The sequence below is a fragment of the Ursus arctos genome, unplaced genomic scaffold (genome assembly GCF_023065955.2).
Source record: "Ursus arctos isolate Adak ecotype North America unplaced genomic scaffold, UrsArc2.0 scaffold_3, whole genome shotgun sequence".
NCBI classification, from domain to species: domain Eukaryota; kingdom Metazoa; phylum Chordata; class Mammalia; order Carnivora; family Ursidae; genus Ursus; species Ursus arctos.
Genome location: NW_026622985.1, coordinates 61,415,768 through 61,704,125, shown reverse-complemented (window position 1 = coordinate 61,704,125; position 288,358 = coordinate 61,415,768). Strand labels below are relative to the sequence as shown.

The following is a 288,358-nucleotide window of genomic DNA, read 5'->3' as shown; positions in this document are numbered from 1 at the left end:
CTAGTCATGTGACCTTGGGCATTTCCAAAGCTTTCTGTGCCCTCCTGGAAAATGGGCACCTGCCCCCGTGGCTTTCTATGAGGATTAAATGAGCTGCTTAGTGCCTGGCACATTGTATGTGCTCATGATGTGATGTTAAACTATAATTTAAATTATGATTATTGTTGTAGTGGCACCATGAAGAATGTCTATTCACTTGCCAATCTATTGGTCAACACCCAACTATTAGGCCACCACATCATCAGAGCCCTGTTTTCCCTGCCCGGCATTCCCTGACTTAGAGTCAGGTCACCTCACATTGATATTCATGGAACTTACTCAGAAATGCAATTTTTGGTGAAGAGATAAGGATGCACCCAAGGTTTTTCCTATGTTGATTATATCCACAGGACTTTTTTCTCCAGCCTGCGCTCTTTAATGTTGGGTGAGGTAAGACTTCCAGCTGCAGGCTCTCCCGTACCTGTTTTTACCAAGTCCTCGCTCCACAGGAGGCGTTTTAGACATTTTACCTCATTTAAGACCCACTTGTACTCGTCTTACGGTAGGTTTCATTTCCATTTCTCAGATGGGGAAAGTGCATTTACTTTGTTTTCCGTATTCCGTCATGCCTACGGCACTGACTCCAGCCTTCCGGTTATCTAAAATGGCACAGACCACTAAAACATGGGTTTTACTACCTTTGACAAGACTTGTTTCGGTAACTAAAGGCCGACCCCCCCCCCCCCCCGTCTGTCACTGTACATCCCAGTGGCACTCAGGTTTCAGATTCAATGAACCTTCATCGAACACTTATAGTGTGCCTGGCTCTGGGTTGACAGGCTTTTCCATATTGTCTCATTTAAGTCACCATTAATTCTATGAAGAAAGGCCTATGACTCCTATTTAGCAGATAGAAAGGTGGTTTCAAAACACTTAGGGTTTTCAAGGATCACACAATTACTAAGCGGAGTATCGGAGAAGGAGTCCGGGCAGCCTCCCGCTGTATCACTTCCGGCCCTTTGAGTCGTCCTTACTGAGGCCCGGGCGTTACGGAGCAGAGATGAGCCCTCACCTCTGTGCCTTGCACAAATTCCTGACCCAGGGACTCATGAGCTATAATAACAATAAAGTGCCATTTTCAACCACTAAGGGTAGTTACGCAGTGAGAAGTCCCCAGAACAGTGTCTCTCAGAGGATTCTTGTGAGAAGTATGAGTTGACACACGGGTAAAATGCTCAGGGTGGTGCCTGGTACAGTTGGCATTTAACAAAAGTGAGTTATTACTCATTGCACAAACATTTATTAAACACCAAGTTGTTCTGCAGTCTGCTCTAGCTGGGAGGGACGCAGAGTGACTGTGACCCAAGCAGTCAGGACCTCGTGGAAATTAGGACCCACTAGAACCTGGTCACACACTTGTGGAATGTATGAGGAATATATTTCCCTCCACTCTGGTCCCACATGTCATTTCTGTCCCTGGGAGAAGTACAAGTCTCCATCCTCTCACTGCAGAGGGATGCCTGCCCCGTCTCTGGGCGGGCCCGGAGGGGTTAAGGCCGTGAATGTTGTCCCGTCGCTGTGGACGAAAATCCAGCCGCTATTGATTCCTGGTAAGCACTGATGCCCTTCCCAGGTCAGAAGAGAAACTCAAAGCATTGTTGAGTAAATATAGTATTCTGTTCACTACATCAATTAGGCTGACCCTAGGGGCTCTGGGAGCCCCCACTTCCCCCATTTGCAATGACAGCTGCCATGCTAATGAATCCACATTGACATGATAATTAAACAATTACACAAAGTGGGGCTTTCCTAGTGCAGCAGCTTTAGCGAGGGAGCCAGGGTGGCCACGGACTGGACAAGGCCTGGGGGTTGTTCCAGGGCCATGAGGTGACATGCAGTGCCTGGGTCATTCCCAGACTTGCCCCCAGGGGCAGCCGGCTGGGGCACTGCAGCTGCTGCCTGGTGCTGATGGCAGGGATGGGGCAGGTGGGGCCACGGGAAAGCGGCTGCCCAAGTGTGGTCCCGGGCCCTTGCTCTGTCTCTCTCTCCTTGGGAAGTCCTCAAATGGGCGAAGCCTGAAAGGAATCCCCGCTCCCTTTATGGAGGGGATGGGGTACCTTGTCAACTCCAGACTGGCCTAGCCCTTCCTCTCTGGAAGACTTACAGACATCCAAGGCGGTGTTGGGCAAATGAGGACAGCAAAGCCCAGGGAGCTGTGCCTTCCTGGCCTCAGAGGAAAGAGCAGAGAGACCACCTCCTCACTAGCCCTGGGGAAAATACTCTTTCTGTGAGCAGATCATCACAAATGCAGAAAGCCCTGGCCTCTTAGTGCAACCGCACAGTTTATCATGACTTGAGTCAACCGTAACCAGCCACAGCCCCCTTTACGAAAGTATAGACTTGTGGGTCAGGTGGGCTGGGCTCGTGCTCTACTCTGCAACTTAACTGTGTAATCTTTGTAAGCCTGGGCAAGTCAAAAGGCCTTTCTGAGCCTTCATTTTCTCCACTATAGAATGGGCTCATAATCACTGCCTTGCCCAACTGTACTTGAGATTAAATAAGATGGTCTATGTAAAAGGACTAAGAGCACTTCACATAAATAATAAATGAGAGAACCTTACTGATGATAGTAAGATTCCTCATCAAGATGGGTTCCATCCACAAAAATGATCAAGTTGATTGAATGGCGTCCAGAAGACAGATGAAGACCCACCTGGAAGTGTCTTGAGATGAAGAGAGTGTTACTCTTGGGGACTTCTTCAAGTGAGGCTGTGTGTAGAGTGTGCTCAGTAGAAACAAAGGAAGGAAGAAGAACAGCAATTGACCTATTCGGGGCATAGAAAGAGGCAGAAGAGGAGTATCCTGGCTCAGGACTATCAGGCATCACCCCATGAGAGGTAACTAATAAAATATTTATCCACTCATCCACCCATCCATCCATCCATCCATCCATCCATCCATCCTTCATACAAAGATAAACACATATATTAGGGGGTTATGATACAGAGGTGAACACAGGCCAAACCAGGGCCTGGTCTTATAAATACCTGGTCAATAAATGAATGAATGAATGAGACACAATCCCTGTCCTCATGACACTCTGCACAGTGGAGTGTGCTGCCTCGCTTATCTTATACCTAACTCAGTTCAGGCTGAGTCGTGGTTTATAGGAGGCAAAGGGACATCAAGTGTGCAGTTTTACAAGCGAACTACAAAGCAGGGGTAAGCTGGTAAGTATGTGCTCAGATGGACATATTCAGAAGCATAAGAGTTCACCAGTGGGCAGTGAAGAAACTTCAGTGTTGGATTCAAACCTTAGGATTCCAAAGTCACACCTAGATTTAGCAGGGAAAGTGCCATGATTGATTAGTTATGTCTGCCCTAGGCACAGGAATAGAGAGAGAGAACTCACGGTTCATGCTAGCTATTTGTCATCTCAGGTTTAGGCAAGGTCTAAGATATCTCCTAGTCATAGAATTTTGTGATTTTTAAAATAGGGGAATCTAGGGGCGCCTGGGTGGCACAGCGGTTAAGCGTCTGCCTTCAGCTCAGGGCGTGATCCCGGCATCATGGGATCGAGCCCCACATCAGGCTCCTCCGCTAGGAGCCTGCTTCTTCCTCTCCCACTCCCCCTGCTTGTGTTCCCTCTCTCGCTGGCTGTCTCTATCTCTGTCTAATAAATAAATAATATCTTAAAAAAAAAATAAAAAATAAAATAGGGGAATCTAGTCCTATTCACTGCATGCTGTGAGCAACTAGGGTTACAGTTTGTCCTGGGAACCATGGTTTTGGTTCCATTCCTTTCCCTGCCAGTTACCTTAAGTAAAAACCACTCAAGCTCACAAAACCTGAGCTGTCATGCAAAAGAAATGTGACTGCCTCAAGAAAATCCAATTTGATTAGCCCAAGTAGTTAAAAAAAGTCAAACTTTGTTAATTAACTCAACAAGCATTTACCAAGCACCTACTAAGTTAAAAGCCTTGGGAATAAAGAACCCAGCTTCCTCAGGTGGTCAATGTCTAGAGTGTGAGTATTTTGGGGGTGCAGGAGGGTAGAAAGAGGCAGAAATACCTATAGACACACTCTTAAATCACTGATTTAGAAGAGACCAGTAGTCAGTGAAGTTAAATTCCATAGGACTTGAGCATTCTTTGAAGGAATCCCGAAGTGTTTTTATGGCTGCCCTCATCTAGGCTATGGGCGCTGACATGGTTCTGGGCTCATGCTAGAAGTTTGAAATTGAGCTCTTGGTATTTCTAATCCCCCTTTGGCCTCTACTCTCTGAAGGACACTGCCCTGTGCCTGGGAGCGTCCGGGCAGAGGCTGTAAGATGACAGGCAGGAAGGAGGGATCAGAGCATCCCTTTGGACACAGTACCGGAATTGTGGTTCCCGGGCCAGCAGCAGCGGCACCTGGCAGTTTGTTGGAAGTACAGCATCTTAGATCCAGCTGCAGACCTACCAAAGCAGAATCTGACTTTTGACAAGATCCCTGGATAACTCCCACGCACACGACAGTCTGAGAACACTGGTTTATGTGATAGGAATGCCACTCATGGCCTCTGCCTCCTGGCTGGGCAGAGTAGGCTCTCCACAGTGATACCTCTTGCTCTCTCTCTTTAAACACTCTTCAGTGTTCCTTCTAATCAGGCTCTACCCTTTGTCTCTAGGCTGGCATCCCTAGGTATGCCCTCTTTCTGCTATTCTGTTTCTTTGGCGTCAGGGAAGGCCCTCCGTTGCCACGGTTGAGTTGGCAATGGGTCAGCAAGAAGAGGACACTGCATTTACCTGGCTGTTATCCACGCCTAGTGGATGTCATCCCCTTCAAGTCTCTCTGTAAGTTTTCTACGAGAAAAGAGACAAATGCGTTCTATCATGGGAGAGCGAGAGATGGGAGAGAGGGGGAGGAAAGGGCTGGGAAGGGCATGGTGGGAGGGGTGGGACAAGGTGAGGAAGCCAGGAAAGCTAGGAGAGATGTTGTTGGTCAACTCTTAAAGAATAAGTCGCAGTTACAGTCAAACAATGGGATTCTCGGGTCACCTGGCTGGCTTAGCTGGGAGAGCATGTGATTCTCGATCTTTGGGTTGTAAATGTGAGCCCCACACTGGTAGTAGAGATTACTTAAAAATGAAATCTTAAAAAACAAACAAACAATGGGATTCTAGTTTTTTCCCTCCCGTTGTTTTGCTATTTTTTATCCTTCATTCTTTGACTCACTCATTCAGCAGATATTCACAGAGGTGCCAGATTTGTGGCAGGCTCTGTTCCCCATGCTGAGAACACAGAGGCAGGTGAACCACACCTGAGCGTAAGGTGAGTGGAGAAGCCCTTCCCTGATCAGCAGGCTGCAGAGGCCGTGCGCTGGTGTGGTAGGCTTGCCATGTGCCATGACCGGCCTGGGGCCTCCCCCCTCCACCCCCGCCACGGCTGTGGTATCGGAATGCTAAGGCGACCTGTTGTATGAAAACACTCTCTATAAAGTAGATAAAGTGACTGAAGGGTCTTCTGCTTTACCAGATATTTTCCTTGGGATTAGTTTAATGAGGGGCACGCATTCCTGGATGCTCTGCACACCATCTCATTTAAGCACCACAGTCCTGTGAAATTGGTAGCAGGATGAGAAGAAAACTGGGGCTCGGAGGGCTGACACAGCATGCAAACTGCTGAGTCAGCCTCTGAACCCAGATTTTCGCTGGCCAAGGCTGCATTCCTGACCACTTAGTGAGCGGAAGACCAAAGGGCAGCTGGCAGCTAGAGGCACCACAATGGGACATTTCTGTTTTGAGTGAAAATTTTGGAACTGGATTGAATCCATGCGATGTGGAAATATTTTGCTGTCTTCTAAAGAGGAAGACCACCTAGACCCCTTCCCTCCTAGGAGTCACTCAACAAACATTGGCTGAAATGAATGGTGAGCCTGGAGACAGCCAGGATGGTGAAGGGCTTGTCTAGGCCTGGGGGGCCCAGGAACAGCAAAGTCTACACTTGAGGCTATCAGGAACACTGTGCTGGGGCCTCCACTTTATTGGTTCCTCCCCATCTGTGCAATCCTGGGGACTGTCAAATAAATGACAAGACTAATTTTACAAGTAGACCAGAAGTCTGCAGTGGCGAGTCCAAGCTGATTGCCTATCTTATCTTGAGTCATCAGTCTCTCGTTCAGGCTTCCACAAACAACTCTGTCCTGCACTTTGGGAGCAACGGCTGATGGAGTGGGCATTTCCCAGGGCCCTGGTCTATCGTGAGTCACTGCTGAGGGGAACTTGGCCAAGCTGAGACTGTAGCCAAAGTGACAGGAAGGCTCGAGAGTCGAGATTCTGGGGGTGGCCTCTTGGTTCTGAGAAATGATGGTGTATGACCACAGTGACAATGGTGATGATAGGTGAGACACAATTTGGGCTTATCATACGCTAAGTTCTGTGTCATGCACTATTTCTGTATTATGTCATTTAACCTTGACTACCTTTTGGGGGGCATAAAGAAACTGAGGTCCAGAGAGGCTAAGTAACTTTCCTGAGCTCATACATTACTGTGTGGAAGAGATGAGACTTGAACCTCAGTGTGTTGGATTCTAGGGTTTCTTACCCTCTCATTTGGGACAGGAAATCACCTTTTTTACAAAACCAAAATCACAAAGGCTTCAACAATTAACTCCAGAAGCATTCCCTGCATGGGGAGAGGGGAACCTGGACCCACCCTTTGCCTCTGTCTCATCTTCCCCCTTGAGATCCTCTCACCTGTTTCTTCCTGCCACCCCCATGCTGCTTAGCAACAAAGACACTGGCTGGAACTTAAATAGAGGAGAGCAGAACAGTATATAAGAAACAACGAATCAGCTAAGTGTGTATAGAACAGATTTTCCATCTTAGCAGAACTAGTTCCTCACTCCTAGGAAGCAAAGGGATGTTAAGAGACAGGGTTCCAGGACCCTACTCCACTTAAATGAGATAGATTTTACAGTGCAGCAAAGATCCTAGGTTCTGGGGCCAGGAATTCCTGGGCTACAAACCCAGACTCCATGACTTTCTGGCTCTCAGATCATGAACAGAGAACCTCAACCTTCCATGGTATTTTGCACATGAGCATAATTGGGGTAGTCCTTGCTTTGTGAAGGGGAGGATTAAGTGAGACAATGTGCATGAAATGTTTTGTGGGGTGTCTGGCATAAACCTGTGCCTGATAAATCGATTCCATGATCTGTTTGCACAGCAAATACTAGCATCTATTTTATTTATTGGGCCTCAGCCTGAGATTTCATTTTAACCATCTTTTCTTTTTAAAAGATTTATTTATTTATTTGAGAGAGAGAGAGAAAGAGAGCCGGGGGCAGGGGAAGGAATGCAGAGGGAGAGGGAGAGAGAATCCCAAGCAGACTCCATGCTGAGCAAGGAGTTCAACAGGGCTTGAACTCATGACCCTGAGATCACAACCTGAGCCAAAATGAAGACTTGACTCTTAACTGACTGTGCCACCCAAGTACCCCTTAACCATCTTCTTTTAAGCTCCTGAGTAGGTGTTCTGGTGTTCTTAGAAATCTTACACATTTCTTAGGAAGTTTATTACTAACTTCTGAAGTTTTGAGTTATTTTAAATTGGATCTTTCTCATTATAACTCCTTTAAAGCTTTCTCAATTTTGAAAAATTTCAAATATACTGAAAACACTTTCATAAAAACAAGCATCTTAACTCAAAATGAATTGGGTAACTCCGGCCTTCTCTCCATGCAGGCACATCTGCTAGGCAAAAGGACCCCTCTATCACACCAAGGAAGTCCTTCTCCCTCTGTGATTGATTGAGGGTCAGCCCACCCACTTCCTTGTCTGGAAGACATGGCTGCTCCCTACACAGTCCTGAGCAAAATTGTTGGGTTTGTCACCCTGAAGTTCCTCATCCTCAGTGAAGACCTGGTCCTATACACACACAAACACAGGCACCTACCTTAGGCATACAAGTTGGTAATATACTAATTTCTGCCTTATATGCTTCTTTTTTAAAAATAGGGAAAAAATGCATTGGTAGCAATAAACATCAATACTGAATAGTTTTCCATTCTAGGATGCACCAATATTTACTGAGATTAAAGTACACTAACACTTTTAAATTGTTTCTGATTTGTTTGCCTTAAAAACTAATCTTTGAAGGTTGTATATATGCAACTATAATTTCCCATTCCCATTTCTCTATATAAACATAATATCTTTTGTTATATTTATGGTGTATTTCTCTATACAAAAATATTTTAATTTAATGCAGTGACATTTATCAAACTTTAAAAAATGGTTTCTGCTTTATTTTTATTTAAGAAATTCTTTTCTATAACCATGTCAAAAATTTTTTCTTTGTTTTTTTCTAGATGGTTTACTTTTGGGGTGCATGGTTGGCTCAGTTGTTTAAGTGTCCAACTATAGGTTTCAGCTCAGATCATGATCTCAGGATCCCGAGATCAAGCCCTGTGTCAGGTTCCCCACTCAGCAGCGAGTCTACTTCCCCTCTCTCTCTCCCTCTGCCCCTCTCCATGCTTGTGCTCTCTCTCTCCCTCAAATAAATAAACACATCTTTAAATGGTTTACTTTTTGCATTTGGTTCTTTAATTCACCTAGAATTTATTTTTGTGTATTATTTAAGGTAAGGATCCAATTTCTTTTTGTATGAATAACCAACTGGCCCAGCAATATTCATTGAATAGAATATCTTTACTCCAGTGATTTATAACTACATATTTAATAGGCAATGTTTCTAGGAATTTGTGGTGGTCTGTTTATGGCTTTCTAGTATAATCCATACAAATTCCACATTGTCCTAATTGTGATGGCTTTATTATAAACCTTGATATCTCTTTACGGAAAATTCCCACACTTTCTTCTATTTCAAAAATGCCTGGATATTCTAGGCCTGTGTCTTTATCACTTTTAGGCTCAGCTGGCATGTTATGGGGGAAAAATATATGTATTGCGTGTGTACATATATATACATGTACATATACACACACACCCTGGTGTTTTACTTGGAATTTCATTGCATTCATTTGCTAACCTGAGAGAGAATTTACATTTCTATGATATTGATTCTTCTTGTCTGTAAAAATGACATACCTCTCCTTTTATTGGAGTTATCTTTCATGCCATCCAATAATATTTTATTATTATTAATTATTAATAATTAATCTATATTTCTTTATAGAAGATTTTCATAACTTTTATTACATTTAATTCTAGCCAACTTATAGGGGTTTTTTTGGTACAATACATTTTTCTAGTATATTTTCTAATTTGTTTCAGGCACATAGGGCTATCGTTGATTATTGTATATTGATCCTGCATCAAGTAATTTTGTTAAAAGTTTAGTTCTAATAGTTAATCTGTAATCCTCTTCTGTTTTCTGTTTAATCTACAAATAATGGTAATTTGTCTCTTTTAATTCCTAGATCTTTAATTTTTTTCCCTGTCCTATTGCATTGGCTGGAACATTCAGTACCATGGGGACTATGAAAGGTAATAACAGGCCTCCTTGTTTGTGCCCAGATTTACAATGACAATGTCTAATGTTTCACCATCAAATATAATATTTGTTCTTGGTTTTTGACAGGTTAAGGAAGTTCTCTTTAATTCATGGTTTGCTAAGGGCTTCATACCATGGCTGTTGGATTTTATCATATGATTTTCCTGTCTTAATGGAATAAATTATATGGTTTGCTGCCACTGATTAGAAGAGTATCAGTTTATATAAAATAAGAGTTATTTGTTCCTTGTAAGTTTTGTAAAACTTTCTAATAACACCATCTGATGCCCTTTTGGCCAAGGAGATTTTTGTCTATTATTGTCTATTTCGTTTCTTTAAGAGTTCAGGGTATATTCAGATTTGCTATTTCTTTGTCAATTTTCTTAATTTGTATTTTCTAGAAAGTAGAGGACTTCATTTAACTTTCTTTTAAGACTTTTAAAGATTTTGAAAGTCTCCACTCTTTCTGTAGTTATGGCCCCCTTTTCCCTCCTATATCTGTTTAGTTGTCCATTTATTGTTTAAGCTTGTTTGAGTTGGGTTTTATACGGCTTGAAACTAAAGGTATCTAACTGACAGAAGGAAAGAAATAGGAAAATATCATGTACATCGGTACTGCAGCAGTTGACTCAGAACTTTTTCCATGCCACCATGACTTCTTTCATGCTCCCCTTTGCTCTTTATCTATTGTCCTTCAAGATGGGACTAAGCAGTAAATCCTCCAGGAAGCCTTCCTTGATGGTTGCCACCCCTGGTGAGCCTGGATGTTTTCCTTATGCTTTCCTCTGTGAAAGTATTCATCAATCTGAATAGAAATGATCACTTCTCCCATTAAATTGAATGCTCATCCCCGGCAAGGAAATCCTATTTATCACCATATCCTCAGAGGAAGGCAAGTGTGTGACACATAATTAGCACTCAACAAATACTTTCTGATCAAAGTTATAAACAGAGCAGTGTGACATACATCAGGAAGAGTAAACTGAGACCAGAGGTGCTCCAGAGAGAGCACTTTGCATCTCTAAGAGACATGTCTCTTAGAGATGAAAGTGTGTGCTTTGCATGTGCTCTCAGAGAGAGAACACATCATTCTCAAGCTATAAATATACAGCAGCCCCTCACCGACTTGGCGAGGCAGCTTTCCCTTTGCCAGTCTCTTACCTCCTCCTCTGTGACTCTCTGGCTGATGCTGGGAAGTGGCAGACTGCCTCATGGCAACAAGTCCTTGGCTGGCACAGCCTGGATGGCCTCTTCTTACTCCAGTTTTTAACCCCAACACACTCCCCTCCCCTTTCTCTTTCCTACCCCCATCTCTGCCAAGAAGCAGAGAAATAAGGGAAACAGTGGAAAGGGCTGGGCTTTGGAGCCAAATAGCCTTCGGTTTATGTCTTCTTTTATCCCTTTTAGACCATGCAATCCGGGGCAATTTGCTTCTCCTCTCGCACCTTGGTCTCTTCCTTTGTAATATTAATAGTCAGCTCCCAGATTTGTGAAATTCCTGCCTCATAGTAAATGCTCCACAACTTAACTACGCAACATTTCAAGACCCTCTGATGTTCTAAACTAAAAGTATTTCCCCCTCTGTCCCCCATCTCCAGTACCAAGATTTGGACATCTGAGTGCCTAGGAAGCTACGTGCACCCACTCCTGAGCCCCCTAGAGTTGGCAACTGTATTCGGCAGTGGGATACTGATCTCTGTCGTTCAGGGCCATTGTTCATTCTGTTCTTTGAGCCTCCCTGCACAATCTTATCTGCTGTTTCTCTCCCTCTGTGTGTGTGTCTCTTTCATTTTCTTTCTCCCTTTCTCCCTGTCTCTTTTTCTTTCTACTAGGTGGAGGAGGTCCCTGGTAGGAATGTCCCACAGCAATTTCATGGTACACTTAATCCTTTCGCTGTTTTCTAGCCCTTAAAGGGCAGAAAGCCAGGTGCTCCCCTTGCTCTTCATGGGTAACTTGATTATAAGAATTAAAAGGCTTTGATTACATTATTAATTTTGAAGCTGTGTGCCTCTCACCCAGTAAGGATCCAGGAGAGCCTCAGATGCAGATGGTCTGTGGACACTCTACCTCTGGGACAGTCACACATCAGATAATCCTTAGAACTCCTCGCCTATTTGCCTGGCACATTTTCGGGACCCTCATAGGACTCTCATGTGATTTTCACAACAATCCTGTGAAGCGAGAGGGGCAGGTTCCTTTTACGTTTTGGGTGCTTTCCCAGGGCGCTGGGATCTCAGGGGCTCAGTTACGTAAGTGACTTGCCCGAGGCCACAGCCAGGCAGTTGAGTGGTTACAGCAGAAACTAGAACATAGCGTGCAGACGTTTAGGCTGGGTTCTGTTTACTACACTATACAGCATGAAGAGCAGCCGATGTAAGGTGATTCTTTGTACACACCAGTGTTTTTAATTCTGCCATGAGCACAGACAGGTTGGTGCTACACTCCATGGGCATGCTTTCCCAAGATGGCTGCAACAATATTCTATCCCATATGCTCTTTTCTAATGTGACCTTGCTACTCCCCCACATCAAGCAGTTGATGACCCTCCCTTTGAGTCTGGGCTGCCCTTAGTGGCTTGCTTAGAGTCAATAGAAGATAGCAAAGTAACACTGCATGACTCTCAAAACTAGTCAGAAAAGGCCATGCAACTTCCTTTAGGTTCTCTTCATTCAATTGTTTTCCACACGCTCCCTCTTGGAATGTTCCTCTTCGTATCCAGCTGCCATGATGTGAGAATCCCAACCCACAGGAAGTGTGGTACCAGTTGACAATCCCATGTGTTGACAGCTTTCAAGTCTGCCTAACCACCAGGCATGCAAATGAAGAAGCCTCCAGATAATTCCAGCCCCCAGCCATGTGAGTCTTCTCAGCTAAGGCTCAATACATTTTGGAACAGAAAAAAGCCACTGCCATATTGGGAGACTGTGGGTCTCTTGCATTTCTGCATGTCTTGTGAGCAGAAGCACAGACTGTCTTTGGTCCAGATTGTCTTTTATAAGATGCTTATATAACAACAACAACAACAAATGAGATTGTACCACCCTCAGAAGTAAAGGGCAGGTTTGCTTACGGCCTTGAAAAACAGAAAGTGTCCCATATACTAAAGGTAATGTCTTATGACAGGCATGCTTACTTCCCATTATGGAAGATTCAGGTTCCCTACACCTGGGATTCCTCTCCTCTAATGTAACCTATTGTGTGTGCCCGTGTCACCTGCCTCTTCCTATCACGCTGTGGGAATTGGGCCTCAGGGAACTGACACCAAAAAATAATGACAAACTACTGCTATAGCTGTGAATAATAAAGTTCTTCGTCTCTGACCCAGGAGTCTCATATTTTCTACCTGCATCCATGAAACTTTGCCAAGCTGGCTTGTTAGCTTACAAGGGGGTAAAAACTCTCAGAGCCTTCAGAGTTATTGATGCCCTACTGTGCCTTATATGAACTCATGATTTCCAGAACCCATGAGCATAATAAAATGATTTCTGGTTTACACCACCTAAGCTTGAGGCAGCTTGTCATGCACCAGTAGATAGACAGATGCAAATGCAACCAAGACTTATGTCTTTTTTGAGGGGGAGGCTATAGTCTATGAGGAAGGAGTAGACAGATTATACATAGAAATTATACACAGGGCCATCACACACAAGACACTCAGACATTCCCCCCAAGTATCCGTTCCTGTCCACTAACCCTTCATAGCAGCTGAAGAGACTTTAGAGAAAAAGATCATTGTGGTTCGACACATATAAACATGTCTGATGAGTGGGGATGGCCCCAAAGGAGGCTGAAGACGTGCGGATTTGGAACATGGCGTGAACAATGTGGCCCAGCCAGCTTTACATCTGGAGGAAGGAGCTGTGTGTGTGTATCCAAAATCTTCATCTCTAAATGCTGGGATCCTCTGGTGCCCAAGAACCTTTGCTGATGGGCCACACTCAACAGAAGCTAATGCAGAGACAGGGAGCATTGGTCTTACTGATCGAGGTGGAAGGTCAGGAATCAGCACTGACAGACAGTGGCACCAGGGGCTCAGGATTCCAGGGCTCAGTAAGAACGTGAACTGCAGAGTTGCCAGGACTGTGGCTGTAAATGATACCAGAGACATCTGTGGATTTCCAGCTGCACTGGTGGTGAAGAGGCAGTGACGCTGACCAACACAGGGGACTCTCAGCTCGGAGAAAGAGCTTGCCAGACAATCAGTCCCTGGATGTTAGCCTTGGTGGCCAGTGTAAGAGCTTTGACTCTGAATCATTTGCAATAGGCTGGTTGTGTTTTGATCTCTAGGGACCACAAAGGCGTCGTGGCTTGAAACAACACAAATGCTCTTGTGGGTCAGTAGCTAGATGGGATGTTGGGGAAGGCTTTGCTGTATACAGTGGTCACTCAGGGACCCAGGCAGATGGCGGCTCTATCATCCTACTACATGCTGTCTCCACACAAGGGCGCAGGGTTCGCCGTAGCAGGGGAAGAGAGAGCATGCCCCCGCTCTTAAATGCTTCCACTCGGACATGGCACACAGCATTTCCTCTCACATTTCACTGGGCAAAGCAAGTCAATAGCCTGGCTTACGTCCAAGGGTGAAGGGTGGAGTATAATCATCCTATGAGTCAGAAAGGAGAGGTTGGCTGGAAATATGGTCAGAAACTGCTATCACAGTATTACTTGCATGTTCTGGAGCTTGTCTAACTTTGCTGGGGGAATCCCTCCTGAGTGGATAAAGATGGTGCCCTCACCATCTCCCTTTGCAAGATTAACATATAGATCACCTGAGCAGGGGTCCGCCCCTCTGCTCTGGGACTCTCTGAGCTTCTGAGGCCCAGCGTTCCACCCTGCCCTTTCATTTCCGTTTTGTGGTGTAGGAGAAAGAGCTGAGAAGTAGGCAACACGCGTTTCCCGATGCGCAATCGTGAGTAAGGCATTTCCTGTTCTGTTCTCTTTCGATACATCTGATTTTAAGCAGGAGGAAAACTATGGACCGAGGCTAATAGGTCTCTCACATCTCTGTAACATGTGTTAACCTCTCTTTTTAACAAGGAGGAAACAGATCTGTGCCTCAGACTCACATAATACTGTTTTTTTCTTCACGATATTTATTTTTATCATTACCTTGTATTTAAGATAACAAATATTGGTTTTCACCTACCTTTTGGTGTGTTTCCTTTTTAGATACGCTTAATTAAATTTTCAAAAAGAGAGGTGGTTTCCAAAAAGTTCTAAGAAAATAATAGTGTTGGTTGTATGAGAACTGGCCCAAAATTTCAAAAGTATTAAGAAAATGACTGAGGTTTGGCAAAAAGAGATCTCATTTTCCCAGGGAGAAGACCATGGCCGGACAGGCTTGAATTCAGGCAGTCTGCGTCCAGCATTGGTCTGCTAGGTGTTTAACCCTTGCTAGCTGTGCAACCTTAAGTACAAATCATGCGAAGATTCTGGGCCTTGGTTTTCTCATTTGTAAAATGGGTATCATAATGGTGCTTCTCTCCATCGGGCTTATGTGAAGATAAAATGCATTAAAACCTACACTGGAGCTTGATCAGTAACACAGCTCCCGTGACTGGCAATCGGTTATGATTGTTACCACTTGCTGTTCGGTTCGCCCCCTGTGTGCCTGGTCTGGTTCTCCCCAGCTGTCTTCCTTTTGCAGATCGGGCTGCTACCCAAGTTCACTGAAAGGAGGCATTTAAGTCTCGTGTTTTATTCTGTTTTTTACTTATCGGAGACAAATGTTTTCCTTGAGAATTAACTAATTGAGTTAATGATCACCAAACTAGGCCAAACTGGGTCTGGCCTTCGTGCAATCAATTATTCCAATAGCAGTTGCTGCTTATAAACAGACAGCTTGGCTGGTGGGCCCCCTTCCCTGCCCCCCAATTCTTTCTATTCATTTCTTTGTTCAGTAATCGATTTTACTTGGTTCAGGTGGGAGTGGCTGGCTGCAACAGCTCCTCTCTGTTAATGTGGGAGGCGAGGAGGGTAAGGCACGAGATCTAAATTGCTGGGTCAAAAGTGCGAGGTCCCAGACCCAGAGCAGTCATCCTAGGAGCAGAGACAGACACAGGAAGCTGGTGCGGAACATGTCAATCACAAGGGGATTGACAACCTGGAACAACAGGTCCCAGACGCTCCTGGCCCCTGTACCCTCTCCTCAGGACTGCAGGCTGAGATCAGACAGTCCCCCAGAGGCCCAGGCCTCCCACTGGGTTTTCTGTGCAAACCCATGTACAAGTTAAAGTTCTGAGTCATCAACTGTGGTTTTGCGTTCCTGCTTATTCGCTGAGCAGGATGATCTGAGCCTCGGTTTCTTCGTCTGTAAAATGGGAATGCTAATACCTATCTCACAGGTGTGTTGTAGACATTAAATGAGATCACCTACAGAATACAGAATAGGCCCTGGTCCCATTTCATGACGCTTCACGTCGGATGAAAGACTATAAGGTAGAAAATCACAGTTATTTAATGAGACAGCTTTCTCTGCTTCCCTCCGTTTTCCTCTTGGTCAAACATACCTGCCCACATCAAACTGACCCCGTCTCCTTCACAGATTGCTGCTCTCCTTTCCCTGGGCGCTTTCTGTTTTCTATTTTCCAGTATTAATGCCCTGACAATAGCAGTGCTCTCTTTCACCTGAGAATGTTGATAAATAATTGTTCACCAGATCGATCTGTGTGCGTCTCTTTAAGCTTTTTAATACACACAAGTGTTTCTGGCTTTATCTAGCCTTACTCCGTGGCAGCATGTCTCAAACTGTTCTCAACAGTAAATCCATGGGATATTAAGAATTCTCACTCATACAAAGAATATAAAAATTTGGAAAACACTGTTAAGCAGTTAAGTAGATTTTCTTTACTTTAGGACTTTCCCAAGCCTTTCATATGTTAATGAATGAAAAAAGCAGGATAGGATTCAGTGTTTCCCAAATATATTTGCCTGTAGAACCTTTTTGCCATAGTGGAGCATTTGAAAGGACTAGGGGCTTAGAGAACAGTGCTTCTCAAACTTCAGTGAGCCCATGAACCCACTGGGGGGCTTGTGAAAGGGGGCCTGGAGTGGGGTCTGCACTTGCGACAAGTTCCTAGTGGTTGCTGATGTTACTGACTTTATTTTTTTTTTTTAAGATTTTATTTATTTATTTATTTGACAGAGATAGAGACAGCCAGCGAGAGAGGGAACACAAGCAGGGGGAGTGGGAGAGGAAGAAGCAGGCTCATAGCGGAAGAGCCTGATGTGGGGCTCGATCCCAGAACGCTGGGATCACGCCCTGAGCCGAAGGCAGACGCTTAACCGCTGTGCCACCCAGGCGCCCTGATGTTACTGACTTTAGACCAGACTTGGAGAATCCGGACTCTCAGGGGCTATCACCTGACATTCATCTTGGAGAATATTCTGTTTACAGGGAACTCAGCAGAAGAATATGGTCTCAAATCAAACTACTTTGGAGCAACAGAAAACACACTGACCAACAGTCAGTGTATCCAGTTCTAGGTGAAACAGGAGAGCTGGTCCCAGCTGGTTGAACTTGGAGGTGGCATTTCACTTCTTCAGGTCTCAGATCTCTTACCCCTGTCACTAGCCCCACGGAGTTGCTGGGAGAACAAAATTCACTGTGCAAGAGCACTGTGTAAAATCGGCCTCACAGACCAGCAGCGTCAGAAGGTTAAGGCACCTTCACAGCTAAGCTAGGCCTTTATTAGAGTCACACTTCTGGTCACCATGACCGCGTTAGTTCCCCACAAATGTATGGATCAGCTACACTGGGCCTGGACTCCCCTGCCTCCCCCTGCCAGCCATTGCCTAGATCAGGACGACCAGCACGGTTCATCGCATGTACTAACAGATCAGCAGAGGCTGCCTGGAGCCCTCCGCTGGGAAGGGCTCTCTCTGGGCTCTGCAGAAAATAGCTCCTTGATCAATGAGCAATTTCTGCTATGCGTGTGGGAAGGACAGTGCAGGTAACCCACTCTTGCCCCCCCCCCAGGACTAGTTCTCCACTTTGCTTATAATCCCACAGCCTTTATAAATTGAAGGCTCCTTCCCTTCTCATGCCCAGCCATGGCTAGCAGCTCCTTTTTCTCCAAAGCACAAAGCCAGCAGGTAGCCTTGTGAGAAGCCAGAGTAGCCATAGACCCTGCCTTGCCCTCTCCACATCTGAGTCTGGTCTGGGGGCTCAGGCCCTGTGTTCTGGGACCAAAGGGTCACTTTATTCTAGGAGCGCCCTAGAAGGTCCCCTAAGTCTCAGGTTTTTCTTAATCTCACAGGTGCCTGATTGCCCACAAACTGGCCTTGTCTCTCTTCAGTTCACTTTAAACATGGGTAAAGCCTTAGATGCCATGGGCACCGCTATCAATCAGCTGTTTCTCCTCCAGCCCATATCACTCTATATTCAAAATGTACACATCTCAGTCAGTTGTAGGAGCCCTACCCTCCCATCTAAGGAAATGCTGCTACATGCTCTCAGACACTCAGACCAGGAGCCTCACTGTCCACCACCTTTCTCCCTTGCTAACTCACCCCTGGCCAGGCCACATTCAGTGGCACCAAGATTTGAGAGGATGGATACCTGTTAGGCTAATGCACCTCACAACCTCCCTTTCCAGAACCACAGAAGGGAACCTGGGGCACACGGACCTTCAACCCTTCTCTCCTCCTCCATAACCGATTGGCTCAGCTGGCCAAACAGAGTCCCTTCCATGGGGCTTTAGAAGGAGAAAAAGAGAGAGGGCCATGTAAACACAGAAGCCTTTAGTGGTCTTGTTTTCCTCCCTGGGAACTGGGAATGCAGAGAAAGCCAGTCTGTAGATATAAAAGGGGGATGAAGAAGATGAGGGAAGAAGGGAAGAGGAGAGACAAAGAGTACTGGCTCTAATCTCTACTGAGTTCCAGCTTCCCTGCCCTGGGTTCTGTCAGACACCACTGTACCCTGATAATAAAGCCCCCATTTTGCTTAAATCAATACCTCTCATATAATTAAAAGAATTCTAAGAATTAAAAGCATTCTAACCACAGGGTCCTACCAATTCCAACCAAGTAACATGCCTCAAATCTGAGGGTTATTTCCATCTTAATCAACTATTCGGACTATCACCTCTCCACGCTTAGATGTTTGCAATAGTCGCTGAGCTGGGATTCATCTAGATCGTTGCTTTTATAAGATTATTGTTTTTATAAAATAAAGACAGCAAACAGAAGACATTAATGTCATTCTCCTACTTAAAGAGAGTCCTAATTCCTCATCGTTAATCTCTGAACTCCTTTGTCCAATATTCAAGGCTCTCTAAGGTTTCTAAAACATGATCAACATTCACTACTTGATACATAAGTTTCAAGTAACAGGAAACCCAACATAAACTGGCTTAAACGTAACATTATAGCAGAGGCTCACTCCATCCTTCTAATACTCTTCTTGGATCTTCCGATATCAAAGAGGCTGGAAAGTCAAAGACTGCATTTCCCAGTCCTCCAAGTGCTGGGAAGGAACACCCAGCCCTTCTGGAAGCACCTCATGCCTCAGTCCTTCCGTCCGGACCTCACGACTCACATCGTTGGCCCAGCCTCCCCCCTCACACATATCTACCTTGGGCATCATTTCTAAGGCCGCATGGCCAAGGCCATAAATCTGTGCCCTTGTTTAGTGTGGCATGTCCTCTCCCTCTAATCCAATCTCCCCTCCGTGTGTTCTCGGTGCTCGCTCATTCGGCTTGACAGCTATTTAATAAACCTATTTGCTTTCCTTTGACATGAGGCAGAAGTGGTGGGTGTTGAAGAGCCGTGAGGCCCTCGTGGACAATGAAACCCTTTCCCACTCAACACTCTTCCAGCTCAGCACAGATAAATTGTGGAGAACTTGAAATTAACCCAAGCTATCTTCTTTTCTTAAGGAAAAAAAAAATCACCGGAGACCCAAGAAGCAGAGCAAGTGCAGTGAGTGAGAGGGATGGCGGGAGAAATCACATTTCCTGGCTCCAGGGGCAGGGGTGAGCCCGGATCAGGGGCCTGTGAGCCTTCCCTCAGTCTAGCTTTTATCACTTCAAAGTAGAAGGTCTTAAAGGAATGCCCTTTATGACTGATTCTGTCTTCAAAAGCATGAAAGAAAAAGCATATTTTCTTAAGCCCACTCACTGGAAGCCAAGCGATTTATCCAAGGTGCTTGAAGCACAAACTTCTGCAACCAGGATACAATTTGGTGTGATGGCCACAGTGCTGATACCACAATCAGCTGACCAGACTGGGATTCTCACTGCCCTGTCTAGAAATTTTGGGACTTTGGGCCATTTTTCTCAGCTCTCTGAGCCTCAGTTTCCTTCTCTATAAAATGGGCATGCCGTTCACCTCACAGGGTCATCATAAGATCAAATAAGAGAGCAAATGTGAATATTCTTGGTACATGGTAGTTGCTAAATGAATTGTAGCCAGTATTACTTATTGCTGGTTGTAATATTAAGCAAATCTGCTCTCCATCCCATCTCCAAATACCTGTGTATCCCTGCTTTTTATTGGTGTATTATCTAGAATGTGTTTATTTGGTTTTTCCCTTGCATTGGTGGGGCCTAGGAACTGTTTCCTCTATGTTGTCAGCCTTGATCTCAGGGTGCCGTATTGTTTCTTACATCCCAATATCTCTTTAAGCAAAGCTAGAAGATGTCCAGGCCAGGTCTGGATTGTCTTTGCATAGGAAGGTTGGACTATTGAGCTGAAAAGTGTACAATCTCTCCTCGGGCAGGTGAGTCCAGCTGGGTGGGCCAGAGTCAGGGGTTGGGTCTCAGGTCCACAGCAGTTACTCAAAACAACTAAGACTTGGAAGAGCCTATGGGTTTGAGCCCAAGCTGGTCTTCATGGAGCAACAAAGATCTAAGCTTGGAAGTTGAAGTTTGGATGCCAATCCCCAGGAACAGGGTTATGCCAATTACCAACAATGATAACTCCAACTATACAATCAGAGACTAGAGAAATAATACTGGGTGGCACCATGGGCCAGTGAGCCCACTCTTAGCTGGACTAGGATCAGGGCTCCAGTTATCATCTGGACCCGATATGCTCCAATTCTAACAGGCAGGTTATAGTGGCTTTTGGGTTCTTGACCCTCAATGTCAACAATTTCTGAAAAGTTTATGCATATTCCCCTTTGCTCAATGCATGGTTATCTAAATAAATAGCCATAGGGAAGGACTGGGGAAATTACTACTGAGTATACACGCTGTAGACTTGCAAATTGTTCCTCCTGGGGACTTGACCTATTCTTCAATCACTGGGCTCCAGGTCTGAGAACAGCTGGGAATCTTGAATTCTTCTGGAGCTGCTGTCCACAGGCTCTGATCATTCATCCTGGATTTCTTTTGATTGTACATATTAACAAAGTTTTTATTGGTTGCCCAGCTGTCTCTGCCTGAGAAACAATATATTCTATCAACCATCTCCGTCTCTCTGTTGGTGCATCCTGCTTGGTCAAGTCTCTGATCTGACCTTGCTGTTTGTTGTAATAATTGTGCCACCTGGCTTCTATTATTTTGGGATCCAATTATCCCCATTGCTTTCAAAAGCCCAGTTCTGTAGTAGCATCTTTTGCTGGAAGCCCTAGTCTATGAAAACAGCCACCACCGGGCTACTTAACAATTCTAGTGCACACTTACCAACAAACACATTTTCTAGGCCCTCCTGTAAAACCTGTCAGCTGATGGATTTTCTGGCCTTATGAGATATCTCCTCTCGCATGCCCATTGCTCAGAGTCTTTGGATGCTTTCCTCCCTATCATTGCAATTCTGCCATTTCTACTTCACTTAGTGGTGGCCCTCATTTTTCTCAAGCATCCAATAGCTATTCTAGGAACATATTAGCTCCATCTTCCAGGATCCTCGCCACGGTGTTAATTCGGGATCACTGGAGAGTTCCTCATATTAATACACTCTCCTTTATCTAACTATTTCTTCCTCTCTCTTGATCCTGCATGCCCAGGGCCCAGATGTTCCAGGATCTTCTAGAATTTATTAGCTAGATCCTGCAGCTCCTTAATGTAGTAGATATTTGGCAACTGGCTCCTCTCAGACTTCAGCAGGCCTAGCGCCTCTGCGGTCAGACTATTCCGGGCTTTGACCCTTGTTATTGGTCTTGTTGAGAGTAAGGGGGATGGTAAGGGAGAGGCAAAAGATCCTGGGTGGGACAAACATTGTCTTGTAAGGTATTTATTTCACTTGTCATTTCTGTATAAGCTTCAAGTACGTTGAGAGAGTGCTATTATCTAATAAGCAGGATTGGGCCCCTTACTGCCCAGCAGGTTGAGGGTTATTTAGGAGTTCAAGATTCTCAGTAGTGTCTATTCAGGTCTCCCAGGCCCAATTCTCCGGGTTCCCCTCCTTCTAAGTCAGATTTCTGGACTCTGTGAAGTCAGCCTTCTTTGAATTTCCACTATTCTTACGATTAAGCTCCGTACCTGATCCTTCACACTGCTCTCTCTCCTTTGACTACAGGTTAGAGTTTCCTTCAGTGCTGCCCACGAGGTCCTCAGACCTACATATGTGCCTTGAACTGGTGGTTAATCACCATTAGCCAGTCATTACCTTTCTCTAATGAATCCATGCGTATGGCAACAGCCTCTCAATCACGCAATCTCTGTGGTGACTACTTCCCTCATTCCACTCAAGTTTACCACCTAACACGTCCTCTTCCACTGATATCGCAGCCATGCCCAGCACCAGTACAGCTTCTAACGGCCACCCCACACAGCATGCTCTTTACGCTCCACCTACCACTAGTGGGTTCTCCTTGCAGTCAATCTCCACCCCCTCACCTTGCTCCCACCTCCACCAAGAGAAAAGCATTGCTCTGTCTCTTTCACCACAGATTATTTTTGTGAGTTTTCCACATAAATGGAATCGCAACAAAGACAGTCTGCAGTGTGTGGTGTCCATAAGGGCTTTGAGATTCAATCCCATTTTTGTATACCTCAGACTTTTTGTTATTGTTCGTAGTATTCCATTATACGACTGCAAAGGTACTGGGAACTTCCTGGGGGTGATGGAAATGTTTCCTGTCTTAAGTGGGGTGTTAGTTACATGGCGTAGTAGACACTACGGTGCTTCTGCCCAGATGCCCTCTGTAGGGCTGACCTGCCCCAACCGCTGGCCACATCGGCCAGCATCACCCGCATCTGCATTTCTTACTGGGCCCTCCCCTCAGGGAACTGGCTTGCCCGCTCATCTCCCTTGCAGGAGGTTGCCCTAACTCATGTGTATACATTAACCTCTTGATAGACATTTTTTTCTCCAGTTTCTCGCTACTAAGAATAAAACTGTTATGAACATTCTTGAACAAGTCTGTATGTGGACATATGCTTTCATTTCTTTCAGATAAATACATAGAAAGGAAATGATGGGTCATGGGGTAGGTGTATTAACTGTTAAAGAGCAAGTGTCGAACAACTGCCCGAAGCGGCTGTGCCACTGGGCTCTTCTACGAGCAGTCTAGGAGAGCCCCGGTGTTTCTTCTCCAGCGAATGTACCTTGGGCACTGTCGGTCTTTTTAACGAGAGCTGTTCAAGCAAGTGGCTGTGAAGTGGTACCTTTTAGCTTCTAATTTGCATTTTCCTAACGAGTAGTGATATTGAGCACTCTGCGTATGTTTGCAGACCATTTTTTATATTTGGAAAGTGCCTGTTCAAGGCTTTAGCCTGTTTCTTATTGGGTTATCTTTTCATTACCGATTCGTAGGTGTGTTTATCTCTTCCAGATGTAAGGTGGACATACACATTGTGAATATTTCTCTCAGTCCTTGGCTTTTTATTTTCTTGATGGTGTCTTTTGGAGAGCAGCAATTTTTAATTTTGATGAAGTCCAATTTATTTATGCTTTTATGGTTAGTGCTTTCTGTATCTTGCCAAAGAAATCTTTTACCTATCCCCAGCTGTGAAAGTATGAAGATATTCTTTATTTTCTTCCAGGGGCTTTCTTGCATTATTTTAAAAGTAAAGTCATTTTAGATGCCACCTTGTGCTGTTAAAGCATAAGAAATCATTAGTGAATGTGAATAGCACAGAAAATGGGAAGGAGGTGGCGACGGAGTGGGAGCAGAGGCCAACAGAAGCAAAGTGGCTGGCCAAGCCAGACAAAGTCTCCAGAGTGCTGGGGGCACCCGCCTCTCTAGGTGTAAGCTGGGAGCCGCTCCCCTCCATTAGAGCTGGGGAGGCCAGCTCTGCCTTTTAAAAAGGGGACCTGCAAATGGAATTCACACAGTGCCGTGACCCTGGGTGTGCAGTGTGGCGGGCTGTGGCCTGATTCGCATCCAAGGGCACACAACACATTCACAGCTGAGAGCTTGCTTCTCCTGTCCCATCACACCCACCCCTGCCCCACAATCCGCAGCCTGCTCTCCCCAACAGTGTTTTGCTATGTCAGGGCTGCCTCTATGAGGGCATGAGCTAACTTTTGGTTCCAGACCACACTTTTTTGTTGTGTTCAAGGAGATCAGTTTCAATTCTCTGTGACTTTGGCTTCACCCCTTTTTACCTTTGAGGATTGAAAACAGGAGGGGGCGGAACTTACTGTACAGCTGTGACCACCCTGCCCAGCCCCTGGAACCTTCACCCTGGCATTTTATCAAAAGCCCTTGCAAAGTAAGATGAAGGAAGCGTATGTCCTGGAAACTGGGTCATTACAAAGCCCTGCCCAATCCTGCAGATCTGCCCAACCCCTAGCCCTTTGCTGCCTGGGCCATGGTTTGTGTCCCTAATACCTGAGCCACAGCTAATTGGATCAAGTCAAGTCATATGACCCAGGGTCACATGATCCAGGAGCACCGTGGCTGGCCAGCAATCTTCCAGTGAGTGACCCCACGAAAAGATAAGATCCTCCTATGATCAGATTCTTTCTCTTGGGAATTTGAACTGGAACACATGGCAAGAATTTGCAAATCTGCAGTCAGAGGTGAAGCACCACAGAGCAAGGAAAAGGTCAAGGAGTTTGAAGAGAGCCATGTGTAAGCCTGAGTCACAGAGGAGCTGAAACCCTGAGCCGAGGAAGCTGCTGGGAGAGAACAGAGCACGAAGTAGTTGTTCAGACAGAACCAGAGGCACCAGGAAAGGACACCAGCCCTCGACGCAGCTCTGTTCCGGATTCCACAGACAGATGTCTGCTCGGGAACATCAGCCTACTCTCCACCCCACAGCTATGAGGGATCTTGGGAGGGTCTCTATTTTCACCACGAAACAAGTGAGAGGAAGAAGGGAGAGGTGAGTGGGTGAGTTAACAAAATGAATCCAAGCAAAGTAAGGAAGGGGGTCATGGTTCACCCTCCAGTATGAATATTTCCCACATAACATCGTTGGGGCACATGTGAACGTGACCTCACTCCATTTCTGGTGACACCCTCCCTTTCCACTTGCCTGTGACATGCAGTGAGGGGATACGGGCTAGACCTGGGAGGAAGGTAAATGCATTTTTGACGAGCTGGAGAATCGGCACCATTGAACAGCAGCTCCCGCATTATCAGTGCCGTGCGTGTGTTTTAAGCCAAATCTTTCAAGTGCTTCCTTGTGGAAGTGTGCTGGGGCAGTGGGAACTCAGAGCGGCGGAAACGTGAGGCTTGAAAATGGCCGTCCCGCTGGGCTTGTGACAGCCCTATAGCATCTCTGCAAAACTCTTCAGGGTCAGTCCTGGCCGCGAAGTGCTGTTTGTAAATAGCACTTATTAAGGGAGTAGCATTCCGATAAAGGCAGTGGTTATTTTTGCTCTCAGAGCAACAACGGCCGAGGACGGGTGTTTTCCAGATTGTGCCGAGGGAACGCATGCGCGCTCTGGAGAGTCAGACTTCACACTCAGTTTTGTATATAAGATGAGCACAGGGATTTGGTCAGGAAGGTTTACACACACACACACACCCCTGAAAATGGAGGAGATATCAGAGAGGCTCACTAACAATTGGTTCATGGGAATTAGATCTTCAGAAGAAAGCTCACAACTCATGAGGGAAAGGGCAAGTACCTCAACCGATCAGCGGAAAAACCACAAAAGCAACAAGCAAAGGAGTATTTTATCACTTTCCTTTATGTTGCAGAGAATCAGACCATTTTTCTGCCCTTGGTTTAGGGCAAAATGAGGAGAAAGGCCTCAAGCTGAAGGCAAAAGTAGATACTAAGACTCCAGAGAGTCTTCTGTCTGTGTGTGAAGAAAGCATCCCAGACTCAAAGTTCAAGCTGGAGGAAAGGTGAGCAACACTAGCCTCAGTCCCTGGTTTAACAGGTGAGGAAGATACAGCACAGAGATCTTTATGCAAAGCAGATGATTGGGTCTAAGTTTATGGGGCAGAGATCATGGATAATGGCCTTCTATCTACAGCATCAAACAGATTAGGTCAAACACTGTGATAAAATAACAAATGTAGGTCAAGACCTTGAGGAGACCCACATAAAGACCGAACACAATTAACACGTTTATTTATTATGCTTCTGTTGGAAAGTCTCTATCCCAAACTTGCGTTTGTGGGTTCAAAGTGTGGCACACCGCCAGCAGCATCTGTACCACAGGAAGGGTCTAGAAATGCAGAATCTTGGACCCCAGCCTGACAACCCTCTCACAGACTGACCTGCAACAGGGCCCCTGGATGTACAGGATAGGGCAAGAACACAGCTCCTCCATGTTGCCAGCACGGTTCCTTTTCAGGAAAAGGGAGCATGGGTTCCACCAGCTACAGTTCAGCGGCTAAAGAGACCGCCATGCTGGTTTCAAATGTTGGCATGTATTAGTTTCGTAGGGCTACTGTAACAAATGACCGTAAATTTAATGGCTTAACCCAACAGGAATTTCTCCTTTCATAATTCTGGAGACCAAAAGCCTGGAATCAAGAGGCCAGAAGGCCTGCTTTCCCTGTAAAGACTCTAGAGAGAGCATCCTTCCTCGCCTCTCCCAGATACTGTTGGCTCCGAAGTTTCTTGTGTCTGTGTCCCTTCAATCTCTGTCTCTGCCTTCACAAGGCCTACTCCTCGGTGTCCCAACTCTCCCTCTGCCTTTCTCTAATGTGGACACTTGTCATTGGATTTAGGACCCACCTGGATATCCAGGATGATCTTATCTCAAGATCCTTAATTACATCTGCAAAGACCTTCTTTCCAAATAAAGTGGTATTCACAGGTTCTGGGTGGGCAAACATTGTGGAGGGCTACCATTCAACACACTACTGCATCTTGGGGAGTCAGTGAGGGCGGTGATCTCTAGGACTTGAGGGTCTATTACAGGGTGAGAGGGAGGGCTGGGTGCCACATTGTTGGAGATGACCTTCTGCTGTTAGGGTCCCAGTTTGGGTTAAATCATTCAGCAACAGTCCTCATGGGCTTTGATTATGAGAGAGAAGCAGAAAGAGAGGAGAGAGAGAGAGACAGTCTTTCATAGCTTCCCTGGGTCCTCACTGGAGGAAGAGCACAGAGGACACTAAATTAATTCAGGTTATCCTGACAGCACTGTACTCTAGGAATGAGATTTAAACATTACTTGCATTAGAAGCCAGTCTAAAATATATCTCTTTTCTGTCAGCAAAACATTCCCCTCTTGCCCTCTCTATCTAGGGCCTCCCTCTTCCTTCCAGGGCCTGCCTCCAACTGCTGGGTGCCCAGCCACTCCCCTGGACCCGCAGATAGCCCTCCTCTGCCCCCCTTCCCCATCTGGGCCTGTCAGGCTGTAGGAGTCGGGACTCTGTGCTAATTAGGAGCATTATCACGTTGCCAAGAAAGAACACGGATCCAGGAAAAGGCCTCAGTTAAATGTCCTGGACATCAGGGATCCTGCCTGCAGGCTCATAGCTAGGGAGCTGCCCCCAGTGCAGTGGAGGGAGAGCTCGTCTCTGTCTCCTCTCTGTTCAGAATCCCCCGAACCACAGTCAAGGGATGGCACACACCCATAGGACAAAGTTGGGGTTTTTTCCCTAACTGCTTTTAATTTTTAAAAATGTTTTAAAATTTTAAAATGTTGAGCATATGCATGATGTAAAAGATACCATTGTGACCATTTTCTGAAGCGTCCATTTCCACAGCAGGAGCACCTTCACGCTGCTATGCAGCCGTGACCACCGTCCACGTCTTGTGAACTAAAGCTCTGTGTCCACTAACAACGCCCCGCCTCCCTCCCTCCAGCCTGGACCGCCACCTGCTTTCTGTCTTTATGGATCTGGCCACTCTAGGGACCTCGGGTTAAGTGAAATCATGCAGTACTTGTCTTTTTCTGTCCAGCTTATTTCACTGAGTATAATAGCCTCAAGGTCCATTCACGTTGTAGCATGTGTCAGAATCTCCTTCTTTAAAAGCCCAATATTATTCCGTTGGGTGTAAATACCATATTTTATTTTTCCATTCATCTATTGATGGACATTTGGGTTGCTCAGGACACAGATTTTTTTTTAAGTAAGTATTTACTTTAAATTCTGAAATAACTTCAGCAAGAAGAAGGAAAAACCTGAATGACCTAAAACTGAGTAGTGAACAAAATTAAGGCCATCTTGGACACCCACTGAAAGCAACTCCACAAATTTGGTACATGAAAAAAGTAATCGCCTTTTTTTTTTTAATACGTGCAAAAAGCCCCCAACTTTTCCAGAATGAGAAAAAGTAGGAGAGCTCCAGGAACCTACTAGTAATGCTAACAGTTGGCTGAGTTATGCCATTTGCACCAAAGAGCTAATAAATTCTCAGTCTAAGGGCAATAAAACTACAGTTGCATTTGAATGCAAGTGAATGATTTGGAAGGAACTTTGAGAATTAGGAATCATGCCTCAAGGTTTTGGTAACAGGTCTGGGGATGTGAGAGGGGCAGGTTTTTTTCAGAATTTCGGAGTTTCTGAGATTTCAGGGAAGTGCTGTCCTTCCTGCACGGGCCTCTGATAATTGATCGTCGCTGGGCACGTACTTTTTTTTTCTGTTGTCCTACTCTTTTTTTTTAAATTATTTTTATTATTTTTTTATTATGTCAGTCACCATACAGTACATCATTAGTTTTTTATGTAGTTTCAGGCACATACTTTTTTTTTTTAAGATTTTATTTATTTATTTGACAGAGATAGAGACAGCCAGTGAGAGAGGGAACACAAGCAGGGGGAGTGGGAGAGGAAGAAGCAGGCTCATAGCGGAAGAGCCTGATGTGGGGCTCGATCCCATAACGCCGGGATCACGCCCTGAGCCGAAGGCAGATGCTTAACCGCTGTGCCACCCAGGCGCCCCTCAGGCACATACTTTTAACACTGATTTGGGTATTAAGTGGAAGGCAGGCTGGTCCTACTATTGCATTCTCTGAAAATTGCTTTAAAAACTATCCTAACGGAGGCGTGTTTACTTTATTATTTGTCTTCCTTTTATTAAGACAACCAATATTTTGTGAAATTCTTGGGTTACTGAATTTCTGGTCGATTACATGATGGGTAAAAAGATGAACAAAAGAGATGTCTTTCATTTCAAGAAAAATAAAATTCTATGTTGTATTTATTTTTCCTGGATAATTTCTGTTTTTCAATTTTACCAGTAAAAAATATGTGAAAAGGAAGTCTCATAAATGCTGGGACATGTAGTAACCCAATAATGAGGATTCCCCAGGGGGCAATTTGCTACATTCCATCTTGGTGAGGAAAGACCTCTGGGGTAATGTTGCGCCATAAGCGAGGGAGGTGCGACATCCACGTGGCCCGTGTTAGTGGTCAAGAGAGGGTATTGAGTCACAGACTGTTGGGCCCTGGGAATACTAAAACCAGCTCCTTAGTGTCCCCGTGAGGCAGACTACCCAGACTAGTGCGCAAAGCTGGGAAATAGGGCCCCTCTTGCTCGTCAATCATGCCGCGTTAAATGCACAAGCAGACAAACCCAGGCAATGTGCCCTCAGGATCCAGCATCTTCTGAGATTTAGATTCCCAGAGCTCAGTGTAAGCGCCTTTCTTCTACTTCCTCACCTGTAAAATAGCCTACCACCCACCCTGTCCCGGCCTCGTTATTATCCTAAATAAAGCCAGGCTTGCCAAGGTCTTGGCACTGACCACAAACACCAAAGTTCCTAATAATAATTCTCCCTGCGCTGTATTGAAAAGAAAAGTCATTTATGTTAGGAAATGATTCTTCAGGCACCTTTAGAGGCAGGGTCTGTCCCCAAAGTTCAAAGAGGAGAGAGCCACACGGCGTCTCTAAGCAACATTGTAACCATTGGGCTGGACCCAAACGGTCCCTTTAGAAGACAGCTGCCAGGGACCAGGCAGTATCCAGTGGCCAACAGCGCTAATACCATAAGCCATGGTTGTTGTTACCCACTTTGCTCCTTCGAGGTAAACCCCCAAACCTAAGTTCCCATGTGGACTTTTACCTAGAGGGTGAGTAGTTGGTGGTCTTTACTGGTGGTTGCCTTGAGTTATCAAGTTCCAAAATAAAGGAAGCCAGGCAGGAAGGTCAATGTTAGGCTTGGGAGTCTCCCCTACAGACCATTAATTGAATCCTTCTTCCAAGAGGGACTAGAAAGGCATTTCCATCTATGTCCGTCTCCCCAAGGCTCAAGTTTCTTAGGACAAATAGAAGCCAGAAAGAAGAGTATGGAAGGTTTAGCCATAGAGGAATGGGACAGCTGCCCTGCCACCATAATAATTACAAAGTGGTCCCACAGGCTATGGGCACCTTCTCTCTCTGACTGGATGGGAGCCTGAAATGAAGTCCTATCATTTGTGCTTTGCTTATGCATTTCTCTTTGTAGTTGAGGACCCAGTCTGTTCTTACACCATTGCTGTCACTGGACACAATGACAGTTCTGGCTACCACTTATTGTCCATTTTTACGTGTCCATTAATGTACTGTGGACAGTACAGGCATCATCTCACCCAAGAACATGAGGCTAGACCCAAACCGCCTGCTTTGCATCATGGTATCTGAGACACGATGGCGAGATCATGATGTGAGTCAACAGTGGGACAAAAACATAACAGTGTGTTTAAAAGCGTTGCTAATAGTCTGGGTGTTATCACATGGAAAACTTGAATCAAGAAAGGGAGCAATCTTTTGGATGGCATACCGTAAAACAGCTCTACTCCGGATCAGCCAACCTTACGTTACTGGTACCCTCCGCTAGGCCGCCCCGCACCTGCAAACACACACACTATCGTATTCTTACCAAACCTCACGCTTTGCTCCTAAACGGACCCTACAAGTCTACGTTCTGTCTGGGTCTGCTCTTTGGGGGAATAACCGAAACAAAACTAACAGTTAAAAAAACGAAAGCCGCATGAAATGGAGGAAAGAGATAACCCACCGAAGCCGCACTCTGCCCCTACGGGCTGCGTGACACTGGGCACTGGCTTCACTGCCTGCCTCCCAGCTCTGCATTGGAAAGGGTGGTAAGAACAATTATACAAGACGATGCAATGGACAGGCACTCGACAAATAACTCAAAACACTGCCTTTTAAAAAGGGATTGTACTTCAGTTCTCTGTAAGGTCTACGACACTTATTTACTTGTCCAGAAGGGACACCAAGGCAATGCATTTTCTAAACACCATCTGAAACCCTCATTGAACTTTTTATGAATGCCGTAAATCATTCGTACACTCTCTCTATCACTCATCTCTTGCTCTTAAAAAGTGTCCAAAGAGAAGATAGGTTTTCTGGGTCCCGGGAACACGAACCTGTCTTTTGCTTCCCAGCCAAGCATCGGCCAGTCTCTTTCTGCTTTCTTCTGGCCTTGTCCGAACACTTGGCAAGGAGACTCTGTTCAGGGGTTGGTCTGTGGGAGATTCTAGAAACATATTTCCTGTAACCTGACTAGTCTGAGACATTGGGCTTCACACTGGGCTTTTCTGGGGCCGCCCCGCCGCCCCTATCACCGCAGCCTTCCTGCCTGGCAGCTGCAGGCAGAACATTGCCCATAGTTAAGGCCCAGTAAAACTCAACTCTTTCACCAGGAGGCTCTGGGCCTACCCTGTTTGATTGCTTTGGAGCCGGCCACAAAGGGTTTGCTTGGCTGGCTGGAGAGGGATTTTTACAATTGAAAAGAAAAAAAAACTCAGTTGTCAAAGACAAAGCCTGTAGAGTCCTGAGGGATTCCCAAGGGTAGTTAATTGGAAAAACCATTTGCCCCCTTTAACGTCCCTCCACCCACTGCCGCCCCCAGCCTTATCCGAGAGCAGTCACCCTATCTGTAAATGGCGACCATGGAAAATGTACCCTGGCGACTTGGTGTGAAAGATAGGCAAGGCTCCTAAAAAATCTTCTCGGAGGCTTATCACCTTCTTCTGGCTCCACAGCGGGCTCGGGCTCTGGGGCTGGAGGAAACTGCCTGTCTGTGAGCCTAGACAGGGTCTCATCAACAACTGATAAGGACCTCTGTGAACAAGCAGGCGCTGTGGGGCTTACTCGCCTCTCAAATGCCAGAGACGTTTGTGGGAGAAAATACAGGGTCCAATGACCTCCGCGAAGGAGGCAGGCAGGCCCACAGGGTCAGCCATGAAGCAGGGTGGCCCTCCCCCAACCTGGGAAAGGAAAAAACCTTGGGGTCACTTCACAGGTGTAGGGACATCCGTGCACTGGCAAGCTGCTATTGCTAGATGAATGAGTCCCAAATGCCTCCAGGCTATTCAGATTCTAAACAACCAAAAAGCTGCTGTAATCCCAAATTCTGTAACCCCTTATCAAGGCAACGGATATTAAAATGAGGGCCCCCTCATATTATAAGATCTTGAGGTTCCCTCCAAACTGAATCATTTAGTTCAACAAAAGGCACAACATGAGGAAGGAAGAAATCAGATTTTATATCCCAACTCTGCCATCTGTCCATGTAACATTAGATAAATCAGTTTCCCCAGGAAGATGCAAATTTAGCTAAGACGAGCTCTCATCATGTGAAAGAGATTTATAAAGAAATGGTAGGATGCTACATGAATACAGTATTATTATTTAAAAATGCAATACTTGAACTATCTCCAGCGGTGAGTGTACTTACACCCTCTAATCACTTGCAAATTGCGAATTCCTATTTAGCGTGCTGAAGGCAGGAGAGCACATGCACACTGAGTTTCTTGCCTTGAGGACGGTAACAAAGACAAGACACAGCTCATTTAAAGAACTGTAATGGCAGGCACGTGCCTTAGTAAAGGAGCAAACTGCGGTGAGGGGGAATCTGGCAGAAAGATCGTGAAGAAGTCTTGTAGAGAAAGTATCATTGGAGCCTGGAGATTTGGATGATGGAATGGCTTTGACCAGGCAGACAGTGAAGGAGAAAGCAACAGTGTGAGCAAAACCACAGAAGGACGGGCCAGGGGAGGAAGTTGTCTGGAGGGACTGCACTGAAGGAGTGATGAAGATCATGGGGAGCATGGGGACCAGATGAAGGGACCTTTTTTTTTTTTTCTTTTAAGATTTTTATTTATTTATTTAACACAGAGAGACAGCCAGCGAGAGAGGGAACACAGGCAGGGGGAGTGGGAGAGGAAGAAGCAGACTTCCCAGCAGAGCAGTGAGCCCGATGAGGGGCTCGATCGCAGGACCCCGGAATCATGCCCTGAGCCACCCAGGCGCCCCCAGATGAAGGGACCTTGAACGCCAGGCTGAGGCTCAGATTGCATTATGCAGGCGTGGAGAGTGGCTGAAGGTGTGTGAGGAGGAGAGCCGTGCTGAGGCAGCCACCTGTAGCAAATGGCACAAAAGAGACTGGAGGCTGGAAGAACCACACAGGGAGCTGGATGTGGAGAAAGGCAGTGCGGGTGGAAAGGAAGTGGCTGCTCAAAGGAGGAGTTTGCTGTGTGTCCAGTCTCTGATAATTGAAACATGCGCCATTCTCCTTCCTTTCTGATAAATGGCGGAGGGGGTGTGGTTTGTCACTCTACTCAGCAGACATTTTTTGCCTGTGTACTTCCTGAGCCACAGGTCACTAGCTGGGTCACTCAGCTGTTCCAGGTGCAACTGATTTCCTACCGTCTGATTCTCCACCAAAGCTTCACACTGGACAGAGTGGGGGCAGCGGAAGAGGTCAAAGACCATAAAAGGAAAAGAAGAATAAAACAAGAGTATGATAAACATCTTGTTATCAAACAAAAGGAAACAATTTACTCACTTTGCAAAATCTAGAAAACAAAACTAAGCCAAGAAGAAAAATGAAAATCACAGGTGTCGACCAAAGTAGATATCCTTCCAGTATTTTCTCTGCGTGTGTATATGCACGTGTATGTTGTTTAATATATGTTTCTATGTGTATATTATTTCTATGTGTATATTAAAGTAGGACAGGCACTGTTAAAGGACTATTTATGTCCTATTTAATTCCCTTACTAATACTAATATGATTATACTGTCTAGCGCATGGCCCATACTGAGACTTAATAAATATTTATTAAAGTAATAAATGACCATAAATGTCTGATGACATTGTTTCATAAACTGAGTTCTCATTAATTACATTGTATATTGTGGACAACTTCCCATGTATTAAACAGTCTTGTAATGATTACATGATATTATCACCATATGTATCATGCTTCTCCAAACCTCACGTGATTGGCCCTTATTTTAAACAGAGCTGTGATGAACATTCTCGTAGTTAAAGAGGTACATTCATGATGATACCCTTAGAAAAGAAATACCAGAAGATGTGCAGGATCAGAGGGTGTGCACATTTTTAAGACTTTAGATACCTACCACTGGCTTTGATTATCCCTTCCTGACGTACCCTCCCAACACCTGACAGTTCGTGCCCTGTCTGCAGTAGACGCTGACTCATTTTCCCAATAGGATAGTCTGATGGTGGATGTTATCTTTCCCTTTATCTTTGCCCATTTGATGGGGGAAAAGTTAAACCATTATAATTTTCATTACCTTGATTACTTAATGACTATGAATTCATCTTTTTTTTTTTTTTTGCCTTTAGTTATACTTCGTGGGGAGGGGATTTCTTGACATATCATTTAATTGATTTTCTTTATTCTTATTTGTTAAAAATGATATATATTAGGAATATTAACCATTTGTCAAAAATATTACAAATGCAAGTTGTAGTTTGTCACTTTGTGGGTTTTTGTTTTTGGTTTTTTTTTTTTTTGCTTATGTGGTTTAAAATTTTTATACAATGAATCCATTGAGCTTTCCTTTATGATTTCTGCCTATGGCATCATGCTTTAAAAGGCCTTCACTACCCCAAGATTAAATATACTTGTGTGCACGGTATATACCTATATTTTTCTGGTGTTTTACATCTCAAAGTCATCCGAAAACTCTTTGGTTAGAGTTTTTTTTTGAGCTCCAGTTTAATTTTTTCCAACTGGTTAGCTATTTGCCCCGATGTCATTTACTGAATATTCTTTATCTAGTGATTTGAAATGCCATCTTTATCAAATCTCAGTAATTCACTCTGGTGATCGGCATGTCTGTCTCTAGAGGTGCCAGTGTTATGCTGTTGTGCTTATTGTAACTTTACAACGTATCTTAACATGTGGTGAGGCAAGTCCTCTTTCATTATTCTTCCTTTCTAAATTTTCTTTGTTATTTTCCCCTGTTTTTGTTCCTCCAAATGAATTTTAAATAATTTTACATGTTTCAAAAAATAACGCTATTGGAATTTTTATTGGAATTATATCACATTTATTAATTAAATAATCAATAGCTCTGTAATGCTGAGTTTCCATGCAAGAACATGGCTTATATTTCCATTTATCCAAATTTGCTTTTATGTTCCTGGGTAATATCATGAAGTTTATTACACATAAGTACCACGCAGTTCTCATTCATGTTATTTCCAAATGTTTTAGATTTCGGGGTTGCCAAATGGGACTTTTTCCTACTATATTTTCTCATTATCGCTGTTATATCAGAAAGCTATTATCTTGTTTCCCTGTTACCTACTAAATTATGTTATTAATTCAAATAACTTTGCAATGGATTCCTCCAGGTTTCCTGAGTGTGGTAGTTTATACTGTGTCAAGTTGATGAAGTGGGAACTATGTTTTCCAGAATCCTCTTCCCTGTATTGTTCTCAGCGAGAGTTAACCAAAAGAGGCATGCAGACAGTATTTGGAATCAGACACGGAGTAGCAGCCATTATTCTCCGAAGGTTTTCATGGTGAGGTGCGGTGCCAGGCAGACGCAGGGTCACCACGAGCCCCCAAATCCCACAGACACTTAGCAGGAGATGCTGAGAAGCGGTAGCTAACATGGAGACACAGATTGCCACAAACCTCCCTGTGTTCAGGGGGCTGGAAATGCTCAGCCTGTGAGACTGGCAGGCTGGTTGGTGACTCTCTCCTTGATCCTTCATTGTCCCTCCTGAATTTTCCTTTCCCCCAATTCTTTCCACAATTGTGTAAGGTCTAACGACTGTAATAAACCCCCTCTATAACTCGGTGGATCAGCTTTCCCGATTGAGCCCTGACTGATTCACTGCAAAAATCATCTTGGAACGTTAGTGCTAACGGGGATCCACCGTAGGGCTGCCGGCCCCACCGCAGGACCGCCAGCGACCTGTGACTCTCAGAAAGAAGCCTGTTTCTGCCTCGCTCGGCGCTCGAGCCATGCTCTGGGCTCTTCATACCACAAAACGGCCCATCAACGCATTTCACAAAACAAAGACAGATTTTCCCCTGACAAATTCTTCTCCCAATTCTGAAATTCACCTTTCTTTCCAATCACACACATGCCCCCTGTACGTTTTCGGATACTTATTCGATGAGGCAGCTGATGGTATTGTAAGCACAACAGCACCTTGAGTGTGGCTTGGAAATAAACCTTCAAGGAACTCATGTGGCCAACTTTGTACTTTCGCCAGGGAACAGAGTAAGGGCAGTGCTGGAAGTAAGAACTAGAGAGTCCTAATTTTCACATCAACACCTATTCTTCAAGGAGGCAGACAGAGGTGACTTGGACGAGCCTCAACTCCACTTCTGCTCTGGGCGAGCCAGGGGAGGAGGTGAGTGGATAATTTTTTTTTGTTTTTCTGAACTGGTCTTGTCACCTAAGAAAAAGCTGACAGTCCCCTATGAGGGCCCCTTTATGTCATCACCAAATCACTCCTACCTCCGTAAGAAAAACTCAAGCAGGACTCCAATCTGCTATACAGACATGACCTCACACGGGCTCCGATATGGGGCCTCATTTCATGTTAAATGATTTTTTTTCCTTTTTTGTCTTGCCACACGAGAAATCTGCTTTTAGAATGCATGGAGAGGCCTGCCTGCTACTTCTTAGTACTGTAACTTCAGAGAGACCTGAGAAAACATGATTACAGCCGTTGTTCAAACAAAGACAAACATCGGATCTAAAAACAGTAAATGCGATGGTTGAGACCACGTTCGCTGCTTTAAAAAATGTCGAAAGAGGGTAAAGAGAATTGATCGGGAAGGTGACTGCTAAAATGTTTTAGATGAAAAATGAATCAATACATACAGCCTGTGGTTTCCTTGTTTTCTAATTCAGCATTTCCTTGCCTTTGGTTCTGTAGCCAATGGAGTTTCCCCAGCTATGTTTTGTCAGTTCTGAAGGGAAGGAGTTTGGGAGTGGTGGTCAGTGTGTAAAACAGGATTATTGCAGATGGTAAATCAGAAGTCGATGCATTTTTTTCTGACATTTTGCAGTAATCTTTCTTGGGAGGGAAATAGGCATTTTTCTACAACTTGTTTATCGGTTTTTATTTTGAAAATACATTCTTTGACACTAAAGAATTGCAAAAAATTCCTGTGGGAAGAGCCACAGGCTGGAAATAGCTTGTGCTGGCCTTGGAACTAAGTAACGCACTGTGAAAGATAGTGTAATAGGATACACAAGGGTTTGCTAATTGGACTGGAAATTCATGAGGGAGAGGAGCTGATAACTCTGAAGTGATTTGGGAGAGAGGAACATGTCAGCATTAGAAAAAAATGAAAATATGAGTCAGCGTAAAATGATTTTGGAGATCATCCGTCGGGAATATACTTGGATAGGACGCTACTTTTGGCAACAGAGCTATTATTTTACTTTAATAAATATTTATAAATTGTTTTAAAAATCTTTTGTCAACTGTCAGGAGTGAGAGAACACTGGGTATTTAGTTTGGGCATATTTATGTATAAGAATGTGTAGGAGGAGGTGTATATGATAAGAAAAAACAGCAATGTGTCTTCATGCAAACTAAATGCCTAGATTTTGGCTGCGTTTTAATATAAATTCTAATACCTTAAAATATACTAGAAATGGAGTTCTAGCTCAAAAGGGTGTTTGCTAGTAGCTCTGTGTTTGATATCATCTAACTTCTCAATAAATTAAACAGGAATTTCATTTAAATTAAAATTCAAATCAAAATTTAAATTAAATTTGTATTTAAATGGTTTTAATTTAAATTTAAAAAGATATAGAACGAGACTGCATTTTATACAATTACCGATTCAGAGACTCTATCTGTACCACCCAGAAAATGGACATCAGTCTTTCCTTCAATGAACAGAGCTGGACTACTGTTTCCATCTAGAAACCTCTCTGCTCTGTTTGATATCTTCCTACAGTCAAAGAACAAATGCCAGATGACAGTTGGATAGTAAGTATAGGTAAGAAACTTTCATTTCACTGTCCATGAGATAGGTAACCACCGCAGGAAATCATTATAGATACGCACAGACATAGGAAGAAAGTTGATAGCCATGGGAATTATGCTGGTTCACGCCTTTCATCAGTTGAGTACCAGACAGGTGGACATCAGACACAGGGAGAGATATCAACTTAACCGAAGAGAGACACGTTAGTTGAAAGCCTGGGAATCAGATTGGAAACTATACATCAATTAGCCTACAACTGTAGATCTGAAATTAGACCATTTCATAAGCAGGGTAAAAGCAGGGCCAAGGGCAATTCACACACCCCATGTCTAGAAGGATTTCACTATGCTTATGATTTGTTCATGAAACAAATGTCCATTGAACCTCTATTGTATGCAAGGCCCTGTTTTAGGCAATGACTGAGTAAAGGGAAGAAAACCAACATTTTTTTTTTAAGTACTGCAATGCAAAGTAAAAAGAACCATATAATGAAGACTCAGAAGAAAAGCATACACCTATGAAATACATATACTATAAGACTCAAGATAAAATTTCAGAAAACCAATTGGTATATTCAGAGGAGTACAAGGAGAAATAACCACAATAAATAGGAGCAAAAAAAAAAAAAAAAAAAAAAACCCTAGAATCAGGGGAATAAGATGAGATAAAAAAAAAGTAACAAAATAAGAAGGTATTATAGACTGCAGGAGAAAAAGGAAAAAACAATGAAAACCACTGAAAGTCAATAGATATATAGACTAGGGAATGGCAAATCACCATTTGGATAATAGTATTTATAAGAAAGATGCTTGAACTATTAGATAACTGGAAATATTACATAAAGCAATAATTAAATATATTAGCTAATACAACTTTTATGAGCTGAAGAAAGACGTGAATATTAAAAGCACCTGCTAAGTTCTAGGGGGAAATTATTGAAAATTTGCCTACACTTCTTGGTAAAAGCTTTGAATCACAAAAATAAATTATAAGATTTCTATTAGCAGGCAGGAAAATCAGTTTCCTATGATAGAGCACAAACCAGGGTAGCTTCAAACATCTCTCCATATAAATTCTAGATAACAATGAAGCCACATCTATAGATTTTTGAAGGAAAAGATGTTATAACCTAAGAATTTTATACCTACCTTAGCTGGCTTTCACATATGACCAACAGAGAGAAATTTTCGGGAGGCAAAAGTTCAAAAAATTATATGACATATGTATTATTTTTCTTGAAAATAATTGGTTGAAGACATATTACACCATTTAAGAATTGCAACAAAATTAACCGATTAAGTTTTGAGATATGATAGCGTAACAATTAAAATAGAAATGCCAACTAGAGGAAAGGAAACAATAAAGACAAAAGGAGAAATAAACAAAATTGAAAAGAGAAAAATAAAAGAAAACATCAATAAAACCCAAAGCTGATCCTCTGAAACACTAATTATATTGGCAAACCTACAGACAGATTGGCAAGGAAAAAAATAGAGAAGACACAAATTACCAACATTAGAAATAAAAGAAGGGATATCAATATAGACACCACAGACATCGAAAAGACAATATGGTAATAGTATAACAAGCCTACGAACAAAAATTCAACAACTTAGATGAAATGGACCAACTCCTTGAAAGCCACAAACTACCAAAACTCACCCACAAGGGAATAGATAATCTAACGAGTCCTATATCTCTTAGAGAAATTAAAAATTTAGTTTCAGCCCTCCCCGAGAAGGAAGCTCCGAGCCCACATCATTTCATTTCTAAAATCTAACCAACAGTTAAAGAAGTAAAAGAAATTTTACAATATATCTTCCAGAAGATAGAAAGGGTGAAAACACTTCTTAAGTCCCTTCCTAAAGATTAACCTGGTACCAAACCAGATAAAGATAGTACAAGAGGAAAAAAAAAAAAAAAAGAACAGGCAAGAACATCCCTTATGAATACGGCCATAAAAATTCTTAAGAAAACATTATCGAATCAATTCCAGCCATCTATAAAAGGACTTACACATCACAAGAAGTGGGTTCTTTTTTTTTTTTTTTAATTTTTTTAAATATTTTATTTATTTATTCGACAGAGATAGAGACAGCCAGCGAGAGAGGGAACACAAGCAGGGGGAGTGGGAGAGGAAAAAGCAGGCTCATAGCAGAAGAGCCCGATGTGGGGCTCGATCCCATAACTCCGGGATCACGCCCTGAGCTGAAGGCAGACGCTTAACGACTGCGCCACCCAGGCGCCCCAAGAAGTGGGTTCTATAGCAGAAACACAAGGTTAGTTCAACACTCAAAAATCAATGTAATCTAGCACATTAACTGACTAAAGAATAAAAACTACATGATTATATATTAACTGCTATGAAAAAACATGAGACAAAATTCAACAGAACAAAGATCCTAGGACGAATACATGAGCTTAGCAATATCACAGGATACAAGGTCAACATACAAAAATCAATTGTGTTTCTATATATTAGCAATCAACAACTGGAAACTGAAAAATTTTTTTAAATACCATGTAAATAGCTAAAAAGAGAGAGAGAGAGAAATACTTAGGTATAAAACTAACAAAACGTGTACAATCCACACCTTGAGAACGAAATCCTGATGAAATATCCAGGAAGACCATAATGAATGAAGATACCTACTGTGTTCATGAACTGGAATGCTCAACGGAGTTAAGGTATAAGTCCTCCCCAAATTGGTCTACAGGTTTATCTCAACTGGACTCAAAATCTTAGCAGGATTTTTGTAAATTTAGCAAGTTCTGGCTGACTCTAAAATTTACATGGAAAGGTAAATGAACTAGAATAGCCAAAACAATTTTGAAAAGAAAGAATAAAGTTAGAGGACTCGAACAAAAAGATCCACATATATACAGTCAGCTTATTTTTCATAACTAATAGTCTTTCCAACAAATGTTGTTGGAACAATCGGACATCTATGTGCAAAAAATGAACCTCAAATTTTACCTCACACGTTACACACACATTAACTTAATCAATCATAGATCTAATTGCAAAATATAAAACCATAAAACTGTTAGAAGAAAACACAGGAAAAAGATCTTTGTGACCTGAGTTAATCAAAGAGTCCTTGGATATAACACCAACATGTTATAGACATTTTTAAAAATGATTAATTGGACTTCATTAAACTTAAAATCTTCTCCTCTGAATAAAACACTGTTAATAGTACTAAAATATTTCCAAATTATATTTCTGACAAGCGAACATATCCAGAATACATAAAGAACTCTCAAAACTACACAAGAAAACAATTCAATTTTTTTTAAATGATCAAAGATTTGAAGACATTTCACCAAAGAAGGCACACCGATGTCAAATAAACACATGTTAAAATGCTTAATTAACATCATTGTCCTTTAGTAAAATGAAAATTAAAGCCACAATGAGATACTTATACACACTTATCAGAATGGCTAAATTAAAAAAGACAAAACCAGACAATAACAAATGCTGACGGGGGGTGAAGTAACTGAAACTCAGTCATTGCTGGTGGGAATGAAAAATGGTACAGCCCACTTGGAAGACACATTAGCAGCTTTTTAAGTAGAGTTAAACATACAGTAAGTATATGGGTCAGCAATTGCATTCTTAATTATTTACCCAAGAGAAACGAACACTCTGTTCACACAAAAACCCAATTATAAACATTGATAACAGCTTTATTCATAATAGATAAAAACTGGAAACAATCCAAATGTCTTCAAGGAATAAATGAATAAACAAACTGGTACATGCATAAATTTGAACCCTACTCTGCAATGAAAAAAGAATGAGATACGGATGCATGCAACAACTTGGAAAAATCTCAAAGAAATCACGCTGAGTTAAATAAACCAATCTCAAAGAAACCAGTCTCCAAAGGTTATATTGAATGATTCCATTTATATGACAGCTGGAAAAGGCAAAACTATAGGAATGGAGAAAAGTCAGTGGTTGCCAGGGATTAGAGGTAGGGATAGGGTTGGACTACAAAGGGGAACGTGAGAAATTTTTTTTAGATGATACAAATATCCTGTATCCTGATAGTGATGATGGTTACACAAATCTATACGTATGCTAGAATTCAGAGGGCTGTACTCCAAAAATAGAATTAATTTTATAGTACCATTGTTTTGTAAATGTTAAACATTAAAAGACCAGCAAATATTATGCAATAAACAAATAAAATTTACCCGTTATTACCCAAGTTTAGTCTAGAATGCAAGAATGTTCAGTGTTAAAACATCTCTAAATGTAGTCCATTATATTAATACAAATAGGTGGAAAATGCCCAAAATATATGATAAAATTTAAAACTTATTCCTAATAAAATTCATAATAAATATAATTCTTAAAACGCATACTAGACTTCCTTAAAGCGATACCAAACATTTTATATAATAAACAAGAGACATTTCTCTCTGAGCTAGAAATCAGACAGTAGTGCTCATTATTGCCAATATTACTAAGGTTGTACGCAACGTTACAAGCCGTCAAAGGCTGAGTCCTCTGGAAGCCGATGCTCAGGCAGCACAGGTACTGACACAGGTATCGACAGGCGGCAGTACCCACGGACGGAGAAGGAGGAAGTGGAAATGTGCGGAGGAAGTAGTACAAGGCCATGCAGCCCAACAGAGTCAGACTGGCCTGGAGGTAGCTCCTGAGCAAACAGTGCCCACAGAGTGTCCCCGGGGGCTGAAATGGATCTTTATACCCCATCTCGCTGGGTTACCTATTATGAGCTGCCCCAGAAGGGTTTTTCTCCTTGTAAGCCACTTCCCTGAAGCCAAGACTGGCCTTGGAGGAGCTGCCAGCTGGAAGCTCTTTGCTGCCCACTCTGTGTGGCTGGGCAGGTTGTCCTGCCTTCCACTGGGGTCTGAAAGGTGCATTCCAGAATCTATAGCAGGGGTCATCAAACTTTTTCAATAGAGGGCCAAAAAGTAAATATTTTAGGCTTTGCTGGCCGGAAAGAACATGGAGGGTATTATGTAGGTATTTATATAAAAACCATTTTGAAATGTAAAAATCATTCCTAACCTGTGGGTCATCGGTGGTAGCCAGACTAGGACTGTGAACCCTAGTTTGCCAACCCCTATGCTACAACATAGCCAGTGTAATAAGAGAAAACAAAAAGAATGAATAATCACTAAAATTGAAAGGAGGAAGAAAATGTATAATTCTAATGTTATGATTGTCTTTCAGAAAAACCGAAGAAGCAAACTTTTAGAATTCAGAAATATGAGTAATGATAAATTAAAAAAACCCCACAAATTATAGAATACTACAAAACGTGGACCCAAATCCATTGAAAGCCCTGTGGTTCTCATATTTTAACATACCTCTTCAGGGAGGATTTTTAAATGCAGATTCCAGGGCTCCCAGCCCAGTTTTTCTAATTCCAGGGTTCTGGGTTGTGATCCAAGGATCTGTATCAAAAACAAGCCCCCAGTTAATCCTAATATAAGTGGTCTGCAGACCGTAATTTAAGAAATTCTGTTTTAATCTTTCATATTAATCTCCTCTAGCTTGATGTTTCTTTATCTTTGGGGGCGTTTTAAATACCTGTGAGAATTACGTGAAATTATGAGCACTCCCCCACCCAATTCACCTGCATACTAAGGGAGTAGAAGAAAAGCCTCTCACTGCAGTGGAATCTTTAAAAAATAGGCTTAGTAGGGCTTCGCTAGAATAGGAGACGAGCTCAAATACGGGGTTACATTCACTCAAACTTTGAAAGACAATTAGGAGAAATTTTGAAGGGCACGTGAAGTGTAAACAGAGAACTAGCCCACGGTGGTAGAGGTGAAGTCTTTTGTGTAGACCCATTTGGGTCCTCAGGAAGCAGCTTTTTCCACATTTTCCCCCAACAGCCCTTTCCCCTCCCCCACCATTCACAATGGCAACAGTATCTCTGTCCCATCTCGAACCTTGCAATTCTCTTTCCAAGCTTTCTTTCCCAGAGGCACATTTAGCTTGTGAGCAGAAAGCCCAGGAGTAGGAGGAAGTAACAAATACAAAGGAAATCTTAGCTGGGGGACAGAAAGTCAGGGGAGAAACTTTGAACTCGATCCTAATAATAATGGGCAACATTTAAATGCTGGGGGAGATTGGGGAGAGTAAAATGACAAAAGGAGTTTTCATGTCAATATAATGTCTTTTTAAATGAGTGAAGGGACATTTGCATGTTTTTATGATTATTACTTGGGACTTCCTTCACATAATCTCACAGTTGACTGAACACTCCCCTCTGACCTCTCCCTCCTTGGGGACCAACTCAGGTTTAATTTAAGCTTTTGTTTCTATCTCTGCCTTTGACAGCTGAGAGATTAGCAGGGACTTGGCTAATTAGTATTTAACTGTTCGCTAATGTTCCAGTGGGTTTGTCGATCACAATCTAGTTTAAAATGGATTCAAAGTTTTCAAAATCATGAAAAAGGATGCTGTGTCAGAACTGATTCAATTTAAGGATTAAAGGATTAAAGCAAGAATCAGATCTACCTTTATCATCTTTTCAGTCACATTCCCTCACAAACTGATATTTTGAGTTGGAACTATGCCCCAGTCCTCCTTAGACGCAGGGGCTATGGAATGGGAGTAAGGAGTGAAGGGGTCTCCGTGGAGACATGCCTCTAACGGGTCTCTGTTTAAAGTAACGCTCCTGTGACAGGCTCCCATAGGCTTTGCAAGTGGCTTCAGAGACACACCAGGAGACAAGCCACATTATGTGATGTGTAGTCCCCGAAGTTTACTAGGAGATACCATTCAGCTTGATTGCCTTTTATTCATTCAGGCAGTCAGTCATTCAATGAATGCTTCCTTCTCTTGTGCCAGGCAGTGAACTAGTGCTGAGAATACAGAGATGGAAGGATCTGGCCCCTAAACAAGCTGACATTCTAGAGGGGAGTCAGTCACCTAACCAATTACCATGCAAAACACCCTACATAAAGATAAACTCAAAATGGATTAAAGACTTAAATGTGAGACCTGAAACAATAAAAATCCTAGAAGAGAGCACAGGTGGCAATTTCTCTGACATTGGCCATAGCAACATTTTTCTAGATGTGTCTCCTTAGGCAAGGGATACAAAAGCAAAACTAAACTATTGGGACTATATCAAAATGAAAAGCTTGTTTGCACTGCAAGGGAAATCATCAACAAAACAAGACGACCTATTGAATAGGAGAAGATATATGCAAATGATGCAAATGATATATCTGACAAGGGATTAAGATGCAAAATAAAGAACTGATACAACTCAATACCAAAAAAAAAAAAATCCAATTAAAGAATGGGTGGAGAACCCAAACAGACATTTTCCCACAGGAAACATACAGACAGACGACATGCGTGCCAAGATGCTCAACATCGCTGATCTTCAGGGAAATGCAAGTCAAACGCACAATGAGGTACCAGCTCACACCTGTCAGAAGGGCTCAAATCAAAAAGACGAAAAATAACAAGTGTTGGTGAGGTTTAGAGAAAGGATCCTCATGCATGTTGGTGTGAATATAAATGGGTGCAGCCACTAAGGAAAACAGTATGGAGGTTCCTCAAAAAATTAAAAATAGAACTACCCTATGATCCAGTGATTCCAACTCTGGGTATTTACCCAAAGGAAACAAAACACTAACTCAAAAAAATATACGCACCCTTATGTTTATTGCAGCATTAGTTATAATAACCAAGATATGGAAGCAACCTAAGTGCACATTGATAGACAAATGAATAAGGAAAGATGTGCTGCACACACACACACACACACACACACACACACACACACGGAGGAATATTACGCAGTCATTAAAAAGGATGAGATAGTGCCATTTGTGACAACATGGATAAACCTAGAGCATATTATGCCAAGTGAAATAAGTCAGACTGAGAAAGACAAACACCATGGAATCTAAAAAACAAAAACAAAAACAAATGAACAAACAAATAAAAAGCAGAATCAAGCCTATAAATACAAGTAACAAGCTGAGGGTTGCCAGAGAGGAGTGGCGGTTGGAATGAGGGGTGGGGCAAAACAGACTTCCAGCCATGGGACTAAAAGTCACAGCAAAGGGAATATAGTCAACCGTATTGTAATAGTGTTGTATGGCTGCACTTGTGGCAAGCAGAGCATAAGCACAGAGAAGTTAAAACACTACGTTGTACACCTGAAACTCATGTGACATTGTGTGTCAACTATACTCAAAAAAGTTCTTTTAAAACAATTACCATGCTACATGTGACACAGTGTCTTAGGCGCAGCCTAGAGAGGTAGGGACAGGGAAGGAAGACCTATTTCATGAGACTGCTGTTTAAGAAAACTTCAGAGGAGAAAGGACATCCGCTGGGTCTTAAAGGGTAAGTAGGAATTTCCCAGAGGACAAGTAGGGGCAGAGAATTCCAGGCAGAGGGCATAAATGGTTTCAAAACCTTAAAACAAAATATAAGACTCAAGAGATAAGCAATAGATAGATGGTGGGTGTTTCGCATGCCATGCTAAGGAATTTAGACTTTTATTCTGATAGAGCAATATGCTTTGAAGTCAAGACGTGCCACGTAAGTAGCTCTGTGACCTGAATTACCTAAGCTTTCTGAAACTGAAGACCTCATCTGAAACAGGAGCAACCACATATTCAGGTGCCGGCATCATGTCTCACAGGTGGGAGATGCTTGAATCCTATTACCTATAAAAGTAGCTCAAACAAAATAGATGTTTCTATCTCTTCTGCATCCAAGTCCAGAGGCAGGCATTCCCGAACGGCGACTGCAGCCTTCAGGGACCCAGACTCCACTACCCTAGCATATGGATTCTGCCTTCAGGACCTCCTCACGTCCAAGGTGGTTATCAGAGCTCGCTCAAGTCTGAGCAGCAAGAAGAAGGAAGAGCAAAAGGAAGACTCACTCAGCAACTTTAAGCAGTCTTTCTAGAAGCCCCATAGAACCCTTTTCACATGCCATACTTTGCTTCAGGAAGTCTGCAGTATGGAGACTTTGTGGGGGGAACACATTGTCATACCAAATAAAACTAGGGTTTGCTACTTAGAAAGAAAGGGAGAATGGGTGTTGGGGAGCCCCTAAAGGTCACTCCCATGATGCTCAACATGTCTTGGTTTGCTTCCATCTTTGGCAAAAGTTTGGCACAGTTTAAAAGGAAAAAGTAAGTTTTGAAGTCAAACACACCTGGGTTCATACCCTAGATCTGACACTCATTCACTATCTAAACTTGGGAAGTCGCTTTCAACACTCTGGGCTTCAGCTTATCACCTACAAAATGAGGGCAGTAGTGCTGACCTCTCACGTTATAGAATACTGGTCACATGCAGGGTACTCGGCGGATCAAGATTCTCCCCCTCCATTCCTCTCTTACAAACCTGGCACAAGTGTGGGGATCGCACCGAAGTATAGCATGTCAGTCCGCTGTGCGCTTTCGTCCGTGGGAGAGGGACACTGGAGCCAGGATCTTAGGAGTGAGCCAAAACCAAAGTCAGATGAGTCCATGTTCAGGATCTGAAGGGGAAGGCAGAGAAGGAGGCTCAAGGTGAAAGTCAAGAGAATGCAAGCCGGAGACACAAGAGCATAGTGAAAATGTGTGGCAGACAGAATCTAGAGACATTCCTGCCAATGGAGAAGCAGGATGTGATATCCCACAGGTGAGGAAACTCCAATTTTGAAATATTAAGGGGCACCATTAAGTAATAGATTATATTACCGAAAGCCTGGACCCCTGTGTGAAATGGACCTGATATCAAATGTAATTCTTAGGTTCAGGATCTGTCCCTAGTAAGCTTCCGGGAGAGGGCTGAGTGGCCCAAACACAAAAGCATGTAATCGTGGTATCTAGAGCCCCATGACCTTGAAGAGGTCTCTCAACAGCATGGAAAATAAGCAATTTACTTCATTAATCTCGTAATCCCTGTTATTTGGTTGCAAGAAACAGAAGCCCACATAAAGTAATTCCAATACAAGGCAAGTTTATGGAAAGAACACAACTGGCAATTTCATGGCCATCTAAAATCACAATGGACTGGATGGTCTCTTTGGGAACCTACAAGGCCTGGGCCTTATCAGCCTGGAAGGAGGCTGCTGCTCTGTCTCTCATTTCCTGCCTCTCTCAGCACATTGCTCTTTTCTGCTTACTTACAACCTGTGAACTCTTTCTTAACCTTAACTGTATGCAGCATTTCATTGCTATGGTGATGACTCAGGCTCTGACTCCACAAGTCTTTTCAGTTCAACTGTCCGCATCTCACAGCTACAATTTTCAAGTGTTGAATTCTAGAGGTCGCAAGTCTTCTTAGTTCAATGGAGCCTATAGATTGTTCCCCTGAGGCTGATGTCCGCTTTGAGTCTAATCAACTGTGGCTACAGGGTAGGGCAGGGTTGCCTGGCTCTGTGGACAACGAAGCCTTCTCCTGTCTCCTAAGTTCATGATATGTCTGAACAAGAGTAAGCTCAAGACTTACAGTTGGAGTTGCATAGGTAATATGTGCCTCCCACTAGCACACCCTACCTACCATAACCTCCAGTATTGCCATCCCGTCATTGCTGTTACTCCCACCACCATAACTCCCTCCAAGATTACAACCATCCATCATGATCAGCACCATAGCTGCTGATACCATCACCAATGCCACCATCATCAGCACCACCCTTGCCACCACAGTCTCCACCACAAGTGTTTGCCACAATTACCATCAGAACCACCACTACAACCCCCTACTATCATTTCCTCCATCATTAAAACCATCTGTAGCTTCACCACCCTCATCACACAACTGCTACCACCACCCGCTCCCTCCATAATTACCACCACCACTATTCCATTACCACCATGCACCACGACTACTGTCACTAATACCGTCTCTATCACTACCACCAATATCACCACCACAACCCCCTCCACTATTTCACCCCACTCCTACCACACTTATCATTATTATCACCATTACTACCACTACCGCCACCTTCAACGTTACCATCACCACCACCACCATCATTACGATTCCTGTCACTACCTCCACCACTACCACCATCACCACCACTATCTCTGTCATAATTGCTACACTGCCACCATGCTGCCACAATCTGTAAAAACCTAGGCTGGGAAACAAGGATTCTACCGTGAGTAACCTACTCTTGGAGGAGAGAGGAGGTGAAAGTGTGATAGGTGCCTACCAACTTTCCAATTACATCAATGCCAATACTTCTCCATAATTAGCTAGTCCTGAAAACTTACTGATCTTCTGTATCAAACGATCCCAAACTTATCTGATCCTCCATATTCAATCAGTCACTAAATACTATAGGCTCTTATTCCTAATCTGCCTGTGTCTCCCTATTTTTCCATTCCTGCTGCCATCATCCCTCATTTCACAAATGGATGATTACTGCTATTTCTTAACTGGCCCTCTGCCTCCAATATATCTCCCCTCCAGAGCATATTTCATGTCCTGCCAAATGAGTCTTTCTAAAATATTGATTTCATTGCTTTTCTACTCTTTTCAAAGGAGCCAGACTTTTCCATAGAGAACTAAAAGCTCTCAATCCAGATTACTTTTCACATCTTCTATCCTGTGACTCTCCCTCTGAAACTCTGGGATCATTAGGCTGAGTTATTCATTATTCTTTAACCTAACATAGTCATACCCATCTCCACTCTGCCACTCAAGAGTATCCTCTACATGGTCTGCTACAATCCTCTGTTCCTATACAAATCCTACTTACTTTTCAAAACTGGGCTTAAATCAAATATCTTCTGTGGAATTTAAGAGAATCCTCTAACATTAAGGGATTCGGCTTCAAGATGACAGACTAAATCCCCATGTTACACTCTCCATCTTCTGAGCCCTCAGAAAAATGACAGTAAAGAAACAAAAAGGCATAAACCTATGAACAGTAAGTGACTAGAAGGTTACTCATCAACAGACAGGAGATCTTAACAACTTTCAAGATGATAGAAAGTAGATGCAGAAACATCAGTGACTTGAAGCAAAACAGGGGAAACAGCAGCCTTGAAGCTGTGGGATACAAAAGCAGCAGAGCCATAGAACCTCTGTACTCAGAGTGAACACATATTGGAGTGGAAATAAGATGCAGGGCTGCATGGGGTGCCTGGATGGCTCAGTTGGGTAAGCCTCTGCCTTTACCTCAGGTCACGATCTCTGGGTCCCGGGGTGGAGCCTCGTGTTGGGCTGCCTGATCAGCAGGGAGTCTCCTTCTCTCTCTGTCTCCCTCTGCCCCACCCCCTGCTCATTCTCTCTCTCTCTCAAATAAATAAATAAATAAAATCTTAAAAAAAAAAAAAAAGCAGGGCTGAAAACCAGGGAATAAGTGAAAAGACTATGAACAAAATAGTAGATATCTCTATCCTTATACAAAGCTCAAGTAGGCAGGTATTTATCCCCAGCCAAAAACCAAGGACATTTTTCTAAAAGAGAAAGAAAGAAAGAGAGAAAAAGAGAAAGACAGAGGGTGGGGGTGAGGCAGGAGGAAGGGAGGGAGGGAGTGGAGAAAAAGAAAAGAAAGAAATTACAATATACCTGAAATGAAGTAAGGCACCTACTGAAGGTGTTAGCACCTAAAAGTAAAGCAGTCTTCATCCTGGCTTTTGGAAGGCCTTCAAAACAATAGCTCTCCACCTGCTCATGTTAGAGACATGCCTGCCAATAACAAGCCCACACCCATGTACAGAGAATTCCTGATTCGTCTTCCTAGTCCACACTTTTAAAAATCAACAAACACTTGAAGGTTTCAGATATTTTAGGAAAAACAGCACTTTGGAAGAGACAGTCCAAGGGAAATTGAACATGAACATAATTCAAGTTCAGTGATTTTTTTAAAATTCTAATCAATAGGCTCAATGAGATTTGAGGAACAGTTTAATTCACAAATCAGAAACAGGAAACTATGCAAGTGAATGGTCAGGGTACAATTAAGTAGTTTGGGAAATTAAAAATATGATTGGTAAAATAAAAATTCAATAGAAGCATTTGGGGAGAAGTCTAGAAAACCTGTCAGAGAATAGAAGTAGAGAGGCAAAGGGATAAAAAATATGAGCAATAAAGATAAGAGACATAGAGGATCAAACCAGGAGGTCCAATATCTAACTAAGAGAAGTGCAAAATAAAAGACAACAAGTAAATCCAGAGGAAATACTTTTCAATGAAAAAAAAAATGAAACTTTCTGGAGTTAAAGATAAATGAGAATATCAAATTGAAAAGGTCTACAAAATATAAAATGGAATGAATGAAAACAAAACCACCCCAACATATCATTGTCAAAAATAATTATTTTTATTTATAAAGCCAGATAGGACTACGCAACTTTTGAAATATATATAATATACGTTATATACATATACATTATAATATACATTAAAAATTTAGTATTTATAGTCATATATATCTTTAACTAAAATATAAAATATATGCTATACATGCTTTTAATAAAAATAAAAACAAAGTTGATGAGAGAAGCGGAGGTTTAATATAATACTAATACTAATTATGCCTACAAATAACTGCATATTGGTTATTTTGATATCTATAAAGTCCTCCAGTTTTGTTCTTCAAGACAGTTTTGACTAACTTTAGTTCTTTGCATTTCTTTGTAAACCTTAGAATTAGTTTACAATTTCTACAGAGAGAAAATTAAAACCCTGGGATTTTGCTTGGGATTTCACTGAATTTATAGATCAGTTGGGTGGAGAAAGAACTTATATCTCCTAATAATGGTTTTCCAATCCATGAACATAGTACAGCTTCACTTATTTAGGTCTTCTTTAATTCCTTTCCATAGTATTTTACAGTTTTCTGGATAATAGTCCTGCATATCTTATGTTAGACATTATTCTAGGTATCTGATGTTATTTTTATTCTATTGTTAATGATATATTTTTAAAATCTACACAACTGATTTTTGTAATATTGTGTAATACTGACATTGTAAGCTATATATCAACTTATTGATTAATCCAAATCTCTAGATTCTTTGGCATTTTCTACACACTGTAGTACAACATCTGCTAATAATGGCAGGGTTTTTTTCTTCTTCAAAATTTTTAGTTAAATTCTAGTTAGTTAACATATAGTGTAATATTGATTTCAGGAGTAGAATTTAGGGTTTCATCACTTACATATAACACACAGTGCTCATCATAACAAGTGCCCTCCTTAATACCCATCACCCATTTAGCCCATCTCCCACTCACATTCCTCCATCAACCCTGATTGTTCTCTATCATTAAGAGACTCTTATGGTTTGCTGCCCTCTTTTTTTTTCTTCCCTTCCCATATGTTTATCTGTTTTGTTTCCTAAATTCCACATATGAGTGAAATCATATGGTATTTGTCTTTCTCTGATTGACTTATTTTGCTTAATATAATACCCTCTAGCTCCATCCACATCATTGCAAATGGCAAGATTTCATTCTTTTTGATGGCTGAATAATATTTCATTATATATATATATACCACATCTTTTTATCCATTCATCAGTCGATGGACAGTTGGGCTCTTTCCAGTTTGCCTATTGTTAATAATGCTGCTATAAATATCAGGGTGCATGTACCCTGTATTTTTGTATCCTTTGGGTAAATACCTAGTAGTGCAATTGCTGGGTCATAGGGTAATTCTATTTTTAACTTTTTGAGAAACCTCCATACTCTTTTCCAGAGTGGCTGAATCAGCTTGCATTCCCACCAACAGTATAAGAGGGTTCCCCTTTCTCTGCATCCTCACCAACATCTGTTGTTTCCTGTGTTGTTAATTTTCACCATTCAAGTGTGAGGTGGTATCTCATCATGGTTTTTTTATAAGATTTATTTTTTTATTTGGGGGGGAGGGGCAGAGGGACAGAATCCTCAAACAGACTTCCCACTGAGTGTGGAGCCCAATGCAGGGCTCAATCTCACCCATGAGATCACAACGTGAGCTGAAAGCAAGAGTTGAATGCTTAACTGACAGTGCCGCACAGGTGCCCCCCTTGTCATGTTTTTTTTTTAAATTTTTTTTAATTTAAATTCAATTAAGTTAACATATAATGTATTACTAGCTTTAGGGGTAGAATTTAGTGATTTATCGGTTGCATATAACACCCAGTGCTCATTACATTAAGTGCCTTCCTAATGCCCATTACCCAACTACCCCATCCCCCACCCATCTCCCCACCAGCAACCCTGAGTTTGTTTGATTTGTATTTCCCTGATGATAGGTGATGTTGAGCATCTTTTCATGTGTCTGTTAGCCATCTGGATGTCTTCTTTGGAAAAATGTCTGTTCATGTCTTCTGTCCATTTCTTAATTGGATTATTTGGTTTTTTGGTGTTGAGTTTTATAAGTTCTTTATAGATTTTGGATACTAACCCTTTATCAGATATGTCATTTACAAATATCGTCTTCCATTCTGTAGGCTGCCTTTTAGTTTTGTTGATTGTTTCATTTTGTTGTGCAGAAGCTTTTTATCTTGATGAAGTCCCAAGACTTCATTTTTGCTTTTGTTTCCCTTGCCCCTGGCAACAGGTCTAGTAAGAAGTTGCAGTGGCCAAGGTCAAAGAGGTTGCTGACTGTGTTCTCCTCCAGGATTTTGATGGATTCCTGTGTCACATTTAGGTCTTTCATCCGTTTTGAATTTGTTGTGTATGGTGGAAGAAAGAGGCCTGGTTTCATTCTTCTGCATGTTGCTGTCCAGTTTTCCCAACACCATTTGTTGAAGAGACTGTCTTTTTTCCACTGGATATTCTTTCCTGCTTCATCAAAGACTAGTTGACCATATATTTGTGGGTCCATTTCTGGGTTTTCTATTCTGTTCCATTGATCTATGTGTCTGTTTTTGTGCCACTACCATACATATTTTCATAATATTCTCTTACAATTGTTTGTATTTCTGTGGTGTTGATTGTGATCTCTCCTCTTCCATTCATGATTTTATTTATTTGGTTCCTTTCTCTTTTTGATAAGTCTGGCTAGGGGTTTATCAATTTTGTTAATTCTTTCAAAGAACTAGCTCTTAGTTTCGTTGATCTGTCCTACTGTTTTGTTTGTTTGTTTCTATATTGTTTATTTCTCCTCTAATCTTTACTATTTCCCTTCTTCTGCTGCTGGATTTAGGCTTTATTTGCTGATCCTTTTTGAGATCTCTAAGGTATAAGGTTAGGTTGGGTATTGAAGTTTTCTTGCTTCTTGAGGTAGGCCTGTATTGTAATAGACTTCCCACTTAGGACTGCCTTTGCTGCATCCCAAAGGTTTTGGACTGTCATGTTTTCATTTTCATTTGTTTCTTTATATTTCTTTTATTTCTTCTTTAATTTCCTGGTTAACCCATTCATTCTTTAGTAGGATGTTCCTTAACCTCCATGTATTTATGGTCTTTCTAAATTTTTTCTTGTGGTTGACTTCAAGATTCATAGTGTTGTGCTCTGAAAATATGCATGGTAGGATCTCAGTCTTTTTGTACTTGTTGAGGGCTCATTCGTGACCCAGTGTGTGATCTATTCTGGAGAATGTTTCATGTGCACTTGAAAAGAATGTGTATTCTGCTGCTTTAGGATGAAATGTTCTGAATATATGTGTTAAGTCCACCCAGTCCGCTGTGTCATTCAAAGCCATTGTTCCCTTGTTGATTCTCTGATTAGATGATCTGTCCATTGCTGTAAGTCCTCTGCTATTATCATATTATTATCAATAAGTTTCTTTATGTCTGTTATTAATTGATTTATATATTTGGGTACTGCCAATTTGGGGACATAAATATTTACAATGTTAGATCTTCTTTATGGATAGACCTCTTAATTATGATATAGTGCCCTTTTTTATCTCTTGTGACAGACTTTGGTTTAAAATCTAGTTTGTCTGATGTAAGTGTGGCTACTCCGGCCTTCTTTTGGTGTCCATTAGCACAATAGATGGTTCTCCACGCTCTCACTTTCAATCTGCAGGTGTCTTTAGGTCTAAAATGAGTCTCTTGTAAGCAACATATAGATGGGTCTTATTTTTTCATCCATTCTGATACGCTGTGTCTTCCCAAGGGAGATTTTAGTCCATTTACATTCAGAGTGATTATCGATAGATATGAATTTAGTGCCATTATGTTACCTGTGAAGTTGGTGTTTCTGGTGATGTTCTCTGTTCTTTTCTAGTCTTTGTTGTTTTGGTCTTTTTTCCCCCCTCTCAAAGAGTCCCCTTTAATATTTCTTACAGGGCTGGTTTAGTGGCCATGAACTCCTTTAGTTTTTCTTTGTCTGGGAAACTCTTTATCTGTCCTTCTATTCTGAATGACAGCCTTACTGGATAAAGTATTCTTGGCTGCATATTTTCCTCATTCAGCATGTTGACTGTATCATGCCACTTTCTTCTGGCCTGTCAAGTTTCTACGGAGAGATCTACTGCAAACCTGCTCTATCTTTCCTTGTAGGTTAAGGACCTTTTTTCCCTTACTGCTTTCAGGATTCTTTCCTTGTCTGTGCATTTTGTGAATTTAACTATGATAAGTCTTGGTGATGGCCAGCTTTTGTTGAATTTGAGAGTTCTCTGTGCTTTTTGGATTTCAGTGTCTGTTTCCTTCTCCAGATTAGGGAAGTTTTCAGCTATGATCTCCTCAAATGAACCTTCTGCTTCTTTTTCTTTCTCTTCTTGTTCTGGGACTCCTATCATATGAATGTTATTACACTTTAAGGAGTCGTTGAGTTCCCTAAGTCTACATTCATGATCCAATATCTTTCTTTCCTTCTTTTTTTTCAGTTTCATTATTTTCCATAATTTTATCTTCTATATCACTGATTCATTCCTCTTCTTCATCCACCCTCACCGTCACTGCATCCATTCAGTTTTGTATCTCAGTTACAGCATTTTTTTATTTTGGCCTGACTAGTTTCTAGTTCTTTTATCTCTGCAGTAAGGGATTCTCTAGTGTCTTCTATGCTATTCTCAAGCCCAGTTAGTATCCTTATGATTATTGTTTTACATTCTGGTTCAGACATCTTACTTATATCTGGATTGATTAAATCCCTGGCCATGTCTTCTTCCTGTTCCTTCTTTTGGGGTGAATTTTTCCATCTTGTTATTTTGTCTCAGTCACTGATTTTTGTATGTGTGATTGTTAGGAAAGCCTGTTGTATTCCCTCTCCTAAGAGTAATGGCTATATTAAGAAGAGGTTCCCCCAACCACCACCAAAAAAAAAAAAAAAAAAAAGGAATCTAGATCCTAGGTGTGTTTTGGTCTGCTTCTTAAAAGAAGCTAGATCAAACCACAATAACAACACCTAGATCCTATTTCCCCTAGAGGTGAAGCTTTACTACACTCTGGGATCAGTAGTCTTGGTGGGCAAGGAGTTTGTGCTGGTCTTCTGAGGGTTGGGCCTGCTGCACTGCTTCTCTGGAGGACTTGCCCTGCAGGATGCAGGGAAGTGGGGCTTGGCATAAGCAGCTCTGGCCTCCACTGGGTGGTGCTGTTTTGTTCAGTGATGTCAGTCAGTGCTGATTAGTGGGGGGAAATGGCGGCGCCCAGCTCTCTGGATCCAAGAGAAGGGAGTTTGTGCCCACCACTCTACAAGAAACCCTGACAGAAGAGCAAAAAATCACCTCTCTTGTGTCCTCAGCTGCTGCCAGATCCCTGCCTTTACCCCGCCTGTGTCTGAGCTGTCCACCTGCCAGGTGGCACATTACTCCTGTGTTTTATCTCAGGCATGGGGCTAGGTTTCAAAACTCCACATTTTAGAGATCCCCATGGCGTGGACCTGCACTAGTCCCCTGGGGGAAGGTCTCTGTGCTGTGGGCAGTACTGGTTTGTCCCAGAATTTGGCTGTGTGACCATGCAGTGGTTCAGAGTTTATGGTAAGGTGCAGCAGAAAGCTGGTACCAAGGTTTGCTGCACTCAGCTGGTGTCTCTGTTCCTGTGCCAGTGAATAGGGCAGCATGTTGGTGCTACCAGTTCTTTTGTCCCCAGAGAGGTCATGCCACCATTGCCTAAGGCTCAAGCAGAGGAACTGCTTCTCCCTGTGAGACCCAGGGGATCCTCAGACTGTGCTGCCTGATTCCAGGTCTCTGCCCTCCTTCCCCACCAGAGCACCACCAAGCCTGCCAGCCTCAATGCTGACAATGGCACAGATCTCCAAAACTTCAGACCTTGCTCCGCTGCTTATAAAAACTTATGCTAGTCTATCTCCTTTTCCCAGTCAATGGTTTTAGGGAAGAGTTTTTCTTGTGCAATCCACTGTGAGTGCTTTCACTCTTTCTCTCTCTTTTCTTTCTCACTCCTCTCCCCATAATCAGGGCTCCCTCCCCTTCCCAGCACCTGCAGCTCTTCTCTCCCCCACATCAACTCTCCACACTTCTACTTTCCATGAGGTGATCATTTTTTTTACCTCTAGATATGCAGTTTTGTTATCTCAGTCCTCTAATAGATTTCTTGGGTGTTCAAAATGATTCGATATTTATCTAGATGTGTTTGAGGGACGAAGCAAGCTTAGGTCCCCCTACTCCTCCACCATCTTATCTCCTCCTCAATAATGGCAGTTTTAAATAATTTCACCTCTTATTTCCCTTTCTTGCTATTACCATTGGCTTGAACCTCTAGACTAATGCTGACTAGAGGTGAGAATAGCAGCATTTTTATCTCCTTTCCAATCTCAAAGGAGAAAATTTCAGCACCTCCCATTAAGTATGATTTTGCTGTAATCAGATTAAGGAAGATTCCCTCTATTCTAAGGTTGCTAAGAGGATTTACATGTGTATTTTGTTGTTGTTTATCATGAAAGGGTAGTGAACTTGTAAAATGCTTTTTTCCTTGTACTTGTTGAAATAATCAAAAGGCTTTCCTCTTTTATTCTATTAATTGATTTTGGAATGATAAAACTAATTTTGGCCTTCCTGGAACAAATTAAATTTCATTGGAATGTATTACCTTTTATTTATTTCTGGGTTCAGTTTGCTAATATTTAGTTAGCATCTATTTTTAAATTTTGCATCTATTTTCTAGAGCAACATTGACCTATAATTTTTCTTTTTTGTACTTTTTGCCCGATTTTGGTATTGAGATAATGACTCATAAAATGACTTGGAAAATGTTGCCTCTTTTTCTCTTCACTGGAGAAGTCTGGGTTGATTGGTCTTATTTTAAATGTGTGATAAAATTCTTCAATTTTGTTTTTGTAATATTTTAAATTACGGCTTAAATTTCTTTAATAGTTATCAGACCTCTCAGGTCTATTTCAATTATCTTCAAAATTTTTAGTCTTGCCTCTGACTTCCTTGAACATACTAGCTTATGTGTCTTACATATAAATTCTATATCTGATCATTTTATTATCTGGATATCTGGGGCTTTGTTTCTATTATTATTTTTCTTAGTTTTCATTTGTATTGTCCATATATACCTGGTTGTTTCTTATTGTATGATGGACATTGTAAATGAAAAACTGTAAAGGCAATTTAGTCTAAAATGATGCTATCTTCCTCCAGAAAGGATATTTTGTTTGCCTCTGATATTTGGCTATGCTGGGGAAATCTATCAATTGCAGTTGTTTGAACCTGGTCTGCTCTCTGTCCTGCCTATGTGTACTCCCTCCAGCTCTCATCTTAAAGCCATTTTGATAAGTGCTAAACTCCAATTTTGTCCCTCAAACCCTATGACTTTGTCAAAAGTTCTACTAAGTTTGACAATTTTAAGCTACCTCTTTGAATCTGCAAAATACTTCTAGGGACCAGTCACCTCTCTGAGTTTCCGTCCTCCAGCGTCTGGTTCTGTCATTCTCCACTGAATCCTTCAAACTATTTTTTTAAAATATTTTGCCCAGTTTTTTCTAGTTGTTCTCAGTGATAGGGTCATTCTAAATCAAGACTGGTATTATTGCAAGCACAGCACCTCCATGTTATTCAATTTCTAAACTGTATGCTTCCATTATGTTGATGTAAATCAACAACAAACAAAATGAGGAATAGATTTAGAGAATCAGAATCTTTGTGGACAAAAGCCTAGAAATTTACCTTTTTAAAACAAACATCCTAAGTGACCTTTGTATATAATAAAATTTGAGAAGCACTTTCTAAAACCATCATTATCCACCAGTAAATAAACACTGTGTTTGTTTCTCAGATAAATGAGTTGGAAGTAGAACTCCAAAAGTGGTTTGGGTCACAAGAGACAGTTTGGGGGTGTGGTCAGGGACCCGGACTCTTGTCAGGACAAATGGGGATGGGGTGGGGGTGAAGGGTCATGTTGAAAAGCGCTAGTCAGGAGGAAAGACCTGAGTGTCTAGCAAGTATATTGATGTGTGTACTTTTATGGAGAGATAGGAAGGGCTATGCTTAGGGGGAAATGTCCCTAAAGACCCAAGTCATGGAATGAAGTTCTGTCCCTAGGGAAATGAAATCTGCTCCCTGCTGCACTTAATACAGAAATCTGTAAGGTGGTAGTTGGCACAGCAATCTACACTGAAAGAACAGATTAGTTCTCTCCAGTCAGCCATAATTCCTTATGTGTATATTTATTCAGTGGCTCCAATACAATGACAAGTTAACACAAACTAGGCCCCAGTTAATGACAGTAACTCATACTTCACAGATGAGACACTATAACAATGAGGCTTGGCAGGGAGTGGGAACTACCCCAACACAAGACAAAAATAAGCCTACACCCCCAATAAGTGTTGGATGCCATAGCGAACAGAATGGAGGGCATTTTTGCTGACAGCCCCCAGAACAAAGCTCAGAGCTACTGAGATAGAAATGGATACTCATTCACTGCTTCCTGGGCCATGTGCCATATTTGGAGCTAGCCCATCAGACCTGTCCTTTTCTTAAAGAAATCAACACCACAAGCAAAGAGTCCTGCTCCCTCCTGCATGTTTGTTTTTGCTATGACTCTCTTGGAAACTGGCTGAGAAAGGCAGGACATTGTGGGACTATCACTCAGAAGCACACCATTGCTCTAACTTGGCTCCTTCCTACCACTTGGGATTGGGGAGAAGAGGGACAAACCGGTTTTGATGTTGCATATAGCAGGAATTAGGTGCAATCACACTTGGCTTTGTTTTGTCTTTCCTTTTCCTTTTTTCGCCAGGATTACATATAGGGAAGAGGTATGGAGATAGAATAAATATCTATCATAAAAATTCTATTGAATATTTTAACTTGTATTTTTCATCCATAGGCAAATACATTCTCATGCCCAGAGACTGGGAGAGAAGGAACTTGCTTTGCATGCCACACAGCAACTGGCCTTCTCCAGCAGCTTACTTGCAGACTTACGGAGGCCTCATGGGATATAGAAGGTAATGGACACAAGACCCTACCTGATTTCGCTAATGCTCTATGGTGCAAAATTCTGGGCTAAGGGTTGGAACATCTGAACTGCTGTGTCCCTTTATGTCCTGTCTTTAAATGGCTAATATACCTATTTTGCATATGTACAGAGAATTGTGGAGATAAACGGGATTACTATACAAAAACAGTGTCTTAACCGCTATCAAAAGGCTGACTGAGAGAAACAGTATTTATGGACTACTGCATAAAGAATATTCACTGTATTTTTTCTTCTGGATATTCTTTAAGTTATCTTGGAATTAGGTCATCTCACTAAAGAAAGCATTTGAGCATTTGAGCATTACTATATAGTTCCCTTGCCCCCACCTACCCCTATAGAACCACTCTTGCTGAAGCATCCTTTGTTGTGCAGTGTCATCGGCTCAGCCTATAATGAGGGGAGAGTATCCAAAATGGCACCAAGTGTGGTGTGGTCTCTCCTTCAAGGATGATGTTCATTAAGCAACACTGCATTCTATTTCAGAAGAAGTTTTTCTTTTTTTTTCTGGAATAGCTTATACTGAATTGTTTTATTGTCCTGTTGCTAACATTGAATTAACTGATCTGGTTTCCATTTTCATGTTGGTTACCAGAAAGCTTAGGTCTAAATTTGAGGTCCCACAGCACAGAGAATAAAAGCAGAGACTTCTGGAACTAGACTGCTGAATGAGAATTGGAGCTCCACCACTCACTGGCTGTGTGATTTGGGGTGAGCTACCTAAACTCTCTGTGCTCCTCCATCAACCATAAATGGGAATGATTATAGAGCAAATCTTATAGGGTTATTACAGAGAACAGTTACTGGTATATACTACAGTTTGCTAACAAAATAAATTCTTCAATATGCATCTTTATATTAACCTCACTTATAGCACCATTATATGTACTTATCTTTTTTTTTTTAAACAGATTCTTTTTTTAAGAATTTTATTTATTTACTTGAGAGAGAGCACAAGCAGGGGGAAGGGCAGAAGCAGAGGGAGAAGCAGGCTCCCCTCTGAGCAGGGAGCCCAATGTGGGACTCGATCCCACGACCCTGAGATCATGACCTGAGCTGAAGGCAGATGTTTAACTGACTGAGCCACCCAGGGGACCCCAGTCCTTATCTTTGTTTTATCATTTTTCTTTGTTACCGAATTTCACTATTTCAATAGCTAATATGCCATTATGAAAACATAGTGATTTTTAAAAATAATTTCTCTATTGTTGGATCTTGAAGTTGTTAATAATACTTCTCTGTATTTCATTGTGATTGTCATCTTTGTGCATAACACCTTTATATTTCCGGTAATTTCCTTGGAATAGAATGCTCAGAATTGGGATCACTGTGTCAAAGCATATGAATGCATTTAAAGCTTTTGATTCACATTGCCAAAGTGATTTCCAAAAAAGTTGTATCATTTATTCTTCTTCTATCAACAACAAATAAAAGTGCTGATTTCATCATATTCTCATCAACATTGAAAATTATCTTTAAAAAATAAGATAAAATCAGAGGCTATTTTAAAATGTGATTTTCTTCCAGTGTGGCCACTGTTAGTCCTTAACTTTGGAAATTCCAAGGATCCAAAGGATTCAGAACTTTCTTTTCCTCACCAAAAAAGATACATATAATGCAAGAACACTTTCAAGGGGCTAGAAACTCAAAGGTGATGTTATGATTGTTATTTATGTTATAGTTTATGTAACTTTCATGTACTGGCTATTTTCTAATAACAGATTAGCATTTTCCCAGGTTACTAAAAGGACTCTGAAAAAAAAACCCATTGGTATTAATGATATAATATTTCAGCAGGTGAATATACTATATTTCCCTTCATCATTGCTACGTTGCTAGACATTAAAGCTTATCCAATGTTTTGCTGTCATACATAATGCTGCACAGATGTCCTTGTGCACAAAGCTCTTCCATGATCTAGATACTCTTCCTCAGAGCAGACTGCCAGAAGTAGATTTACGGGGATAAAACATGAATGCCTTCGGGCTCTTGATTCATTGTCAAGTTGTGCAAAGACTGCTTGAAAAACATTCTTAGAAACATAAAATAATGTGGTTTGGGGAAAGGGAAAGATGTGTTTTTATGTTTTTAAGAGAAATGATTCCTACAGAGGTAGCTTGACAGTGAAGATAATGAAGTGTGTTCTGCAGAGCTCCGCACGTGCGCAGGCTCCCTCCCAGGCCTTGGACTATCACCAGTAATGTGCTCATAGGGTCATATGTTGCTTGATTGTTTTGTAAGCTGCTGAAGTAAGATATTTTAAACCCAACAAGCCTGTTGCCTCTCTCCACTCCATCTTCTACTTTATCACACCTTCCATTGGGTTGGTGGTTTTGAAATGTCATGGTCATTTTGGGGATGTGCCTGAGGGGAAGTTGAATACCTAATTTTGTTTTTATAATATTATATAATTTTTCTTAAAGAGAGCCCTTAAAACTTGTACCAGCTTTCAAGCCTCACAAAACCTGCATTAGACCCTGGATTTCTACTTAAGATAGGCAAGTTGAAAAATGACAGTATCCATATACTAAACCTTATGGAGTTCATATCAAGCAGAGTTGGTTTTGAGAAAAGCCAAGAACTGTGCTCTGGGCCAACTCTTGGATGTGAGAGCAGGATAAAAGCTCTGAAAACTGTATTTGTTGAAAGCCGGCTTTCCTAGACAGATGGAAAAGAAGTCTGCCAGTGGCTGGGCCTTTGAGAGAAGAAAAGGCTCCATCACGATCTTTGCTCTGGATTCCAGGAACAGGATCTGAATTCCTTTCATCTGGGTGGTTGTGCTCACAGTCCTCGGCACCATTCCAAAGATCAGCCTGAAGGCAGGGCTCACCGTGGCACCATGCCGGGGCTAGGGCTCAGTGGCACCAAGAGTGCCAAACAGAGATCAGGAACTGCCCTAGAAGTGGCTGGGATGGTTAAGACCCAAGATATGGTCTACTGGCACCTACCAACTCCATCTTTTAGACCTTGATTAGGGAAAGGGAGTGAAGAAAACTTATATTCGCACACATAACTCTATCCCCAATGCAAAGTCATCTGTTTTCCCTTTGCTTTTATAGGACAGTAGGTATAGGGATAAAGATAGACTGAGGAAGAGAAATGATGATGGGAGGGACATCTAAGGTCTCTTAGAAGTGGAAGGCAGGGAAGAGGTACCTAAAACTAACCAAAGGGTAAGCATATGCCCTTGATTTGGGGGAAACAGTCTCAATTCTTAGTGTACCCTCCCATTGTCTTGATTTGGGGTTCTGAACTGATGGAACAGGTCTCTCTGCTTCTCAGAGCCCCATCTTTGCTACTGAACGAGGGGTCATAAAAGAGAGAAGATAGGATCCGAGTCTGAGAGGAGAGGGCAGTAAGGGGACTAAGGAGGCTGAGGGCCTGGGAAAGAGATCACAGTCTTCACAGAGTGCAGTGACAAAGCCACACATTCTGCTTCTTGAATTTTGATTCATACATTAAAGCAAAAAGAGTCTTCTAGTCTTTTAAGTCAGAATGTTGCATATATAATAATAATAATCAATAAAAAGTTAAAGCTTTCCAGGGACTGATTTCAAAACTCCATTGGGGAGCAGTCTCCCTTGTCTCCTGCAGCCTGCTCCACCCATGACTATATCACTCCACCACCACATGTGGGGAAAACCTAACCTAACCCAGACTCGACAGATGCTAAATCTCTCCTAGTCCATGGAATGTAATTATCATTAAGGTTGAAAAACGAGGGCGATGAACAGTAGTGGCAGGTTTTTTCAAGTTTGCATAAACACTGGCTGCAGGGAGATGGCTGGAACATTGGAATCAAAGCATCCTTGTCACATCAGTGCTTTAAATCTCTAAGCAACTCCTTGAAGATCATCCGGCCTCTGTGAACATAGCAGCTGATAAAAGGCTGCTCTAAGCTCACTTCTTATCTGCTCCCACAAGCACAGACTGCCCTAAAGTAGCATCCTGGGGAACCCCGTCACCCAATGGTGTGTGGGAAGTGCCTTCAAGCCATAAGACTGGGACAGCCTTCTGGGGCAGTTCCTGTAGGTGTACTGGGCTCAGGAAGGCTTCTGGACTATGAAGTTGTCCTGCAATAAATCATGCTTCAATCCCCTTCTAGGTCGCATTTATTACATTTGGTCAAATGAATTCCTAGGCTACCAACAAGAAGCAAGAGGGCTATGGCCTGCTTGAGGAGAGTGAGGAGAAAGAGGAGGAATGCATCTGTGTCCTTTGTCTTAAAAACCAGGAAATCTGTGACTTGAACAAAAGCAAAAACTGGGGCCAATAGGTCTTCCCCAGGTCTTGTCCACCAGGGAATTCTCTGAACTCCTTCCATTTTTGAACAGTAAATATTGATGTGAGCCCACATCCTCTGTGGGCCTTGTTTGGTGGCTAAGCTCTTTGACACTACTCCTGAATATGGTGTTAAATCATGAAGATAAACATGAAAGGGGAGGAGGTGTTTCTTACCCTCAAATCAGCAAGCAACCAATGACCAGTAGCCATGTAGATGGTTCAACTGAGTGATTTCAGCCAGCTAATCCAATTTTCCCTCAATTAAAGGCCATTTCGGGAAAAAAAAAAAAAAACCCAACCACTATAAATTGCCTAGTATAGTGCCAAGCATGTCATAGTCCATCAATAAATGGTGGTTCCCACTTAACACCTGCCCTGCATTTCCTCACTGTGGATGGTTCATGAATCATCTATTCTCAAAGGAAGGTCTGGCATATAGAAAAGCTGTGCCAAGATGCAAGGTTTTACCCCAGCTATTAAGATCGGAATTATTAGATCAGTTACTAAAATTAACCTTGGGAAAATTTCTAACAATGAGAAGAAGTAAAAACTAGAAGTAATTTCTTCACTATGGTATGGTGCCTGTTGTTCCTCATAGAAGAATGTGAAAAATTTCTGATGATACTAGCAAGGCAGAATATAGACGGCACTAGATTTGTCCATGAATCTGAGATTACAACTTGACAGATTCTGTTTTTGCACTGTGATATCCATCCTCGACTTTGGGATATTAAATCTGGGATCAGGCAAGGAGCCTCACTTGGGCCATCTTCTTACCTTCTTTAAGAACCACACCAAAGCCATACCAATTGTGTAGATTGCAAACACTCTTAAGCAAAGCAACCATTCTAATTTAGCCTACTAAGCTAATAAAATAGCAATGATCATAAAAACAATTCTAAACTGATTTGTCTAGTCAAAGCAGGCAAACATTGATTCATTTGTTCATCTACTGCTTTATTGATTTAATATGTTCTAGGAACTGTTTTAGCTCTTGGACACAGAGATAAATAAGACACAGTCTCTAACCTACTGTCTCCCACCGCCACATACGAACACACACACATACTTCTAGGGGATTCTATAGTCAAAAGGGGAGACAATTCCTACAAAGCATGAATCACAATACCAATCTGTTAAATAGCTTAGCAGAGATCTGCCCAAAGTGCTCTAAGGTCACAGGAGAAAAGACTGTCAACCCATCCAATCAAGGAAGAATTTACCAAAGAAGCGAGCTTTCTGCTGGTCCTTAAAGCAATCAGTCTGTTTTGCATGTCTAAATACCTACTCAACTTGCCAGCCAAACTGACCAAGACCTGATGTCCAGATGGAAGCTCACGTCTTAGTGTCATGCGAATATGATGACAAAAAGAGAGAAAAGGAGAGGAAGGAAAATCAGAGAAAACGTACTGTCATTTTAAAAGTACTTTCTAAGGTGCAGTGCTGATGTACCTTCTTTGGAGATACACCAAGAAGAAAAGAAAAATTTATTGATGAATGGAGGAATGGATAGATATGAGATAAAGCAAATAGAGTTAAATGGAATTGTCAAAACTAAGTGAGTATATGGGTGTTTGCTCTACAATTCTTTCAACATTTCTCTGTGTTAAAATTTTTCATATTATAATGCCATGGAAAAGTCACCTTGTGTAAAGTATCCTGAATGATCTGTGCAGTTTTGGATTTTGTTTATCTTTCATTATTTGTCCACTGTTATGTTAAGTAGTTTATGAAAAAAAATTTTTTAAGGGCTTTATTCTAGTTCTTTCTCCTGAAATCCCCTAGAGAGTGGATTAGAGATTTCATTTAGAAACTAAAAGATAATTTAAACTAGAATCTACATACTGGTGGCAGCTTCCATTTGATTAGCCTGTAGAAACCTTAACTGTGAATCAAAACTAGGTGAAGGCTTTTATTTTAATATGGCAAGCTAAGCACACATGCGTGTCTCCTTTCTCTGCCAAAATCTATTTTAAATGACACAAAGTATATAATATAAAAATAAATTTATAACAACCTGGAAAACAGGAAAAGACACCACCAGTAGACCATATATTTCGGAAAATTTCTAGAAGTTAAAAAACTAGTAAGATAAGAATGATAGAGAAACCAGAGGAGAATAAACTGCAACACAAAACAGAGGGGGGAAAGTCTGCTGCAGAGAAGAAGGCAGTTCTTCCCCAAAATAGCTCTTCAATCTTCAAATTCAGGCAATATAAATACAGAACTAGAAGAGACCCTGGCCATGGGGCAATTCTCAGGACAATTAAGCAAGGGATTGCCTGCTGAGCCCCTGGGTCTGTAGTCCCCATCCGCCCCTCCATATGAACTGGGAGGCTGGTCATAGTGTTGGCCTCCAGGACAGAGCCTTGAGAACACTTTTCCTGGCTGCAAATCTTCCTTTGGGGGCTGGAAGGACAGGGTGTCCTAACATTTTTGAGTTTGAAAAGAGAGAAAGTAGAACAGAGCTCTAAGAAATTCTAGTCCTACATAACAGCCATGCAGGGTAAAGCAGATTGGGAAGAAAGACAACTCTTCCAGAAATGAAAACAATAAAGTATTCTAGTAGCAGGGTAAAGTCTTCCTCACCTTGGCAAGCTTATGGGACCTCACTGTGCCTCTGTCCTCCACTCTAAAAGGAAACATGCCCATCAGCAGGCTCAGTCTACAGTTATCCCCTTTAGCTGGGGAGAAACCTATTATGGAAACGGATATGCAAAAAAAGGAAATCTATGCCAACTTCAAACACTCATCACCTAATATTTCATTTATAAATAAAAATGAGCAATTAAAGATTACCAAACATTTGGAGAAACCAAGAGTGACAAAGAGCAAAGACAAAAAGGCAGAATGATCAATTTTGTTGAAAACTGAATATGTGAAAAATCGAAGAGAAGTTTTAAAATTTGAACTAGCATCCTTAAGACTTTCAGGGGGATTCATGAAACAAGAACTAGAACTAAGGGTTATTTCTAAAGTATAAGTCAAAAAATAAGAAGCAATTGCTCAAAAGAAATGCTAAAAATTGAAGCAATTAAAATTTGGCCATCCAAAGGCCAAATTAGACATCTGGAAAATAAAGCAAAGAAATGTCCCATAAAACAGAACGATTAACAAAGAAACGAAAAATATGACACAAAAGATTTAGGGTATATATTTAGAAGATCCAGCATCCACTTAGTAGAAAAGAAAGAAAAACAGACTGGAGAAGTGAGAAACAATAAAAGAAATAATTGAGAATAATCTTATTGAGATGAACTAAGATTTGGGACTTCACTATTGACCACTGAGAAAAAATAATTAATAAAGATGTTTATCTAGACATCCTAGAAAATCTGTTAACTCATTCTAAAATGAAAGGAAGGAATTGTTTACAAAGAAACAGGCATTTGAGCAATGTCCAACTTTATTTTTACAATACAGAATGCTAGAAGACAATGACATTATAACTAATGTGTAAGGCAAAACAAAACAAATGTATCTTCAATTTTCAAAAATTTATGCAAGAAAATTCTTCAGCAAGACAAAAGGTGAAATGAACAAAATGGAAGGCTTGAAATAAAAAGCTTGGTGATAATTAAAAATAATTTAAAATACAAGGCTAAAGGATTTTATTAGGGTTATGATCTTGATGCAATTGTTACAAAATATTGAGGCAAAATATGAAACAAAATTGAGCAGTCTTGAACTAAAATTAGATATAATTTTATATAAAATTAGATATAAACAGAAATTTGTGGTGACATATAGGGAAGGTGAAATAATCATATTTGTATAGAAAACCATGTGTATTCATTTATTCATCAATACACCTAAAAGTGTAATATTTGTTAATAACTTTCCCAGGGGTATGAATGGACTTTCACTTTTACTGTTTACACTTCCATGCTAATGGAATTTTTATAGCAATTTTGTGTTGCTTTTATAATTTAAGAAAGTAATAAATACATTTCTAAAGATGTTCAGTAAAAGTTTAAGGACAGTCACTGGAGCAATAAAATAACGCTCACCAAAGAAGATATATAGATGACAAAGAAGCAAATGAAAAGATGTTCCTTATCATATACCATTTGGGAAACGCAAAACAATAATGAGATACCACCACACAGCCATGTAAATGGCCAAAATCCAAAACACTGATGTAACCAAATGCTGGCGAGGATGTGGAACATCAGGAACTCTCAGTCACTGCTGATGGGAATGCAAAATAGTACAGCCGCTTTGGGAAACAGTTTGACAGTCTCTTAGAAAACTAAATATACTCCTACTCTATGATCCAGCAGTCAGGCTCCCTGGCATATACCCACATGAGATGAAAGCCGTGTTCATACAAAAAGCCACTCATGGATGTTTATAGCAGCTTTATTCATAATTGCTAAAACTTAGACGCAACCAATATGTCTTTCAGTAGGTGAATGGATAACTAAACTGTGGTACATCCAGACAATGGAATATTATTCAGTGCTGAAAAGAAATGAGCTACTACATCATGAAAAGACATTGAGGAGGCTTAAGCATATATTACTAAATAAAAGAAATCCATCTGAAAAGGCTACATGCTGTATGATTCCACTACATAACATTCTGGAATAGGTAAAATTATGAAGACAGAACAAAAGATCAGTGTTTGCCAGGAAAGAAGAAGGAAGAAGAAAACAAAATTGAAATTATAAACTAGAAATAAGTGGTAATGAAAACACTACAGTTTGATATCTTTAAAATGTGACCAAAGAGTACTCAGAGAAAAATTAACAGCTTGAAAATAAATAAACCAACCATTCAGTGAATGAAGCTAAAAAAACTAAATAAGGAAGAGATTAATTAAAAATAAGAACATAAATTAACAAAATATAAAACAAACTACCAGAGAGCAGATAATGATAAAATCAAAGGTTGTTATTTTAAAGGTCAATTAGAAAGTTAAATTTCTCAGAGAAAGACAAATACTAAATTATTTCACTTATATATAGAATCTAAGAAAACCCAAACTAAAGATACTGAGACATTTTAAAAAGTTAAAATTCTGATATATCTAATCAGTGAGAAAAAATACGTAAAATTTAGGAATGAATAGGAAGGTGGTTAAATTTATTAGTAAATACCATATGTGAATTAATAAAAATATAAATTACTAAAATTTTTGCGGGGTTTGAAACTAGGTAATGCACAGATACAAGAACAACTAAAAAATGTATTGATTTGGGTCAGGGGAAAGACCAAAGTGTTTTTTTAAGCAGAAGTTACAATTGCTTGCCTAGAATATACAAGAAACCAACTAAAAAATTATTAGAATTAAAACAAATTTAAGTAGGTGAGTAGATATAAGAACACGTTGGAAAAATTAATAGCTTTTCTATATACCAACTCAAAAATATAATATTAAAAACTGTTATTTCAATACTAGAATCAAAGACATTATAACCAACATCTCCCATGAACATGATGAAAAATTTTTCAAGAAAACATTAACAAATCAAATCTAGTAATATACAAACAGGATATACAACATGACCAAGTGAGGTTCTTCCCAGGAATAGCAAGTCTGGGAAAACCAACTTTGGAACCATTCAGTGTGATTCATTATATTAACGGATTAAGTAAGAAAAACCATACGATCTTATCAATAGAGGACACACACACACAAAAAAAGCACTGGACAAAATTCAACGTTCATTTATAATAAAAACTCTGAGCAAACTAGAAACAGCAGATTCCAGATAAACAAAACTTGAGAGAATCCCCTGCTGTCACCAGCCCTACAAGAAATATTAGGGGGATGAAAAGAAGGGGCACATACACCCCAGTGTTCATAGCAACAAGGTTCACAATAGCCAAACTGTGGAAGGAGCCGAGATGCCCTTCAACAGATGAATAGATAAAGAAGATGTGGTTCATGTATACAAAGGAATATTACTAGCCATCAGAAAGCATGAATACCTACCATTTACATCAACATGGATGGAACTGGAGGAGATTATGCTAAGTGAAATAAGTCAAGCAGAGAAAGACAATTATCGTATGGCTTCACTCATATGTGGAACATAAAGAATAGTGTGGAGGACCACAGGGGAAGGGAGGGAAAACTGAATGGGAAGAAATCAGAGAGGGAGACAAATCATGAGAGACTCTGGACTCCAGGAAACAAACTGAGGGTTACAAAAGGGAGGTGGGGGGGGATGGGGAAACCGGGTGATGGGCATTAAGGAGGGCACGTGATGTGATGAGCAGTGGGTGCTATATGCAACTAGTGAATCGTTGAACACTACATCAAAAACTAATGATGTACTATATGTTGGCTAACTGAACATAATAAAAAAATAAACAAAAGACATTAGCAATTAAAAAAAAAGAAATATTAGGGGGAGTCTTTCAAGCTGAAAGGAAAAGACAACAAAGTAACTCAATTCTCCATGGAGAAATAGTTACAGAAGTAAATATACAAGCAAGTATAAATGTATAAGTGCATAAAATGTATATGGAATAAACGTATAAAAAAAAACTAGAAACAGAAAAGAGTTTCCTCAACTTGATAGTCTACGAAAATCATACAACTAACAGTACAATGATGAAAACCTGAATGCTTTTTCCAAAAATATGAAACAAAGCAGAATATCAGCTTTCACTATTCTTATTTAACATAATACTGGAAGGCTTAGCCAGCTTAATAAATCAAGAAAAGGAAATAAAAGGCATACAGTTTGGAAAGGAAGAAATAAAATTTTCCCTATCTCATAACATGATTGCTTATGTAGAAAATCCCAAGGATTACCTGAAAAAAAAAATACTAGGACTAATTGATTTTTAGCAGGTTACAGAATACAAGATCAAAAAACAAAAACCAATCATATTTCCAAAGCAGGTGAACATATGAAAACTGAAATTAAAAGCACAATGTCATATACAATCACTCCAAAAATGAAATACTTACATATAAATCTTAAAAAAAAAAACACGTATAGGTTTTGTATGCTGGAAATTACAAAAAATTGATGAAAGAAATAAAAAATCTAAATAAATAGATATACCATTTTCATGTATTGGAAGACTTACTACAGTAAAGATGTCATTTCTCCTCAAATTGATTCATAGGTTTAATGCAATTCCTATCAAAAATCCCAGCAAGATTTCTGTAGCTTATTCTAAAATTCTAAATTCTAAAACTTATATGAAAATACAAAGGAACTAACCCAACTAAAACTATCTTGAAAAAGAAGAAAAAAGTAGGACAAATTCCACTTATAGACTTACTACATAGCCACAGTAACCAATAATATCTCCCTATTAAGGTTATTTTGAGGATTATAAACGATAATATATGTTAAGAATTTATGTATCTTGCACATAGTAAGTACTTAACATATGTGAGCTATTACTCAAACATTTTACATCTCAGGAAGGGACGTTTAAGTAAAATAAAATGCCCACAGTCACACAGATAAGTGTTGGAGCAAGAATTTGAGCCAAGTCCCACTGACTCCAAGTCCCAGGTGACTTGCCACCATACTATAAACATCACCAAAAAGAAATTACCTTATCACAGGCCACTCAAAACTTCCCACTCAAATCTTATTTGTCTATAGATGATAACACTCTGAGATCTCTTCAGAATATCCCAATTTACAAATATTAGAATCATTTGTGGTCACAACTGGTCTGCCTATTCAAGTCATTTTTTTATATTCATGTTTTTCCTTGCTGAGAACTCAATCCCATGGTTATCCTTGACTCCTTCAGTAATGGGACTCTGATAGATATTTAAGGACCCAAAAGTCCCATTCTGTAAAACATAAAATGTCTTGTCCCCTTCCTATAAATGATTCATCAGAAGTATTATCCCAACAAGCCCATGATCGATAGGAACATCTTCATTTGTGTGTAAATGACACCCGTCTTCTTGGCCAGTGCTTTCTCTCACTCCTACACCTGCAGAGACTAAAAGAGATTAAGTGGGTCTTCTCAATACATCCCATGAAATATTGATTAAAGGTCTAGTTAAATAAGTGTATTAATGTAGACTTAAAGCACTCAAGTGAGTAAGAACACCCCAGGGGGAAACATTTCTACAGAGCAAGTGAGACAAAAATTGGATACTTTGGAAATGGTGAGAATGTTCCTGGGTACACAGATCCTTTTTGCAATGTCACACAACAAAGTAGGACTTTTATCAAATGATCCCAGTGATAAAAGCCTGGCCCTTAGAGAAGAGCTAAGATGGGAGAGGGGAGGGGAAGTTAAAAATGAAACAAACAGGCAAGCAATGACATTATAAATTATTTCTCAGCAAATTCACTTAAAATCATGAAACTTTTTACTCTCTCTTTTTATTTAATCTCCTTCCCATTCCCCTCCAATAGAAATGAGCCATAATGCCTTCAATTCACTGCCTAGGTTTCATTTCTTTGGGGAAAATCTCTCAGACTTAGCTTTTTCCTGTGATTTGGGGTACACTTAGTCTCTTTTTTAGAATCCATGGAAACCATTCATATTTCTTTTACTTAGAAATTGTAGATTCGGTGGAAATAAGAGCTGAAAGAGGTCTTGTAGAACTTCTAATCCTTTACATTTTCAAACGAGGAAACTAAGATCTGTATAAGTAAAAAAGACTTTAATCTAGAGACTGACAGTTTGGTAGCACTGGAATCATGCCATCAGCTTTTCCAATCTGGGATAGAAGGGGAAAAATGTTGTCATCCTTCAGAAGGAAAATCTCTTTAGATAAATACCAAAAGTAGAAATATTCCTCTCCCACATCACAGCTCCAACTGTGCACAGAAGGTTGAGAATCTGCACATGGCCACTTTGCTCCCGGGCACCAGGGACCAGAAAAGGAACGGAACACCCCTCAGGGCATCCTGGATGTCGGGGCAATCAGCCCTGGCATTTGTTGTGTGTAAGGAGCCAAGCTGGATGGGGCTGAGCTGCCTGGCCTGGCACGTTGCCCCTGCCTCCCATCCCACGTGCTCCCTCAGGTAACAGAACTCTGAGAAACAAAAAGGAATGCCTCAGAGGACCGTTTCTTACGACTTGTTTGGGTACCATCTGAAGACACAGAGAGGAGTTTCCCAGCCAATGGCTACAAACAAGCCTTACTGTCTACAATCCCAAAGCCAAGCTGCTAAATTGGGTCTAATTTTTTTTCTTTTTACAAATTTAGCCATATTACTCTATTATAATACCTCTCACTACGTAATGGATGAAGTACTCCAATTAATAGTCAAATATTTGGGTTTAAGAAGGAAAAAAACCAGACTGAATTTAAGAAAAACAACACCACCACCACCTAAGAGACAAAAAAGGTAGAAAATAAAAAATAATTATATATATAACATAAATAATATTTTTATATAGTCTATGGAAACAACAACCACACGAAAGCTGGTGTGGCCATATTAATATTAAACTAGGCAGACTTCAGGTCAAAAAATCACTACATATTAAAAATACACTGTATAATGATAAGCAAAAGGAGAAATAGACAAATCTACAAGAATCTTCTGTATCCTTAGTGTCAGACAAAGATCAGGAAGAATGTGTAAGAGAAGACATGAGCAATATGATTATGTACTCTAACCAACTGACATACACAGAACATGGCCAAATGCGCATCTTTAAAGCACGAGTGAAATGTAAAAAGAAGAGGGGGGAGGCAACATATACTAGGTCAAAAAGAAAGTCCCATCAAATTTCAAGTGATTGAAATCATGTGGAGAATGATCTCTGATCACAGTGAAATAAGCCTAAAAATTAGAAAATACCCATATGTTTGGAAATTAGAACATACACTCCTCAATAATCTGTGGGTCAAAGAAGGAATCATACTGGAATGAGACATTCAGTTTGAATATAAAGCTAACAAAAAAAAATCTACATTTAAAATGTAGGCTGCAGCCAAAAGAGTTTTTAAGGAGGAAATTATAGCCTTAAAATGACTATATCAGAAAATAAGAGAGATCGCTCTTGTTTTTCTGGATCAGTTCTGCCAATTGATTTCTTTATTTCTTTAAGTAATGTCTACACCCAACACAGGGCTTGAAGTCACGAACCTGAGATCAAGAGTCGCATGCTCTACCGACTGAGCCAACCAGGTGCCCTTGATTTCTTGATCAATTTTAATAGTCTTGTCCAAAAAACCAGACTTGGTTTTATTGATCTGCTCTATTGAATCTGTTTTCTATTTTATTAATTTCTGTTCTCAACTTTATTTCTTTTCTTCTACTTTATTTGAGTTTATTTTGCTGTTCTTTTTCTAACTTCTTCAAATGGATGTTTAGGTCAAATTGTTTCCCAATTCCCCCTCACCCGCCCCTGAAAATTATACTGTAATCTCCACAGGTAGCCAATCTGAGAACTAGACAACATGTCAATTGGTCAACTCTAGTTAAAAGTGTTCATCAAGAATGTTATTCTTTCCAAAATTTTCTATTTTTCTAAGAAACTAAAAAATCAGTGATATGAAAAGACTAAAAGTAAAGAAGCTTCATCATAGTCTGAAAAAATTTTAAGTCCATCAGAAAGAAATAACAGGGACCAAAAAAAACCCCACAAGAAATATCACTAAAAGGTTGACTTTTCCAGGGGCGCCTGGGTGGTTCAGTAGGTTAAGTGTCTGACTCTTGGTTTCAGCTCAGGTCATGATCTCAGGGTCATGGGATCCAGCTCCGTGTCTCGCCCCATGCTCCACAGGGAGTCTGCTTCAGATTTTCTCTCTCCCTCTCCCTCTGTCCCTCCCCCCCACACCGCTCATGCGTGTGTGTGTGTGTGTGTGTGTGTGCGCGTTCTCTCTCTTTTAAAGTAAATGAATCTTTAAAAAAGAAAAAGAAAATCAAATATTCCAAAATAGGAAATAGGAAACAGAATTTACCCTTTCTGGCACAATGGGGTATATCCATGAGTCTACCACAGTGGCTAGAAGTAGCTACCATATTCACTCCACCTCCCAATAAGCATGAAAGTAAGATGATTCTGGGGCTCATTTGTGAATTTATGGAGACAGGCCATCCACAGCTTAATATGGCTTCAACTTTCAATCAACAGACCAGAGAATCAAGTGGAAAATTCCCCTCCTATGGCCTTCTTAGTCATTTTCTAAGCTAATGATAAGAATAAGAGGAATCACTAAAAACAGATGAGACCATTTTCCCCAAGCAGATTGAGTCATATCCCGTGACTCCTGAGAAGTTTCCAGAGGTGCCTAACATCACTAAGTTCCTCCACATCTTCTAAGCAACCAAAAACACAGCTCATTGCACTGTGGACAATTGCTCAATCATCCATCAGGTGTATCTAAAAGAATAAAAATATACGTGACTGTGAGAGAAACTGAGACCTCTTAAGTGGGACCACATCCACACCTGTCAGTTCAGCTTTGCAAAAGTTTAACTTTTCTTCTCTTATTCAATAAGAAAAGCATTCCTTGTGGACTGGAGATAATTTCTGCCTAAAGGAGGATATGTAACTGGGAGTGCAGACAGGGTATTAGAAATCCTATTTTCAGCTTTGTCACCACCACATTACACCAGCAGTGTATTAGTCAGGAAAACTTCACTAGCTTCTGTTAACAAACAACTCCCAAGATATAATGCTATATTTTCACCCATGTCATGGTTCAATCAGGTGTCCAGCCTTCAGTGTAATAGTTTAGGGATGCCAGTTCTTTTCATCTTGTTGTGCTTCCATTTTCTAGGATTTCCTGGGTCCCCCCACATGATCCCTTGCATTCATCTAGTGAACGAGAGAACAGGACTGTGCCCGGCTCAGAATAGCACACATCACTTGTGCCCACATCTCATGGGTAGTAACATAACTGTAACCACAGGTTTAGTAAATGCAGTGGAAGTAATGAGACCGATGAGGACCTAGGTAGTCTGCCCTAGCGAGGAAGCACATCATTCAAATACTCTGGCACTCATTTTCGAATGACATATAAAACGAGGTAGTGGAACAATAGAATCTCCAAGTTCACACCCAGTTCTCGCACTCTGTGATTCTCAAATAGGAGAATATCCCTAGTGTGGGTTCACAGACATGGTCTGCACATAAGAGAAGGTGTTTTACCATCTATTGTTATCTGAGACTTTCCTTCCACTTGTTGATATATTTGTCTTTAGCACTTTTAGTAATGTCCGAAAAAGTAAGGGAGTGCATGGGATAAAGCTGACTGAGCTATCAACAGCAAATCAGGGGCCCTTCTAGCCCTAATATTCCTTAATCCATTGTGTCATGCTCCTTATTTAGCAAAAAAAGTTGTCCAAGAATCCCTGGGACCGGAACAACCCTATGGCTTCAGTAGCAGTTGTTTTGCACAGGCTGAGCTCTGTGGTTATTGCTATGGTCATAAGAGAGATTAAGAGGCTAATGATGTTGGTGGACTTCATATATGTGTGTTTTTCTGAAGATCTCTAAAGTCCGATTTTCTCTGTGGTTGGGAAACACTGCTGACATGAGCATAAATGAATAATCTGTCATTGATATGTATCTGACTATTGCTGTCAAGATTTGAATAAGCATTTAAATCAATATTAAATTTGAAACAACCTGGTTAACTACCAAATAAATCAGCCCGATAACATTTTCTTTGTTTTGTTTTACATTATCAAGATGAGATAGGGAATATCAGGACTGATGATGTTTTCCACTTTATCATATTAATTAGTCCAGCTTTGTTGTTTAAATATTCTAAAAGTCAATTTGAGGAAAGGTTTAGATAAAATACCACATTTTTCAGCTAGGATCTTGTGACAAGAAACAGGTAAGTGTATTTGTTAATAGAGATCAGATGTGGTGTTTTCACAGCTAGAACTGTAACTGCGTATCAGAAAAAGAATTTTATATATCAATATTTTATTAAGTGGGGTTATTAAAGGACAACTTGCAAAAATAATTGCCAGTTATCTTTTTAAAAATACTATTTTCATTGTCTTATTTTATAATTTGATCTTAAACAACTCTTTCTACAATACTTGTTTTTACTACAACTAATATATATAAAGTGAGATTTACATAATAGAATTTTCTTTAGAAGACCCTCTCTGCAGATTGGCCGTGTTTCATCAAAATCTTTGAATGCATTACTGAATATTCTAATACATTAACAGTTGCCTGCTATCACCTTGAGCCAGAGTTGGGCAATTTGATTATGTAAGGGAACTAAAGCACCCTGATATAATTTGGTGAAATTTTCAATAGCACAAATCTATTTTGTTTGAAGTGTTTTTGTAATATATGCATCTAATTATAGTCGGCCAAAAGTCAATAATTATATTCAGCTGAAATTCTCAAACCAATCAATGCATCATACTATTTCATGACCAAGTTACCATTATCCTAAGAATGTAGGGGTAATTTTACCAATGAATAGCATTTATTAATAATTCAAAGACTAAAAGATCATATGGTTATCTTCATAGAAGTCAAAAAGGATCTTAAGAGTCAATAGCACTTTCTATTAAATAATCTTTAAAAACTATAAATAAAAAAGAAGATATTTCCTTAACACAGTAAAGGACAGCTTGCTCAGATCAATAGCCAACATCAAATTAATGGTGAAACACTACAATGTTTGCATTAAAGTCAAAAGCAAGCCAAGGATTCTCACTATCACTACTATTATTCAACACTGTACAGTGACTTTTTGCTAAAGAGATAGGACAAGAAAAAAAAAGAACTAAGTTTAAATATTAGAAATGAAGAGAAAAATACCAAGCAGGAGAACATCAACCCAGTTAATGCCATCTCCTTTCCATTTATTCCCTGGTGTTCCCTGGATCAGTGGTTTGTTTAAGTCATAGGTCTAACCCCTTGTCTCTGAAGATTTTATACTTGGGATTTTGACATTTTGGTTTTTTAAGTCACTAAGTATTGGAGTTGGGAAATAAAGAGATGAAGTACTTGGGCCTGAGTTATCCAATGTGGATCCTTTGGAGTCCTAGCATTAATGAGTGTGATATGGAAATGGAATTTTGTGGCTAAAAAAGGTAGGCAAATTCTACATAAAACAGGACTTTTTCCCTTACAGGACTCCTCAGAACTACCATGTGCAGCTCTGTTATGAATATCCAGGAAGGCATATAGGATACAGTGTCCCCCAAAGTACCTGACCATCGAGATGTCAGGTACTTTGCCCCTCTGCCAATCACCTGCCTCTCTGAGATGCTCCTGTAACTGCTTTCTCTCCCCACCCTGCCTGGTATGGTTAAGTGCTATGGTAGTTTGCTAGGGCTTCTATAACAAAATACCACAGGCTGGGTGGCTTAAACAACAGAGATTTGTTTTCTCACAGTTCTGAGGCTAGAAGTCTGAGATCAAGGTGTCAGCAGGTTTGGTCTCTTCTGAGGCCTCTCTCCTTCTTTCAGTTCACACACCTAAGCCACCTGACATGTGTGCACATGTCTGTGGGCAATCTTCTTTTCTTATAAGACACCAGTCATGTTGGATTAGGACCCAACTCAATGACCTTCTTTTACCTTAATTACCTCTTTAAAGGCCCTATCTCCAAAAGCAGTCACATCTGAGTACTAAGTTAGGACTTCAACATATGACCTTGGGGAAGACACAATTCAGCCATCACAGGTGCCATTTCTCAAGGTCTGTAGTGCCCTGTGCTTCTCAGTCATAGCTGCATCTCAAGGAGTATAGACAAATACGGTCTGTGTCTCCCCTACTCATCTGTGTACAATTCGAGACAGGAACTGTGTTTGTATTACTGTCAAATGGTACAGCTCCTACAATACTCTAGATGCTTAGTGAATGTTTGTTGTTGAGTACATGAATTACAGAGTCAGAGCACCTGACTCTAAGCTTGTGCTCTACCACTTACCAGCAGTACAACTGCTGAGACAAATGGTGATAATAAGAGCCTCCCGTGATTTTGGTGAGAATTCAATAAAATATGTCCCTGGCAAAGTGCCCAGCATATGGAAGGAGCCCCATAAATGTTAATTGAATCTGAGGTTGTATCTTCTTCCCAGATCTCTATAAAAAACTAATTAATAACAGTGATTGCTAATGCTTGGTAATTAAATTGCTTTATAAAAACAGTAATAATGAGGCGTGCCAATGTGGGCCACATAGACACATAAAGGATTTGCCATTGACAACAATATTCCATAAATTTTGTCTCACAGGTCGAAACCAATCAAATCTAGGTAATTAAAGTCTTTTAGCCAAGGGCTCTGTCTCCTCCTGGCAAGACAGACACCATGTGACACCTTCTTGGGCAAAGTAATGAACAAAAAAATGCCCTCTGGGGGTGGAATATCGGGTCTGTTGCAGGACATTCTAGGTCTAGGTGCTACAGTTGGCCAAGAACATTTTAAAACTTTGATGTTGTTCAAGGAAAAGATTCTGCTCTCGTTTGAGTCAAAAAGACATTTTTAGGGTAAAGACAGGTCAAGCTCAGCCAATTTAACAAAAATCTCCAGAGGCATGGAAACCTGTTTGCCCCATGTATGAGTAAGCTATTGCCCCAGTTCCGCTGCACAAGAAAATGCCCGATGCTGCTCAGACCTCCTGCTGTGAGGAAGTAGAACCGAGTAACAGACCCAGCTACAGCCCTTCTCGATCCACTCTGAAGGCAGTGAGGCCACACTGCCAATGAGAAGCACAGTAGGGGCACTAATGCAGACATACTCCTTTCATTGTGGACTCCAGGGCTCCCCATCAGGCTGGCCAGAACTTCCTTAGCCCTGTGCTGCAGCCTGGGACTCTCCCTACTCACTCCTTCCTTCCCTCTTTCTTATACAGAAGCCAGACCTGTGTCTCCATCTGAAGGATCTCCCCACCTTCTCCCTCTCTCTCCTCTTTATCCTTTAACAGCATTTCATCCAATAAATCTCCCGGACATCTATTTCCATCTTGGCATCTGTTTCTCAGAGGAGAACATACACCAAAATTTAATCACTTAAAACAATAAGCATTTCTTTTTGCTCATAAGTTCACAGGTTGGTTGGGTGGCATTTCTGGCTCAAGTTATACTATGTTGACCTTGGCTGGGCTTGCTCGTGCATTATAGTCAGGTGGTGAGTCAGCTGGGCATGGAGTGATCCGGGATGGCCTCAATTGGGATGCTTTAGCCTTGTTTCACGTGATCTCTCATCCTTGCACGTGTGCACATGGCATTCTCTCAAGAGAAGAGCGTAAGTGCTCAGGCCTCTTAAGATCCGGGGCTGGAACTAACATCAACTTATTTCCACTGCATTCAGTTGGTCAACACAAGTCAAAAGGTCAGCTCAGATTGAAGGGTGAAGCAACAGAACCCACCTCTTGATAGAAGGAACATTCTAAAGGGCATGGCCATAGGGAAGGGTAAAGAATTGTAGCCATTCTTGCAATCAATCTCTCACACACCATTTACCAGCATTATCCCCAAACACACTGCCATGTCTATGCCAATAACTGCCGTGGCCTTTGGAAAATTATCTGAGCAGACCAGGCCAATAAGTACCCCTGGTCTCCTGACTTGGGCTTAGCTGCCTATCACAGAGGCTGGCACTGTCCTGGGCAGAATTCCCAGCTAGAGGGAGCCATGCGAATTGATAAACACAGCTTCTGGAAGCTGCTCCCAGTGGTCCAGTCTTCCTAGTGGGGAACTTGAAAAGGTTTACTCTGAGTACAACAAGGAGTCTTTCCCGTCTGTCCCCTGTCACCCCGCATCAGTTTCAGGTCAGGAATGCTAAAAGAAAACAGGGCACATAAGCATTTGAACTCAACCTTACTTTCCTGAGGAGCAAACCGACAATTAGGACCAGGACCTGCATCAAAAAAGAGCAACCCAGCATGAAGTCCGTCTAATTAGTCATATGAACGGAGAGCTTCCCCTCCGCTTCCTCTAGAACATACGCTTGTCAGATCTTATCAGGGAGGCTTTGCTCCCTGACATGCTATTGAAAGGGGACTGGGTACAGGTAGCTTCACAAAACCACGAGTGTCCCTCTCCAGGCCACAAAATGTTCTTCTGAAAATTACCTTTAGATTTCTTTTTGGCCTCATAAGCTGCAAATTAATTTGCGAAGTGAGGCTTTTAACTATGCCTCGAAGATAGACCTATAACGAAAACCAAGCACATGGTCTCTGGTTCAAAACCCCGACCTTTTTAATACCTTGTCTCGTGTTAATGGGAAACTGAGCAAGATGAAGAATTCAAGGTGAAGGCTGGACATGGTCCGCTAATCCTGGGAACTGGATTGTTTAGACTTCTGTACTTTATACTTTTTTCTCCCTTAAAAAGTTTGTGTGCCACTGAGGGTCACCAGGCCTGTCATCAGAAAAGATTAGAGAAGACATCCACATTGCACCTCGATCCAGGCATTGCAGAAACAGCTTTTCTACTTTTGAGGGTTCGGCTAGACCCAGACCTCGAGGAAGACAAGGCTGCCAGGGTATGAGATCTTGTTGCTGCCTGCATTCGCGCAGCGGGCTGGCCTGGCTTTCTGCCGTGTGTCTGCATTTTATTCAAGTGTTAGTTTGGGGGCAGGTCACATCTTTTCTCTGCATGCAGCTCCTGGCCCAAGCACATTGTGACCACATGACTATTAATGTGATTTGAGTTGTTTATTTTCTGTTTGGAGTTCATGCCCATATATATAAAAGTATTCTCTCTACTAGAGCCATGTGCCTACAAGCACGAAACCGTTGAACAGAGATGCATGTATGGAGAATGAGAAGTGGACCATCAGCTCTGCTGCCTCTGACCGCCCTTCCCATTCCCAGCTCTCTTTCCCATCTGAGAAAAAAATACTCTTTTTTATCAATTCGATTTATCATGGGGCTTTGTTACTTAGCTAGGTTGTAAACTCCCAGCTGCCCTTCAAGATCTTCTCTAGGAAGCTGTTCCCAGGCAAGGCTCCCACAGCACTTGCCCCCTGCCTCTGGTACCGAGGACCTCGCCAGGACCGTTCCCCTTCATGCCTGACTCACCCGTGTCCTAGAAGACAGAGCCTCCGTTGAGCCACTGTTCAGCCCAGACACCTGCAGGCTCACTACACATTTGCCCGAGGAAGGGAGGGAAACCACTACACATAAATGAGACTTAGTTCTCGCTCCAGCAGAACAGAAGTCATACGCCTTGAGGTTTTTCCACGGCACTGCCCAATATTTGGTAAAAGGTGAGCCGCGTGGAGCTGCCCAAAGAAGGTGAGTTACCCATGTCTGAAAGGCTCTCCTAAGATAGTAACCTGGCTGCTGAGACCCCTCAGGAGTGCATTAAAATGGGGTCCCGGGCACTGGCATGGCTTTCTGCATTCTAATCGTGGTGCTTCAACTGTCCCAGAAGAATGATCCATCTTGGGAAGGAAACTTCTCAAAGAGGCAGTTCGCACCTGTTGCTGCCATTTCTTGGCCACCCAGCCTCACACTCACCCCTGGGACCTGGCCTCGGCCTCAGCTACTGGCACAGACGATTCTCCCAAAGGTCACCGATCACCAGCCTGATCACCAAATCCAGTCACCCTTGTCTTTGATGCGTTTGCTGCTACCGGACCCTCGTTACAGTGGTGAAATGCTCTCACCTCGAGAGTGTGTCCTTCTGATAGCTCCCTCCCTCAGAGGGGGCTGCTCTGTGGTTTCAGCTTTTATGTCTTCGGGACTGCCTCCTGTGCAGCCACTTTCTTTAAAGTACTTCTGTGTATGATGTACGTGTGTGTGAGTTAAGCTTAGTCTACACCCTAGGCACTGGTTAGCTAGCAGATGAAAAACCCTAATCAGGAATCCACATCTCTCTGTGCGCCCGTGTGACAAGCATTTTTAATGGTGTTATTTAAATCTGCATTAGTGGGACTGTTATTTTGTACATGGGCTGTTAACAATCATTTTGTATCAGTGAGAAGGTGGCATACGTGATACCTAGTTGGCTAGAGAGATTTTATGAGCTCAGCCCTTACAGAAAGAGGCACGGTAAACTCTCTGGTGGACCCTCAGTTTACCACTGGGCTCACCCGGTGCCCATTCCCCCACCACACACACACTTAACGGGTGACTCTGTTGCCTGATATGATCAAAAGATTGTTTGCTCCTGGCATCAGAATATCCTTGCATCCATCACATGAACAATCTTTCAGGCAGGGTGCTTGTCAGAAGGCCTGAGGACAGACAGAGCAGGGCTTCTCTGAGCTTGCAGGAACAGGTTGCCTAGCTATTTGATATAAATGTTCATGAGTCTGTCTGAGGTTTCACTTGCACGTAGAAGGTTGTGGGGAGGGGAGAAGGGAGACCTTTACCTACCGCTAATCCTAGAGGTTACTTCAACACGCTGACAACTGTTATCACTACTCCTGTCTACATTGCTTTGCTCCATTCCAACTCTGGCTATGGGTCATCTGCACACAGATGTTCTGATAACCACACACTCACAGACTCTGGAGCCAAACTCACCAACCAGTCTCTGACTTTCATGTCTCTCTACATAGCAAAGTTGTTCTTCCATCCAAGGAGATATAAACACTGAGAATTTTCTGGGGCTTCCACCTTTCCACCTTCCCTCTTCCTTCCAAACCTCACCCACTCTCCACAAAAACATCTTTGTAACCAATAGTTATCAAGGTCTGTTGGCCCTTGTTTAGAAACTTCTATCTCATCTGTCCCTTGTGTGGACCCTTGACCTTGTGTCTAGACCACCAGCTGCTACTATGCATCCCATCCCCTGCATCTGCTCTGTCTCTCCTTCCTTTTACCACCACTGGGTTGTCATAAAGCCTGCAAGGTTCCCAACTCTCCTTTCCTACAGAATAAATCTCTGTATGAAAGACCCTCCCTCCTCAATTTGTCCTCAACCTCACTTTTTAGCCTTGTAGTGCTCATGTGAGTCTTCTCCTCTGGAATTTCTTTTCACCCAAATAAATCCTATTCATCCATCACTTCCAACTGGATCCCACTTAGGACCTCCCAGCCTCCTCTTCTGAACTCCGGCAATTTAATCACATTCTAATCTGATACTGCTGGGTGTTCAATCATATATCCACCAAGGTCAAGAGCCAAGTCCTACCCTTCTTTGCATCCTCAGGTTCCAGCACATCCATAATTTATCGATTATTTACCCAGAAAACATGCTGGTACTTGAGATTCAGTTTTATATAATTCATATAATTGCAGATTCATGTAATTCATATTCATATTAATATAATTCTTCAAAAACTGGCACTGCACAATTCTGAATTATCTGGAGGGCATGTCTTCAAGAGCGACAATTTCCATACACTAAGGCTGCTATCATTTTCCTCTCTAATTAATAAGTCACTGCTATTCATCTGACAGAAAGAGATGGGATGGAGCCACCTCCTTGTGATAGGTGTCTATGGCCAACCTGTCACCACGAACTCAAGAGACAAGCATTTGCAAGAGAACTTCCTTAGCACTAAGTAGCAGCATTTGCGGCATTGAACTGACTGTTCGAAGTGAGCATTATCCTAGGGAATGTTAAATAAAGGGAAGGGAAAAATCACGATGTCAGAAATTCATTCTGAAGCACAGCTAGCCTACTTCAGTATAGATACTATCAATATTATCTATAAAACCAAAATGGACAGTCATCAACTATTTTAGATAGTGGGAAAATATTATACACGTAATAAACAGCATAATCCAAAATTATGAATGATATTATAATAATTCTTGTCATGATTAACGGTTACCACATATTGGGCATCTATTGAATGTCAGGTACTTTACATATATTACATAATTTTACTTATCACCGCAACTCTATGAGATGTGTTTTATTATCCTCATTGTATAAGACAACTGAAGTTCAGAGAGGTTACGTAACTGAGTCCCAAAAGTTTCCCGACTAGCAAGAAATGGAACCAGGTTCAAACTCCATTGTATCTGACATCATATTCCTTAGAATGTGTTGTTTATCATTGCTAATGATCGTATTTTTTCAATATAGTATGAAGGTCTATTGAATGTGAGAGTGTCTAGCTGGAGCCCTTATTGCCCTATTGATTAATAAGGTTGATTCACACAGCAAATTACATTAGCACTCAACACAAGCTTTTTTTTACAAAATAACTTTCTTGACCACAAGAGTTGATTTATTTATTTAGCATGACCATGAGTATATTATTTATTTATCACGACTATGATATTAAACAAAACCTATCAGTCTGTCTTAGGTCATACAAAAATAATAGTTTGTAAGTCATATAAAAATAACTATTTTAATAATTATATCTTTTTCAATTTATTCATACTTATTGTTGGTTACAGAGAAAGGTCTGGAACTAAGTTGGTAGACTCAGTATATTAGCAAGACTTGTCTTTGAATGATATTTTTAATGCTTTTTTGGAAATATACATATAGTGCATAAATCATATATGTATAGCTCAATTAACTCTACATGATTATATCCCCATGTAATTGTTAACCAAATCAACACACAGAATGTTTCTAGTGCTTCAGAAGCATTTCTTGTCAGTACACCCCCTCTCCTACCCAAGGAACTCCTAAGCAGACTACTATCACCGTAAGAACAAGAGGAGACTTTTGCCTGACTTTTCATGAAAAACTATAGATGCCAGAAGATAAGGAAGTGACATCTTGAAAGTGATAAATGAAAAAACTGGTGAAAATAACATTAAAAAAAATGCAAATGACACTGTCAGAGCCACGTTGAGACTAAGGTGAACTGTAACTACATGGAATGTGGGCTCCTGGATGGGGTCCTGAACAGAAAAAGGACATTAGGTAAAAACTACGGAAATCTGGATAAGATTTCAGTTCATAAGAACATATCAATAATAATGACAATGACATATCAATGTTCGTGAATTATTTGTAACCAAGTACCATTCTAATATGAGATGTTGACAATATGGGAAACTTTGTGGGGTCCATTTGGAAACTCTATCCTATCCATGCGATATTTCTGTAAGTCTAAATACTGTTCTGAGAACTAAAGTTAGGAAAATTAAATAAAGATGAAATAAAGACATTTCACACAACTAAAAGCTAAGAAAATTAATTGTCAGCAGACCTGAGCTACAAAAAATGCCAAAGCAAGTTCTTCAGACTAAAGGAAGGTAATCTCAGATGAAAGCATAGAACTTCAGGGAAGAATGAAAAGCACTGGAAAACGTAAATGTATGGGTAAATTTTTAAAATATTAATTGTTTAAAACAATAATGATGATGTCTTGTCGAGTCTATGAAATATGTAAAGTAAAATATGATAAAAATGGCATAAAAGGTTGGAAAGGGACAAATGGAGTGAGATAGTTATGAAGTTTTTGCATTGTTCAGGAAGAGCCCAGAGCCACTAGGAAATGGAGTACTGGTCCCGTGGTATGTGATGACATTCAGATTTCCTTAGTTACCATGTGTGGTTGCCTAGGATGACTGCTGGTTGAAGGCAAGTCTTTAAGAGACCAAATGGCCGCTCCATTGAGCCATTATGGTATTAATACATATAGCAAAGAGTGGAATGGGCTAAATATTTCTAATAGTCCTGAAGAAGTAACAGAAATAAAATTATAAGCATGGTGATTAAACTCCCAACTCAAGGCAGGTTCAGAGAATCAGAGAGATTCTACAGCAACCTTCAAAAATGTAATTTCTTATAGCCACAGGGGAGACATAGCTAATGATCCGATTTGAACCTGTGCCAGGTTACTGAAAGTTGAATATACAGCATCAGCAAATCTCTTATATTAAGGTTAAGATCAGATGTTCCCTGTTTGGGGCTGTTTTGCAAGGAGATGCTTTTTCTTTGCAAGACCATTCCCCAATTCCTCACTGTCTCCAGATCTAGAGATAAAGTCAGATCCCAACATACCTCAGGAGGAGAACTGTAAAGTCTATTCTGGAAAGATATAGCTTATATACCAAAACATTTTTAAGTTATTGGTAATTTATATTGGTAAAAACCTGGGGAGCATGTGTGGGAATGAATAAATGTTAGATCTAGATCATAGGTTGATTTATCAAGAAGGATATACTTACCCAACTTTCTGAATTTAATATACTAGCTTACCTGGCTGCAAATGGATCTAGTATTTTACTTGTTTAGATAGATGAAACTATAGGCTGTTCTATATCCAATGAGATCAAGATGCCGGATCTTCTCTGGTATAATGTGGAGGAAGGAATCAAAAAGCTTAGGAAGATGTAAATATTGCAGTGAATGTATTATAGGCAACCTACCCCTATGTATCCTGGGAGGCATCAGGACATAGTCCATCATGGAATTTAAAAATGCATTGGGGAGGGGCACCTAGGTTGCTCAGTCCTTAAGCATCTGCCTTCGGCTCAGCACGTGATCCCAGGGTCTTGGGATCAAGCCCCGCATTAGGCTCCCTGCTCCACTGGGAGCCTGGTTCTTCCTTTCCCACTCCCCCTGCTTGTGTTCCCTCTCTCACTGGCTGTTTCTCTCTTTGTCAAATAAATAAATAAAAATCTTTTAAAAAAATGCATTGGGGAGGGAAGAACAAGCATCCTTAAAAATCTCTGTGGTGGCTGTCCTCTAGGCTGAAGGTACTGCCCTAATATAGGGGTGCTGTTTCAGTGGAAATGATGGGATTTCAGAGAAACAGTAGCCAAGTGGCAGCATGATGGGTGCAATTGCCATAATGGGTAGCAGGGTTGGTTGAGTGGCAATCAGAGCATTTAGAAACATAAGGCTCTATGATGATGGTTAACTGATCGTGGTGCCACTAGGAATAAAATAGACTGCCTAACAAAACACTACTTGATTTATGGTATCAGAAAAATTGTAGGTTTAGGAGCATGATTCTGACTTGTGTTGCCGCAAGAGATAAAGACCGTTCACCCAGTTCACTAACTAAGCCACTTGACAGACCCAGAGCCTTTGATACGAGGGAAAAGCGGGTCCCATTGTCATAATTGTGTACCGTAAATCTTTCTCCACACTTTCCCCAAAGGGACCTACTATCATTTAATTCAGTGACAATACACGAGGAAGAGAAAAAAAAACCAATAATACCAAAACTTTTCAGAAGATATTAGACACTGGATTTGAGTTCACATTTCACTGTGATCCATGGTCATAATAGGAGGTTTATGTATGCCTAACGTGGCAAATAGAGCTTGGGGTCCTAGTCAGTCTTAGAATAGGCCTAGAGAGCCTGCTTTCCCATCCATGTGGTTATTTCCCAGGTGTTGCATAGTTGGAAAAGACATTAATAGTAGAGAACTGGGAGAATATCTTCTCTGGTTACTTGACTTAATGTAAGGGTTTGTATGGGAGGACGGGCCAAGTTGAAAACCCTGAAACTATAACTTTCTACCAAAATAGTAAACCAAAAGTAATGTCACATATCTGGAGGAATTGCAAAGATTAATGCTAACATCTAAGACTTGAAAGATGCAGGGGTGGTGATTCCTATTCTTCTCCATTTTAACCTACCTTTTTTTGGTCAGGTGGAGAATGACTCCATTTACAGAATGACGGAATTATTATTTAGTTAATGAAGTGGTATATTAATGCAATTGATATTTTAGATGTGTATATATTTACTGGAAAAATGTAATAGAGTCCCTAGGACTTATTATGCAACTAATGATTTGACAAATGCTTCTTCTTCTTTATCAATTAGCAAACTCAATCAGAAGCTGTAGCTGGTAGGAACAGCAGTACACCTTCACTATCTTGCTTCAGGGTTATGTCACCTCTCTTGCTCTTTGTCAGGTATTGTCCACCATGTCCCTGATCATTTGGACAGTCCAGAGAACATCATGGTGGCCCACCACATCGATAACATCATGTTGACTGGACTTGGTGAGTAGTAAGAGCAGGTATCTTAGATGCCTTGGTAAGACATGTGCATTTTAGCAGGTAGAAGGTAAATGCCATAAAAATTCATGAGCCAGCTGCTCGGTGAAAGACAAGTAGAACCTTTTGGTGAAAATGAAAGATAAGGTAGTTCTGTTTTGTATCTTTTGGGTAAATACTCAGTAGTGCAAATTGCAATTGCACTATTGGGTATTTACCCAAAGGATAAAAAAATAGAGATTCGAAGAGGTACATGCACCCTGATGTTTATAGCAGCATATCAACAATAGCCAAACTATAGAAAGAGCCCAAATGTCCATCAACCAATGAATGGATAAAGAAGATGTGGTATATAGATATAGATACACAATGGAATATTACTCAGCCATCAAAAAGAATGAAATCTTGCCATTTGCAATGACATGGATTGAGCTAGAGTGTATTATGCTAAGCAACGTAAGTCAGTCAGAAAAAGAGAAATACCATATGATTTCACTCATGTGAAATTTGGGAAATAAAACAGATGAACATATGGGAAAGAGGAAAAAAAGAGAGAGCGAGAAGGAAACAAACCGTAAGAGGCTCTTAACAATAGAGAACAAACTGAGGATTGATGGAGGGAGCTGGGTGGGGGATGGGCTGGATGGGTGATGGGGATTAAGGAGGGTACTTGTTACGATGAGCACTGGGTGTTGTATGTAAGTGATGGATCACTGAATTCTACTCCTGAAACCAATATTGCACTGCATGTTCACTAACTAAAATTTAAATTTCAAAAAAGAAAATGATAGATAAGTCAATTCATGTTGCTTAGCGGGCCTCTTTACATTTTGAAAGCAATGGAATTTGCTTTCTTCAATTAGAGAATTGGAATTCTCCTCATTGGAATTTGCTCCTCATTGGAGTTTGCTCCTCTTTGGAATTTGCTACTTCAAGTCTTTTATGGAGTTACCTGGAAGACTGTTAGTTTTTAGAGCCCCTTTAATTTCTCCAGGCTGTGATACAAGCTGCTCTGCAACTCTCAGATCTTCTGACTTTGCTGATATAAACGTGCTTGACGTGTCTATTGCAAATCGGGATGCTATATGGGCCCAATGGCAAGCCACCACAGAAAGATTCTACACAGACTCCTAAATTTTGGAACATACCATATCTCATTCTGCTGATATGTTTTTTTTCCTTTTGAGAACAACCTCCGGCTTACTACTAGGCCCTGAACTCTTAACTGCAGGATACCCAGTGACTATGCTACAGAATCACCCATATTAAACTTGGGTGTTCATTTGAGCCATCAAGCCATAAATTAGGGTGGTCACAAAAATAATCCATCATCAAGTAGGAAAGATATATGTAATTTGCAGGTCTGGAAATCTCAAGAAAAATGCTTGAATACGTAGTTGACTTAGACTCTGGGTCTGTCTTCACCACCTCTCCCTTGATCCATTCCTGTGGTCATATAAGGAGTTTCCTATGACCAGTTGTTGAAGGAAGGAACTACTTGGGCCTATTTTACATGTAAATCTACACGGTAAGTTGGTTCCAACTGGAAATTTCAGCTAATAAAGTTCCATTCTAGGGTGGTTTTAAATACAATAGAGAAGGGAAGCCTTAGAAAGGAAGTGAGAAAATCTTTAAGTGGTACATTTGGTTGTCCACTTTGCCTGGAAGGAGAGATGTCCTAAGATAAGGATCTATTCTTATTCATAGGCAGTGTCTAAGTCTCCCAGTTGATCAAAGGCTTGGAAAAAATGAGGCTGACTGCAAGAAAGTACATGAAATAGGTAGCTGAATTACCTAAAATGGCTATAGAGTGTGAAGGTATTTGAGTCCCATGTGAAAGCTCTGTAAAGGGCCTCCACTACAGAGAAGACCCAATATTCAGGTGGACAAGGTGGCCTGTTACGTAAATGAAGGTTGTCCTCTTTCCTCCGTTACCCCAGTGCTTGCTTGCTCAGTGGGCCCATATGCAAAACTGCCATGGGTCCATGTACCAAATGGCCAGATGGTATAGGACGAGATGATTCATGGCACTCACCTTCACCCAGGGATACTCCATGGATTCACCTTCTCTGCCCACAATGATTCTGCCAACACCACCACCTGTGGAATTACAAAATGCTTCATTCACCATTATATTTCTAACCAAGGAACTTACTGCATAGGGAGAAAAATCTAGTATTGGAATCACTCTCATAGAACTTTCTGATCTTAAAATATAACCAGCACTCAGAAGCATCTGGCCTGATAAAATGGTAGGATGGCTTACTGCAGATTCAGTCACAACACTACCTGGGAGATAAATGCCCTGCAAGACTAAAGGACAGTATTAATTTTTTGTTGTGGCTGTAAAAAGTCACCACAAACTTAATGGCTTCAATAGTGCAAACTTATCATCTCATAGGTTTAGAAGTCAGAGTCTGACACAGGTCTCACTGGTGTTATATCTTTGGTAGGATGGCCTTTTTTCTGTAGGCCCTGGGTGGGATCAACTCCCTTGACTTTTTCCAGCTTTTAGAGGCTCATGGTTCCCTTCCTCCTTATTCAAAGCTATTAAGAGTCCTTCTCACATATCATTACTCTGACCTTGCCTTTATCATCACATCTGCTCCTCTGATTCTCTTCCAAACTCTCTTCTCCTTTTAAGGATTCTTTGGATTAAAATGGTCCCTCTGGATAATTCAGGATACTTTCCCTAATCTAAGATCAGCTTATTAGCAACTGTAATTCCATCTGTAATGTTAATTCTCCTTTGCTATGTAGACTAACATATTTATAGATCCCAGGGATTAAGGCATGGCATTTTTGGGAGCAAGGGTGGCATTATTCTACCTACCACAGGTGCTATCCTGAAGGATGCAATGCATACTCTGAGCCACAACCAATATACAGTGCTCTTTCTCCAATCCTCCATAATACAGAGGCCCAGATATAAAGAAATGGAAGTAGAAGTAGCCCATTTCCCTTAATGACCTCCTTGAAAACTATTCACTTTCCAATCCCAAGACCTTACTTATCCCTATGATTATTTAGAGGCCTTGGGTTCCCAGGGGATGAAGCTTCACTAGGAGACACAATGTTTCTACTGAATCTGCTTCTGAATCTGTGCCCCTCATGGCATTGAGCCAACAGGAAAAGAAGGAGGCATGATGCTGCTTGAAGAGTCAGATCCTAATTACCAAGGAGAAGTTGGGTTGCTGCTACATAATAGGGTATGGAGAAGGCTTTAGAACTGAAGTTCACTGGGACACCTCTCACTTATTCTGTATATGTGTAATGGGAGACTACAGCCATTCAATAAAGGCAATAGCACTAAGACTTCGGAAACTTTACAAATGAAAGCTTGGATCTTCCCACCAAATAAAAATCCTTGACTAGCTGAGAGGCAAGCTGAGGACAAAGAGAACTTGAAATGGTGGTAGAAGAAAAAAGTAATAAATATTAACATGGCTTCCAGTTACAGAAATGAGTACTATAGTAATAATACATATTTTATTACTCTATATAGTCACAAAATTATATAATTAACAATGTATCACAATATAATATAGTTGTACACACACACATACACACAACTATTTCTTTTCCTTCCCCCCACCCCATTCCTCTATTATTTGAGTCAGGAATTTGGTGGCTCTTTATTTATAGATGACCAGACCATGAGGAGCCATATCTGATCCTAAAGGGGATAATTGTATCACCTGGCGATTCCAGACCTTGAAATGGACAGATACGGACTTTGACATGACTGGTGCAACTTTGTGTCTCCTTATCATAGGAGGGTGAGAGTCTTCATCTGTATGAATAATAGACACGTAAAGTTGATATTGTTTGGGAAATAAATATGGGTAGGAATGTGAGAACAGATATTGAGCAGCAAAAAAGGTGGACTGTACCAGCTGTTTGACTGTTTGCTCTCAGATCCATTCCCCACCCTTCCCCTGCTCTGATACACAAGGGATGACTCCAGTAAATTATATTTCCAAGGTTCTGGTTGGGCTAGCCCACGGGGTACTGGCGGATAATGAAGACCAGTGGAGGGGTCAGAGCCGTAGCATTTCTCCCAGTTTCTCTCCACTGAGGGTAGCAACTCCAGAAATAGCTGCTTCTTCTCCCGCCATGTTCCTTTCATTGTTGTTCTAGTCCCTGGCACATGACGTTGGTTTCTCCAGTCATAGGGGCAATAGCAGATTCTCAATATTGCTAATCTGAGATGCCTGCCCACCCCCACTTCCTGTTTGGCTTTTTAGCTCCCTCAGTCTCTGTGACTGGACGCCCATCTTAAACTCCCTCTACTGAGCTCTCCGGCATGGGCTGTTTTCCTGAGAAGAGCCCAACTAAACCCTGTTGCTTCTCAGCGGTTCCTCTTCTCCTCATGCTGCACAGTTGCCTCAACTGTGTGCTATGATTTGTTGAGGGCAACATCAAGACCAAAACACCCTCCAATAGATTAAATTACTGTTTATGTAAATGTTGCCTCTGAAATCCTTATCAAAGCTGAACTGACGGATAAAGAAATGTGTGTCCAATAGGCTTTCTTGGTCAAGTTCTTTGAAGTTAAAAGAATTCCTCATCAGTATCTCTGCCTGTTAAAACCTATGTAAGTTATCCATTGCTGCCTAACAGATTACCCCAAAGCATAGCATCTTAAAATAATGAACATTTATTATGTCACACTGTGCCCGCAGGTAGAAAATTTGAGAGCAGCTTGCATGGGTGGTCCTAATTCAGGATCTTTCTCTGGGTTGCAATCAAGCCGTTGGGGGAAAAAAAATCATCTAGAAGCCTGACTTGGAGTGGAGAATCTGCTTCCAAGTTTAGCTGTTGGTGGGAGACTTTAAGTCCTAGCCACACAGGCTTCCGTATGGGACTATGTATAACATGCCAGCTTACTTATCCCAAAGAGAGAGAATGAGAGAGGAAAGCTTCATTATTTCATTACCTAATCTTAAAAGTGTTTTATACTATTGGTCACACAGGCCAACCCTGGTACAATATAGGAGGGAACTGCACTAGGATGTGATATCAGGAGGTGGGCCATCTTGGAGGACCATCTTGGAGGCTGGCTACCACAGAACTTATGATCACTCATTAAGAAAGATCAGCGTCCTTCTCTTTTGGATATTTTATATTTAATTTTTACTTCAAGGAAGCTGAGGCTAGCAGGCGAAAGAGGAAAATGGAACATGATTTAATGTTAAAATGGTTATGAGGGGCGCCTAGGTGGCTCAGTTGTTGAGCGTCTGCCTTCAGCTCGGGGCGTGATCCCAGGTCCCTGGGATCCAGCCCTGCATCGGGCTCCATGCTCTCCTATGAGCCTGCTTCTTCCTCTCCCACTCCCCCTGCTTGTGTTCCCTCTCTCACTGCCTCTCTCTCTGTCAAATAAATAAATAAAATCTTAAAATAAAATAAAATAAAATGAAATAAAATAGTTATGAAAACGTTGTAACAGTGTCAATAAACCTATCTCAACCTTCTGAAATACCTTTTGTTAGGATTTATAATTTTCAAAGGGGAACTTTAAAGCCTTTATTTCATTTGTGCCTCACAAAAGTGCCATGAACGTTACCACAATAACTAAAAGAAAAAAAATACTGTGAAGGATGTGGGGTAGACATTTTTCTTTATCTTTCATAGATGAAAAAGTCTGAGCCTCACGGGCCTGCTGAGGTTAGTCGGAAGGAGTCAGGAGAATTCGGTTTTCTGACTTCTAGTCTGGCAGGCTCTTTACTACACATTGCTGCTTTATCTTTGAAATGTAAACGGATTCCAAATTCATTTGGTTTTTGTTTTAAGACAACACCTTGTGAAAGACCCAAGGTGGTTATTTTTACTGGTATAAAATCACTAACATAAAATTAGACTCATAATCGGCCTCATGGATTCTCTTTCCAAAGCAACAGTTAAAGTGGTTATCTCCCTTTTAAGAGGGCCAGTCTGTGTACTTAGCAAATCCACATAATTTATTCTAAGAGGTCTGAGGGGATTTTCATTTTCAGGTTTCTTTTACTCTGTAGCCTTTTAAGCTAGAAGACTAATCATTCTGTATTACGGTGAGCATCGAGTCAAGAATGGAAGTCTCTCATTGCTCACAGGCCCCAACCCTGACAAGTTAGTCGTATGGGTTTGGGGGTTATTGTTATTATAATTATTTTCTGGCAGGAGAATATTGCTTTCAACTATCACCATAGCTTAGTTAAATAATAGTTTAACTAGTTAAGAAGGCTCAAGAGAGCCCTTCCGAAAATCATCGTTAACTTTCATCTACTTGATTTTCTCTTTTCCTATGAAATTCTGCTAATTTAAATAAAAATAAAAACACCCATCAGGATCCAATGTGAAGCAACTAAACTTAATAAGAGATTAGTAGTCCCTCATGATGCCCTGCGCTTCTCTGGAGCCTTTAAATGCAATGTTGGCTTCCACCCACTTCCTCACTGCCCGTTGTCCTCTCCCTCCCCGGGAAGAAGCAGACAGTACTGACAGGCCTGGCTTGTGTGACCACATGCACAGATTGAATTATAAAGCTGGCTTTGAGTCATTAGCAAGTATAAAACAGAAGAAAACAAGTAGTGCTTTTCCATTCATGTGACCCACAGTGTCATAAACGCTGTTTGAACAGTGTGTTTGACACATCACATATCACAACGCAGATTCCCCACTCAATTTGGGGCCAGAGTGTTCTATTTCCACAGCTGCTCAGTCTCCATCCTTCGGGGCCCCCAGGCTGGCTGCTCCTTGCTGTCTAGGACCAGAGTTTGATTCACATTCTGTAAACCCCAAATCCCATGGCTAGTCAAGTTCTCCATTCCTCTTTTCTTTCTTCACACTAATATAATAGCTGCATGGTTTGGGAAATTTAATTCTTCAGAAGTTAGTAAAGTTGGAAATAAAACTAAAAATTCATGACGGATGGACACTGAAGAAAGGAAAAAATGGAGGGAAGAAGGAAGCAGGTCAATAAAGAAAGGGCTTAATTGGGTGTTACAGAAAATTTGCCTTACTACCACATGAAGAATAGAGAAAAACCCAATCCTTGCTCGTTAAACCTATCTGAACATGAATAGATTTGGCAGGTCACAAATGCATAACTGAAATGGGAAAAATGGAAAGGGTTTGCTAGCAAACAATATGCCTTAATCACTGCCTTTGTGTGAAATCTAGATGTGCTGAGCTGTGTTCACTGTGGAAATTAACCAACAAATAATCCTTATGCCAAAGTAATTAGATAACTAATGACATTTTTAAAATACGGTATCAACCCTTTGTTGAACAAAAAGCCACCAAAATCCCACCTGAGCCCTGAGACCAATTGTTAGGCTAATCCCCAGCCCTCAATGAATTTGTCATTGAATCTCTGTTAAAGGATCTGCATCAAGGGTTCTCAAAAAGAATCACAGATTACAGCTCTACTTATTTAATATGCAGATTCCCACCCCCTGCAAAGAAGCTTCTCATTCAACAAGTCGGGGTAGGTGAGAGAGGAGCCCCTCTCAGGGTTCTGATACAGGATATTGGTAGAAGAATGAGTGAAAAATCCTCCGAATGTGGTCCACCTCTGAACTTGTTGAAATGCAGGATCTTTGGACTGACCCAGACTTACAGGATCAGAATCTGCATTTTCCATCAAAAACTAATGATGTACTGCATGGAGACTAACGTTACATTAAAAAAAAAAAAAAAAAAAAAAGAATCTGCATTTTCCTAAGATTCCCTAGGTGCTTTGTATGCAAATTCAAGCCTGAGAAGTACCACTCCACAGTAAGGGTCACCATATTTTTTTCTGTAAAGGACCAGCTAGTAAATATTTTAGGCTTTGCAGGCCATGTGGTCTCTGTCACAACTACTCAGCTCTGCCACTGCACTGCAAAAGCAGCCAATAAAACAGGGGGCTGCAAATTATGGCCCATGGGCCAAATCTAGCCAGTTACCTGTTTTTACACAGCCTGCTAGCCAAGAATGGTCTTTACATTTTTAAGCGGTTGAAAAAAAAATCAAAAGAAGAATAACATTTTTTGACATGTGAAAATGATATGAAATTCAAATTTCAGTGTCTATAAATAAAATTTTAATCAGAACACAGCCAAGTTCATATGTTTACATAGTGCCTATGCTGCTATTATGTTACAATGACAGAGTTGAATAATTGTGACAGACACCATATGGCCTGCAAGCCTAATGTTTACTATCTGGCCCTTTACAGAAAAAAAGTTTGCCAACTCCAGCAATAAAACTTTATTTGTGGACACTGAAATTTGAATTCATATAATTTTCACATGTCACAAAACGCTATTTTTCTTTTGGTTTTTCTTCCCAACCATTTGAAAATGTGAAAGCCATTCTTAGTTCGTGGGATGTGCAAAAACAGGCAACATCTGAAACCACCCCTGTTCTGCAAAAGCTTCATGTGGAAACACAATCCAGGTTTCCTGAGAAGAACAAAACCTTCTCAAGCAAAGTTTCTGAAGCTCCAGTATGCCAATGGTAACCCCATTTCTCCTTAAATGAAGTCACCCCTTTGCTGGTCTCCGTTACATGGGTCGCGAGGACTTCCACATACCCAAACTCCAGGGGTGGACCCCTGATTTGGTTAAGCCAATCCTTTGATCATGATTTTGAGTTCAAGGCTCATGATCCCAAACCAGTTCCACTGTAAGGACGCTGCCTGGACTCATCTCTCTGTAGGTACTACTGAAGGAGAGAGTCCCTAGTGGGTGCAAAGGAGTCAAAATGTAGCCAGGAGATTTGCTGACAGCCATCTTGTGACCCCCCAGGAGAGAGCCCCACGTAAAAATAGCACTAACAGCAAGAAGCCAAAGATGAGAAATGGAGATTTCCTTTGAGCCTTGGATGGCACTCACCAGGAGCTAGAGCGAAACTATTTAAGTGGGTGGGGTAACAAATTGCTCTTACTGTTTAAACTAGAATGATAAGGATTTCCCATTGTTTGAAACAGAATCTTAACTGATGAGCACATTATTTCAACCCCCTCTCCTTAAAATTTTGTTTCAAATATTTGCATTCTATCTGGTCAGATTTGTAAATCTGTCCCACCCCCTCAAAAAAGAGCAAATCAATCCTGCAGGTCAGTCAACCTTAAAATTCAAAGATGACTATTGCGCAACCGAGGTAACAAGGAACTCCTCTGGGAGTCAAATCCTTGATGCCAAAGGCAGGACTCCCAGGTTTTCTTCCCTGCTCACGGCCAAACGAAGTCATGCCGTAGAATTCAGCTTCAGTTCTTAGAGAAGTTGTGCGTCTTCATGATGATCCCCCAAAAGCCCAATGTGTGTGGGCCACGACTCAGTGTGGTTGCATAAATCGGGAAACCAGTGATAGATAATGAGAAGGCTTTCCTACTCCTAAGGAGAGCTCCCGTCAAAGGGGTCAGTATTAATTCAAAGTCAGCCAACCTGGGTTCGAAGATAACGGCCAGCAAAGTGACTTTGGGCATGTCGCTTCCTGACTGAAGCTTCAATTTGCAATGCCCTCATCCATAAATGGGGAAAGAGGGGGATTTTAGTGACCCTGCTTGTCTTTTCAAACATTCTGAAATGTCTTGGTCCCTGTTGTGATAATCCAAACTGAAGACCTCACCTCCAGCTCTGTTCTCTCTGCCACGTGTTTGTGTGTGGTAGGGATGGCACTCACTGGTGGCTTTTCTCTCCCCAAGTTGCACAGAGTCAGTCATGTTTTTCCAGTATTCACCTTTGAAAGAAACAGCAGACATATCAGAACCGGAAGCCACCCTTTCTGATTAAGAGTGTGGTGGGAAATTATAAAAGTTGTAGGTTTCAATGAGAGGCTTTTTGGTTATTCACAGATGGCTTCTCAGAAGAGGTGAGAAGTCCTTGTTTCTCTTGTGGTCTGGTCAAATCTGAAGCTAGACGTGGCCAACAGGAAGACTGGGGTGCCATGAAGATAACCAGTTGTTCAGAAGCTTCTTGGGGTGCTTGGTTCAGAAGCATGGTCATCCCCCCCACCTCACCCTGATAGGCATCAGGGGCCCTGAGTCCAATCACTCTGAGTGGAGCCAAGAAAGACACAAAATTCTTAAGTGCTTTGGATTCAGGTAGACCTTGAACCACATGTTGCAAAAGATGTATTTTTTTCAAAATGTTTAAAATCAACAGTAGTTCTAATAAGCTCATATTTTTTTAACACTTCCAAATAATTTGGCTCATTGGATCATCACAAAAGCGCTGTGAGGTAGACAGTACTTATTATAAAATAAAATTTATGAACTTTATTTTACAATGAAATGATATACCTAAAAGCATCTACCACAGGCTTTGATACATTAGATCTCACTAAATGTTAGTTATATAATATAACAGTTATACAATGTAAGAAGCATGCAATCATTTAATAAAAGAGTAATGGTGGCTCGAAGAAGAAGGGACTGACAAGAAGTCATCCTGACTAGTAAAAGCCCCCAGGCCCCTACCAGGTATTGCAGCCTCTACCCATGGGTGCCTCCTTAAAAGCAGAGAACATCCTGAGGTTGGTTGGTTTGTTCGTTTTCCTCTAGACTCACTGAGTTGTCATCCCCTTTGAAGGGTTTTTGGAGTTGTAGCAGAGTAGAGACTAAAAGCCCTGGGAGAAAGGGACACAGGAGCCTTGGGAAAAGGCAGACAAGAATTCCAACCTATCACCACCTATCAGCAGTGTGATTGATAGTAAGTTACAAACCTCTTTGTGCCTTAGTTTCTTCATCTGTAAAATGGGGAGGATCAAATGAGATAGTACAGGTAAGGTACTTCGGATATTGCCAGGCACATATAAGCACTTGAAATAAGTTAATCATTATGAGCCATTTGTTTACATGCCAGAGGAAGAAAGTCAATCCAAAAGCGGGAGGAGGCTTTGGGGGAAGCAAGAGAGCTGGGGCCAACACTGGCTGAAGCTAAGCACAGTCCTTAAGGATCCGGCTGTGTGCCCAAGCACATCCCACTTAAGAACCATTCACAAACATTCACCCCCTGGAAGGTCACTTTAATAATTAGTCTTGCTTTGCTAATTACCCTTTACTGATTAGAAACTACCTCTGACAACACTGGGTTTGCTGCAAGTGCTAATTTTTTAGCAGCCATCCGAAAATAAGAGTGACTGATTTTGCTGTCTGCCTTTTATCTTAAATGGACAGTGTCAATAGGGCATTGTGGTGGGAATGCAGAGAGGAAACTCTGGAGGCTAGAAGACACTGTCCAGTGATTCACAGTCCCTTTCCCTGGCATTTCCAGCCTGATTTTCAGCTCTGAGTCTGCCACCCATGCCACCCATAATTATCCCTTAGGATCAGAAGACGGTTGCTTGTTTATAGGGAGATTTAGTGGAAGGAAGGAAGGAATGAAGGAAGGAAGGCAGGCAGGAAGGTAGGTAGACAGACTGTGGTTTGTAAAAAATTTTGCTAATAACAAATAACCTGTGCTTGAGGAGCCTACTCCGTGCTCAGCACTCTACATGCATCCTCTCATTTATGTGCACAACAGTGCAGCGGTGCAGGTGCCAGTACCTCTTCCATTTCACAGCTAAGACAAATGAGGCACAGAGAGATGAAACGCAATGTCCAAAGTTATATCCGTTGGCCAGTGACACAGGTGAAACTGGAACCCATCAGTCGTGAATAAAACGAGCAAGCCTGTAAGCAATCTTGGACTTCTTTGAAACATTCAAGCTCAGTCCCTCTCTTCCCCTCCTTTTTAATGAAACAAACAAACAAACAAACGGAGGCGGGGCTTTTTAAAAAGGCAGACACATTTCTAGTGTAATAGTAATCACACCATTTGTGCGTCCCAGGTCGCGCACAGAACACTTAAGATGTACCATCTTAGTAAATCTTGAGACAGTTCATCTTCACGACGACCTCGAGTTAAGTATCCTTCCGGACCCATTTTACAGATGAGAGACCGAGGTTTAGGGAAGTGCAGTGATTTGCCCCCATGTCACAGAGCTAGTGAGGGTCGAGTTGGGAGCTGGGAAATAAAAACTGTCAGCCTGACAAAGGACTGGCCAAGCCGCTGCCAGACCCCGCGCCTCGGCCTTACTCTGAGCGCCCCAGAAGCCCTGCAGCTGCGACCGGACAGGCACGATCTGGGGGCCCAGCCCCCACCCCGCCCTGCGCTAATGGGGGTAAAGCTCCGCCGGCGCCATCCTGCAAGCCGAGTCTGATAATAGCCCTGATTAAACGGCGGGGCAGCCAAGGGAAGGCCCCCGCCGCCGCCAGCGCCACCGTCACCGCGCCGACTAAGCGGGGACCGGCAGCGGCGGGGGCTCCAACTTGGACGTCTGTGTCCCAGCCCCGGGAACTGCGGCGGCTGGAGCCGAGGGCGCCGTCTCTGGCCTCAAGTCCTGGCTGGGAACCGGGTGTGTTGGAGGATGGCCTGAGCGCCGCGAGCGGAGAGAAGCGGGTCCGGGTCAGCTGTTCGCAGTGACCCGACAGCGTCGCCCCGGGAGGAGTCGTTAGGAGCTAGAGTCCGCTTCTAGACCCAAGCGGTGGAACTAAGTAGAACCAGGCATACAGCGCCGTTGTCCCCTGTCCTCTGGTCTGCCTTGGCCTCTCCTAGGTGGGAGGTCTGGGACTGATGACTGCCGCAAAGGCTGGGGTGGGTGGGAGGAAGAAAACCCGAAGATGCCGGACTCGAGAAGCCGGAGTGAGCCTCGCTAGCCCCTTGGGTAGGTGCGCCTGGGCGCTGCTCGATTGCGGAAAGTATCCGCTTCCTGCCATCGCATCACCTGGGGTCTCTGCTCCCCCTGCTCCTGGCACTGGGCGAACCTCGCTCTTCATACGTATGGAAATTAAAGGCTCAGAGCAATCCAGGTATCCCAGATCACACCGCAGGCAAATCACAAACCTGGCTTCGAACCTCCAAAACGTGGCAGTCTGCTTCCAAAAGTTGGGGGTATGTGGGCGGTAAGCCTGTACAGACTCCTGCCAAGCAGTGCGTGATCTCCCGGCCCGCCCCGCCTCCGTCTCTACCCCTGCCACCCCGCCCACCGCCACCCCGCCGCCAACTCTGCTGTCTCCGCGGAACCTACAGATTACTCGGTAATTACCCCCAGAAAAAGAAAATTACAAAGGCTGCCTGGTCCCGCGGTCCACGTGCGACACCGAAAGACCTTTACTTGGCCTGCCTTCCGCTTTGCGCGCCTTGAGGGTGGACCGTGGGCACGCCAGACACATCAGCCCACGTTTGGAGGAACGAAGTTCCCAGGCGCGTCAGGTGGAGAACAAAGACATGCACGTGTTTCCGGGCCCCGGGGCTGCTATTTACAAACAGACCAAGAAAATTGAGCCCTCTCCTCCGAACTGCCTCAGCTTCCAGAACAGGAAACCAACCAAGTTAGTGATAGAATTCGATATGGGGTGGAGGTGAAGATTGAGGAGAAATAGGGTCACACAGTCCGGGGTCGCCTCCTGCTCCATCATGAAACTATCGGTGTGCCCTTGAACAAGTGAGCTAGCCTTCCGAGACTCATTTTCTGCAACTTTAAAATGCCCATAATAATGCTACCCGACTGATATTATCAACGTTATATGTTTCTTGGGAAGCCTAGTGCAGCGCCTGGCACATATGAAGTACACAATAAAAGCTCTTTGTAATGCATTGAAAAACTAGCTTCCAGGACTTGAAATGTATGCAAAATGCCTTCAAACTACGTGAGTTAATGGGGGGGGGGGAATGCAGCGGATAGGCCTACTGTGGACCTCCAGCCTTTCTCGCACAGGCATTCACAGCAGGAAAGCTGAGTGTCTGAGCATCTGCAGGGACGCTTTCCTCCTGGCGATATATGGATTTCCCTTCCACCATAGAACAGAGACCCAGAGCCTCTAGAGACCCCACAGAGAAAGCTGTTTCTTACATTCTTTGAATGCAGGGTGGAAACTGGGGCTCTCGAACACACTTCTTGATCAACTTTAATCTGTATCATCCCTAAATCGAAATGGAGGCTTTTTCCAAGTTTCAGAGTTGGCCAGTAGTAATGCCTATGAAGTCCTTTGCCCTCACACCAATATTACACCATTTAATCTTCACAACAAACTCTCGATGTAGATGTTTCCATCAGTAACCACATTTCAGAGAGGTGGAAAAGGAGTCAGCACAGCTTGTTCCAAACCAGTGTTTCTGATGCCAGACCTCAACACTTTTCTTCTGCCAGGATTTTTATTAAAGTTGTTTATTCTGTTTTATTTTATTAACATTAAGCCATTATGCCTCTTCATTCTAGGAGCTCCGTGTTGAGGAGAATGTAATAAATATTCTTCATGTTGGTGCTTTTTTATACATCTCTAGCTGGGCTTTGAAAGCTGGGGGAACAGGGACGGTATGCAAATTGTCCAAGGCTAATCTCAGCCCACCAAGCCAGTGCCTGGTCCAGAATGAATGAATGCCCACAAATAGATTGGATTAGCTCTTTGTTCCTTGTTTCATCAAGTCTTTATTACAATTTCTATTTCTTGTGGTTTTTATATGCTTATTATTGGTGTCTCCCACCAGACTCTGAGTTGCATGAGGCAGGAATATTAGGGTTCTGATTACTGGTCAATTCCTGGAACCTAGCACAGTACCCAGCCCAGAGTAAGTACCAGGTAATATTGGACGACTGAATAAATATTCTGCATTCTTTATCATGTATTAGACGCATACATCTTTGCTCCCTTACATAATGCATGCTTCAAGTCTTCTGGCACATGGTCACATGGGGATAGGAACCCAGATCTTACTGGGTGTATTTTGCCCTCCACAAGGAATAAGAGGAGTTTCAATCGATGTTTTCTGGGGTGACTTGCAGTGGGAGGTAGTGGCAGAGACCTTGGAGGACTATTTCCTGCCTGTGTCTTCCCACATCCTGGTCTCCCAAACCTCCTGACAAAGACACAGATAGATTGCCACCGAACAGCGAGCTCTGGTTCCTGAAGAAGGAAGGCAGGATGTGCCCCAGGAATCACCAGAGGGAACAGGGAGCAGTTGGTTGTTGGAAGGTTGGATCATCTGAAATGCAGCAATTGCTTTAAGTTTAATTAGGTCACATCTTCAAAACTGATGCTACTTTGTGAGGGGAAGGGCGCTGGCAAGGCTCGCTCTTCTGTAGAAGTTGTCTCAATTAGTTTTGAGTTTGTCTTCAAACACCGAAGAAACCGAAGCTCAGGAAGCTCGCTGGGGCCACCTGCCTGGCTCTCCCCTCCAGGCCCATGAGTCTGCCCCGGCAGACGAGGACACCCGGCCAACAGGACCTTCATCCTGAAGCAGGGGACAGCCCTTTGTCCACACTTCCTCCTCCTAGTGGGAGTTTCCGCTTAACCAGTCCAGAGCGCACCATAATGGCTGGAGCGACGCTTTCCAAGCTAGAGATTTGCCTCGGAATGCCCGTTCTCCTTCTTAAATCAGGGTAATTTGGATCAGATTCTTAACCTCTTGACAGGGCTGGGAGTAAGGTGAAAGCCCCAAATTTAAGGGTCTACAAAAACCTCAGTAATCGAGAAACAATATTTTAATACAGCAATTTAAGACGTCAAAATTCATGCAAAAATTCATGATATACAACATATCTTAGCTTTAAATAGAGACAGGATCTGTCAGCAGCCCGGCGGTTGGGCGCGGAAAGACCGCGACCGCCTCGGAGGAGCATTGGCGGAGGAAGGCGGGAGCATTCGGGGAGGAGGAGAAAAGAAGGTGAAGGGGAGGGGGAGAGTGGGTCTGGATTCCTCGCCCCCGCGGCGTCAGGACTAATCTTTCTGCGCTGGTCTTAGGATCAGATGAGAGTTTTGCACCCAACTCCAGTGCACGGGTTCTTCTCTGGTCAGGGGAAGGGCGGGGGCGGGGGCGCTGAGGGCTCACCCCTGCAGTTGCGAGCTTATGGGGGACGAGGATCCGGAGGGTCGAGGCCCTGAGGGAGCATCCTGTGAGGAATATCTGAGGCCCCACGCCTGACCTCTGGCCCCAGGCTGGGGAGGGTGGGGGGAGCCGCTTGGTGAAAACCCGGGTTGGGGGAGGCCCGGGGTGGTAAAGAGCGGCGGGCACCCACAGCGGCAGGCCTCCGCAAGCCGGGTGCGGCGGGGTAACGTCGCAGTACCACGGGCCGCAAAGGATTTCCTTTCACCACCTGAGAACACGGGCCCTAAAGATGGGCACGTCCTTCCCCGGATGCACAAGACAGCCCTTTCCTGGGTCCCGCTGGCGGGAGCGAGTGTGAAGTCCCGAACCAAAAGCGCGCACACGCACACCACCTGGGACCAAACAGATGACAACCTCCGGTCGCACCCCTTGAGGAGCTGATCTTTGCCTTGCCCTTAAAGCCTGAGGTGGGCGAGGGCGCCTCGAGCACCAGGCCTGGGGGCCTCCGGCGTGGGCCCGAAGGCCTGGCCTCTCCAGGCCCGTTCTTGGGGCCTGGGTTGGAGGGGCGCTTCAAAGGGGACCATTTGGGTTCAAGAAAACTTAACCCCGCCAGCGTGTGCGTCTGAGCCAAGGCCCGGACTTCTCCAGGAAAGGCTAGGACTCGCAGCCCTCCAGCCAAGCGGTCGAAATCCGAAGCCTCGCCGCGCGCTCCCTCTCGGGCGCGGGGACGCGCGCCCCTCTCCCCGGGGACGTGCTGCGGCGGCCTCCCGGGGCTGCGGTCGCGCTCCCCACGCTGCTTCGGGACTTTTTCTGTTCCGCAAACCGAACTGAGGAATCCAAAGGCACCATTACTGTCGCTTTTAACGCATTTACCAGAAAGAGAGGAAAGGAGGATGGGGACCGGATCTCGGCCCAAGTTCGCGAGTAGCTGCCCGTGTGCCCAGAAACAGGTCTCTTTTCTCACCTTCTCTCCTTCTGTCACCCTCGGGTGCACTGCGGCCCTCTAGGTCTGGCACCCGGTCCCGCCGCGCTGGCGCAGCTCTCGCTCCTGGTGTTGGCCGCGGGTGAGCGAAATCAGCAGCGGACGGGTCCCAGCCGCTGTCGGCGGAGGGTTCTGCGTTAGCATTCGTTAAGCGAGGGATCTTTGGCCAAAAGCGGGAAACCAATTACTTCCTGGGCTGTTCTCTGGGACCACTAACTTCTGAGTTCCGGAGACTACAAATGGGAATTTGAAAGTGTGGAATGTATAGGGAGACAACTTCCAGTCCTCCGAACTCCGTATAACCAAACTCAGACGTATAACCAAAAAGTTTAATTCTTAGGCTCCAAAGTCTAACGCGATGTAAGGAAGGGCTCCTTATCACCATGTGACTCCACTCCTCTGCGCACATTCCAAAACTGTCTATACAGTTAACTCGACAAGCGTGTGCGAGAAATACATCTCTACGATCTCGAAGCTGCAGTTCAAAATTTAAATATAATAAAATTCTGTACTTATGTTTTACTTACATTGGTGTTAAGGTTAGTTATGGCTTAGGGGCTTTACACACGTTATCTCATGAATCCACAGAGCCATCTTCCAGGGAGGAATAAATTATTGGCCCTATTTAATGTAGATGGTGAAACTGAGGCTTTGAGAGGTTTAGATAACCTACACAAAGTCTTAGGGCTAAAGCGGTCTAAAGTCAAGATTCAAACCCTTCTCCAAGTCCGGTTGCACGTTCCCGCATCCGAAAGCAGCCCCCGCCCGCCTGTCCTCAGCCTGAACAGGGCCTGGAGGGAAGTGTTAATGTGATTGCTTTGTTCCAACCCCCGTGGTGGCTTTACCTGTTGACCCGCGCTAACACTGAGGTTTTGAACTTCAGCGCTCCCAGCTTCGGGATGGCTTCGAATCACGCTTTGACAGCATCTCTCTGCCAAGCACCGGTTTCCCGTTTTTATACCATCATATTGATTTGCAAAGGCAATAAATCTAAGAGAAGGGACGGTATGCCCCCCCCATAATTATGTTGTCGTATACATTTTATTGCCACGGTTTCAACACCAACAAGATGCATAGCTTGTTAGGGGTCCCCAAACGGCTCACCTCTAGAGCCCAGATTTGTTTAAAGTGGCCTTTTCCATTCCTCTGGTCTGCCTCCTGCCTCCGCGCGTTCATTTAACTTTTTGTGCTTCCTGTTTTACCTTTAATACGATGAATAGTCGGAGTTCCTGCCCACAAGAGACTCAGAACCGGGCTACCGCGGTGACAATTGGAAAAGGAAGTGGAGGCTGATTGGGGGCAACTCGGCTTGCCCCTCGCTGGGCCAATTTTTCCAAAAATGACCCTGTCATGAAATTATTCAAATTCCATTCTAAACTATTAGGATAATTATGAAAAGAAACGATGTTTCCTCTGTGTAGAAATGTAATGGCAAGTTTATAAAAATTGAGGTATAATTCTGTAAGTTTTTGAAAACTAAAACCAGCAAAAAGATCTTCATCATTTGAAGCATATTTTAAGCTCTAGACTAACCATGACATCACCCTCACTCTGATATAAAGTTAAAAACAAACAAAAAACTCTCTTGTCAGAAATCTCCCTTTCTGAGACGGGAAAGGAACCAGTATGTGCCTTACATTCAAGAGGGAAATGTCACTGTTGCATTGAGATGGGGTATGTGTTGGGGCGGCGACGTGATCTTCAACAACAACGGAGGGTCTGAGTTGTCCAAAAACAGCAAAGAGTAAGGGCTCAAGAATGGAAACTGATCCTTAGGCACACCCAGTTGGCTTAGCCTCTGTTTTTCCTGAGGTTTAATCTGAGAGCCCTCTGCTCTCAGCCGGAGTTAGCTCTAATACCGCAGCCCAGGCACAACTGCAGGGCCAGGGTGTGACCAAGACGGTGGCCTGGAGTGCCCGGTCTGGTGCTGGGGTCTGCCTCTAGCTGGCTGGGCCGATTGGAGAGGAGACGTGCCCCTGCCAAGCCGTACCTGGTGTTTCCCTCTCAAAAGCAAATGGAGATAGGCTACAGGACAGTGTAAACCCCTTCCAGCAATAAAGCCTATGATTTTACGAATTTCCCCAAATATATGCACATCTGCACTTTGTACCTGGAGACTGACAGCAGAATGTGTTTGTTAGTCACCTGCATGCAGCACCTTGTTAGAAACCATTGAACGCATTGGCAAGAGTGGTTTAAATCACGATTCTCCCGGATGTCATCATTTCACTTTCATAAAAGTTCTCAACTTTTGACTTTTTAGCTTTTTTCCCGTAAGTTTATTTCAGGAGGCTGGTGCAGCAGGGTTGCAGGGAAGGGAGAATAGGGCTGGTGGGAAATGGAAGCTGTCTTCTTTTTCTTTTAAATTTTAAGACCCACCAAGAGGCTCCTAATCGCCAGACCGACTGGTTGGAAAGGAGCGCAAATATTTACATGTACAACTTGAGTGTGTGTGTCAGCCTGAGTTTACACGGCTCCGAGTGAAGCGGATTACCCTGCGAATTCGGAGAATTTGAGTTATTCAAGCTGAACAGGGCCAACAGGACGACCCCCATAAGGCCGTGGGAAGTCCTGGTCGCAGCCCAGTTTAAGGAGGCTGAAGAGTCCACGTCTACCGAGCTCAGGCGCTGTAAATCTCGCTCTCTTCCACTGCGCGTCGCGTGGTCCCCGCAGGGTGCCGCGACTCCGGCACCGCGCCCGCCCCAAGCCTTCCCTTCGTGGAGGCCCCACTCTCCGGAGTCCCTTTCAGGAACAGGAACCCAGGGTAAGTGGCGCACTGGTGTGCAGCAGAAGCCGTGGTTCTGAAAGCAGCATCCTTTGCCAAACGCTCGCAGCCCTCCCTTAGCATATCCTTCGCAGGGCTGTGTCTCTCCAGTACGCCTGCCAAGCAGACAGATTTTGGAGCCCAACGAGTGAGGGGACCAGCCCTGGGAGCTGTCCCGCGAATAGGATCAGGCCCGTTAGGTACTGGGTCTGTGGCGCCGGTTTCCACTCTACTTAGAGCTTCCCAATTTTCTTTTGGAACTTTGAGCACTGGGAAGAAAAAGAATGGAAGAAGCAGGAACTCCCTCAGGCTACCCCTGGTCTAGATTCCCGCACCGGGCCACTCCCAGAATCCCGCTTCCTAGCCGCTTCAAAAATACCCGCTCCCGACCGCACGCACGTCCTTCCGCCCCGGGACTTGGAGACCAGGCTAGGGGCATCTGCGGCAGCGTGGTGGTGACACTTTTTCCGAACGGGCGCCAGGTTCGCGGCCAGTAGCGGCGCGAGGCGGTGCGGGAACCGCGCCCGGGACGCGCCCTCCCTGCCCAGCCCGCGGCCCCGCCCCCGGCGGCGGAATCAGGAAGCGGTGACGTGGAGAGGCGCTGACTGGCTGCGGGCCGCCGGGATAGCTGCCGCCAGCAAATTAAGGCGCAGGGCTGGGAGCGCCCGGGCGCAGTGTCCTCCGCGCCGCGCCGTGCTCCGCACGCCTGCGCTCGCGCTCCTTGGCGTCCGCTCCCTCGCAGCGGCGCTCCGCCGGTCGTCACCTTCTTGCAGCTTGGGCTGCTCCGGCTGTTCCCAGCGAGTGGAGGGAGGAAGGACGCAGAGGCGGTGCGGCAAGACCCCTGGGCTTTGCGCGTCCGATGCTCGTCTCCACCTTCCGGCGGCGCAGCCCGAGGTCCTGCGGAGCGCCCCAGTGTTCGCGCACCCGGTTGAGCCCGCTACTGGTCCCCTCCTGTCCTCTCCGGCTGGTTCGAAGTCTCTGGGGCTGGAGGGCTTTGCGGTGAGGGACAGAGGCCAGTGTGGAGCTCTTGGGAGGTTGGGGCTGACTCATCTGGAGTTCCCGACTCCGCTGAGATTGCACTTGGAAACTTTGCGCTGTGTGTCGGTTTTTGTCTCCCTTGGGGAAGCTGGACGGCAGTTCGGCAGGCCCAGTCCGTGGCCAGGACCGCGCGCTGGGGGCCATGGAGTTCACGGCGTCGCCCAAGCCACAGCTGTCCTCCCGGGCCAACGCCTTCTCCATCGCCGCGCTCATGTCGAGCGGCGGCTCCAAAGAGAAGGAGGCCACCGAGAACACCATCAAACCTCTGGGTAAGTCCGGCTGCCTGGTTGTCAGCCGTGGGCAGGGGCGGGGCTGCTCCTCCTCTGTCTGTCCCTCGGTCCCCTGCCTGCGGGAGGCTCGCGAGGGTGGCCTTTCCCTGCTCGAGGCAGCTTCTGATCCTAGGCCAGGGGCCCGACGCTAGGGGTGGGGGATTCTTTCCTTTTCCTCCCAAATTTTCTTTAGGGGCTTCACGGACAGCGGATTTCGCGTCTCCTCTATGCGCTAGCCACTTTCCTTACCCATTCCTCTAGAATCCCCGTCTCAAGTTGTACGTAGGAGAGTGTGTGCAACTTTGTTGGGATAAAAACAGTCAGGGATAAATAATTATTAACCCCTTTTAAGACTCAACAGAATTTACCATACGTGTAACACCTGCGTCTGCATTTGATACCAAGGAGACTAACCGATTCACAAGAAACTAGTTGAATTTTGTTTTTCCTCTGACTTCAACAGATTAAACAGAATCAGCTCCTTAAAGACACTGTCAAGTGCTGTAGAAAAAGCCATTTCTCCCCACATGAACCATTTTCTTCACAGAAGCTCCAGACTTATCAGTGAGACATCGTTTTATAGCTGCCATCATTTTCAGTGGAGGTTGGCAAAAACATTAGCCAGTAACCATTTTCCAAATTCCTCAACTTTTAGCTATACTGTTTATTTAACAACCTTTACCATTTATAGAAGACACTAGGCTCAGAGTAAAGGGAAAATAAGGATTATGTTCCCCGAGCACAAGTGAACTGTGTGGGAAAGAAACTGCTGGACTTGAGTGTTTCAAAGTCCCTTTATAATTGACAGAGAAAGAGGTGTTATCATCACCTCTTGGGTCCTGGGGAAATAATTGTTCCACATCCTGATCATCTGATGCCCTAAAATGGTGAGAAACATCAAATAGCAAACTTAGGGTAATATTTCTTTTTTAACTCTCCCCAGTGTTTTCTTTCTTTCTCCCTGTCCTTTCTAATACTTGTAACATCTCACATCTGAAACAACAATCCTAGTATGAAAGACAAAGTGTTAGAGATGAAAAATAAGAGGGCCAGGCAGAGAGGAAAGAAAGAGCTAAAATCCAAGCTTTGAGCCAAGGAAAAGGAAACCAGAAGATCTCCAGAAAATATAATGTCAAAAATTCTCCCCTCTAAGGTTTTCACTCCCTTACCCTGGTTCTTCCCACCTGCCCTCCTGCCGAAATCTAAGCCTGCCAAGAAAATATGGAAACAACCAATGAAAGCCTAACTCTTTACAGAAATATTAACCATCAATTTCACAGTTATATTTGTGAGACTGCCCGACATTACCCACTCCCATTTAGAGGGCCTCTGAATTCTTTATAAACACCGCCATCACAGTTTGGTAGCTAGCAGGAAAAGAGCACTTGGGGTTAAAATTCCTGTCAGAATTACAGACAGCAGACTGGGAAACTTGCCATTTTCACCTCATTTCAGTATTGCTTTCTTTTCTGTTTCTTTTCCTGAGAATATTCACCTTCTATCTAAATTCTAAACTATAAAGCCATCCCCTCTCCCCCACCGCAAACACACACAGTCTGTAAAATGAGCATCCCTCCCCTGGGCTTTTCGAGACAGGCTCTGTAAGAACCAGAAGGCATTTTCGTCCTTTCCACAGGCCAGTGCAACAGAGCACAATAAGCCGAGGACTCCTGCAAGAGAAACACCTAGAGGTTCTGTTACAGAGCGAATGTGGTACTTTGGAACATGAGAGAGATGTTGAAGCAGCTGTGGGGTGGGGACTTGAAAATGTCTCATGCTTGCCCATTTAAACACACTGAATCTATTTAGAAGAACTGCCTTAGACCACTAGAACATTTCTTTAAAAAAATTTTTTTTAATTGAGATACAGTCGACATGTAACATTGTGTTAGATCAATTCTGTATCATTTTCTTCCTCCTCTACTTTCCAGCTCTGACGGTCATTAGTCTGGGGCTTAGGTACTTTGCCTGTTTCAGTTGTCAGAAAATAAGAAAATTTCTGAGGCTACTTGTTGATTCCTTATAAAGACATTGTATGAATGTGTTTCTGAAAATATTCATTGCAAATAAGATTGTGCCATGGCATACTTCTCTTTCTTGGAATTTGAAAATATAAGGCTGAGATAATTAATTGGGTTATCCTTAATTTAAATGAGTTGGATTATTATTGTAAGAGAAGAAAACGTAAAAAAAAAATTCCGTTTCCTGCTTGCCTGCCCCCAAGTCAAGGAGAAATATGGGAAATAAAATATGTTATATGATGTACAGCATATATATGTATATACCTACATTTAGAACTTGTTTCAATTCCTTGAGGGCACTCAGAACAGAATTGTTTAGAGATCAGTTTCACATTGCGGATTCAAGTAGTTTCTTTTTTAAGGGATGCAAGATAATTGGGACAATTACAAAAGTCCCCCTGTATTCCATCAAAGTGACTGGTGTAGTCCTAGGCCCTTATCAGCTGTGGAGGAGAATGTTTGGTTCAGAGGCAGTGGTATTCCAGCCTGATGGTGGATGGCGTTCTTCCTACTTTAATACTCTGCTAACCTGGAATTGGGGTTGTTTTCCTTACTTCCAGGACCTTTTTGAGAGAAAAATACACACACTGCCCTCAAGCAATTGTTTCCTGCTAGTTCCCAAAATGGCCTGGGGAGCTCACTTCTGTGATATGTTAGAGCCTTTCATAAGATCTCAGGCTGGGAGGGATATTGTAGAAATGCCGTCATATCGACCAAGTCTAGAAAACGGAGAGCCAGGCAGAGAAGTGAAGTAACTTAATTTTTTTGTTTCAACCACATCTGCACTTTTCTCCACTTCCCCTCCTCCACTTCCCCTCCACTTTTCAGTTTTTTCTTATGGAGAGAAGGCTCAGGACGGAAGGGAAAGTTTCTGTCAAAGTAAGGAAGGTCCTGATCTCTTCATTCCCTTGGTCTCCCTGGAGAAAAGTCTCTCCTGGTGGTCAGGAAGGACTGGCACCGGATCCTACAAGCGGCAAAGTCTAGAACGTGAGAGGGATGACAACAGGAATAGTTACTTTTCATCTTTATGACCACCTCCTTTCCCTTTATCCACTCCTTACATTTTTAGTCCCCAAAGTGGCTTTCATAATAGTAGTAATAAGCTATTAGTTCTAGAACTCACTGGGTTCAGTAAACTATATATATATATTATTGATGGGTTATCACTGCCTTCCTGGAGTTTCTGAACTTAACTTTTCCAAAGTCCAGTCCAGAACCTATTTTAGTTGCGTTGTTCCCCATCCTGTATCTTTGCTTGACAGCGTCAGCTGTCATCCTCCATTCTCTTTGCCTGCAGAACAATTTGTTGAGAAGTCATCGTGTGCCCAGCCCCTGGGCGAACTGACCAGCCTGGATGCTCACGGGGAGTTTGGTGGTGGGGGCAGCAGCAGCAGCCCAGCCTCCTCCTCTCTGTGTACTGAGCCGCTGATCCCCACCACCCCCATCATCCCCAGTGAGGAAATGGCCAAAATTGCCTGCAGCCTGGAGACCAAGGAGCTCTGGGACAAATTCCACGAGCTGGGGACAGAGATGATCATCACCAAGTCGGGCAGGTAGCGGGGGCCTTGCTGTGTGAAGGGTGGGGTGGTGAGAATGGTGCCCTGGGTGGCCCAGGGTGTTGCCAGGCACTGGCTGAAACCCCACGAATCCACAGCACTGAGAGGAAGCTTCGTTTAATGAGGGCTTCTTTCCACTGGCTTGCTTTTGGAAGGAACTGCTGAAGCAGATTGTCTGAGCATCTGCTTTCTCCGAATCTGTCCATGAAAAACCCCACCTCGGCCTTGATGAAAGGGGTTCAGGGACCAGTGATCTTGGGACGCTGCAGTCTGAGAGGGCTTTGGTCTTCGGGGCTGGCTTCTGGATGGAAGCGGGAACTCATGCTGGGAGTGCAGGGCGGGCTGCTGGCTGCTTGGAGCGAGGCCGGTAGCTCCTTCCCTTTATTGGCCTCAATTTGCAAAAGCCGCCAGTTCTCATTAAAAACTGAAATTAAAACCGGTGCAGGATGAAATTTGAAATGACCACACTTTGTGTAGGATGGAGTGCTGGTGCTACGGGCTCCCCGTTGCTGTAGCTGGGCAGGCAGGGGGTGGGGCAGAAGCCCCGGGGTGCAGGCGGCTCCCCAGTCCTGGGGCAGAGACTCTAAAGGTTGGTGGCAGATGGCAGCCCTTGTCACCCCAGCTCTCTGGACTCTGGGAAATACCTGCAGGGTCTCCAGAAACCCGACCCCACCCTAGATTTCTGTGGCTGGGGCGAGTTTTCTCTCCGCAACCCTAGGAGACTGGGCGACTCGGTCCGCTGCAGAAACTTTGGTCTGGGAGCCTAACAGGCTTGATAATAGAAGATAGGATTTTCCCTAATCGCAGACCTTTGGGTATTAGAAAACAAAACAAAACTTTTCACCTAGCAATGAGGACTCCTGCAAAGGTGATACCTAAAATTATCTATGCTTGAGAGAAGGAAGGTCTCCGAATTCACATCTTGGTGGAAACACAAAAGGATTTGGGGGCCAGGTAGGACCTCCCTCTTTAATTCGGTGGGCTCCTTCGGCAGTATGAGCTCTGGCCGATTCTCTTTGTTTCCCTGTGTTAGGAGGATGTTTCCCACCATCCGAGTGTCATTTTCGGGCGTGGATCCTGAGGCCAAGTACATAGTCCTGATGGACATCGTCCCCGTGGACAACAAGAGGTACCGCTACGCCTACCACCGGTCCTCCTGGCTGGTGGCTGGCAAGGCAGACCCGCCGCTGCCAGCCAGGTTTGTGCCTCCAGATTTTTGGGCAGAGCAAAATGCGTCTTAACCCGGAGAGCAGAATGTCTCTGGCTGGTTGCATTTCAAGCAGATGTGTTTTCACAGTGGTGTGCTCTGGTAGAAAGCATTCCAAGTGCAGAGGCTCCAGGATTGACTCTGCAAACTATCTGAGAAAGGCAGAGTTTGCAGGCACAGAATGTTGTCTTTAATTTTATCTTTCTCATAATTCATTTCCACACTTTCCTAATTTCAGTTAGAATATTCCTTAGAAATCCGGACCCATTTCATAGGGCACCCATCATTTCTAGTTGGTTACTTAATACCACACTGAATACACCTAACGCTGAAGCGGTTGCCCTAAAAATCCTTTTTAGAAGAGTGCATTTCAGTAAAGTGGTTGCTTATAGTAAATATTTTTAAATCATATGGTTATATCTGTACACAATAAAGGTCATTTTGGTGGAATGTGGTTGTTTTTGACCAAAGGACTCAGACATTTTAAGTAGGAAGAGCTCTTTTTTCCCCCTTCTCCATAGTCACTTCAGTAGATGGATGTAATTCAACATCAGGTTAATAGTCTTTTACAGGAAACATTACTCAGTATGTTAGGGCTCATATACGTTTATTTTTGTGCAATTCATTGGTAATAATGTCTTTCAAAAAGGAGAACCCTGTTTAAAAAAATCACATGCTGTTTTTTATTGTGGCTGCTTTCCCCAAATGAGCCTTCTAGGGGAAAAAAAGAGCGTGTATTAGTTTATGCAAAAAGTAGCAGCTGAAGTTATAGGAACCTAACTGCATACTTTAATACAAACAAAGGGTATTAGCAGCCTTTACATTTAGGGTTCTAAAACCAAGACTTACTGTTTTTAAGTTGTTTTATGACTATCTAAGTTTTGTAATTGGCTGGAAATTCATTACCAGAATGAAGAATTTATTTACATGTACAGATTGAGGAACTTTGAAGTTATGGCTGGTTCTTTGTAAGTATTGAGTGTGGAGTTTTAGTCAAGACACAGAACCAACACAGACAATTTACACATACTAGTTCAGATGGAATATTAAGCTTACTTAGTCGTTAATCACATTACTGAGCTTACGGTCTGCTAAATACACTGGAGAAGAGATTAAAAGAAGCCTCTCAAGAGTTTTCCATTCCCACAACAGACTAGGAAGGACATCTTCCCAACCCTTACAAATCAGTATATTAAATAACAACAGGGCTAAGAACTTCTTAAAAAAAAAATGTTATACCCATTTTTTTAAAATTGAGCAAGATTCACCAGTTTATAGTAGTTTATAATTAGTATTCTTTACTATTTATTGTTAAAGAGCTGATTCACATTACTCTCAAGCTTCCTTCCAAACTTTCCAAAATCTTTTTAGATGAGAGAAAGAAAGAAGAGAGACAAGTATTTTAGCAGATTCCTAACCGTTTTTATAAGCAAATCCTCTCCCCCTCCCCCAAAGTCTTTCCTTTAAGAAGTTAATCGCTCTTATTTAGCATATGTTTTCTTCCTATCAGAAGGTATGGGGAACTGGTGCAGGCCAGCAGGACTTTGGAAATATGACATGCCTTGTTTATGTTACTGATCTGTTCTGGTTGGAGAAGGAAAGCACGTACCAATACACTATCTTAACTGAAGCATGTTTAAGCTATTGCTGGAATTTTAAGTCCTGCGGGACTTGAGAGAGGAGGGGCTTCCTGTATGCTTTTTCATTCATCTTACTTCAGTTTATTTATATTGATATTAGATAAAAATGTTTAGTGTGTTACAGGATAGAAATACGCTAGATAATTTAAGCAAATATTCTTTATTATCATTATTAAAAAATAGCACTATATTTCATAGCTCCATAAGGGAAAGGTGAGGAATACGGGAGGTGATTTTTTTTTTTTAAGATTTTATTTATTTGAGAGAGAGAGGCAGAGATAGCAAGAGAGAGCAGGAGCTGGGAGGAGAGGGTTCAGAAGCAGGCTCCCTGCTGAGCAGGGAGCCAATGAGGCTTGAGCCCAATCTTGACCTGAGCAGAAGGCAGATGCTTAACCAACTGAGCCACCCAGGTCCCCCAGAGGTGATCGTTTTTGTATTGATGTGGTTCTTGTTGCAACATTTTATTTCAGACGAAAGTTGTTCCTAATCAGAAGAAATAATACTTGACGATATCATTTGACCTCAACAACGGGCAAGACATTATCTAAAATAATGTTGTGTTTTCATATAGGACATTTCGTTGTCTTTAAAGTAACTGAGAATTTATTAATGTGATTACACATGCTGAGTTGATAAAGAGGGAACATTTCATGAGTTTCTAGGAGTTTAAATATTTTTGGAAACTTTTTTGGCGGAGTAGGTAGGATGTAAAACCATTGCACGTGTGAAGTTCTGGTCTTGGAGGGGTGTACTTGAAATGGCACTATGGTTGTGTCTTCAAGGAATACTTCAATTGAAAGGCATTCTCGAGCACTCCTCCAAAACAAACAGGAAGACAAACACACACCTAAAGCCTTTACAGTTCTATGGGTCTAGTAAGACTTTCTAGTGCCTTTTCTGTGCTTTGCTTCTGGCGGGCTTTAGCACATCAGCATGGGCACCTTGTTCTTAGTCCTCTTTGTGACAAAGCATGACACAGACTTCCTGGGTTTTTTTCCATAAGTATTGCAGAAAAATATTTTGTGACTTTTCCCCCTGACTTTGAACCCAAACCATAATATTTATGTTTAATTAAAGTTATAAGGATCCTATATAAAATTGAGATATAAATAACCTGTTAAATGGATAAAAGGATTTATCCTATTAAATCAGGGATATTTCCCTCTCATTTTCATGAGTTCTGTAATCTCCCCTGACTTCAGAAAAGCTTATGTCGAATGGATACCAGGATTAGAATTTACAAAGAGTTGGGCTTTGTGTAATACTTGCTGGTAGAACGGATGGCCTGCATTTAACTGTGAGGAAAAGATTGCCTTGCACATAGCAGCTGATCAATAAATGATAAATACTTGATAAAACATTTTTTCCCATCAGAGGTTTTTCTCCCCCCCATAAGCTGTTTATGAATAAATGCACTGAATAATTTGAGGTTTACCCAGCTTATTTTCACTGTTCTTTAGTGGGCACTTAACTAGATGAAAGTAGTAGTATTTAAGGTAGTGGAAGGAGCAACAGACTGTGGTCTGGGGACTATGAAAAGTTAGCCAGGTTGCTGTATTAAAATTACTTTGTCTTGTATTTGTGAACTTGAAACTGAGTCGTCTTCAAGTGTAAACGGGTGGATTCTCTAGAATTGTTTCCTCTTCAATTCTTTATGCCTTCCTTGCTTTTTAGCAGTATTTATACTAGGAACTCATTATACAATTAGTAGAAACTAGTCTCTCTCTTGAAAATACCTACAACAGTAGTAAAATTCTGTATTTTACTGAAGCAGGCCAATAGTTGATTAGAAAAATGGAAAAATTTTTTAATTTTTAAAATTAATTTTTAATTTTAAATTTTAAAATTAAAAATGGCTTGCTGAGCAGACAATAGAAAATTTACTAGATCATTGGTACATGAAGAACACATATTTAGATGTTTTAGAGTTATTTTGATACTGTTATATTATTAAATTTGAGATTATCTGGGGCAAATAAAACTCACCATTTATATGAGGTTTTTGTGTTCCTTTAGAATCAGAATATTTTACAACTCCCAGAGAACAGATTTTTAAAGATGTCTCAGTAACATTTGCTCCTAATTTTCCTAGGCTGTATGTGCACCCAGACTCCCCTTTCACTGGTGAGCAGCTCCTCAAGCAGATGGTGTCCTTTGAGAAGGTGAAACTCACCAACAATGAACTGGATCAGCATGGCCATGTAAGTACAGTGCCCTGGGTTATGTGGATTCCCTGGGATGGAATGGAGAAGTCCCTCAGAACTTCCTCGGTCTCAGTCTCTGCTTCCCGCCCCCTCCCCATCCCATCTTCCATCTCTCAGTCATTCTGTGAGAACATTCACGTGCTGTTCCGCGAACCCCGACTGCTCTTCTCAAGAGGTCACTTACAGGGGTGCTGTATGCCATTTCTGTGCAAGAGGGTCTGGAACCTTCGGCACTGTGAATTTCCTGACTGCAACTACTTTACTACTGCACCAGCTACACAAAGGGAACGGGCATTCTGGAGGCTATGATAGTTCCTGGGTTAAACATCTGATTTCTGTCCGTGGTATATTAGGTACCCCAGTGTAAAGGAAATGGGGCTGACATCTCCTCTGGGGATTTCCCCAAGTGTGTTTTGTAGAGCTTGTTCATGTGAGACACGGTAGAACAAAAGGGTTTTGTGTCCAAATAAATTTGGGGAAGTGCTCTTTACTCATTATGTACCCCTATTGTAGAGAGTCTTATGAATATTAAAGCACAGAGAAATCTTGAAATTAAAAACAAAGCAATATGATTTTGTGTCATAAGGAGTTCATCAAAATATGGAAAAAGAGAAATTGGAATTCTGAGTCCATATCAATAATTAACAGCATAAATAGCCATTGACACAGGCCTTTACACATTTGATAAGTCTGCTTTGTAAGGAACAATGATGTTATTCCATGCTCTAAAAGATTTATATAAAAATTGTTTTAGATTTTATGCTAAGAAAACTTTAGACTTGCATACTTCTTTTTGATAAGGAGAGGACTGTTTCTTTGTTTTTTTGCCGCCATTTGTCAGAAATCACATTGGCACTTCATTGGTTGCTTCCCTTGGCTTAGATATTTTGATATAATTATTCTCTCTCTTACCCCTTAATTAAAACTCTTGTTACTCAAGGTTTTAGTTTTTATTGGATCTATGCAATTTAGCAGTTCAGAACATTTCTCAAAAAGGATGGCTATAAGTAGATGTGAATTAGAGAGTTCTAGCCAATGGTTTCAAATGGTTTGATTGAAACTGGAACCAAATAAATCACTTTAGGCGTTGCCACCACCCATTTGCCCGCAAGAGGCCTTGTTTATCATGACCAAATCAGAGTAACCAGGTTAACTCACGATTCTGCTAGTGGTACTGTTGCGATGTTGCAAATAGGTTAATAGGTTTCTGTTATTTTATGTATTGGAAAAGATAATTGACTTTTATCTTTAAGAATGTTGGGATAATTGTCTTTTTCTGCTTTTTTAAAAAGACGTTTTCATTGATAGATTTTTTTTTTTTTAGGTTAAAAATGATGAAGTATCTGGGAGACATTTTCTGCAGGCCAGATCATTCTTAATGTCATATTAAATTAATTCATATTAAATTCATATGAATTATAATTCATATTATGATTCATATTAAAATTTCTTGACTCCATTGAAATCTTTGCAGGGAGAAACAAAATTTTTTATGGTTGTGGTATTTTCCGTATGTGAAGCTTTTACTTATTTATTTTTAATTTTATTATTATTTTTTAAAACGTTGAAGAAAGTCCTGGAATAGTTGTTGTTGTGGTTGTTGTTTTTTAAGATTTTATTTATTTGAGAGAGAGAGAGCAAGAGAGCACAAGCAGGTGGAGCAGCAGAGGGAGAGGGAGAAGCAGGCTCCCCGCTGAGCAGGGAACCTGACACAGGGTTCTATCTGAGGAGCCTGAGATCATGACCTTAGTCGAAGGCAGATGCCTTTTTTTAAAAATTTTTTTTATTATGTTATGTTAGTCACCATACAGTACATCATTAGTTTTTGATGTAGTGTTCCATGATTCATTGTTTGCACATAACACCTAGTGCTCCATGCAATACATGCCCTCCTTAATACCCATCACCAGGCTAGCCCATCCCCCTCCCCCCCTCCCCTCTGAAGCCCTCAGTTTGTTTCCCAGAGTCCATAGTCTCTCATGGTTCATTCCGCCTTCTGTTTACCCCCCCTTCATTCTTCCCTTTCTTCTCCTGATCTCCCTGCTATGCTTAATGAACTGAACCACCCAGATGCCCTTACGTGAAGCTTTTAGAAGCACTATTTGGGTCTTTCCAGAAAGACTTGAGAATTCATTTTGAGCTCAGCTGTCCAGAATTAATATGTTTTCCTTTTAATATCAACTTCATGGGTAGAAATAGAAGCAAGCTGTATTTTAGGAGCTCTGACTTCTCATCTGGTTATGCAGGATTAGACCTTGACAAATTATTTAGTCTTAGGTGGTTGTTAATATCCATTTTAGCTTTAATATAACCTTTTGTCACCATAAATAATGTGTTCTGAAAACTACAAGGAAAGATTTTTAGATCCTGTGTCGTTCAGCCAAGTTCTTTGAATTAGTTCTGGAGAAGCCCTTCTTATGGATGCATTTTTCATTTTATAACAAGAAAATTTTTTACTTCAGGGAATTTATTTATTCAGTGAAGCAAAGTTGACATTTCTATTAGTGTTCCTTAGCCCCATGAGGTCTTGAGCAGAGAGTCAAGGGGGCTGAGATTCAGTCTGAGGTTTGAGTTTCTTTGGCACCCTTTCCCGAAGGAAATTGACCTTGAGATGGTGTAAGTAGGGGAGAGGGGACATTATGTAAAGCTTAGGGCTTTTTCCATTGTGTGTGTATATGTGTGTGTATGTGTGAAAATTCTTTCTAACTGTTAGTACCACGTATAATGAATGCTCAGGTTTTTTCTTATATCAGTGTTAGAAGTTTACTTTTGTCACTTTGAGTTTATTCCAGTTTTATGAGTGACCATAAATATTTTGAACTCCTTGAAATAAACACATTATATAAAGAGATGACTTTTTTTTTTTTTTAAGTCTACTTCAACTCATTTGAAGCTCTCATTTGTTTTAGTTATTCCTATTCAGGAGGATGGCGTGTTCAAAATTCAATGCCAGTTAATGCCCTGTAACTTTAAGTTGGCTTACATCTCAGCACAGGGAGAGACTGATTCTATATTAGTCATCCCACAGTGACTAGTATTTAACTCTGTTAAAGTCAACGAGCAAAAATGCTCATCGACCACACCCATGTTAGCCAAGAAAACAGGGGAGCCGTTAGTTGCAACGACACTGCATGCCATTGACCCTGCTCCTGCCACAGGATGTATCACATGCCTCCCCTGAGAGCCAGGCTCTCTGCTAGGCCCTTGGGATGAAGGGCATATAGCGTCGGCACTGTTATCCCAGGAAGGACATATCCAGTTTTACCAGTTTAGGTAGCTGTCTGAGTGGCAGAGGGGAAGATATGGAAAAATTTTGCATCTAAAAGTGAATTTTGTTGCTCAGATTTCATAATGGCAAATCATTATATTTTATTGAAAAGATACATGAAAAATACTGCCTTGTTAACAACCATAGTAGGCTCATGATTTCTAAGTATTGGGCAACTTTTACTAGCTATAGGACGGAAGATGGTTATCACTGTCATTCACGTTTGGTTTATAACTGGAAGCCAGGAATTGATGTAATAATAATAACAGTAATATAACGTTATATTATATATATACAATAACAACAAATAATAATAATAATGTTCATGTTTACTGAGCACTTCCTATTTGCTCTGTAATTTTTAAGGGCTACATCATCTAATCCTCCCTACAACTCTGTGAGGTATGTTTTTGCATTGGAGAAAGCAAGGTTGGAGAGGTGAGATCGGTTGGCTCAAAATAAAGGAGCTAGAAAGTAACGGGTTTAGCACTCTAACTGAGGTCTAATACCACACAGCCTTTCTTAATTCTTTGTGTCTCCCCCAACCATAAATAGCAATCTGTCCTCCCAGAATACATAAGTTCTTACTTTAGAAAATTTAGACTGTACATCCTTTGGTCTAACCAGACTAGCAAAAAATATTTTAAAGACTTGATTAAAAAAAAAAAATCGACATCCTTCAGATGACTTTCCCCCCATCATTTTAAAGATTTTTTTTTTTTTAATTTGAGAGAGAGAGAGAGAGAGTGCACAGGGGCGGGGGCAGAGGGAGAGGGAGAAGCAGACTCCGGGCTGAGCTGAGCAGGGAGCCCGACATGGGGCTCCATCCCAGGCACCTCCTCCCCCCATCATTTTAGAAAGGACCCTTGAAACAACCTGTATTGTGTACAGTTGTTTTGATAAAATGTGATTTCACAGCTATGACTCTGCAGCACATTATGAAAAGGATGAATGGAAAGGGTATATCCTGATCTTAAAGCTTGAATTTGAAGCTGAGATCTTATGGCTCTTTCTTTGCCTCATTGCACTTCGGCCTGTTTAGCAATATAAATACTTAAAATTCAGTACTTCCCATCTCTTCATCATAGATCATTTTGAACTCAATGCACAAGTACCAGCCGCGGGTGCACATCATTAAGAAGAAAGACCACACAGCCTCATTGCTCAATCTGAAGTCTGAAGAATTCAGAACATTCATCTTCCCAGAGACCGTTTTCACAGCAGTCACTGCCTACCAGAATCAGCTGGTAAGTTCAGCATTCACCATTCGTTTCCTACATAAGGGAAAGATTTGGGAGCTGCTTTCATTTTCTTGGCGAGAAGGGCTATCCCAGTACTCCAAACTGAAGTTTACTCTGGCGAGTGCTCTTGAGTATCAGCCCCAGCACCTCCAAGCGTGTTGAGTGACCATGACTCAAGGTTATCGAGGTCTGTGTTATACCATCTTTTCTAGAGTCTTTATACCCTTGGTCAGGTTGTTCATTGCCCACTCTCCCACCCAGACCTGTCCCATCTGACTTCTCAAATTTTCTTCTTGAGCAAATCACCTGCTTCCTTTTTCTCATTCTAGTAGAGACTCTTGACGAATATACCCATACACTCACTGCTCCACAAAACCTACAGGTTCAGTTTTTCTGCTACATTAACACACGTATTCCAGCCAACCACACGAACTATCGATACTTCCGAAATTTTGGCCAGCTTATTCAGCTGTGATTTAAGGTAATTCTAGTAAGAGGATTTTAAATGTCTCTTTAGATAACAAACTGTAGCATGTAAGCAGTGTATATTTAATTAACTTCAAGATCACTAATTTATAATATTGAGTTTTATAGTTTCTACTCTTTGTTACAGATCACATTTCAAGTTTATGCATTTCTTCATCCATAAGTTTCAGTTCAACTCAGTAAATAACTATCAACGTCTTACTGAGGGCTGGATGCTGGTAGATACTTCCCCATATATTTTCTTCTTTCCCAGTCAGCATAACCTTGAACGCTGGGGGTAACAAGAACATTCTGTCGTGAGGAAGCTGAAGCTAAGAGAAGATAGTAACTTTTCACGGTCAGGAAGGACCAGAAATAGAACTCCTCTGATACACTTCAGTAAAAGGAACTCATTCAGTTTACTTGACAAATTTGGTTGTTTGTGGCCTCTCTAGGTCTTTGTAGCTTGCTTTTATTTGGTCCCTTTTAAGGTAGCCAGGACTGTTGCCCTCCTCTTGTTTTGCCGTTGTTATATTTTGGGTTCTGAATGAGTAATTGTAAGGTGATGTCTGATAGATGGTTCAGAGGCCAGAGTGGGATAGGTCAGCCAGAGGAGATATGGTGTTGTGTGTCTTGAGAAAAGTAAGAAGGTGAAGCTGACAGCCTAGGTAACCCTACACAAATGAGGAAATGGGAGCACAGGGAAAGGATATGAGCAGAAGGTAGGAGTGGATGTGTGTCTGTAAGGCATAAGCGCCTATAATTTCTGTATGACTTGGAGTAGATTTTACTTCACCACTGTGGCTGCCATTTTCCTTACCTGTTAACTGGAGCTAAGAACTGCCCAGAACATCTTGGGAATTCCTGTGAGGATCAGATGTGGTGCTGTGTAAACATGTCTTTGGAAACTGTCAGGCACCCTATAAATAAGGCATATGGCTACTATCGGACTGTCTCTGGAGTGTTCAAAGAGGATCTGTCACTTTTTTGGATTTTAAAATGTTAGTGGCACATTTTTTAAATGAGATAAATGAAGGCACAAATGTTATCATACTAATCATCTTAAAGTAAAAGCAAAGTATTAAAACTTTTTGGTTACCTCTAAGGTTACAACACAAGAGTAGAAACTTCCAGAGAATGCCCAAGCTAAAAAGTTGGGTGTAGATTGAAGTCTACAGGGGTGTAAAACCCTAATATTGTTTCACTGAGAATCTGAAACATATCCCAGTTTTTATCTGAGGACACATGTAACACAGATATAGATTCAGAGAACATTCCTGAAACATTCGTTTTACACGAATTGAATTTATAGCTTTTATACTATAAGACATTAGATTTGCACTTCTGCAAGAAGTCTGTTGATGTTTGAGAATAAACCAAACTTGTCATGTGAAAATTTCATTGCTTTTATCAGAATTCTCTATAAAGAAAACCATAGAATATAAAGAATAGGTAAATTGGTTTTTTTAGCGAAAATTACAGATTGAAGAAAATTGAAGGAAAGTTTCTAAGAATTAGAAACTCAGATTTAGTTTAATAGGTGAAGGAGCAATCCTGAATAAATGTTGGCAGGACCTCTCAGATTATGGTACATTGGAATAGGAGGTTTTATCTACATAATTGTAATAATAGCTAATATTTGGGTACTTACTATGTGCTGGGTACCATTTAAAGTGCATTGTCTTATTTAATCTTCACAAGGATATTATGAAATAGGAACAAACAGTATTTGTATGTTGCATTTACAGCTGGGAAAATTGAGGCATGGGGTTAAATAACTCATCCAAGGTGACCTTGCTGGACCTCGCCTGCCCTGTTTCTCTGTATATGTACTTTTCTCCTTCCCTGAATCATTTGAAACTAAGTAACATACATCATGATACTTTACCTGTTAATAATTCTACAAGTATATACTGACAATAAGAATATCACTTTTGTAAGCACAATGTCTTTTTCACTGCTAAAAAATTAATAAGTTATTCCTTAATATCTTCTAAAATTCAGTTCATATTAACATTTCCAGGAGGGACCAACAAATGTTTTTTATAACCTTTCATTTCCCCCTTTTGAACTAGGATCCAACTAATAGTCATGGCCTGGGTTTATTACTTTTAATTGAGAAAAGATCTCTCTAGATTTTTTCTCAGTATCTCATTTAATTCTGACACTACTCTCCTGAAGAAGGCCCCAGAAGCCGCATTTTGTAGATGAGAAGGCAGGTTCAGAGTGGTTAAATACATTTTCCCAAGGTAACGAATCTGGTAAGTGACAGAACCGTCTTCTGGGTCTTAGAGCCTCCTTTGATGACCTAACTAGACTGCAGGCCCACGGAAGTGACCACTGACAGTGTCAAGGTTTAGAAAATGAATTTGAAAATGTTGCTAAATTAAAACAGACTAAGGTACTAATAAGCACACATCCTAACATAAGTTGTTCTTCTTGCAAACATTTATTTCTAATTGAGATTATAAATGGGCTCAAAATCTAGTTACCAGTTCCTAGCTCTCATTCACTGCATCATTAAGTGTGAAGATTAATAGGATTAGTATATCATTTCATTGCTAAATAACCTACAATAGAAGTGATTAGATTCAGAACTAATTTTTCTCAATAGATCCTGCTATGTCTGAGTTTATTTCTTTACATCCACCTTTAAACCATAATTTCCATGCCATGTATATATTTAAATTCAGGTAATAAAGATTTCCTTTGGTATACTGAAAAGCCAGCTTTGCAAATGGTTTAAAATCTCATAAGACCAATGAAAATTCACATTCAATAAACATATGTGGGATGAATAAATCAAATTGGGGGCTAGTATTTTCATTAGTCTTAAGCAATTTTCTAAACTTACCCTTGATTCTTTCTCAAGCCTCCCCACATATACCACTTTTTCACAGCTGTACCCATGCTTGTGTACTATTTTCCTACACCAGATATATAATAAAATAAATGTATAGGAAATAAACGTGTACTTAGCGTAAGTATTAGAATTTTTCCATGCACAAAGAACAGAAAGAAAAGAGAGGAAGATTTAAAAGTTCACATCTAGGATCACCTTCATATCTCTTAAACTTTGGACAGGACTGTTGTTTTTATATCTATTAAAAGCGAAATCAGTTTCCAACAGAATCTGTGAAAAAGCTTCTCATTTATTGTGGCTGGTAGTTTTATTTGTAAGTAATGAAAATGGGGCATATTTTGCTATTTTTTCTCTTTTTTTTTTTGGCAAGGGAATGATTGCATTTCTTTACATTATTAGATAAAACCTAAATACATTACACTTTCAACAAACTATTTTATAATTTAAAATTTAAAGGTCATACATTGTTTTTGTGCGGGCAGACTATTGCTGTAGAGTTGAAGTGTAGGTCAGGTTTCATTTTTAAATGCCTTTGGACAGATCTTTTCCTGATAATTGGAGAAATGGTCTCTGAGGGCCAATTTCACCTTGTGGCTGGGAACCACAGCTGGATTCAGAGTCCAGTGATATCACTGGGAATAATAACCACTGGGAAAGGTCCCCTTCTCCTCAGTGCAGCTGGAAGTGTCAAAATTTGCTCTCTAGTTTTGCACACATTTGTTATCTGTAGATAAAGGAGATGTTAAGAGTGAAGTCCTATATTATTGAGATAACAGGTGAAAAAACAGTGGCGTGTTCTGGCCTGAATTAGTCTGTGATTTGCATATACGCAGCACACACAAAACTGCGGGATTTCATAAGCATGCAAGCTGCCCTATAACGCTTTTTCCTCACAAAAAACATTGCTGCTTTTAAATTTTGCCTTTGAGTTATAAGCTGTACTTGTAGTTTCGTGTTTTTTATTTTTTAACATATTGGCTATTTGGGGATCTTTTGCAGTATCCCCATTGACATGGATGAAATCGTTTGACAGTGTTACACATAGTGGCAGGGATTCTGTAGTAGGGAACAAATGAAATGAAGTCCAGCCGAGATCACTGTAACTTGGGTCCTTTCTCTCATCAATTCACAGATGTATAACTTTTTTAGTTCTCCCAAATAGCATAAAGGGATATGAAACTGTATCTTTAGAAATGAATTTCTTTCTATGTTACTACTAGTTTTTATTGAAATATCCATGGAATAAAATCTATGATTGTATGATTACCTGATTACCAGAATGTTAAAATTTTGCTGTTTAAAAATTATTTTAAAGTTAGAAGACAAAATAAAATGCTATTTAGGTAAATTCAGGAAGAGTTTTGCTAGTCTATAACTGGTAAAAAGATGAAATCCCATTTCTGATTGCTTGTCCTTGAAGCAAATTTCAACAAACATTTCTGGGGTTCTTATGGTTGACACCCCAGTAAACCCAGAGACTAGTGATGGCACAGTGAACGCAGCGGGTACATTAAGAAGTTTAACTCACAGTCCTTGTGCTGCTAATCAGTACTCCATTAAACCTGTTTGAAATTGTAGTGTTACTCCAGGCCCCCCCTACAATTTTAGTAATAAGGCATGCATTCAGCTTTTTTCCCTTTAACTTCCAAAAGCAGTTATTTTCCCTGGAATTAGATAAAATGGTCTATAGAGAAAGTAACTACCTGTTACTGTCTTAAACTCCATTTCTAATTAGCACACTGAAGTCAAATCATTGCTGTAACTAATTGGTGAATCTAGGTGTATGAGAGTACCTCATTCTATTCTCGAACCTTTCCTATAGTTTAAAATTATATCAGAATGTGAAGAAAAAGAAAAAAGTTACCAGTGATCTGCCTGGGTATTATGAAAGAGAGACTAATAAGATTTTAGAAATAGAAAATTCTAATAATGAGAGAAAATTCCAAAGAAATCTGAACACTTGTTGAATGTAATTCACTTCTCAGAGTTGTGGCAGTAATATTAGATCTGGTGACATACCGCTTGAATAACACACATGCTAAGAGTATTTATTCTCTATGACAGTTGTCATGTTCTGAGCCAATAGTCTTTTACCTTTTGGAAATAATGAAGAAAAGCACATACAATTTTCAAAATCCTTTACAGGGACAAAGCAGATCAAAAGTCCTTTCATCATGACAGCAGAGAGAGAATACTCTGTATTCTTTTAGTGTGTGAAGACTCCAGCAGAGCTTCATACGGTTCACATCTTAGAGGAATGGGTGTTAAAGGACTTCTTTCAAAATTACGTTTTCCATCAGATATCTGCCACTGTCTCCGTGAAATGTTGTCTACTCACTTTTAAATTTTATTAATTAGCTCATAGGAATTGACTTCAAAGATGACTTTATTGTTCCATCTCACAGTTTCCGTTTGAAATTTTCATCTGGGTTTGGTTCACCCTTAAGTCACTAACACTGCAGTGGGCGTGCTGTCACCCCCCCCCCCCCTTTCAGTGGCATGTAAATCACCTTCAGTTCTGGTAAGCTACGTGTCCCTCTGCTTGTGCCTTGCCGTTTGAAGCTCCATTAGGGCAGGGCCCACGTGTTCTTTATCTTTGCACCATCCAACACTTAGCATAGTGCATGATAAGTCATCAGTCCTCATTAAATATCTGTGGATGCATTAATTTGAAAGCATTTTCATGAACTATAAAGCGCTTTAGAAACATAAGGCATTTTAACTTCTAATTATTCAATAGAAAGGGACGCAGCTCCTGTTTGAGGATTTAAAACTCTGGTTGGTGTTTTATAGTCATAGAACATACTATAATTGCTTGTGCTTTAGAAGATGCTTACAGTTTACATGAAACAAATGAAAGTTTTCTCCTGCGTCCTGAAAATGGACCTGCAAAACTAAATCATAGTCTGAAAGATGACTGAAACAGACTTCACCCTTGAGAAATCCATGGCTATCAAAGTGGTGGCAGTGGGTTCTCTGCAAACTCTGGATGGCCACAGTTAGAGGCCACCTCAGAGGTTCCTGTGTATTTCTTTATATGCAAATTAAATTAGCTGTTGTTATTCACTAAGAACAGTTTTCTTCCTTCCTTCCTTGTTTACCATGTTCATTAACTAAGCTGAAAAGGAAATTAGTAAAAAAAATTTTTTTTTTGGCTGCACTGGAGTGAAAAGGCTAACAGTGAGCATTTGTGAGACACTGTCATGCACTCTTAAAAATGAATACTATCAAATAATCAATCTTAGAACTGGCCGACGTTCATGACAGAGAAGGGCAGTCTCCGGATAGGATAGTGTGGGAAGTTCTATTTTAAGTGAGGTAAGTAGCTTTTTTGCAGCTTGTACCATTGGTTAGCTCATATTTAGAAAATTCAAAAAGGGAAATAATGCCTTTCTTTTGTAATGAAAAAGGCAATTCTTTAGGTGTTAATGATTTAAAATGAGTAGCAGATACACTCTGATCAGAGAAAAAGTTGTGTTTTGGTGAAAGAGTATTTCAGGCTATCTCTTTTGATTGTGTTTAGTGCTTATGAGGAGGACATGCCTTAACCTATAACTTTTTCTCCAGATTAAGACTGTTTTGTGCATCTCTCTCTAAAGATTAATGTGGGTTCTTGTTCTGATACCAGTGGGCTATGACTCTCTTTAAAGGTGTCTATGGTTCTAAATCAGAGAGTGATTACCTGTGTCTTGGTCCTCCTGGGTTCTTTTTGGCTCTAATCAGGAATTTTACAAGTTGAGTATCTTTTAATCGGTGTTAATTTTTTTTTGCTTCACAACCTAATGTCTGTGTCTTTGGAGGCACAGTGCATATGATTTAATGGATCTTTTTACATTAATATTAATACTGTGGGAATTATGACTAGCACATTTTAGATACTTAATACTTCAGACTGATTCTTATTAGGGAATATTTTCTTTTATATAAGCACAGAGTCTATAAATAGCATTGTATGGGAGGATAACAAAAGACTGGTTGATTCTAATTTAGTCAGATGGAAAGGGGAGCAGGGGTAAATTTCTATTCTGAAAGCTTTGTATCATGTATTTCTGTCACATATTTCAACACAGTATTGGATGTGAAGCTGTTACTGGCCGTTTTATCTTTTTCTCCATTATGTTACATATATGTGTGCATAGGAGTCACAAATGATGCCGCCAAGTTAGCAGGAGGCTACATTTTTGTTTGTATTCCCCATTACCCACCAATGCTGGCCTGATAGACAGCTCTCCCTTTCCCCGGGCGAGCCCTAGCCTTTCACTGCTCTCTTAAATTCTTCACCATGCAGCCACACTGTTCACAAAAGTCCCCTTCCCTCATTGTCTCTATCCGTTGACCTTCAGGCTGTTTTCTAGGACCAGCCAGTCCTCAAATCCCTCACCTCTGAGGCCCTCCCTGACCAACTGTCCCACCCAGCTGTGAATCACCCCTCCTGTGAACTTCTCTCTCACTTTCCACCCTTCTCATGATCCTGAGAAACATTAAGTATTCTTGCGGCAGTGTGGAAAATGAACAGACTCTTTATTTCTGATTTTACTTCCTTGACCTCGAAAATGATATTGTTCTGTTACCCATTCATTCCTTTGCAGATAACCAAGCTGAAAATAGATAGCAACCCTTTTGCCAAAGGATTCCGGGACTCCTCCAGGCTCACTGACATTGAGAGGTAATGAGAATTTTGTTTACTTTTTTGTCCAGATAAGATAAAGAGAAGAGTGAGTTTGTAAGAACACACTCCTTTCAACGCCAAAGTGCCATACCGTTACTGTAGCTAGTCTCCAATCCCCAGCCCACCTTCCCTTCCACCAAGAAGCCCTGTAGACACGCAGCTGCTTAAGCCCTGAAAGCTGCTGCACCTGCGTCTGTTCTGTGCTGTTTCCGAGGAAGTGGTTTCTTTGGTCAGGACATTGACTCAACTGTAAAAAATAGGGTTTCTTCCTTATCAAAGACTCCATCCTTTTGATGATATTAAGCTTCATCTCTTGAGTGGCTGGGGAGAAATTTCTCCGCAGAGAAATGGAATCTTGATAGCCCTTGCCTTCTGAAGTGGACATCTTTGCTGGCATGAAGAATATGAGTAGTTTGGAACTTTGAAGCAAGGAGATGTCATTTAATTCAAGGCATGTGTTTTACGTGTGATGGAGTCTCTCCTTTTATTTAATAGGAGAGACATCAGGTCTCGGGACCTTTAAGAAGACAAGTGACAATCATGTGCCTGTAACTTACTCCACTTTTTACTTGATTAAAATGGTTTACACAATGTGAGGTCATCTATGTGGCGAGGAATGACTATGTTGAGATCCATAGCTTGCCCGTGGGAATGTCAAAAAAAATGATGCGTTTTTTTAGGGAGAAGGTTTTTCAACCTGATTATTTATATCCCTTACACATACTCTGTAACTTTCTGTACTTCTTTTTTGTGTGAGAACATTTAAGCTCTACTCTCTTGGCAGATTTCAGTTATACAATATAGTATTATCAAGTCTGGTCACTGTTATACATTAGATCTTTAGACCTTATTCATCTTCTGTACTTCTTTCATGTGGCCCAGAGTCTTTGACAGGTGGTACACTCTAGCCACCAGCCCTCTGGTGTAGTTTACCTCCAAATCTTTGTGTGATTTCCTCCCCACCAACGGCTGCATTTCTGTCGCACTCTTTGTTACCTGATGCATGGTCACATCTCCTGACCTCGGCACTTCTCTCCAACATGTCCAGGAAATGCAGAGGAGGGGGTCATTGCCTGTTTTAGCAATAGCTATCTGATCCTTCCCTCTGCCCTCCCCAGTAGCAGAGCGTAGCAGGGTGGTTTTGATTTGGAGGAAAAGATATAGAGGCTCAGTGGGGAGGCAGAGAAGCCAGTAGGAGAGGCTGAAAGTGGAGCAGGTGCTGTGGGATTTGAGTAGAAGAGAGAAATGAAGTCATTGGAGAGCTTGACAGATGGTTGAGGGTGCTGAGATCAGGGAAGGAAGCTTGAGCTTGTGGTTGAAAGTCCACTGCAGACTGCAGAGAGACACCAAATGGATAGCTCTCCAGTGAGGTGGGACACAGCATGCAGATAGGCCTTGACACCCAAGTCAGCGAGAAGGTGGCGTCAGCAGTGTGGGTGACACACAAGTCCACTGACAAAGGCTGCTGTCATTCAGGCATGACCTTTTTCATCTCTTATTTCTGGAGAGCCAGAAGCAATGATTCCAACTGGACGTATACAGGTTGGATTAAAGGTGAACTTCTCCATTTCAGTCAGGTAGCAGGTAAGAATGAAGACAGTGGCTCAGTGGTACAGTAGTGGTGGGTTTTTATAGTGTGTACCTTATCTTCTGTCTCTGATCAAGGGGTGAGCATGATATACTGGAAGACAAACTCATGGGTTAGAGTCCCAGCTCTGCCTTCTACTGGCTGAGTGACCCTGGAGAAGTCTCCTAGCCTCTGTCCCCTCATCTAGAAGATGGGAAAAATAACCCTGCTCATTCAAAGATTTATTATGAGAACTAAGTAAGGTGACATTTATGAAACACTTTTTAAATCTAAAAATGTGAAATAATTATATTTTTTTGCCCCAACTAAGTGTACTTCTAATAGTCTTAATAAACTACTCCTAGGGTAAAAATAGCCCCTTATTTGCACGTGTGCTCACGAGATACGAGTCCCCAGACTGACTGCCCTTTAGAACAGCAGATTTGATAATGCATGCAGGCACATTTTCCACTTATTGAATAAGCATCCCGATGTGGGGAGCACTCACATGTCCATGAAACTGAGTAGCTTTCAGTGGTCTGAGGGCGAAGAGAGCATCTTCTGTGACCAGCTGAAAGTTTGCGGGATGACCTAAGTAGTGTGAAATTGGCCAAGATTTTGGATTTCATTTCCAGGTATTTAGATCTGAATTTTCCCTAAACAGCCTTTGGGGATGGGTCAAATCAGATCAATTGATCTTTAGAGACCTAAAGAAATTAAATTAGTCTGGAGTCAGTTACTGCACTAAACCATCTAGTAATTGAATTGCTCCTTGTAACTGATTGAAAACAGCCCTATCTGTAACAATATAGGGGACTTTTCCTTATAAGAGATCTGAGACAAAAACACATCTTTTTATGACATGATGACAGAAATTGCACTTTTCTAACCTAATTGAATATGATGTTATAAATATGTGACCTTAATGATTTCAAGTTTCCTGTTCCAGATTTACGACTTCTGTGTGGGACTCCTAAACAAAAATGCCTTTGGGACTGGATCTGTTTGCCTTATACCTCCAAACTCATTGTATTATTTCTTCTACAATTGCTCAAGCTCTTGGGATACTGTATAAAGCCTAGCAGTTTTCCTGCTCTCATTTTACTAGGTTCTGTTCAGACACTTGACTGTCTCGCGTGCTCCGCGTGTACCCTTCCTCTTCAGTGACAGCATCCCCTTCATTTGTAAAAGGAAACCCATCTCATTAGCAAAAGTGGAAAGCATTTTCATTGGAGGCTTTGCACATATACCTATAACAGACAGCTTAGAAGGAAACCAAAAGCCCAAAGGGATTTCTTAGTATCACCGAATTCATAATTATTGAGTTCAGGGAAAGAATTATCTGCTGGTCTGTCAGATAATAAACAGGATGTAAGTTGGTGTTTTTTTTGGGGGGGGGAGGGCACTTTGTACAGTAAGTGAAAGCACAGTGTTACTTTTGAGAAAGGAAAAATAACTAGGAGGATTTTTTCAAAATTAAGTTTCTTTTGTTAGGTTTCTTTTTTTCCCAAAGAGAGTTCATGCTCATTGCAGAAAAATACTAACAAGTAAAAAGAACATAAATAAATAACAAATCCCATTCACTCGGGGATAGCCACTGGCAAAGACTTATATATTCTTATATATTCTTCCAGGTACTTTCTTATGCATGTACGAACATTTACTTCCTTTCAAGTTTACACACATACTTTCTTTACTCATTTCCCCTTAATATCAGTAGATATATGTCTGTAGTATACTTTTTAATGGCTGCCTAATTTTCCACTGTGTATGATCATTTATTTGACCAATCCTATATATTAGTTATTTAGGTTTCCCACTTTTTATTATTACAAACAGTGCTAGGAGGAAAATATATATCTTTACCCATATTCTTCATTATTACCATAGGATAAATACTAACAAATAAAAATGCTGGGTCTAGGGATATACTTTTTTTAATTTTAATGTTTAATTTTTTGGTGTCAAATAGTGGTTTTATTAAAGGGAAGAAAGGGATATACTTTTTTTAATCATAATGGTTTTTTTTATTGTTAAAAATTTGGGAAGGACCTAAATATTCCCTAATAGAAAAATGGTTTGATAAATGTATATGGCCATGCAATGGAATTTTAAAAAATCATGGTAATGTACACAATATAAAGTTTACCATTTTGATCATTTTTTAATTCAGTGGCATTAAGTATATATTCACAATGTTGTGCAGCCATCACCATTTTACATTTCCAGAATGTTTCCAACATCCTAAATAGAAAAATCTGTACTCAGTAAACAGTAACTCCCCATTCCTCCTCCCCCCGCCCCTGGTAATGTCTGTTCTACTTTCTGTCTCTTTGAATTTGCCTAGTTTAGATACTTCATATAAAGGGAAAGATAATACACGTTTTTAAGGCTTTTTGTACAAACTGCCAAGTTTCCCTCAAGAATGATTGTCCATGTCATGGTCAACGGTGCGCATTTCTTGTACCCTTGTCAAACATAATCACCATCTTTTCATCTTTGCCAATTTGATAGGTGAAAATTTGTACTTTCTTTTGTAAATTGGCCTGTTTATGTCATTAGCTCTTTTTTTTTCTTTTGGATTGTTCATCTTTTCTTTCACTGATCTGTATAAGCTACTTATATATTAATCAGTATTTTTATTGTTTGTATATATTGGAACCATTTTATCAGTTTGAAATTAGCTTTTTATGTATGTTTTTGATAAATAGAATATTTTATCACCAAATCTGTTTTCCTCTTACTTTATGATTTCTATCTTAAGAAGAGGTTCCCTACTCCAAAACTCGATAAATATGTAAATATTCAAGTACAGATATCTGTCACTTTACTGCTTTCTAGTTTTTTATTTAAAAACTCATACAGTATTTATTGTGGTGTAAGATATAAAACAGACATGTCACTGTATATTTTTTATAAGTGGTTCCAGTACCATGTATTTACTAATATATTCCTTTCCTACTTATTTATAATTCCCCCTATCATATACTAAATTTTTGCCTGTAGTAGTTTTTGTAGTCTCTTTATTGATCTTCCAGTATTGTATTAATTTTTGTAAACTGATAAAATAAATATTTGATGATACTTATGTAAATATTTGATGATACTTAGATATCTGATATGGCAAACTCCAAGCCTTTTTACTTGTCATTTTCCAATTTTCTTGGTATTCATTGACATTTATGCATCCAGTCTTTGAAATCATTTTGTCAGGTCTTCCCAAAGAAGTCATTGAAATTTTGACTGGACTTATACAGTAATTTGGGGGAGAAAATTGGTATCTTCAGAGTATTGGAACTTCCTTCTAGGAATATGTCATATGTTTGTCCTTTTACTGAAATGTCTTTTTATGTTCTTTAGAAGTTTTGATATTTTCAAGGCTGTAAGTCTTGCCCATATTTTCTTAGGCTCATAGCTAAGTCTCCTAGAGCTACACTGTCCAATTTGATCAATAGCCGTTGCCCACAGATGGCTAGTGGGGACTTGAAATGTGGCTTTTCTGCATTGAGATGTGCTGTAAGTACAAAAAACAAACCCCATGATTTTGAAGGCTCCTTGAGAAAAGAATGAAAATATCTCAAGAATAGTTTTAAAATATTGTTAGATGTTAAAATAATATTTCGGGGGCGCCTGGGTAGCGCAGTCGTTAGGCGGCTGCCTTCGGCTCAGGGCGTGATCCTGGCGTTCCGGAATCGAGTCCCACATCGGGCTCCTCCGCTGGGAGCCTGCTTCTTCCTCTCCCACTCCCCCTGCTTGTGTTCCCTCTCTCGCTGGCTGTCTCTCTGTCACATAAATAAATAAAATCTTTTAAAAAAAATAATATTTCGGACATATGTGGGGTTAAATAAAATATATTAAAATTAATATCACCTATTTTTTAAAAATGTGACATCTAGACTATTTAAAATTACATATGTGGTTCACACTACCTTTGTATTGAATAGTATTGTACTAGAGAGTTTTTTGGGAAGTGAGAGCTTACTTTTGAAAGTAGAATTTTTTAATTTGAAATCTACCTAGTTTAGTCTATAAAAAGCTATTGATTCCTATATGGCTTTGGCATACTGCCATTTTACTGAACTTCAAAAAAAAATAGTTTTAATAATTCTTCCTTTTAGTCTCTTGAGTTTTCCAGTTAGATTGCTATGTAATTTGCAAAAAATGATAATTTTATCTTTTTCTTTCTAATAGCTATGCTTTTAAAAATGTCTTTTCCTTGTCTTATTACACTGACTAAAATTTACCAGGACCCTATTGAAAAGTAATGATGATAGTTGGCATTTTTCTCTTGTTCTTGACTTATTTAACAATGCCTCTAATGCTTGGTCATCGTATATGATTTTCCGTGGTGATGGGTTTCAGGAGGATATTCTTTATCATATTGAGGCAATGCCCTTCTATGCCCAAAGAATTTTTTGTTATCCTGAATAGTATTGAATTGATATTTAATGCTCTTTTAACATGAGACAATTTTAATTATTTTTCTACTTTAAAATAATATTATTAATTATACTCATAGTGTCTATGTTGAACTATCCATTTATTCCTGGAATAAATCCTGTCTGGATTTTATCTGGTTTTCTTATAATACATTGCTGAACTTAATTTATTCATATTTTATTTAAGACTTTTTATCGATCTTTGTAACAGATTTGACTTTGTTTCTTCTTTCCTTTTCTAAAAGTCAGTTTTTGGTATCAGGTTTCTGCTAGTTTGTTCAAGTGAATTGAAATATGTTCCTTCTTTTTATTGTCTGGATCAGTTTAAATAGCAAGGAAGTGATTTTACAGTCTTGCCCATAAATTCATCTGGGTGTAGTACTCTTATGGGGCAGACTTATTTAACTACTTAAGTTCCATAGTTTATCAGTAAATATATATTAACTTCTATCCCATTTAATGCTCTTTGTCTTGGATTCTACTTTTCCTAGTCTTATATTGATACGCTTTTTAAATTTTTGCTTTATTTGCCTTTTAATTTTTAAAAATCTGTCACTACAGCAGTATACCCCCCTCTCTCTTGCATCATCAAACTAATATCCTGACTTTTCTTTCATGAAGGACAAAACAACCTTCTCTTGATCCTACTTGTCTCTTCAATTACTGACTCTTCCAGTTTTCTGCTCCTTCTCTTAGTAAAGCTGCGTAAGAGTTGTGTGTATTCTCTTCCCTTTGTCTTTCCTACCCTGCCTTTCAGACTTTCACCCCCGTCGCCACCATTCCACCCTTGTCCGGGTCACTGGTGACCTCTGCATTGCTCAACCCAATGGTCAGTGTCAGTCTTCGTCTGCCTTGGCCTGTCAGTCAGGTTTGACACTGTTGTTTATTCTCTCCTGCTTTCCTCCTGGCTTCCAAGACCTCTCACTCTTCTGATTTTTATTCTACTCCATTGGCCATTCTGTCATCCCCCACCCCAGTTGGTTCTTCCTCTTGCCCTCCATTTTTAGAGAGTGATGTGTTCTGGGCCTTAGTCCTGGGGCCTCTTTTTCTCAGTCTGCACCTACTTCCTGGATAATTGGACCCAGTTTCATGCCATTATATGCTGATCACTATCAGATTTACATCTCTGCTTCTGGCCTCTCAGTCAGAGATCTTACTGGCTGTTTGATCTACTCTTCCCTCTCCCCCTAGGGTACCTCACATTTCACATATCTGAAACAAGGATGCCCAGTCATACTCTTCCACGCCTGCCCTTTCCTTACTTTCCCATCTGTGCTGCGGACAGCTGCATCCTTCCCATTGCTCTGGCTAAAAGGCTGGCAGTCATCCTCGGCTCCTCTCTTTCTTTCATTTCCCACATCCAAACAGTCAGCCAATCCTTCAGACTGTTCAGAGGAATGCAACTACTTCTTATCTCCACTGCTACCACCCTTATCTGTAATACTGCCATCTCTTTCCTAGATTGTTACATTAATTTCCTAATTGATCTTTCTACCTCTATTCTTACTGCCCTTAAATCCATTTCTAGTACACCAGTCAGAATGATCTTGTCAAAAAAAGGAAGTTGGAAGGCATTACTCTTGCTCAGAGCTCTCTAATGACTCACCTTCTCAATGATGGTAAAATCCCGGTTCAGACATGGCTTGAAAGGCCCTATGAAATCTGACCCCAGCCTTTTCAGTTCTGTCTCTGAACTCATGGACCTTTCTTTCTCTTGCTCACTTTTCTCTCAGCATACTAAGGCCCATGTTCGCCTTAGGGCCTTTATACTTACTTTTACCCTCTGCCAAGAATGTGCTGCCCTCAAATCTGAATGGGTGAGGCTTTGTCTTTTTTTTTTTTTTTTTTAAGATTTTATTTATTTGAGAGAGAGAGAGTGCGAGAGAACACGGGAGTAGGAGGAGGGGTAGAGGGAGAAGGAGAAGCAGACTCCCCGCTGAGCAAGGAGCCAGATGCGAGGCTCAATCCCAGGACCCTGGGATCATGACCTGAACCAAAGGCAGACGCTTAACCAACTGAGCCACCCGGGTGCACTTTGTCTTTGTTTCCTACTATATCCCTAGATCCTAGAGCAGTGGCTGGTACATAGTAAACACTCACGTATTTGTTGAGTAAATAATGATGTGTATCTACAGAGTATCTGTAGTTTTAAAGATACTCTGTAACTGCAGAATATCTGTAGTTTTAAAAATTTTGTCTGACGGTCTTTGTGTTTTAATAGAGAAATGTAATCTATCTCCCAGTACTGTAATAACTGATATGTTTGGTATTTCTGCTCTCTGTTTAATTCGGCTATTCACTTTACATTTCATTTTCTCTTCTTGTCTTTTGTTATATTTATCAAGTTTTTGTCAGGCAACGGGCTGTATGCTTTACACACTTGATTTCAGTCACTCATCAGAATAATCCTATAATAAAGAACCATTACTGTCCCTATTTGGTAGAAGAGATAGCAAAGTTTAGAAGGACTCATACTTTATTCACACAACTTGTGTGTGAGCTGAGCCTCACACCCACTTTAGTTTGTCTGAAACCAAAGTCTTTTCTCTAATGTTAATTGTATTTTTTTAAATAACTGCGTTCAAATTCTAAAAGACATCATTGTAAAATTGATATCTGTTATTGTCAGAAACTGTACACTTTCTTTTCTTGTAAAATAGGAGATACTTAATATATGATTCTTCTTTCAACCCATAATTTTGGTTTAAATAATCTGGGATTTTAAATCCAGATTTTTATTCATGTATCTTCTTTATCTTTTTCAAAAATTTTTTGTAGGGATCACAGTACATCAACTACAATCATTTAAATTGAATTCTAGTCATTTCATTGTGTACTGCTCATTTCTCTAGTCTCCCCAATGTTTGGAATTGTGTTCCAACTTTACTCTCAGTTGTAGTAATTGGCCAGGGAAGGATATATGGCTCCTTCTCTTTATGAGTTCTTGCTTATCCGAGAGGATCTGCTGCCATTATGGTCACAGTCTTTTCCCTCAGAACTCTTTCAACTGTGCTTTGCCATCTGGCTTTTAAATGCTATGGAATAAAAGCTGGTGCCCCTGCCTTCCCTTTGTTGGAAACTTACCTTTTTCCTGTCTGGATAAAATGCTTTTAGAAAATTTTCTTTGAAATTGAGAAATCGTGCCAGGGTCTGTCCAGTTGTAGATTTGTAAAAATTAGTGTTTATTTTGTAATTAAATGCTTTAAATTGAAAACTCCAGTTGCTTTTCAGCTCAGGCAAATTTTCTTCTCGTTCTTCTTTATCTCCTTCTCTTTTTGCTGCTAAGTGGTCTGCTCTAGTCAGACCTTCTAAAACTCCTGTTATGTATATGTTAAATCTCCCCAATCTATTCCCTGTTTCACTTATCTATTTAATAATTTTCATCTTCTTAACTTTTTACTCCGGCATTGGGAGAATTTCTTGCGTAAGACTTCTAACTTGTTGATTTTGCTCCCTGTGGTATCCAGGGTTCTGGGTACTGAGTTCTTTTAGGATGTTGTGACTATTACTTGGTCATTTCTGAGTATACTTTCCCATCCAGATGGTTTCCTTTTCATGCCTGTTAGTGCCTGCTCTGTTAATACGGGGTATTAAATCTTGCTGCAAATTTGAAAATATAAATTAGAGACTTAAAACATCTCTCCTTGTTTCTTGAAACAAGTCTGTTTCAAAAGAGAGCACTTGTTCTGCTTTTTAAAATTAGTTTTCTTCTTTTGAAGTGCTGAACGTTTTGTTAATGTCCAGTTCCTTTTCCCTAGGTCTTCTGTAGGATGGGATGTCTGCTTAGTGTTCGAAGTTGAGATTAATTTTGAATAAAAGCATGTGGATCTTTGTTAAATCTTTCAGGGGCAGACCCAAGAATGGGGTGATAATTTAAATTTATTGTAATTTGCCACTGTGGAAGTATAATTACTCTGTTTGGGGCAGGGAGTTGTGGCAGGTGGGTGGACAAGCCTTGGAAAGGGAGTTTGCACGGTGCAGCGACCGACCTCTTCTCTCAGTCTGCCTCAGCAGCTAGAAATCAGCTACACCCCACTTCCCTCCAGCCAGGCACAGCAGCCTCCCAGCCCTGCTGCAGAGCTCGCCGAAGGCACGGACCCACAGCCTTCAGTATGCCATAACCACGCCGTGCTAGCTGAGAGCACTGCGGCGGGATGCCGTAGTCCTGGCCAGCAGCCTGAGAATCAGCTCCCGGTCAGCAGCTTGCAGACCTGCCTTTCTTATGAATGTCTGCAGCTCCATGGTGGGGTTTAGGTCGAGCTCCGACAGAGGCCTTTTCGTTTACTCCCTCCCCAGCTAGCTTTCCTCCCTGTACAGTGCTGACTAGGCACACTGCTTGACGCTTGCCTCCCTCCTCTCCTGTTTGTGGCCACAATGTCTAAGTGTGCAGTTGGCATTGTACCTATTTCCCGAGTTTCCCTCGTTTTCTCAGTCATGTCACTGGGGCAGAGAATTAGATACATAGGCTTACCTCACCTTATTCATTCGGGGTTCGTACTGAAAGTCTCAGTACAAGAAGTTTAAAATCCCCTGGCATTGAATAAAACTTTCAGACACATGAAATTTGGACACAAGCCCAGTAGGAATCCGGTCTTTTTGCTCAGAGCTCAAAGCCACTATTAATTTAGATGAGGAAGGAAACTTCAGGAAAGTTGCAAATCTCATATTCTGGGAATTGATAGAAGTTTTATCTGCATCGAACCATGGAGCAGCACATGTTTTGCCAACTTTGCCAAGGAGGTTCATAGTTCATGGATACTTTCTAGATCTTTCGTAATGACGTACAGTGCTAAAAAGACAGTAGTGTTTGGTTCTAACCCTGCTCTTAGCTTGTTTGTGGAGTTGCTGAGGCAGTAAGGTGTTCATGGGGAGCAGTGCAGGGTCCGTGGGCCCATCTCTAATCAGGTAAATAGCTTAGAGCAGGGGTTGGCAAATGACTGTCTGCCGCCTGTTTGGTAGAGTCCACAAGGTAAGAATGGTCTTTTACATTTTTAAATGGTTGAAAAAAATATAAAAATAATGCTTTGTGACATGCAAAAATAATATGAAATTAAATTTTATTGCCCATAAACAAAATTTTATTGGACGACAGGCATGTTTTTTCAGTTCACGTATTGCATGGGGCTGCTTTTATGACACTTTTCATGATAGAGTACAGTGTATCGGACAGAGACCATAAAACCTGTGAAGCTTTAAACGTTTACTGTCTGGCCTTTTTAGAAAAAGTTTGCTGATTCCTAGCTTAGAGCTTTAAGGGGCTGTGGAAACACTGAGAGCGAGGTAAACTCCCACCCAGCAATTTTATGTCCACAGGATGATTTTTCCTCTTTCTGGGTTAAAATGAAGAAACGCAGAATTTCATTCTGAGCTCGTTGACAAAGCTGGCGAGATGTGATCTCTGCCAACACCTTATCCTTCGTGTCTTTAGAGTGGTAACTGAGGCATGTTCACAGGGTCATTTTGGCACCTGTAGTTCAAGCCAAAGAAAGATGACAGAGTAGGGCAACAAAGGAACAACCAGGCATGCATACAACCCAGACTGCAGATTTCAATTATCCATGTTGTTTTTATCCATTTTCTAGTCTTTTACCTTAACTATGATGAATAATTGGAAAATAGGCTGCACTTTTTTTTTTTTTTTTCTCTCCGAGCACTAGAAACTTTCAGCGTCTTCAGAGAACAGTTTGAAAGGCTTTTGGGAAAGCAGGTGTTAGACTCCTAAAACATCATCCGGATTATTGTGAGGGAATTAGAAAATACTTTTTCTAATATTTTTCAGATTTGCATTTTAAAATGGCAAAGTGACATACTTGAAATGCATAAGAATCAGATACTCAAACTGCAAGTAAGTAAAATGTGAGCCACCCCCTCTCCACCCGAGCTTTCAGTTTGAAGGGGGTGTGCGCGTGCCCAGGTACTTGAAAGATAAAATCCAACAGGAGTTCAGACTAACACTTGCCATTTAAATTCAGGGCGATTAGGCTTTTACGTCACCTCTTAGACCTCACACCTGTATCTCTTCTGTCGTGCTGAGAATCCAGCTCTCACTAATACGGGAATGACAGCCCCTTCTGTCATTACTCGTTTGCTTTATCTCCCAGCGCATAGATACACAGCAATCTCACGGTATGTAAATCACGTACCTCCAACAATGTGGCCACAAGTCCTTTTGTGGTTCTTTTTGTCCTTAGTGTAGATTCTGCTAGGGTGTTTGTTTTTAGTTCATTTAGTTTCTTTTCCTTATTTCACTACTTGAGTATTCTAAAGCCAATTGGAAGCATTTCTCCATGTAGTTACGGTTATTACCCAATGATATACACTTAGGTTCATTTGTTTTATTGTATTTTTTGTATTTATTGTATTGGGTTTTTTTAATTAAAAATGTAATTTTCTTACATGATCATTTAATAAATGGTTTACATGATTTCAAGACAGATCTACAGAACATGGCTTATTCAGAGATGTCAGATTCTCTCCCAATCCCCTCTACCCTATTTCTTCCTTCTCCTATAAGTAACCATTAAAAAAAAAAAAAAAAAAAAAAAAAAAAGGACTGCTTATCCTTCCAGTCTATTTTTTAATATAAGCAGATACACAATTATATATTCTTTTTCCTCTTTTTCTTTAATGTTAACATACTGTATACATTTTCTACCTTGTTTTTTTCACATGACAGTGTACGTTAATATTACGTGTTGTACATATATACTACATAAGTATACTATATATAAAGTATATATGTAATGTACATATTAATATGTTTGAATTCAGTTATTCAGTTGTATTGTTATATTTAAATGTATAAATAAGTCTTTTATGTAAATAATCTCTTACTATGTGGTCTATCTTATTAGCAACCTTTTTTTTTGGTACTATCATTTTTTGGTATCTAGGGAGGTTTGTACTCTTACTCTGTTTTCCTTTACACTAATGTCTTTTAAAATGGCTAGACCCCCATTTCTAATTTCTATGAGCAGAATTGAAATTAACTAGTAACTTCTTTTTTTCTTCCCCCCACTTTCCCTGTTTTTAAGCATTTGAAGTCATAACCCTTTAATCTCAGTTAATAAATACAGATGACCAACTGACCTTATTCTGCTTATCATCTTCCCTCCCCATCCTCCTCTCATTCTTGAGAATTGTACTTGAAAACCTTGTCAGAGTGTAGACTCATCACACACATACTCTTTCTTTCTTTTTTTTAAAGATTTTATTTGCTTATTTCAGAGAGAAAGAAGGAGGGCAGGGGGAGGGGGAGAAGCAGACTCCCCGCTGAGCAGGGAGCCTGATGCAGGGCTCGATCCCAGGATCCCAAGATCCCAAGATCATGACCTGAGCGGAAGGCAGACGCTTAACTGCCTGAGCCACCCAGGTGCCCCCACATGTACTTTCTTATCACCATGGTTTAATCTTAGTTCTTCAAGTAAATAGAGATTTAATGGCCACAGATGCATCTTATGTCATTGTCTCCCCAGTTATTTTGGTTTGCTGAAGCTCATTTTCTGCTAGATGCAGAAAGGCTCCAGAAAGGCTCGTGGGGCCAATATTCCTTGCCTTTTGCGTGAACATGGCAGTTTGTGGCTTTTATTCACAAAAGTCAGTTTGACTTGATAGACAATCCTTGGTTCACATTTTCTTTCCTGCCGTATCTTAACTATGTTGTTACTGTTTCCTGATGTAAAGTGTGGCTGTCACACTCTGATGGCAATCTAATATTCTATCCCATGTAAGTGATGTAGTCTTTTTTCTGGAATGACCAAAAGATTTCCTTGTTTTTCCTTTGTTCTTATTGTCCTTGATCAAAGGACAAAAGGGGATCCCTAGTTCCCATAAGAGGATTACCTGGACTTGCTGTGTCCTTGTTTCCTTCACTCACAGGTGTCATTAAGGGACGGAAAGAAGGTGGCATCAGTCCTCTGAAACGTTACTCATTTCCTCCCCCTGCACCTCATGCTGCACCTCATGCTTCCTTATAATGAATAGTCATTGAGTACAGTCTAAGACTGTCCCTACACTAAATCCTAGGAAGCTTCCCAGTGGAATCATTTTTGAATTCTCAAAAGCTCTGCTAATAACTTTAGAGGCAGAGAGGTGGCAATTCATGGGTGAAATGTAGGATTATATGGATTTCCCTTCTCTACATCATGGGTCCCCTCCAGACACCTGACACTTGCACCATTTTGATGGACTCCATGGTAGAGCCGAATGGATGGCATGCTCAATACCCTCTCCAGATGTCTGATAGTACATTTATTTCTTTAAAAATTCTCCTCGACCTTTTTTCTTTTTATTATGTTCAATTAGCCAACATATAGTACATCATTAGTTTTTGATACAGCATTCAACGATTCTTTAATTGTGTATAACACCGAGTGCTCATTAAGTGCCCTCCTTAATACCCATTACCCGGTTACCCCATCCGCCCACCCCCTCCTCCCTTCTGTAACCCTCAGTTTGTTTCCCCAGAATCCAGAGTCTCTCATAGTTTGTCTCCCTCTCTGATTTTCTCCCATTCAGTTTTCCCTCCCTTCCCGTATGGTCGTCTGTGCTATTCCTTATGTTCCACATCTGGGTAAATAATATGATAATTGTCTTTCTCTGCTTGACTTATTTCACTTAGCATAATCCCCTCCAGTTCCATCCATGTTGATGTAAATGGTAGGTATTCATCCTTTCTGATAGCTGAGTAATATTCCATTGTATATATGAACCACATCTTCTTTATCCAGTCATCTGTTGAAGGACTTCTCGTTGGACATAATAGTTATCTTTTTCTTGAGGTTTGGTCTAGAGCGAGACTTCTTTGTGCACTTAGCTCATCTTTCCTTTCCTCTCCATCTTCACTCTCCCCTTCTCAGGATATCTGCTGATATGTGGGCTTTCTTCTAAGCGTTTGGGCTAGCTTTTGAAGAAAGAAAACTCTGACACTCAGAGTTCCCGAAGTCATGCATTTCGTGAAGTGGTTAGTCCAACCTAATAGTTGTTGCCCAGATAGCCAACAACATAAGCTCTCTTATCACTCTTACATCCTATCTTTGGAGAAAAACCAGCAGAATAGATTTAGGCAAAGGAGAGAAGGATGTATATATTGGGAGGAGGGGACTATACTAGCTGAAAAAATAAGTAGATTAAACTTCAGCCGAGTGAGTAGAGAAATAGTTATGGCTCATAAAGCTTGTTAATTCCCTTAATCTTTCATGAATACAATGATACTTAAGCATTACAGAAACTCTTATAAAGTAGATAATGCAGTGTCTGTAATGATGAAAAATTGAAATATAATTTCAATGAAGTCTTCTAAAACCAAACCAAACCAAACACCCCTCCTTGGGTATTAAAGGCAGCGACTATAGGAGAGGCAAGCTACTTGCAAATACATGTACTAAAGATAGCAAATGGCAAAAGCTAATAACAACAGTCTCTGCCCTTTGGATCTGACCCTGCTCCCAGTGGACCCACAGTGTTCCCTTGGGAGCCACAGAGCAGGCCAGGGCTTCTGTGATAGGGGAGGACAGAAGACCTCTGTATCACCTCTGCTTGCAGGGACATACCCCAGGAATGTGATGTTGCTCCGAATGGAGACAGAAATCAAAGAGTTAAAAACTGGATTTTATGTATGAGATTACTGAGTGACATAGGATACTCCAATCTTGTATAAATGAAAATGACTTTATTTTAAATTATTGGTATATAGTTCTTTCTAAGTACAGATTAAAAGATAAAAAAACTATTTTAAGTTATATTGTTCATACTTAAGTGTGCCTTGACATTTTGTGGTTAAACTTCCAAAAAAACACTGAAGCCAAGCTTTCTAGGAAGTATGTATTTTGAGGCTCTAATGACTTGGGGAACCATCTAATTTATCTATCATTATACCAGTGAAGTAACGAGGGCCCAGAGACTGCAAGTGATTTCCTCAGGTCACAGTTAGTAGAAGATGTGGGGGTTAGAACCTAGGGTTCTTTACAACTAGTACTGGACTTCTTCAAAATAGCTATTTTTAATTTCTCCTTTTTATATATTTAAGAATTCATAAATCATTAGCACTATATGAATCTTAGAGATCATCTAATCCAGCCCACCAGCTGCTTACCACACCCTCATTTTATAGAAGAAATCAAAACCCAGATCCAGACAAGGAATCCGATCACACAGCTTCTTAGGAAAGAACCGGTTTTTAAAACCATCGATCCAGACAAGGAATCCGATCACACAGCTTCTTAGGAAAGAACCGGTTTTTAAAACCATCTCCAAAGAAGAGACTTAGTATAAGAGCCTACCTGCATAAAAGGAAACCAATTTTGTTTGGTAACTGGATTAAAGTCTGCTTTTAAATGAAATCTATTAGTTGAATAAAGTAGAATAATCTGTTGACAATTTTCTTTTCAATTTACAGTCACTGCAATATTCCTTTAACTAGCAAGCTGTGTTTCTGCACTAAAAATGTTAACTCGTTTATCCACAGCTTATAAGAGGAAGCATTTATTTTACAAAGTAGTGTTGAACAAACCAGGGAGTAAGGTAGTTAGAGTAGCAGAGTTATTCACAATTGGCTTACACTTGTAAATTGTCCTCTTTTTTTTCCTGCTTGTGTCTTTCTATCTGTGTATGAAGGACATTTGTACCCTACCTCACAATTTACTAAAGTTTATTTAGAGGCTGAGTGATCTGTACTTTGCTTGAGAGCTTTCTTTTAGTTGCCACAGTTGTAAGACTTAGAAACTAAACATAATAGCCCCCCCCCCCCAGTGGTACAGGTTACTTATTTAAGTTGCTAATGATAATAGAAAACCAGAAATATATGTTACTACTGAAAAGAAAAACCAGTAGGATTAAGTGAAATAAATAATAATAAACTGAAGTCTAAAAGCTTTTAAAAAAATTAGAGTTATTTTGCTTTTCCAAAATGGATTGTAGTATATATTTCAGTTCTCAAAATTAATGATTTATAATACATCTCAAATTATATTATCTAAAGTTTTCATTTATTAAGTACTTTGTGGAAGCTACACATATTGATATATTGTCTTTCAGTAATTTATAACATTATCTGCATAAATCTTTGGGTAGATATTGTGACAAGGAATTATTTACAAACGCCCAGGAAGACGATGTAAACTTGAACAAATTGATGAGTAAGAACAACTTTAAATTTTTTGTTTCTTATAAATTAGAATTGATTTTAATGGAGTTGACATTTTCTCCCTAAACAGTTTTGTTCTAGGCCTGTATTTAGGAGAGAAAGTTAGAATGTAAATTGAAATCCTATTTAATTTTCTCCCTGACATGTATAGTGTAGGATGGTTTAAATGAAGCATGGTGAGTAATAGCAACTGGAAGTCCTAATTTCATCTAAAATGGTCATGATTCTATAACCAGCTTTAGGAACACATTTTCTTGATACTTAATGATAAAAGCAAGAATTTAATTTTGTCTATAAACATTTATTGAATGCTTATTATATCCCAGGTACCAATATAAGCTCTCTGTATTAATTCATTGAATCTTAATAATAACCTTAAGAGCTAGACCATATTAATATTCTCATTTTACAGATGAAGAAACTGAGGCATGGAGAAGTGAAGTAATTTGCCCACAAGCACCCAACTAGCAAGTGGCAGAGCTAGGATTCACGCTAAGCAGGTGCCAGCAAACATACTTGTAACCATGACACTAGGGCAGTGGTTCTCTAGGTGTTGTCTCTGTGTCAGCAGCATCAGCATCCCCTGGAAACACACAGGAAATCACATTCTCAGGCTATACCTCAGACCTGAATCAGAAACTCGAGGGTGGGGCTCAACAGTCTCTGTTTTGACGAGTCCACCAGGTAATTCTGATGCACACTGTCTTAGTCTGTTTGGGCTGCTATCACAATAACGCCACAGACTGAGTGGCTTAAACAACAGACCTTTATTTCTCACGGTTCTGGAAGCTGGTGGATTCAGTGTTTGATAAGAGCCTGCTTCCTGGTTCATAGTCAGCCGTCTTCTCAGTGTGTCCTCACGTGGCTGAAAAGCAGAAAGCCAAAGCAAGCTCTCCTGTCTCCTCTTATAAGGGGACTAATCCCATTTATTGGGGCTCCACCCTCAAGACCTAATTGTCTACCCAAGGCCCCACCTCCTAATTCCATCACATTGGGAGTTAAGATGTCAACATGTGCATTTTGTGGGAGACACAGACATTCAGTCCATAACACACACTAAAGTTTGAGAATCACTGCCTTGAGTATTGTTCTCTCCTTGTTCAAAGGCCAACAACGTAGTTGTAGAGACAGTCATGCAAACATACGATTGTGATCAATCTAGTAAGTCCCATAAAAGAGGAATATATTAGGGATAGTGGTGGTGCAAAGGAAAAAGTGAGGAGAAAAGGAAGGTTTTGCTTTTTGAACGCTGAGAAATTCGCATTCTAGTTCCAGAGACAGACAACGGGTGATCCGTCCCAATGCTGACAGACTATGTTGGTTTTGCTTATCTAGAGTTTGAACAAACAGCGACTTCAAACAGGTCTGAACGTTTTGGCAGGATCAACATAATCATTGCAGCTATCCTTTATCTTGTCCGCCTTCTGGCTATGATACTATCTCTCACGTGTATATTATTCTTGGAATTGATGGTTACCTAGTAATCGAATAGATCTTTTAAAGATACCTAAGGTAATAATGTACTGTTTTTGCCTAGGAAAATAAGTTAGTGTTATTTAGAAAGGCCAATAATGGTACTTCAATAATAGTACCATTTTATTTATCTATTAAATCCAAAGGAAGCCTACTAAAGCTACAGTCTCTTGCTTTGGGATATAAGAGAATTGAGCATTACAAGACACTGTCAGAGCTTGTGATACCTAAATCACTTAACCCATTAGGTGAATCTCATCCCTTATTTTTCAGGGTACAATATTTTAGAAGTCCTTGCAATAGGGCTTCTAGGCTAAATAAATTCTTTGCACTTTTCGTTCTGCTAGAAACAGGGATTAGACACAAAGTGAACAATGTGGGCTCTCTACTCTTTGCAACATCTTCAAAGAGGTGGCCCTGATATTGCACCACTGTTTTCAATCACTTAAAAGGCAATAATTCAATTATGCTATCCTTTATATAAGAACTGCCATAGCTTTCAGTTCACTTCCAGGCCTGACACAAGTAAATCACTTCGATAAAATCCTTTTTTTCTCCCTCCTAGAGACGAGAATAAGTAATGATACCAGTGATCTACCAAGGACAAAATGAATGTAATGTGCTTCTTAGACAAAGCAAGGTATTTCACAAGGCAGTGATTCATTACGTTATTTGGGAAATGATTTATCTAGGTGTGTATGTGAAAGATGTTTTAGTGATTTTATATTAGGGTACTTTTAGAGAAGCACATACTACATTTTCGTTTTGAATTTAAATGCTTGGATTGAGCAGCTTATGCGCATAGGATGGGAGGAGGAATGCACCTCAGAAATAGACCATCCAAAATGGGTTAATTGATGGCCATTCCTTTATAACTATACAAAGAGAAAATGTTTCCTAGGGTATTTGAAGGAGGTTCCTTTCTCATGTGAAAATAACTACCTAAGTTCATTTTAAATATTAACAGTATGACACACGCTCAGACTAAAAGGACATCAGCTTGAATGTATGTTACAGTTTTCATTTTAGTAAGGGTTGTTAAGCTTACTTGACCTCTTCCTTAATGACCTGAGTTACCCAAAAAGACAGTCACTCCCTAATGTTGTAGAGAATTAAGTCCTTAAGGAAGTGATATCTGCTGTTAAGGCTGGGGTCCAGCATTACTAGAGTGTGGGCATATAAAGGTTAAAATAGAAGGCAGTTGGCAAATTGATTAATTAGTGTCCATGTCATGCCAAATTATTCTTTCCATTAATTTCTGCATTTAATATTTACTATGTGGATTAGTAAATGATAAAATACTTGCAACCAGTTTAACTCAGAAGATTGAAGTCTGTTCAAGAGATTTTTAAAAATAGGTTACACTTTTAAACAAGTGATATGGACTCGCTTAAGCTTAACATTTTATCTTTTATGATAGATAAAATTTTATAGTAGAACTTCGACTAACACTGTAGTCAGGTTCTCAGCTGACTTTAGTATTCTATCACCAAGAAAAGTCCTCCTGTTTGGAACTCATTATTTCAAATTAGGACTATTCAGGTGGGTAGAATAAATTGGAGACAAATATAATCTAAGAGAATAAAATATTTTTACCTGCTTTCGATATACTTTTATAGGTTACTAAGTACCTCCTATGTGCCAGACACTGTTTTGGCCAGTTCAGATGTCTTATCATAGTTAATCCTCACAGTTACAGTTCTTATTACTAGTCCCGGCCTTATTTTTATTTTTCCATAGCACTAGTGTCATCATCTAATATGCTTCATATTTTTTTCTTAATGTCTCTTTCTCTCTTCCCTCTACCCTCCTCCCCTGTTAGACAGGGATTTTTATGTTTTGTTTATTGCTATAGTCACAATTCCTAGAACAGTGTCTTGTTCATAAGTACTCAGTACATATTTTTTGGATGAATTAATGGCCCTGTGAGGCTGGTATTCTCCTCAATTTACAGATGAAGAGAGATTAAGGAAATAACAGAACTAGAATGTGAAAATGGTTCTAGGTGGTCCACGTACTCATCTAGACATTCATCCATTCGATAAATGACTTTAAAGCCCATGATATTTCCAATACAATACTCTACCTCCAATGCATTTACTATATAAAAAATCAGCATGATAGCAACAATTTTTATCAATTCATTATAAGAAATTAACCAAGTTTTGGTGTTAGTTCTGCAGTTCTTTTCTTTTTGTTAATTGGTAGGGTATTATTTTCATGACATTTTTATAATTTCTAATTAATTTTGAATAAACAGTACATATGTCCAAAGTTCAAGTGGTACAGGGGAGTATATGGTGAAAAACATCCATCACATACCTCTCCTCTGTTCCTAAACTTGCATTCCCATTGGAGTCACTTGGGGACCTTTAGCAATTACTGAAGCCTGTGTCTTACCCCCAGAGATGGTGGTTTACTTGGTCTGTTGGTGTGGCCTGGGTTTTCGAATTTTTAGAAGATCTCCAGGAGGGACTTTGCTTCAGGTAAAGGTAAAGTAGCAAGGACCAAGTATACTCTATTGCCTTAAATAATTAAGAAACACACGAAGTATACAAAACATTTTTTTTTAATTATATTGGACATTAGGCAACAAAAGACAGTAATTCCCAAAGGATGGGAATCAAATGAGGTGAGCCCTGTGATGGCACCAGCAAGTCTGAGAGTGTATCTAGGCCATGGCACAAGGGCAGAGAATACAGGCAGAGCCTGGCAAATTTCCTAAGTTTAATAATCAGAGCTAAGAGTCTGATGAGACCAAAACCAAATCCACAGGACAGACTATAGGATAGGAGAACTCCAAAGATCTTTAGGGGATCCCTCTTGACTGTTCAGCAGAGATCTGATTATCACATGCATCCAAGGAAACTACCAGGGGCTGGGAGGAGAAAACACCTGAAAAGATTAGAGGAAACAGGGTCTAGTATTTATACAGTAGTGGGAATAGTGCCTGTTCTGACATCTAACAGATGGACTGGAAAACCTTGTGATTTGCAGGGCATTTGAAAGAATTCTCAGAAGGTTTTTGCTTCAGTGCTGAGGAAAAATTATTGCTAGACTAAATAGTGTTTCAATTTTCCCTCAGATATCTTGAAAGCAAGACCTAAAAGGATCAAATTATTTCCAAATAACTTAATTATATCCCAGAACAAAGCTCAAGAATATTTATAGGAATACAAAAACATCCAGCACCCAATAAGATAAAATTCACAGTCTGGCATCTAATCAAAAATTAACAGAAGCTCAAAGAAGTAGGAAAATATGACCAATAATGTGATAAATTTATCAACTGAAAATAAAATGACACAAATATCACAATTACAAGACAAGGACATTAAAATAATTATTATAGCTATGTTATATATTCAAAAAATTAAATAGAGACATGGAAGATGTGCAAAAGATTCAAATCAAAATTCTAAAGATGAAAACTACAATGTATAAAATGAAAGGTACACTGGATGGGGTTAATGGCAGAGTAGGCATTGTAGATGAAAAGACTGGTAAAACTTGAAGACACACAATAGAAACTATCCAAAATGAAACAGAGAACAAAGAGAAATTTTAAAAAATGAAGCATATTGGTGAGTTATGAGAAAACATGAAGCAGTCTAATATTGTGTAATGGGAATCTCCGAAAGGTAGATGGGAAGTGGGGGATGGGGGATGGATTATATTTAAGTAGTAATATCCAAAATATTTCCTAATTTAATGACAACTGAAAACACACAATCCAGAGGCTCAAGAAGCCTGAAGAAATAACATCAAGGCACAACATAATCACATGCTCAAAAGTTTATGATGAAAATATTGAAAGCAACCAGGGAAGTAAAGACATCACATAAAAGAAACAAAAATAAGGATAACAGCAGATTTCTTATTAGAAACAAGGTAAATAGAAAAAAGAGGAAAGTAAATGAGACAGTAGAGCACCATTTTTGAAGTACGGAAAGAAATGTCTGTCAACCTAGAATTCTATAGTCAGCAAAAATATCTTAAAAAAAAAAAAAGTAAAATGAAGACATTTTTCCGATATGAAAGCTGAAAGAATTCATCATCAGCAAACTGTACTACAGATATGTTAAAGGAAGTCCTTTGGGTAGACAGAAGATTAGATGTCAGTCTGGGTCTACACAAAGGTATGAAGAGCAGTGGGAATGGTAACTACAAGGATAAGTAGATCAAATTTTCTCATATTATTTACATTGTTTTAAAAATTAATTAAAAAAATTTTTTTAAGGTTTTATTTTTTTATTAGAGAGAGCAAGCATGAGCAGAGGGAGGGGCAAAGGGAGAGTGAGAGGGAGAAGCAGACTCCCTGCTGAGCAGGGAGCCCCATGCGGGGCTCGATCCCATTACAACTTGAGCCAAAGGCAGACTCTTAACCGACTGAGCCACCCAGGCACCCCGTTTACATCTTTTAAAAAAAATAATTAACTGTTTAGATAAAATTAACAGCAACAATGTAATGTTGGGTTTAGGTAAAAGTAAAATGTTTGACGAGAATGGCACAAAGGATGGAATGGAGAAATTGAAATATATTATTATAAGTCTTAAGCGTACTTGAAGTGGTATCATATCATTTGCCTAGTAGATTATAGTAAGGTGAAAATATTTACTATAATACTAAACCATTAAAATAACAAAAGTTATAGCTAATAAACCAACAAAGGAGATGAAATGAAATAATAAAACAACCTAAAAGAAGGCAAAAAAAAAAAAAAAAGAAAAAGATAAATAGCAGATGAGAAGGTAAGAAGCAAATAGAAGATAGACTTCGACCTAGCCATATTAATAATCACATTAAATATAAATGCACTAAATACCCCAATTAAAGGGGAGAGATTGTCAGTTTGGATTAAAAAGCACAATCCAAATATATGCTGCCTTTATATATATAAATGCACTTTATATATAAAGGCAGAAAGTTTGAAGTAAAGCAACGGAAAAAATACACCATATTAACACTAGTCAAAAGAAAAACCGGAATAACTATATTAATATCACAGATTTCAGAGCAAAGAACTTACCATGGATAAAGTAGATCATTTCATACTGATACAGGCATACTGCATTATATTGCACATCACTTTGTGATTTGTAGATACCACATTTTTTACAAATTGAAGATTCAAGACTTCAGTGGAGGAAGTAACTGCAGATGTGGCAGAAATTCCAAGAGAACCGAGCCTGAAGATATGATTGAATTGCTGCAAGCTCATGATAAAACTTTAATCATGATGAGCACGTGCTTCCTACGGATGATCAAAGAAAGTGGTTTCTTGAGATGGAATCTACTCCTGGTGAAAATACTATGAAGATTGTTGAAATGACAACAAAGGATTTAGAATATTACATAAACTTAGTTGGTAAAGCAGCAGTAATGGTTTGAGAGTATTGATTCCAATTTTGAAATAAGTTCTGTGGGTAAAATGCTATCAAATAACATCACATGCTCCAGAGAAATCATTTGTGAAAGGAAGAGTCAATCTATGTGGCAAATTTCATTGTTGTCTTATTTTAAGAAATTATCATAGTCATCCCAACCTTCAGCACCTCCACCCTGATCAGTCAGCAGCCATCAACAATGAGGCAAGACACTCTACCAGCAAAAAGATTACCACTTGCTGAAAGCTCAGATGGGGTTAGCATTTTTTTTAACAATGACATATTTTTTAATTAAGGTATATACATTGTTTTCTTTAGACATAATACTATTGTATACTTAATAGACTGCAGTGTAGTGTAAACATAACTTTTATATGCACCAGGAAACCAAAAAATTCATTTGACTTGCTTCATTGCAATATTTATGTTATTGTGGTGGTCTTGAACTGAATCCACAATATCTCTGAGGTATGCCTGTGAAGGGTTTAATTCATCAGGAGAACATACAGTCCTACATATTTATGTGCCTAATAGACCTTCAGAATACAGTACATGAAGCAAAACTGACAGAACTGTAAGGAGAAATAGAAAAAATAAACAATTATAGTTGGAGATTTCACTATTCCTCTCTCAAAAACTGATAGAACAAGTAGACAGAAAATGAGTAAAGATACAGATTTAAGCAACTCTGTTAACCAACTTGACCCAATTGACATTTATAAAATGCTCTGTCCTACATCAGCTGACTATACTTTAGAGTGCACACAGAAGACTTACTAAGATAGACCATATCCTGTGCCAAAAAACAGGTCCCAATAAACTTAAAGGCATTCGAGTCATACGAAGTATGTTCTCTGACCACAATGGAATTATATTAGAAAGCAGTAGTAACAGGAAGATAACTGGAAAATTTCCAAACATTTGGAAACTAAATAACATATGTCTAAATAACCCAAGGGTCATGGGAGATATCAAAAAGGAAATTAGAAAATATCTTGAACTGAATGAAAATGAAAATACAGCCCATAAAAACTTGCAAGATGCTGCTAAAACATAGAGGAAATTTACAGGCTACACTCCCACTTTATTTTCATTTATTTTTTTAAAGATTATTTATTTGAGAGTGAGAGCGAGCGGGGTGGGAGGTAGGGTCAGGGAGAGAGAATCTTAAGCCCAATGCTGGATTCAATCCCACAACACCGAGATCATGACCTGAGCTGAAATCAAGAGTCGGACGCTTAACTGACTGAGCCACCCAGGCACCCCTACATTCCTACTTTAGAAATGAACAGAGCTCTCAAGTCAATGACTTCAGCTTCATCTCAAGAAACTAGGAAAAAAGAACAAGTTGAACCCAAAATAAGTGGAAGAAAGGAAATGATAAATATCAGAATGGAAATAAGTGGAATAGAAAACAAAAAAAAAAAAAAATAGAGAAAATCAGTAGGACCAAAAGCAAAGAAGATTATTAAGATTGACAATCCTCTAGCCAAACTGATTAAGAAAAAAAGGGACAAGACACAAACTACCATAGCCAGGAATAAGAGGAGTAATATCACAACAGAATCTACAGATACTGAAAGGAAGGATAGTAAAGCAATATTATGGGGGCGCCTGGGTGGCGCAGTGGTTAAGCATCTGCCTTCAGCTCAGGGCGCGATCCCGGCGGTCTGGGTTTGAGCCCCACATCAGGCTCCTCCACTGGGTGCCTGCTTCTTTCTCTCCCACTCCCCTGCTTGTGTTCCCTCTCTCGCTGGCTGTCTCTATCTCTGTTAAATAAATAAATAAAATCTTTAAAAAAAAAAAAAAAAAAAAGCAATATTATGAATACTTAGCTTATAATTTGAATAATTTGGATGAAATGGACAAATTCCTTGAAGACACAAACTACCAAAACTCATTCAAGAACAAGCAATCTGATAGTTTTGAATTTGTAACTAAAAACCTTTCTGCAAAGAAAACAAGAGATTTGAAAGCATGCATCCATTTAAAAAAAAGTATACATGAATATGGGTAGCAGCTTCCTGGGTAACAGTCAGAAATTAGGAACAAGGCAAATGTCAATCAACAGGTGAATAGGTTAACTATAGTACGTACTATAGTTTGGACAACAATGCTACTCAGAATAAGATTTAACTATTGATATATGCTCCAACATGATGGATCTCAATTATGCTGAGTGGGAAAGAAGCCAGATTAAATAGGAAAACATGAAAGAAAGAAAACCCAAGATATGATTTCATTTTTATACAATTTTAGAAAATGCAAACTAATCTGTAGGAACAGAAATCATATTAGTGGTTTCCTTGGTCAAACCTGTTGTGGTGGGAACCAGGAGGCACAGGGGAACTTTTGTCAGTGTTAAGTATGTTTCTTATCTCACTTGTGGTGGTGGTGTCACTGGTCACATAAGCCCAAACTGGTCAGTTGTACACTTTAAATATGTAGCATTTGTTGAGTATTAATTATACCTCAATTTAGTTTTTCTTTGTTAAGAGCCCCAGGGAACTCAAGTGGATTTGGGCCAAATTTGAGAGTCAAGACAAAGGTGGGAGCCATTGCTCCAGTCCCTCAAATCTCTGGCTCCACTGTACAGAGATGACCTATTCTAGGCAGTTTCCTGTTCTGAAACTGGAATATTCCAGAAATATTATGCATATACAAACATATATATTCCTTGTTTTAAATTCACAAATGGTAGCATACTTTATACCTATATATCTTATGTACTTTTTTCACTTTCTGTATCTTAGAATTCATTCCATATCAATAAATATGGAATGGTTTCACTTTTTGAGCTAGCTGTATATTCATCTATTGGATATGGATCCCAGTCATTTTGACTACATGAAGTTGGTACTGTAAGCTTATTTAAAAACCCCCTGGGAATGGAGATGTAACTTGAATAGTTGCTACAATTAATTTTTCTTTTACACTTACCCTTAAGTCCTCACTTGTAAGCTACATAATATGACAAAACGCTTTCATTTCTGTGAGTATATAAGTTTTCTAGAAGGCCAGGTTCACTATAAGTATTTTTTCACCAGTAAAGTCTATATATCCATGTGAAATGTTGACAAGTGTTACATTTTTGAAAAGCTATTATGACATTTTATTTGCTTTCCTTGTCCCCTCCATGGGAAATGTGGTGTTTGATTTGTTCTTCATTCAACATGCAATTTTTTTCAGTTGTTTCTTTTTTTGTCCTTTGGTGGTTAATTCGATGTTGATCTTATAGCCACAGCTATCCTAGAGATGTATATTGTGTAAGCCAACATGCTATCAACTTGCGTGTTTGACAAAGAATTCTTTGCCTAAACTCTTACTGGCTCCTTTTTTTTTTTTTTTTTTTTAAAACAGCAGCTGGTCAAATGGGCCAATACCAAAATAATTCTTGTTTTTAAAGTTAACTGCATTCTTTAGTTGTTAGACTATGTTTCAACAGGAAGACCATTTTCAAAGTCAATGGACCAATTTATTTGGGGGCCTCAGTTTCCTAATGGCCATTTTATGTGTCCTTTACAAGTTTTCTATAATTTTCATTCTTAAAGCAACAGGAATCTCAAAGTGTGCATCATCCCAACTACTCATATTGTCATATACTCTGTGCACTTACTAGGTTTACTAGTGAACTTTGAGTCTTTTTATGACTAATGATATTCTGAACTGGCCAGCATTTCATCAGATGTTGAGTAAATGCAGTTCATATCAGTCAAGTATTTGTTTTATATTCATTAACCGGTGAAGTCAGAAGAGTCATTGCAGCTCCTCAGGATTTCCACTCACTCATTTTTCCAGTCATTAAACTCTACATTCCTATAGTCTTGTTTCACAGCTCCTTGTTCGCCTCTTTGTCCTGCATGTTGTAGGATTTCCGGGGATTGCCCCTATCCTATCCAGTTATGTTTGTTTGTATTTTCAGGCCTGAGGTCATGTTTCTGAGGAGTCTGCAGTGGCATAAATGTACACGTTTGGAATGTCATCTTTCCCTGAAGTGGGGGTCTTTTGGCTGAGAACACGGTTTTACTGACTAGTAAATTCTCTTTCAGACCCATCTCCATCTCCAGGTACTTTTTGGTTTATTCAGGATGTCTTCTCTCACCTAGGGAAAGTGTGGAGAGCCTGATCCAGAAGCATTCCTATGCCCGCTCACCCATCCGTACCTACGGAGGAGAAGAGGATGTGCTGGGGGATGAGGTTCAGACAACACAGAATCGAGGTAAGACAGCTTCCGGGCTACGGAACTCCTGGGAGCCAGGGCAGCCAGAAGAAGAAAGAAAAGTAGGTGATGAAACTTGTAGTCCTCAGGGTGCAGTCTGCCCCAAAGTATTTCAGGAGTCTCTTGAGGAAGGACAGCTCAGGAGGCGGATTTTCGTACAGCTCATTATTTTGCTTCAGAGTCTTTAGTGATTATTCTGCCTGATTGTTTCCTGTGGTTTTCCAGTGAAAGGGCATCAGGCCTCTGAGTCAGGACTCAGGAGTTACTTGTCTGTTACTTGTTATCACCAAAGAGCTGTTGGACCCTGGGGGCAGTCCTTTAGTCTTTCTGAACCCCAATTTTATAATCTGAAAATCAGGGACTATATCTGTTCCTTTTATAAGATATTCCAAAAATATCTTACCAGGATTGATGACTAAAATGGAAAACACTTTATTTTATTTTCCTTTGCTTTTTAAAAGATTTTATTTGAGAGAGAGCTCACACATCCATGAGCGGGGGGGGGGGGGCACACAGCACAGGGAGAGGGAGAAGCAAACTCCCCCACTGAGCAGGGAGCCCAACACAGGGCTCAATCCAGGACCCTGGGATCATGACCTGAGCCGAAGGCAGGTACCATCACTACTTTTAGCAGGGGCCCTATGCTGCTATCCAAGGACTGCGCCATTCCTCTGCTGTGATGACACCATTTGTATGACTCTTGTAAACCTAGGAGAATTCAGAACCAACTGAGCCACCCAGGCGCCCCGGAAAATACTTTTTAAGAGAAGATTTTCCTCATAAAGAGCATCATGTACAGGCAGTGGCCCCAGTGGTGACAGCCAGGGAATACTGAAAAGTTCCTCTGTCCCAAAGGCTCACAGAGGAGCATTTTGCACCTGGGAGTCCAGAGGGTGCCTAACCGTGGGCACAGGGATATTCGTGTGGGGAGAGAGCCCTCTGTCATATTTTTACGTCCTTTATATGGAATAGCAAAATCTGTCAAAATATAGGACATCTCTTAGAACTAAATCCAAATGGACTACTAGTAATTAATTATACCGTTGGAAAATTCAGTGTCAACTTTTGTTTAAACTTGTGGATGCTATGATATAAGAAAAACTTACCCATACAACTTGTCAAATATTTAATAATTATAGAAGCTAGAAAAAGAAATATGTTCTTGTGGGTTTTTATAATGCCTTTAGAAACCCAGTAACTTTGTGGAGGCTCATATGTCCAGCCTTCCTTACAGGGATGGTGTAGAGGTCAGGACAGACACCAGCTATCTGGAGCTCCTTTAAAGGGAATCCTGTTATTCCTTTCAGGCAGGATACTAGTGTTTTGCCATTCCCTGGGAGTATGTAGGCCATCTACTGAGTTAAGTCTTTTTCTATTTAGTAAATTCTCTCTTCCATGTATGGTATAAATGATATCTTACCTGGAAAGGTAGCTGTGACTCATGGTTGACATGCCTGTCTTTTTAAATTGCAGTTCTGTTATATATTTTAAAAAATAAATCAGTCCTTACAGATAATGTAATTCTTGATTTGCACACTGAAATAGAGTTTCTAGTCTAATGAGCTGTTTCTCCTTTCAGGGTCAGCCTTTACAACGTCTGATAATTTGTCTCTCAGCTCCTGGGTATCATCTTCATCCAGTTTTCCTGGATTTCAGCACCCTCAGTCCCTGACTGCTCTTGGCACCAGCACAGCATCCATAGCAACACCCATTCCTCACCCTATACAAGGTTCATTGCCACCCTATAGCCGGCTTGGGATGCCTCTGACACCATCAGCTATTGCCAGCTCGATGCAGGGGAGTGGCCCGACATTCCCCTCATTCCACATGCCCCGGTACCATCACTACTTTCAGCAGGGGCCCTACGCTGCTATCCAAGGACTGCGCCATTCCTCTGCTGTGATGACACCATTTGTATGACTCTGGTAAACCTAGGAGAATTCAGATCCAGAATGTGCAAATGGGTATGGAAAGATGGGACAGGGTTGGGTGGGTGGGATGTGGGGTGTTAGAGCAGGAGCTCTCCAGGAGACATGGGACCTATTAAAGAGGAGAGCTGATCTCACAATAAAACCTACCACTGCAGGAGTGCACCACAGACCGGGAGTCATGTGTAGTTTGGGGACAGCTCTTGGACTCGAGAGAGAATCAGCATAAAGTTCTTAGCCAGCCTGACTCCTGCAACCAATAGTATACTAACTTACCCAGGAAATTTAATAACACAAGGCAGATGAATCTTACGGTGCATTATACCTAGCGGTTAAAAATGCTGTGTCAATGCAGTAATGTATAAAATCAATGTGTAGAGGTTTTCCTTCTGCTTTCCACAGGTTAAAAGAATTTTCAAAGAGGCAATATATATATATATAAAACATACCAACCATAATGCATAATGACTAACTTATGTCCATTTCTCCCTGTAGAAAATGAGAGCCGATAGAGAAATATTTGTAGTGCTGTAGCTTAAGCATGTTTCATTTTCCTTCGTATTAGTTTGCTGGGGAAGGGCCTGAGATAATGCTGAAGCATCCTATTTTGTGGATGAATAGGCGGTAATGAATTTACAAAGTTCTTTTTGTAATACTGAGGGGCCAGTACCTGACAAGCTTTTTTCCAGTCTTGTCTTTCTTCCTAATTCTCTTTCTTGCAATTACTTGCCATTTATGTAGGAAAAATCTTCTATATACAATTCTGAAGTAAGAGGCTCTATGTGTTACATTTTACAATGTAAAAACTGAGGTTTTATTTTTCTGGTCTCCATCCTAAGTGCACTACTGACTTCTAAAGCCTCTACGTGATGACCCGTGAGACTTTCTCTCAGTCTGCAATAACAGGACGGTTGCCGTTCTGAAGGGAATTCTCTGCCATGGGTACCAAAGGCCCCTTCATTTTTACTTCAGCTTTGGGAGACCTTTTGGATGGCAAAATGCACTGGGCCAAATTCTCATTTTTGGTAAATCTGCTTTGTTAATTAGATTAACTGTTACCACTGACTGACAGGGATTTGTCAGTGACCCTTCTGAATGCCCATATACCCACCATTTAACCTATGCTTACAAGGAATTATGTGTCCATATATCTGGTTTGTCCTACTTTCTTACTGTTCCATTCAGTGACTCTTTTACCATTTTTCTAGTCCATTATATGAAATCGTATGTCAACCCAACAACCCCCTGACTTAAACACTGGCAGCACTCGTAAATCAATCTAAAGCTTTTATCCTCTTTTTTTTGCATTCTTAATGTCTTCTTAAGCCTTCCTTTAGTGTTTAGTAATTAATTATATTTTAACTATATGTAATCACTGTATTTGGGGAGCAACATATATCTAAGCATTTACAGTCAGGGTAGTATATTTGGCATTTTGCAACAGTTTGTTTACCTACAACAGAAATTTAGTAAAGTTTATAGTCCTTCAACTTTAGATATAATACATTCTAGCTATGAGATATAACCTGTCTTCTTTACAATGTTCCCTAAAACTCCATTTAACATAATTTAAATTTTGTATCTACTTTCTTCTGACTGTAAAAGTATTGAATCTGTTAAAAGAGATGGGAAATATCACTGCTGAGAGTAGAGGTGGAAGTAAATGCAATATACTTACCACATCAGACTGCATGGGATTTCATTTGGTTGTTCTATTAGGCTTTTCCATATCAAATGCTTTTCTGGGGGCATTTCTGTTCTATAATGGTGTAGCCTATCTATGTGATGCCATTATTGTTGGACTTTGCAATTGTTTTTCTCCACCGTGTCCCGTAGTTTACTTATAGAGAAGCACGGACTGTGCTAACCAAGCATCTCAAAGTCCTACAGCAGACACCGTAGGCTAATTTCTAACTTCTTGCATGTTATGCTATAGTACCCACAGGTAGTTTGTTTTCAGACACAGAATAAATAATGCGTTTCTTTAAAAAAGCAGCTATGAGTAATGTTTAAATATCCTTAGAGCTTAGGACAGGGATTTGACACTTAATAGCTGGCCTGTCGCCAGTGCTCCTTTTAATACACAGTACTGCCACTTACGGCAGGAAAAACAAAACTAGATGCTGTTTAACATGATGCTACATGATACTCTGGTAAATTACTGGTCTGCTAAAATGAATCTGTATCTGAAATTTCTTTTTGGTGAGAATGAAAGGATCATTTTAATACTATTTAGACATTTTTCCCAATGACGTGTCTTAAAGTAGGTTTGTATGTTTTTGTTAAATACGGTTTTACCCCAGTATTTCCGGACTTCATAGCTTGATTTTGTAATTAAGCAATATAAGGCTAAAAATAAGTAGAGTGCTTAGAGAAAAGCAAAGACTAAGATACCAAAGCATGCTCTTCAGAAATAATATCTGAAATTCTAAATTGGATATATTCTTGAAGTATCTGGCATTAATTGAACCAGAAATAAAAAGCACAATATACACGGAGCTTAACCTGATCAAAGTCACCCTAGCCATGAGAACCAAGGGTAGAAATTTATTACAACCTGGATCTTTCTAGGCTTTTCTGGTTGTTGATTCTTAATTCTTTGGGTATTTTAAGATTTTAAAGTCTAAAGTCTACCCTACCAAAAGTAATTGCAAGAACTAGATAGTTAGTGGGAAAGCCAATTGAGTCATTAAGAGCATGAGTTACAGTTTATTTGGAATAAATTCAGGGCTTCCCCCCAAAGTATATTACAGTATCAAAATGCATGGCTAACGTGCAGTGCTGCTAAGAGAGGCCCTTCCAGAACTGGTTTATCTTACCTGAGGGGATTGATTCATATCTTAGTAGTCTGCAGACCTGATTTGTTTTTAAAACATTTATCAATAATGCTAAGTTCGGTTATTTCTTTTCCGGCTTTTTCAAATCTTCCCCTCCTCTGTCCACTCTCAACAATATATAGTAAAGTATTTCCATCTTGTGTCTAATATGTCACAAATTATTAGATTATAAGTCTATATTAATGAATTTAGGTTACACTGCTGGTCCTTTTGAGTTTATAAAAAAAGTTTGTTGTTATTCCTAGCAGATGGGCATGAAATGGGAGGTATTAAAAAAATACTAAGAAAAACCCTGTGTAGAGCTATACTATAGGAGTTACGTTAACTTCTGGGATATTCCAGGATCTCCCCTCCCTCACTCTCATCCACGTCTCTGTTATTACACTTCTCCAGCCACAACATCCCCAGCCCCCCATGCAAAAAAAGAAAAAGGACACCTTCCAAAAGCCCAAGAAAAAAGTATTTTTAGAAGAAAAGTATCCCCATTCCCATACTGCCTGTGAATTTTTTAGAGAGACGTTAAGATATTTAACCCATTTCTAAATTTCATGTTAGCTTTTCAGGCTGTCTTGTTAATATTTAAGCTGAATTATATTGACAAAAATGAGCTTCAAATAAAGTGGACAGAATGACTTTATCACCCCATTAAATATGCAGTCAAGCTCAGCCATGACTCAGCAACTAAAGTTCAAAAAATTCAGTTATGTAATGTGCCAGGGTCACATATTGCAAGAAAAACAATATTTTTACTCAGTCTTCCATTGAGTAAGTTAAGGAAACTATTTACATTATTAAACATGTATGGAATTGATAATTATTACAAACAAAACAGTATTATACCCAAATCTAGACTAGAAAGAAAGCAAGCACTGGACAGAAAAGATTTTCAGCTGGCTCCTTTAGACAGCTTGAGTGGAGGAATGGATTTTACATGTTTTTATATTATTTCAGAATGCAAGGATTTTATGTAAACAAGCAAAGGGAAGGATACAAATTCTTAAATCTTTAGAAAGCCATAAAATAATTTCTTCACTAATATTCCATGCCAGTATAAAATATTCTAATATTTATCTTTCTTCAGCATGCTTAAATATGCAAGGTTCATTTATAAATATTTGATAGGCAAATAATCCGTAAGTATTTTCTGGCCCTTCTTTCTCTGTCCCTTCCTCAATTCTAATCCCCTCCCCTGATAATAAGAAAATAAAAACATTGGTAAAATAACACATCTGGACAAAAAATACAATTTGTTGTATTTTACTTTTGATACATTAAAATGTGTATTCAGTTTTTTTTCCCTTATTTTCAAAAACCAAGAAGAACGTTTTTTATTTCCTAAAGGATAACATTGGATATAGCCTCTTTAGTAGACTCTATCACAGTTCTATCGTTTGCTGTGTTCATTTGCTTAATGAATTGCGTGAGAACAGTCACTGTAATGAAGTGTGTGTGTTGGGGGTGGGGGGAAGGGCATGGGAAATGTTTTATGAAAAAAGAAGTTATAAGCCTAATACTATGAAGTAACATCTAATGAAGTTCTTTTTAAGTGCAATATATTTATTTCTGCTAGAAATGTATTATCAACATTATGTAATATTTGAAGCATTACATGTTATTTGTAAACAGCTTAAAATTATATATTACCCAAAATTGTACAGAAGTACAAATGTGTGGATATTAATTTCTTTCATTAAAAATGGTGTGTTTTGATATATATGCACACATTTACACCTTTCATTATCTTACACACTTGCTTCCTGACTTTTGGTACCTGTTTGCTCACCTGGAAAAAAAAAAGAAAGGATTAGGTAAGACTAGGGGTCATAGCTGGCCACTCCCAGGCCAGACACAGCCAATGGGATTACTATACAGAGTTTGTTTTTTGTTTTTAATTGTATTTGGAAGCCTATAGAGAAGACATTGCTCTCAAGTCCCCACTGGTTCCCATTTTCTTTCACCTAATCCCCTTCACTCATCTGCTCCACCTGATGAACTCTTAGAATCATGGGACTTTGCACCTCTCTGTACAGAATGATACTGAAGACTCCATAAAGCTTAAAGAACTACCTCTCATTCCAGCCATGAACTCTTGGTTGTGCTGTAATGCTTTTACACAAAGCAGGCTGATACAAAATAAGATCAGCCAAACTCAGAGCCTTAATTCTTCCACATGACAGTCTTTCAGAATATTTGACGTTATCATACCTTCTGCTTTCAGAAGACAGCTCTATTATCCTTAATTTTTTGTGCATGCCAAACACCAACCTTTTAAAAATCTTTTATTTGGAATGATTCCAAGCTGAAAGAAAAGTCACAAGGATAGTATAAAGAAACACTGTATACTCTTTACCCAGATTCACCCATTGTGAACTTTTTTGCCCCATTTGATTGATCATATTTGCATTCACACCGAGGAGTAGTACATGTACCACTCCCCGACACACACGTAACATATACAAATTGTTTATCTCCATTTGAGAGTAAGCTTCACATATCATGCCTCACTATCCCTAAGTAATTCAAAGTGCACGTCCTAAAACCAAGATGATGCCATTAAATAGCCACAGGAAGTTAGCAATTTGGGGAAATTTAACAGTGATAAAATGCTGTGATCTACCATCTGTATTCCAATTTGTCAGATGACACAGTGATGTCCTTTGTGGCATATTCCTTCAATGCAGATCCAGTGAACGAGCTTGTCTTGCATGTACTTATCATGCTGCTCCAGTCGTTTAAGTTGCTACAGTTCTTCGGTCTTTCTGTCTCAACCATGGCAAAAGAATTCCTGTTCTTCAATGTTTTATAATTTATTACCATTTTTAGTTATCTTAATGCTCAAATCACCCTGGATTTGGTCATCAGAAGCCCCTTAAGTTGGCTCCTGTATAATTGATTTTTTTTTTTTTTTTGTACTTCAGTTTCTGGAATTAGACACTGAGGCTCATCTTGTACCTTTTCTGGAACTAGCCATTTCTCCAAGGAATCCAGATTCCTTTTAGTTGAGGAACTATATTAGAAACCAAAATCTGGGCGCCAGATGTGCTCATTGGGGCATGTTTGTGTCTAGGCCCTCTCAGCCAACAGAATTGGGAATATATATGTATATAAGCACACACACACACAAATGTCTCTCTGTGTGTGTGTGTGTGTGTGTGTGTGTACAGGGTGTATAAGACCTCCCGAGTTTATGCTGCTATCTCCAATTGCAGTGCACTCTCATAGGGGACTTTTTTCCCTTGCTTTGCCCCGTTCCATATCTGTACGTGTCTTTTTCCACAGTGAGAACCCTGGCTCCCAACATCAACATGTTTACTCAATTCGATCGTATACCCCATATAATTTCATACTGCTTCACTCACAAAACTGCAATAAACAAACCTTCTAAAAAGAGTTCAGATTCTGTTTGTAGTTATTTTCTGCTGTCCCACCCCCGACTAAGGGAATACAGTCAAATCATATGTTTAGTAGCTACTTAGATTAGTTTCTTTTTTCCTCCTGTACTGTTTTTTTTTTTTAAGATTTTATTTTTATTTATTTGACAGAGATAGAGACAGCCAGCAAGAGAGGGAACACAAGCAGGTGGAGTGGGAGAGGAAGAAGCAGGCTCCCAGCGGAGGAGCCTGATGTGGGGCTTGATCCCAGAACGCCGGGATCACGCCCTGAGCCGAAGGCAGACGCTTAACCGCTGTGCCACCCAGGTGCCCCCCTGTACTGGTTTTTTAACTCATTCACAATACAACTGGGTTCACTTGCTCAGTTTCTTACAGGCTTTGTCTTTGTTTTAGTTTTTTTAAAAAATAGTAAGTAAGTAAGTAAGCTCTACACCCAACATGGGGCTTGAACTCATGGCCACAGGATCAAGAGTCACATGCTCTACCAACCAAGCCAGCCAGCTGCTTACAATTTTAAGGATTTTCTTCCTTTTCATTCTTACTTATTTTTAAAAAAAACATAGAACATTAACATGCTTCCAACAAAAACCTCATAGAACTAATAAGAAATTATATCAAGGTTGTGGAATGTAAGATTAATATAAATAAGTAAATTGCTTTCCCATATATCAGCAATGAACAATTGAAATTTGAAATTAAAAACATAACAGCATTTATATCAGCACCCAAAAAGGGAAAAGAAAATCCTGAGTTATAAATACAATACGTACAAGAACTATATGAGGAAAACTATAAAACCGTTGAAAGAAATCAAAGAAGATCTAAATAAGTAGATACTCCATGTTTGTGGGTAGGTAGACTCAATATTGTCAAGATGTCAGTTCTTTTCCACTTGATCTATAGATTCAACATAATCCCAATCAAAATCCCAGCAACTTTTGTGGCTATCAACAAGCTGACTCTATATGGAAAGGCAAGAGACCCAGAATCACCAACAAAATACTGATGAAGAACAAAGTTGGAGGGTGACAATACCTGACTTCGGAGCCTACTATAAAGCTAAAGCAATAAGGGCAGCATGGTATTGGTGAAATAATAGACAAGTAGATTAACAAACAATAGAGAGTCCAGAAAATAAACATTGTACCTTGGTGTTGGGAAAACGGTGCACCGCTTTGGAAAACAGCCTGGCAGTTCATCAACAGGTTAAACGTAGAGTGACCATATGGCCCAGGAATTCCACTGCTAGGTATACACCTAGGAGAAATGAGAAGATATGTCCACACAGAAACTTGTACATGAATAGTCATGGCAGCATTTTTCATAATAGCCAAAAAGTGGAAACAACTCAAACATTCATCAACTGGTGAATGGATAACATTTGGCATATCTATACAATGAAATATTTAGGTAGAGAAAGACATGAAGTACTGATAAATATTACAACACGAATCTTCAAAACCTGGTAAAAGAAGCCAGACACAAAGAACCACGTATTGTATGATTCCATTTGTATGAAATATCTAGCATAGGTATAGTCATAGAGATAGAAGGCAGATTAGTAGTTACCAGAGGCTGGAAAGAAGGAGGAATGAGAATTACTGCCAATGGATATGGGGGTCTCTTTTGGGGGTAGTGAAAACATGAAACTAGTAGTGATGGTTGCACAACCTTGTGAATATACTAAAGTCACTGAATTCTATACTTTAAAAGAATGTCTTCTATGGTATGTGAATTATAGCTGTTATTTTAAAACATAAAAGAAAAAGCTATGAGCAAATCTTTTATTTCCATTTTTAGTGCCCAACTTGTCAATGTTGAGGATTTCCAGGGGAGTAAATCTTACATACTTGTGAGTTGAGTGGGCATTCTAGAATCTTCTCCCTGCCTCATTTATTTTTGTAATCGGTAAAAGGAAGATAATACTGCCTATTTTATAGCATTGTATGGCCTTGGGCCCTCCATTTATATTAATTTATTTTTATTCCCTCCTAGTTTTTTTCCTAGAAAGAATCGTAACTAGTTCTTTGGACTCCCTAGGGGGGAAAAAGATGATATAAATAATTCCCTCTCTACCCTGAGCCTTGATATGGCATTAATTGCTACCTTTTATAGAACATTTGCTATATCTATGCACTTTATATACATTATCTTATTTAATCTATGCAACAGCTCTCTGAGGTGGGAGCTAGTATTATTTCCATTTGAGTATGAAAAAGCTAAGGTGTAGAGAAAATTAGTGCTCAGAACCTAGATTGGTGAGATAGCCAGGATTCAAATCCTGCCTGTACTCCTAACTGAGATATTGTGCTAACCCCTAATTTATATTTCTAAATTTTTAAGAGATTTTTTTGAAAGTCTACATTGCCTCTACTGAACCCATGTAAACAACCTTAATCAAGAAATATAAAAGCTGCATAACCCAACAAATTTTCTCTTAGTAGATTGTCACTGGTAAATGTCTCAAGAAGAGTTTTAGATTATGGCAAAGAACAGGAGGAAATTTATCTTTTGGGGATGGGTCAATATCTATGGGAAAGCAGGACTCTGCCGTCCAAAGCAAGAGTCTGGTGGTCTTGATGTAAACGCTTATTACTCATTTAGGGATATTTTTCCTTCTCCCTTATACTCTGGTTCCAACTTAGTTCTGCTAGAGCATAGAAGTAATTAGAAAATAGGAACAATGAAGCCGACTACACTAAAAGACTGGGCAGCAAGTAAAGTCAGGGAGGAACAAAGACAGAGACCAGGGATGGAGTGGAGGCCAGGCTGGAGAGAGACTTAGCTTAGCTCATCTGGATTGCCAGTGAAGTGTAGCAACTGGAGTACAGGATGGGGATAAACTGTGGGGTAGACTGCAGAGAGGAAGACCCTCAGGGTGGAATCCAAATGCAGCTGGTTGCAAATAAGGAGAGAAGGGAAGCAGTGGTAAGAAGGGAGTTGGGTACAGGGCACTGTATGACTCAAGAGGCATATTTTTCTTGCTACTTACGTATATGTACAAATACTAATCAGAATCAAATAAAAGGCTTGAATAAGGCCATGTAGTCCAAAGTCTTTATTCCATAGTCAGGGAAATAAAAGCTAGAGAAGTTAAATGCCCAAAACATACTGGGCCCAGTATAGTGATATTTCTAGACTACTATGTCATAATCAAAGCTAAATCTTAAATCAGTCTAAGATATTATGGGATGTAAAACAGCACACAGATGCCTTATGTATCATTGCTGTTTTGCTATGTTTTGCATTTAATCTGCCTACACATAGTCTACAATTCACTCTTTAATATATTCTAAGACTTTATTAATATTGAATGTAGTAATTCTTGTAATTGTTACTTTGGTGGTAAATAAAACTAATCTTGGTAATTTTGGGTTTGTACATGGAACTATCATCATTGGTTTCATGGAAAAATAGATTTTGGGGGTGTGGTATACGTATATATGTATGTGGTTGTGTATATATTGCTTTAAGTTGCTTAACGATTACTGAATACCTTTCTGCTCAAATTAGTGTGTACGTACTATGCAATTAGGCAGTCTCCCCATGTGGTGTGGGAGGTGGGTGAAGGAATTTTCTCAATTAACTCGTGGATTATCCCCTTCCCTTTTTTTTTTTTTAAGATTTTATTTATTTATTTGACAGAGAGACAGCCAGCGAGAGAGGGAACACAACAGGAGAGTGGGAGAGGAAGAAGCAGGCTTCCAGTGGAGGAGCCCGATGTGGGACTGATCCCTGAACGGTGGGATCACGCCCTGAGCCGAAGGCAGATGCTTAACGACTGCGCCACCCAGGCTCCCCTATCTCCTTCCTTTGAATCAACTATGCCTACATAAAGCTATCAACGGCAAAAAGATCTCATTTCATCTAGTATAGGCTTGGGTAACAACTGACCAGAGTATGGGTGGAGGAAGGAGCTCCAATTTTAAAATAAGCTCTTTATGGACACAGAAAGTAGACCAGAACTCCTAGAAATTCCAGCTTACCATAGGTACCTTTCTTATGTGGATGAAAAGGCAGCCTCATGCAAAGCACTACATACAGGTGCATTTACGTTCAAGCTGTATGCTTCGCCACAACCTGGTGACTTTCCATTTTCTCCTATGAAGAAGCACCTGCATCCAAATAGAATTAAAGCAGAATCTATAAAGTAATTCGATAGCAGCAAATATACTATTTAAAAATGAATCAATCCAAGGTGTGTAATGATTTTAGACTGAAGTATGTTTTATAAAATACACATGTGCAAAAACATTTCTTTTAGTGGAGGCAAGTTGCGGAAGAGGAATTTTAAAAGATCTTTTAACATATAGAAACAGACAATTAGAAAACACATAGTCACCAAGAAGCACATACCTAAAGTTATCCTATTTTTTGGAGACAAAAACAGAGATACATGATTAAATAAAAAAGTTTTTTCATCTTTGCAAATTTATAGGAAGTCCTACAAAAGTATTAAAAATGAGTCCCATTTGGTTCACCCTTTTAAAACTTCTTAATTGAAATGAAGAAAATTACGAAATAAAATGGTTCTAAAAGAATCTTGGATATGCAGTTCAATTACAGTTGACATAATTATGAGATCCTAAAAACTTTGCTACCATCTTTGGAACTATCTAACGGTGACAGGCTAGAGGTACACCCTGTGATGTCAATTCCAACTCCTTGTACCATCGAAGGGAAAAAAAGTACCTTAATGTATAAGAAACAGCACAGATAAAAAACCATCTTTTTATGCAGAAGAGTATCAATGAAAGTGAAATTAATATGTTAAGTTGTCAAATTATAGTGGAAAATTTAACCTTTTCAAAATGATGTTCACTGAACTACCTCTCTTTTCTGATCCACATAACCAAGCTAGATGTAGTTGTAACTTAATATATCCACTTCAATCTATATCTATTTGTGTAAAGTTAAAACATTTAAATTTAATAAAAAAATTACTTGAATCAATTTAAGCAGTTCTTATTTCGAAAACTGAATGTTGGCCAAGAGTATCTTAGTTACCTGATACGTGAAATATGCAACATGATTATTTTTATGTGGGATTAAACTTGGAGTTTCCCTACATGTCATATTTAGTAAACTGATTTATAACAAGAACAGTGATTTTTTTTTCTTTTTAAAAATAAATTTTAAACTGCCTGAATGTTTGATTCTGATTTACAAGTCATTATTGCCATCTGCTGGTTATTTTGTTTCACTGCATTTTTTGGGTAAAAATTACCAATTGCTTTACTAAGAGAAAGAGAAAACAGATCAGTTTTAGATCCAGACTGAATTAGAAATCTCTATGTAAGAGAAATAATTTGCTAAATCACGAGGCATATTCACTTTAAATAGGATACACTATGCAAGAATATATTATATCAAATTACAATGTATTATTTTAAATGTCAGTTCATTATAGAATAAGTATCAAGCATACTGGTTTAAGTTGTCATTAATAAGCATGTAGCTAAAATACAACTCAAATAACTGTTCAAAATAACTAAGTAAAATAAGTGACTGCTGTTGGAAGTTATAGAAAGATGAAAATGTGCCATGATTCTATTCAGCTGAATAAAACTAAGTTCCATGTTTTCCCTCACATGTACAAATCTATTCCTCTTCTTAGTAAGAAAATGCATAATTATTTATGCAACTATCTCTAGTTTTTTTAAGTTAACTAATGAACCTAGAACTCATATCTCATATTATTGTCTAATAATAGAACTATATAGAAATATAATTTCATGAAAAAATCCAGGTTAGCAAAATATTAATTGTAAGTAATACTGACCAATATACTTTTATATGGTCAATCTAGAGTGAGAGATAGGAACATTTTTTTAAATTAAGCATGTATTTTTTTTTAGGTACTTTAGCATTTTTCAGATGAGAAACAGTAGAGTGGCAAGTTACTAGCTCAAGTTCACACCACAGTAATCTTCCATGTATGAGTCCATTATGTGAAAGGTTTAAAAGGGAACCTGGCATATAGTTAATTATGTGTTTACTATATGCCTGAATCATATACATCCTGCTTCATATACCTTAAATACTATACCATGAGTATTATTCTATATTATTAAATGTTCATTCAAATGACTTTAGTCAATTTAGGGATGCTTCACTGCATGAGTGTTCTATAATTTATTATTTGATGTTGAGATTATTTGCAGTTTTCACCAATAGAAATAATACAATGGGGGCGCCTGGGTGGCACAGCAGTTAAAGCGTCTGCCTTCGGCTCAGGGTGTGATCCCGGCGTTATGGGATCGAGCCCCACATCAGGCTCCTCCGCTATGAGCCTGCTTCTTCCTCTCCCACTCCCCCTGCTTGTGTTCCCTCTCTCGTTGGCTGTCTCTATCTCTGTCAAATAAATAAATAAAATCTTAAAAAAAAAAAAAAGAAAGAATACAATGAACATTCTTATAAAAATTATTTTTTAAATGGAAAAAGTGACCAGATTAGCACTTTCAAGGGCTAAACCAAGGGTAAGAATATACTTTATTCTGTTAGTACATTGCGAGATTTAAGAGGTGCCTGGAAATTCCAGGAAACAAACAAATTGACCAAAAACTGTAACATAGGAAATAGGCAAACTAAACTGAAGGGTAGGACACTAAAATCAGAAAGTTCAGTTCAGAACTGTACAGGAAAATGGCACTGAAAATGACGTCTGGTCAACATTTCAGTAGCAGCCACTCCTTCCTTCCCACAAAAATGCCCACCCCTCATGAAAAAAATATAAAGTGTATAAAATCACTTAAATGAATAATCTTATAATAAGGACCCTCAGATTATCTTAAAAATAGTCAACAACATACAGCTTAAAAGAAACACATCTATCAAAATCACAGAGAGCTGAAGGATAAACAGCTCCATCAGGCAATCATTATTTTTTTTTTAAAAAAGCACCCATAGCCATATTAATCTCAGGTAGAGTAGGGTGTAGAATTCAGCCAACTTGAGATGTCTATGGGAAAATATAATTTTCCCAAATTGACCCCAGAAGCGGTAAACAATGTAAATAGACCAATAATCATGAAGGAAACTAAAAGATTAAAGAAAAATAAAGGCTCCCAAACCGGATATTCTAATACAAAAAGGTGCAAATCTACCCAGTTCATTTTATGAATCTAATATAATTCTAATAAAAAATAATAGCATTCCACTTACTGTTCTCAAAATACCTTATTTTGAGTCTGCATATTTATTCAATAACATGTTTTTATCAACTACCCATAAATACCTTTCATTTTAAACTCACTATTGGACAATTTATCAGCTGTTAAAACTTGGGCAAATTACTATAGTCCTGATCCTCAGTTTTCTAATTTGTACAAAATTATTCTATGAATTAAATGAGAAAATATTTTAAGTACCAAACACAGTGCCAGGAATGTAGAAATGCTCCTTGAAAAAAACTGAAGAAACAACATGTTAATAACAATACTTACTGAATTTAAGTAAGTGACAAGATAAATAGGATGGTCAATAGTTAGACCTTTGGAGAAGGGGGAATTGAGGTAGACTGGGGCTTGGAAGGTGAAAGAATTCAGATGGGCAGGGAGAAATGAATGAAAAAGCTAGGGGACTAGGGAATAGTTTTCTGGTATGAGTAAAGGGATATAAGTTATGGAGTCTCACGCTCTGGACCTCACTCAAAATTACTGGAAGATCTCTGTTCAGAGAAGTGGAAAATCGAAGTTGAAAAGGTAGATTGGGGCAGATTATTGAAGGCACTGATAAGCAAGCCAAGGAGTTTACATTTCATTTGTGGGCTATGGGACCATGAACATTTTTGAGGGATGTCGTATCAGGAAAATTAATCTGACCATAATGAGCCATGGATTATTAGATGGGGGAGGTGGGGATTAGGGAATTCAAAACAAATGGGAAGTGAACCAGTGTTTACTCCAGCGGTGCCAGAGGACACGGAAAATGTCAACGAACCCTGTCCGTCTTTGCCAGCTGCGATGGCGTCATGTTTGTCTATGTAGTGACTATGGGGCTGGGTAGGGTCTGGTTTAGGAAAGTGAGAGCACTGAGCACAATGATTCTATGCCCAAGGAGTTCTGTTTTCGCAACATTGTTGGGACATATACTTTCACTTGTGAAAACTAATAAAGGGAACATCATTTCAAATGGAGTCTATAGGCCAGAAGGGGGAGCTCCCTCACTGTACCGCTGGTCGTGAATTACAGACACCCCCCTCCCCCACGGAAGACTTCTCAACTACAAAGAACCATGAATTACCAGCCCTAACAGAAAAAGACGTACATTTTATCTTCCACAAGAACTTCGCTAAGCCAGCAACTCCGCCAATGAGAAATCCTCATCACCCTGCACTCCTAAAGTTCTCCAGTGGATTTTTGTTCAAAATAACCCCTCCCAAATGTCTGCTTCTCGTGTAAGTTCCTCTCCTTTGTTTGTTGTATTTGCCTATCGTTTTGCCCATAGCTTGCTTGTCCTGAATTGCATTTCTCTGCTATTCCTTAATAAACACATTTTTTTCTGATAACATAACTTTCAATTTCAAGATGTTCCTCTTGCACCTTAAATAAAGCAAAATTGCATATACTTCAAGAATGGATTTATAAATGCCGCCCTCCCGGCGGAAAAAGGCGGTATCAGTCAACTCTAGTGCCAACCTGAGAGGCCTTGAGGTTAGACTCACCTGGCTCAGCCTGCTCTGCCACATGTTGCCTATGGCCTTGGGCCAATCCTCTATGTAGGAGACACTTAATGTCCAATGCAAGGTGTTCATAAGAGGGGCGAGAAATGCTCCCCAAGTGGGGGGCGCACCTTTCTTCCCTCGTTCTCTTTCTATGGTTCTTTCAACTAAGATCTCTTTCTCTTTTAATTACTTGCAGACACGTGCAATTTTGGGTAAAAATAACAAAACTAAGCCTGAACTCGAAAAAAAGAAGTAAATCAGAGAGAGTTCCTCGAACTTCCACGCCAGCCGGACCACGGAGCCCAACGGGGCACAATGCGGCGGGCGTGCGAGGAAGCGCGTGAGGTTTGCGTGGGGCAGTGCGCCGGCGCTGCGCGGGAGACGATGCGCCTGGGGGGACGCCCGTGATGCAGAGCGCTGGAGCGCTGCGCGTGGGCTGCACGCTGAGACGGTGCGCGGTGCGCGTGGAGGACGCACGAGCGGAGCAGGGCGGCCTGGACCTCACGCCCCGCCCTCCAGGTTTCCCGGTCGTTATGACGACCGGGCGGCTCGCAACGGCGGCGGGGACGAGTCGTTGAGGCTGTGAGCCGAGTTAGGCCCCTGCGGACCCCGCCCGACCGGGCTGGGCTGGCGCCAGAGAGACCCAGCTCCATCCGAACAGGGACTATGAGAAAATGGTCGGGCAAACGAGGAGTAAGCTCAAAGAAGCGGCTTCAGAGCCGGCGCACTCCTCCCGCTCCATGCCGTCCAGGCGGCGGCGCCGGGCCACCGGAGCCGGGGAGCCGGAGATGGAGGAGCCGCAGGCGGAGGTGGAAAAGCCGCAGCCTCCTTTGCCCGTAGGCGGGGGGAACCTGCCAGGGGGCGCCCGGGACTACTCGCCGCGGAGGACCCGAAATCTGAACGCGCAGAAATGCATGCAAATGGAGGTGGTCTCAAAGACCCTTCTTCTCGGCCGCTTCCAGTTCCTCAACTGTTTGCTGGAGCAGCTCCGCGACAAGGTGCAGCAGTTGCGGAGACGTCAGGTCAACAGCAGGACCTCCTTTGGCATAGGTGAGCAGAACAGCCCGGGAGAGCCCGAGGCAAGGCCGGAAGATACGCTCTGAGCCTCGGGTTTCAAGTGGTTTGGGTGAGTTTTAAAGATCAGTTTAACAAACGAGCTTAGCAGTCCTAATGACAAGGTCCCGGCTCGGGAAAATCGCCAAGAGTGCCAGCCCCCTTCGTTCTTGTTTTAAAACATTTTCTAGGGTTTTGGGGCATAGTGATCACCCCTGTGTCAGCAAAAAAATGTCATTTTAATCAGGGCAGCCATTTATCGCAGGTTGTAAAAATGATAAGATCAAATTAGACAATACATTGCTTCGTGTCAGTACTCATTTACTTTCATTTTGCTGTGGAACTTCACTGCCTAGATTTGGGGAATTTTCTTCTAACTTAAGCACTTGAAAGAGTTTTTCTTTATTTACGATCTTTGTTTTCTGTTGCTTAAGAGTTAATTTAAATGTTGTTGCTGTTTCGTTAGAATCAGATTTGAGCCTAGTCCTTGGTGGGACTGGTTGAAACGTAGAGAAATGTCTGCTAATGTAAGTTGTGATTTCTTTTCATCGCAAGTTGACTGCTGATGTTAAAGAAGAATGAAGCTCCGCATTCGGGGTGTTACAAGTACTAGAGGATAATAGATGGGAATTCACATTTACATTTTATCAGATGTCTAATTGTGGCAACAGATAACATCCCACATCCAGAATCAGAATGGTCTTGAATACGGGGCGTTTTGCTGTCCCAAACACAAGCTCCTGAGCACCCATGTCTGGCACACCCAAGGCACTCAGTGAGTGCTGGGTGAAATAATGACTGAGTATATTAAGTGCTAAGAGAGTTCAGAAGAGCAAACTAATACTTCAGGATGGGAGGTGGGAAATGAAATCAGAGAAGACTTTTAGGAAAAGGTGGGATTAGAATTGTTGACATTATGGATAACATTTGGATGTGTGAGGCAGAGGAGAAGTATTAGAGGCCAGTAGAACGGTGTAATTGAAGTCAAAGAAGTGAGAAAACATGAAGGTAAAGTAAGGTGGAAAGGAAGGATACATAAGGAAGAGGAAGTGGAAAGTAAGTTCAAAAGGTTGGTTGGGACCAGCAGTGGAGAGTCTAATTCAAAACTTGGTTTAAGGAATTTGAATTTCATTCTGTAGAAGGCACTGATTGATTCTTTAATAAAAAAAAATTTAAGGAGTTGAAATGCACATCATATAAAATTAACCATTTTAAAGTGAATAATTTTGTGGCATTTAGTACATTCACAATGTTAGCATTGAATAGTTTTTAAATCGAGTGACATCATTAACCAAACAGTGGTTTGTAAAATAGACTGGAGATGGATGGAAAAAAGAGGCAGAAAAAAATAATTGAATACCGGAATCTAGGCAATAGTGGTCTTAGTGAGGGTAGCAACAACAGGAATAGAGAAGAGAGGACAAAAGTGAGAGTCAATGGAAGCATCTCGTGAGGGTTGGGTAGGTGGTGAGGTGGAAGGACAGGGACAGAGAAAGTTTAGCAATGAGGACTGTAAATTTGGGAATTATCCATGTAGAAGTGAGTTGAAACTTGAAGATTGAGACTCGCAATGAGAGAAAAGTGGGCAAAGCAGAAATATTTGGGAGCACCCCTTATACTTAGTTTTAAGAGATGAGCGGAAAAGGAAAAGCCAGAAAAAGCATATAAAAACAGGTCAGAAGCTTAGAAGAACTGGAAGAGTTGGTGTGATGAAAGATGAAGACATTCAAGAATCTGCTCAGATGCTAGAAAGGTTTGAAAACCATAAGAATTTAAAGAGGCTATTGATGTTGCTAACTAAGATGTTGTTGGTCGTTTTTTTGTTTGTTTGTTTTTTAAGTTATAGGAACTTAGAAGAAAGAAATTGGCTAAGAATCTTGTCAGCAAATGGGGTTATGGGTGAGGGGAGAGAATATGTCAAAGTTTGAAGGGCTTTTAGATCAGTGGAAATGTTTTAAGGCTGAGGAGAATTGAAGGCTGTAGAGAAAGATCTTGGGAAGAGGGTGAGATTCAGGTTCCAAGAGAGGAAATAGTTGATGGAGCAAAGTCTTGGAATATTTGAGAAGGGTGGAATTAGAGGCACAAATTTGAGAAGCTAACTGAAAAAGAGAAGAGATACTTCCTTTGCTGAGATGGTAGGGAATAGAAAAACGAGGATTAGTATGTAGAGAAATGTTAAAGTGGATATAAGAGAAGTTGGGAGTGCTTGCATCAAATGATCTCTGTTTCAGTGAACTATGAGACTAGGTCACTTTCAGAGGTGAGATTGACAGGATACAGGGGTCCGGAGACATGCGTTTTAGTACATCTTTGGAAGAGGCTGTGATAAGCACTTTGTGCATTTAGAATATTGGAATCGTTACACTTTATCATTTTTTTCCGGGGTGGAGTGTGGGGTCGGGGAGTGAATGAAAGACACAAGAGTATTTTGAGGATTTTGGAAGGCTAGATGATTTAGTAGGATATTTAATCTTTTCCCTTTCCTTAAACATCATTTTTAAGAGTTTTTGCCAGTGCATGTAATTGTCTAGAGAGTAAGAAAGAGAGTAGAAATATGGTTGAAATAGGATAGCATATGTGTCTTAAAGCTAATGAAGCCTTATCAAAGGGGCATCTGTTTCAAGTTGAGAAAGAAGGTATAGGTTTAATTTCAAAGTGGTTCAGAGTATATTACATATTAGAAAGAGCTAACATATGTAGTGAGTATGTACTTTTTCTATAAAGAGCCAGGTAGTAAATATTTTAGGCTTCACAGGACACATACGGTTTCTATTGTTTATTCTTCTTCTCCCATATTTGTACAACCCATTAAAAATGTGACAAGCATTTTTAGCTTGTGGACAGTACAGAAACGGGCCATGGGTGTAGTTTGCTGATCATGGTATAAAACAAGCAAATCTTCTGAGAAGTATTGAAGAGTGGTAGGAATGAGCCCAGGATGGTTAGGAATATGGAGAACAAGAGCTGGAGAAGCATGATTGGGAATTTTTTTTTTCAAAATTATAATTTATTATTAATTTCTTTATCGATTTACATTTATTTTGCTAGTCAAGGTAATTTCTTGAATTTTTAAGAGGCTAAAGTTGGTGGTTTGTTAAAATGACTTGCCAAGTATATTTGGGACAACCATAAGATGTACGTACGATTATAAAATCTTGGGGGGGAGGCAGGACTTTAGGAATAGCTGAGTAAATTCACTCCTCTGTGATAGTGACAAAAATACTTGGAAAATTGTCAGAATCAACTTTTCAAAACTTTGTAAATTAACGAAACGTTTACAACACTCTAAAGAGCGTGTATTCAGAACACTACTGCAATTGTGTAAGAACAGCAGGGTTTGTGGCGTTTTAATTTGGCCGCATCCTGTGCCCCCTCCCCAGTTTTACGGTATTTTTGTAAACAAGCAGCATCCCAGCCACCAGAGCAGACAGTATTTGGAGCTCCTCAGAAAGACCCATACCCACAGTAGTGTTCCTGTTTGACCCGTCTCCACAACCTCTGATAAAGCCTCACGCATAGGGTGCAGACTGGGCGACTAGATGAATCTCCCAAGCCAGTAGTCTGGGAGCAATCAAAATTCCATAAATAGGGGCTTTCAGGTGTGCTGCTGAGGAAGCGATTTCCTGCATTTAATAGTTCCTGACGAGCACGGGGAAGGTGGTTTAGAGTGGCTCCTGCAGGCTAGAATCACTTCTGAAAGGATTGAGCTGAGCACCGTGTAGGTATGAGCCTGTTTTAAAAAAAATTACGTAAAGAAATAGAGAATAAGAGGGAGAAGAGAGAGTAAACTGAAAATCCCCAGAAAGGTCAAAGTCAATAATTTCATGACTTTTTTGCAAGTTATGTAATCTTCCAAGCTTCCCTTTGCTCCTTGAACCCGTCCCCCCGCCCCTGCAGAAGTAAGTACTATTCACAATTTGTTTTATGTCCGTTTGTAAATTTTTCCTATTTTATATAGACAGAATTAGCTAGCCATCTTCCTTGTGTGTGCTCTCTCTTTAGGCATATAAGGGAATGCATTTGAAATGGTTGTTTTAAAGGTATGTTATAATAAAGCAGCTTTTAATGACTTTTTGTTTTTGTTTTTCCAGCTGCCTTTGTGGGAGTTTTGCACTGGTAAGATTTGTTTCAGTTTTAAATAAATAAAAACATTTGGATTAAAAGTTGACCTTGCTGTTTGGGTACAATAAAACAATAGCCACTCGCTGTATGTATAGAATGTGTGCGCCAGTTTGCACATACAATTTTTTAAAAAACCATATGTGAAGCAGAATTTACAAAATGGATGTGTTAGAGGAATAGTACTTAGGAATTCAAATATTTTTGTGTTACCAAAGGATTCACCACTTTATTTCGTAAATTGCTAGCTTTTCTAGTGTACTTTGCATGTTTATTTCATCTTAAACTCTTATTTTACTGTAATTGTGTGGTCTTAGTGACATAAGCTTAGAGATAAAGTTTTAGTAACACCTGTCAATTAGAAATCAGGTAGAAATGAAAATAAAGATTCTGCTGTAGTAATGCAGATTAAACGAACCTTTCAGTGTGTGTGTACACGTACCTTACTTTACACAAGTCATTTATATGTAAAAATTATAAGTAAAATAATATTTTTCCTCTGATGTATTTTCATTTCTACCTGGGATCAGAAATTTTTACTTTTGGGAAGAGTGGGATGATATCCTTTTGGGACAGTGCTGTTCTGGCCATTTAGTCTGCAGGAAGATTTTGATTTTAGAACTAAGGCTGTACTGGGAAGAAACATTTCCTATAGCTGTTGGTACCCTGACATGTATCTCACATGGGAATCGAGGTGTGTGGAAGACAAGGTTGATATTTGGAATTTTGCTTGCTAATTATTTGGAAAACATCTACTGTGTAAATTAAGGGTAGCATAATTGCTGACTAATTTTACTTAACACATATGCTCCCATTTTCACTGCTGACAGCTGTGTTCTTGAGTTGCACTAATCAGGTATCTTGAAATACAGTTCTGTGTTCTTTGGCACTCGCAAGCTGGTCCCTTATATGGTATTCTGTTATTTTTAAACTGCTCTAATTGGAAGTAATTTTATTTAAAATTATATTCCAAATGCTTTCAGCAGTCCCAGAGGCATTTCTCCAACCTGTTAAAATAGAATCACTTGGGAAACTTAAACAGCAACTTGCCTCGGTTCTGATTTAGAGGCATGGAGAGGAAGGGGGCAGAGAAACCAACCACAGGAGTTTTAGATAAACAATTATGATTAAGAACCAAGGAGTTAAGGAATTTCAGCTGTGTACTACACTAAATTATAAGTGCCTAAAAATATACAAAGTACTAAGCAAATTATAAAATTGTCTCATTTATTATAAAATTTATTCTTTTTCCTTTTATGGTGTTTGTACTTTAATACTTAGTTAACTATTTCAGTACCGGTTTTGAAATGTTCTTATTCTTAGAATATGGTGCTTCATTTTTTTTTCTAGGATACATTTAGTAACACTTTTTGAAAATGATCGTCATTTTTCCCACCTATCATCTTTAGAACGGGAGATGACTTTTCGAACTGAAATGGTTAGTTTCTTATAATAAATTAATTTGTAGTTTAAGTATAGTAAGACTATAAGATAGACATTTATTAGAAACTGAAATGAATTTTTGTTCAACTGCACTGTTTCTCAAGCTATAACCTAGGTTTATTATGTAAATAGAAAATGTATTAGGAGTCTTTTACTTACCTCATTACCCTACTTTTCTAATGCAGACTTCTTTTAAGTATAAAAAAGATCCATCAGAATAACTGGGGAAGAAGGAGAACAAATATAACATTTATATAGGGGCACCGAATGTTATCAGAAACTGCTTGTCCTCACCACCATTCATCTCCAGAACTTTTTTATTATCCCGAACAGAAACTGTACCCATTAAACATCAACTCCCCATGCCACTCTCCCCAGCCCCTTGTAACCCCTGTTCTACTTTCTATCTCTGCAGATTTGTCTAATGGAGGTACCTCACCCACTGCTTTTTAAATCTCACCCTAATATCCCACTTAATCCTTTGGAAAATTGGATACGTTAGCATTTGCATGACATTTAAATTTTTAGAATTTTGTAGGTATTATTTCCGAAGAAAGGATATAAGATATTCTTAAATAAATTGTGTAGCTGTGGCAGAGTCTGGGCTTGGTTGACAGACGACTGGATTCAGATAGCAGGTCTGTGCTTCCTCGTGTGATGGCTAGTCAGTTAACCTCTCTGATTCCCAGTAATCTCATCTGTGGCCTAGAAATAAGGCCAGCTTTACAGGATTTTATTGACTATGAAGGGAGGTAATGAATGAAGCACATTAACACAGTACCTGGCACAAAAACAGTAGATGCTATTAATAAAAAGAGTATTTGTGTAATTTCCTATTTTTCTAAATACAGACATACATACTCAATATCCTTTCACTGTAGTAGTGTCTTGTCCTTCTAAGCAGAAAGGAACAATCCTTATGTGAACTCATATTTTACCAATCAAAACTATGAGGAGATGCTGACATCAGACATCAGCTAAAGCAGAACTTCAGTGTAGTAGCCACTGGCGTTGCTTCATCTGTTAATAACGAAGTAGTTGTATAGGCATGCATGAGGGTAGAGTTGAAGATTATTTCTAATGTTTTTGGGAGCATGTATTACAATGTGGCCCTTTATTTGCTTTTAGATTTTAGGAAGAAGAGCAGGAAATTGATGAAGAAAGTAATATGAAACAACAGGCTCTTGTTAATCTCTGAATTTTAACTAAACAGCACTTGTGATGGCCTAATAAAGTCATTATTTCCTGTGTTGGAATAATACACTAAGTTAATCCCTTTTTCAGGACTGCATCTGTGTCATGAACAAAAGTAGTCAATTGACATTTATTTTGACATAACATTTGACATGTGCAGAGCTGTTAGATGGAGCTAGGAAGAAAGTTGCAAGTGTTAAGTTCTGTCTCATTTTTGCTTATGATCATTGCATGTTATTTCTTAAGAGGTGGAAAAAAAGTAATTATCTATTTGCAAAGTTGTACAAGGACATGAAGGCATCTCTGTTTATGCCAGAATCCATTAGATCTCAACTCTAGGCATTGTGTAATGTGGCAAAATCAGTCATGCTGGAATTAAAAATATATTGTATTCATCTGTTAAGCCATGGTCAGAAAAACTCCTTGAAACATTTAACCACCCCTGTCACGCTTTTTCAAATGTACAGAAAATATGAAAGAATAGCGCAGTGAAAACGTGAAAAGGCATGCCTTTTTTTGAGCCCAAGAATGCAGTAGCAAGTCTTATTATTGACCTTTTCCTTTTATTCAGATGAAATTGTTCTAAAATTTTTCATATTTAATTACATCAACAATTTGTGCATTTTTAAGGGACTTTATTATTCCTACTTCAAGACCATTATCGAAGCACCTTCGTTTTTGGAAGGACTGTGGATGATAATGAATGACAGGCTCACTGAATATCCCCTTGTAATTAATACAGTGAAACGCTTCCATCTTTATCCAGAGGTGAGTACTATTTGGGGGAAAATATTTGTAGAATGATCCTTTATTATCAGATAAAAAGAATAAGTACAATGATGTTATAAAAAGGATGGAACCTTTAAGGCTTATCGATCGTATGTGTCCTTATAGTTGAGCAGAGTATCAAAAATTCCTCTCCTAAATTTTAAAGACCCCGGAAACTATACTTACATAAAGTCAAAGAAACGAATCTTAGTGTGGAAGTAATGACCAGCATAATTAGAGGAGCCAAATGGGAACAAGCAAGATGTGTTCTAAATGGAGATGGTCTGTTGGCTTTGGAGACCCTGTGAATGGGCACACTGGTCTCATGAAGGAACACTGAAAGTTATGAGCAGAACAGTGACCTTGGAGTTACATTAATAGAGCAAGATTTATTTAGTCACATACTCAGAGGTCTATGAATATCTTCCAATGCTTAGCCTAAAAGAGTATGGATTTTATGGTAGTTTGCAGATTCTAGAAATTGGAACAATGACAACAAAAAAAATTAGTAAGTTCAATTTTTGAACTGTTAAGATAAATGCTAATTTGATGTCTTGGTATGTACTAGTTTTGAGTTATCTCAGAAGCCAGCACATTTGTTAAAAATTAGTGCTGCTTAGACATTTCTTCATATTTTATAGCTTTAAAAATTACCTTTTTTTTGATTTTGAAATGTTGAAAATTACAAAAACTTAGAGAAAATAAGCAAAGGTGTGATCAACCACTTAGGATAAATAAATGCTACTCTTGTAATTTTTGCTTCAGATATCTTAAAGAGTCATCTTTGTTCTGCTTCCCAGTTGAATTTTCTCCTTTCCCATTCCCACAAGTATCATCATCATGAATGTAATGTGTTTCTATTGTTCCTTATTTTCAAGGATTGTTTTATGTGTTTTTGTAAATCCACATAAATGCTCCCATACTGAATAAAGCACCCCATAGCTTTTTCCGCAACGTTACATTTTTGAACGCTGTGTATGTGTGTATTTTTTTCTTTAATTTAACCATTTTATGAATTCCAAGATTATTCATACATTACTAACCTCCTCGTGGATTTTGTTTCCAGTCTTTATAAATAGTTTCAAAATATATGTTCTTGTATGTGTTTTCTAATTGTATATATGTGCAAGATGTTTTGTAGGATATTCTAAAACTAGAATTTTTGTGTTATAGAGTATATATTTTGCTGACTTTATCAGATATTGCAAAATTGCTCTCTGAAGCAAATGTAGCCATTCACACTTCTGTGTAGGAGTGTTTACTTTTCCTCATAACCTTATTAGATTTCAGTTTATCAAAATTTCTGGTTTTGCTCTTCTAATGGGTGTGATTTGCTATTTATTTTAATTTGTACTTCCTTATTTGTGGAGCTAAGAATATTTTTATGTTTAATAGTCATTTGGATTTTTCTTCTATCAATAAACTGTATAAATCTTTATCACCACTTGGTAGTTGTTTTCTTATTGATTTGTTGGCAAAATGTATGTATTTTGTAGAGTAATCCTTAGTAATATGTGCTGAACATATCTTGTCTCTGGCTCCTTTTTGTTTATTTAATTTCTGTTGAGGTATAGCTTACATGCCATAAAATAGACCTGTTTTGAATGTACAGTTCTTTGAGTTTGACACATGTGTAAACCTGCATAACCACAACAATTGAGTTATACAACATTTTCATAATTCTGAGAAGTTTCCATGTGCTCCTTTGTGGTAACTAGCCTGTCCTCCATTGAGCTGTTTCATCACGGGTGTGGTGAGGTGGGATATCCTTGCTTTGTTCCTGATCTTAGTGGGAAAGCTTCAAGTTTCTCATCATTAAGTATGATTTTAGCTGCAAGTTTTTTGTAGATAGTCTTTATCAAGTTAAGGAAGTTCCCTGTGTTCATGGTTTAGTGAGAGTTTTTTTAAGATCTTGAATAGGTGTTAAATTTCGTCAATTGCTTTTTCTGCATCTGTTGATATGATCTTGTAATTTTTCTTCTTTAGGCTGTTGATATGATGATTATATTAATTGATTTTCAAATTTTGAACCTGCTTTACATACCTGCAGTAAATCCCACTTGGTCAGGGTGTATAATTTTTATATGCTGTTGGATTTGATTTGCTAATTTTTTTGAAGATCTATGTTCATGAAAGATATTGTGTGTAGTTTTCTTAAAATATCTTTACCTTGTTCAGTATTAGCACAATGCTGGCCTCAACAAATGAGTTTGTAAGTGTTCCCTCTGCTGTATGTTCTGGAAAAGATTCTAGAGAACTGGTATACTTTCTTTGGTACAATTCCCTGGTGACCCAGCACCATCTGGGCCTGGTGCTTTCTGAATGGAAGGTTATTAATTATTGATTAAATTTATTTAATAGAGATAACCCTATTCAGATTGTTTCTTTTTATGTGAGTTTTGGCAAGAGTGTGTCCTTCAAGGCATTGTGTCATCAAATTGTGAAATTTATGGACAAAGGGTTTTTCGTTATTCCCCTATTATCGGCTTAATGTCCATGGGATCTGTAGTGATGTCCTGTCTTTCATTTCTGATACTAGTAATTCATGTCCTCTCTCTCTTTCCCTCAGGCTGGCTATAGAGATTTATCAATTTTATTGATGTTTTGTTGTTAGCTGCATGCATGCATATTAAGGATTATGTCATGTAGAATTGACCCCTTTATTATTATGTAATACCACTCTCTACTCTTGATAACTTTTCTTACTGTAAAGTCTGCTCTGTTTGGAATTAGTATAGCTGCTCCCACTTTCTTTTAATTAGTTTTAATATAGTATATCTTTCTCCATTCATTTACTTTTAATGTATATGTGTCTTTATTTTTAAAGTTGGTTTCTTTTAGATAACATGTGGTTGAGTCTTGTTTTCTGATCCACTCTGATGATTTCTGTCTGTTGATTGGTACATTCAGATCATTAACTTTCAAAGTGATAATTGATAAAGTTGGTTGATATCTACTATATTTGTTACTAATTTCTATTTGTTGCCTTTGTTCTTTTTACTATTTTGACTTCCATTCTTTCTATGCCTTTTGTGGTTTTAATTGAGCTTTTATATTATTGCATTTTCTTTCCTTTTTTAGGATATCAATTATAATTCTTTTTTACACTTTGTGGTTGCCCTAGAGTTTACAATATACATTTATGACTAATCCAAAACCTCTTTCAAATAACGTTAAACCACTTCCTGGGTAGTGTCAGTACCTTATGATAACAAAATAATTGTAATTCCTCCATCCCAACCCCTGAATCCTTTTTGTTATTCATGTCACCTATACACAAGCATACACACATTCATAATTATACATACTTGAATACGTTGTTGCTATTACCGTTTTGAACAAGCTTATATGTTAGATCAGTTAAGAATAATAAAAAGGAAAGTTTTTATTTTATCTTCACTTTCCTTTTTTGATGCTCTTTTTTCTTTATGTAGATTCAAGTTTCTGATCTGTATCTTTTTTTATCCCCTCTAAAGAACTTTTTTACAAAGTCCCTCAATTTTTGTTTGAGAAAATCTTTATTAATCCTTCACTGTTAAAGGATAATTTCACGTGATACAGAATTCAAAGTTGGTTTTTTCTCTCAGCACTTTAAATATAGCAGCCCGGTTTCTTCCTCTTTGAATGGTTTCTGAGGAGAAGTCAGATGTAATTCTTATTTTTACTCCCATATAAGTAAGGTGTCTCTTTTTTTTCTGGCTTCTTTCAGAATTTTTTTTTTTTTTTTTTTATCTTTGATTTTCTGTAGTTTGACATGCTTTGGTGTTATTTTTTGGCGTTTATCATGCTTGGTGTTCTCTGAGCTTCCTGGATCTGTGTTGGGTATCTGACATCAATTTGAGGGACTCCTGAGTCCTTTCAAATATTTCTTTTGTCCCTTTCTTCCTTCTCCTTCTGGTATTTCCATTATGTGTATGGTACATCTTTAATTGTCCCGTGGTTCTTGCATATTCTAGGGGTTTTTTGTTGTTATTGTTTGTTTGTTTTTAAAGATTTTATTTATTTGTCTGAGAGAGAGCACATGCATGAGCATGAGGGGCAGAGGGCGAGGGTGAAGCTGACTCCCCGCTGAGCAGGGAGCCAAAACCCAGGCTTGATCCCAGGACCCTGGGATCATGACCTGAGCCAAAGGCAGATGTTTAACTGACTGAGCCACCCGGGCACCCCGTGTTATTGTTGTTTTTTTGTTTTGTCTTTTTTATTTTGGCTTTTCGGTTTTAGAGGTTTCTGTTGAAATATACTCAGGCTCAGGGCTTTTTCTTCAGTTATGTCCAGTCTACTAATAAGTCCATCAAAGGCATTCTTGATTTCTGTTACAGTGTTTTTGATCTCTAGCAATTCTTTTTGGTACTTTTTAAGAATTTCTCTCTGCTTACGTTACCTCTCTGTTCTTACATGCTATTTACTTTATCCATTGTAATTTTTAACATATTAATCATAGTTCTAAATTCCCAATTTGATAATTCCAACATCCCTGCCATGTCTGGGTTTTGATGCTTGTTCTATTTCTTCAACTGTGTTTTTGGCTTTTAGTATGTCTTGTAATTGTTTCTTAATAGTTGGACCTCATGTCCTAAGTAATAAGATCTGCTATAAATAGGCTTTAGTAGTGTGGTGAGAAGAAGCATTCTATAATGCTCTTACTAGATTTCAGTCTTTTATGAACCTGTGCCTCTGGGCTGTGAACTTCACAATTCTTCTCAGGTTTCTTCTCCTGCTTAGGTGCAACAGGATGGCTAGAAGGGGCTGGAATTGGGTATTTCCCTGCTTCACTTTCTGTTAGGCTCTGATAAAACCTTAGTAGGTTAGGCTCTAGTAAAATAATTTCCCCTGACACAGGCTTTATTAAGAAGAGAGTGCTCTGGTGTATTTCAAAATGGTCCTTTTTCTACTACCACCTGCCAAAAGCAGATTTTTCTCTGATACTCACTGTAAGACGTGCTTGGTGAGCTCCTAGAAGTAAAACTCATAAATGTGCTGGCATTTCCTCTATTACTGGGTCTCCCTGGAATTTTTGACTCTCAGACTTGTCTACCCTCTGCCTCCAGCAACTTATCAATTATAGCTTAGCTTTTCCCCTACTCTCCAGCTACTTCCCATGGAAGTTTTTGCTTATGGGTTTCTATTCCACTAAGTTGTGATTCTCTCAGTTTACCTGTCAATCTCCAATATGGGGAGCAAGAGTTTGCCCTGTGACCTCACTTTTCTTATGAATCTAAGAAGAGTTGATGATTTTTCAGTTTGTTCAGCTTTTTACTTGTTAGGATGGAGTTGCAACTAATAAGCTTCTTAAGATGCTGGACTTGAAAACTTTTTATTTCATTTATATTCAATTTAGTGTATATATTGTTATTTCCCTTGAGATTTTCTATTTGATCCATGGATTTTTAAAAAACTTAAAAAAAAATTTTTTTAAGTAATCTCTACACCCAATGTGGGGCTTGAACTCACAACCCCAAGATCAAGAGTCCCATGCTCTACCAACTGAGTCAGCTTGGTGCCTCTTGCTCCATGGATTTTTAAAAGTGGGTTTTTTTAGTTTCCAAGTATTGGGAGATTTCCTTTTTATCTTTCTTTTTTTTAAATATATATTTTTATTATGTTAGTCACCATACAGTACATCCCCGGTTTCCGATGTAAAGTTCGATGATTCATTAGTTGCGTATAACACGCGGTGCACCAGGTAATACGTGCCCTCCTTACTACCCATCACCAGCCTATCCCATTCCCCCACCCCCCTCCCCTCTGAAGCCCTCACTTTGTTTCTCAGAGTCCATCTTTCTGTTACTAATTTATGGCTTAAATTCATTGTGTTTAGAGAACATACTTTGTATCATTTTGATTCTTTTAAATTTGTTGAGGTTTGTTTTATGGCCCAGAATATGGTCCATCTTGACATATTCTGTGAGCACTTGAAAAAACTATGTATTATGTTGTTATTGGGTAAAATATTTTATAAATGTTGATTCGATCCTGCACGATGATAGTGGTAGTGATATTTTCTCAATCCTGATTTTCTGTCTAGTTCATCCATCCATTGTTGAGAGAGGGATACTGAAGTCTGCAACTATAATTGTGGATTCATCCATTTCTCCTTTTAGGTCTGTCAGTTATTCTTCATATATTTTATAGCAGTGTGTTTAGTACATATGCATTTAGGATTGCTACATCCTCTTGTTGGATTTTTATCATTATATAATAACCCTACCCCCTTTGCTTATAATTTTGTTTTCCTCGAAGTCTACTTTTTTTCTGATGTTAACATAGTTACTACTTTCTTTTGATTAATGTGTACATGATATATCTTTTTTATCCTTCTATTTTCAGCCTGTATCCTTATATTTGATATATATTTGATATATCATTTTATTTGATATATTCATTATATTTGAAGTATGTTTCTTGTAGTTATGTTTTTTAATCTGTCTATATCACATTTGTAATTGTATTTTACCATTTACATTTAATGTAATAATCTGTTTCAGCTTGAATCTTCTATTTTCTCTTTTCTGTTTGTCTTTCATTTTTCATTTCTCTCTTTTCTTTTCTCTGCCTTTCTGTGGGTTATTTGACGATTCTTAAATTCTGTTTTGTTTTATCTATACTTTTTGAATATGTCTCTTATTTAGCATTGTTTTGGTTGTTATAGCTATATATTATGTATATTACCTATACATAACTACAGTTTACTGCTGTTATCATTTTACTAGTTCAAATGAGGTGCAGAAACCTTACCTCTCTTTAGATCTCTTTACCCTTCTCTCTTTATAACATCATCACTTAAATACTTCCTTTACATCTGTTTAAAACCATATCAGACAGTATGATGATGTTTCTTTTAGCCTTCAAACTAATTTTGAAATAATTTGAGAAGTGAAGTTTATTTTATCCATTTTTTAAATTTCTTCCTTATGTTCTAAGATTCCTTCTTTTTCTGTTTAGAGAGTTTTCTCTAGCCATTCTTTTAGGGTAAGTATGCTAGCAACATACTTTACTAGTTTTGTTTCATCCTTCATGTCAAATTTCCTTTAATTCTTGAAGGCTATTTTTTTTTGCTGGATATAGGATTCTAGGTTGACAGTTTTTTCTTTCAGCATTTGATAAAGGTGCTACTTCATTCTGGCCTTTCATGGTTTCTGATGAAAAATCTATATATTGTCAATTGAATTGTTTTTCTCCTTTAGGTAAGATTTTTTTCTTCCTTGTTGCTCTTTATCTATTTATCTATCTTTTTTTTTTTTTTTTTAATTTTCACAAGTGTTCAGAAGTATGATGTTTGAAAGTTTTCAAAAGTGTGCTGTGTCTTGGTGTGGATTTCTTTGGTTTTATCCTATTTTTGTTTTGTTTATCTTTGGTTTCTTCTTTCTTTTCTCTTTCCAAGACTTCAGTGATAACAAATGTTAGATCTTTTCTTATAGCCCTAGAGGTTCCCTAGGAAAAGTTCTTTTTTTTTTTTTTTTTTTTTTTTTTTTTTTAGATCTGTTTTTTCTCTGTTGCCCAGATTGAGCAATTTCTATTTCTTTGCGAGTTCATGGATTATTTTCCTCTATCCCTTCATTCAGCTGTTAAGCTCATCCATTGAGTTTTAGTTTTGGTTATTGTATTTTTCAGTTCTGAAATTTTTGTTTGTTTCCTTCATAGCGTCTATTTCTTTCCTGAGACTTTCTGGGTTTTTATTTGTTCCTAGCACATTCATAATTTCTCATTGGAGCAATTATTCTAATATTCTTGTCATCTCACTGTTGAAATCTCTTGTTTTTTTTTCATTCAGTCTGAGATCCTTATGGTTCTTGATATGATGAGAGAGTTTCATCATATTGGACATCAATGTCCATTAGTGGATGGACATTTGAACATTATTTTATGAAACTGGATCTTATTTAAACATTAGTTTTAGCTGGCTTTCTTTCGCATCACTCCAGCAAAGGAATGAGGACATCTGCCATCTTATTATTGCCAGATGGGTGTCAAGTGCAGGTTTCTCTCCTGGCCTCTGTTGACCTCAAGGTAGAAGTATTCCTCATTACCTTTGAGTGGGATCAGAGTTCTGACCATCTCTGATTTCTGCAGACACCATGGTGTGGCTAGCCTTGTTACCCCTGGGTGGTAGTGAAAGGCCTGACTCCTCACTAGGCCTCCTCTGACATTACCACACTGGGGAGGGGAAAGAATGACTTATTGCTGGTTGGGGTAGATGTCCAGGCTCTTCACATGGTCTATACTGACACCATGGGGAGAGAGAGCTTCCTACTTGGCTTTCTCTTACAACATCTTAGTGGGTGAGTTGAGATGACTTGTTAAAAGCTTAGGGAAGGTTGAAGTCTAGGTTCCCAATTTGACCTTTGTTGGTGGGGGTGGGACCTATCTGTTTTTGTTGTTGCTGTTGTTTTCTGTGGTATTTGGGTGAGGAGAGAGATTATTATTTATAAAATTTTTATGTTTTCCTAGGCTGCCACTTTCCTGATCCTTTAGCTAGAGAGAACAGGCTTTTAGTCTTTTTTTGTGTCTGCAGCCAATGGTGTTTCTGGTTGTCAGGCTCTTTAACTCCAAGTCTGAGAAAATGAGACAAAATGAAAGTCCAGGAAGTTCATCACCATGTTGTTCCTTGGGTCCTAAGATCCCTAGGTAGTTTGCTTTCTCTCTACCTTTCAGGGTCTTCTTATGTTTGATTTATATAATTCCCAGGAGAAATAGCAGAAAATACATCTACTCCATCTTCCCCAAAGCAGAAATTCATTTTATTTAATTATTTATATATTGTTTTTCATTTTTGTTCTGTTCGAGTTATTTTCTGATTTCCCACATCATTTTTCTCTTTGATCTATTGGATATTTGGTATTCTGTTTAATTTCCAAGTAGTTGGGGGTTTCCCAGATGTTTTTTCCTTTTTTTTAGAGAGGGGAAAAAAGAGGTGGGGGGAAGAGGCAAGAGGGAGAGAGAACATCTTAAGCAGGCTCTGTGCCCAGTGTGGAGCCTGATGTGGGGCTTGATCTCATGACCCTGAGTTCATGACCTGAGCCGAAATCAAGAGTCAGATGCGTAAACAACTGAGCCACTGAGGTTCCCCCCCCTTTTTTTATTTCTGTAAGTATTTTTCAATGTAATTTTCAGTAGTAATAATTGTATAGTATAGACCTAAGATCTAAGATGGAAGAAACTGTTTTCTGCATCCCAGCTTACATCCCAGCTTACTCTTCAGAAACACTCTTCTGTTCTTATTTCTTCTGATGATTATCTCTATGACTAGTGTAAGTGCAAAAATTAAAAGACAACCGATTTCTTGAATCTTCAATTTTAGTTAATGTTGACTTACTCTGTGCATATAAGATGAGGATTTAGCTTATTACACTAGTTTTAGGGTTATTTTTAGAACTTTAGTAAAATTACTGTTTCTTGTTCCATTAATTTCTAATAGTATGTTCTCTAAGACATTAGCTAATTGTTTTTCTTTTTACTTATTCAAAGATATTGAATAATCAGCAGTTTTCAGTCTCCTTGATGTTATGAAAAAGTAATCATGATAATGTAGATAGTATCATAAAGGATGAGGCAACAAGGAATCATTCAGTCTTATTTCACATTGCATAGATACAGTACGGAGAAGATCTAGATATGCTTGCAACCTTATATGGTACTTCAATGTTGAAATGAATGTCCATACTTTTTGTATTCATAAGAAGATTAATTTCTCACACAAAGCTAAAAATGTTAAGCTTGGAATAATATATTTTGAAAAGGCAAAGCATTTAATGCTTAACTATATGCCAGCATGTAAGCTCTAATCCCCCATCACTCCTGCAAGATGGTTATTATTAACATCATTTTAGAGATGAGATGGCCAAGGTTCAGAGGTTGAAGGATTTACTTCAGGATATCAAACCATAACTTGCAGAATCAGAATTTAAGTTCAATTCTGACTTTAAAGCAGTGCTTTCTTATTATATCAAGCTATCTCCCAGAAAGGAATGTAATTCTAGATTTAGCACATACATTTAATATAGTAAGTTCTTGTACGTGGATGATAAATACACAAGAATATATATTACAATTTTTTTGTATAAGGTCAGGTTTATAAAGTAAGTGATAAAATAATAAAATAATTTATACTTTTTGTATATGGAAAGATGTTTATGATGTTTGGTGATGTGTATTACATTAACATCTTATATAATATTATAGAATACTGGATCTAGCTACATGTTTTTATATACCAAGGGGGAGACTAGAGGGATGATCACCAGAATATTTTTTTTTATTTTTTAAAAAATTTTTAATTATGTTATGTTAGTCACCATACAGTACATCATTAGTTTTTGATGTAGTGTTCCATGCTTCATTGTTTGTGTATAACACCCAGTGCTCCATGCAATATGTGCCCTCCTTAATACCCGTAACCGGCCTATCCCATTCCCCCACCCCGCTCCCATCTGAAGCCTTCAGTTTGTTTCCCACAGTCCATAGTCTCTCGTGGTTCATTCCCCCTTCTGTTTAGCCCCGCTTCATTCTTCCCTTCCTTCTCCTACCGATCTCCCTGCTATTTCTTATGTTCCATAAATGAGTGAAACCATATGATAATGATCACCAGAATATTAAAAATAGTTAGCTCTGGGTGGTTTTCACTTTCACTTTGAACTCTTTATCTTTTTATTCCTTTCCCAATGATCTTGCATTGTTTTTCCCAAATCTATAAATTATTTTTCAAAAAAAAATCTCCCAGGCATGAGCATTTTGTTTGTAGTTTTCTATGGTGGTTCTTTCCCCTTGTCTCTAAACTTAACAAATTGGGGCACCTGGGTGGCGCGGTCGTTAAGCGTCTGCCTTCAGCTCAGGGCGTGATCCCGGAGTTATTGGATCGAGCCCCACATCAGGCTCCTCTGCTATGAGCCTGCTTCTTCCTCTCCCACTCCCCCTGCTTGTGTTCCCTCTCTCACTGGCTGTCTCTATCTCTGTTAAATAAATAAATAAAATCTTTTAAAAAATAAGTAAACTTCACAAATTGGTTGCAAAATGGGAAGAACTGGTTAATTAAACCTGCTTGGTCAAAGTTTTAATGAGCACAGGAGCTACTATTCCATATGCAGTTGGTTTTATATTTTTTAGGCTATGAAGCAAATAAATTCAGTAAATGAAATGTTATGAAATATTCCTGTAAACCATTGTATTTTCCAATAATCACCATAGTATTTTATATGCTATTTACTTATTTTATTGCTACTGTTATTTATGTTGTAGAATTGATCTCAGGAACATATTACAGAGATGGTGATCAGAACAAATTTTGTTATGTAGATGTTTGCTAATTAGTAATAGATAACTTTAGTTTATTGTGTATATATGTATAATTTTAAAATGACTGTTTTCCAAGTGAAATTATTTAAATTTATCAAAGTTTATAATGTCAAAGGAAACCATCATAAAATAGTATTTTGGAAAAATTATTATTATGAAAATAGGATATTTTCTTCCATCATCTCTCTTTGTTTTTGTCTTTGTAGGTGATTATAGCCTTCTGGTATCGCACATTTGTGGGAATAATGAATTTATTTGGGCTAGAAGCTAAGACCTGCTGGAACGTCACCAGAGTAGAACCTTTAAATGAAGTTCAAAGTTGTGAAGGCATGTTTCTTTCTAAAATGCTGCTGTGTTGTCATTAATTGTATATATGTGCATATAGGATATTCATTAAGTTGTCACGAAGTGATAGGTTAGTATTTGCTCTTGGGATCAAGATGACCCAGGTAGACACGAACCTCACTCTCACAGAGTTTACACATAAAAAGGGCATTAGTAGTTAACAACTGCGATGGATATTACAAATAAGAAAATGAGGTTGCTAAGGTTAAGAGTAAGGGAGAAGTGTTTCAAAAATAGGAACCAGAATATTCAGAAGTCCCAAGGCGAGAGAAAACTGAAAGCAGGCTAGACTTCTGTGTGCAGAGAGAGAAAGAGGGAAAAATGGTGTGAAACGATGCTGGGAATGTAAGCAAGAGTCGGAAAACAAAAGGCCACTTTCTGGCTAAGGATTTTATACTTTATTCATTGAAGAATTCTAGCAAGTTAGCATTTTAAGAACATTATTTTGCCAGTTATATGGAAAAAATATTAGTAAAGGACAAAAGTGGGTTCAGTGATGCCAGAGAAGAGACTTATGCTCTCAGCCCTTGATTGCAGGACAGATAACTGGGAAATGCAGATATTTGGGAGATTTTGGAAACAGAATTGACAAGATTTGGTAATCGATTGATGGGATAGGGGAAGGAGAGTGAAGTTATGTAACACTGGTTTCTGGCTTAAGTAATTGAGTTTCTTCGAATGGTAAATACATTTTAAAAGTATCAGGTTTGCATTGCTACAGTAGTTTGAAGTACCTCGGAGACCTCAAAGTGGAGATGTCAAGTGGCTACCTGCCTGGATACATATAGGAAGAAGAAAGTTCTGGTCTGAATATAAACTTGGAGTCATCTGTATATAGATGATCATTGGAGCTTGGAAGTGTAAGAATTTTCTTAAGGATTCCTGTATGAGACCTAGCAGTTTTTGGGTGGAGTCTTTTGGGTTTTCCACATAAAGTACCGTGTCATCTGCAAAGAGAGAGAGTTTTACTTCTTCTTTGCTGATTCGGATCCCTTTTATTTCTTCTGTTGTCTGATTGCTGAGGCTAGGACTTCTAGTACTATGTTGAACAGCAGTGGTGAGAGTGGGCATCCCTATCGTGTTCCTGACCTTGGGGGAAAAGTTCTCAGTTTTTCCCCATTGAGAATGATATATGCTGTGGGCTTTTCATATATGGCTTTTATGATATTGAGTTATGTTCCCGCTATCCCTACACTGTGGAGAGTGGTTAAAATTAACAAGTCAGGAAACAACAAATGTTGACGAGGATATGGAGAAAGGGGAACCCTCTTACGCTGCTCGTGGGAATGCAAACTGGTACCGCCACTCTGGAAGATAGTATGGATGTTCCTCAAGAAGTTAAAAATAGAGCTACCCTATGACCAGCAACTGCACTACTAAATATTTACCCAAAGGATACAAACGTCGTGATCCGAAGGGGCACCTGCACCCCAATGTTTATAGCAGCAATGTCCACAATAGCCAAACTATGGAAAGAGCCCAGATGTCCATCGACAGATGAATGGATAAAGAAGATGTGGTATATATATATATACATACATATATATGTGTATATATATACATACACACACATGTATGGTGGAATATTACTCAGCTATCAAAAGGATGAAATCTTCCATTTACATCAACATGGATGGAACTGGAGGGTATTATGCTGAGCGAAATAAGTCAATCGGAGAAAAACAATTATCGTATGTAGAATTTAAGAAACAAAACCTGATCTGAGGATCAGAGGGAAGGGAGGGAAAAATAAAATAAGACAAAATCAGAGAGGGAGACAAACCAAACATAAAAGACTCTTAAATAAAGGAAACTAACTGAGGGTTTCTGGGGGAGGGATGGGGTACCTCGGTGATGGACGTTAACGAAGGCACATGATGTAATAAACACTGGGTGTTATATGCAACTGATGAATTACTGAACTCTACATCTGAAATTAATGACACACTATGTGTTAACTAATTGAATTTAAATAAATAAGTAAAAATATTAAAAGAAAGAATTTCCTTACGGAGAATATGCAGACTGAGAAAGGAAGAGGGCCTATGACAGAACCTAAGGTGATCCAACAGTGAAGAGGGGTGGTGTATAACGGAGGAAGTTATTACAACAGACTGAGAAGGAATGGTCATAGAAGTAGAAGGAATCAGAAAAGCCAGCCTTCAGATCTTGGCTCCATCAGTTATAGCTAAATAACTTTTGGCAAGCTATTTAAGTTTTCTATGTTCTGTTAGTAATGAGAGTATTTTCTTACTAATTTCATGGATCTGAGAATTATATGTGATGATTGTACAGCACCTAATAGACTATATGTGTGCTTACACACACACACACACACACACACACACACACATTGTTTATACATGGGATATATTAGGAATTAAGGTTTTGTCTATACATAGTAATGGATCAAATAACTAGGTCATCTCGTATAAACTAAAGGTGCTGCTTGAAGTCAAGGGCCATGTCTTACTCATCCTAGAGCCTAGCAAAGGATAAAAACAATGCAGTGGTTTTTCTCCGGTAATGCATGCAGTGACTCCACAGAGAGTTCTAGATACTGAACAATAGCAGCATCACCTAAACAAAGTGAAGCACCAGCTAATCATTGCAGTATAATAATACCTCATGTAAGGGGAAAGTACTCACGTAACTATTAAATAGAGCAGCAATCTGAAGAGCAAATGTTTTCAGCAAGTTCAGGAGCCTTTGATTACAAAGCACTGAGATAATTATGCCCAATTGCTTTATAGTCGTTTATTCATTAAATACTGAATAATCTGTGTCTTTTTAAAGGATTGGGAGACCCTGCTTGCTTTTATGTTGCTGTGATTTTTATTTTAAATGGAGTAATGATGGGATTGTTCTTCATATATGGTGCATACCTGAGGTAAGATTACTGTATTAAAAGACCTTTCAGTGGGCTTATAAGGACTGGCTGACATTCTCTGATTAAATGAAAAGGATAAGTATGAGATTGATTAATAGGAAATTTTATAAGTTTATTTTTTTCAGAAACTTAGGTAGTATCACGCAACCAGCAACTAGAGCTGTCATTAAACTATCTTAAAGGACTCTCTTTTATCCTTGTGGGGATTTTTTAAAACTAATTGATTCCTTAACAAAGTTTTTAATGAGAATACTTCTAGATGATATGTAGAAGTATTATAATATTAGAGGAATCTTTGGTTGGCATTAGTGGCAGGGTATTTCTAATTTTAATGTCTGTACCTGTGAAATTAATAAAGGAGTAAAAGAAAATGTGTATCACTTAGCAGACACTCATATATGATAGCCTATTTTTCTTGTTAATAGTACCACAATTTGGGTTGGAGTAGCTGTTGTCCAGTCTCAGGTGATATGTTGAAGTTAATTACGACAATCATGTATTTTGTTTCCCGCTCTCCATTGCTTCTTGGGATAGCCATATGAGCTAGTTTTTCCAGTGAAAAATATGGTGAAATCAGTCTTTTTTACACCTAGAAAAGCATTTGTCTTTTTCACAGAAGGCTAGATTTCAACAGCCCCTTCTCTGTCTCCTGCTTTTAAACTTAAGTGTGATACCTGGAGCTGCTGCAGTCATCTTGTGACAGGTGGTAGCTACACTTTTGAGCATAGCATAATGTATAGAGATGTTGAATCATTATATTGTATGCCTGAAATTAATGTAACATTGTGTGCCAGTTATTCTATCTATCTATATACATACGCCTAAGAAACTTTGTACGTGTACACCAGGAAGTATATACAAGACTATAACAGTATTGTTTGTAATAGCTGAAAACTGAAAACAAAACAAATGTCTAACAACAGAGAAATGTACACATTACAGTTCATTAATACAGTGGAATACTATACAATATTGAGAATGAGCTATAGCTATACACATCAAAATGGACAATTCTTACAAATAATAGTGTTGAATGAATGAAGGTAAGCGCAAACTTAAAAGATGCAACTTCCATTTGTATAAAGTTTAAGAACAGATTAAATCATAGTATCAATATGTGTATAGATGTGGTTATGTTAATAATCACAAAAGTCAGGATAGTGGCTGTCTGAAGGGGTGTTGAGTGGGGACTCAGGGTGTGATCAGCTTTCTACTCCAATGATACTATGCTTTTAGTTACAAGTATGTTCACTTTATAATTGTTCTAGGAACTAGAAAATTTTATATACTTTTTAATGTATGCTTTATAGGAAAATATATACTCATCAGTATTTTGAGGGAAAAGAATTACTTTTATGTTGGCAGGCTTTAAAATGTTCTATTTTTGGGGGGCGCCTGGGTAGCACAGTCATTAGGCGTCTGCTTTCAGCTCAGGGCGTGATCCCGGCGTTCAGGGATCGAGTCCCACATGGGGCTCCTCTGCTGGGAGCCTACTTTTTCCTCTCCCACTCCCCCTGCTTGTGTTCCCTCTCTCACTGGCTGTCTATCTTTGTCAGATAAATAAATAAATCTTTAAAATAAAATGTTCTATTTTTTGGGGACGCCTGGGTGGCTCAGTCCTTAAGCGTCTGCCTTTGGCTCAGGTCATGATCTCAGAGTTCTGGGATCGAGCCCTGTATTGGGCTCCCTGCTCTGCTGGGAGCCTGCTTCTGCCTCTCCCACTCCCCCTGACCTTTCTCACTGGGTGTCTCTCTCTCTGTCAAATAAATAAAATAAAATCTTTAAAAAAATGTTCTGTTTTTGAAATTCGCTCATATTGTGCTTTTTTTAAATATGGAAAAGGTTACACAAGACTAAATTTTTATTAAAATTAATGTTTTTCATTGGGAGAGCTCAGGAGGAGATGGTCTTCTCTAAATTGGTTACACAGTTCTGTAATATCAAATACATTATTACACTCCAGTCTTTGAGAAGGATATGTAGATATAACAAATGTTGGCTGTAAAAGTGTCACCAAAACTGTGAGGAGATTGGAAGTGATGGCATATGATAAACAAAAGAAATGGGAATTGGGGGTGAATTATATATTTCTTACCTTGGCCACTCTCCCCTGTTGGCCCTAACTTGGAAGGAAGAATAGAAATTTTGCATTTCTATTCTTTTTGTGGTTAACAATAAATGGTAACATGCATATCTGACTTTATCAAGTCCAAAATTAATTGAGATTTTTCCCCTTCCTCTGATCAATACAAAGAATTTTAGGACACTTTGCTTCAAAAACAGCCCCTCACATCTTATAATTATTATCATAGTTTCGTGCCTCTATTACCCGTCCACAGCAGGCACCCCTATTGGTGTTTATGTTGTCAAATCTTGCTTAGGTTTATAGCCACATGATCCTACCTTGTAGGCTGCAGTTTCTCTGCTGCTCACACCTCCCTGCTCGCAATTTCTTTCTTTTCAAAGGCATCCTTTGGGTTTCCTTTAGTGAAAATTTATTAAGGGTAAATCACTCCCCATTAGCTTTGCTTGTTTTGAGCTCATTTCTTCTGTTCTTCCACCATTCATGTGGTATTTATTGTCTTCCAAATGTGAAGCTGTGGATACATTGATGACAACATACAAAGAAAAGGCAACTTTAAGAAATTGTTCTCAATCTTTGATGATTATCTGCCATTCAGGATCTGAGTTTTGAATTCTGCATTGTTGTTTCTTTGGGACTCAACCAAAGAGTGTTTGCAGTAATTCAGACCGTTCAAAATCACTGCTAAGTGAAACTTCTGGGCTCTTGTCTTTGTCTCTCAGTCACTGAAATCCAATTTCAAAAACAAAAACTGGCCTCCAGAAAATTTGAAGAATGCAATATAGACTTTGAAATGCTGGCCTCCCTGTTAAAAATTTTTATGTTCACGTCTTATTTATTTTATTTAGAAAATATTTTAGGGGCACCTGGGTGGCACAGCGGTTAAGCGCCTGCCTTCGGCTCAGGGCGTGATCCCGGCGTTCCCGGATCGAGTCCCACATCAGGCTCCTCCGCTGTGAGCCTGCTTCTTCCTCTCCCACTCCCCCTGCTTGTGTTCCCTCTCTCGCTGGCTGTCTCTCTCTCTGTCAAATAAATAAATAAAATCTTTAAAAAAAAAAAAAAAAAAAAAAAAGAAAATATTTTAAATACAACAAATTATAAAATTCAGATTACTTCATAGGTATACTTTGTATACTTGTACATTCAAGATTAAAACATTCCATGCATACTTTTGAGATTTTTGCATTATTTTATATGGTTTAGTATGATAGCATTTTAAATATGACTTTAAATTCTAAGATAATTTCATTAAAAACCCAGTATATTTTTATGAATTATTAATATATACTCTTTTTTTTTTTAACAGTGGGACTCAACTTGGAGGTCTAATTACAGTATTATGCTACTTTTTCAACCATGGAGAGGTTTGTTTTCTAGAAAATAATTTTTAAGATAGAAGGGGCTGTATAGGAACAAGGAAATATATTCGTCAAAACAATATGTAATTGCATGTTATTTAGGACTTTGCAATATTTTATGTTAATATTTATATTTTAATCATGTTTATCCACATTTTTACATAATTATAATTTACGATGTGAAATATCTTGCCCGATTTTTAGTGTCCCTATATTTTGTAGAAAAACCAAATACTCTATTTTGTTGAGAAAGGAAATACTGTATTTGAGTTCAGGTACTTTATATAAACATTATCTCATTTACTCTTACCACACTTTTATGAAAAGCGGTTATTATCCTCATAGTAGAAGATACAATTGAAATTTATAGTGGTTATGTTACTTATACAAGATTCCACGTTCAATACCTGGTGAAACTGGGCTTCCCATTTTCCATCTGTCTGGCTCTAAAACCTTGCTTCCTTCTATTACATCATGCTGCTTTTTAATTACACGAAATGCTGAATTCAGAATAGAAATTGACTAACTCTGTCCAATGGGATATAATCCACCTACAAAGAGCTCATAGAAACTTATTTAGAATATGTTAGATAGGGGCGCCTGGGTGGCACAGTGGTTAAGCGTCTGCCTTCGGCTCAGGGCGTGATCCTGGCGTTATGGGATCGAGCCCCACATCGGGCTCCTCCGCTATGAGCCTGCTTCTTCCTCTCCCACTGCCCCTGCTTGTTTTTCCTCTCTCGCTGGCTGTCTCTCTCTCTGTCAAATAAATAAATAAAATCTTTAAAAAAAAAAAAAAGAATATGTTAGATACATTCAACAATATACTGAGCATGTAACTTGTGCTAGATTCTGTTTGTTGCTAAGATGTGACAGTGAAAAGTGGGAGAACATGACTGCTAGCTTTTGGAAACAAAATATGTAATATGTTGTGGCATGGGTTATGTAGGGTTGAAGTTTTTATCCATTTCTACTAGGAAAGGTAAATAATTGGTGAATTTTAGAAAATCAGACAAGAATCATAAAAATTATACATAAATAAATACATAAAGTTAAATAAATGCATTGTCATTTACCAATGTGTTCATGTAAAGACAGAACATTTTCTCTGAGTATTCCAGATGAATTGACTTTCTTGTACATACCATAATCCATCTTTTAAAGTTTAGTTTTGGTTTCTTGGAAGAGGAGTAATAAGAGTTAATAAGACTTTCGATTCTTTCTAGAATTTTAGAATTCTTGATATAAAACTTAAATATTCTCACTCATGTCTTAAAAATAGTTTTAAAGTCTATACAAAATGTCAATACTTTCATTTATGAATCACATTAGTGATTTCCAAATACTTCCAGGTGTTTTTCAAAATTTACAGTTAACTCTTTTAAAGGTATATTTCACAAATTCAGAGACAATCTTAATTACTTGTAGTGTGTGTCTATACTCATTAAACTTGTTATGTATAAACTCTCTTGGTGTTTGTGAATGTCCTCCATGACACTTGGTTAGATTTTTTCTGGGCATGCATACATGCCAAAGCCCTGAGATGCCAGGGTCCTCACTATAGAGCTGGAATGTGGATCTGGTTTTTCAGTTTGTCCTTTAGGTTTTCTTATGATTGGCATCTTATGTTTTACTTGCTTTCTGGATTTGCTAGTTAATGGCTCTCTAATGCCTGTATGCCCGTTAAGAGAGCTCCAGAAACTTAGAAACTATCCCAGCCATTCAGAAATTAATGAGCCTAGTATTAGAATTATTAAAACCAGCCTATTCATGGTTTTTAGAGTTATATTTATTGTGATGGAACATAAAGCGAAGAAAGTATTTTATTGATTTCAGGCTACTCGTGTAATGTGGACACCACCTCTCCGGGAAAGTTTTTCATATCCATTTCTTGTACTTCAGATGTGCATTTTGACTTTGATTCTCAGGTAATTTTTATCTATAAAATAAATCTAATTAAATTATAAGTCAAGTTTCTTAAAATATACTTCAACCTATTAAGTTATAATTATCAAATTTAGTTTTCCTTTTATTTTTAGTTACTTTAAAAATAGAGTATCCAGTTGAGAAAATAATCTAAAATTACTATGTAAAAAATTGCTTTCCACTTAAGAGTCTAGACTACAGGTTTTACGTAATCTAAATTCCTAGAAAGATGGTTTATTTTCCAATTTTTGGAAGTGATTTTAATCTGACCAGTCAGGGGTTTCATGGAATGAAATGTGTTAACTCTGACATTTAGGATTGTAGCTTTGAGTACATATGCTGTATACTCTGTAGCTTAGCCAAAAGTCACCTTTGTTTGGTAAATATAAGGTAACTGAGAACTTAATATATTTTGTGATAATATTACTAAACGATACTAACATTTAAAATTTTGTTTTTGAAAATTTATATACCATAGTATAAGAATTTATCAAAATCAAATACAACTTTTATAAAAAAGAACAGCTACAGTTTTATTATTATTATTATTATTTTTTATTTTTTAAAGATTTTATTTATTCATTTGAGAGATAGAGACAGCCAGCGAGAGAGGGAACACAAGCAGGGGGAGTAGGAGAGGAAGAAGCAGGCTCCCAGCAGAGGAGCCTGATGTGGGGCTCGATCCCAGAACGCCAGGATCACGCCCTGAGCCAAAGGCAGATGCTTAACGACTGAGCCACCCAAGCGCCCCTACAGTTTTATTATTTACATAAAATGTTTATATTTCTTTTTTCATATTTTAAGAGATAATTAAAACCATCTGTGGTAAAAGGTGTTGGTTACTGACACATCTAATTGCAGACTGGACAGTTTAAACTTCAACATACAGTAGTTTATAACTGTGGTTTAGAATTCTTTTTCAGTCATTGTTTTAATTTTTTTCTTTACAATGTTCTCATAGTTGTTAATATTGCACCAACACTTACACTTATCTTCATTGCTTTTTGGAATCTAAAAGCAGTGGTACGTAAAACTGTTGCTGCTTGTATAGGCTACATATTTTGAGATATGCAGGGTCAATTCACACTCCATTTTCTGACCACATTGCTGGAGTATTAAATTTCTAGTATCATGCATAGTGAAAGGAAAATAAACTTTTATGTTTAAAGTATTTTATTTATCGATAAACTAGATATAATATTTAAAGCTCTAATTAAGATTGTTTTATGCTAAGCATTTTTATAACCCAGGTATTTTCACTTCTTTTTAATGGGCTTTTAAATTTAACTATATTTTGTTATCTTAGATCAAAGGTAAGGGGTCATTAGATTTCATCATTTTTCAGTTAGCTTTTCTGTTTAGTGATAGGCTGCTTTTATGGTAAAACTTATTGGTATCAATTCTCTCTGTTAAGGACCTCGAACAATAATAGAAGGCATTTTATTGCACTCTGTCTTTCCAATGTTGCTTTTATGCTTCCCTGGCAGTTTGCTCAGTTTATACTTTTTACACAGGTAAGATGATTTTAAACTAATTTAAGTTGAATGCAAGATGTACTTGGTTGTTTTTATAGAAGTTTTATAATGTTATTATGTTTCTGCCCTAATAGATTTTCAAAATGTGGAATAATTATAAAGTTTACATATATGTATGATTTTTGAAAAAATTATGTAAATCTATATTCTATTAGTGTATTGGTTTAGTTAGGCAGATCTTAATGATCAACATGCAAAAGACTTTTTCCTATTATTTTAATTCACAGTTTTTCTTGTTTGTATTTGAGATGATGTCTATAAATTTGCCTGTAGATTTTCCTTTTATCTTAGGAATCATTTTGGATGCCAAGCTACACAACATGGTAAGGGCCAATCCTACTCTTCATGGTAAGGGGTATCTGCTTCTAATCTAGCTAACTGTTGGCTCTTTGTCTGAAGAGCAGAATCTTACCGGACACCATTTCTCAGAGCTTCAAGCATGACATTACTTGAGTGAATTTGAGGCCATATCCTGTTTCCCAAACAACTAAGTAACTAATGGCAAGAAACTGAGCTGGGGAAGTAATAAAAGGTTGATTTTGATGAAATTTCATAATACCCAAATTTTACATTTGAACTCCTGTCCACATGACTAACCAACACTGATAATAATAATGTTCTCTATTGGCAGCGAGAAACTGTGCCAAGAAGGCTTGTGCTGCTAGTTATCTACAAAAATTAAATTATAACCTCAACTTAATAGGTGCTGCATGTTTAAAGTATTCTCTCTGGTTTACTTCCTTATAGTTGGCCCTTCCAGGTTGTAACACAGAAAGTCTGTGGTTTTGATTATTTGCACATGCCAGCATGGATTTCTAATGTGCATCACTTCCTTGCAAGCACATTTATTAATTCACTGGTGCTGATGAGACTGTTTCAAGCAGTTGTTTGGGTAATTTTGATATTGCTTTAATGATTTTCTCTCCATTCAAAACATGTGCTGGGCTTTTAGTTTGGTTTTTTTTTTTTTTTTTTGTCTTTTTTCTTTCATTATTGAGATATAATTGATAAGTAACATTTTGTAAGTTTAAGGTATACAATATGTTGATTTGGTATAACATTATTATATTTCAATATGATTACCACCTTAGTGTTAAACATATCTATTATGTTTACATAATTATTATTTCTTTTTTTGTGGTGAGAGCATTTAAAATTTAGTCTCTAAGCAACTTTGACGGGTATAATACAGCATTGAATATAATCACCATGCTGTGTGTTAGATCTCTAGAACTTACCATGTTCTAGTTGCAAATTGTACCCTCTGTCTGAGGTTTCTCTTATCCCTCCACCCCTTAGCCCCTCATAACCACAATTCTACTCTTCGTTTTTACAAGTTAGGCTTTTTTAGATTTCACGTGTAAGTGATACCATAGTATCTGTCTTTCTCTGTCTGACTTACCTCACTTAACGTAATGCCTTCAGGGTCCATCTTACGTTAAATTTTACGTATAGGTAACAGAGAATTAAAAGTTAGCTTACAGAAGAGTTTTATGTTCCATTTCAATTTAATGTTTTCAATGCGGAATGCACTCATCCTTGATTTCAGGAACAAAATTGGTCCAAGCCCTGAATTGATTCAAAACTCTTTTTTGTTTCCTGGAAAAAAAATTTTACCCATCCTCAGACCTACTCACCTTGAGGCTAGTATCTGCAGGATCATGATGAAACCTTCATCTGGAGGGAAGAAGAGAAATCCATTTTCTACAGTTTCACAGCAGAATGTTGACTCTGTTGCTTGTATCTAAATGAGAGGGTTCTCTCTTCAACCAGCAATTCAAATAACAACATTTCAGCAACTGAGCAGAATTTTCACCCATGAAGTTTTTCTCTCTGCCAAAGCTTATTTCTGATACTTAAGAAAGGTGGTCTAGACTCGGATATCCTAACAATATTGGTCTATGAGAGGAAAGAAAGGGAGACTAACATATGTGAGACTTTGGTATTAGAGTTTATTTCATTTAATCCTCAAGGAGTCCAGTCAGATGGATATTACAGATAAAGACCCAGAGGCTCAAAGATTAAATTAAAATAAAGTCTGTCCAATTGCAGAGCTCCAGCACTTTCCAATTTATTTTTGTTGCATCTCTAAGGCCTTTGAACTCTTCTCTATTGAAGGTTATACACTTGGCTATATTATCTTATTTCCTTGCTAAAATGCTTTCAGCTTTCACGAAGCATTAATAAAAGAAATATCCATTTGAAGAATATTTCTGTACCTTTGTGAAACTATAATTAGTTGAGTGTACTCTGTTATCTAATTGCTTTCCTGCATAAGTACCTGTATAACACATTTTTCATAATTAGCGTCAAGATTAATTTTCCTCACAAGGTGGATTTATGAACCTCCTTTTAACAACTGTAACTATTCTATTAAATGAGCTGGACTCAACAGGAGACAAGCAGAAAGCAACTCCCATTTTTTTCCTCCTAATGCTTCTTAAAACCTGTGTTCTAGACTTGTTTCCCCCCACACTCCCCAAATATAGATTAAATCGCAGGAGGTTCCATACATATTCTTTTCCTTTTCATTTTGAAGAAAAGCTTCATTTCAGTAAAATTTTTTTTTGAGATCTTTGAAATTTTGTGTCTTTTGACCACAGAACGTGATATATATCTGTTTATTTAGTTCTTGTTTAATTTCCTTTAAAAATATTACATAGACTTTTAGAGATTTTACCGATGTTTCATTAGATTTGTTCCCTTATATAGGAAAGCAGTTGGATAATAGAGTACACTCAATTTTCTATTTTTGATACATTTTAAAAGATTGGGTATTTTATATTTTTAGGTATATAGTCCTACATGTGTTAATTAGGCAAAGTCCGTTAATTGTGCTATTCAAATTATTTAGATATCTACTATTTTTGTTTATTTCAGTTACTAGAAGAGGAATCTAGTTTTCCTAGATTACTCTGAAAATCTTCCACTTTAACATTTGATTTGTCTATGTCTGCTTTCAGTTCTGCAAATTCTTTAAATATTTTGATGCAGTATTATGATGTGCACAATTGTTAAACATTCTTTCCATTTCTATGTAATGTGCCTTAAAAAATTTTAAGTGCATCTGTGTATGTGGTAAGAACACTTAACATGAGACATCCCCTCCTCAAAGACTTGTAAGTGCAGATAGAGTACAGTATTGTTATCTACAAGCACAGTGTTGTGCAGCTGACTGCCAGAGTTTATGGATATTGCATAACCGAAATTGTATATACATTGATTAGCAACTTCCCATTTCCTCCTATCCATCCAGCCACTGGCTATCACTATTCTATTCTTTGCTTCTATGTGTTTGACTATTCTAGATACCTCATAAAGTGGAATCGTGCGCTATTTGTCCTGTGATTACCTTATTTCACTTAGCATAATGTTTCATTCATATTGTTCCATGTTACAGGATTTCCCTCTTTTTTAAGGCTAATGATATGCCATTGTATGTGTACCACACACTTTTTAATCATTTATTCATTGGTTGTGATTTAGGTTATTTCCACACTTTAGTTTTTTTTTTTTTCCTGTTGTTTGACTTTATTTAACCATATGCAAATATTAATTTTTCAATTTAAAAAAGCTACCATAGAAACATTCCAAAGTAACATGGCTCCAACATAATTATTTCCTTTTTTTAATAATAATATTTTTTTATTATATTATGTTAGTCACCATACAGTACATCCCTAGTTTTTGATGTAAAGTTCCATGACTCATTACTTGCGTATAACACCCAGTGCACCATGCAATACGTGCCCTCCTTAATACCCATCATCAGCCTATCCCAGTCCCCCCCCCGAAGCCCTCAGTTTGTTTCCCAGAGTCCATAGTCTCTCGTGGTTCATTCCCCCTTCTGTTTACCCCCCCCTTTCTTCTTCCCTTCCTTCTCCTACCGATCTTCCTACTTCTTATGTTCCATAAATGAGTGAAACCATATGATAATTTACTTTCTCTGCTTGACTTATTTCACTTAGCAGTATCTCCTCCAGTCCTGTCCATGTTGCAGCAAATGTTGAGAAATCATTCTTTTTGATGGCTGAGTAATATTCTATTGTATATATGGACCACATCTTCTTAATCCAGTCATCTGTTGAAGGGCATCTAGGCTCCTTCCATGATTTAGCTATTGTGGACAATGCTGCTATGAACATTGTCCACACTTTGGATACATGAATAGTGCTACAGTGAACATAAGAGTGCTTATCTCTCAAGATTCTATTTTCAATTCTTAAAATTAATAAAATCCCTTATTTAATTATTAATTAATTTATTAATTAAAATTAATTAATCCCTTATCAGAGACACAGATAAATAAGATTGCATCAAATTAAAAAGCTTCTGCAAAGGAAACAATCAACAGAGTAAAAAGGCAATGTATAGAACGGGAGAAAGTATTTGCAGACCACATATCTGATAAGAGGTTAATATCCAAAATATATATAAAGAACTCATAGTACTCTGGGAAAAGACAACTTTATTAAAAAATGGGCAAAGGACTTGAACAGGTATTTATCCAATGAAGATATGCATATAAGATTTTAACTTAATTGGGTAAATATCCGGGAGTGTGATTGGTGGATTGTATTGTAAGGCTATGTTTAATTTATAAGAAATTGACAATCTTATCAGGTTTTTGGATTTCAACGATTCTAATACGTATGTAGAAGTATGTCCTTGTTGCTTTAATTTACAGTTGCCTAATAGAATATTACATTTACCATCTTTACATGGTAAATAACATGTGGTTATTTGCTATCTGTATATATTCTTTGGGTAAGATATTTATTCAGATCTTTTGCCCATTTTTAAATTGGGTTATTTTCTTATTTCTGAGTTTTAAGAGTTCTTAGTATATTTTGCATACCAGACCTTTATCAGATACGAGTTTTGCAAAGATTTTCTCACAGTCTCTTCTTTGTCTTTTAATTTTCTTAATTGTGTTTTTTTGCAGAACTGAGGTCTTTAATTTTAAGAATGTCCAATTTATTAATTTTTTTTCATGGGTCATCTTCTGATTTTATATCTAAAAACTCATTATCAAATAAGGTCATCTAGGTTTTTTCCTTATGTTATCTTTTAGAAGTTTCATAGTCTACATTTTAAATTTAGGTCTAATATCCATTTTGAGTTACTTTTTTTGGAAAGGAGTAAGGTCTAGGTCTGGGTTCATCTTTTGTGGATGGAAGTCCAAGTCTTCCAGCCCATTTTTTGAAAAGACTGTCATTTCTCCATTGAATTACCTTTGTTCCTTTGTCAAAAGTTTATTTGCTTGTAATTGTGTGGATTTGCTTCTGGGCTTTCTGTTTTATTGCATTGTTTAATTTGTCTATTATTTTTCTAATACTATGCTGTCTTGATTACTGCAGCTCTTTGGTAAGTCTTAAAGTCAGCTAGTGTTCAGCTCTTTAGAGTTTTCTTTTTGTCTTTGATTGCGAGCCGTTTTTACCATGATATCCCTAAGTGTGGTCAGGTTTTTGTTTGTTTTAATTTATCTCTTGTTGGGGATTTGTAATATTTTATGAATCCGTGATTTCTTCTATAAATGTTGAGAACGTCTCAGATATACTCTCTTTAAATATAGCTTTTATTTCATCCCTTCATCCCTTTCTGAGATATACAGTATAATGTATTAGACCTTTACACTATGTGTTCTGTATTTAGTATGTTCTTTCATATGTTTTTCATCTCTTTATCATTTTATACTTTTTTCTAAATGTTTTCTTCTGACCTAACTTCCAATTTTTCACTTCTTTGGTTGTGTTTAACTTGCTTTTAAATCCATCTTTGACTTCTTAATAGTGATTATTGTAATATTTAGTTAAACGTTCCACTTTCTGTTATTCACTTTCTATTCCAATACTCTCCTGGAATTTTCAATATTATCTGTTATTTCCTTGCACATATCAAAAGGAAAGTCTATGTCTGATGATGCCAAACGTGTTTTTGAATAGTTTGCAAGCAAAGAGTGGTTTTTACATTTTTTTAAAGTATCGTTTAAAAAAATAGAAGAAGAATATACAACAGAAACTGTATGTGGCACACAGAGCATAACACATTTACTATCTGACTTTTTACATAAAATATCTACTGACCCATGAAGTAGATTCTTTATGGATCTATTTCTAGTGATAATGTCTTATCTCCTGTATCTGGTTAGTTTTGATGTGGTGTTGGATATTGTACATGAACAATTACAGAGTTAATTTGGGACTACGTTGATATTAACTTCTTCCAGATAAGATTTGCTTCTGGTAGGCAAGTAAAGGCACTAACAATCTTGAATCACCCACATGCAATGAGAGAATGAGCTAATTCAAAGGTGGGCTTTAGTCTGCCTGAGGACTGCTTAATTTCTGGTTCTCTCATATTACAGCCCAAACCAAAGCTTGGGGACTTAGCAGAGATCACATTCTTGGTGTGCCCTGAGTACAGAGTCTATCGAAATCTCCCAACTGCCTCTATTAGAATCTCCTTCTGTTGGAATTGGCAGATGCTTCTGGGATAAAAGCAACTTAAAATGTCACGCTCATCACTGTAGATTTTCATCTCTTCTCTGTTTTTAACTTCCTAATTCTTTTTTGCTTTGTTAGTAATCTGTGGCTTTCATATAGGTTTTGAAATATTTTTTCTATTTATTCTAGTTCTTAATGATAAGGTTGGTTCAAATTATTCTGACGGTCATTATTGGAAATAAATTTTACTCTTATATTTACTTTTCTTATGAATAGTGAGGTGTTTGTTTTTGACTTTTTTCATGTTTGCTTTTTTAATATTTTCATTTCAGATAGCTTCATTATTTCCCATGTATGTTGTGGGGTACATTGAGCCAAACAAATTTCAGAAGATCATTTATATGAACATGGTAACATTTTTAATATTATAAATCAAATATTAAAATAAGATTTCAGGATTTATAAAACAACTGACTCTATTTTATGGGGTACCTTCTTGCAAGTAGTATTTAATAAATATATATAATGTTGATATTATCTAGAAGGAAAGATTACATTATTATATATCTATATAATATTCAGATCTATGATATTCAGATGTTTTATGTTCTGTGAAACATAATTTTTTTTTTAATTTTAGTGTTTTATTCATTATTGTCACTACTTTTGAAATTGCTTTTTCTCCCCAAGACCTGAGATTTTTAGCACTTTGCATTAATATGACACTGTAAATTTTATGTTTTTGCATTTTTTAAATCTTGGTTTCCAAACACAAACATATATTTAAGTAAGAAAATAAAGCTTTGATAGTGATGGAAATCTTCAAGTAGTCCGACAAAAATAAGATTAGAAAATTAATACTTACAACTAAGTCTTTCTTATTGTATCACTCCATTATTGAATCAATAGAAGCAATAGTCTTTTTTTTCTGCTTTGTTTATATCAAGTACCAGAGAAATAAAATTAAATTTTGCTGTATATAATTTATGGTGTTGAAAAACTTAGACCCTATCTGAGTATTGAAATTCTATTATCATTTGGCCAGGATTTATCTATTTATTAATCTTATTTATGCATATGAGGTTTGTATTAGAAATTACTATGTATGTAGACAAAGTATGCATTATGCTATACATCTAATAACAATGAAACAGATGTTTCCTTTCTTCAATTTGCAGGCTTCAGTTCTCCTTTGTTTTGTGTTGATGTTTGGAAATCCAATGTATTTGTCTTCTTATTATTCTTCATCTTTGTTAATGACATTGGTAAGTGTTTGCTAAGCATATGAAGATTTTTTTTTTTTTACCTGTCAAATAGTAGGTTTACGCATGTAATATAAGTTTAGGAGAATAAATAGTGCCCTTCACTGATTATTTCCCACGTGAAAAACTTTTTCCCAAATAGTGCTTTTTTCTCTCTCTCATTCTTGAAAACTGAATACAATACAAAGTTTATCTCTTTAATGTCCAGGTAAATATTTTAGAAAACCATCACAAGGTAATAAGCTTTACTTCAAAACTATGCCATAATTTATAATTAAAATTAGTTATTTCCTTCTATATCACTTCAGTACACTAGATAGTTATTGCAATGACATTACCATTTCCCAAAACATTTTTGGAACTCCTCTGAAATGTTTTCATATATTGTGGCACATTCTTTTGGATATCTTCACTAGTGGCAAATCTTCATCTTTCAAAGGTGGATTTAATTTTTGGAAATGACCAAAGTCTTGTGAACAAAGTGGGTGGTTAGATATTGGGTTATCTAGATCTTGATCAAAATACGGTGTGATAGGGGCGCCTGGGTGGCACAGTCGTTAGGCGTCTGCCTTCGGCTCGGGGCGTGATCCCGGCATTCTGGGATCGAGCCACACATCAGGCTCCTCAGCTGGGAGCCTGCTTCTTCCTCTCCCACTCCCCTGCTTGTGTTCCCTCTCTTGCTGGCTGTCTCTCTCTCTTCAAATAAATAAAAATAAAATCTTAAAAAAAAAATACGGTGTGACAATAATTAGACTGATTTTCTTGACCATAACTAAATTATCTCTGAAGGCAGTTTGGAAAGAGGGGTTTCAAACTGTTTCGAGCAATGGCAACATGATTAGAATAATGTATAGTCTCCTCATGTGACTTACTTTCATGGGATAACACTCATTTGGACATGTATTTAGAATGGTGGTTCAATAAAATTGTTTTGTTACTTTATAGTCACATTTCTGATATTCATGAGCCAGAACGTGGAGTGTTTTCCTGCACTGGAATGTTTCTGCGATATTCTCTTTCCATGATGTAAGAAATTATATGAACCACAGTAATACCAAAATATGGCACTTTTTCATGTGTGATGCATTGATTAACTCTTGAAATTATACCTATATTTTAACATTTTGCTCCCCAAGCTTTTTTTCCTTTGGCCTCATAGTAAGTAATCCCTCCTATTTCTTTTTCCCCAAAAACATTTTCAACATTTATCAAACTTTGATAGCATTACAAAGTAGAGGACTTGCAATCATCTACCTTTTTTTATGAAAACATTTTATTTTGAAATATAGCACACATATAGAAAACTGCATAAAACAAATGTTTTATATACTTAGTACTGACTAATACTAATAAGTACTGATAAATGTACTGTTTTTTGACAAACATTCTTAAACTACCATTAAATCAAAATTAGAACTTTTCTAACCATTCTAGAAGCCCTCTATGTGCCCTGCACCAATTATAACTCCCCTGCACTGGGCTAAAGCAGAAATAACTATCTAGACTCTGGTAATTTCTCCTAGCTTTCCTTTATAGTTTCATCACTTAAGTTTCTATTTTTATCTACAGTTTTTTCATGTATCTTCCTGGTGTTATTTCCAAGAAATTTATTTTTTAAGAATTCAGGTCATTGAACATCTGGAGGTTTCTGTGTTCTAGATTTTGCTCTTCGAATCCTCATGGTTTAGCTTTATGTCTTCCTTTGCCTTCTTTATTTATAATACAATTGATCTTTGAATAGTGCAGGGAGGGGGTTTAGGGACATTAAGCTCCCATGCAGTTGAAAATCCACTTATAATTTTTGATTCCCCTAAAACTTAACTACTGATAACATTGACAGAGGCCTTGCTGATAACACAAAAAATTGATTGCCATGTATTTTATATATTATGTGTACTATGTACTGTGTTCTTAAAGTAAGCTCTAGAGGAAAGAGAATGTTATTAAGGAAATCATAAGGAAGAGAAAATACATTTGCAGTACTGTACTTATTGAAAAAAATCCATGTATAAGTTGATCCATGCAGTTCAAGCCCATGTTGTTCAAGGGTCAACTGTATATTAATAATTGGACCTAAAACTTATACAGGTTTGATCCCTTTGGCGAGTCTATAGTATTGTTTTTTCATCAGGAGGCACATAATATCTGGTGCCTCTCTTTATATGGTGGCAGCCATCAGTGCTTAGTGCCAGATCCATTAACTCAATAGGGATAACAAAATGGTGATGTATCAATCCTTCACTTACAATTCATATAGGAAAATAAAGTACATGCCTAAATAAAGAAGTTGGGAGGAGGTAGAAAAATATTTGAAGAAATAATGACCAAAAATTTTCCAAATTTGATGAAAATTATTAACTGAGCAATGAGGAATTGTATTGAATCCCAGTACAAGAAACTGAGAGAAAGCTATAATAAGGCACGTGATGATCAAATTGCTCAAAATTTTTGATAAAGAGAAAATCCTAAGAACAGCCAGAGAAATAAGACATATTAAATATAGAACCAGAGGGTAAGGATGTCAGTAGATTTTTCATAAGAAAAAATGCAAGCAATAAGACAGTTAAGCAATATCTTTATAAAATACTTAAAAAATATGGTGAATCTACAATTCTATACCCAGCAAACATATCTTTCAAAAATTAAGGCAAAATAAAGATTTTTATGATGAGCAGATTTTCATTAAAATAAATGTTAAAGGAGGTCCTTCAGATGAAAGGAATAAAATATTAGATGTCAGTCTGGTTCTACACAAATGAAGGGCACTGAAAATGATAGCTAAAGGTAAACATGTAAGGTTTTCCTGACATTTTTAACAACATGGATGGACTTTGAGGGCATCATGCTATGTGAAATAAGAGAGAAAGACAAATACTATCTTTCCATTTGTGTCTTTAGTTTCTTTCAGCTGTATTTTGTAGTTCAATGTATTAAGTCTTTCACCTCTTTAGCTAAGTTTATTCTTAAAACTTTATTGTTTTTGAGGCTATTGTAAATGGGAGCATTTTCTTAATTTCCTTTTCAGAGTGTTGATTGTTAGTGTGTAGAAATACAACAAATTTTTGTATGTTGATTTTGTATCCTGCTACCTTACAGAATTTTTTAAATTAATTCTAACTGTGTATGTGTGTGATCTCTAGTGTTTTCTACATAGAAGATCACATCATCTGCAAACAAAGATAGCTTTACATCTTCCTTTACAATTTTTATGCCTTTTATTTCTTTTTCTTGCTTAATCGCTATAGCTAGGACTTCCAGTACTATATTGAATAGAAATCATGAAAGTTGGCATCCTTGCCTTGTTCTTCATCTGTAAAAGCTTACAGTTTTTCACCATTTAGTACGATGTTAGCTGTGGGATTTTCAAATATGACCCTTATTATGTTAAGGTAATTTCCCTCTATTCCTAATTTGTTGAGAGTTTTTATCATGATAGGATGTTGAATTTTGTCAAATGCTTTCCTGCATCTATTGAGATGATCTTGTGATTTTTAATCCCTCATTCTGTTAATGTAGCATGTTATATTAATTGATTTGCATATGTTGAACCATCCTAGTTGCAAGATAAATCTCAATAATGGTGTATGATCCTTTTAATGTGTGCTGTTAAATCTGGTTCGCTTGTGTTTTGTTAAGAATTTTTGTATTTATGTTCATCAGGGATATTAGTCTGTAGGTTAGTTTTCTTGTAGTGTCCTTGTCTGGCTTTGGTATCAGGGAAATGCTGGCCTCTTGAAATATGTTTGGAAATGTTCTCTCCTCCTAAGTTTTTTGTAACAGTCTGAGAAGGGTCAACATTAATTTTTCTTTAAATATCTGGTAGAGTTCACCAGCAAAGCCATCTGGTCCTTGTCTTCTCTTTGTTGGGAGTTTTTTGATTATTTGTTCAATCTCCTTACTAGTTATAGGTATGCTCAGAGTTTCTGTTTCTTTATGATTCTGTCTTGGTAGATTGTATGCTTCTAGGAATGTGTCTGTTTCTTCTGTATAATCCAATTTGTTAGCATCTAGTTGTTCATAGTAGTCTCTTATAATCTATTTTGTTTGGGTTTAGTTGTTTCAGATAGGAGGGTATGTATGGTTCCTGTTGTATCAACTTGACCAGAAGCAGAAGTTCCATCCTGATTGATTTTAATAATTTATTTTTGGGGTGAAATACCATGTTTCTAAGAATAAGAAATATACAAATATACAAAAAGTTATATTCCCATTTCTTCTTACATCATTCTCCACCTTTCTTTTCACCTTGGTCCTACCTTTCTTGTAAGATATCTCATTGGTTTTCTGGTTTGCCCATGTGGTTGTGTTTTTTTCTTTTTTTGCACTAATAAATATTACATATTTTTAAAATTATATCTCCTCTTATTTACATGAGAGATAGCATACTATAGATTTCTGCACTTTGGCTTATCATCCTATTGTAGATATCATGTAACAACCTATCCTGGCTATTATTCCATATAATTTTATAGAGTTCTTCTTCATTCTTTTTATAGTTTCATAGTACAGCACTGTGCATGTTCCATAGATAATTCAACTACTGTCCAATGTCTGGGCATCAATGTTGTTTCTATATTTTGTTATTACAGTTGCTGTGTATAATCTGGTACATTTATATTTTCCTGTTGTTGGAAGTTCAGGAGTCCTGGTTCACTTTGAGCTAACCGGATGATGCAAAATTCCACTCAAAATCTAAGTAATACACAGGCCTAAGATTTCAGTTTCTCATAGGAAGGTTTTGTTTTTGTTTTTGTTTTTGTTTTACCCCAAACTTGAAAAAAACAAATACCTTATCGCCTGGTAGCGATGGTAGGAGGAGTATTCCTAGTCATTGTGTGTCTGTCAGTTTGGGCTGCTATGGTAAAAATACTGTAGACTGGATAGCTTACACAGAAATTTATTTTTCACAGTTCTAGAGGCTGGGAAATCCATGATCAGGGTGCCAGCCAATTTGGTTCTTGGTGAGGGCTCTTTTCTTGATTTGCAGACAAGTGCCTTCACTATATCTTTATGAAGTGGAGAGAGAGACATCTCTCCCATGTCTCTTCGTACAGTAGCACTAGTCCCCTTCATGAGGCTCCGCCCTCATGGCCTAATTACCTCCCAAAGGTTTCACGTTCCCATGTGTCACATTGAGGATTAGAGTTTCAACACGTGTTTGGTAGGGGACATAAACATTTAGTTGATAGCACTAAAGGGTAAAGGGTATGGTTTTGGAGGACCCCAGCTTTATGCATGTCTTAAGTCCACTTTCTTACCTTCCATAGTCCCAAGCCCTTTTCTACTTTTGATGCAAGCCCATAGTTAAAACTTTATTCTGCAGTCCTCCTTTAAGACTGCCCTAGATTTTCTCCTAATTGTTTCCGTTTTTTAAAGTCATCTGCCTTTCTCTGACACCTGGAAAATTCATTTTTTTCTTATAAGTTCACTTAGACATATTTTAAACATTTAAAAATATTTAGTAATTCAGAGAGGAAAGGTTTTCATGTTAATTTAGACCGCTGATTTTGCTGGGTGACTTACATATATACCCTTGCATGCACACACCTCCCACATACCATCTACACCCTCAGAGGAGTGGCCTGCACAAGACATCCCAAGTAACTCAGTGAGGGATTAACTTGATTGTAAAAGCAACTTTTTGGCATACAAAGCATTTAGCTGTCACTACAAGGAAATTTTTCAGGTCCAAATTTTGAAAAATCAACAGTTAAGAAGGAAAATGGGTGGCGATAGCCAAGGTGGAAGCAGGTGACTGTGTAATTTTTGAAATGTATCATTCGTATAAAGTGTCAATTTTATTTAATTGTTTCATTTTATATCATGTGCATTTTAGGTGATAATTCTAAAGAGAAATAAAATTCAAAGATTGGGAGTGTCTGAACTCAACTTTTGGGTAAGGTTCAACATTTTTAACCATTTCTTCAAACTCTTTATTTCTATAAACTGAATACAGACAATATACTTTAAAAATTGAATGATTTATGGTCAATAAATCTTATCAATACCTACTCACATAGGGCGAGAAATAGCCCTTAGTAACATCTACAAGTCATTATCAAGAAATGAGTTTAGTTATTTCAATGCTACGTTCATGCCTCTCTTTACTTTTCATCTTGGGGTACCGTTACTGCCTTGCTTTCTAAATTTCTATTTGTCTTGAGTTTCTCTCTTTAGATTTAATAACTTTCTCTTCAAAATAACTGAGTCTGTAGTCCTGACCCCACTTTCCCTTTTTGTTTTTTCTACATCTGTCATCTGTCTGTTCTTCTGCTTCCCAATTTAGACTATTATTTTTGTTTCTCTACCATTTTCCCTACAGTCTCCCAGCCCCTTCTTATTTCAACTCAGCCACTACCTAATCTGTTTGACTTCTTCCCAAATATGCAAATGGATCGCCCATGTTACCGCTATATTTGTGTGTTTTGTTTCCAAGTAAAATAAGTATATTATTAGGTAGGCACTGCAATTACTAATTCTCATAATATTGGATAGATGACATTCCTTCTTTTTCTCTTGGTCTTTAATGAAGATGTATACCTATTAAAAATAAAACCTGTATTGAAGAACTATGTGATTACATATGATGTATTAATAGGGTAAAACTGGAGAAGTTTGGTAAGATCAGGTAGATTTCTATCCAGAATGCAAAAGAACAAAATGGACAGAGTTGCCAGTTACTCACTGCTGGAGGCTTTCTCCCATCCCTAATGATGAAGATGTAGGAATATTTGTGCACTTGAATTATTAGATGACATGGCCCTTCTAATATGTGATTTTTTTTTACTTCAGAAAAATTAGCAGTTTTTAAAAGATTAAACCAAGAAATCAATGGGAAATTCAAAGATCTTCATTTAGTAACTGAACTCAAAGTCAAAATTTCCATTACAAACTACTGAAAAATGGCAACAAATAGAACAGTGTCCATGGACATTTAGGGAATTTTGTCAAAGCTGTACTAAGAAGAAAATTTACTGTCTTAAGTATTTATAGTTTAGACTGGAAAGAGTAAAAAAATTAAGCTTTCAACTCCAGAATTTCAAAGAAACGAAATCTAAGGAGAAAAAAGTTGAGATATAATTAATGTTCAGCTTAAATTTATATTTTGAAGTTGATATAATTGATATTGTCAGTCTTTTGCAAAAGGGAGAAACAAATCATGTTACTCATTTAGACAATGCAAAGGATATTTTGGCTTTTTATGCCTTTTTTTTTTCATAAAAGACAAAGGAAAAGCAAAGATGTTTTGTGAACTAACACTTTTTTTTTTTACAAACCCCTCCCCCAAACCTTTTTACTCCCAGTAATTCTTTCATGCCTGTGGAATAAAAATTACATTGTGTATCTTACTCTGTATGGTATTTAGAAACCAAAGATCTGAGTGCTGAGTGTTTTCATTGCTACCACTGTGTCCTTGCTTCTAGACCCATACATATAGATACATATACACGCATACATCTAGATATTTGTATCATTGAAATTCCACAAGGAGAGGTGAAAGAGAGTGGGGCTGAAAAAATGTTGAATAAGCAATGGCTGAAGACTTCCCAAATTTGGTAAAAGACATGTATCTACAGAGTCAAGAAACTGAGTGAATCCCAAGTAGTATAAACCCAACAAAATCCATGCCAGGATATATCATAATTAAATTTTTGAAAACTAAAGACAAAAAAACCTTAAAATCAGGCAGAGAGAAATGATTTGTTACCTATAGGACAAAACTGATTTGGATTATGGTAACCTTCTCATCTGAAACTATGGAGCCTTAAGGAGATGGCATAACGTTTGTCAAATGCTGAAAGAATTGTCAACCACAAATTACATGTCCAGTGAAAGTGTCTTTTAGGAGTGTAGGGGAAATAAAAGACATTCTCAGATGAAAGAAAACTAAGAAAATTCGTTGCTAGCAGAGCAATCCTTAAAGAATAGTTAATGGAAATTCTTGAGGCAGAAGGTAAACGACCAGAAGAAATCTTAGAACATCAGAAAGAAATAAAAAAAAAAAATGGATACATAAAGGAATAAACAGACTGTTCTTGAGTATTTCCTTTCATGTGTTTTCTCTCGGTTTATTTTGTTATACTTTAGCTAGATGTTTGAATCAAATTTTAATTTATTTTTTCTCTCATTTTTATTGATATGGGTTCTTGAGGCCATGGATTTTCTTCTGATCATTGTTTAAATGACTTTCTTCATTTCTAATATGTACTTCTCATTATCATATTTTAAAAAATTGTTTCTCTTTCACTTAAAACTTAATAGAAACTTTGCTAATTTCCAAGAGGAAGGGCCTTTTGGTTTTCTGACTTTGTTATTAATTTCTAGTTTTATTACCTCATGATGACAGAGGGTTGTTTGTAATATTTTTAGTTTATGGAACTCCTGGATGCTTTCTCTCTGACCTAATAGATGATCATTTTTTTTGTGAGTATTTTATATTTGCTTGAGATGAAGATCTATCCTTTATTAATAGGACATGTTTTGATAAATTTATTGACAAGATTTATTTTTTAATGTTTTGGTCTTTTATAGCTTTATGTATTATTTGCCCACAGACCTATCTTACATTGAAAAAGTATATTTAAGTCTTTAGGTATTAGTGTGTTTCTCTTCTTGTATGTCTAGTAACTTTATAAAGATGGTTGCAGTTCATAGATGTTCATATTTATTATATTTTCTTCATGAATTGTATCTTTTAATGTCAAAATATGTTTTATATCTAATGCTTGTTGATGTGAACCTTAGTGATTGACAGGATTGTAAATATGACTCCTTATTTGCTTTGGTCACCCTTGTCTTTGTCACCTTTTTGAATCTGTTTCAGTACCTCTTCTCTGTACAACACAGGACAGGTCTTGCTTTGTGAGAATTTGAAGATTTTTTATTAATGTCATAAATGTTACGTATATTTTCTATTTACTATTTCTCAGCATATTTCATTACATGATTCTCTTTTACTTTTAACTTTCTGTATTCAGGAAGGTTGTTTCCTCAATTATTGCATGCTTGAAACTGGTTTTCTATAATCTTTATACCTGACTGACAGATGGGCTAGATATAAAGTTCCAGGTTCCCACTTTCTTGAGTGTCTTGAAAATGCTTCTACACAGTTGACATGCTTTTATGTTTCTTTTAACATGTATGATGCAAACCAAATTCTCTTGCCCTTCTAAGTTATGTGACCTTTGTGTCTAGAAGTGTTAAGGGATTTTTCTTCATTTTTAAGTTTTACTAGGCTATAGCTTGAGGTGGTTTACCATACTGGTCAATTTCCTCAGCACATGGTGAGTCCTTTCCAAATGTAAATTCAGGTCCTTTATGTCTAGGAAGTTTTCTTGGATTGTAGTTTTTCTGTTTCAGTTACCCTAATTATAAATATGTTTCCTGTCTTCTGTTTCTACCACTTTCTCTGACTCTTCTACTACCTTCTTTAATCTCATTTTTATTCTTTTGGAGTTTTGTTGTTATTGTTTCTGTCTTCAGTGCCCTTTTTGAATTTTTATTTGAATCTCTTCTCCTTTAGTTAGCTTGAGATTGTCTTCATTTTTCAATGGTTTTCTCCTTTTCTTCTATTTTCTATATTTAATAAGCACTCTCATTTTTTTCTGGTTTTGTCCATTTCTGTTCTTAGTTTAAAAAATATTTTTTAATAAAATTTTTTTTATATCTCTGTATGCTTATTTGAGCTTACTTAATTCAACTTTTAATTCTGCATTGTAGGTGTTTTCTGCTTTGTGAGATTTTTATTCATTAGAGCAGAGATCAGCAGCTGAAATGTTTGACTCATTTTTTTTAAACTTCTTATAGAAACTATGTATTAGGTATTATAGACATCTTTCATCTAATTATTTTGTGGTTAGAGCAGATGTTTCCTAATCCAGGTGCAACCTCTTTTGCCAATGTAACAAAATGTGGTTTTATCAATTAATAATAACTTCCTTTGTTCATCTTTCAGTGACAGTAGTGATTTTGTTTGCTCCCCAGTTATTTTTCTGGATACTGAATTTTCCCTTCTTGTTTCCTTTTCCACACATTCTCCTAGAGGGCTTCTCTCTTTTTCTTTTCCCTTCCTCTCTTTCCAGAATTAACGCCTTTCTGGGATCAGTATTTTTTATACTGAACCCTTGAAGTCCCTGCTCCATAGCCCATCCTCCAGTCTCCTCACACATAAGGTGGACTTTCTTTTCCTAGAGTTATTTCAGCTCAGTCTGGGGCCCCTCATTTCCCTCTCCCCTCTTGCACATGGTTTTGAGACTCCCCTCATTCTCTACAAAGGCTTAGATCAGGACTTGAGACTTAACTTTGCTGTATGAATTGTTTCTATTTACAGGTAATTTGAAGTTTGTACTGTTACCTGTTTTTTATATTTGTGGTTGCATCGTTCTACCTGTTGGATAAGTGTGGAGAGATTTGGATTTAGGCCACTATAATTTTTCTCCAGGTTATCTAGAAGTCCACATTTGTGCTCTTTCTAATCAAAGTTAACCAAAAAACAAATAAAAAACAAACAGAAACCCCTATGTAAGTTTTAGTTTCTATTTCTCTCTTTAAAATATAGCTTAAATTTTCAAATATTCCTTTCTTGAAGAGGAACTTATATAATTTTATTTCCAAAAGAGCGGTAGAAGAATTTTTTATAATTTAATCCTATTTTTTGAGAAAAAGAGTTTTCAGCTAGGAAATAATATTTGGAAACAAGCATGTAGCTCCTTTCTTCACAGAAATTGAAAAGAAACAACTTAAAAAAATTCCTTTAGAATTTGTCGAACTCTAGTGTTGTTATGTATTTTATTACAGTGTCATCTCTTTCAGTTTTTTGCCTTTAAACAAAATTTTCTAAAGGAATATCCTTTGTTAGACCTCATCGTTAATATTCTTTACATGATTAAGATTTTCCTATACCATTTGTTGATATAATTGAATATTTTAACTGGGTAATTTTTAATTTTTATACTTTTATTTTCTAGCTGATTCAAGGCTGTGCTTGGTTGTGTGGAACAATTATTTTGAAATTTCTGACATCTAAAATCTTAGGTGTTTCAGATCATGTAAGTACCTTCTAGTTAAAGCATAAAAATTCCTGTAAATATGTAGCTAGATGAAAACTTTGAAACCATCTATTTTTACCTATTTATTTTATAGAGATTGAGTGTCTTGCTCAGAGTCCTAGGGGTAGTTATTGGCTGAGTCAGTAATAAAACTGTGCAGTTCAATGATCTTTTCAACGCACTAAGAAAAATCTATGAATGAATGCTGACTTAGCCATCCAGGAAAAATATTAATAATATCTTAAGTAGTTATGTGGTCATATTTCAGTTAAAATACAAATAGGGGCATTTGGCTGGCTCAGTCTGTAGAGTGTGTGACTCTTGTTGGGGTCATGGGTTCGAACCCCATGTTGGGTGTATAAATTACTTTAAAATCTTAAAAAAATCATCTGTTTAAAATAATAAGGTATTCATTTATTGCGAATGTTAACATATGAGCAGTCTGTACTCAGCTTTGAAATATAAAACTCTCACAATCTCAATGTAGTTTTATACACATATAATTACAGACTAAACTTAAGATGTGATTTGATATTTTTAAAACTTTTCTTGTAATGGAAAAGGAAAATGGGATATGTTAAAAGTTATCTACCTTTTCATCTTCTGGAAAATATATAGACCTATCCCTCATGTGTGGTGTGTGTTTGTTTTAAAGCCAATGTCTTACAGAATAGCCGTTGTCAAAGCAGAAGTCCCTATTCAGCTCATCAGTTCCGGGGAACAGAAAACAGTGCAGGCATTTATTTTTGATTCTTGACACTTAGTGTTTGGATATGAGTGTACATGAGTGTATCATACAATAATCTACTCTGAAATGTACTTCATCTCATACTATCCAATTAGGACCCCGTCTACTGCTGAAATTTCTTCACCTTTAACAAGAGATTATGACACTTACTCTCTGAAAGTTCAAGTGCTATCACTCTCCAGGAGAATTGAGCTTACATACATGTTGAGGATAAATAAAATTTCAAAATGTAAGGATATATTCACCATTATTGCTAGCTCTGCATGATGATTCATTAGGTTTATTTGTTGCTGCTGTTCTCTGGTATGTCTGACACATTTTCCTTTTTTCTTTCCTTTTTGTTCTTAACTTTTCATTCTGTAGGGGCTGTACATTTTACATTAAACTTTATTGAAGCCTCCTAAGTCATTTATTTATCTGTTAAATTGGTCTGTGGTTTTCTTTTCTGCCTTGCTCCACATTGTCACCCAGCTGATTACAAATCTTACACACACACACACACACACACACACACATCCCCTCGGTACCCTTGAGTGACTTCCTGTATGTGACAGCTGTGAGAAAGACTTGAAATGAAAGTGGTTTATTTATATTATTATCAATCATCCGGCCTAGTCCAAATTAGAAAAATAAAGTCTAAATTAACCTTGCTACTGGTAGATAAGGGGAACCATAAATAAATGAAAACCACAGACAATTGTTACATTTGATATAAAATAATTTTTGTTCCTGTAAAATAATTTGAATTAAGGTTTACATACCAAATTTTTTTTTTGGGCCTTCTGAGAATGCAATGGAAAAATAATTGTCTCACTGACAGTAGGTAATAAATAATCAGTAGAAAATAGGAGTTCTACGTTGAGTTTGGTAGGTGGTGTTTATTTCAAAAGCCTTGGAGATCAAGTAACTAAATTATATGTAGTTGTAGTTCTTATGATGAATAGCTTTTATGTTTAATGGCTTGAATGTATGTCTGAAAAATTCAACAAGTACGAAAAATTGTAATCAGTGTATGAGGCTTTGTGACAATGACAACACATAGAAAATTGATTCATGATTTGCAGTGTGTAGTGAAAGGGTTAACGTGCGATGGTTTCCTTCTTAGTAAATGGTGATTATAAAATCTCATGATTAACTGCATGGTGGTTTCTGCCCAGTGAGCGTCGATCTTAGCTCACTCTTTATATTATCATCTCTGTTTATTTTTTCTGACCTCTTTCTTCTTTTCATTTCTTTCGGTATTTCTCTTTGTTTTCAGTTTTCTTCATAATACAGTGCATAGCAGTGTATAGTTCACTGATTTTTTTAAAAATTTTCTTTGAGGGGCATCTATGTACCGTGGATTATCTTCTTTGTAGACTTTACTAATAAAACAAATCAATTATTATTGACCATAATTCTTAGTGTAATTTTAATTTGTTTTACTTTATTTTCTTCACAGATTCGCCTGAGTGACCTAATAGCAGCCAGAATCCTAAGGTATACAGATTTTGATACCTTAATTTACACCTGTGCTCCTGAATTTGACTTCATGGAAAAAGCGGTATGAATGTTTTTTTGATTTTTTTCCTTCTCTACAGGTATGATGGTTTTTTGGCTCTTGAGTTTTTCTTTTAATCTGAAACTCACAATTTTTATTCAGAGACATCCAACTTTACCTTTTTTTTTTTTTACTTTAACTTTTACTAGTCATACAGCATTCCTCACCTGTTTTTTTTTGTATGTAAAATCAACAAATAATGACCTCTCTCTTAAAGAGTTATTGGTGATGATTAAATGGGATAATCCAGGCACAGTGCTAAACATACTATTTGATCCACAGTGAATTATTATTATTACAGTTCAATTACTTTTATTTATTTTTTTTAAGATTTTTTATTTATTCATTTGGGAGAAGAGAGCTAACCAGAGCACGAGCAGGGGGGCTTGATCCCAGGACCCTGGGATCATGACTGGAGCCGAAGGCAGATGCTTAACCAACTGAGTCACCCAGGTGCCCCATGTAGTTCAATTATTTTAATAATCTAGGTCACTTAGAGGTATGGGACTGCTCAGGAAAAACAAATCCAAATTCTTGTTTTGGTTTTCAGAAACTAGTTTTATTTCACTTAACATTCCAAATATTGTAAACATTTTTAACAAGATGCTGCCAAGAAAGGTGTACTACTAATCATACATTATTCTCTTATCTATCCAACCAGTCATACATTCACTCAAAAACTATTATGACTACTATTTATTTATCTGTGAGGCAGTTTGCTGTAGGACTGACTACAAAGAGGAAAATGTCTTGGTTCCTGCCTTCAAGAATTATTTAATTTAGTGACATGGTGAATCACTCCAACCATAATAATGGTTCATGAGAATTATTTAGCTGCTAATGTTTTATTGCTTACTCATATTTACAGTAATTACGTAGACTGGCTTTCTTCCTTATTTGCTCCAGTTTCACCAATGAAAATGATGGAACTTCGCATCTCAGGAAATGATAATGTAGGGTCTGGGGATCAGTAAACATAAAATTTAAGAATTGATATTATGTAAATAAAAGATAAAACCAAAAGAAAGGATAGAATAATAGACATAACTTATTTTTGATTTAATGATTTTTACTGTTAAAATCTTTGGTACATTGTATAACTTCTTATAATTTTTATTCTTGTATTAGAAGATGAAGGTTGTTAAATAAATATAATATTCATTATATATAATTTATATAAATATATATAAATGTAAATTTCATCGTGATACTCAATTTGACATAGATTTTTACTCACTTAATGTAAATTTTAATAAATGACTATTTTGAATAATTTGCTTTATTTCAGACTCCACTGAGATACACAAAGACATTATTGCTTCCAGTTGTTATGATGATTACTTATTTTATCTTTAAAAAGGTATTTTAAAAAAATTTTATCATTTGCTTTTGGGTTCAAGATAAGGACTATAATGGATTAATGCTAATAGCTCAGAATTCCATTTTATTTTTAGGATGAACCCATCCCCCCCTTAAACAAATTTCTTATTCAGCTCTCTCTTGATTTAGTATTCTATGGGTTTTTTAGGAAGCCTCATCAGAGAGGATATTCTTATTCTTTCAAAAGAAATTTATCCCGGTTACCCACTATGTACCATGAACTACATTCACAGTGTCAGTCCACTAGGGCAAATAAAAGAGGCCTGCTCCTGTCTTGGAACTTACAGACTCGGTGGGTGGGTGGGGGCATCAAGCAAATTATCACACAAATGACTAAAGAGTTACAACTGTCATAGGTGCTGTGAAAGGAAGATAACAGTTCTGTATCTTCTAAACCTAAAGCACATTCAAGGAAGTCTTGATCCATTTTAAGACATGCACAGGAGAAATTTGTACAGATGTTCTTTAAAACATTGTCTATGTGTTCACTGTTTTCCCAACAAAAGAAAATATTGTGATAGAAGAAAAAATGTTCTAAAATACCTCTGGCAGATTTTCTTGGTCTGGAAGTGTATCTGAAAGCCTAGCTAAAGACACTGGGTCTTAATTTTTAGCATTTTTGAACCATCTTTATATTGTTTACAAGTTGTCTTAAGTTAGTATGTATTTTATACCTTCAAGTAGGTAGCAATAACGTTTCTCTACTACTATGCCAGGTGTGATCCTGTTGAAACAAGTTTTCTTTATTTAAAGTCAAATTGCATATCTTCTCTGTATAGTTCCAGCGCCCACATTTCTCATTCCTGTGTTTTCACGTAAAACGTGAATAATTTATGAGTGAGAAAGGCATCTGCCTTTACCTCTCTGTGGTTTCCCCCTGGATCCAATTCCCTAGGGACCACTTGGAAAGAGGATAGAGGTTGTAGGAAGGAATGGGTAAACTACACAGTGTCCCCTTGGCTGCACCTAGCTCTCCACTAGCCTGTTTCTAGTCCATCATGGCTAACGGTGCTATTCTTTAAGGCTCCACTTAGAGGGGCTAGTGCAGGAATCAACTATCCAGTAGGGAGATAGCTTAACATGGGAGAAGATGATAGCTAGATCTACCATTACTATTTTTTTGTTAAATTAAGATCCACAGCTCATAAACATAGTACTGTCTCCCAAACACACCACAGCTCAAACCATGCATATGCATTAACAGGCCTATTTGTTTATTTGCTGCGTGTGCACACACACATGTGCACACAGACATGTCCCCATCCTCGCAGCCATCAAAGCTTAACACCTTTCTGTCTCTATATAAACCCCTCCTCATTGTGGCTTATTTTTTACCTCAAGAATACTTCTGATGTTCATTAACTTTTTTAATTGTGTGAAATCGCTTCTGGAACGAAAGAAGGAAAGCATACATCATACGATTTTTCTTTGAAACTACTGAATCTTAAACTCTTATAAGCCCATATATTCTATTAACTAAACCCCTGAATAGGCTTTTTGCTTGCCTAAGTGACCAGAATCTCATTTGTAAAAAATGGTCTTGAACGAATGAGGTAAGTTAAAAATTCTAAACTTAGATTTCATCTTCGAATTCAAATTTCACTATGTATTTTTTCATTTTATCTCTAAATTATAAACTACATATTATGCACAGTGTAAAACTTGAAGTTCCCTGTAAATTTTTTACTGTACCTTTAAGTTGCCTAGGATTGCAGCTAAAGACTCTTTGGCCCAGTTAAGCCCCCACATTCCCCTTCACTCCTCCCTCCCTCCCTCCCTTTCTTCCTTCCCTCCCTCCCTCTCCCCTTCCTTCCTTCCTTCCTTCCTTCCTTCCTTCCTTCCTTCCTTCCTTCAATAAAAGAGGCATTTAGAACTTCAAGAAAATATTTGCCTGAGGCAGAGATGAGATTAAAGTGTTCCTGAGCACTCTAACAATAAAAACACTTCTTTCTAGTGAGGGTGTTTATGTTAATGAATCAGAGCATTTTAAATGTCACACAATTCCTTAGAAAAGCTTAATTTATTCTATTCACAGGCTTATCGTGATACTTTATGTGTCTTATCTACAAACACTTATCTAAGGTAATTATAATTGTTCTTAAATCATACTATATTCAGTTATTAAATAACTTGTGATATCAAATGGATGTAATTGTTTTAAAGTCATACTATATTCAGTTATTAAATAATTATTATAATATCAAATGAATGTATATTAAACCACCATTTTGATTAAGAAGGGAGACATGAACCAATCTTAGATGTTCTCTTAAAAAGGACTGAATGTGCTGTACTTAGACATCTCTTTTGTGTGTTTGGACTTGTTTTGGAGATATTTCTATTTGAATTAACTCAAACTTTAAATCAATTTAGATTAATTTTAATATATGACTAGAATTTAAAGTCCATGAACAGAAGTAAGCTAACGTTTTGTTTTGGCAATCCTTTTTTTTTTTAACTGTCAGAGAAAACATAATTATTTGTTTTTCTGTGTATTCATGAAATAGTTTTTCTGCATTTATTGTTAAAACCATTTGCTGTATCACATTTTTTTTGATGGTTTAAAGACGTCACTAACTTCACTGGCATAAACATGTGAGAAAAACGTAACTCAACTCACACATTGCAACAGGACATGAGAAGTAGATTGTGAAGAAAACTTCCTTATGAGGAAAATCTTAAATTACATTTTCTACTTGTTGATATATGATTAAATTTGATGTATTAATGAGATTTATTTTTTAGGACAGTTTCAAATTTACAGAATAATTGTGAAGATAGTACAGAGAGTTTCCATGAGTCCCGTACCCCATGCTTATATTTTCAGTAAACAGTTTCATATGGTTGTTAGAAGGGCTTAATAGAACTTTATGGTTGAAATGGTTAAATACTATTTGTTGAAATCCAAATCAAAGGGCTTAATAGACCCACTTTTTACTTTGTTCTGGTCAAATGAAGCCCAGAGGAATATGCCTTGAGATTGTAAAAAGAGTGTTTTTAGAGGTCTGAGAACTATTCACATAAGGAGTGCGTGAAGGCACCTGGGATATTTCATAGAATAATAAAAGATTGAGAAGTACATGACAGCTGTCTTCAAATATTTGAGAGAGTGCAGTGTAGGAGAGGACAGACTCAAAGGGACCAAAGGGTGGAAGATATTTAGCTCAAAATAAGGAGGTGATTACATTCCTGAAAGTGACAGCCTTGTGTGTGTGTGTGTGTGTGTGTGTGTGTGTGTGTGCGCGCGCGCGCGCATGGGCAGAGCAATTTAAGTTACAAAATAATACATGCATATAGTAATACATACAGATGAAATAATATTTCAAGAAAAAGGCAGTGTTTCTCTCCCTCAGATCTACTCCTTTTTGGTGTTAATGTAAATGGTTTTGTATGTATCATTCTACAAAACATTTCCAAAAACAGTATTTTTATAAAAAATAGAATCAGTATTATTATTATTATGTAACTTTTTATTTTTATTTAATAACATATCTTGGGTGTCTGCCTAGATCTTCTTCACATGCTGTAGTGGTCTCCACACTTTATTGTTCATCATCACAAGTGATTGTGATTACCAAGTCCTTAGCCATTCCCACATCAGTGGGCGTTAAGGTTATATTTATCTTTTTGTCATATCCACCAATGCTAAGAGTAATGAACATATCTGTACATATTTCTTTGCATACTTATTTTAGTATTTAGAATATTTTATATGGGACTGCTAGACCATAATGTATGAATATTTATAATCTGATAAATACTGAGAACTTATGCTGAGAGTGTCCATTTTCTTGCATCTCCATGAACACCAGTATTATCAAACACTTAACACTTTCTGACAGACTAAAAAAAAAGGAACTAATTTTATCAGTCTTTACCAGTGAAGTTGTACATCTTTCAAATGTGTGTGACATATTTATATTTCTTGAACATTTGAAAATTGATGTGTGGGATATTTTATATTATAGACAGTAACCTTTTGCCTATTACATGTATGTAACATTTCTAATAGGTTGTCAGTTTATAGTTTATTAATGGTTTTTGCTTATAGAAGCTTTAAATTTCTATACAGTCACAACTATACATTTCCTGTGTTAATTTGTTGCTTAGAAACACCCACATCAAAATGATTAAATTATTTCCAAATATTTTCTTTCATGGTTTTCATTTTTTGCCAAATAAATAACGATATATTTAAAGCACCCAACACAGTGATTTGGTACAGCTACATATGAAATGATTACCACCATCAGGTTAATGAACACATCTAACACACCCGTCCCCTCACAGTTACCTTTCTGTGTGTGAGAACGCTTATAGCCACACTCTTAGCAAACTTTATATAACACGGTATTATTAACTGTAGTCACTATGCCGTTCATTAGTTCCTCTGAACTTCTTCATCTTAAAATTAAAGGTTTGTACCCTTTGATGAACATCCCCATTGGCCCCCATTACAGAACCCTAGCAACCACCATTCTATTCTGTTTCTGAGTTTGACTTTTTTCTCTTTGTTAGATTCCACGTATAAGTGATACTAAAAGTATTTTTCTTTGGCCTATTTCACATAGCATGATGCTGTCCAGGTTCATCCATGTTACCACAAATGGCAGGATTTCCTTCTTTTTATATGACTGAATAATATATATGCAATGGAGTATTATTATACACACACGCACACACCACATATTCTTTACCCATTTGTCCGACAGACACTTATGTTGTTTCTATATCTTGACTATTGTGAATAATGCTTCAGTGAACATGGAAGTGCAGATATCACTTCAAAATATGGATTTTGATTCTTTTGGATATATTCCCAAGAATAGGATAGCTGGATCATATGGTAGTTCTATTTTTAATTTTTTGAGGACCTCTATACTGTTTTCCATAACACTGTACCAATTTACATTCCCACCAACTATGCATGAGTTTCCTTCTCTCTACATCCTCACCAACATTTGTCTTTTGTCTTTTTGATAATAGCCATTGTAATAGGAGCAAGGTGATGTCTCATTGTGGTTTTGAATTGCATTTCCTTATTAGTGATATTGAGCACATTTGCATTTTTTCTGTTCTTTGGAAAAATCTCTCTTCAGGTCCTTTGCCCATTTTTAAATCAGATTATTTATTTATTTTTTGCCATTGAGTTGCCATTGAGTTCCTTACTTACTTTAGATATTAACCCCTTAACAGATACACAGTTTGCAAATATTTTTTTCCATTCCATAGGTTGTCTTTTCATATTGTTGATTGTTTTCTTTGCTGTGCAGAAACTTTTTAGGTGATGTTCTCCTGCTTGTTTATTTTTGCTTTTGTTGCTGTTGCTTTTGGTGTCAAATTCAAAAAATCATTGCTAAGACCCCTGTCAAAGCTTTTCCCCTGTTCTTTTTCTCATAGGAGCTTTATGGTTTGAGGTATTAAATTTAAGCCTTTCATCCACTTCAACTTAATCTTTGTGACTGGTGTAAGACAGGAGTTTAATTTCATGGTTTTGCATGTGAATATCCAGTTTTCCAGCCATCATTTATTGAAAACACTATCCTTTCCCCATTATGTGTTGCTGCCCTTATCAAAGATGAATTGACCTTATTAGCATGGGTTTATTGTTGGGCTCTCTCTTCTGTTCCATTGATCCATGTGTCCGTTTTTATTCCTGTACCATACTGTTTTGACTACTATAACTTTGTGATATAGTTTGAAATCAGGAAGTGTAATACCTGTAGCTTCATTCTGCTTCCCTAAGATCATCTTGGAAATTCAGGGTCTTCTGTGGTTCCATATGAATTTCAGGATTGTTCTTTTTATATCTGAAAAATCTCATTGGAATTTTGATAGGGATTGCATTGAATCTGTAGATTGCTTTGGCTAGTATGGATATTTTAACATATATCTTTCAAACCAAGAACATAGGATATCTTTCTATTTATTTGTGTTGTCTTCGGTTTCTTTCATCGGTGTCTTACAGTTTTGGTGTAGAGGTCTATCTTCTTCTTGATGAAATGTATTCCTAAGTGCTTTATTGTTTTTGATGCTATTAAAAATGAGATTGCTTTCTAAATTATCTGTTCAGATAGTTCATTGTGATTGCATAGAAATGCAACTGATTTTTGTGTATTGATTTTGTATTCCACAACTTTATTCATTTATTAGTTTTAACAGTTTTTTGGTGGAGTCTTTAGGGTTTTCTGCATATAAGATCATGTCATCTGCAAACATAGATAGTTTTACTTCTACTTTTATTGTTATTTTTTATTTCTTTTTCTTGCCTAATTGCCTTGATTAGGACTTTCCAGTAAAATGCTGGACAGAAATAGTAGGAGTGGGCATCCTTGTCTTTTTCCTGAACCAAGAAGAAAAGCTTTGAGATTTTTCAACACTGAGTGTGAGGTTAGCTTTGGGCTTGTCATATATTATATGCCATTATTATGTTGAGGTACATCTTTTATACCTAATTTGTTAAGAGTTCTTATCATGGAGGGGTTTTGAATTTTGTCAAATGCTTTTTCTGTGTCTACTGAGATGATCATATGGTTTTTATCTTTCATTCTTTTAATGCAGCATATCCCATTTATTGATTTGTATATATTGAAAGCATTGCAAAGATAAAAATTCCACCTGCTCATGTTACATAATCCTTTTAATATGATGTTGAATTTGGGTTCTAGTATTTGTTGAGGCTTTTCCATCTATGTTCATCAGGAATATTGGCCTACAATATTCTTTTCTTTTATCATCCTCATCTTCAATATAAGAGTAATGTTAGCCTTGTAAAATGAGGTTAAACATGTCCTTTCCTCTTAAATCTGTTGGAAAAATTTGAGAAAGATTAGCATTAATTCTTGTTTAAATGTTTGGTGGAATTCTCTAGTGAAGTCATCTGGTCCTCCACTTTTTTGTTGTTGTTGAGAGATTTTTGATTACTGATTCAATCTCCTTACTAGTTGTGTTTTTTTTTTTCCTTAAGATTTTATTTATTTATTTTTGAGAAAGAGAGTAGCAGCAGGGGGCGGGGAGGAGCAGAGGGAGAAGGATAAGCAGACTGTGCTGAGTGCAGAGCCTGATGCAGGGCTCAGTTCCACGGACCTGAGATCTTGAGATGAGCCAAAATCAAGAGTTAAATGCTTGATCCACTGAGCCACCAGATGCTCCTCCTTACTAGTTTTAAGTCTACTTGTATTTTCTATTTCTTCGTGATTCAGTCTTGGTAGGGTGTACATTTTTGGGAATATGTCCTTTCTTCAGGGTATCCACTTGTTGGTGTATAATTATTCATAATAGTCTCTGATGACCCTTTGTATTTTTGTGATATCAGTTGTAACATTCCCTCTTTCATTTATGATTTTATTTATTTAAATCTTTTTTTCTCAGTCCAACTAAAGGCTTATCATTTTTGTTTATATTTTCAAAAAACTAGCTCTTAGTTTCATTGATGTTTTCTATGGTTTCTTGTCTGTTTCGTTTATTTCTCTTATGATCTCTGTTTCTTCTTTCCTTTTACTAACGTTGGGCTTAGTTTTTTCTTCTTCCAGTTCCTTGAAGTGTATAGTTGTTTATTTGAAATCTTTTTTTCTTAATGTAAGCATTTATCACCTAAAATCCCCTCTTAGAATTTTGCACCATCCTATAAGTTTTGTTATGGTGTGTTTTTATTTTCATTTGTTTCAAGATATTTTTTATTTCCTTTTGATTTCTTCTTTGACTCATCAGTTGTTTAGGATTAGATTGTTTAATTTCCATGTATTGAATGAATAACTTTTTTCATCCCTTCACTTTCCCCTTAATGTGTCCTTAAAGCTAAAATGAGTTTCTTTAGGCAGCACATAATTGTCTTGTTTTTTTATTCATTTAGCCATCTCCGTCTTTTGGTGGGAGAATTAAATCCATTTATACTTAAGATAGTTACTGATAGTTAAGGGCTTGTTTTGCCACCTAGGTGTTTCCTGTTTCATAGTTCCTTTCTTCCTCTCATGCTGTCTTCCTTTTCTATGGTGATACACTTTGTTTCCTTTCTCTTAATCTTTTGTGTATCTACTGTAGTTTTTTGCTTTGTGGTTATCCTGAGGCTTACATAATACATCTTGTAACAGTCTATTTTCAGCTGATAAAAACTTCAATCACAAAAAAAAATTCTGCCTTTTACTTACTACCCCCTCCATTTCTATGTTTTTGATGTTACGATTTATATCTTTTTATATCGGCATCCTTTAACAAATTATTGTGCTATATTTGTTTTAAAATACTTTTTTTTTACTTTTATATTAGATTTCAGTGATTTACACATCACTAGTATGACATTAGAGTATTTCTAATTTGACTGTATAGTTAACTTTATGGTGAGTTTTATACATTCATCTGTGTTTAGGTTACTGATTAGCATTCTTTCATTTTAGCATGAATAACTAACTCCCTTTAGCATTTCTTGTAAGGCAACTAGTGGTAATGAATTCCCTCAGCTTTTTTTGTTTGAGAAAGTTATTCTTTCATTTCATCTGAAGGACAGCTTTGCTGGGTGAAGTATTCGTAATTGGAAGATCTTTTAATTTGAGCATTTTTTTGAATATATCATCCCATCCTCTCTTGACCTTCAAGGTTTCTACTGAGAAGTGTGTTAATAGCCTTACAGGGGTTCCCTTATATGAGATAATTTGCTGCTTTGACAGATCATTCTTTGTCTTTGGTTTTGACAGTTTCATTATAATGTGTAGTGAATTTTGGGGGATTAAATTTGTCTTGGTACCTATGAGGCTCATGTACTTGGATATCCATACCTGTCTCCAGATTTGGCAGATTTTCAGCTGATCTTAAATAAGATTTCTGCCCTTTTCCTCTCTCTTCCCCTTCTTAGATGGCCATAATGTAAATATTGTTTCTCCTGATGGTGTTTCGTAATTCACCTAAGCTTTTTTCACTCCTTTTCGTTCTTTTTCCTTTTCTCTTCTCACTGGATAATTTCAAATTATCAGTCTTCAAGTCCCCAGATTCTTTCTTCTGCTTGATCAGGTCTGCTGTTGATGCCGTATTTGCATTTTTCATTTTCATTCATTGTATTCTTTACCTCTAGAATTTGTCTGGTTCTTTTTTTATAACTTCTAGCTCATTATTAAACTTATTTTGCTCGTAGATTGTTTTCCTGATTTTATTGTGTTGTCTACATTCTCTGTGGTTCACTGATCTTTCCTAAAACAATTATTTTGAATTGCTTGGCAATTCACAGATCTCTATTTCTGTGGGGTCAGTTACTGGAAAATGATTATGTTCCTTTGGTTGTGTCATGCTTCCTTGATTTTTTGTTTCTTGTAACCTTTCATTGATGTCTTCACATTTAATGGAGCAATCACCTCTTTCCGACTTTAGGAACTGGTTTTGTTGAGGAAAGACATTCACCTGCAGGTGGGTGTATGGAGCCAGCTGGGTAAGGTGTGCTGTTTCCATTCCTGGGGAAAGGCTCAGCAGTGTAGTATCTGTGCAACTTTATCAGCTGAGGTTAGCATCAATGAAGATTGCAGGGGTCCTCAACGACCAAGGCTGTGGGTATCAGTAATGGTGGTGACCTGTTAGGATCTGCAGTGGTGAAGCTGCTGGGGACCACCCAAACTTCTTTCCCCCATGGAGCATGTCACGGTCAATGGGATCCCCCTTGGCACAGGGTTCATCTTATGGATGCCCTTGTGATAGTGGTGACAGTGTTTTTTGATACTTGGGTACCCACGGAACAACCGTGGGGATTGGAATTCGTGTGCTAGCAGAGCCGTGGCAGCTCTGGGGCCCGACAGCTCTGGGGTCCAGGAGCACCGGCTAGCCCATGGCAGTGCTGGGTCTGGGTCCTGAGACCTCAGCGTCCATGGAGCAGGCACAGAGGCAGGGACGGCAGCACAGGCACTCGTGGAACAGCAGTGGCTTCAGGGTGTGGGGCACTGGCTGGCCCACAGGCAGACAGTGTGGGGACATGGGTATGCATCAAGTGGCCACAAAGCTGGAGTCTGGGGTGCCGGCAGTCATAGTAACAGTGGGTTTGGGGTTCCAGCTAGCCTGCAGTGGCATTGGTGTCTGTGGAGCAGCTGCAACGGTTAGAAATGCCAGCATATGCAGAGCAGCCCTGTCTCTCCATCTGACGTGCAGGGGCCTGTGTGTGGGGTTGTTGGGGACTGGCAGCCCTGGTTCCAGGGTGGTGCCCCCGCAGCTCCAACTTGGGGGTAGTGTCCCCATGTCTTCTTCCCGAGGGTTGCTGGGTGCTTTTGTATTTGAAAAACACCTTTTGCCTTCATGTTAAGTTAATGGTTTGGTTAATAGGTATTTCTGGGGGGTTTTCAGCATTTTATAGATAATTATTATTATCTAGCATTGAGCATTACAAATGAGAAATTTTATATAAAGTTTTGCTCTCTGGAAATGTATGGAGTTTGAGATATGCATGTGCCTATGTATGCATGAGTGTGTGTATTTTCTATGTTTGTTAATTCATGGGACATTTTAATCTGAACATTCACATCTTCCTTTACCTCAGAGAATTGTTGGTTCTCTTAATCTTTTGCTTTAGCCTCGCTTTTTCGAACATCTATTATTGCTCTTTATCAGTTTATTTCATTTGTGTATTTGCAGATTTGGTTGTGCATTTACATTTTAAATTAGCTACTAGATTTATTTGCATCGGCAGTTATTGTCAGGGCCTGTCCTCCCTCACACACAGCAGCTCACCACAGAATCCTGTGGTGACCAGTACATTTCAAGACAGGTGGGAACCCCCCACCCCCACCCCCGCCCCAGCCCACCTTCCCTCTGCTGCGCAACTCAGGGCCAAGCTGCAATGGAGACAGGGTAAGTTGGTGATTGTACTGCTTTCCTGACAGGCCCTCCCCTGATCAGGCTTTTTTTTTTTTTTTAAAGATTTTATTTATTTATTTGACAGAGATAGAGACAGCCAGCAAGAGAGGGAACACAAGCAGGGGGAGTGGGAGAGGAAGAAGCAGGCTCCTAGCAGAGGAGCCCGATGTGGGGCTCGATCCCACAACACTGGGATCACGCCCTGAGCTGAAGGCAGATGCTTAACCACTGTGCCACCCAGGCGCCCCCCTGATCAGGCTTTTAAAAAAAAAAATCTCTGGATATATGTGTGCCCTTGAACTTCCTTACCTCTTAGTGTCTTACTTGAACTGTGTTACTTTTCTCTCTAACCCCAAAATGCATATTAGAAGAAAGCCTCTGCATGTAAAACCAAAGTCTTCCATCTTCTCAATGGAACAATGAAACAGGCAGTCCATACCTCTTCTACGAGTCTAGCATGCAGGCTAAGAGGAGAAGAACAACATTGACACTATTCAGGCTGTGTTCACTGCACAGTGCCTAGAGCTCAGTAGGCCCATAAACTTTTGTAGAACGAAAAATACTTATATGCTTTACCCATCACTTTTCTTCTAGAAATGTATCCTTGAGAAATGCTCAAGGATGCTCAGAGTTTTACGTACAAGGATGTTTGTGGTACTTAGAGTCTTAAAAAATGAAAGCAACTTGCAAGTCTAGCAGTACTTATCTAAAGCTGTGTATATACTGTACATGGTTGAATATTTAATAGAAAGTATTTTTCTTTAAATCCTTCTAGAGGTACAATCTCCAGCAATCAGTAAAACCTGTTTCATCTTAATCAAAGCCTGGCTTTTTTATATACTTCACATAGGATGACTGTAAATTATGCTTTTCAAATTGCTATAATTTTTAGTGATATTATCTGATATTTTTTATTGTACTGAGTAGTTTAGAGAGAATCAAAATTTTTAAACCTAAGAACAAATAAATGAAGTTTATGTATATGTGATCGTAATGGACATTCAGTAAATAGAGAATGTTTTTTATTCCAGAAAACAGCTCCTTGAACATGGTGAGGTAAAGCTTTCATTTTAATCTCTGCTGTATTTGTGTATTAAATTCTAGTTCAAAGATAATTCATAAAGGTACCGCCTTGCTGCTTATGCACTGTCAGCAGTGGTTCAGCTTTGGTAATAAATGCTGATCCTTCCCATGTTTTCATCTGCTTTTTTGAATAGTAGTAAGGGTTTCTGAAAAACAGAAGGTTCATTTATGACCACGGAGCATAATTAAATTACTTTCCTTTATTCATTCATTCTTTTATTCATTCAACAATAAAAGCATTAATTCCTAGCCCACTGAGGCAGTCAGCTTCAGCCCATCAGGGCAGACATCCGTGGCCCTGTGACTGGTGGTCTTCGGCCACACCCAGACTTGATGGTCAATCAATTACAATCTTAGAGTGTTATAGGATACAGAAGATGGTATAGCAGTGTTCTGCCCTCAGATAATTTTTCAACAGAGACAAGAAACAAATAAGATAACATTTTATATGGTGCTAAATTATTTTGTGGCATATGAAGAGAAAGCTCAGCAGGGGCTGGAAATATGACTTCCTAAGTAATAGCACTTTGAGTCTTAAGGATCAAATTTATAGGAGAGGGCAACTGAATTTGGACCTAATAAAAACAGCCTATAATGATAAATATTTTTTAATAGTTACTATGTGCCATGTACTGTGCTGTTTTAATTCTATTATGATTCCCATTTTGCAAATAAGAAAATTATGTTAATTAGATGAAAGTAGCTGTCAACAGAGACAAACACTGACTTAACTCAGTTAAGGTTGATTCTTTGCTCACATAAAGTTAAAACCAGGAGTTCCTGGTTAGTGAGTGGTCCTCCCAACAAACTGATTGAGGAACCCAGACTCCTTCCATTTATAGCTCAGCCATCTGCAGATTGTAGCTTCTGAGGTCCATGTGCTTATCTGCATCAAGGCAGCAAAGGAGAGAGAACAGGGGAGATCACGCACCGGAGCTTCTGTAAGGGCCAGGCCTGGAGATGGAAATGTGACCTTCCAGTCCTCAGCCGGGGCTCAGGCACACGGCCACACCTGACTGCAGGGACCTGGGAAATGCAGTCTAGCTACATGTCTAAGAAGAAAAGCAAAGCGGTCTTGACCACGGAATAGAGACCCACAGAAATGGAAGCGTTTTCCTCAGGTCTGCCACTAATTTATAGTAAAGCTTGCCTTTGAACGCTAGCAGGCCACTTCCAGTGCCTTCAAAGCAGTAGTCAGCACTTACTGCTTCCTGTGTGCAGGGCATTTGGGGAAGGGATTTACATACAGTTATAATTTCATTCGCACAGCAACCCGTTGAGGTAAGTACGGTTATTTTGTAAATTTTACAGATGAAAGAAAACCGTGGCACGGAGAAGTTGAGTAACATAGGGTGACAAAGCTGAAGGGACCTTAGCTCTGTGGAACCAAGGCCTATGAACCTAGGCCATGTAGCTGCAGAGTCCATGCTGTGAATCATTCACCACACGCTGCCACCTAACGGAACTGCACTTGTGCAAATCAGTCCTGTCACAATGCCCAGTTTTACTTAGCAGTGCACATTCATACTTCATATTTTATCATATGGTATTTAAAACCCACTGCTTTTTATTTATTTATTTTAAACCCACTGCTTTTTAGAAACACAGTATTCCTTCATTTTCTGCCCTCTTTTCTCACATTAACTTTGCTTTCTTATTGTCTTTTATTTCTCCATTTATCCTTATTTTGCCTGTTTTAGTTTTTTTCTATTCTGTATACTAATCAGTTCAATCTTTATTATGTGCCTGTTGTACACCAGGTCCCTGCTTTTGTGGACTTTAATGTGTAGTGGAGGAAGACAAGCAACATTAACAGATACTTATATGTGCCTTGACAAAGGAAGTAGGTAGAAAAGTGCAGAAAAAGTGATTACATCTGTGTGAAGGAGATGGGGTAGTTAAGGACACATTTTTTTAAAAATGACCTTAGAGGAGGAGTTTAACAAAGTCAAACCGTGTGCATATACAAAGAAGGTAATACATTATGTTCAGAGCTACAGGCAAATCAGGATTGCTGATGCATTGAAAAGGCAAGAAGTAGCAGAAAATGACACAGGTTCAGACTATGGTGACTTCATATGGAAAGAAGCTGGACTCTATCCTGGGCTTTGTTGCTAAGCAAGGGAGGGCATAATCAGATCTGGGTTGTAGATATTTTTGTCCTGTTGGCAGTAAAGAGGATGGCTTTTTAAAAGGTAATCAGAGTTTGGGGGAATTACTTCTTTTGAAAAATGGATTAAGTGATATATGTTGGGGGTCTGTACACTTCCACATTCTCAGACTGATAGAACCATGTGGTTGAATAGTTTATTGTCTGGAGAGGAAGCGTAGTGTAGTGGTTAAAGACACAGACTCGGGAGCTGGCTGGCCCCAGATCCCTGCTCTTCCACTTACTGGCTGTATGATCGTAGGCAAGTTACATTACATCTTTTTGGGAACAACCAAAACAACAGGAACAACAATACGTGTCTCATATGGTAGTGATGGGACTAAATGAGTTATATATAAGATACGTACAATAATGCCTAGTATTAAGTCAAACACTGTGTAAATGCCCACTTTTTAAAAATTTATTAAATTTTTTAATAATAATTTTTTATTATGTTAGCCACCATACAGTATATCCTTAGTTTTTGATGTAGTGTTCTATGATTCATTATTTGCATATGACACCCAGTGCACCATGCAATATGTGCCCTCCTTAATACCTATCAACAGTCCCCCACCCCTCTGAAGCCCTCAGTTTTTTTCCCAGAGTCCATAGTCTCTCATGGTTCATTCCCCCTTCTGTTTACCCCCCCTTCATTCTTCCCTTCCTTCTCCTACCAATCTTCCTGCTATTTCTTATGTTCTATAAATGAGTGAAACCATATGATAATTGTCTTTCTCTGCTTGACTTATTTCACTTAACATAATCTCCTCTGGTCCCGTCCATGTTGCTGCAAATGTTGGGTAATTGTTCTTTCTGATGAAATGCCCACTTTTAAATTTGTGTGCCTTCTGGACCAAGACCTCAGGAGCTCCAGTTGATACTGTGCCTTCTGTGAACCATGCCAGTGAAGGGTATCTCCACCATATTCTCAAGATGTCTTCACCACTGTTGTGGGAGGTAGTTTTGACAGGGACAGTCTGCCATTTGGACTGGTTTTCTGCACTTAGTCTTTGTTTTCTTTATGCTTGAGAGCTGCTACCTTACAGTCTACCCAGTTGGACTCACTTATTCCAGGGGGGAGTAGTGAACAGTTTCCTGAGCTGCTCTTCTTTCCTTGCTTCCAGCCTCTAAAAGACGTTGTGAGGATTGTCCTAGTAATTTTTATGTGGAAAGAGGTACTAACAAATGGACAGGAGGGTACATATAGTACACAACTTTGGACTGTGCTTTTGGATTGTAGCCTTCTGTCTCCTACTTGGTAGTTAAAAAGAAAACTACTTGATAGAAGAGAAGATAAATAACTATGGCAAGAGAGCTCCATGGAAAGTCAGTGGCCTGTGAGTGGAAGAGTAGTCAGAGCATGTGGATAACAATAGCAAACAAACTGAAGCGGTGCCATTGGGAGTGGTCGTTCCGTGTCATTCCCCCACAAAAACGTTATGCAGGGGAGATAAGAAAATGGGGGGCATCTCTCAGTCTCCATATGAAAACAGAGTCCTTTCAGCCATTAGATGATAGGGGAAAGTCAAGAAGAATTATTACTTTGGATTTCATTCTTGTTATATGAGAAGTTGGTGCTAACGTAGAAGTGATGGGGAAAAAAAGGTAGAGTACAAGTAATGGGATTCCGGAGAGACGATGATAGTCTCATCTTGTGGCTCAGAATAACCAAAGGAAGGCATATTAGGAAAAGTCAGATGTACACTTGTATGAATTAGACCACGTCTATGGTAGTCTGTTTTTAGAGGCCACGTTTTAACAAAACATGGGCAATCTGTACCATGTCCAGAGCAAGGCAACCAGAATTATGACACCACAGAACTAATGATCCAAGCTTCTGAATATTTAGCTTAAAAACAGAAAGTTTTCTAAGGGTGAAGGTGGGATTAGTGCAAAGTCATGATTACAGTACTTGGCTAATAGAGAACTTTCATGTGCAATTGGGTTAGACTAATTTTGTGAGTTGCAGAAGTGTAGAAATTATGGGGAGACATTGGTTCAGTTTTAGAAAAGATTGTCTAACATTTACAGCTTATCCATAATTATAACAGGCACTCCTATGGCATATTCCTTTTCAGGAATTAGTGAATAGCCAGTTCATAGATTTACAGACAAGATCCCTGTTTTGGATAGATGGTTAAAGAAGATGGCCCATGAAATCTACCAATGTGTGATTTAATGGTCCTAAACAAAAAGACCTATTTGGGTGTGAAGCATGTTGATGCCTTTTGTTTCCTCCACAACATGTCCCCAACTTTGTCCAAAGAGGAGTTTGACTCAAGAAAAACGAAGGATTGATTTTGAAATAAATCTTCCACATTCCAGCTTTGGATTCAAGAATTGTGAAAAAATTAACAAATTCCATTTTTAAGCATCTTAAAAGGAAAAAACACAGCTTTGCATTCTGTTTTAAACATAAATTATGTATTTCTGATTCTAAAATAGCACATTTAAAAAGTGTTAGAAAATTCAGAAAAATCACCATTTGGAAGTAACCTCTGTTAACTTTTTAGGTACGTATTTTTGTAGCCTTCTCCACCCCCCCACCCCACCCATGCATGTATATATACACATAGACGATTTCACAAAATTAATATTTTGTATGTACATAATTATACACATTGAAAGCTTTCCATGCCATTAAATTATCTGCTAACATGTAATCTTTTAATGGCTGTATACATGTGGGAAATGTGGTAATTTATTTATTCCTCTATGTTGGTCATATAGGTTGTTTCTATTTTTGCTGATAAAAATTCACTTCAGTGATCATCTTTGTACAAGCATTTCTTGGTTTCAATTATTCCCTTAAATTAGAATGGAAATTTAAGTCAAAGGGGTTGGCTCTTTTGTAGCACCTTGAGAAATAATGCTAAATTACAGAAATGTACCAATTATTTCATTGTATGTTTCAAGGCATCTTCTTTAACACCCAGTATTAACTTAATATTTATCCATTTTATAGATGAAATATCTTATTATATTTAATGTTTAATTTGTTTGAATATCAGTGAGTTAGAACATAAATATTTATTTAGTTGCCACTTAATTTTGGTTGCATTAATTCCTTGTCTATTTTATTTTTCTAGCGAAGAATTGGTTGATAGTTTATGAATATGTCTGTTAGAAAAGTTTTGTCTGAAAACTTTGCTCAGTGGAACCCCATCTTAATAAAAATGGGTATCCTACTAATCAGTACAAATATTTATATATATAATTTCATTACTTTAAAAATAATCTAGATTATGTTTTCTACGATTTTTGTTGCATTCCGTATTTATATGTCTCTGTGGCTCCCTTCCTCACCTTGTGTGGGTCCTGTTCAAATGCCACCTCTTCAGTGAGGCCCTTCCTGATTGTCCTCCTTGCGATTGCAATGGCTCTCGCCTGTGGCCTCACACCACACCCTGCACTCCCAGTCTCCTTTCCCTGTTCCACTTCCTTCAGTTTCTAAGAGACTATATAATGGATTCATTTGCCTGACATGACATTTTTGTGTCTCTTTTCTAAATGTTCTAAAATGTAAGCCTCACAAGGGCAGAAATTGCTCACTGTTGTTACGTTCACTGTTGTATCCAAAGCCCCCAGAACAGTACATGTTCTATAGCACACATTTGCTAAATCTTTGTTGAATGAATGAATGAATAAATATTACCAGACTTATTACTAAATTAAATGATCCTTGTCCTAATAGTAGTTTTAATATACATTATATTTATTAACTTAAAAATATATAAAGTGAAAATATCATTTTGTTTTGTTTTTACAGTTGATTTTTCACACCTTACAACTGTTAGCATTCACTGTCCTTGCCATTTTAATCATGAGGCTGAAGTTGTTTTTAACACCTCACATGTGTGTTATGGCTTCCTTGATATGCTCTCGACGGGTAGGTATTCACTTTTGTGTCACTACACTATAGTAACTAGAACAGCAGCACTGTAGTTACCATGGCTTTGCTGAGTAATCCAAAATATAAAAACACTTGGTTTAAATGATTTAAAAGGTTATTTCATGATTAACCATGAATAAGAAGAGCAATTTCAAGTAGCTTTGAAGATTATTCCTAGATTTTAACTGATGTTGTATGACTCACTTGCGACTTTCCCCTGTGTTGGTATTCTATCCACAGACATAGGTCTTTGGAGTTCAGGTCTGTGCAAGAGTTTCTTGGCCCATCAAAACGATGCTCAAGTGTTCTTCTAATGCTAGAATAGACGCAGGGTGATCGCTCTAGTATTGTTCTGCTTGGATCAGAGAACCCCTTAGAAAAGTGGTCAGTTCTGGGGTTCTCTTACCGTTATATACACAAGAGCCAGACAAAGAAGATAGAATTTTGGGACTTACAGAAACGTCTTACTTAGTTTTGACGATGAGTCTTGTGTTAGACTATCATAATGCTTGTTTTCCTGAGAGGAATATATGTGTTAAAGCTAGTGGGATAAAAAATTATTATTAAAAAAATAATAAAATAAATCTAGTGGGGTTTCCATAATTACTTTAGATGTCCATTAAAACCAGATATAATAGGAGTTAATTCTAGGTTAACATTTTTTTGATTTGCTAATCTTAATCCTTGGTAGTAAATCAGTTACTAGAAGGATGAGGTGTGTTTCTTTCTTTATTCTTTTGAGGAGAAAGAAAGTTCCATTTTTAGTAGGCCCTATAATTCTAAAATATGTCTATTTTTAAACAATAGGTGACCATAGTTCTGTATATTATTTAGTGCATTGACAGTATCAAATGATAATCCACCTTGGTTTAAGTAGCAAGGTGAGAGTTTATTATTGGCCCTATAGCACTCTTCATATAAGAATTAAAAATAAATGGTTTCTTTCATTTCAGCTCTTTGGCTGGCTTTTTTGCAGAGTTCGCTTTGAGAATGTTATCTTTGGCATTCTAACAGTGATGTCAATACAAGGTTGTGCAAACCTCCATAATCAGTGGAACATAATAGGAGAATTTAATAATTTGCCCCAGGAAGAACTGATACAATGGATCAAATATAATACCAGACCAGGTATGTGGCCCTTTCGTTCTATGTATAGCTGGTTATATACAGACATGTAGAAACAGACACACACAGAGTCGTTTATTCACTCACAGATTTTGAGCATGCTACTTGCAGTGTCCACCAGGTCGAAACTTTTCAAAAAGCAATTTTGTGCCCTCTTTAGATGCCGCTTAGATAACTCAAGATTTTTAATTAGCATGAAGAATTAATGATTGTTCATAGTTATGTACTATAACGCTGAGATCATTATTGTGTTTTAACCCTAACAATGACAAAAATAAAAATTTCAATAATATTTCATAGCTTGTGAACAGACCACTGGAGAAGATACTTTTGACCATGGGGAGGTCAACACTGCTTCTATCACTTCAGTCAGTGCTCACTGTCTCATCCAACTCTGTAAAACCATTTGCACACAGAAGGGTTAAGACCTCAGATACTCTGTTTTCTTCACTAAATCATTTCAAAGAGATGAGTATAAATCCTACTTGTAAATACTCTAAAATATCATTTTTAGCTTACCTTTTTTCCTTCCTATCTTTTTCTAAAACCACCTCAAGCAGAGATATTGATTTCATTTTTAAAAAATCTTTCCAGAGAATGAGTATATTCCACACTATTTTCTTTAAGTAATCCATAATCTTGTCTAAGATTGTTTTTGAAATTTAGTAATTTTCTGTGACACAAGTTCTTCATTGTGGCTTATTTAAATTGATCCTGTGACTCCTTCGGGCGATTTTCTCGTTTGTTTATTTGATAGTCACCATTTTATTAATTAGCCATTGTTAAGGTAAAGTTTCATAAGCTTCAACTCAGGCATCAGGTTTTCAGAGGTGACAGTACCTCATCACTTGCAGCTGCCAGACCGGTTTAATCAGAATTTTAAAATTAATCCTCTAGTGAATTTTTCCTTATAGGAATATAAGGTGTAGGTACTCCTTTTACTCTCCCTTACCCCTTGCCAGTTAGTTATTTTCCCCAAACTTTATGAGATACCAACTTTTAAAATATTTTCTTGGGTCTGTCTTTGTTCTAGAGTGTTTGTCTTGGGTTCCTGACAGAGAGGGCCTGCATTTGGCAGCTTATCCTAAGACGACTCCCACGAACTCCTACCTCAGTTTTAGCCACCTCTTCTTTGATTTTCATATAAATCTTTTTCATCCTTTTATTATGAGTTTTCTCATGGTTACCACATGTTTATTAAAAGCAGCATGATGGAGGCGGCTGGGTGGCTCGGTTGGTTAAGCATTTGCCTTTGGCTCAGGTCATGATCCCAGGGTCCTGGAATCAAGCCCCACATCAGGCTCCCTGCTCAGTGGGGAGGCCGCTCCCCTTGCTTGTGCTCTCTCACTCATTCTCTCAAATAAAGAAATAAAATCTTTTTTAAAAAAGTATATAAAAATAGACACATAGATCAATGGAACAGAACAGAAAACCCAGAAATGGACCCACAACTATATGGTCAACTAATCTTCGACAAAGCAGGAAAGAATATTCAATGGAAAAAAGACAGTCTCTTCAAAAAATGGTATATGGAAAACTGGACAGCAACATGCAAAAGAATGAAATCCAGCCCATGGTCTACTTACCAAGTCATGTATTAGTGAGACTTTTGTCAAGTCAGAAGGGATACTTTTTTCTAATTCATATAGTAGAGTGTATGTGGAGACTTCAGTGAACATAAAGGAAAGTATCCCAGCCTTTCCCCATCTTGTTCATATTTACCTCCCCATCAAAAGTGAAGACTGTGCAGAGTATTTCTCCTCCTTTCTCTGCCATAGATGATTTGTCTTCAGAGATTCCAGCTCTTGCTGGACAGACCCACCTGCTTTCTTCCCGATAACTGTGGCCCTGGGCTTCGGGTCCCTCTAGCCTACATTTTCTCAGCCTTGGCACTATTGACATTAGGGGCTGGCCTGTGCATTGAAGAATATTTAGCAGCATTCCTTCCCTCTCCCCACAGGTTGCCAGTAGCACCTCTCTCCCCCACAGTGTGCCAATCAAACATGTTTCCCGAAATTGACCATATCTATCCCTAGGAAATAAAATCATGTCTGGTTGAGAACCACTGCTCTAGCCTAAGAGCTTTCCATCATTAATTTTTGAATCTTGTGATAATAAATATACATTTCTACATTGATTGACATATTTTTGAATTTAAGTCATGTAGAGATTTTCATTTAAAGTTACATTTAGAATACTTAGTTATATTTGCAAGTAAACATTCAGTTATCTGCAGTAGCTCTGAATGACACGCCTTGTTCTTATTAGTGATTTTATTATGCTGATTAAAAATGATAACCTTCAAAACTATATAATAATTTATTATACAGAAGCGCCAGGAGGTAAGTAAATATTTTTGTCTTCCAAGAAACTACAGTTCACAGTTTCGCCTTAAAAGATGTAGTGTGAGACTTGTCCTTTGTAACAGTCTCTCAGTTCTTGGCATTTTAAATTATCAGAACAAGATATAAAGTTTTATAATTCTTTCTGGTCCTGTGTGTTTTTGTAGTATTGTCTTTTACATTGAGCTTGAACGTGGCAAGAAGTTGCAGTGAAGTGGCTGAGGGAGGGCTCTGGTGCCACCTAGGCGTGTAGTCTTGGGCAAGTCACTTACCTTTGTTGGCTCTCAGTTTCCTTATTTACAAATTAGAATAACATAGAACCCACTTCATGACGTTGTGCAAATTGAATTGTTCAATCCTAGTAAACTTATTTAACACAGTTCCTGGCACAGCGATAACAAAGTCGGCTGTTATTATAGTAGACAATATTGAGCAAAGAAAAAGAATAATGCCGGTGGTTATCATTTAAATGTGTTTCATCTTTCTTAATTTGAGTTCAGATATTACAGCTAAGTAATGATCTTTGGTTTTGTTTAAACTGTCATTAAGGAATAAATCCTTGTTTTTCAGATGCTGTTTTTGCAGGTGCCATGCCTACGATGGCCAGTGTCAAGCTGTCTACCCTTCACCCCATTGTGAATCACCCACATTACGAGGATGCAGACTTGAGGTTGGCAACTGAAAGTTTCAACCAGACATGCTTACAACTCATATTTGACTCTTAGGAATAGGGAAAATTTTACATATGCACACACACACTCATCTTCATATTCATGCTGGAAGTTTAAAAATGTATAATAACCTTCCAGAAATTATAATATGTACCTGTTGACTCTAAAGGAAGCTTAATAAACCTCTGAAAAATGAAAAAAAATTTTTTTTCAAAGTGAAAATGTCATGTATTCATGACTAACCTGTGTGTGTCTGTTTGTTCCATAGAACTGCTAAGAACCAGTACTAGGAGGTGGGCTGGATCTGGCCAATGGCCAGAGTTTGCCAGCCCCTGCTCTGAACCCCACAAGCCCCTCTGCCTGATTTAAGAAACCATCCTCCATCTTACCGGTGGCCTATAACCTTTCCTTTTTATTTTATTTTTTTTAATTTTAATGTTTTTTTATTATGTTAGTCACCATACAGTACATCCCTGGTTTCCGATGTAAAGTTCGATGATTCATTAGTTGCGTATAACACCCAGTGCACCATACAATACGTGCCCTCCTTACTACCCATCACCAGTCTATCCCATTCCCCCACCCCCCTCCCCTCTGAGGCCCTCAGTTTGTTTCTCATAGTCCATAGTCTCTCATGCTTCATTCCCCCTTCTGATTACCCCCCCTTTCTTTATCCCTTTCTTCCCCTACCGATCTTCCTAGTTCTTATGTTCCATAGATGAGAGAAATCATATGATGATTGTCTTTCTCTGCTTGACTTATTTCACTTAGCATTATCTCCTCCAGTGCCGTCCATGTTGCAGCAAATGGCCTATAGCCTTTTCTAACAGATAAAAAAAGTGTATGAAATTTGCTATATTACATGCTTTTATGAAAATTTAGGGTGTTTTTTTGCTAGCTAGGTATGAGAACTCTGGTTTTCATTAAGGTGTGAGAGTTTTGTTTTCCTTAAATAACTAACTTCAAAAATTATTTTGATCATTTTAGTAATTGTTAGGGTAACCTTTTCCTGTTAATGCATCTTTGACCTATTATTAGAGGCAAAATTTTAAATCATTTAAAGTTTTATGTCTGGTTGTGGACACTGCACATCCTATATGCTTGAAATTTTGAGAAATGTCCAATGCTGGTCGGAGGATGGGTAACGGGGTGACGGGCATTAAGGAGGGCACATGATGTACTGAGCGCTGAGTGTTATATGCAACGGATGAATAACCGCAATCTACATCTGAAACTGATGATACACTATATGTTAACTGAATTTTAAGTAAAATAAGTTTAAAGAAATATACAGTTCATAAATGGTAATTATTCAGGATTTCATAAAAACTCCTCTATTTAGGGCCAGATTGTCTGTTGTACCATATTTTGGTGACTCATCCTGTTTGTCAAGCTTCCTGACTGCTACACGAGAAGCCCTCTGTCTGAATGTATGATTTACTACATTTCAACTTCAATTCGTATGCTTTTCGGATAATTTCAGTAGGTGAAATTATCTATCCAAAATCTGTTCTCACTCTGTTCCCCTCTCTGAATATGTTCCATGAGCAGATTAATTATTTTATGCATATGCAAAGCAAATTTATATCCTGAACTATTATCCTGCTACCCAGGTCTAGAGTCTAAACAAGTTTATGTCTGTCTTTTCCGGTAAACGCTAACACGCAGTACCTACAAAATTCAGACCACTGTAAGTTTTAGCACATGCAAAATGTAAGTAGGAATGTGGACGCTGTTATCCAAAAATAATCTATGCCATCCCCAAAACAATTCATGCTGCTTGAGGTCATATATATGGGTGCTCCAGCCAGTGACTGTTGGGATTTTAGCTTGCTAGCAAAATTTCTTTAGTCCATTCTATTATAACTTATTAAAAATTTTTTTAACTTGTGTTTTGAATGTAAAGGGCCCGGACAAAAATAGTTTATTCCACATACAGTCGAAAATCTGCAAAAGAAGTGAGAGATAAATTGTTGGAGTTACATGTGAATTATTACGTTTTAGAAGAGGCATGGTGCGTCGTGAGAACTAAGTGAGTATGAGCCCTGTGCTATATGATATGGGATATCTTTACGCAACAATCATTTTACTTTATTACAGTGGTTGTGATTCTTTAGGAATTTTTATTCTAAATAAATTCCATTAAAATATTATCGTGGTATTTTATTTAAAATTATTTCATGTAGGAAAGTAAGTATCATTTAAGTAGAATCTAATTTCAAGAAATTATAGTGTGTATTAACTTCCAGATTTTTTCATTTTAATTTAACATCTTAAATGTTGCTTTCCTTCATAATTTTTCAAATTTTTATGAGAATTTTTATTAGATGTATGAAATACAGGTTTGAATTTACAGCAGTGTGAGACATTAGCATTATTTTACTGTAACTGGAAAACACTGAATTAATACGACGAGAAAAGTTTTAGATAAGAAGACATAGTAAAACATTCCTAAGTATAATTTTGAATTTCTGAATTTTGAATTTCTAAAAATCACAGAATTCTAAAATGGTTAATGGATATCTTGAGGCCCTTTTTAAGACTCCTTGACTTAAGAGGTTCTTAGTAATATTAAGTCTAACATTAAGAATTTTCATTTCTCACATGGATAATTAAGAGTTAGACCATAGAACATTTTGGGAAAGTGAGGTACATAAGTTTTAGTGGCTTATTTTAATATCTAATTTTAATACCTAATATATCTAGGAAGAAATGGGATCTTGTAAAAGAAGAAACAGGAACATCATAATGTTGATGTCTGTGCACATCACATTAATTTAAAATTTAATAAGACAAAGTAGACTTCAACACAAGGCATATTACCACAAATAAAGATGGACATTTTATAATGACAAAAGGATTAATTCATTAAAATATATAACAGTTCTAAAATGTGTATCTCTAAACAGAGCTTCAAAGTGCACAAAGTAAAAATGTGGAGAGTATAAAGAAAAAATAAGCAAATTTTCAATGTTAGTTGAAAATTTTAACTTTCCTTTCACTACTGAGAAAATTAGGCTAAAAGAGTGTAAGGATTAAAAGATAGAAACATCAAACAGTATCAAGTAACCTGACCTAATTACTCTTACAGAACAGTACCGGAAAATACATTGTGCAGAGTACACAATCTTTTAAAGGACACATGGAATTTTCACCAAGGGAAAGCACACTGGACCATAAAAATGGCTTCAGTATGTTTAAAAGATTTGAAATCATACAGAATTAAATTAAAAATTAAATATTATAAATCTACTAAATATAGATATCTGGTAAATCCATCCGTATTTGGAAATTAGGCAGTAAACTTATAGATAACTTATGGGTCAAAGAAAAAAACCAAAAAGGAAATTAAAAAATGATTTTTTTTTACTTGAATGCAAAAAGAGGTGTTTCCAACAATGTTGCTGATCTAAAAACTGATGAATCACAGAAACATGCTGAATGAGAGAAGCAAAACACACAAGAGTACATTCTATGTGATTCAGTTCTGTGAAGTTCAAAATATGCAAGACTGATGGGAACAGAAATCAGAATAGTGATTGGCTATGGTGGAGCAGGGGTAGAGGTGGTGGTGGAAAGATCACCTGGAAAGAGATTCAAGAACTTTTTTCTTTTTCTTAGAATAATGACAGTGTTCATTATCTTGACTGACATGTTTTTTATATAAGTGTATGCATTTATCAAAACTCATGGAACTGTACACTAAGATCTGTGTGTGTTTACTTCTGTAATTGTACCCTAATAAAAAGTTACTCTATACAAGTAAATATTTATGCAGAGAAGACGTCTTCTAAAATATTAGGAGTTAGAAAAATATTGTACAGCTATCACTGATAGCCTTCAGAGACATCAGGAATAAGTTCTAAAGAAGGAATAGCAAATTTTCTCTCATGACAATTCTTTTTGTAAAATTGGCCACTTCTGTTTTTCTTCACAACTCTATTCTATTAAGTATTACATACTCCTTACCTAAAGGCCCAAGCTTATGTGACATTAAGAGAAAATAATGAAAAGTGCTAATTGGATTTTATAGCTTGGAAAAACTGAATTTAGGAGTTATTGGTCTGTTGCAGGCCCATACAAATTGAACATAGGACCCATAAGAAACCAGTTTTGGAGGGAGTTCAGTTACTATTGGCAAGAAGGGGTTGATTTGTTGCTCCCAGAGATTACAGTTACAAGAACTGGGTGAAAACGCAGGCACTCTTCACTTTGCATGGTACTATATTAGCTGAAACTTGAGCATGTCAAAAGGATGTTTTGCTTTGCATGGTTCCATGGAGCTCAGTGTCATGTTAATTGAGACTCATGTGAATTAGAACCGTGTCTTAAGAGTTACCATGGCACTACTTAAAGCAAGGACATAGTCCCAATATGCATATACTTCAATTAACAGGATGCATCCAAAGTTAGGTTTAATGGTATTAAAAACAACTGCATGAAGTCTCTGGGAAATCACACAAAAGCAGGGAGAAACTTGAGAAACATTTGCTCTTGAAACTCCTCTGAATTTGTGACCTTCTTGCCTGAGAGCACTTCCTAAACCATCCCCTCCCTGCTTTTAATATAGCAGAAAATCACAGCATTCTGGTTTTAGGGGACAAATGGTGACAGATGAGCTGTGAGTAGCAAAGCAGCTGGATATTTGAAGGGGATGTTTTAGAAGCAAGAGCACTATAGAAAAACCAAAATCTAAACTCTGAATATAAATTCTGCCTAAAACCTATTCTATACAAGCCTGTGGGAAAGCCCTGGGAACTTGGGAAAAGGGCAGGTGAAAACTAGAACAAGATGTCTATCCTTTTTATTTATTTTTATTTTTTTAAAGATTTTATTTATTTTAGAGAGAGCATGAGCAAGGGTAGGGGCAGAGGGGGAACGAGAGAGGAGAGGGAGAGAATCTCAAGCAGACTCTGCCCTGAACGCAGAGCCCGACATGGGGTTTGAACTCATGACCCTGCGATCATGACCTGAGCTTAAACCAAGAGTTGGGTGCTTAAACAACTAAGCCACTCAAGGTGTCTATCCTTGAAAGAGAACTCCTGGTGAGATTTGCAAATTCCCTGTGCCTTTGACCATGTACATTTCCCAACCTGCACACACCCTAGGAAGCAGAAAGCAGAATCATCACTGGTTCAAGGTGTCAGGTCAGAAATAAGGGATAACAAAGCAACTATAAATTCTGGGGAGACCCCCAAAGCAAGGGAAATATGGAAAAGATGGGTTTCCAAATATAACTCTGCCCAAATCCTTGGCTGATAAAAACACAAAGAAAACCCCAGGGCTAAAAGAAAGAAGTAGCTGGAATCTCAAAAAACTGAGCAGAGATAGCAGCTGCACAATACAGGAGATCCAGACAAGTTAATTATCTACCAGAACAGAAACAATGAAATAAGTCATCAGAAGAACAAAACAGATTTCAGACCACTGCTGCCAGGTATTTTCTCCAGTGTTCAGTTTCCAACCCAAAATTACCAGACCTGTAAAAAAAATGGGACAGTCTGACCAATACTCCGAAAAAAAGTTAGAGAAACTGATTCAAATAGGTTGAGATGTTGGATTGAGAAATGAAAGACTGCAAAGCTGCTGTTACGATTATACTCAAGGAATTACGGAAAATACATTCAAAGAATTAAAGGAAGACATGATATCAACAAAGGACAAGATATGATTCTCAACAGTGACGTAAAAGCACCCTCCCTGGAAAAATGGAAATTTTAGAACTGAAAAGTACAATCAATGAATGAAAATTCTTTAAAAGTTCTAAAGAGATTTGATAGGACAACAGAAAAAAAATCAATGACTTGAAGGTAAATCAAGAAAAAGTAGCCAATCGAAAGAATAGGGATCAAAAAGATTGAAGAAGAATAAAAAGCCACAGAGACCTGAGTGTTATTAAGTAGTTCAACCCATGTATAATAGAGTACCAGAAGAATGAAAGAAAAGAAAAATGGCAGAAAAAAAATACCTGAAGAAATGTTGGCCAAAAGTTTCTTGTTCACTTAAAGCCATTCACTGAAATATCCAATTAATCTTAACAAATGCAGTGAGGATAAACCCAAGGAAATCCACCCCACAGTACATCATAGTCAAACTGGTGAGAAACAAGGAGAAAAGAGAAGACCTTGAAAGAAGCAAGAGAAGAATGATGTGATAAACATCTGGCTTCTTTTCATAAATAATAGAAGTCAACTGACATTCAGATGATAATTCAAAATTCAGATATACAGGATATATTAAAATGCACTGGAAGTGGTAAAAATGTGGATAAATATTAATCACTATATATTTTTTTATTATCTGAAAATCTTTTAAAACCCTGTGACTAGTTAAAGCAAAGATAGTACCATTATATTTTTGCGTTTATAATGTAAGTCATATATATGTCAGCAATAGCACAAGCAAGGGGAGTAAATGAAAATATATGATTTTCTGGAAATAATCCAAGTTTAATGTTAAATAAATTGTGATACATTGAAGATGCCTGTTTTAATATCTAGAGCAACCAAAAAAAAAAGGCAAAAAAAAAAAAAGAATGCATAAGCCAGTGAGTAAAATTGATGACATAGTAAAACTTTTTGCTTGACATAAGTCAAGAAAGAGAAACAGACTATCAAAAAAGAGATGAAACAAATAGAAAAAAAAAGGCTAAATCAAATAATATCAGCAATCACAAATGTGAATGGAGACAAAACACTCCAATCAAAAGGTAAAGATTGGTAGACAGAATACAAAAGCAAAATCTATGTGTCGCCTGTAAGACATACATTTTAAATACATATATAAGTTGAAGGAAAGGGATGATACTGTTATCATGTGAGTAACATATGAAAACTGTAGTGAATATAAATATCTGGAATATTCTAGATAAGGCAAAACTGTATTGCAGAAAGAAGATCAGTATTTGCCTGGGCTAAGCTTGAGTGAGGGGACTGACTGCAAATGGGTTCAAGGGAACTTGTTTCTGTGTCGGGAATTTTCTGTATTATGGTTATGGTGGTGTTCACACACCTATACACAGTTGCCCATATTTATCAAACGTTACTAATAAATGGGTGCATTTTATTGTACATGAATGATTCCTCAATATAGCTGTTAAAAAGTAATAGCCAATTTTGCCTGTCTTCTCCCCTTAACTGCCTCTCATGCAAGGTTATTCTCTAGTGAGAACTAGTATCCCAGTCAGTCCAATCATAGAGCCACCCAAAGTAGGAAAGGTAGAGGAGAACAATCTGGCAAACCAGAGCTTTCCTTCCTTGCTTTGGACTATATGTTTTCATGCTAATCTAAGTTCGGTGAAGCCCAAAAATATGAAATTGATCAGGAATTAGATTAGCTTTCCTTTAATTTGTCTCCTACTATTCATGGGCCTTATGTTTGGATGGTGATACCCCCTAGAAAATGTATTTATTTATATTTCATTTTGAAAATAAATTTTTAAATATGTATTTCTGAATGTATATTGAACCTTTACTGTTAAGTTTAATAATATGTTGGTTATTTGGGTAAGTGGAAAATGAAAATGCAACATACTTAACTTCATTTTTATCCTTCAATATTAAACTTAACATTTTTTGAAATGATACTTAAAATCTTAATTAAATTAATTAGTCTCAGGGCACCTGGGTGGCTCAATCAAGCATCTGCCTTCAGCTCAGTTCATGATCCCAGGGTCCTGGGATTGAGCCCCACATCAGGCTCCTTGCTCATCAGGGAGTCTGCTTCTCCCTCTCCTCCCCACTCATGCTCTCTCTTGCTGTCTATGTCTCTCTCTCTCTCTCTCTCTCTCAAATAAATAAATCTTTAAAAAAAATAGTCTCTAAAAATCTAGAGCTACTTTATAATGTATATATTTTCCCTGTATATATGAATGCATTTTTAATATGGATATATATGTGTCTTTTTTTTTTTTTTTTTTTTTTTTAGGCCTGGTTGCAGTATGCTGGAAATTTGGGATGTGGAAGACCCTTCTAATACAGCTAATCCTCCCTTATGTAGCGTCTTGCTCAAGGACGGGAGGCCTTACTTCACCACAGTATTTCAGAATAGTATGTACAGAGTGTTAAAGGTTAACTGAGAACAAGACAGCCCATCACAAGTGTGGGGTTGCAAACAAGTGTGTAGAAAACAATCACTTTGCCTTATTTACATGAATAAAAATCACAAGCTTTAATAAGGGACCCTTAAAAAGAAGGTCAAAATGATTTTGAGTTATTCCAATTATTAAAAGGTAAATTATTTCATTGTTTTCCATTGAATGTGACCCTTATTAAGCTTGTTATTTAAATGATTAAATCATTTCATTCTGCATAAATGAATGTCCATCTTAAAATTCTAAAGAAAAAATATCTGTAAAAGAACAATGAAATTCAATAAACAAAAGGTATATATAAGTCCTTTTGTATCCAACTAGATGCTTCAGATTTTTTCTAGTACCAGCGTGTACCAGCTCAAACTCTTTAGACCACTTAGAATAGAGTAATGCAGTTTCTGAAATGACACTTCCTTAAAATCCTGATACTAATCACAACTTCTTTACCTCTGTGAGGAAATTTGTGTGTAACCATGTGTCTTTTGAGGTTGTTTTTGCTTTTATTAGCCCTTGGGAAAGATCTTTAATAGCTTTTAATATTTTTTTTTATCATTTCAAGTTAAATGTTTTTTAAAAACAACTTATTTTGTAATGTTTTGAATCTCTTGAAATGTATTTACCCAACCAGATAATATCTGTATTTTCTATTGATTAGTTCCTAACCAAAGTCCAACAGGTTATTAATCTGTCTTTATAATCCAGTGGATTTTCTTTTAACATTCAGGTCAAATAAAATTTGCTATGGTACATGACCGAATTTGGGGGTTAAAACATAATCAGAAAAGAAAATCCAGCTAAATTTATCATATGAGATTTTAAGATCCTGGATCCTGAATGAAGCAAAGGCATTTTTCATCTTGACAGCCCTGTAGCTCACTGGACATCTTTCTTTCTGATTACCATCTTTCTGATTACCATCTTTTATAATAACATATTTTTAAATCCTCATTTATTTTTGGTTTTGGATGAGGAAACTGATGTTTTATAAATCTCCTCCAATATAAAACCTATGCAACAACAATGCTTTGAAAGTGGGAAATAGTTACCTTGAAGATGTTACCAGATGCAAAGATAAATGCTCTTTCTCTGCTTGAGAGATAGTGAGTATGCCACATCTGTAGTATTTTAATATCTATCTACTTTAAATTAATCATCTTGGAGTTTTTGTAATTCCCTTATGTTCTTGGCCCTCTACATTTGGGATAACAAAATAACTCAATTCTATAGGTTAGTTCATGTATAGTAGGTGGGAGATTATATTCAAGAAAACCAATAAAATTATTTTTTAACTTTTATAATTATAAAATATTTTAATACAGGATACAAAACATCTAAGAAAGCATGCCCCATTTTATCAGTATTTTCAAATAATTTGTTTGGGCCTAGGTATGGGGCAAAGAAGGAAAGGAGACTTAACATCTAACATTATAAAAATTAAAATACATTTTGAATGATGTTTTCGTAGGAAATATTTTAAAGAAGTTGGTAGAATTTTTTTTTAAAAGAAGAGCTGTATTAGCTAATAAAACATTTTATAAGTGTGCTTATGTGGATTTATATATAGGAAAGCCAATAAAATTATTTTCAACTTTAATAGTTGTAAAATATTTTAACACAGGATGCAAAGCAGCTAAGAAAGCGTGCACGTTTTACTTATTTTAGCATTTTCACCTAATTTGTTTTGGTGTGTGGGGCAAAGGAGGAAAAAAGATGTAAAACCTAGCATTCATAAAATTAAAGTGACACATTTTTGATGGAGTTGTCATAAAAAATATTTTTTGAAGAAGTTGGTAGAATTCAACAACAAAAGGAAGAATAGTATTAACTAGTTAAATGTTCCATACAGATATAATGTATTAATATGGCTTGTGTTACTTTCCTGTACTATGTATATTTGAAAATTAAAAAAACCCTTGAAGATCTTCTCTGTGTTTTCTATCTTTTCTCATCCTTTACCAAGCATTGAAGTAATTCTGATATGAAGGTAGGAAATCACAAGCCCCTGAATTAATTAATTTATTTATTTATTTATTTAAGATTTTATTTATTTGTCAGAGAGAGAGCACAAGCAGGGGAGTGGCAGGCAGAGGGAGAGGGAGAAGCAGGCTCCCTGCTGAGCAAGGAGCCCGATGTGGGACTTGATCCCAGGACCCTGGGGTCATGACCTGAGCCAAAGGCAGATACTTAACCGACTGAGCCACCCAGGCATCCCAAGGCCCCTGAATTTATTAACCGTGTTTACATTGACAATGATCTTTCTTAGCCATTTAAAAACAGTTCTGTGTCATCTCACGCAGAAGGCAGTGTACCGTGATGGAAATAGTGTGGGCTTTGTAACCAGATGGGTCTAATTTTCAATCCTGGCACTTCTATTTACTGGGTGTATTACCTACCATCCATTCAAAGGTATTTATTGAGTACTTACTGTATGCCAGGCATTGTGCTAATTAAGCTTGGTCATGTTACATGAGTGTGAGCTGGTTTCTTCACCTGGAAATTAGAACTCACACTACCTACTGGCAGTGTCACGCTGAGGATTAGTAGGATAGCGTGTTAAAGCGTTTGGCACATGTAGATGTCCACTCAACAGACGTTAGTTCCATATGCTCGTTCTCCCTGCCTGCTAAATAACCAGTTTAGTGATACCAAGTGACATGGTCGGTTATTTCATCTCAGAACTTCCAACAGTTCTACCTTTATTCTGTGTCAATAAATAGGAATACTGGGCTACAGCTTGCTTTTGTACAAATAATGCTATTGGTTTCTTCCCTGCATATATATTATTGTTTATTTTTTTGAATTGTGAAGACTGTGCGTGAACACTGTGGGTTGAGTGATGATGGGCAGATTTTCCTCAGTTCAATTTAGTGTTTTCCTTAGTTTCCTAAGATCCCATTTATGCACATCTGTTTGAAACTGGCGAGAAGTGAGTTGCTCACAAGCTACAACAATCCCCCCATCTTCTGCTTGACCGCTCACGTGCAGCTTCAGTGACTGATGCGTGTTTTCTACTCTTTTGCTACTAATAGACACCACATCAAAAAACATTGAGTACTTTTCATGTAAATTTTAATTTTTTAAACAAATTGTACTGAGAGAGAACGTGAGCGGGTGGAAGGGAGGGGCACAGAGGGAGAGGGAGAAGCAGACTCCACACTAGTCAGGGAGCCTAATGCAGGGCTCGATCCCAGGACCCTGAGATCATGCCCTGAGCTGAAAGCAGACATTTAACTGACTGAGCCACCCAGGCACCTCTCATGTTGATTTTAATAATAAAATTATATTTCATTTGATATGTGTCAATTATACAAGCAATACAAACTCATGGGATTTTTGTTTTGAAAAAAATTTTGAAACAAGCACAATTACTGTCTTACTGATTTCTTCCAACTTGTAGGTATATTTTGCTTGTTTTAACATAATTTAAACAGTTTCAGGTTTTGTTCTTTATACAGACAGCAGGTATTGAAATGTTTTACAGAGACCATTTTTAATGGGTACCTAACATCCCATCATGTGTGTGTGTCTGCGGAGAGGAATGATGTATCGAAACACGTGTCTAAACCATTACTGAGCTATTTCCATTTCTGCTGATATGTGTGTGTAGAAGAGCACTATAAGGAATACCTTCATGAAGTAAGATTTTTTAACCTTCAGATTATTTCCTTAGGGTAGATTCCATAAAGTTAAATTTCATTTAAAAAATGTGGATACCCGTAGAGCCTACAATGCAGTTTGCCTCAAATTACCTTTGCAAAAGGATTATATACACCACCCGAAGTCAACGTATGACAATGCTCATTTCACAACACCCTCATTAACACTGGTCAGGCTTATTAATATTATTTCTTGCTCATTTGTGACACTCCAAGTTATTCATTATTATTTTAATTTACATTTGTTCCATGGCTTCTGAGGTTGGGTACCCATTCATGTCTGTTAAATAGCTGCATTTCCTTTTATGTATTGCCTTTTTACATGAATCCACATTTACGTGTGTCTAGCCTAGCACTGAGGTTGTCTGTGTTACAGATACTGATTTTTAGTGAGTCTGTCTTGTCATTGAGTGTTTAGTAATGTTGATGAAGATGCCATGTGAGTTAGTATATTCTTACTACTCTGTAGGCTGAAGATTATACTTTAGCTGCCTAAAATAGTTTATAATTTGTACCATATTCAATATGTCATATTTAATATTAAATACCAAGTTTTAAAATCTCAGCGCCTCAGTGTTTAAATAAAGATTCAGTGATTATAATTTCATGGTTGGATACTGTCAACTCTGTAAGTTATGTTTATGTATGAAATTTCTTAAACCATTATTATTCTAACTTGGTTTGCTTTTTATAGGCTATAGAAAGAAGGATTAGTAAATTTTCAACAGTGTTTGGCCTCATGTGAACTAGTGGAGTTTTATGTCCAGTAAAAATTCCCTATATTCTTTTTTTTTTAATGTTTTTTTTTTTTTAAAGATTTGATTTTATTTACTCGACAGAGATAGAGACAGCCAGCGAGAGAGGGAAACAAGCAGGGGGAGTGGGAAAGGAAGAAGCAGGCTCCCAGCAGAGGAGCCTGATGTGGGGCTCGATCCCATAACGCCGGAATCACGCCCTGAGCCGAAGGCAGACGCTTAACCGCTGTGCCACCCAGGCGCCCCTTTTTTAATGTTTTTTTTATTATGTTAGTCACCATACAGTACATCCCTGGTTTCCGATGTAAAGTTTGATGATTCATTAGCTGCGTATAATACCCAGCGCACCGTGCAATACGTGCCCTCCTTACTACCCATCACCGGTCTATCCCATTCCCCCACCCCCCTCCCCTCTGAAGCCCTCAGTTTGTTTCTCAGAGTCCATAGTCTCTCATGTTTGATTCCCCCTTCTGATTACCCCCCCCTTCTTTATCCCTTTCTTCCCCTACTGATCATCCTAGTTCTTATGTTCCATAGATGAGAGAAATCATATAATTGTCTTTCTCTGCTTGACTTATTTCACTTAGCATTATCTCCTCCAGTGCTGTCCATGTTGCAGCAAAAATTCCCTATATTCTTAATCTTCAGAAGGTATATTCTCTGTAGTTCTGTTCATATTCTTTGATAAATCCATTGAGTCTTCTCAAATGAGGTGGGGTTAGAGATAACAGGAAGAAAAATCTCTTTTTGAAAATTCTTTTTTAACCATGAGAAACAAAAGGAAAATTTGAAAAGAATAGGCAAGTGTATACCTTCATGCATAAAAATAAAATTTAGGTGGGTCAAGAACTTAGAAAGGCAGAACTTTAAAACTTTTAGAAGAAAATGGGGAAATGCAAATTAAAACCACATGACAAAAGGTACAAGTCTAATAGTAATTGGTGAGAACAGGGAGCAATAAGAACTCTCGTGAAATTGTAGTAGGAGGATAAAGAATAGCTGTCTTGGAAAATAATTTATTATTACCTAATTTTAAAAGTATGTAGTCCCTGCTACCAACAATTTTACCCTAAAGAAATGCTTGTACAAATTTGCAAGGGAAAACAATTACAAGAATATTTATGGAAACGGATCGCCTGGGTGGCTCAGTTGGTTAAGCGTCCAACTCTTGATTTCAGCCCTGGCCATGATCTCCAGGTCGTGGCATCAAGCTCTGTCTGGGGCTCCATGCTCAGCAGGGAGTCTGCTTGTCCCTCTCCCTCTGCACCTCCCCACCATTCATGCTCCATCTCTCCATCACTTCCTCTCTCAAATAAGTAAATTTTTTAAATCTTTAAAAAGGAATATTTATGGAAGTATTATTTGTACCTTGGGAGACAAAAAGCTGTAAACAGCCTAAAGGGCCACCAATAGACCAAATAAAATGGAATATTGTACAGGAGGGAAAATGATGTATTCACGCATCAGGAGGACTGAATCCCAAATACAAGGTTAAGAATAAAAAACTAAGTTATCAAGGGTGGGGCATGTGTGTAAATATATATGCCACTTGTATATAGCCTAAAAGCAAAGAACGCAATATTGTTAGGAGACGGATGTGTGGCAAAACAATAAAAACACAGGCATGATTACAGCAGAGCATAGGCTTGTGATCACTTGTAGGAGAGAAGGCAATCCAGGAGGGACTCCGGGCGCCTCATCGGTCCTGTTCGAGTTCTTGACCGGGTGTTCAGCACGTCAGTGTTCATTTTCTAATTCTTTAAGATCTATATGTACTTTATAATGTTTAATATATTTTACGCCCTTCAAAGTAGGACTTTGATACCGCACCAGTGGTTCTTAAACCTAGATTCTCTTTCAGTAGCCCTAGTGTGTTAAACAGCAGCAGGGCTTGCTCTGACGACAGGTCCAGCTGGCCAAACGCATCGTCAGACTGTCGATTTTACTGAGCTTCCCCTCGTGTGCTTTCATAGTTTCTTGAAATGGCAGGTAATGTGACAGTGCTTTTATTGAACAGCACAAACTTAACAGAAGTTTGATTATTTTAAAATTTTTTCTATGAAAGTAATTCACGTGCGTTAAGGGAAAGTTGGAAAATCCTGAATAGTAGTGAAAAGAAAACCTATGATTTTCTAGTACAGCGTTTTTAAAATTGCCATATCATGGTTCATTGGACTTTGAAGAAAGCCATCATTCATACAAATCGTATTACAATTTATAATTCTTTTTTGTTGTCAAGATGAGCAATATAATGGCTTGATCATGGCCTTAAAATAACATCCATAGGGTGAGAACTCTGTTTTTGCAACCTAACACAGTATATTTGATGGCCTATGTCTGTTAAACATCCATGGTCTATAATACATAGGAAAATTACAAATTGAATTTGTTTTTTTTTTTTAAAGGTCAAGATTTTTATTATCCAGCTTTAAGTAGTACACTGATTAGGACTTCAAATTAAGCTCCCCGTGTCTCTTGAATTGTGTTAAATTATTTTTTCATCTCTTCTGGTGGTTAACTACCAAAATTAGAAAAAATACAAAATGTACCTACTTAATAACACATCCATAACGAGATGTTTCTTTCCGAAAGAGAAAAATTTCTAAGCTGGGTTTCTGTAATATTGAACAGGAGACATTGCTTTTCTTTGAAAGGAGGTCAATTCAAGTATTCAGTTTCGATACTCAAGACTCCTCGAATGCCCTGCAGCGCTCAGAGTCCTTCCGGTTTTTCTATTCCAAAACCATCCTGCCTGCCGTGCGGATGCGGTGTGCGAGTCTGTCCACAGGCGCTGTAAAGGCTTTCTCTAAGAGCTTAGACGCTAGTGGGTGATAACCACCTGTGACCAGCGCCCTGGCACGACAGAAGGGACGCGTGAGCAGACCACGTCACTTCACAGAAGACTACCCGTGCAGGTGCTGCTTGAGCTGGATCTTAAAGCGAAGGTAGGAAGTAACCAACAAAATGGACTAGGGGACCGGGGAAGGCAGCTTTGCAGGTCGGGGGAGCAGCATGTGCAACAGCCCAGAACCCCTGAGGCCGGTGGCTCAGTCCAGGACGTGCCCTTGGTGCGGTGAAAGCACGGGCATGTTGAGGAAGCTCCTGTAAACTGGGGAGAAAGACAAGCAGGTCAGGCAAGTAACAGGGGTCAAAGGAAGATACGCCCCTGCCGTGGGAAGACGGTACCCACGCCCTTGCTCTCCAGGCTGGCACCTCGGGGGCTCCATTTCTCTGTAAATTGTTTATAATACCTTCCTCACAGAATCGTGAGGATCCAACAAGGTACTCCACGTGGAAGTGCATGATTATTATACATGTGATCCATTTTTCTACTCCTAAACACACCGAGTCAGCTTCGAATCAGAAGTTCACAAAAGGAAGCTCTGAAAGGTATTAGTGGTCCAAAAGAGCAAATAACAGGTCATTTTTATTTGGCTTTGAATTATGTTAGAGGAGCTTCTGCAGACACTGACTTTCTTCTTATGCTTGGCTGAGATTAAAATTCATTTGTATCCTTTGAACACGTATAGACAATGGCCTTTATTTTAAAAATTCCACAGAACAGCTACAGCTAACTCATTGACATATCGAGATTACTCAAATGAAGCTGCAAAGCCCCTTCACAGTTCATGAATTGAACCATGACCCAAGGATGTCGGAACTGACATCTATACAAAAATAGCCCCTCCGCTATTGGGGAGGGGGTGTTCACACAGCGTCATCAGAGAGTCCTAAGGAATACAAAGGAGATCTTAACAATAACTTTTTTAAAACTAGTATTGTGTGGCAGCCACAAAGGCACACCACCCTAGCTAGGACATTCCTCCAGGGAAGAACTTACCGTTCAGCTGCAGGAGTAGAGTTCACTGACGGCCTCCAATCCGAGCGCCTGCAGCTTCTGGCCTGGCAGTCAAGCAGAGGCCCCACTCTTCTGGGCAGTCCCCGGCCCCTGACATCATGGTGGGTATGAGGGCCTGGCCATTTCTGCCCAGTGCTGGGTTCCCCGAACAGGCAACCTTTTCTTCGAAGCTCTTCACTGAGTCAGCCAAGCCATGGTCAGGCCTCCCTTGCTCCTCCTTTCCCGGGTCTGGGATGGGCCTGCAGCCCACAGGTTTCCCCACCCAGGCCACTTCCTCTCACGGCCATAACCCCTTCCGTCAAGCCTCTTGCCCTCCTTTCTCCGTCTCAGCTTCTGTTTCCTGGAGAACCTGGGCTAATCTGGGCAGATCGCCGGCCCAAATCCTGGGCAGAGCAAGTTCAGACTTGTGTTTCAGTCTGGAGGGGCGGCTGAGAGATCCTGCCCTTCCCTGTGTGTGGGGGGGGCTTACAAACACAGAGAACTTTCCTGACTGCAGAAAGCCTACTTGCAGTCCTTCACCCATGCTCGTTTCCCACGAATTTTCCTGACCACTCAGAGATGGTGCCGCTAAGGAAACACCTCTCTTTTTAGAACATTACGGGGGTCCCCAGGATCATCCCTAGGAGCCTATCACACAGCAGCCATTGTCCAGAGAGGGGACTGTATGCCTATGTGATGCTTGTCTTTTCTCAGTTCTGGACCCTCATCAAATTCCAGGGTTCCCCAGATGGAGAAGAGTCTTCTGAGAAAGGGAGAGCCAGGCATTCAAACTATTAAGGCACAGTACGTTCACACTGCGCAGTTATATGAAGAGTTAAATGCTGAAATTTGGTCAGAAAAGTAATCTAGCCAAGTCCAGTTATTTTAAATGAAGAGTGGGTCTTCGTTGGACTCTTTTTACAACATTGTGAAAAGCAAAACTATCTTAACCTGAAATATAGACTTGTTTATTCCCCATACTTATCAAAATAGTTTACTGTATTATAAAAACTGGATTAATTTTTCTTAATAAATAGGAAAGACCCACTAAAAAATTAGTGTGCAGAATGTTCATTTTCTGTATACTCAGTGCCATCTGCTGGCCATGATGTATCATAACGTGTCATGAAATACCTACAAAAATTGTAAAGGAGCTAGTTTGCATTTGTTTTAACAGAAAATGGGAGAAATTCAGGGAGAAACAATTCACAGACATGAACGACACTAATAGTTGTGATTATGTCAGCAGACAGTAATAGGACAGTCGCTCCTGGCTCTTCTTTGCCTTACCCTCTATGTCTGTACTATGTTTTCCATCTATCTCTCTCCTCATCCTGTGTCTCTGGAGCTTGTCTTCACTGTGACCCTTGCCTCCCTGTCCAAAATCACGGGCGCTGCCAACGTCACACGTTTCACTCAGCGATAATGAACTGCTGGAAATCTCCAGCATCTCTTTGTCCCACCTGGGCTCACATCATCCCTTCGATCTAGTAAGTTCTCACCTGTCCTCTCCCTTCCTCTTGCTGTTCATCCTTCACATCTCTGCCCAGAAGTCCCCTCCTCTTGGAAGCCGGTCTTGCCCAGCGCCCCTGTGGTCTGCTAATATCATTCCATTTGCCACATCATTTGATTGCTTAAACATTATCTGTTTGCCTTCAGAAGTCTCTTACTGAGCTACGCACCACTTAAATACAGGAGCTGTGTCTTACCTACTGCTGGGTCCCACCAGCACAGTACCAGGCACACACCTGATGCTCAGTAAGTGCTGCATGAGTGCATAATGTGCAAAATGGTTAGGCTACAGGGAAGAGAGGGAGGTAGGGTGGTTGGTGATCCCCTTCGGTTATTTTGTTTGTTTGTTTTCTCTTTGTACTACGTGGCTCAATTATCCAAAAATGGATCAGTATATTCTTTATTTCTTAGGTAGCCAGCACCATATTGGATGCTCTGAGGATCAAATACAAAATATGAGGATGTGGATTAAGACTGGTTTTGAATCCCTGTTCTATCACTTACTAGCTGGGCAATTCATTTAACATTTACAATTTTTCTCACAGGCACAATGGAGGTATTAAGCGGTATCCCTCAAAATGATCTTTTGAAGTAATAAATGAGGTAATACACGTAATACATATAAAATAGAGGAAGTGCCCGGCAGGTTGCTCGCTGAGGTTCTTTTTGTCATTGTTCTTGCTAAAGTCAGATCAGCACAGAGTACCTGCTGGCTGGTTTGGGTTTCTATTCTCCATTCAATACTTTGCTTACTCTTCAGGGACCGTCTGTCCCCTCTAGAGTCTACTATCAACACTTCACTATGCCAATTTGGGAAGCTTTACTATGGTGGTGTTTCTCTGATGAGGGCTAACTTACATCTTTAATTTTAAGAAGCCATTATGCTAGACACAGAAAATGCACACAGCCTAAACGTATGACTATAGCTTATCCGGCAGAATAGCAGATGGCTATAGTATAGTGGTATTTTAAGTTTTAAAATAACTTTGATTTTACTCAGGTGGTCTTTCCCTCCAAGTATATAATAAGAAACACAATAACATGACCTTTGGAGTTTGGCTCTGACAAACTCCTCCCCAGTAAAGGCAAAACAAATTGAAAAAAGATAAATAACTGCTTCTCAATTGGAAACGAATCTAAATACCACCAAGGGAGTTAAGGTGCTGGGCACAAATTTTACCTAATGTCACAGCCTAGTTGAGTGGAGGTTGAGGGAAGGTGGCTGTTTCTGTTTACTCTTAGAAGGACTTTGTAAACGCTTCTCTAAATTTCTACTTTTACAGCGGATGATTTTACCTTGACTGAATCAGAAAACGAAAAGGCAAACAGAGGCAAAGGTTCGTGGCTTGGTTCTTTAATAAGTGGTTCTATTGTTTTTTTTTTTTTTTCTACCACCTACTCCTGCTGCCTGAAGCAAGGTGAGAAGAGGAGGATTGGTGAAGAGAGAAGATGTGGAGGGAAAAGGAAGGAAGCGGTGGTTCACAGTCAGGTGTCTGGGTTGCGCCATGTTGGAACAGTTTCCCAGAACCTCTTATTGGGTAGAACCATGACATGGACATTTCCAGTGCGAAACGTGGGGTTTAAGATCAAACTCTCGGATCATCCACATAGGTTGGAGAGTCAGTCTAGCCTTCCTCAGATTTTCCACATTTTGCTCTCTGTATTGACCATGGCTTTTACTTACCATAACCGGTGAAAATCTCCAGGCATTATTTCCCCACTACTACCACCACCCGAGAAAAAACAAATTTCAATTTCAATTTCAGAATATTTTAGCTAATGCCACTGTGTCACATTAGGTGGTTTATAATTATGGAGTCACATACACTCCTATGAAATAAAATATTCTATGTCAAATACCTTCATACTTTTAAATCTTTTGACACACATGCAAAAGCCCATACTTCTATTCAGTAGGTCCACATTATGCCAGAAGCAGGGCCATAGAGAAGTAGAAAGTAGAAAGAGACCCTCCACGAAGAGACTTTTTGTCAACACCACTCCCTCCTGCAAAAAAATTAATATAGTCACCATAGTAAAGGCAAGAAGTTTGGTGATATAACAAAAGTTTCTCAACTGAGTCTCTGGATATTTCAGACATTAGAAAATAAATACGAGATTATAGCAAAAGTATACAGAGACTCTCTACAAAGTCCCCTATTTTGTTCTCCAGATCAAAAAAAATAGGCAGGAAGGAAATTTCTGCTTCCTGTTTTAGGTGCCCTCTATGCTGATAGACTCCCGCTGCAGAGTCTAGAGCTCTTTGGTGCCTTTACTCTCTACCTACTTTCATTTTCCTTGAGGGTACAAAGCATGCCTTAATAGGAAAGCAATTTCTTTGCATGCCCGAGACTGAGTTCAATGCCTGGCTTCTCACAAGTACTTGGTAAATGTTTTCAGAATAAATTTATATATATACAAACATCCCACATGCATGGTTCCCATGGAGAACCAGAACAGGGCAAATAAGGGAAATCAACGGGGGTCTTGAAATTAAAAGAAAAAAGTAGCCGAGCGTCTCAGTGTTGCTCTGATGGAGTCCACTCTTCGAGGACGCATAACTATCTTTTTTGTTTGCAGCTGCTTCTCTCCTGCCTGACCAGCGGAACACCTCTCTTGCAGGCAACTCACTCTAGTTTAGATGATTTTTAAGGGCCTTTGGGCTCTGAAAAAGCCCATGCTCTGTGTAGGACTCATTGGCACCGATGCTTTTCCTTCAGGGGGAGGGGAGAGAAAGGAGAAGCAGCTGAAAACATACAAAAATGTCAAAATGACCGAAGCCTTTGGATTGGGGTGGGAAATATGTGAGCCTTGGAGTTCTGGAGAGGTCTATTGCCCCAAGAAATTCGAGGACATAGATGAAATAATGAAAATACTTATGGTTGAAAAACACAAGCAAAAATGGGTAGCTAAGAGCCTGGAGAGCAGCGGAGGCATCAGTTGAAAAGTAGGGAAGTTTCCATTCAGTGTTTTTTCAAGGTAGCTCCAGTAGCTGAAGTGGGTGATTTCTTAACAGCACAGTCGGACCCCGAATTCAGTCCAGTTTAACTCTGGGAAGTACTTTGTAAGTGCCTCTCGCACGGCCAGTGACAGAAGGAGCAGCGGTAAAGACAGGGTATTAACCACGATTTTTATTTTCTATATTTTGATGCTTTGACATCTGGGCACCTGCTGACCAGGAGGGACGGCCTCTCTCGGGGTGAGCTAATTCCTGGAGATGACAGGCAGCTACAAGGGCGCCTTCACGCACACACTCACCAATCCCTAGCCCCTTCCCCCAACTGCCTGTTTTATACGCTCCCACATTCTAGGTGGTCACCCACCTGCCCGAACCCCCAGAGCCAAGGACCCGGCAACTAGGGGCAGCCCCTATGCCCCAGAATCTGCTGGGATTCCTGAGACTAAGCAATTCCAAACTTACCTACATATGCTTGCCCATTCCTTCCCATAGAGACCACAGGAAAGCCCTTCAGCCACAATTCCCACCACTTTCCTCCGCCTCCTGATTGGCCTCGGTACTTCCCATGCAGCGTGGCATGGGGTGCCCCTCCTCTGGGGAGCCATGAGCTTTCTTCGTGAACGTCATTGCCATGGCCGTGTGTCTTGCCATGCATGATTAAAACGAATTCCGAAGGCCCAGATCTGGGACACTGACCACCACTGAGAACACAGGCACTGGCACTCGGGCGAGCGAAAACGAAGATAAATGGCTAATGAGCAGGGAGCTACAGACACATTCCTGGAGTCCCACAGCTCACTGCCCGGCCCTGGGCTCTCCAGCAAAGGACAGGATCCTGCTTCCTGTCAAGGGAGCTCAGGTTTCTGCTCCCCAGACGGCGGAGATTCCCTGCTACTTCTGCTCCGCCGCAGCCTTGCATGAAGCCCGAGTCTGTGGCACAGGCCTTGAAGCGTTTTCTGTTTACTGGCACCCATTTGCTGGAATTTAAAATTCTCTGGAGGAAATCAAATTCCCATCTGAAGCGATTTTGTGACAGTGTGAGGTGTGTGTGTGATTCAGTGCAGTTCCTGAGGGTGCGGAGCTGTTCCGGGAGATGTGATAAATGTAGCCTTCAGCCAGACAGGGCAGGTGCTCAATTTAGAACATGCAGGTGAATCGCTGATGTGACATCTTGCTGATACCTCTCGGATGCAGAGTTCCCCGCCTATGGAAAAGCCTTGGAAAAGAACACGAAATTGTCCTGCCTGCACTCACACACCAGTAGAATGTAAATGCCTTTTTTTTTTTTTAACTAAAAAAATATCTTTAAGCCTTTTGTTCCCCCATAGAATGGAAAGGCTCCAACAGCGCAAGACACAGTGATGTCAGGGAAGCATGGCGCACCATGCGTTTGGTTATCAATGCAGGCAGAGACACAGAGAAAGGCAGAAAATGTATTCTTAAATGACGTCTTCATGCAAAAGTAAAAATGAGTGACTTGTAAAGGTCTATTGAGCTGTCTGCTATGCAGCTGAGGGAAATTGAAATCAGAACTGCCATGATGAGTCTGGGTTGACTCAGATTCTCCATTTCAATTTCTTCATGGTGATTAATAATTGTAGGTTGAAGGGAAAGACATCTGACTTCCTGGGGCTTTCGTTTACCTGTCTCTGAAGTAGAGAAGATTCGGTGGGACCTCTCCCGCTAGCTCCAGGACGCTCATGTTGGTCAAGTGTTGACCCTTTCAGGGATGAGTCACTGTCATGACAAGCTCGTTCTCAGAGATGGGTGGTATATTGTTGTTAGCAGACATGTTTAAGAAAACCAGAAAAATACCACTCATTGGCATCACTCATGATGCCAAGAATCTGGAAGTCAATTTTAAGGCAAAGTCAGACAATTAAAAATATTTTTGAAATCACATTCCTGCTATGTACCAGAGACTGGAAGGAGCTCAGAAGGCTGATATAAATTCTCTGCCTTCAAGGAACCTCAAGGAGGAAATAGACATACAGACCAACAATGACACTAAGTATTACAGGTAATGTTTGTAGTAGCCATAGGGTGTGTTTCCAGAATGGGAACATAAGACTGGGACACTGGATCACTGTGATTCCTGAAAGGTTGAAACCTACCAATATGAAATGGGTCACATGAGGACTACCAGACAAAGCAAATCAGATTCCCTCAAAATCTCTAAAATTCCCACATAACTAGCATTCCTAAAAGCCTTCCCAAAGAGGGAAGGACAGGGAGAGGCAAGTTCTATATAGAATTCACTAATTGTTGGGTATCAAATATTACTGAGACTGGCATCACTGGGCAAGATGAAGTGAGCCTTCAGCCTATCCCTCTCACAAATTGTAGCTAAAAACCAATTCAAAATACCCCAACTCTTTAAGGAATCTGAGAAGTCAGCAGTGGAAGGTAGGTTGGAGAGGAAAGACAAAAATGTAAGAAAAACCAGTATTGGGATATTTGGGGTTATTTTTCCTTTTTCTTCTCACTGCTCTGATCTGATAGTGGCCCTGGTTATGGAATGGTGCACAGGCATGGACATCAGAATTCTGAGAGAAAACTTCTTTCTTGACCAGAGCAGGAAAGGGGGCTCCGTGAGCTGAAAAGTGTGCCACACATCAACTTTTTTCCTTTTTTTCCCCCTCCTATCTCTCACACAAGGGCGACCCCAGTCTGGAACTTCACCACAGTGCCTGTGGGCCTGAGACCTAACACATGGAGGAAAGACTAGTCTCTCTTGTCAGAGGAATCTGGCAGAAGGGTTCCCAGTGGTCCAAAGAGTATGGAAGAAGTCCCCATTATTGTTTTCACTCCTCTTTTCCTCACCATTTTGCCCAGAATGCAACACCAGTCATAAGGAATTGGATAACAGAGTGATCCAAATAAAATTCTCAGAGGAACTCATCTTTCTGGCCATAAAAACCAGCTTCAAGTGTTCCTGGGCACCTGAGAGTGTGAGGGAAATCTGGGAGAAGTCAGAACTGGAGAGGGGCAAGCCTAGTTCTGTGTACAAACCAACACAACGTCGGGCTAGTGACAAAGCTGCCTATGCATGAAAACAGACCCAGAACAGCATGGCCACCACTTTGAGATCTGACTCGGAGTGAAGCCGCGGTCCCACAGAACTGGCCATCTGTATCTAACTAGGCTCATTGGCTGCAAACAAAACCAACATTCTCTAGATTTCTCTCTGGAGGAAAAAAAAATCCAACAATCTCCAAAGGATTTTAACAGGATTCAGATTCTCACAACGTCGTATCAAATTGTTTAGAATACAATCTAGAGTTAGTTAGCAAAGAACGAGGGAAATGTGGCCAGTTCTCAAGGGAAAATCTATCAACAGATGGCAATCCGCTCCAAAACAGCAAAACGCACATTCTTTTAAAGTGCCGAGATAGGTCATGTTCTGAGACATTAAATAAGCCTTGGAATTTTCTTAAATATTTGAAAGCATACCAAGTATGTTGACAATAATATGTATGACCATAACAGAATTAGAGAAAAAAGAAATAAAAACAGAAAGATATCTAGGACATACCCAAATATTTGGAAATTAAACAAGTCAATTCTAAATACTCCACTGGTTATTCAGTGAAAAGACGTCTCAAGGTAAATAAAGTATTTTTAAATGAATAACAGTGAAAATACAGCTTATAACAGTTGTAGGAAGTGCTTAGAGAAAAAAATATAGCACGAAATGCTCATATTAAAAAGGAAGTCTTAAATCAATCATCTAAGCTTCCGCATTAAGAGACTAGAAAAGAATCAACTAAACCCAAAATAAGTAGAAGGAGGGAAATAATAAAGATAAGAGCAAAAATCAATGAAAGAGAAACCAGAAAAGAGAGAGAGAGAAATCGAGGGAGCGTGTGTATGTGATCAGCAGCTAGCAGTATCAGGGATGAAAGAGTGATACCACTAGGAGGAGAAGCACCAGGAGACACTTGTCCTTGGGGAACCTGGGCCCCTTGGAGAAACTGGAGGTTCGCTGGAGGAGATTATCAGGACTTTGGACCTCAGGACGAGGAGACACATTCAAGGAGGGGCTGTGGGTAGTTGATTGCAGACTCAGAATGTTTCCAGAGTGACAAATGGGTAGAGCCAGCATCTGGGGCCAGTTTAAAGGCCATGTAGGAGGAACAAACATGGTGGCCAGAACTGTGTTGTACTGAGTCATGTTCAGCCTATCTCTTGAAGGAGTTGCTATCTCTCATGGCACCATGAGGCATGACTGTTTATAAGCAAAGATTCCCTCAGGGGACGTAGAGACAGAGAGTCTGTGAGAAGCATGACCTTCTGATTTGGCCAGAGTTGGTTGGAGGCCAGGACCAAGTCAGCTCCTGTCACCCCTTTCTCTCAAAGGGGAATCCTAGTACAGTTAGGAGAGAAGGTGGCTACCATAATGGCTGACATTTAGAAGGTGCTCACGACACACTGGTTTCTTCCCACTCCCCTCAGTGGCCAAGCTACCTAAGGCCATGTGTTGGAATTTTCACTTCCTGGCAGGAAGAACCAAGTCCCAGCAGGAGCCCACAGAACCTGTGGCCACCACGGTGGCGTCTCTTGAGGAGGATGAGATCTAGGAGAGGTGCTCCGTAGAGCAGCCTCGAAGTGGGGGGCCCTAAGCCTAAGAGACTAGTGGATTGGCAGGTGGCCCTGCAGTAGCCTGTTTGCGCATGTGGAAGAGCTTCCTGGAGGAGGACGCAGGCTGGGCCCACTATGGGGCTGACTCTCTGTAGAGAGCTGCAAAGACCCCCAGGGGAGAAGACCTCTCCGGAGAAGGGGTGTGGGGGCAACGAGCTGGGCCTGGTAACAAAGACTTAACCGACGAAGAAAGTGGGGATTCCGAGTTCAGTGTCGGGGCGGTTACACACTCCTGGCCCACCCCGGCCCCGGGATGCAGGTGCTCGTCTGTTTCCTAGGAAGAGGAAAGACACTGTATGTTTTTTTAAATAGTAGCTTTGTCTGTAAATTCTAACTCAGGGGGGTCACAGGCCATCCTGTTTGGCATTCCTCCAACAGCCACTAACACAGAGCTGGTCCTTCTCTCCCCACACCTGAGTGTCACAGGCCACAGCATAGCTTTGTTCTCCAGACATCCGCAGGTGGGAACAGCCCTGAAGACAGGGCGTTCTGGTGACGCGCAGGGCACATGCAGGCCTGCAGGCCGCAGGCAGCAGCCTGGCTCAAGCACGCCTGTGACACACCTTCTGGAGAGTCCCAGAAATACCGGCTGGAACCCACAGGTGGAGGCGGTGTGAAGGCCCTGCAGATGGTGACCAAGCAGCCAGTCAGTGAAATTTCAATTGTCCTGCTAGTTTGACCTCATTTTTATCTGCCTGGTGGAGAAAACTTGGAAAGATAAGGCAAGAGCAGCAATGATCAGTAGTTATCATTCATCGAGCCACTGTCTTGGGCCAGAACTATGCTTAATGTTCTAACCATGTTATTTACTCCTTATCACAACCCTGAAACTCTGCCTCCACCTTCCCCTCCTCCTCCTCCTTCTTCCTTACTATACAGAAATGCCTTGATTAAGGGAAACCTGGAAAGCAGAAATACAAATTTGGCAATGAATCTTTTAATCGGACTTTGATATTACAACAGGCAAAAATAAGCTGGTTCTCATTATTTTAAAAAAACCTTTTTATTAAAGTCAATACTTGGTAAATATTTGTCGATTCAATTCACGAAACATATAGATGTCAAATGAAAATGCATATGCCCCAGAAATGAAAAAGATGACTTATTTTTGCCTGGCACACCATACCACAGCACGGCTGTAACCCAGGCGGTGCCATTCCCAAGTTTTTTTTTCAATGTCAGTGGCGCCCCCTGCAGGATAGACCCGGGACACTACCGGAGGGCAGGCCACCCAGCCGCCCTGAGTTCATTACAAGCGAACATGATTTTTATATATTTTATGCCTTTTTACCAATCTCTTTGGAAGAAGCAGATGAACATTTACAATTTTAACAGAGAATGTTTATTTTAGAACCGAGAAGCTAGATTGAAAGATCAGCTGGGGCCCACAACACGCATATTTTTCCTGTAGATCCAGCCAAATGTGAGAGCAGGGACTGGGCCTCATTCATCAGAGCCAAGCAACACTCTGCAGGCAGGTTGTACGGCCCCACCTACCTTTGCAACTCCGCCTGTCTTCAAATGCAAACACAGCCAGCCAACTCGCTGGAGAAGGACGGGAGGGAAAGCCAAGGCTGGCAGCAGGCTTGGCACCTCTAAGTGCCAGAAGCCACCTGCACACAGCATGGTGCAGAGGAATGGCCGTCCTGCCCTGGAGCCATTTCCTTCTAGAAGCCAGTCGTGGTGGGGCTCACGTCCAGCAGGGAAGAGCTGCTGTGGGGGTGAGGTGGAAGGAGGAGGCCCAGAGTGTGGAGGGCTGGGGCGGTACCTTAGTCTTCTCTGGTCCACAGGGCCCGCAGCTGTCTGGTTACCACCACATTGGACGGAATGCACTCATTCTAGCCCCAGCTCCACTGGGAGGTTCCTGAGTGATCTGGGAAAGTGACTTCGCATAGGACCTGCTGCCAACAAACCACTCCAAACTCAGTGCATAAGATGAAAATAAGCTTGCATTATCCTTCACCATTTGGGTGTTGACAGGCCCCGCTAGGCAGGTTTGGGTCCTTCTGCAATTATCATTACACGTGGCTGGGCTACAGTTCTCGAGAAAACCTTTCCATTCACATGTCCGCTGTCTGGCCTGGGGAGTCCTAAAGAGCCGGAGCCGGAACATCTCAGGCTTGTCAGACACCTGTCCCTACACAGTGTGGTCCCTCCCTGTGGCCTCTCCAGCATGGTGGCTTCGGGCAGCTGCGCTTCCTCCACAGGGGTGCTTGTCCCGGGAGAGAGGCAAGTGGAAGGCGGCTGACTTCTATAACCCAGTGTCACAGGCCACACTGTGCCCTGTTCGCCACATGGTTTTCCTGGAGGCCTTGGAAACTCCTGCTCACGTTCCAGGGGAGGGGATGTAGATCCCTCTTCTGGATGGGAAGAATGTCAAAGAATTTACAGAGATGCTTTGAAAGCTCCACAGAGCCTCAGTTTCTCCATATGTTAAACAGGATACTAATATTTCCTGGAATAGATCTTCTGGAGGGGATGGGAGGATAAAGGGGGCTAATGCAGGTGAACTCCTGTGGCAAAAGTTAAGGCACTGTCCAAACACAGAAGATGAAAATTCGAAAAAGCTCTCTGGTGTTACTAATTTTCAAATTGGACCATATTATAATATTTCGAAGGCTGAAAAGCAAATATAGTTTTCTCATTGGCATTCTTCTCTTCAATAAACAGATCACCTAAGCCAAAAGAATATAATTTCTCCCATAGGATCAACAACAAAGCCATTTTGAATGAAAGAGAAATACAGCCTGCAAGCATTTGTGCTTTTTCCTGAATTTGCCCTTGATCAGAATAAGGTTGCCCAACACAGCTATGCGTCTTGTTCACCCCATTGTCAAGCTCGATGTCTTGCAATGTTGCTGCTGAGTATGAATGTTTATAAAGGAAAGAATTTAAAAACAAAAATGAACTGTCATTGGCCTATTTATCATGAAATATGATTGTTATTTTTATTCTACATGTAGCAGTAAGACAAATAAAAAGTTTTCCTTTGATGCAGGCAGGCTGAGTCCGAGGACCTAGGGGGTGTCCCTCAGGACCAGCCAAAAGGGTTCTTGGCTTCGCGCAGGATAGAAATCAAATGCAAGCTGGAGAAAGTGAAAGCAGGGTTTATTGAATAGCATGAGTGACAGACTGAATAGCGGACAGAGTGTCTGGGAGACTCAGAAAGAAAAGGAGAATGAGTCTCACTCTTGCTTGGGCTGAGGGATTTATATTGGAAAGGGGTCTAGGGTACCAGTTCCTCCAGGAATCCAGGGTAGGGTCCTATCAAAGGCAAATGTCAGGTGAAAAATAGGTGTTATTCCATAAGTTACTGAAGGTAGGAGTGTTGATGCTAGTGTCAGCTGAGGTTTGTTTGAAGCGAATGTCCTGGATCATGTTTGAGATCCAGCTCTTTTTCGATGTTATCAGGTGTCTGGGGCCTAGGACAAAAGTTAGAGAATGATTCACTTTCTTGCTTTCCCCTTGAAGTGGGAACATAGCTTCTTTGGCTTATTCAGAGGCAAAATATAGAACATGAGTAAACGGGGCCTGGCAGAAAAACAGCAGAAACGGAGCCATTCTAAAATGGAGTCTGTTCCGCTTTCCTACCTCACCTTCGTCCATTTCAGTTGTCACATTAATAACAATTCACTCATTTGTGAGTTAGAACGCTTGGTTGTAAGCATTTTTTTTTTTTTTTTTAAATGTGAGCAGGCTTAACAGAAAAGAGAACTGCAGGGCGCCTCAGGCCCCGGAGTGTTGGAACATGGCCGGACCTCAGGCAGGGTCAGCGAGCGGCCGCTGGCAGGTAGCATGATGCTTCCGGGTTCATTCGCTCGTCCATTCTCCCTCTCTCTCCCTCTCTCCCTCTCTCCCACCCCTGTTCCCATGCTGTCACATTCCACTCTTCCTGCAGATTGATTTTTTTCTACTTCTCAGCTGACATGACAAGCAGAAGGTGGCTGTGACGTCATTTTCTATTTTGAGTTCTTCATTCAGCAGGCTTGTCCAAACTAAATTAGACGGAATTCTTGGGAGAGATGCTATGCTGGGCCCTGTGTGGGTCAACGTCCATTCACCTGGGGCGAAGGGTCAAGTCACATAGTACAGCTGCAAGTTCCCGAGTGTAGGTGGGGAAGTGGGGGTGCAAGGCCAGGGGGGCTGGTACACAGGGAGAGACACTCCAGGGCATAGCTACAACTAATTTACTCACACATTGTCCTGCTTTACTAGACGTAAGGGCAGGACTATGTTTTCTTTATTTGTTCCGTCCATATCAAGCACACTGCCCAACCCACAGTAAGTACTTGGCGTGTGCTGGATGTATGAGGAAAACTGTTACCATCACATTTAGTAAATAACAAAACCACCTAGAGCTTGGGTCATGGGTATAACCTTCGAGAACCTTGTGATGATTAGCATATGAAATGCGACTGTCTCTTTTATGTCCAAATGGATCATTTGAAATGTAACAGAAAGGTACGTGCTAGTGTGTGAAAACAGACTTCTCCCGTATAGCTTCTTCTCTTTAATTAAATGTCACAAAATGCATTTAGGTGGGATTCTTTCTGTTTGTAATTAATGGCGTAAAGAAAAAGTGCATAGTAATCAAGGGAAGTCTGAGGATGTAGCATTTGGATATATAGATAGTTTTTAGGCTTATCATCTGAATAATGCTGATACGGATAGAATACAAGCCATGCATGCTTTAGAGTCTCTGGGTCAGAGACACACTAGGGCTTTACAAAATCTATTCATTGGCAATGAAAAAGAACATGATAAGGAGGTGGATTACGGGGAGAAGACTGAAGGCCTTGGGAGGAAAACGCCGTGAAAATGCAGCGTCCAAGCCAGCCCTCCTCAAGGGGATTGTGCACCAGTCTCGCTTCAATCAAAGCAGCACAGGGCTTTGAGCAAGAAGGGACTTAAGGGAAGTATGTACTTTACCCTTTCATCGTAATATTAAGTGACTTGACCAAAGTCACCTCGCTGACCTGAAGCGTCCAGGGACCCAGATGTCCGCGCATGCGGATGTCCCGGGAGAAGTAGCTCATTCTTCCGCTAGCGCCTGCCTTTGCCGTTTCAAAGGGCAAAACTCTCAGCCAGCAGCGATTTAATCTTATGCAATAAGTGCTGTGGCTGCTGGGACTTCTGTCCTGTAGTCTTGGCAGGCAGCAGGATGCCCCGAAGCTTATCTCTGCAGCTCGACTGCAACACCGTGATGTTTGCTCTTCTGCCAGCTACTTTCCTTGCCCATTTTTCCAGAAAGGCACGAAGATGGGAGGTCTGACACACACTGCTGATGTCTAGTTTTACGCATCTTCAGCTACCTTTTCCAACTCGATCACATAAATATCTTTCCATTTAGGTCTATTCGCCAGCCTGGTACTTCCCAAACTGGTGGTGTTGCAATCCCGCCGGGGGCTTGTAGTGCGCTGGCAGCAATAGGGCAAGTCGTGTCTTACTAAAAATAGAGTCCCAAAGTCTGCAAACAACTTAGTTTTCAATACATAAATTAAAGAGAACTCAAGTTGATCCCTGTGGTGTGTCACACTCAGTCGCCCTGAACATACTCTCTTGTGAAAGCCCATAATTGTTGGAGGGGCGTGAATAGCCTTTATTTTCAAGGAAGCAGTTTTTAGCTCTTAAAGGAAACCACAACTCACGGTGCCTGTCTTTCCTGAATGTTCCTCCTCATAAGAGAGTACAGAGTTCAGGATTGGGCGGAATGGCCTCATCTGGGTTCATACCCCAGTTCCACCCCTAACTAGCTGTTTCACCTCAGGCAAGTTAGTCAGCCTCTCTCTGTTTCCCCCCTAGTAAGTTGGAGAGAATAAAAGTGTGCGCCTTATAAGCTGTTGTGAGGATTAAATAATGTGTATGAATGACCCAGAACAGTGCTCAGGACCCGGTAAAGGCGAGTTTTAGAGTAGCTGTTGCTATTTATTATTGGGAGGCTTTTACTTCTCTGAGGATTTTCCTTGATGTTTTACCAGTAGTTTGGTCTCTGGGCATAAAGAACAAATACACCATTACTGCATGGAGTGATGCCCCCACGTAACTGCATAGGGTGCCTCCATCCGGATTTCGTTTGTTTTCAAGATACTTCAAATCCCACGGGCCTCTTCCTCGGCTAACTCCAGAAATATGTCTTGGGCTTGGGTAGCTCCAGGAAAACCGAGATCTGGCACAAGGAGCCGTTCTCCAAAATATTTCGTGACTCTCTTCACTGGCTTCTCACATTCACACCTTGACTCCTTTCCCCTTCCCTACATCCATCACTTGCCAGCTCTTTCTGTTTCTGGCTGGTCCAGGGAGTGGGGGAGAGAGAGGAGATTCCTGCTGCTGTTTTTTAAGCTGTAGCAAAGCTGGGTCCGGGCCAGGGGGAGGAACAGAGTCTAGAAGGCGAATCCCTGGCATTCCAGGTCGAAGTTCCAAACTGTGTTCTAACCAGAGCTGTGTCCTACTGTGCGCCGTGGGTTAAGCTGACGTCTGTGACCCGGCCTAAGTGTTGGAGAGGCTACAGAAGAGAGACTCAAACAGAGACAGTGTCCTGGACGAAAGTCTGCCTCTGACGTGTGACAGCCACTCTTGGCTTTGAAAGGAATGACATCCTGTATTTCTTGCTACCTCATTGTTCTTTCCTTTTACGACACAGACCCCACAGAAAATAAATCCATGTATGTTAAAAGTCTAGCACGTAACCGAGGAATACAAATACAGATAATTTCTCTCTTCCTGAAGGTTGTGGGGTCTCAGCCTCACCATTTGGCAGAGTCACCTGGGAAGTTTCTCAGAGGTTCAGATGCCTCCCTTTCTTATTTCATTAGTTTGGGTGAGGTCTGGGCACTGGCATTGCTTAAAGGCTCCCGGGTGGTGTTAATGTTGCCAGAGGGATGAGAGCTGGCCGAGCTGTGGTAGTCACTGAGCAGCTGTGGCTATCCCCCCGCACCTACGTCCCTCCACTTCAGGCTCCAAGAAAAAGGTCAGGTGACACCATAGACACTTCCCACAGAACTCAAAATCATACATCTGTGTAACCTTTTAACAAAGTTTTATAAATAGTATGTGGTCTATTGTTATCTACCTCTTCTTTTTTTTTTTGGCAGTGTTTTCAAGAACTGTTTCCAAGATCCATCTTAAATTACTAAAGAAGAATTATTAGGGACATTCAAGAGCTATTTCTCCAAAATATGACTCCAAAAAGAAAGAAAGAAAGAAAGAAAGAAAGAAAGAAAGAAAGAAAGAAAGAAAGGTAAACTTCGTGAAAATGTCTATTGTTTTTTCCATTTTTTTTTCCTACGAGCAAAATCTGTATGTTTCTCCTGAATGTCTTCTTTCACAAATGTACAGGTTATTAAATAATAGGAAGAATTTGAGGAAAATGTTTGTTTGTCTTCAAAAATGGAAGCAAAAGCTAGAATAGGTGCCTGTGGTGCGTCAGGCCCTGAGACACCCTTCGGTGTGGACGTGGGTGCTGTGGTGTGCCACCCAGAGCCTCCCTCCTGGTCTGCAGGGGAGGGGGGCTGGGGTGTAGGCTGCTGAGGGCTTACTGCTGAGCCCCTCCTCAGAACTGGGAAATTGCTCTTGGGTGTGCACACTCCGTGGAGTTGCCTTGCTCAGCTTTCCCCATTCCCCACCTCCACCCCCCGCAAGCAGCCAGCATCAAGGTTGATGTGCTGTCAAACGCTTGTGTGCCCCGTGCCGCAAGCTGGGATGATCTGGAAGGGCCATCCCAGCTCCAGAGCTCCCCGATGGGCTGGCTGAGGCCTCCGCTGCAACTGTGCTGCAGCTCGGTTCCTCTTCTGCCCAATTGCACTTCCCTCGCTCCCTTACAGGTTCTATTCTTGAGAGCGCCCCCCAACAAACCACCCACATGTGCCTTTTCACCTCAGAGTCTGCTTCCTGGGCAAAGCAATCTACTACAGAGCGTTCCTTCAAGAAACGTACAGTCTAACAGAGGAGTTGGACCAATAAATAGGCAAAGAGACTGTGTGGTAAGTAATATGACAGAAGAGAGTTTAAGTTACTGGATGTATAGCCCAGGGGGTAGGGAGAGGTGGGGAAGGAAAGTTCCTGTAGGAACTCATTTCTAAGGGAGGGGTGAAGGATGAGTCAGTTGTTCTGGACAACTGCTAGGGGCTGGGTAGGCAGGAGTGGCGCAGTTCAAGAGAAGAGCGCATGTGCAGGTCCAGGGGATGGAGGGCACAGACGACTGGGACAAGGCAGGGATGAGACTGGAGAAGAAACAGCAGCGGGAGAGCACAGTATGGCACAGATCACGATGGCCTAGTCCGTCATGTTGAGGAATTTGGGAGGGCTGAATGATTTTTTTTTTAAAGGAGAAACATTATCAAATTGCATCTTGCATTCTCTGGAAGACTGATGGGCAGCAAAAGAAGATGCAAAATGACCAGTTAGGAAGTGGTGCTGAAGGCCATGGGGAAAATAATGGTGGATCATTGCCATAAAAGTGGAAAGAAAGGAATTTATTTGGGAGATATTCATGAGACAAATCAGTAGGATTCTGTGACTGATGGGATGATGGAAGTGAGAGAGAAGAAATAAGAATGACTCCCTGGCTAGAGGGATAGAGGGGATTGTGGTGCCAGTTACCAAGATTAGGACACTAGAAAAGAAGCAGGCTTGGATTTGGGGGTTTAAGGTGCCAAAAAGATATGCGAGAGTGATATCGAATTGCAGTTGTGGATATGGGCCTGAGATGCTGGAAGAGGATCTGGGCTGGAGACAGAAATATTCATCAAAAAGAGCAGTGAGAACGCTCGGAATGTATGTAGAGTAAAAAAGGGGGAGAAGCTCGTTTTTGAACCCTGGAGGAGATCAACATTTAGTGAACAAGAGGGGACTTTAAGGAGTTGGAAAAGAACAGCTAAAGAGACACAAAAACCAAGTGTGTGGGTCAGAGAAACCAAAGGAAGGGTGTGGTCAGATGACAAGATGGAGACTGGCTGGCCTATAAACAACAGTTTATTTCTCCCAGTTTGGAAGCTGGGAAGTCCAAGATCAAGGCACTGACAGATTCGGTGTCTGGTGAGAGTCTCTTTCCTGGTTCATAGACACCCTTCTTTCTGCTGTGTCCTTACATGGAGGAAGAGGGTGGAGGAGCTTGCTAAGTCTCTTTAGTAAGGGCACTAATCCCATCCCCGAGGGCTCTGCCCTCATGACCTAATCACCTCCTGAAGATCCCACCTCCAAACACCACCACTCTAGGGACTAGGTTCCAACACGCGAATTCTGTAGGGACACTCCATAGCACTAGAGAACATGTGCTGCACCTGCTCTGAGAGTGGGACCAGGGGAATAGGGAAGGATTTCTGGCAGCACTTACGGTCCAGCTACAGATGGAAACTAAGAGTTCCTGGGGATTACTGCCTTCCATGTTGTGGGATTTCTCCAGTGTTCCTCAGCAGCACTGGGTGCAGGTCTGAAGTCGGACAGTAACATTTTGCCAGGTTGGTGAGAGAGGAGGACCATGCAGTGGGGGAGGTGGAGATCTTGGCAAAGGTTTGCAGGTTCTTCCCTTGATATGAGCTACTGCAGGCTGCAGTGAAAGGCCTTGGCACTCGAAATGGAATAATCAAGAACTTAGAGGCATTGGAGGTTGGGTTGTTTGAATTATAAAATGTAGAGGCAAAGCCAGTTGCGGTGATGACAAGGATCAGGATGAGCCCGTAAGAGTGGGTGACGACACGGAGTAGGAGTGCAGGTCACCAGAGAGGGGGACGTGGGGGAGCTGAGAGGCTGGGTGTTAGGTGTGGAAGTCCCTCAGAGCATTGGAAGGAACTGAGAAGATGGGGGCCAGGGCTAGAGTAAGTGCCCATGGAGGACAGCAATGATGAAGGGTAGAGATGCCTTGGAGTTCAGAGGTGCTCCCCAGGAGGCAGAAAGGAGCTCCGGGGAGAGAAGGAGTGGCCTCGTCAGGGAATGGACCTGTCGCAGGAGAAGGGGCCTATGGAAAGAGCCGAGAGGTGGAGACTACCGAGAAGAACAGAGTGTATCAGGGACTGGTGGCCTCAGGGAATACAGGGTAAGGTTTGTAGAGGCAACAGTTTAGGAGTGAGCGGCAAAATTGTGCGATCATCCGGGTGCTTCCCGGAGCATGGAGACAGGAGACCATACAATGTCTAGGTCAGTCAGTCCCCCACCTGATCTGTGGCTGGGGGCAGGGGGAGAGGCTCAGTCTTCTGGCCAGGAGTCAGCAGAAGCCTGCCAGACGCAAGCAAGTCCTGGCCCAGATCAAAGCCTGGGGGGATACTCATTGGCTCTCAGTATTTCTAAGGCCCCCTGGGTGTGAGGGTCGCTCAGCATCCTTCTGGGAGGAGTCTGCTCAGGTCTAGATAGATCTGTGGGACTTTGAGAGCCAGGAGCCATGTTGGGGCGCTCTGGGCATGTCATGCTCCAATCATGACTTCATTTATTCACTCTTTGATCTGTTTATTTATTCCTGAAACTTACATTGCGGTTTCTTCCCTTCCTCATTGTGAAAAGGATTTAAGATGTTCCTATTAGCACCTACTCTATAGCAGACCAGTCACACAGGGTTTTAGAACTGTGCTATTCCCCGTCTGTAATGCCTTCTCCATGTTTCCTTCTGTTCAAACAAAACCTAGTGCTCCAACAAGGCCTAGCCCCAGTTTCACCTCCTCCCTGCAAACGCCTCAGTCACGCCAGCCATGGTCTCTTCTCTTTGGAGCTCTTTCAGTACTTACACTCTGGATCGTGTGTTTTCCTACACGAGATTTTGTTCTAGCTTACCCTGCCTCTCTGACTAAACCGTAAGCCCTTTGGGGTTGGAGACTTAGTGTATGAATTTTTAATGTCTCTAATGTCTACTAAGGCACTGAGGACATAGCAAGCCCTCAGTAACAGGAACTACAGTTTCGAGAAACATGCACCTCTACACTGGAGTGGTTCTGGAGGATGCACTGTAACTAGGACTAATAATGCTCTCCCTGAGTTTCTCAGGAACACTCCATTTGAGCATGAACGGTTTAAATTACAAGGTCAGCTACCCGAAAGAGGGAAGATAAAATTTGAAAAGCAATAAAGTAGCAATTTACATTTGTTCTCGCCAGAGACTAAAGGAATACATTATAACACAGTGACAAGTTAATGCTGGAGCTTTGCTGAAAGTTGAATGTTACACAGATAGACTTTGTTGCACCCACCCATTTTAGGCTTCTGGGAAGTGTGCTGGGATTTTGCAGGTTCTTCCCTTGATATGGGCTACTGCAGAGAAATCTAGAACTTGCCCCAAGTCACTTCTCAAATCAAGTGACCTAGTCCAAGGAAATGAAAATAGAGGCCACAGTCAAGATTCTCCTTTGGCTTCACTCTGTGAGCGGGAGAGCGAGTGGGAGGAAATGGGGGAAACCTGAAAGTTTTAAAGGGCCTTTAAAATGCCAATGTAGAGAAATAAGGACACTGGTGCCCAGCACAGTCTTCCCTTGACCAAATTCTGCTTTTCGTTGCTCATTTAACAACGTTTCCCTGGTTGCTTACTTTAATATCGTTAAGCTTTATTTTGGAGCATTTACTTGTCTTCCTCTATTTTATGCTCTCCCTCTTTATTTTATGCTCATTTCCCCTTTTTAATTCCCCCTTTCCCCATCCCCAAAGTCTTTATAGATTATTTTTTATGTAAAAGTTTTTATTTCAAATGCCCAAAGTGTAGCTTTTAGTGAGAAAATGGTTGGGTTTCCATCCTGGGGACCAGACCAGGGATTCTTCCTGCGTGGCTGCTCTGTTGGGTTTCTATGTTTGCAATCTGTCAGCCTTGGCTCCGTATTTCTATAATGTCACATAAGGAAGTACCTTCCTGCTGCATCTGTAACTCTTAAAAAGAAAAGCACATTAAAGGTGGCCACTAACTATATTGCTTAATCCATATTCATTATAATCTTGAATTGATTCATAGGATCATCTGTGCACAACATAGTTTTTAAAATGCAACTTTCAGTTTGTCTTTTTTTTTTTTTTAAGCATCCACCACTATGTGGCAGGCACTGGCCTAAGGATACAGATATGAATACATTGCATTCCTGGCTCTTGCGGATCCCACA

The 288,358-nt window shown here is 39.4% G+C and overlaps 2 protein-coding genes across 3 annotated transcripts; both read left to right on the top strand.

Moving 5' to 3' along the window:
• The first annotated feature begins 109,456 nt into the window (after window positions 1–109,456).
• On the top strand, window positions 109,457–164,701 carry TBX20 (T-box transcription factor 20). Of its 2 annotated transcripts, none has more exons than XM_026509119.4 (8): window positions 109,457–110,142; window positions 113,461–113,716; window positions 114,753–114,917; window positions 118,659–118,767; window positions 123,127–123,285; window positions 131,197–131,273; window positions 159,393–159,505; window positions 161,085–164,701. In XM_026509119.4, the coding sequence occupies exons 1-8, from the start codon at window positions 110,016–110,018 to the stop codon at window positions 161,423–161,425; spliced, it is 1,347 nt and encodes a 448-aa protein (XP_026364904.2). In that variant the 5' UTR covers window positions 109,457–110,015; the 3' UTR covers window positions 161,426–164,701. The 2 variants fall into 2 exon arrangements, with proteins under 2 accessions (XP_026364904.2, XP_057160337.1); XM_057304354.1 differs by having other exon boundaries at window positions 109,512–110,142; window positions 114,753–114,848.
• Window positions 164,702–176,881: 12,180 nt separating this feature from the next.
• Window positions 176,882–260,856, top strand: DPY19L2 (dpy-19 like 2). Its single transcript, XM_026509105.4, has 22 exons — window positions 176,882–177,377; window positions 181,472–181,496; window positions 182,850–182,937; window positions 184,767–184,904; window positions 196,400–196,520; window positions 199,335–199,428; window positions 202,818–202,875; window positions 204,703–204,794; window positions 206,207–206,306; window positions 213,106–213,183; window positions 213,952–214,038; window positions 219,872–219,931; window positions 225,003–225,083; window positions 227,273–227,374; window positions 228,660–228,731; window positions 230,787–230,833; window positions 240,607–240,631; window positions 246,580–246,699; window positions 247,656–247,830; window positions 250,740–250,839; window positions 252,747–252,872; window positions 258,767–260,856. Exons 1-22 carry the CDS (start codon window positions 177,002–177,004, stop codon window positions 258,915–258,917), a joined length of 2,316 nt encoding a protein of 771 aa, XP_026364890.2. The 5' UTR covers window positions 176,882–177,001; the 3' UTR covers window positions 258,918–260,856.
• Window positions 260,857–288,358: the final 27,502 nt, after the last annotated feature.

Excerpts from the sequence above, each read along its gene's own strand:
- TBX20 (XM_026509119.4), top strand. The coding sequence starts at position 110,016 with ATGGAGTTCACGGCGTCGCCCAAGCCACAGCTGTCCTCCCGGGCCAAC. Across the intron at positions 110,143-113,460 it reads GAACACCATCAAACCTCTGG|AACAATTTGTTGAGAAGTCA; the intron begins GTAAGTCCGGCT and ends CTTTGCCTGCAG. Across the intron at positions 118,768-123,126 it reads AACTGGATCAGCATGGCCAT|ATCATTTTGAACTCAATGCA; the intron begins GTAAGTACAGTG and ends TCTTCATCATAG.
- DPY19L2 (XM_026509105.4), top strand. The coding sequence starts at position 177,002 with ATGGTCGGGCAAACGAGGAGTAAGCTCAAAGAAGCGGCTTCAGAGCCG. Across the intron at positions 213,184-213,951 it reads AGATCATTTATATGAACATG|GCTTCAGTTCTCCTTTGTTT; the intron begins GTAACATTTTTA and ends TTCAATTTGCAG. Across the intron at positions 228,732-230,786 it reads CTTATTTTATCTTTAAAAAG|GCTTATCGTGATACTTTATG; the intron begins GTATTTTAAAAA and ends TTCTATTCACAG.